The 288358-nt window shown below is 42.6% G+C and overlaps 3 protein-coding genes across 3 annotated transcripts in view; all 3 read left to right on the top strand.

The window, feature by feature from the left end:
* LOC148150552 (putative G protein-coupled receptor 139) overlaps window positions 1–1911 on the top strand; it is a 6063-nt gene extending 4152 nt beyond the window's left edge. The window contains exon 2 of the mRNA XM_087975820.1: window positions 974–1911. Within this exon, the coding sequence (XP_087831946.1) occupies window positions 974–1911 (938 nt within the window). The remainder of the gene's footprint in view (window positions 1–973) is intronic.
* A 12470-nt stretch (window positions 1912–14381) lies between these two features.
* LOC148150551 (putative G protein-coupled receptor 139) lies at window positions 14382–17852 on the top strand. Its single transcript, XM_087975819.1, has 2 exons — window positions 14382–14451; window positions 16915–17852. Exons 1-2 carry the CDS (start codon window positions 14382–14384, stop codon window positions 17850–17852), a joined length of 1008 nt encoding a protein of 335 aa, XP_087831945.1.
* Window positions 17853–69354: 51502 nt separating this feature from the next.
* bmp5 (bone morphogenetic protein 5) lies at window positions 69355–212053 on the top strand. The gene is made up of 7 exons (XM_087978465.1): window positions 69355–70136; window positions 154702–154894; window positions 161232–161380; window positions 186730–186927; window positions 203078–203154; window positions 206773–206883; window positions 208351–212053. The coding sequence occupies exons 1-7, from the start codon at window positions 69725–69727 to the stop codon at window positions 208498–208500; spliced, it is 1290 nt and encodes a 429-aa protein (XP_087834591.1). The 5' UTR covers window positions 69355–69724; the 3' UTR covers window positions 208501–212053.
* Window positions 212054–288358: the final 76305 nt, after the last annotated feature.

The raw sequence follows: 288358 nt of genomic DNA, 5'->3' as shown, positions 1-288358 counted from the left end.
AGTGTTCCCCTTGACTTATTTAGTCTGAATTTTACTTTCTCACAGTTTTCCACCTGATATTACCTTGTGCAATTTCCTTACTGTCAATAGGCCTGAGGTGATTCATTATTTTGGGGATAAAACATGTTCTGTATAAACAGGCAAAAAAATGTTTGTTCAGTATCTCTACCATTTGCTCATGTCCATAATAATTTGTACTGTGATTTTTATTAAGACACATACATTTGAGCTACTTGCTCTTTTTTTGATATCTCTTTGAAGGTCATGACCATCTGTTATTTTCTTGTGGTCAATTTCCTCTCATAGTTAGTTATTTCCATTTTTATGAACTTGGGTGGCCTCTGCCACATTCTAAAAGATTCCCAATCCTCCATTGTGCTTTAATTCATTGTAACATTAACATTACCTCATGCTATGCTTCGTGGAGTTGATGAGATAATGGCAATATTATTAGTCAACATATCCAAAACCTCATGCAACTTTGTGGGGACATGACTCTACCATGGCAGATGGGGAAATTTGAATTCAAACATTATCTGGAATCTTTATAAAAGCTAACCTAATACTAACCATATAACCAATGTCATTGTTGTCTTGTATAAAAATCTCAACTATTTCACTAATCTTTCTGAGAAAAGGAATGTTTTATCATGATTGAATCTAGTCTATATTACTCCACCACCACAGCAAAATAGTAAAGTTTGAAATGATCTTTGGTCAGTTTGAAATGGGGAGTGCTTGCTGACATAGTTAGAAATACACACATCTAATAAATAAATAAAACAACTATTGTTAACATCCTGGGTAAGTCGTGGATGAGTTGCTGAGGGGATACTTGCTGAGTTTTGATATTCAGTGGAATGCATACTTATTAAACATTTTGAATTGATTCTTTAAGTATTTCTTTTTGTTTATTTCCAACAATATGTTGTAGCTAGTGATACTTATAATCTCTCTTTTTTCTTTCTTACAGTAAACATAATAACAATTGTAATTCTATCCCAGGGAAAGTGTGGTCTTTCCAAATGTATTTCTTTCTACATGATGGCCATGGCAACAGCAAATCTACTGGTCTTGACCAACAACACAATGGTATATTATACTTTGAGTTATCATTTTCCACATTCATTCTTGTCTCACACTCCTGTGTGCACTTTCATTTTGTTTGTGACTGTTGTCAGCCTTGATTTGACGGTTTGGTTCACTGTCTCTTTCACATTTGACCGTTTTATAATTATCTGCCACCAGAGGTTGAAAGCAAAATACTGCACCAAGGGAACAGCATCTGTGGTTGTAACAATGTTCTCTGTCCTGATCTTAATAAAGAACATTACTGTTTGGTTTGCATATGAACATGAACACGTAATTAATAAAATACGGTGGGGCTGTGGAGGAAGTTTGACATTTTTTTCCTCAACGTTTGGTGTAGTGTCTGTCTGGTTTCACAGCATTTGGCGTGTTTGGCTCCCATTCACCTTGATCATTTTATTAAATTCTTTGACAGTGAGATATGTTCTAGTGGCCACAAGAGCCCGTAGAGGTCTCCGGGGTCACACACATGAGAATGAGAGAGATTCAGAGATGGAGAACCGAAGGAAATCCATCATTTTACTCTTCACGATATCAGGCAGTTTTATATTGTTTTGGCTGACAGGGAATGTGACCTTTATAACAACAAAACTAACGAACACAACTTACTATCGAGGAGACCGTACATCCCCTGCATATATCGCCACTGAGTCCGGAGCAATGCTGAGATATTTGAATTCCTGCACAAACACATGTATTTATGCAGCTACCCAGAGGAATTTCAGGCAAGAGTTTAAGAAGGTGCTGAAACTTCCCTGGGCACTGATTGAAAGATTGTTGAAAAATGAGCAAAATAATTCTAAACCTTGTTTGAGAGACTAGAATTCTGATTCTGCTCCCACCTTGCTCAGGCTGAAAGGTTTTCCTTAGGCCATTTTAAGTTGGCCTCTGAAACAATCCAGAGGTGTGTGATTATATTTGGTCTATGTTTGTAGATTTCTAATGATAACCTTCTTAGCAGTGACAATAACCCAGCTTGTAATTCATGGAATTCTAATGAGACACCGCAATGTGTTTCTTTCATTTCATTTCAACTTTGTGGCTCCAAGCTCTACATTTCTTTGAGAATGTTCTCTAGTGTCATAACACATGCACGTCTTTGAATGGCCTACTTCCAAGAGAGAAAAAAACAGTTAAAAAATGTACTGGGCATAGTTGTGAATGAATGTACAGGATTTACTTCAGCACCATTTTGAGTTCTACCAGATGAATTTCAACAGTGTGCATTATTGATAAGCCTAACTGCTCCCACCCTTCGAGACCTCCATATTTTCACTAGCAATCCTCCAGGCCAGAGAGAATGATCTGACATTAAAGGAAAATTGATCCTATGAATACACAACCAGGAAACATTGGACACTTCTTCATGAAAATATCGTTTGCATATTAGATTAGATTAGATTACTTACAGTGTGGAAACAGGCCCTTTGGCCCAACAAGTCCACACTGCCCCGCCGAAGCGCAACCCACCCATACCCCTACATCTACCCCTTACCTAACACTACGGGCAATTTAGCATGGCCAATTCACCTGACCTGCACATCTTTGGACTGTGGGAGGAAACCGGAGCACCCGGAGGAAACCCACGCAGACACGGGGAGAATGTGCAAACTCCACACAGTCAGTCGCCTGAGGCGGGAATTGAACCCGGGTCTAACTGCTGTCACACTTATACCTTTTGGCATTTGCCTCTTTGCAAAAAATTCTGATTGTGATGCAGTTATTGCTTATGCAAATACTACACCATTCCCTAGAACAGTTATTGATATTTCCCAAAGAAGACTAAGTTGCCATTCTCTTTGACTTTCCCAAAGACTGAAACCATTAAAGGAACAAAATGCCAGAAGAATGACTTTTTATATCATCTTGAATATGCTATAGCCCTTCAGCATTTTCATTATTTTTATTCCTTCATCAATTTTGGTTTGGAGCAGTGAACTGGAAATTGTGAACTAAAGTTGACTTTTGGACTTTGAGCTACAGTTTGCACTAAAAGGAAAACTGATCAAACAACTTTAGTTTATTTGTGAGGCTAGACTTGGAAGTTAATTGCATATCGTTTTGTTCCTGATCAAAATGTTCTGCAGATGCTTCCTTACTGGGGTAGAGCAATACAATTAAACAGATAGCAGGCATTGGTTATTCATGAGGTCAGTTCCTGGACATTGGTTTCAGCAAATCTGATAAATATGTTATGCTCAAGCAGATGGCAGATGTTGAATGGCAACTGTGACCTGGTGAAGGAGAAAGCCAGTCTCAGGGAGTCGTTAGGAATAAAAGCAGACATTGCTGGTGAATCTCTCCAGGCCTGGCAGCCTTTGTGGGAAGAAAGCAAAATTAACATGGAGTCTGGTGACTCCATATTTGAACATCAACTTTGTTTCATTTTAGGGAGTCTGCAGAGTGTAAATTGGGTTTTGGACTGTGTTTTCTGTAAAAGGAGGAATCTGGCTGTTGATGCTACAGCGTGAAGGTTTGAAAGCTCCCTGTCTAAACCCCCAGGATCATCTCTTAGACGTTCAGAGAAAGAAAACTAACTCATAAGTAATACTGCCTCGAACTGAGTAAACTGTAAATGTGATTCTGATCGATATCTTCAGAAAATCAATCAAGAAAATATGGTCTATGCCTGTAGAACAATGCTTCGTAAAAACCACTTAAGTAATCAGACCAGTTAAAAAACCTAAATATTTTATTTTATTTATAGCATAACCATGTTACTTGTCTGTCTGCCTTTTGCATGAATGGGGCTGCAAACAAAGGCTGTATGTTGTTGATATTTCCCAAACAAGACTAAGTAGACACTCTGTTTGACTTTCTTGACAACTGAAACTGCGGAAGGAATTGAATGTCACAAGACTGAATCTTTGTATCTTCTTAAAAATGTTAGAGCTCTCTCACATCAACCAATTAGGTGACTTTGTTATTTAATATTTTTCCACTAACATTGCGGTATTGTGAATAAATTGCTCAGACTTGTTTAAGTTAGAAACCCAGTATCAAGAATTGATTACTTGCAGAGTATGGGATTTGTTATTCAAAACCTCTGGTTAAGAACCATTGCACTTAACTTTAAGGGTGGAGAGGTTGGTTTGGTTCTGCTCTCTATTTCCATATCATGCAATTGTGGAGGGGCTCATTGCAAGGTTTTCAATGGATCACGAAGGACACTCGATGAATCACTGAGAAGCAGTTCCAGGGTCACAGTTTAGTTGGACAGAAAAAGGGGCAGACTCTGTCTTTGGCGCATAGAATTTTAGCTGACCAGCAGGGAAGAAGTGAAGAGCACTTGGCTAACCCTGTGAAGTCAGGCCTCAGGGGGAGTGTCGAGGAGCTGATGAAGCGGGAGGGGGAGTTTCTGGATTGTGTTGGTGGGAAGATGTGTGGGGGAGGTGGTAATGCTCAGAAGAAACCTGAGAACATTAATATTTCAGCACAATGAGACTATCCTATAAGCAAATCATATAAGCAATAATTGCTTTATACAATGGAGAAGGTGAGAACTGAGGGAGAAACCAGGCATTTGATGCAGTGAGTTGCAGGTGAAAAGCTGGAGCTGTCCCTGTGAGTAAGGACTGGAGTGTAGATTCAGAGACAAGGGGAACATGAACCCAGGACAGAAGGATGATCGGTCAATGACAGGAGCAGTCATTGTGATAGTCCATGACAGAAACGCTCTTGAGAGTAAGTTTCAAGGCTGGATCAATAAAAGTGAAAAAAAAAACTGCTTCTCTGTGAAGTTTAATGATATTTGATGATCCACCATGTCATTCACATCTGAGTGGAGTTTCTGAGGTGTCCATGGGATCTGTCCTGTGAACATTTTCTTTGTGATGTGGTGTGTTCAATGGCAGCATATTACCCTTGTGTTCCACATGTTAATTCTGGATGGTAGTAATGAGTTGTACATGAACTGTAGATTGCATTAGTGTTCACCTTGTGAAGAATACCCTGAAGCCTTATTCATCATAGCCGATGACTTCAGCCAGGCCAACCTCAAAAGGGCGCTACTAACGGACCATCAACACATTTCCTCACCCACCAGGGGTCTGAACAACCTTTGGCATTGCTACACAAGCATCAAACATGGCTACCACTCTATACCCCATCCACACTTTGGAAAATCAGATCACAACCCTGGGTTCCTCCTCCCAACTTACAAGCAGGAGATGAAATGTGAGGACCCATTACAGAAAACAGTGCAATGCTGGTCTGAGGTAGTGGAAGAGCTTCTGGGGGACTGCTTGGAATTGGTGCACTGCTCCATATTCAAGAACTCCACAGCCAACCCAGATGACAATGCCACCATCATCTTGGACTTCATCAGCAAGTGTCTGTAGGACTGCTTGCCAAAGAAGTCAATCTGTAGCTTCCCCAATTGGAAGAATGGATGAACTGGGAAATCCATTGCCTACTAAAGACCAGGTGTGTGGTTTCAAATCAGGCAACCTTTATAGGAAATCCTGATATGACCTCTGTAAGACCATTGGTAATGCCAAGAAGCACTAGCGGACTATGATAAAGACCCAAACTAATGACACAGACACCCGCCGTCTGTGGCAAGGCCTCCAAAACAAAACAGACTACAAAGTGAAGCAGAACAGAATAGCTGACAAGAGTACATCCCTCCCTGATCAGCTCAATGCATTTTATACTCAGTTTGAAGGGATGGTCAGTGAAACGTTATCGCCTGCCCTGACAGCCCTGGCTGTATCTGCTCCCTCAGTCACTGCTGCAGACATCAGATCGGCCTTCTAGGGAGTGAACCCATTGAAAGTGACAGGCCCAGATGAAGTCCCTGGCCATGCACACAGGTCCTGCATGGACCAGCTGGTGGAAGTATTCACTGACATCTTTAACCTGTCCTTACCACAATCTGAAGTCCCCACCTGCTTCAGGAAGACCACCATCATCCTGGTACCAAAGAGAACACTCGAAACACACCTCAATGACTAAAGCCCAGTGGCTCTATCCTCCATAATTATGAAGTGCTTCAAGAAGTCATATCAAATCTAAGCTCCCGGCCTGCTTTGATCCCTTGCAATTTGCCTACCAGTGCAACAGGTCTATGGCAGATGCCATTCTCTTAGCCTTACAATCATCCTTGGAATATCTGGATAATGTGGATACCCATGTCACACTTCTATATATTGACTACAACTCTGCCTTCAACATTATAATCCCAACCAAACAAATCTCCAAACTCCAAGACTTAGGTCTCTGCTCTGCCCTCTGCAACTGGATCCTTAGCTTCCTGACCCACAGACCACGATAGGTGAGGATGGGCAACAGCACCTCCTCCCCGACAATCCTCAACACTGCATGGCTGTACGCTCAGCCCCTTACTGTACTCCCTGTACTCTCATGACTGTGTGGCCACATTTTCTCCGAACTCCATCCACAAGTTCACTGGCGACACCTTTGTTGTAGCCCAGATATCAAACAGTAACAAGACAGAATGCAGGAAAGAGATAGACTGCTTGCTCATGTGATGTAAAGATAACAATCTCTCCTCAACATCAGCAAAACTAAAGAGCTGAACATTGACTTCAGGAAGCACGGAGGACAGTACACCCTTATCAACACCAATGTAGATGAGGTGGAGATGGTTGAGAGTTTCAAGTTCCTAGGAGTGAGGCTCACCGTCACTCTGTCCTGGACCCATCCACATTGATGCAAAAGTCAAGAAGGCACCACACCTCCTCTTCCTCAGGAGGCTAAGGAAATTCAGAATGTCCACAAGGACTCTCAGCAACTTTTATACATGCACCACAGAAAAGCATTCTATCTGGATGCATCACAGCTCAGTATGGCTACTGTTCAGCCCAGGAATGTAAGAAACTGCAGAGAGTTGTAAAGACAGCCCAGTCCATCACACAAACCAACCTTCCATCCATTGACTCTATCAACACTTCTCCCTGCCTTGGAAAGCCAACATCATCAAAGACACCTCCCAACCTGTTTATAATCTCTTCCAATCTCTTCCATCAGGCAGAAGATACAAACGCTTAAACGCACTTACCAACAGGTTCAAGAACAGCTTCTTCTCCTCTGATATTAGCCTTCTGAATGGATCTCTCAAATTTCAAATCTAATGCTGATCTTCCTTTTTGTGCTTTCCTTTTCAGCTGTAGTTATGTATTCCTCGCTCTGTTCTACCACTCCATGATCTTTGTATTATATTATCTGTCTGTACTGCGCATAAAACAAAATCTTTCACTCTACCTCGGTACATGTAACAATAATAAATCAAATCTAAAGAATCAAGTCAAATCAAATCAAATCAAATCAAGTGTTCTGTTTGTTAAAAACCATGAAATCTTGTGCTTTGTTCTCTCAGCAAGTCCACTGTTTATTTTACAAATAAAAGTTACTTGTCACTAAAATGAAACAAAGAACTGAGGATGCTGGCTACTGACCCTGAGCTTCCAATTGCCTGTTCCTCCAACACACCACTGTATTCCCTGGCCAAAGTTAAAAATCACACAACACCAGGTTATAGTCCAACAGGTTTAATTGGAAGCACACGAGCTTTCAGAGTGCCGCTCCTTCATCAGGCGATTGTGCTGGCCAGTAATTCAGTCTTGGGCTTGCTGTAGTAAGGTTCAGCACAAGATCAAAGAACAATCTCTAATTTTTGGATTTGAAACCCTGTAGGAGCCTCTAGGATTTAACATCGAGTTCAATAACTTTAGTGTTTGATTCCATCCAGCCACGGTTTATTCCTACCCCTCAACTGGTCCTGATATGACATGGGCTGCTTTTAGCACAGTCACCCATTCCCTCACACTCCTCGGCCCATTATCACATTGTATGCATTCTACACAGCTAACCCATTTTCTCATTCTCAGCTCTTATAATCATGTACATAGTTGTTCTTCTGCTCTGGCCTGCTATTCATTATCGCCTTGGTTACCTGCTCTGTTTATATTTCTCTGTCTCCACATATTCACTGCCCCTACACCTCCTCTCCCATTTCAGCTTCAGCATAAACACAACTTTCTCCGAGGTACTAACAGATCTGATGAAATGTCACTGAACTCAAAATGTTAACTCAGCTTTCATCCGACACATACTGCCAGACCTGCTGAGTCTTGCCAGCAATTTCTGGTTTTGTTGCTGGTCCCTAATCAGATTGGAATACAACTTGGTGATCTCTTCCTGGGTAACATCATGTTGGTGGGCAGCTCAGGCACAATAGGTGAATTGTTTCACATGTGAAAAATTACATCTTCGCACATGAATAAATATTGATTGCAGACAAACCTTACTTAATTAAAAAATTAAAGAATCCCTGCTCCTTAACAAAACAACACTGTGGCCCCAGTGAAATTTCAATTCTCATGACTTACCAGGTTGCAAAACTTAGAAGCTAAATTTAATTCAGAGCAATACCAATTAATTAAAGAAAACAGAATTGCCTACAGTGTTAAAGAGGGGAAAATAAAGAATAGATGAATAACATCACTTGTCATGTTTGCTCTCACATTTTGTGCATCTAGAAGCACCTCTGCATTCTGGTATCCACAGCCAGGATGACAGGAATTAGAATTTTTGTGGCTTGTATTGCAATGGAGGCTGAGACACCAGCCATGGTTGCGTCCCCAAGCGTGCTGAGCTGGCTAGAGTTCAAATCTACCAAGAATCATAGAGTCATACAGTCACACAGCACAGAAACACAGCCAATCAGTCGATTCTGACCAAGTTTCCCAAATTAAAATGGTCCAACCTGCCAGTGCTTGGCCCATATCCTCCAAACATTTCTTATTCATGTAGTTATCCAAATGTCTTTTAAATGTTGCAATTGTACTGACATCCACCACTTCTCTGGAAGTTCATTCCACACACAAACCCCTCTCTGAGTAATTAAATTGCCCTTCATGTTATTTTTAAATCATTTGCCTCTTCCTTTAAAAGTATGTTCACTAGCCTTGAAATCCCCTGCCCAAGGGAAAAGATACCTGTTGTTCACCTTATCTATACCCCTTATGATTTTACACACCTCTATAAGTTCACCTCTCAACCTCCTACACCCCAGTGAAAATAATCCCAGCCTATCCAGCATCTTCTCATAACTCAAACCATCCAATTCTGGCAACTTCCTGTATATTTCTTCTGAACTGGCTCCAGCTTAATAAAAACCTTCAAATAGCAATGCAACCAGAACTGGACACAGTACTCCAGAGGAGGCCTCACCAATACTCTGCACAACCTCAACATAATGTCCAAACTCCTATTCTCAAAGGTCTGAGCATAATCTCTAGTTATCCTCATTTAATTGTAAAATGCCCTAGAACTCTGTGGGAAGCTGGGGAAGTGCTTGCTGGGCCTCTTACTGAGATATTTGTATCATCGATAGTCACAGGTGAGGTGCCAGAAGACTGGAGGTTGGCTAACGTGGTGCCACTGTTTAAGAAAGGTGGTAAGGACAAGCCAAGGAACAATAGACCAGTGAGCCTGACCTCGGTGGTGGGCAAGTTGCTGGAGGAATCCTGAGGGACAGGATGTAATGTATTTGGAAAGGCAAGAACTGATTAGGGATAAGCAACATGGCTTAGTGCGTGGGAAATCATGTATCACAAACTTGATTGAGTTTTTTGATGAAGTAACAAAGAGGTTTGATGAGGGCAGAGCGGTAGATATGATCTATATGGACTTCAGTAAGGCGTTCAACAAGGTTCCCCTTGGGAGACTGATTAGCAAGGTTAGATCTCACGGAATACAGGGAGAACTAGCCATTTGGATACAGAACTGGCTGAAAGGTAGAAGACAGAGGGTGGTGGTGGAGGGATGTTTTTCAGACTGGAGGCCTGTGACCAGTGGTGTGCCACAAGGATCGGTGCTGGGTCCTCTACTTTTCATTATTTATATAAATGATTTGGATGTGAGGTCAAGAGGTATGGTCAGTAAGATTGCAGATGACACCAAAATTGGAGGTGTAGTGGACAGCAAAGAAGGTTACCTTAGGTTACAATGGGATCTTGACCAGATGGGCCAATGGGCTGAGAAGTGGCAGATGGAGTTTAATTTAGATAAATGCAAGGTGCTGCATTTTGGGAAAACAAATCTTAGCAGGACTTATACACTTAATGGTAAGGTCCTAGGGAGTGTTGCTGAACAAAGAGACCTTGGAGTGCAGGTTCATAGCTCCTTGAAAGTAGAGCTGCACATAGATAGGATAGTGAAGAAGACATTTGGTATGCTTTCCTTTATTGGTCAGAGTATTGAGTACAGAAGTTGGGAGGTCATATTACGGCTGTACAGCACATTGGTTAGGCCACTATTGTGTGCAATAATGTGTGCAATTCTGGTCTCCTTCCTATTGGAAGGATGCTGTGAAACTTGAAAAGGTTCAGAAAAGATTTACAAGGATGTTGCCAGGGTTGGAGGATTTCAGCTATAGGGAGAGGTTGAATAGGATGGGGCTGTTTTCCCTGGAGCATTGGAGGCTGAGGGGTTACCTTATAGAGGTTTATAAAATCATAAGGAGCATGGATAGGATAAATAGACAAAGTCTTTTCCCTGGTGTTGGGGAGCCCAGAACTATAGGGCATAGATTTAAGGTGAGAGGGGAAAGATATAAAAGAGACCTACATGACAACTTTTTCACGCAGAGGGTGGTACGTATATGGAATAAACTGCCAGAGGAAGTGGTGGAGGCTAGTACAATTGCAACATTTAAAAGGCATTTGGATGGGTATAAGAATAGGAAGAGTTTGGAGGGATATGGGTCGGGTGCTGGCAGGTGGGACTAGATTGGGTTCGAATATCTGGTCGTCATGGACGAGTTGGACCGAAGGGTCTGTTTCTGTGCTGCACATTCTATGACTCCATGACTCTATTTGGACCCAATATTGTCTATCTCAAGCTGATGTGAATTTCAATCATAGGATGGCCACTTCTGCTTCAGGTCATCCCCCTTATGAAGTCATTAATTAATCCTGATTTGTTGAACAATACTATACATGTTTAGCCTGTTTTTTGGTTGAAACCAGAGTGCGTCAGCAAAATTTGTATCATACTAACACAAGTAATTCTAATAAAATGTAAGATAGTGTTAGTACTGGAAGTAACATGGTCAGCTCTAGTGTCAATGCAGGCTATCACTAGAACTGGAGTAACATAGTTAACTAATTTTAATTCGTTGAAATTAATTCACCCTAATTTTACTTCCTCAAGGTTTTTCAGATGATATTAATTTGTTTAATTTCCTTCGTACTATTAGGCACTGGGACATTTTACTTTTGGTATGAAACATTTAAGGGAAGGACTGACACAAAATGTTTGTTCAATACCTCTGCCATTTGCTCTGTCCATTATAATTTGTACTGTGATTTTTACGAGAGGACTTCCTTTTGACATCCGTTTGATAGCCATGACCATCTGTTATTACATGCATGACCTGTTTGCTCTCATATTTCATTTTTTCCATTTTCACCAGCTTTTGATGGCCTTTGCTGAATTCTAAAAGATTCCCAATCCTCCATTGTGCCTTAATTCACTGCAACATTAAAATAATCTCTTGCTATGCTTAGCAGAGGTGTTGGTATGTTGGCGATGTCATTGGATGACAAATCTAAAACCTCAGTCTACTGTTCTAGGAATGTTGATATCGATCCTGCCATGGCAAGTGGGGAAATTTTAATTCAATAAATATCTGAAATTTTAAAAGTCTAACCTAATAACGACCATGTAACTAATACCTTTTTTATATGAGTGGGCGGCACGGTGGCACAGTGGTTAGCACTGCTGCTTCGCAGCGCCAGAGACCCGGGTTCAATTCCCGACTCAGGCGACTGACTGTGTGGAGTTTGCACGTTCTCCCCGTGTCTGCGTGGGTTTCCTCCGGGGGCTCCGGTTTCCTCCCACAGTCCAAAGATGTGCAAGTCAGGTGAATTGGCCATGCTAAATTGCCCGTAGTGTTAGGTAAAGGGGTAAATGTAGGGGTATGGGTGGGTTACGCTTCGGCGGGTCGGTGTGGACTTGTTGGGCCTGTTTCCACACTGTAAGTAATCTAATATAATCTAATCTATATTGAAAATAACATATCTCTTTCATGAGTTGCCATTTGAAGAGGAAATCTTCCATTATTATTGGGTCTGGTCTACATTTGACTCTACACCAAAAGCAAAATGCTGAATGCTGACATGTTCTCTGGTCATTTTGAAATGGGAATACTTGTTGACCAAGTTAGAAATACCCACTTCTGATGAATGAATAAAATCACAGTCCTTAACTTCCTGGGTAAACCGTGGATGGATCTTTGATATTCAGTGGAATGTATTCTTGTTGAACATTTTGAATCAATTCTTTAAATGTTTCTTGTTGCATATTTACAACAATAACTTTTAGATAGTGTCATTTATAACCTTTCTTTTCTCTTTCCTGCATTGAACCTAATAACAATTGTAATTCTCCTCCAAGGAAAGTATAGTCTTTCCAAGTGTATCTCTCTCTCTACATGATGGCCATGGCAACTGCAAATCTACTGGTCTTGATAATCAATATAAAGGTGTATTATATTTTCAGTGATCAGTTTCCATATATATTCCTGTCTCACACTCCTGCATGTAGTTTCAATTTGTACATGACTGTTGTTGGCCTTGATTTGACTGTTTGGTTCATTGCCTCTTTCACATTTGACCATTTTATAATTATCTGACACCAGAGGTTTAAAGCAAACTACTGCACTAAGAGATCAACATCTGTGGTTATAACAATGCTTGTATTCGCTATCTTGATCTTTATAAACATGAATGATGGAGTCATTGAGTGATCCAGCATGGAAACAGACCCTTTGGTACAACTAGTCCATGTTGACCAAGTTTCCCAAACAAAAATGATCCCACTTGCCTGCACTTGGCCCATATCCCTCCAAACATTTCTTATTCATGTCCTTATCCAAATATCTTGTAAACTTTGTAACTGTACCCATATCCATCACCTCCTCTGGAAGTTCATTCTGGACACAAGCCACTTTCTGTTTAAAAAATGTTGCCCTTCATGTCTTTTTTAAATCTTTCTCTTTTCACCTTAAAAATATGCCTCCTATTCTTGAAATGTGCCACCTTAGGGAAAAAGCACTTGCCATTCACCTTATCTATACTCCTTAGGAATTTATAAACTTCTATGAGGTCACTCCTCAACCTCCTATGCTCTAGTGAAAAACCTCCCAGACTATCCAGCCTGTCCATATTATAACTCAAATCTTCCATGCCTGGCAACATGCTTTAAATCTGTTCTGAACCCTCTTCATCTTAATAATATTCTTCTTATAACAGGATGACCAGAACTGGACACAGTACTCCAGAAGCGGCTTCACCAACATTCTGTATAACCTCGACAATACATCCCAAGTCCTCTACTCAAAGGTCTGGGTACAAACTTTGGATATCCTCATTTAAGTTTAAAGTGCCACTCTTTTTTTTTCTCTCAAATTAACCTAAGGTTCAATCATATTATGGTCACAGCTGCTTCAGGTCATCCCTCCTATGAAGTTATTAATTAACCCTAATTTGTTGTACAACAGCATGTCTAATTTAGCCTGTTCTTTGATTGAATCCAGAATATGTAATAACACAATTAATTTTAGTGTTAATGAAAGATGCCATTTGTGTTGGTGCAATGCAGTTAACTCTCATGTCGCTGTATTATATCATTAGCACTGGAAGTAACACGGTCAGCTCTAGTATCAATGTGGGACATCACTCGAACTGGAGTAACACAATTAACTTAAGTGTCCAGTGGGTTGTAACTAGTACCAGAGTAACATGGTCTTGCCAATGCAAGATCAATTTGTAGGGAGTAACACAGTGGATGTTACTGACAAAATAAGGTATATTCAGTACTGCAATAACTCGATTGAAAATATCTAATACCAGTAATACTGGTAGAATATACTCAATTGGTGTGGTGGAGGAAAGGGACATTACAGGTGAGTTATGAGCAGAGTCAGGGTAACAACTACTGGGAGATCGGTCTCCAGCAATCCTGCATGAAGAGACAGTACTATCACAATACTGACAGATTACAATTATACTTGTGAAAAGTTGTTTCATTGTAAGTATTTGACAGAATTGATAAACAGTATTTTCAAACAATTTTTTCCTGTGGAAATGTTAGGCAAACAATAAAAGGATTTGAGTTTATTTGTTAAATCACTGTAGCTAATGTCACTAATGATGTAATCTGTCTGACTCACTGGAGGACTGATGTGTGAATAAATAGAGAATTCCCTGCTCATGTATCAGCCATGCACCAGTCACACACTTTCAGCTTGGACACTATTCAGAATGGAGCAACAAATTATTCTGCTTGTAAAAGAGAATTATTACTCGATTCTCTCAGTTATTGGTATCCCTGGTGAGTTGCTGTATTCTCTTTGTCATAAATCAGTAGAAATATTTACCCTGTTCTGCCTGCTTGTTCAATAATGTAATTCATTTTCTGTGTGACTGTTGTTAGTTGTTCAAACTAACTCATGAACCTCTTGCTCTTGTTTTCAAAGTTTCTTTGATCTGACAATCTTATAGATTTTGGGATGTGCAAGTTTGTTTGCAAGGAGTTTCGTTCAGTTCAGTGAATGCTAGGATGTTTGTACCAACCTATCATTTAGTGCCAACACGGGGATGTAGTATAAACATGTGGATAGATTTCCCACATGATGGCTTCAATAATAATTTTTCTCACATTGCTATGCTGATATTTGCATGGAATCGGGTAAAATTCTTTCAAACTGTGTTTCTATATAGAGTCACACAGCACAGAAACACACCCTTAAGGCAAACCAGTCTCTGCCGAACATAATCCCAAACTAGGCCAGTCCTACCTGCCTGCTTCTAGGCCATATCCTGCCCAATCTTTCCTATTCATGGACTTATCCAAAAGACTTTTTCATTTTGTAATAGTGTCCACACCCATCACTTCCCCAGGAAGATCATTCCACATGCAAGCCACCCTCTGTGTAAAATATTGCCCCTTGTATCTTCTTGAAATCTCTCTTTTCTCACCTTAAAATGTACCTCCTAGTCTGGAAACCCCCATGGAATATGCCTTTGAGTGTGTTCAGCCATTCAAAACAATCATGACTAATCTTGAGATTCAACTAGACTTTCTCATCCATTCCGTCCATCCATGGGTTGCCTGGGAAACCAAAGATCTATCCCTCTCAGCCAGTAATAGAATATCCACAATCTTGTGGAATAAAAATTTCCATAGTTTATCCTTTAATGAAGATCTTTTTCTTCTGCTTCTTAATTTATTGCCCCTAAATCTCAAACTGTGTTCATATATTCTAGATTGCCAAATCAGTGGGAATGCCTTTCAGTATCGATCTATCAAGCCCCTTCCTAATCTTGAATGTTTCATGAGACAACCTCTTATTCTTCAAAACTTGAGGGGATATTGGCCAAATTTACTCTGCTTTTCCATTCACAGGGTATCACTTTTCCTCACTCTCTGTGTTTCTTGTACAAGTGCACACAGGTCTCTCTGAAAACTCCTGTGCTTAATACTTGAACAGCTATATTGTTGTCTACTCAATTAACTTGTCTTAGTCTCTCTGCAGCTTCTCTGGGTTCTCCTTGCAACTTACATTTCCACCCGGTTTTGCATTGTCAACAGACTTAGATACATTCCTCCCTGACTTTTTTTCCTCTAAATCACTGAAGCCAAGGCATTGATTCTTGTAGCACTTATCTTGTCATGGTCTGCCCAGTTAAAAATAATCAATTTATTCTTACTTTCCCTTCAATTCCATGTGAATTCAATAAATATCTGGAATTAAAATAAGCTAACCTGATATTGAACCTGTACATACTCAATCTGCTATTCATGTTAAATTATTACCCTTCACTAAGTAAGCACTAATTTTACTTCCTCATGATTGTCTAGCTGATACTAATTTGTTTAATATCCTTACTCTTAATAGGCGCAAGGTTACTGCTTATTTTGGTGTGAGACATTGACTGTCAAGGCAGACACAAAATGTTTGTTCAATATCTCTACAATTTGGTCATATCCAATATAATTTGTATGATTTTGTTTTAACTAAGGGGCTAACATTTAGTTTAACTGCTCTTTTTGGTAGCCCTTTGAATGCCATTACCATTTGTCACTTTATTAAAGGCCAGTTTAATCTCATGTTTCGTTTCTTCTATTTTTATCAACTTTTCATGGCTTGTGCTGCACTCAGAAAGATTCCCAGACCTCCATTGTGCTTTAATTCATTGCAAAATTAACATAGCTTCATGCTACAGTTAGTGGTGGTGATGGTATGATGGCAATATCATTAATTAGAAATCTGAAACCTCAGACTACTGTTCTGGGAAAATGGGTCTCGATCACACCATGGGGGGGAAGTGGAGGGGTGGTGGAAATTTGACTTCAATAAATGTCGTAAATTTTCTGAAGTGAACATAATAGTGACCATGCAAACAATATCATTCTTTTAGAGAAAGCAAACCATCAATTTCACTAATCTACTTAGAAAAGCAAATCTTATTGGGTCTGGCCCATATTTGACGCCCTGCCCACAGCAAAATTGTCAACTGTGAAATGTTCTCTGGTCAATTTGAAATGGGGAATACTTGCTGGCCAAGGTAGAAATACCCTCAGCTAATGAATGAATGAACTGGCCTTAGCTCCCTGAATAAGCTTGGATGGATCTTACTGACTGAATTTTTGATTTTTAATAGAATACATTCTGTTGAACATCTTGAATTGACTTTTTTTAGGTGTTTGTTATTGTTTTATTATTATTATTATTATTATTGTTGTTGTTTTAGATTGTGGTACTAATAATGTCTCCTTTTCTATTTCTTACAGTGAACCTAATAACAATTGTAATTCTCTCCCAAGGAAAGTGTGGTCTTTCCAAATGTATATCTCTCTACATGATGGCCATGGCAACAGCAAATTTACTAGTCTTGTTCATAAATATAATGGCATATTATATTTTGAGTTATCATTTTCCACATTCATTCCTGTCTCACACTCCTGTGTGCACTTTCATTTTGTACATGGCCATTGTCAGCCTTGATTTGACCGTTTGGTTCACTGTCTCTTTCACATTTGACCGTTTTATAATTATCTGCCACCAGAGGTTGAAAGCAAAATACTGCACCAAGGGAACAGCATCTGTGGTTATAACAATGTTCTCTGTCCTGATCTTAATAAAGAACATTACTGTTTGGTTTGCATATGAACATGAACACGTAATTAATAAAATACGGTGGGGCTGTGGAGGAAGTTTGACATTTTTTTCCTCAACGTTTGGTGTAGTGTCTGTCTGGTTTCACAGCATTTGGCGTGTTTGGCTCCCATTCACCTTGATCATTTTGTTAAATTCTTTGACAGTGAGATATGTTCTAGTGGCCACGAGAGCCCGTAGAGGTCTCCGGGGTCACACAAATGAGAATGAGAGAGATTCAGAGATGGAGAACCGAAGGAAATCCATCATTTTACTCTTCACGATATCAGGCAGTTTTATATTGTTGTGGCTGACAGCAAATGTGAGCTTCATTACGACAAAATTAACAAACACAACTGACTATCGAGGAGACCGTACATCCCCAGCTTATATTGCTACCGAGTGCGGAGCGATGATAAAACATTTGAATTCCTGCACAAACACATGTATTTATGCAGCTACCCAGAGAAATTTCAGGGAAGAGTTTAAGAAGGTGCTGAAATTTCCCTGGGCACTGATTGAAAGATTGTTGAGAAATGAACAAAATCAATCCAGACTTTGTTTGAGAGACTAGAATTCTGTTTCAGCTCCCACTTTGCTGAGGCTGAACTTTCCTTCTTTGGCCATTTTATATTGACTTCTCAAACAATCCAGAGATGTGTGGCTATATTTGATCTGTATTTGTGGATTTCTAAGTGAAAACCTTCTTATTAATAAGAATAACTCAGTTTATTCTAATGAGATGTCCTAATGAGTGATTTCCATTTCTCATAAACATTGTGTATTCCGAGCTCCATGTTTCTCACGAAAGTGCTCTCTGATGTGACAAGTCCATCTTCTTGAGTAATCTGCCCTCCAGAGGGAAAAAGCAGCAAAATTGTGAATGAATGTACTCAGTTAAAGTGGAGGACCATTTTGAAATAAACCAGTGATATGGTGTAATATTCATTACTTGTAAGTCTTACTGGTTCTGCCATCCGAGACCTCCATATATTCACTCGCTATCCTCCAGATCAGAGAGAATGATCTGAAGTTAAAGGGAAAACTGATCTTTTTTTTTTATTGAACATTGCAACCTTGGCCTCTTTTTCATTAAAATGTCATTTACACACGTAGCTGACATTTCACATAAATCTTTCAGCATTGTCTCTCTACAAGAAATCCTGGTTATGACGCAACTGTTGGTGAGGCAATATTTATCCTATTCCCTGATACTTCCCAAAGAAGACTAAGTTGCCATTCTCTTTGACTTTCTTAACTACTAAAACTGTTAAATGTACTGAATGCCAGAAGATTGCCTTTTTGTATCATTTTGAAAGTGCTAAAGTTCTTGCTGATTTTTTAAAAACTTACTCCATCAATTTTGTTTTGAGGCTATGAGCTGGAAATTGTGAAGTCAACTTGACTTTTGGATTGTGAGCAACAGTTTGTGTTCAAAGGAAATGTACCAATCAACTTAATTTATTTGTGAGGTCAGGCCTGGAAGTTAATTGCATGTTGGCTCCTGATCAAAAGGTTCTGCAGATGCTTCATCACTGGGGAAGAGCATTATGATTAAACAGATAGCAGACATTGGTTATTAGTGAGATCAGTACCTGAGAACTGGTCCCAGCAAACCTAGAAAAGACCTTAGAGTCATAGATTCATAGAGATGTGCAGCTTGGAACCAGTCCCTTTGGTCCAACTCATCCATGCCGACCAGATAGCGTAACCTAACCTAGTCCCACCTGCCAGCACATGGCCCATATCCCTCTAAACCCTTCCTATTCATATACCCATCCAGATGCCTTTTAAATGTTGTAATTGTACCAGCCTGCACCATTTCCTCTGGCAGCTCATTCCATACATGCACCACACTCTGCATGAAAATGAGCTATGAACCTGCATGAAAATGTTGCCTCTTAGGTTCCTTTTATGTCTTTCCCCTCTCACTCTAAACCTATGCCCTCTAGTTCTGGACTCCCCCACCCCAGGGAAAAGACCTTGTCAATTTACCCTATTCATGCCCCTCATGATTTTATAAATCTCTATAAGATCTCCCCTCAGCCTTCAACACTCCAGGGAAAACAGCCCCAGTCTATTCAACCTCTCCCTGTAGCTCAAACCCTCCAACCCTGGCAACATCCTTGTAAATCTTTTCTGAACCTTTCAAGTTTCACAACATCCTTCCAAAAGGAAGAAGACCAGAATTGCACACAATATTCCAACAGTGGCGTAACTAATGTCCTGTACAACTGCAAAATGACCTCCCAACTCCTATACTCAGTAATTTGACCAAATAAAGGAAAGAATACTAAATACCTTCTTCCCGATTGTATCTATCTACAACTCTACTTTCAAAGAGCTATGAACCTGCACTCCAAGGTTTCTTTGTTCAGCAACACTCCCTAGGACCTTACCATTAAGTGTATAAGTCCTGCTAAGATTTGCTTTCCCAAAATGCAGCACCTCGCATTTGTCTGAATTAAACTCCATCTGCCACTTCTCAGCCCATTGACCCATCTGATCGAGATCCCATTGTAATCTGAGGTAACCTTCTTCGCTGTCCACTATACTTCCAATTTTGGTGTCGTCTGCAAACTTACAAACTGTACCTCCCATGTTCACATCCAAATCATTTATATCTGTTATGGACTAGGCCAGACCCCTCAAAACCTCTTCAAGCAGGTAGCCCAGACCATAACTTTGCTATTTGTTTAGCTTAGTACATAGTGGATATTCCCAGTGTAAATTTGTTGGGTCAACGGCCAAGTTTTAAATAAACAATATTTATTTACAAAATTACAGAATGAAACACAAAGAACAGAAAATAGAATACCCGATAACGTATCCTCTCCAAACCCGATTTAATGATGCTGTTCTGAAAACCCACGCATCCCTTCGCACACACAGTAAAACATGGCACAGGCAACTTACAGTTTGCAAGGAGAGAGAGAAGTCCATCAGCTTGTTTCACACATCTCCTGCTTTACCTGAACCAAAAAACCTCAGCTTGCCAGAACTGGTCACTCCCCTTTCATTACACAAGTTATTTCTAAAACATGAAAGCCATTGGCCTGAGGTATCATCTACTTAGTGGTAAACAAAACGAGCCCCAATATACCATTCATCTCTGCACTAACTCAGCCATTTCGGAGCCTGGGCTGTTTTATGAACCCTCTGAAAAAAATCAAGGAGAAAGTTACTTTGAGAAAAAGGACCAGCTTTGTGACACATAAATGACGAAAAGCAGTGGAACCAGCACCGATCCTTGTAGCACACCATTGGTCACAGTCTGAAAAGTAACCCCCTGTCATCTATCTTCGAGCCACTTCTGTACTCAAATGGCTAGTTTGCCCTGTAATCTATGTGATCTAACCTTGCTAACCAGTTTCCCATGAGGAACCTTGTCGAAAGCCTTACTGAAGTCCATATAGATCACATCCACTACACTGCCCTCATCAAATCTCTTTGTTACTTCTTCAAAAAACTCAATTAAGTTTGTGAGACGTGATTTCCCATGCACAAAGCCATGCTGACTAACCTTAATCAGTCTTTACCTTTCTGAACACATATAAATCCTGTCTCTCAGGATTCCCTCCAACAACTTGCCCACCACCATGTCAGGCCCACTGGTCTATAGTCCCATAGCTTTTCCTTGCCACCTTGCTTAAATAGTGGCACCATGTTATCCAACCTTAGCCAACCTTTCATGTGAGAGGGGGAAGATATAAAAGGGACCTAGGGGCAACATTTTTATGCAGTGTATGGTGTGTGTATGGAATGAGCTGCCAGTGGAGGTGGTGGGGGCTGGAACAATTAGAACATTTAAAAGGCATCTGCAGATTTTGAATGGCAATTGGAACCTTATGAAGGAGACAGTCTGCCAGAGAATGGTCAGAAATAAAAACAGAAATTGATAGTGATTCCTGACAGGTCTGGCAGCCTGTTTGGGAAGAAGGCAAAGTTAACATCATCTTTGTTTTATTTTCGGGAGTAGTCAGAGTGTAAATTGGTTTTGGACTGGGTTTTCAGTAGAAGAAGGGATCTGGTTGTTGATGTGACAGCAAGAAGGTTTGAAAGCACCCTGTTTAACCTCGCAGGAGCATCTCTTGGAAGTTCAGAGAATAGAAAACTAACTTACAAGTAGTATTGCCTTTATCTGAGCAAACTGTCAATGTAAGCCTGATCAACATCTTCAGAAAATCAACCATGAAAGCATCATCTATGTCTGTGGAACAATGCTTCATGAAAACCACTCAAGTAATCTGACCAGTTTTATTTCTTTCTTTTATTTATCATTGAACAGTGTGTATTTGTCTGTTCTCTGTGTGACTGGGGCTGAAAACAAAGGTTATAATGTGAAAACATTCATCCCTCTCCCTAAGGCTGGTGTTGACATTTCCTAAACAAGACTAAGTTGCCATTCTGTTGTACATTCTCAATTACTGAAACTGTTAAAGGAACTGAATGCCAGCAGATTGACTTATTGTGTCATCATGAAAATGCTAGAGCCTTTAACATCGACCAATTAGATGACTTTGTTATTTAATTTTGCATTCCTGATGTTAAAGTATGGTGAATAAATTGATAAGAATTTTGTTTAAGCTGCAGACATGATGACAAGAATTGATTATTTGCAGAGTCTGGGATTAGTTATCCAAAAAGTCTGGTTCGGAATCATTCCAGTCAATTTTGAGGGACTTTGAAGATTTTAATGCAGAGGTAGAACAGTACGGTGGCACAGTGGTTAGCACTGCTGCTTCACAGTGCCAGAGACCCGGGTTCAATTCCTGCCTCACGCAACTGTCTGTGTGGAGTTTGCATGTTCTCCTCATGTCCGGGTGCTCTGGTTTCCTCCCACAGTCCAAAAATGTGCAGGTTAGGTGAATTGGCCATGCTAAATTGCCCGTAGTGTTAGGTGTAGGGGAATGGGTGCGGGTGGGTTGCTCTTCAGAGGGTCGGTGTGGACTTGTTGGGCCGAAGGGCCTGTTTCCACGCTGTAAGTAATCTAATCAGAAAGGCTGGTTTGGTTTGGCTGTCTGTCTCCCTGTGATGCAATAGTGGAGGGGCTAATTAAAAAGCTTTCAATTTTGTCACTAAGGATAGTGAAGGGGTCACAGTTTTGTTGGACAGAAAGAGGGGCAGACTCCATCTTTGGAGGAGAGATTTTTAGTTATCTGGCAGGGATGATGTTAAGAGCACTTGGCTCACTCTGTGAGATCAGGCCTCAGGGGGAGTCTAAAGGAGCTGAAGAAGTGGGAGGGGGAGTTTCTGGATTGTGTTGGTGGGAAACTGTGTGGAGAGGTGGTATTGCTCAGATTGAGCCTCAGAACATTAACATTTCAGCACACTGAGAGTGGGGCATTGAAAAGGCCCAGAAGCAGTAATTGCTTCATACAACGGAGAAGGTTAAAGCTCAGGGACAAACCAGGCATTTGATGCAGAGAGCTGCGGGTAAAAAGCTGGACCTGTCCCTGTGAGTAAGAACAGGAGTGCAGATTCAGGGACAAGGAACCAGGTGAAGCCAGGACAGTAGGATGAACGGTCAATGACAGGAGCAGTTGTTGCGACAGTCCATGACAGAAAGGCTCTTGAGAACAAGCTTCAGCAAAAATAAAATAAACTGTGAGGGCTTTTGAAGTTTAATGATATGTGATGACCCACCATGCTATTCACATCTGAGTGGAGTTGTTGTGATATCCAAAGGATCTGTCCTGTAGGCATTTCCTATGTGATGAGCTCTGTGGCATGTTCAATGACAGTATGTTACCCGTGTGTACCATCTGTTAGTTATGGATGTTAGAAATGAGTTGTACATGGACTGTAGATTGAATTCACCTTGTATTGTAAAATGTTGTGTTTGTTCAAATGCATAGAGTCATGTGACTTCATTCTGTCAGCAAATCCACCCTTTACTTTACAAATAAAGGTTACTGATCCCTAAATCAAACCAAAGAACTGAGGATTCTGCACATTGATTCTGAGCTCCCAGTTGCCTTCCCCTTTAACACATCACTATATTCTCTAGTCAGCATTAGGCTTGCTGTCATATTCCAGTAAAGCTCAATGCAAGCTCAAAGAACAATTCCTTATTTTTTCGCTTTGACACCCTGCAACATCTAAGACTTAACGTTGATTTCAATGACTTGAATGACTGATTCCATCCTTCCATGGCTTTGTCCCACCCCTCATCCAGTCCTGTTATGATATGGGATTTTTCAATGCCCACTCTCTCAGTGCACTGAAATGTTAATGTACTCAGGTATCTTCTGAGCTGTCTGTATCCCAACTTTGAGTCAGACTGGTTCTATTTTCAAAGTAGGAATGTACAAAATGCCACAAGAACTGACTACCTACAGATTGTGTGCTTTTTGAACAAACAGAACATATCTACAAATACAAATCTGCAAATGCAAATTCACCCCATAGACCAGGATGTGTGTGTGTGTGTGAGAGAGAGAGGGAGAAAGCGAATATGTGTGTGTCGGTGTGTCTATGTGGGAGAGAGGGAGAGAACGTGTGTGTGTGTGTGCCCGCGCGCATGTGAGAGGGTGTGTCTGTGCATGCTTGATACAGTGTGTACATGAGTGTGATGGAGTGTGTGTGAGAGAGAAAACATGTGTATGAGAGAGGGTCTGTGTGAGTGTAGGAGTGTGTGAGTGTGTAAGAGTGGGTGTATGTGTGTCTATGTGTGAGTGTGTGCGAGAGTGTATCGTGTAGTAGGGTCACCAGTCATGTGAGTGTGTGAGAGTGTACAGTATAGTGTAGTGGGGTCATTGTGGGTGAGTGTGTGTGAGACGGTATAGTGTAGCGGGGTCACCTGTGATGTGAGTGTATAGTATAGTGGGGTCACTGTGTGTGAGACTGTATAGTGTAATGTGGTCACCTGTGGTGTGAGTGTGTGTGAGAGTGTACAGTGTAGTGTGGGCACCTGTGTGTGAGTGTGTGTGAGAGTGTAGTGTAGTGGGGTCACCTGTGATGTGAATGTGTGTGAGAGTGTACAGTGTAGTGGGGTCACTGTGTGTGTGAATGTACAGTGTAGTGGGGCCACTGTGACTGTGAGTATATAGTGTAGTGGGTTCACCTGTGGTGTGAGTGTATAGTGTAGTGGGGTCACCTGTGTGTGAGTGTGTGTAAGTGTATAGTGTAGTGGGTTCACCTGTGGTGTGAGTGTGTGTGAGTGTATAGTGCAGTGTGGTCACCTGTGGTGTGAGTGTGTGTGAGAGTGTACATTGTAGTGTGGTCACCTGTGTGTGTGTGAGAGAGTGTATAGTGTAGTAGGGTCACCTGTGTGTGAGTGTTTGTGAGAGTGTATAGTGTAGTGGGGTTACCTCTGATGTGAGTGTGTGTGAAAGTGTATAGTGTAGTGGGGTCACCTGTGGTGTGAGTGTGTATGAGAGATTATAGTTTAGTGTGGTCACCTATGTGTGAGTGTATGTGAGAGTGTATAGTGCAGTGTGGTCACCTGTGTGTGAGTGCGTGAGAGTGTATAGTGTACAGGGATCAACTGTTTGTGAGTGTTTGTGAGAGTGTACAGTGTAGTGGGATTACCTGTGTTGTGAGTGTGGGTGAGAGTGTATAGTCTGATGGGGTCACCCGTGTGTGAGTGTCTGTGAAAGTGTATAGTGTAGTTGGGTCACCTGTGGTGTGAGTGTGTGTGAGAGTGTATAGTGTAGTGGGGTCACCTGTGGTGTGAGTGTGTATGAGAGATTATAGTTTAGTGTGGTCACCTGTGTGTGAGTGTATGTGTGAGTGTATTGTTTAGTGTAGTCACCTGTGTGTGAGTGTGTGTTCGAGTGCATAGCGTAGTGTGGCCACCTGTGTGTGAGTGTGTGGGATAGTGTATAATGTAATGGGGTCACCTGTGGTGTGAGTGTGTTTGAGAGTGCATAGTGTAGTGTGGTCACTTGTGTGAGAGTGTGTGAGAGAGTATACAGTGTAGTGTGGTCACCTGTGGTGTGAGTGTGTGTGAGAGTGTACAGTGTAGTGGCGTCACATGTGTGAGTGTGTGTGAGAGTGTACAGTGTAGTGGGGTCACCTGTGGTGTGAGTTTGTGCGACAGTGTACAGTGTAGTGGGGTCACCTGTGGTGTGAGTGTGTGTGAGAGTGTACAGTGTAGTTCGGTCACCTGTGGTGTGAGTGTGTGTGAGAGTGTACAGTGTAGTGGGGTCACCTCTGGTGTGGGTGTGTGTGAGAGTGTACAGTGTAGTGGGGTCACCTGTGTGTTAGTGTGTGGGAGTTTGTACAGTGTAGTGGGGTCACATGTGTGAGTGTGTGTGAGAGTGTATAGTGTAGTGTGGTCACCTCTTGTGTGAGTGTGTGTGAGAGTGTACAGTGTAGTGTGGTCACCTCTTGTGTGTGAGTGTGTTTGAGTGCACAGTGCAGTTCGGTCACCTGTGTGTGAGTGTGTGTGAGAGTGTATAGTGTAGTGCGGTCACCTGTGTGTGAGTGTGTGTGTGTATAGTGTAGTGTGGTTACCTGTAGTGTGAGTGTGTCTGAGAGTTTACAGTGTAGTGGGGTCACCTGTGTGTGAGTGTGTGTGAGAGTGTACAGTGTTGTGGGGGCACCTGTGTGTGAGTGTGTGTGAGTGCACAGTGCAGTTCGGTCACCTGTGTGTGAGTGTGTGTGAGAGTGTATAGTGTAGTGAAGTCACCTGTGCTGTGAGAGTGTGTGAGAATTTACAGTGTAGTGGGGTCACCTGTGTGTGAGTGTGTGTGAGAGTGTATAGTGTAGTGTGGTCACCTGTGTGTGAGTGTGTGTGAGAATGTATAGTGTAGTGGGGTCACCTGTGTGTGAATGCGTGTGAGAGTGTATAGTGTAGTGTGGTCACCTGTGGTGTGAGTGTGTGTGAGAGTATATAGTGTAGTGGGATCACCTGTGGTGAGAGTGTGTGTGTGAGTGTATAGTGTAGTAGGGTCACCTGTGGTGTGAGTGTGTCTGCGAGTGTATAGTGTAGTGGGATCACTTGTGTTTGAGTGTGCGTGAGAGTGTATAGTGTAGTGGGGTCACCTGTTTGTGAGTGTGTGGGAGATTGTACAGTGTAGTGGCGTCACCTGTGTGTGTGTGTGAGAGTGTACAGTGTAGTGAAGTCACCTGTGCTGTGAGAGTGTGTGAAAGTGTATAGTGTAGTTGTGGTGTAAAATTCCAAGCAGTGGAATGTGGTGAAACGGTTAAAAATTATGTCCCAATACATGTGTGAATCTAACCGGAATGGAGGTGTTGCTTAGTCCCGTGTGAATCTTCTTATCTGTATGTAACCAGAATGGAATGTGTTTTTTAGCCTTGCTCTGCTGTTCACATGAATGTTTATATCTGGAAAAGAGTATATCAGCTGGAAAAGTCTCCAGTTCGGTGAGTCTGCTCCGGGGTTACGTTTAACCGCCGAGCGTGGGTTGTTGGCAACCGCTCTACGAGAACTGACGGCTCCCAGTTTTGGTAACATGTAGAGTGAGTATAAGCCAGACCCGTTCTGGCGACGCTGCGGGGAATAAAATGCCCATATTCTAGCAGACTCGCCTCTTGGTCGTTTGTTCTGTGTCAGACTACTCTCCTAGGAACCTGACCTTGAGAATTTTTTAAAACAGTAGTGAAGTCACCTGTGTGTGAGTGTGTGTGTGTGAGTGTGTACAGTGTAGTGGGGTCACCTATGTTGTGAGTGTTTGTGTGAGTGTATACAGTGTAGTGGGGTCACCTGTGGTGTGAGCGTGTGTGAGAATTTACAGTGCAGTGGGGTAACCTGTGTGTGTGTGTGAGAGAGTTTATAATGTAGTGTGGTCACCTGTGTATGATTGTGTGTGTGAGTGTATAGTGTAGTGGGGTCACCTGTGGTGTGAGTGTGTGTGAGAGTATATTTAGTGTTGTAGGGTCACCTGTGTGTGAGTGTGTGTGAGAATGTACAGTGCAGTGGGTTCACCTGTGTGTGAGTGTGTGTGCGAGTGCATAGTGTAGTGGGGTCACCTGTGTGTGAGAGTGTACAGTGTAGTGGGGTCACATGTGGTGAAAATGTGTGGGATTGTATAAAGTGTAGTGTGGTCACTTTTGTGTGTGTGAGTGTGTATAGTGTAGTGTGGTAAGCTGTGTGTGCATGTGTGTGTGAGTGTATAGTTTAGTGGGGTCACCTGTGTGAGAGTATGGGAGAGTTTTTGCATAGTGTGGTCACCTGTGGTGTGAATGTGTGTGAGAGGGTACAGTGTAGTGTGGTCACCTCTGGTGTGAGTGTGCGTGAGAGTGTGTAATGAAGTGTGGTCACCTGTGTGTGTGTGTATGTGAGTGCACAGTGTCGTGGGGTCACCTGTGTCTGAGTGTGTGTGAGTGCACAGTGTAGTGGGGTCACCTGTGTCTGAGTGTCTGTGAGAGTGTACAGTGTAGTGGGGTCACCTGTCTGTGAGTGTGTGTGAGTACACAATGTAGTGCAGTCTCCTGTGTGTGAGTGCATGTGTGTGTATAGTGTAGTGGGGTCACCTGTGTGTGACTGTGTGCGAGAGTGTATAGTGTAGTGGGGTCACCTGTGTGTGAGCGTGTGTGAGAGTGTATAGCTTAGTGTGGTCACCTGTGTGTGTGAATGTGTGTGAGAGGCTACAGTGTAGTGTGGTCACCTCTGGTGTGAGTGTGTGTGAGAGTGTGTAATGTAGTGTGGTCACCTGTGTGTGAATGTGTGTGAGAGTGTTTAGCGTAGTGGGGTCACCTGTGGTGTGAGTGTGTGTGAGAGTGTTTAGCGTAGTGGGGTCACCTGTGGTGTGAGTGTGTGTGAGTATATTTAGTGTAATGGGGTCACTTGTGTTTGATTGTGTGTGAGAGTGTATATGTAGTGGGGACACCTGTGGTGCGAGTGTGTGTGTGAGTGTATAGTGTAGTAGGGTCAACTTTGATGTGAGTGTGTGTGAGACTGTATAGTGTAGTGGGGTCACTTGTGTTTGATTGTGTGTGAGAGTGTCTAGTGTAGTGGGGTCACCTGTGTGTGAGTGTGTGTGAGAGTGTACAGTGTAATGGGGTCACCTGTGTGTGAGTGTGTGTGAGAGTGTATAGCTTAGTGTGGTCACCTGTGTGAGAGTGTATGGGAGAGTGTATAGCGTAGTGTGGTCAACTCTGGTGTGAGTGTGTGTGAGAGTGTGAAATGTAGTGTGGTCACCCGTGTGTGAGTGTGTGTGAGAGTGTATAGTGTAGTGGGGTCACCTGTGGTGTGAGTGTGTGTGAGTATATTTATTGTTGTAGGGTCACCTGTGTGTGAGTGTGTGTGAGAATGTACAGTGCAGTGGGGTCACCTGTGTGTGAGTGTGTGTGAGAGTGCATAGTGTAGTGGGGTCACCTCTGTGTGAGAGTGTACAGTGTAGTGGGGTCACATGTGGTGTGTGTGTGTGAGGGTGTAAAATGTAGTGTAGTCACTTTTGTGTGTGTGAGTGTGTATAGTAGTGGGGTCAGCTGTGTGTGCGTGTGTGTGAGTGTATAGTGTAGTGTGGTCACCTGTGTGTGAGTGCGTGTGAGAGTGCATAGTGTAGTGTGGTCACCTGTGTGTGAGTGTGTGGGAAAGTGTATAATGTAATGGGGTCACCTGTGGTGTGAGCGTGTTTGAGAGTGTATAGTGAAGCGTGGTCACTTGTGTGTGAGTGTGTGAGCGAGTATACAGTGTAGTGTGGTCACCTGTGGTGTGTTTGTGTGAGAGTGTACAGTGTAGTGGGGTCACCTGTGGTGTGAGTGTGTGTGAGGGTGTACAGTGTAGTGGGGTTACCAGTGATGTGAGTGTGTGTGAGAGTGCACAGTGTAGTGCGGTCACCTGTGTGTGACTGTGTGTGAGAGTGTATAGTGTAGAGTGGTCACCTGTGTGTGAGTGTATGGGAGAGTGTATAGCATAGTGTGGTCACCTGTGGTGTGAATGTGTGTGAGAGGCTATAGTGTAGTGTGGTCACCTCAGGTGTGAGTGTGTGTGAGAGTGTGTACTGTAGTGTGGTCACCTGTGTGTGAGTGTGTGTGAGAGTGTATAGCGTAGTGGGGTCACCTGTGGTATGAGTGTGTGTGAGTTTATTTAATGTAATGGGGTCACCTGTGTGTGAGTGTTTGTGAGAATGTACAGTGCAGTGTGGTCACCTGTTTTGTGAGTGTGTGTGGGAGTACATAGTGTAGTGGGGTCACCTGTGTGTGTGAGTGTGTGAGAGTATACAGAGTAGTGGGGTCACATGTGGTGTGAGTGTGTGTGAGGGTGTACATTGTAGTGGGGTCACCTGTGTTTGAGTGTGTGGGAGAGTGTACAGTGTAATGTGGTCACTTTTGTGTGTGTGAGAGTGTATTGTGTAGTGGGGTCACCTGTGTGTGCGTGTGTGTGAGAGTGTATAGTGTAGTGGGGTCACCTGTGTGTGTGTTTATGATAGTGTGTAGTGTAGTGTGGTCACCTGTGTTGTGAGTGTGTGTGAGGGTGTAAAGTGTAGTGTTGTCACTTTTGTGTGTGTGAGAGTGTGTGAGAGTGTACAGTGTAGTGTGGTCACCTATGTGTCAGTGTGTGGGAGATTGTCCAGTGTAGTGGGGTCACCTGTGTGTGAGTGTATAGTGTAGTGGGGTCACCTGTGCGTGAGTGTGTGTGAGTGCACAGTGTAGTGCGCTCACCTGTGTGTGACTGTGTGTGAGAGTGTATAGTGTAGTGTGGTCACCTGTACTGTGAGTGTGTGTGAGAGTGTTTCGTGTATTGAGGTCACCTGTGTGTGAGAGCGTGTGAGAATTTACAGTGTAGTGTGGTCACCTGTGTGTGAGTGTGTGTGTGAGTGTATACAGTGTTGTGGGGTCACCTGTGGTGCGAGTGTGTGTGTGAGTGTACAGTGTAGTGGGGTCTCCTGTGGTGTGAGTGTGTGTGAGAGTGTATAGTGTAGTGGGATCACTTGTGTTTGAGTGTGTGTGAGAGTGTATAGTGTAGTGGGGTCAACTGTGTGTGAGTGTGTGTGAGAATGTGCAGTGCAGTGGGGTCACCTGTGTGTGAGTGTGTGTGAGAGTGCATAGTGTAGTGGGGTCACCTCTGTGTGAGAGTGTACAGTGTAGTGGGGTCACATGTGGTGTGTGTGTGTGAGGGTGTAAAGTGTAGTGTAGTCACTTTTGTGTGTGTGAGTGTGTATAGTAGTGGGGTCAGCTGTGTGTGCATGTGTGTGTGAGTGTATAGTGTAGTGTGGTCACCTGTGTGTGAGTGCGTGTGAGAGTGTATAGTGTAGTGTGGTCACCTGTGGTGTGAGTGTGTGCGAGAGTGTACAGTGTAGTGGGGTCACCAGTGATGTGAGTGTGTGTGAGAGTGTACAGTGTAGTGTGGTCACCTATGTGTCAGTGTGTGGGAGATTGTACAGTGTAGTGGGGTCACCTGTGTGTCAGTGTGTCTGAGAGTGTACAGTGTAGTGGAGACACCTGTGTGTGAGTGTGTGTGAGTGCACAGTGTAGTGCGGTCTCCTGTGTGTGAGTGTATAGTGTAGTGGGGTCACCTGTGTGTGAGTGCACAGTGCAGTGCGCTCACCTGTATGTGACTGTGTGTGAGAGTGTATAGTGTAGTGTGGTCACCTGTGCTGTGAGTGTGTGTGAGAGTGTATACTGTATTGAGGTCACCTGTGTGTGTGAGTGTGTGAGAATTTACAGTGTAGTGTGGTCACCTCTGTGTGAGTGTGTGTGTGAGTGTATACAGTGTCGTGGGGTCACCTGTGGCGCGAGTGTGTGTGTGTGTACAGTGTAGTGGGGTCTCCTGTGGTGTGAGTGTGTGTGAGAGTGTATAGTGTAGTGGGATCACTTGTGTTTGAGTCTGTGTAAGAGTGTATAGTGTGGTGTGGTCACCTGTAGTGTGTGTGTGTGAGAGTGTACAGTGTAGTGGGGTCACTTGTGTTTGAGTGTGAGTGAGAGGGTCTAGTGTAGTGGGGTCACCTGTGTGTGAGTGTGTGTGTGAGTGTATAGTGTAGTGGGGTCACCTGTGTGTGAGTGTGTGAAAGTGTATAGCTTAGTGTGGTCACCTGTGGTGTGAATGTGTGTGAGAGGCTACAGTGTAGTGTGGTCACCTCTGGTGTGAGTGTGTGTGAGAGTGTCTAGTGTAGTGGGGTCACTTGTGTTTGAGTGTGAGTGAGAGTGTCTAGTGTAGTGGGGTCACCTGTGTGTGAGTGCGTGTGTGAGTGTATAGTGTAGTGGGGTCACCTGTGTGTCAGTGTGTGTGAGAGTGTATTGCTTAGTGTGGTCACCTGTGGTGTGAATGTGTGTGAGAGGGTATAGTGTAGTGTGGTCACCTCTGGTGTGAGTGTGTGTGAGAGTGTGTAATGTAGTGGGGTCACCTGTGTGTGAGTGTGTGTGAGAATGTACAGTGCCGTGAGGTCACCCGTGTGTGAATGTGTGTGAGTGTGTATAGTGTAGTGGGGTCACCTGTTTGTGAGTGTGTGGGAGATTGTACAGTGTAGTGGCGTCACCTGTGTGTGAGTGTGTGTGAGAGTATATTGTGTAGTGTGGTCAACTGTGGTGTGAGTGTCTGTGTGAGAGTGTATAGTGTAGTGGGGTCACCTGTGCGTGAGTGTGTGTGAGTGCATAGTGTAGTGCGGTCTCCTGTGTGTGAGTGTGTGTGAGAGTGTACAGTGTATTGAGGTCACCTGTGTGTGTGAGTGTGTGAGAATTTACAGTGTAGTGTTGTCACCTGTGTGTGAGTGTGTGTGTGAGTGTATAGTGTCGTGGGGTCACCTGTGTGTGAGTGTGTGTGAGAGTGTATAGTGTAGTGGGGTCACCTGTGTGTGAGTGTGTGTGAGAGTATACAGTGTAGTGGGGTCACCTGTGGTGTGAGTGTGTGTGAGAGTGTATAGCTTTGTGTTGTCACCTCTGTGTGAGTGTATGGGAGAGTGTATAGCGTAGTGTGGTCATCTGTGAGTGAGAGGGTCTAGTGTAGTGGGGTCACCTGTGTGTGAGTGTGTGTGTGAGTGTATAGTGTAGTGGGGTCACTTGTGTTTGAGTGTGAGTGAGAGTGTCTAGTGTAGTGGGGTCACCTGTGTGTGAGTGTGTGTGTGAGTGTATAGTGTAGTGGGGTCACCTGTGTGTCAGTGTGTGTGAGAGTGTATTGCTTAGTGTGGTCACCAGTGGTGTGAATGTGTGTGAGAGGGTACAGTGTAGTGTGGTCACCTCTGGTGTGAGTGTGTGTGAGAGTGTATAGTGTAGTGGGGTCAACTGTGTGTGAGTGTGTGTGAGTGTCTAGTGTAGTGGGGTCACCTGTGTGTGAGTGTGTGTGTGAGTGTATAGTGTAGTGGGGTCACCTGTGTGTGAGTGTGTGTGAGAGTGTATCGCTTTGTGTGGTCACCTGTGTGTGAGTGTATGGGAGAGTGTGTAATGTCGTGTGGTCACCTGTGGTGTGAGTGTGTGAGTGTTTATTTAGTGTAGTGGGGTCACCTGTGTGTGAGTGTGTGTAAGAGTGTATAGTTTTGTGTGGTTACCTGTGGTGTGAGTGTGTGAGAGTTTACAGTGTAGTCACGTCACTGTGTGTCAGTGTGTGTGTGAGTGTATAGTGTAGTGGGGTCACCTGTGTGTGAGTGTGTGTGAGAGTGTACAGTGTAGTGGGGTCACCTGTGGTGTGAGTGTGGGTGAGAGTGTATAGCTTTGTGTTGTCACCTCTGTGTGAGTGTATGGGAGAGTGTATAGCGTAGTGTGGTCATCTGTGGTGTGAATGTGTATGAGAGGCTACAGTGTCGTGTGGTCACCTCTGGTGTGAGTGTGTCTGAGAGTGTGTAATTAGATTAGATTAGATTACAGTGTGGAAACAGGCCCTTCGGCCCAACAAGTCCACACCGACCCGCCAAAGCGAAACCCACCCATACCCCTACATTTACCCCTTACCTAACACTACGGGCAATTTAGTATGGCCAATTCACCTAACCTGCACATCTTTGGACTGTGGGAGGAAACCGGAGCACCCGGAGGAAACCCACGCAGACACGGGGAGAACGTGCAAACTCCACACAGTCAGTCGCCTGAGTCGGGAATTGAACCCGGGTCTCTGGCGCTGCGAGGCAGCAGTGCTAACTACTGTGCCACCGTGCCGCCGAAAATGTAGCGAAAATGTAGCGAAAATACAGCGAAAATGCCGCTGTAATGTAGTGTGGTCACCTGTGTATGTGTGTTTGAGTGTATAGCATAGTGGGGTCACCTGTGGTGTGAGTGTGTGTGAGTATATTTAGTGCAATGGGGTCACCTGTGTGTGAGTGCGTGTGAGAGTGTACAGTGCAGTGGGGTCACCTGTGTCTGAGTGTGTGTGAGTGCACAGTGTAGTGCGGTCTCCTGTGTGTGTGAGTGTATAGTGTAGTGAGCTCACCTGTGTTTGAGTGTGTGTGAGTGCACAGTGTAGTGCGGTCACTTGTGTGTGACTGTGTGTGAGAGTGTATAGTGTAGAGTGGTCACCTGTGTGTGAGTGTATGGGAGAGTGTATAGCATAGTGTGGTCACCTGTGGTGTGAATGTGTGTGAGAGGCTATAGTGTAGTTTGGTCACCTCTGGTGTGAGTGTGTGTGAGAGCGTGTACTGTAGTGTGGTCACCTGTGTGTGAGTGTGTGTGAGAGCGTGTACTGTAGTGTGGTCACCTGTGTGTGAGTGTGTGTGAGAGTGTATAGCGTAGTGGGGTCACCTGTGGTATGAGTGTGTGTGAGTTTATTTAATGTAATGGGGTCACCTGTGTGTGAGTGTTTGTGAGAATGTACAGTGCAGTGTGGTCACCTGTAGTGTGAGTGTGTGTGGGAGTGCATAGTGTAGTGGGGTCACCTGTGTGTGTGAGTGTGTGAGAGTATACAGAGTAGTGGGGTCACATGTGGTGTGAGTGTGTGTGAGGGTGTACAGTGTAGTGGGGTCACCTGTGTTTGAGTGTGTGGGAGAGTGTACAGTGTAATGTGGTCACTTTTGTGTGTGTGAGAGTGTATTGTGTAGTGGGGTCACCTGTGTGTGCGTGTGTGTGAGAGTGTATAGTGTAGTGGGGTCACCTGTGTGTGTGTTTATGATAGTGTGTACTGTAGTGTGGTCACCTGTGTTGTGAGTGTGTGTGAGGGTGTAAAGTGTAGTGTTGTCACTTTTGTGTGTGTGAGAGTGTATAGTGTCGAGGGATCAGCTGTGTGTGCGTGTGTGTGAGTGCATAGTGCAGTGGGGTCACCTGTGGTGTGAGTGTGGGAGAGTGCACAGCGTAGTGGGGTCACCTGTGGTGTGAGTGTGTGCGAGAGTGTACAGTGTAGTGTGGTCACCTGTGTGAGAGAGTGTACAGTTTAGTGGGGTCACCTGTGTGAGTGTGTGGGAGAGTGTACAGCGTCGTGGGGTCACCTGTTTTTGAGAGTGTTTTTGTGGGTGTACAGTGTAGTGGGGTCACCTGTGTTTGAGAGTGTTTGTGTGGGTGTACAGTGTAGTGGGGTCACCTGTGTTTGAGAGTGTTTGTGAGGGTGTACAGTGTAGTGGGGTCACCTGTGTTTGAGAGTGTTTGTGAGGGTGTACAGTGTAGCGGGGTCACCTGTGTTTGAGTGTGTGTGTGAGAGTGTATAGTGTAGTGCGGTCACCTGTGTTTGAGAGTGTTTGTGAGGGTGTACAGTGTAGTGGGGTCACCTGTGTTTGAGAGTGTTTGTGAGGGTGTACAGTGTAGCGGGGTCACCTGTGTTTGAGTGTGTGTGTGAGAGTGTATAGTGTAGTGCGGTCACCTGTGTTTGAGAGTGTTTGTGAGGGTGTACAGTGTAGTGGGGTCACCTGTGTTTGAGTGTGTGTGTGAGAGTGTATAGTGTAGTGCGGTCACCTGTGTTTGAGAGTGTTTGTGAGGGTGTACAGTGTAGTGGGGTCACCTGTGTTTGAGAGTGTTTGTGAGGGTGTACAGTGTAGTGGGGTCACCTGTGTTTGAGAGTGTTTGTGAGGGTGTACAGTGTAGTGGGGTCACCTGTGTTTGAGAGTGTTTGTGAGGGTGTACAGTGTAGCGGGGTCACCTGTGTTTGAGTGTGTGTGTGAGAGTGTATAGTGTAGTGGGGTCACCTGTGTTTGAGAGTGTTTGTGAGGGTGTACAGTGTAGTGGGGTCACCTGTGTTTGAGAGTGTTTGTGAGGGTGTACAGTGTAGTGGGGTCACCTGTGTTTGAGAGTGTTTGTGAGGGTGTACAGTGTAGTGGGGTCACCTGTGTTTGAGAGCGTTTGTGAGGGTGTACAGTGTAGTGGGGTCACCTGTGTTTGAGAGTGTTTGTGAGGGTGTACAGTGTAGTGGGGTCACCTGTGTTTGAGAGTGTTTGTGAGGCTGTACAGTGTAGCGGGGTCACCTGTGTTTGAGTGTGTGTGTGAGAGTGTATAGTGTAGTGGGGTCACCTGTGTTTGAGAGTGTTTGTGAGGGTGTACAGTGTAGTGGGGTCACCTGTGTTTGAGAGTGTTTGTGAGGGTGTACAGTGTAGTGGGGTCACCTGTGTTTGAGAGCGTTTGTGAGGGTGTACAGTGTAGTGGGGTCACCTGTGTTTGAGAGTGTTTGTGAGGGTGTACAGTGTAGTGGGGTCACCTGTGTTTGAGAGTGTTTGTGAGGCTGTACAGTGTAGCGGGGTCACCTGTGTTGTGAGTGTGTGTGAGTGTACAGTGTAGTGTGCTCACCTGTGTGTGAGTGTGTGTGAGAGTGTATAGTGTCGTGGGGTCACCTGTGGTGTGACATGAACCTAAGATTCTGGTTGAGGCCAAGCGTGCCAAATGCCTTCTTCACTCCCCTTCTACCTGTCATTCCATCTTCCAGGGACAATGAACCTGCACCCTCACTTCTCTTCAGTAACACTCCCCCAGACCGTACCATTAATTGTATGAGTCCTGCTCTGATTTGCCTTATGAAAATGTAACACATCCTATTTATCTAAATTAATCTCCATCTACAACTTCTCAGCCCATTGGCCTATCCATCAAAGTTTTTTGAGGGAGTAACAAAGAGGATTGATGAGGGCAGAGAGTGGACGTGATCTCTCTGAACTTCAGTCAGGCATTTGACAAGATTTCTCTTGGGAGACTGGTTAGCAAGGTTAGATCACATGGAATACTGGGAGGACTAGCCAGTTGGATACATAACTGGCTCGAAGGTACAAGACAGAAAGTGGTGGTGGCGGATTGCTTTTCAGAATGGAGGCCTGTGACCAGTGGTGTGCCACAAGTGCTGCATCCACTGCTTTTCGTCATTTGTATAAATGATTTGGATGTGAACATCGGAGGTACAGTTAGTGAGTTTGCAGATGACACCAAAATTAGAAGTGTAGTCCATAGTAAAAAGATTACCTCAGAGTACAACGGGATCTTGATCAGATGGCCAATGGGCTGAGGAGTGGCAAATGGAGTTTAATTCAGATAAATGTGAGGTGCTGTATTTTGGAAAGAAAAATCAGACCAGGACTTACACACTTAATGGTAAGGATGCCGAACAAAGAGGCGTTGGAGTGCAGGTTCATAGTTTCTTGAAAGGATAGCAAAGAAGGTGTTTGGTATGCTTTCCTTTATTGGATGAAGCATCGAGTGCAGGAGTTGGGAGGTCATGTTGCAGCTGTACAGGACATTCATTAGGTCACTTTTGGAATATTGTGTGCAATTCTGGTCTCCCTGCTGTAAGAAGGAAGTTGTGAAACTTGAAAGTGTTCTGAAAAGATTTACGAGGATGTTGCCAGGGTTGGAGTGTGTAAGCTATAGGAAGAGGTTGAATAGGCTGGGGCTGTTTTCCCTGGAGCGTCGTAGGCTGATGGGTGAACTCATAGAGGTTTATAAAATCATGAGGGGATGGATAGGGTAAATTGACAAGCTCTTTTCCCTGGGGTGGGGCAGTCCAGAACTACACGGCATAGGTTTAGGGTGAGAGGGGAAAGATATAAAAGGGACCTAAGGGGCAACATTTTCACACAGAGGGTCATGCATGTATGGAGTGAGCTACTAGAGGAAGTGGTGGAGGCTAGTACAATTACAACATTTCAAAGGCATCTGGATGGTGTATGAATAGGAAGGGTTCAGAGGGATATGGGACAAGTGTTGGCAAATGGGACTAGATTAGGTTAGGATATCTGGTTAGCATGGATGAGTTAGACAGAAGGGTCAGATTCTATGCTGTACATCTCTATGACTCTGCGACTCGATGAAATGTCCAATTATCACCCACTTTTATCCCGTATCATAATCCTTTCTATCATTTGACCTCTTCAACCTTTGGCTCTATGTCAAACTTTCCTCATTTTATTCTTCACTTGCCTCCCCCTTTCCCTGCCTGTGTTATTTCTTAAAGCATGTTGATCTCTATCTTTCTTAAGTCATTATTGAAGGTTATTGCCCTCAGATATCAGATTTGTTTTTCTCTTTCTGCAGGTGCTGCCTGGCCTCCCAGGATTTCTAGCATTTTCTATTTTCATTATGAAGATTGGATATTTCATGATCTATTTCAATTGCCAATATTCCCTGTTTGAATTTACTATGTAAAGTTAAAGTTATCCAGCCTGATTTCAGCAGAAAATAAATCCAGATAGCATATAAATTTGGTCCCTTATTTGTGCTGGCATCCAGGTTTCAGTGTTGTCCAAAATGAATTTGTCAATGTAAGATTTTAAGTTTCCAACTTGTCACCACAGCATTAAATTGGCATTAAATTGGCATTAAATCGGATGTCAATTTACTCTTGAGTTGAACTAACACTGGAATAACACAGTTTACTCGAATGTAATTATGAGACACCCTTCAACCGGAGTAACAGAATTAACTCAAGTTTAATTGGGGAGTACCATTAATACAGGTAGAATATTCCCAGCTGCAAACTGCAACTTGGAGTTATTACAAATACCACAGAATTAGGTTCAATCACTTGTTCTGGAGGCACTGGGGTATTAGGAATAAGTCAAATGCTTAGTCAGGCTGATGACTACAAAGGAAGGTGCTTCCAACAATCATCTACGTATCAAAATGGCATCAATGTTGGCAAATTCCATTATCCATTGCTAATGTTACTAAACCATACTTTATTGAAAATTACTTCATTTAGTGAGTTGAAGACGTGGGTCGATTTTTAAAAGACGAAAGAAGGAATGAAGAACATTCTGAGTATAAGTGTAAATGACTGCAGCTAAGGTTGCTGTTGGTGCATCCTCATGAATTCCCTGCAAGATTGATAGCTGGATAAAAAGAGAGTTTCTTTGCTGTACTTCAACCGTGCATGGGTTAAGATTTTCAATGTGGACACAATTCATTCACTCTTAGAAAATGGAGCAAGTAACTGTTGTGCTGCTGAAACATATTTACTACACTATCCTCAAAGTTGTTGAGTTTCTGGTAAGTTATTGTAATCTTTTATTGCTGATCAGTCTTAATGCTCTACCTGTTTTTATCCTGCGTGTCAGATAAAGTAACATGTTTCCTGGGTGAACTTATGGATTCTTATTCACACAGTCCATGCCTCTTAACATGATAATGGAATTGATGGTATGGTAATGTTAAAACCTTGAATATAATGATTTTAGTGGATTCTAGGGCCACCTTATCACCTTGTACAGTTTATTAATTGTGAATAAGTTCCCATGTTAAAGTACCAGCAGTAATTGTTGGGGTCTATTTGATAATGGATTGAAGGAAAATACCTTCAACTAGGACTTCCTTATATTTTTAAATTAGATGGTTGTACTTATATTCTTTCCTTTCTCTTTCCTACAGGAAATTTATTGACAATTGTAATTCCCTCCTAGGAAAAATGCAGCCTATCTAAGTGCATGTCTGTCCGTATGGCGGCCATGGTAACAGCAAATATACTGGTCTAGACCATAATGTAGTGGAGTGTGTTGCATTTTCAGTTATCGTTTTCCGCATTCATTTTTGTCCCACACTCCTGTGTGCAAGTTGATGTTATAATTGACTATTGTTAAACTCAATTGGCTGTTTGGTTCATTGTCTATTTCACATTTGACCATTTTATAATTATTTGCCACCAGAAGTTAAAAACAAAATGTTAGACTAAGAGAACTGCTGCTTTAATCACAACCAGGGTTTCTATTCCAATCTTTATAAAGAACATAGCTTTTGTTTTGCATATGAACCTGGAAAGATAATTAACAAACTGTGGTTGGATTGCCAGAAAATTCAGGCTATTTCTCCTCACCTTACAGTGCAGTCTATACATTGCTTCGCTGTATCAAATGGTACATCAGCCTCCAGTGCAAGACGGTTGGTGTACTGGATCAGGGAACTCTTATTCTAGTATACGCTGCCTTGGTGAGAGCACATCTGAAATATTATGCTCAGTTTTGGGTTTCCTTTCCAAAAAAGAGATTTACTTCATTTAGAGAGAGTGGAAGAAAGGTTCACCAAAATGATTCCTGGCATGGCAGGTTTGTCAAATGAGGAGAGATTGGATTGACTGGGCTTGTATTCACTGGAGTTTAGAAGAATGAGAGGGAATCACACTATAACATACAAAGTCGAGACTTGACTGAGCATATTGGATGCAACAACGGATGGTGCTTCCTCTGGCCAGAGGGAATCCAGAGCAAGGGGTCATAGCTTCAGGATCCACGGTAAGCCATTTCAGACTGACAGCAGGAGAACTTTCCTCACTCAGAGATTAGATTAGATTAGATTACTTACAGTGTGGAAACAGACCCTTCGGCCCAACAAGTCCACACTGACCCGCCGAAGCGTAACCCACCCATTCCCGTACATTTACCCCTTTACCTAACACTATGGGCAATTTGGCATGGCCAATTCATCTGATGTGCACATCATTGGACTGTGGGAGGAAACCGGAGCACCCAGAGGAAACCCACGCAGACACGGGGAGAACGTGTAAACTCCACACAGTCAGTCGCCTGAGGCGGGAATTGAACCCGGGTCTCTGGCACTGTGAGGCAGCAGTGGTAACCACTGTGCCACCGTGCCGCCCACCAAAGGGTGATGAACCAGTGGCATTCTCTATCACAAAAAGGCTATTGAAGTAAATATGCGTAAGAAAGACATCAATAGATTTCTAGGTGCTAAAGATGTGAAGGAGTGTGGGAAGAACACTGAAGTAAGGCAGAGAGATGGAGGACATGTTGAAAGACAGAGCAGACTCAATGGGTTGACTGGCCTTCCCTTGTACCTATTTTCCATATTCTCTACATTTCAATGTTTGATGTTCCATCAGATTAGAAAGCAAATATAACTATTCAAGAAGGAAGGCAAGCAGAAAGGAAGAAGTTAAAGGCTAGTTATCTTAATGTCTGCTGTGGGGAAGGTGTTAGAGTTGATTATTAAGGAGGGTATAGCTCAGGGCAAATGGGAATTATGTGAAACAGAAATCATGTTTAACTAATTTGATGGAATTCTTTATGTACTGTGGGTAAAAGGGAACCTGTAGACTAGATCCTGTATTTGGAATTCAAGAAGACATTTGATAAGGTTTCATATAAAAATTAATTGTGCAAAGTAGCAGGTCAAGGTGTACAGGATAACACACTGGCATAGAGAGAGGATTTATTGACTCGCAGGAAGCTGAGCTGTACATGAATGGGTCTTTTTCAGATTGGCTGACAGTGATAAGTGGGGTCCTACAGAGGTCTGTGTTGGCCTTCCAAATGTGTACAATTTAAGATGTGGTTGTTAAATTTCCAAATGACACAAAGAAAATGAGGAAAGTCTGTTATGAGGATGACATAACAAAGATGCAGACAGATGTCTATAGTCTAAGTGAGTGGACAAAAGCCTGGAGTGGAGAATAATGTGGCAAAATACAAAATTATTCAGCAGAAAGAATTTTAAAAAGCAGAGCGTTATTTAAATGGTGAATAACCTTAGAAGAGACCAGAGCGGTCTAGGTGTTCCAGTCCATGAGTTACAAAACGTATGCACACAAAGCAAGTGATTAGGAAGACAAATGAAATCATATCTTTTATTAAGAGACAAAGTGAACATGTAAGTAAGATTATGCTCCAGTTATACAGGTCATTGGTGAGCCTGTATCTTAAATACTATATGTAGTTTTGATCTCGTTATTTAAGGAATTATGTGAATACATTGGAGAAAGTTATCTGGATTGATATCTGGAATGAACATATTGTTTCATAAACAAAGATTGGATCAACTGGCCTTGTTTCATTGGTGTTTAGAAGAGTTCGGGTGATTTGTTTGAAGTGGTTAAGATCTTGAATGGTCTTGACAAGATGAACATGAAAAGGATGTTTCCTCTTGTGGGTGAGTCCAGGACTAGGATACACCATTTTAAAATTAATGGTCTCCCCTTTCAGTCCAGAATGATGACATTTTTTTTCTTTCAGAGTCTGGAGCAAATTTGGAATTCTGTGTCAGGAGATGGTAGAGGTGGGATCAGTGTGGTATTCAAAATACAAACAGATCAACCATGATCTTAGTAATGGTGGAACAGGCTTGAGCAACTGATGCCCCGACATCATTGTTTGTTTGTTTATATTATTGCTGTCTTGCATGAAGCAATTGTTGGTTTCCTTTCTCTCAAAAATGTCATAAAATAAATTTATGTAACTTCATAATGCTTTAGTTCAATATGGGAGATGTGAAGTTACAAACCATTAGATTTCATTAAATATATACATTCTCTTTAAATAGCTGGTGCATGATGGAAAATTAAATTCATAATAGCAGTTAGTGATGTATTGAAATAGTTACACTGAAATAGTGTAATTATTTTCTGATCTGCTCTGAGAGGCTTCTACATACCTTCAAAGATCCCCTGGATAAAACATCACTTTTAAGGTACTTTAGCACTATTTATATCCCCAAGGTATTGCAGTTGATGTTCTGTATATGGACTTTCAAAAGGTTTTTGCTAATCTGCAATGAAATCAACCTTTAGCAAAATTAAAGCACTTGGAATCGAAGGGCTGCATATATTTTGGCATGGTGGCTCAGTGGTTAGCACTGCTGTCTCACAGCACCAGGGTCCTGGGTTCAATTCCTGCCTGTCTGTGTGGAGTTTGCACATTCTCCCTGTGTCCGTGTGGGGGTGCTCCGGTTTCCTCCCACAATCCAAAGACGTGCAGGTCAGGTGTGTTGGCCATGCTAAATTGCCCACTTTGTTAGGTGCATTAGTCAGGGGTAAATATAGGGTAGGGAAATAGGTTGGGGTGGGTTTCTCTTTGGAGGAGGGTTGTGGACTTATTGGTCTGACTGGCCTGTTTTCATATTGTAGAGAATCTAATCTAATCTTATATGCCATATTGGATAAGGGACAGGAAGTTGAAGGGACAGGAAGTTGAAGTGAGCAGTTGTACTTTACGCTGAAGTGGAGTTTGGAGTGTTGTGCCCTTGGGTGTCAATATGAGAACCTATTGCAATATGAGTGCTCACCACTGCACACTGTGTTGCATGCGCTATCTGGTCAATTTTGTTTTGCCACCATCCTCTTTGCTGGTAAGACCTACAAGGTCTATTTTTTGTGTGCTAGAGGAAAATCAGTTGGTTGTTTAATGAGAAGAGACTCTTGTCTTAAATAAAATACAGTTTACTGCATAAGACCACCTAGGTACAAGCCACATGAATATGATGGATGTTATTGCAGAGACTTTGAAGATGAACAGGATGGTGGGGCTTACTCTTTCAAAATCCTTAGTTGTTCACTCACAAAGTAATGGGAGGTGTTTAATGTGCATTAACCCTTTCAGATCTTATACCCTTATACTACATGCTACCAAGCTTTTTCCCCATTATTAATATTTATATATTTATGTATGTAATTAGTTTTACTGCTATCATATCTCCTCCTAAGCCTCTGAGTTCACAAGTCTGGGTGGTTTGGAGGTACCACTATTTCCCCAGAATGTGTTCTGTTCAGATTTGGAAGACTGATTGATCTCTTGGTGAACAGAGCTGAATTTGACTTAGTTCTTGACTAAGTCTATAGGTCCCTTTAAATTGGAGCACCTTTTATCTCTTGAATTTCCTTCATGGAGGGTGTATTTTCTGCTGAACCAGCCAATTACACTATTGCAATATCTGAAGGATCTTTCATCTCATGAATTTACTTTGCAGAGTGTATCTGCCTGACTGGAACAGGAAATTTCTGTAGTATTCTGCAGTTCTGGATCAGGCAATTTCTTCTTGACCAGTTCCTCAATCTTTGGACAGTGGTCTTCCCATCTCAGCAGTGGCTTCCATGGAGTTATATCTTTGATTAACACGTACAGATTTATAAACTTAATCTGCTGGTATCTGTGCTAAAGTATGTAGCTTCTTTACTGCAATCTATTCATTTGGTTTGGATGCAGTAATTTGCCCACGATAGTCCCATTATTGGTGAAACCAATGTGTTCATTTCCTCAGTCATACCACTTGAGGATTGCTTCCTGATGAACATGACCCCAGTCTGTAGTTCTGATGATTCTTCCTGGGAAGGTAAAGAATGAAATGTTCTCCTTGAATCTTACACATTCTCAGCATTTGACTTCAGACTGAAATCTGCCACGACAGTTTGTTGGCCGGGCTATGTTAAAGTCTGAACAACTTCAGTTCATGATTTATCTATCAGCTTCAGTGTGATATATGACTAATTTGTTGCCTCATCATTCCTGTTTCCTTACAGGCTTTGCAGGTTATTACAATCTGAACACTTTTCAATAATGAGAGAAATGGAAGAGCTTTTCTGACAACCCTATATAGTCACAGGTTTCCATTCAGCTGATGCTATAAAACATCACTCAGCTCAATTAATTTTACCTTCTGTTTGAATTTCACCAGGAAACTAGGGAGCCCTTCAAAATCTCCTGCCAGTTGTCCTTTCTTGTTGCTCCACTGCCAAATGTTCAATAAACAAATATTTTTAACCTTTTGTTTCATGACTAGCTGTTCTTTGTCCACTGGATTCCTGTCTTCAACTAATTTCATTATTTCCACCATTTGAAGAAGATTCAGATCATTCATGTTCAAGAGCAAGAATTCTTTCTTGTGAAGTACATATAAATTCTGTGCTATCTGACACTCCCTGTGTTGCAGAATCGTTCATAATGGATCTTTAACTTTCAACGTTATACTTCCTGCACTGTATGGTTCCATTACTATAGATGACACTGATGGAACAGCAATACATTTTCAAGTCAGGACAGTGAGTGACCTGGAGGGGAATTTGCAGCTTTTGGTGTTTTCATGTAACTGTTGCTCGTGCCCTTCTAGATGGCAGAGGCCTTGGGTTTGGAATTTATGCAATTATTAGATTGCACAATAGCTGCCATTGTGCGTCAGGGAGTAGGAATGAATATTTGAGGATATGATGCCAATCAAGCGGGTTACTTTGAGGTTATGATGCCAATCAAGCGGGTTACTTTGAGGTTAAGATGCCAATCAAGTGGCTGCTTTGAGGATATGATGCCAATCAAGTGGCTGCTTTGAGGATATGATGCCAATCAAGTGGCTGCTTTGTATTGGATGTACTGAATGATACAAAGCTCTGAGTTTCATGGCAGTGTACTCATCTGGCAGGTGATGGCATAATGATGTTATCACTGCTTATCTAGACAAACCAGGTAATGTTCTGAGGACCTCGGCTCAAATCCTGCAATGGCAAATGGTTGAATTTAAAATTAGTAAGCATATAGAATTAAGAGTTTAACGCTGACTGTTTTGTCAATTCTTGGAAAAGCTCATCTGGTTCACTAATATCCTTTAGAGAAGGAAACTGGTGTCCTTGTCTGGTCTACATATGATTCCAGAACCACAGCAATGTGGTTGATTCTTAACTTTGGGCAATAAATGCTGGCCTGGACTGTGACACCCCCATCCCATGAACGAATTTAATAATGTGGGAGTATTCCATTGCTCTTGTGACTTGTGCTAAAAGCCTTGTAGATGGTGGACAGACTTTGGCGAGTCAGGAGTGTGTTACTCGCTGCAAGATTCCTGGCTCCTGCCCTTTTTTTTGTAGCCATAGTATTTATATAGTTTACCTGCTTCAGTCAATAGTAACCCGCAAGGTGTTGATAATGGGGAATACAGTGATTGTAATGCCAATGAATGTCAAGGAGCAATAATTAGTTTCTCTCTTATTAGAATGAGAGAGAAAGAGAGTGAAAGAGAGTGAGAGAGAGGGATAGAGTGTGTGAGAGAATCTGCAAGCGTGGGGGTGCCTAGTGGGCATTCTGCAGCTGTAACCTTTACAAAACACACCAGCCCTATAAGAACAAGTATGGTGACTGTGCATTATTGTAAGTGTTTGAAAGCCTGGAATAGTATCCACATTAAGGAGGCTGTGGAAATGATATTGCTTTATTTGCCAATTGGTGCAAAGTGTTTGAAGTGTCAGGTTTGAAGAGACTGAGTTTGAAATTGCGGAGAGCATGTGGAAAGACATTCACTGGGTTTAAAAAACAAGATAACTACACAGCCAAATAATGCTCTGTTTACATGGATTTCTTACGACAAAGTAAAATTTTAGATGATATGTTTTGAAGTTCAGCATATTAAAACATATTTAGGAGTCAAATTAAGTTTTAATTTCAGAAGTGAATTAGTGGTAAAGGAGTAATTGCATGGTGTGACGAATGCAATTTTGTAAAATTATTTTGTGAGTGATTTAAGAAGTGTGCAGTACAGTTGGATGTGGATAATACTGGGAGATAAGAAACCGTCAGCCAACACCACATGCAGTAGGATTCTTGTACCACTAGAGGGTAGTGTTGTCTCTGTATTTTATTTTATACTGCTTTCAATCAGTCACTGCACTCACACATCCTCTCACTTTCTTTCACCCCATTCTCCTGCAGTGACAAGATTATCAAGTGATAAAAGAAAACAGAACTTGGTTGCATAAAAGAAAGGCAAAACAGGATGCATTTGAGTAAAAAGAATGAAACCAAGCGATCGTCTAATTCATGGTGTCTGATAACACCCAACATAGGAAAACAAACAGCAGTTCTCAGTTAGGAAATATCAAGGTCAAAAGGCTTTTGTTGTCATGACAGAAAGATCTTACCTCTGTGTTTTGATGTAGCCTTCAGCAATTATTGATCTGAAGAGGTTGCAGGTGTAAGTAACAAAGCTGCCCCACAGTGTCAGTAACTTGCAAAAATACTGAAGTCAGAATGAAGGAGCGTTGGGATGGAGTGGTGGGGGTAGGGAAACCTCCAGTGGGCTGTTGGGTGTGGTAACCGACTCTTCATGAAAATATTCTAATTTTCTCCAAACATTATTAGGAATACAATCAACCCTTCCTGGAGATCATGAGGCACAGTCCTCACTGGAAGTGCTCAACATAGAATTAACGTAAACTGAATGAAGTTTTCAAAATCAAATAAGGCCAGAAGGTGAAGGCATACCCAATGCACACCTACAGGTTCTGTGAATGAGAGATGGGAAGCATCAACATCGTGTTTTAAAGAATGGCCTAATGGAATATTGGCTGCAGTCACTAAGTGTTTATAGAATCCCTAAGTGGAAAAAAGAGTCCATTCAGCCCAAATTGTCAAATTGTTCCACGTTCATTAGTAGAACGTACTGAGTTCATAGAAACACACAATAACAAAGGTGCAATTGCATAGAAGGAGGCTGTTCAGCCCATCATGTTTGCACTGGTTCTTTAAATGTGTATCGTTACCTACTGCCAATCTCCTGCTTTTTTCCCACATCCTTGCACATTATTTTTATCTAAATAATCATCCAATGCCTACTTGAATGATTCAATTGAACCTGCCTCCACCACATTTCCATGCAATGCATTCCATATCCAAGACTATTTGCTGTGTGAAAAAGTTGTCTTGTCACAGCTCCCTCGTTTCTTTTGCACGTTGCTTTAAATTTATGGTCTCCTTCATGTTCATCTTACAAGGGGAACAGTTGCACCCTATCTACCCTAGTACATGAATCCGAAAGTCTTCCTCTACATCTCGTGAATACTCCTGCATCAGGACAGCACAGCTTCGAGGTGCAAGCCAACCCTGTATTATTGAGATTCATTGGTCTAACAATCAAAATCAAACTGTTTCAATACCATATTTTCCAATATCACATGCTAATCTCCAAATCAACAATTTCAACATAAAAGAAAATATTGCATTCATGTAGCCCCTTTCACAATCACTGAATATCTCAAATCACTTTACTGCAAAGTAAATACATTTGAATTGCAGCCATCTGTGTAACAACAGTAACACGGCAACCAATCAGCATGTAGTAAGCTCCACAGTCAGCAATGTGGTATTGACCAGATCACTGTGTGTTTGGAATGTGGATTGAGGTGAACTCGGAATAAATCCCCTACTTTTTTTTATATAGTGCAGGGGCATATTTTACATCTAAAGCCAAAAAGGGCTCCCGTTTAAGATCTCAGTTGAAAAACAACACAGCATTCATTAAGTACTGTACCAGCAGCATTGACTGCTATGCACTAGTCCTGGAGTTGGACTTGAACTCAGTAACTTGAGTAAGCATGTCTCCAACTGAGCCACACATGCCACACAAGGAGAAAGTATAAAACAGTCTGGTGGCTTCACAAATAAATGCTCAGTATATGTTCTTTTCTGAATAGGCAGTGAATAATTCTTTAAAATGGGCATAAAATGTTCCATGGACCATAGCATAGAGTCTGGATCAGTGGTGCTGGAAGAGCACAGCAATTCAGGCAGCATCTGACGAGCAGCAAAATCGACGTTTCGGGCAAAAGCCTTCATCAGGAATAAAGGCAGAGAGCCTGAAGCGTGGAGAGATAAGCTAGAGGAGGGTCAGTGTGGGGAGAAAGTAGCATAGAGTACAATAGGTGAGTGGGGGAGGAGATGAAGGTGATAGGTCAGGGAGGAGAGGGTGGAGTGGGTCGGTGGAAAAGGAGCTAGGCAGGTCGGACAAGTCCGGACAAGTCAAGGGGACAGTGCTGAGCTGGAAGTTTGAAAGTAGGAAGAGGTGGGGGAAGGGGAAATGAGGAAGCTGTTGAAGTCCACATTGATGCCCTGGGGCTGAAGTGTTCCGAGGCGGAAGATGCGTCTGGTGGTGAGGGAGTGGCGGTGAAGGAGGCCCAGGACCTCCATGTCCTCGGCAGAGTGGGAGGGGGAGTTGAAATGTTGGGCCACGGGGCGGTTTGGTTGATTGGTGCGGGTGTCTCGGAGATGTTCCCTAAAGCGCTCTGCTAGGAGGCGCCCAGTCTCCCCAATGTAGAGGAGACCACATCGGGATACAATAAATGATATTAGTGGATGTGCAAGTAAAACTTTGATGGATGTGGAAGGCTCCTTTAGGGCCTTGGATAGAGGTGAGGGAGGAGGTGTGGGCACAGGTTTTACAGTTCCTGCGGTGGCAGGGGAAAGTGCCAGGATGGGAGGGTGGGTCGTAGGGGGGCGTGGACCTGACCAGGTAGTCACAGAGGGAAGCATAGAGTCATAGAGATGTGCAGCACGGAAACAGTCCTTCAGTCCAACTCATCCATGTCATCCAGATATCCTAAATTAATCTAATCCCATTTGCCAGCACTTGAGTCATGTTCTTCCTATTCATATATCCATCCAGACGCCTTTTAAAAGTTGAAATTGTACCAGCCTGCACCACTTCCTCTGGCAGCTCATTCCATACATGCACCACCCTCTGTGTGAAAAGGTTGCCCCTTAGGTTCCTTTTAAGTTTTTCCCCTCTCACCCTAAACCGATGCTGTCTAATTCTGGAATCCTCCATCCCAGATGTAGCAGTTTAATCCTGCTGGCAGTGCTGTCTCTGTTTATGTATGAAAGAGAGAATAATAATTATTCTTTTCTTCTGTGGTGCTAAACATTACACTATTTGCTTATCCATTGTCCTTCGTGATTTGCTTATTCTACCGGGCCATTTATTATTAATGCCTTTCTATAAATCGCCGTCCTGAGAGCACCATCTTGTTCACTCCAACTTTGCACGAAAAAGAAACATCAAGTACAGGATGCCCTTTCTCAAAATAAATCACCAAATTGTTAAATAGTCAGTTGATGCCTCTGAGGAGTGATCTTTAAAAATTGATTTTTTTTTCTTTGAAGTTGTGTGCTTTTCATTCAGAATTTTTTGCTGAATAGCAGTTTAAGAAGGCATGCATGGGTTTCGAGTAAAGGTTCTGTAAACATTTTCTAAGGTGAAGAATGGCAGGTGATTTGTTTGAAGTGTATAAGATCCTGAGTGGTCTTGACAAGGTGGAAATGCTAAGGGACGTTTCCTCTTGTGGGCCAGTTTAGAATGCGGGCTGCTGTCTCAAAATCAGAGGTCACTCTTGTAAGACAGAGGCGAGAAGCAATGTTTTTTTTTCCCAGAGGGCTGTGTGCCTTTGGAACTCACAATCTCAGAGATAGGATCACTGAGTATTTTGATGACAGAAGTGGATTGGCTCTTGTTAGGCGATGGGTCAGAGGTTATCAGGGAAGGTGGAATTGGAAACACAAGCCAAATGCTCTACTTCTGCTCTTGCTTAATTTCTTCAGAAGTCTAGTGGTTGTCAAAGCATGATTTTTAATGCCATATTGTTTAAGTTCAGATGGACTGGAATATGCAGTAATTACTCTACCGGCTAGGGCAGTCAGGATAAGGTGTAGTAGATTCTGTCAAGGGGAACGGACCAGATGTTGTGGAAATGTTGGTGCCATCAACTGAAAAAGGACAGGTATTGGGATCCTGTCTTCAGATTTTCAGGAGCTTGGGATGACGTTAATAAATAGGAATTTAATGCGAATAAATGACTAATTACTGCCAGAACAATGGAATAGCAAGGGTAAAGTTAGAGAGACAGGGAAGCTGAAGGATCATTTGAGGCACAGTGCAGGAAAGAGCGCTTTAGACTCTGGGACTTTGGGACCAGTTCTGTAGCGAGTGAAACTTATTTAAAAAGGCTAGGTTATACCTCAATTGGATTAGAATGAAGTCCCCATGGATTGTTCAATCAAGGGAATTTGCAGTGCGATGGGAGCCAGCATAAAAGAAATAGAATAAAGAGATCTTATGACTCCTCAGATGCTGCCTGACCTGCTGTGCTTTTCCAATGCCACACTTTTTGATAGTGAATGTATTCCTACCTCTGAGCTAGGATACCCAGATCCAAGTCCCACTTGCTCCAGAGATGTATAATAACATGAACAGGTTGATTAGAAAGAATCTGTTAAAGTAAAAAAAAAGCTTTAAGCTTATACAGAGAAGTGAGCATTATGGTTGGCAGTAGAGGTGGGAGTAGAGTCATAGAGTCATAGAGATGTACAGCATGGAAACAGGCCCTTCGGTTCAACCCGTCCATGCCGACCAGATATCCCAACCCAATCTAGTCCCACCTGTCAGCACCTGGCCCATATCCCTCCAAACCCTTCCTATTCATATATCCATCCAAATGCCTCTTAAATGTTGCAATTGTACCAGCCTCCACCACATCCTCTGGCAGCTCATTCCATACACGTACCACCCTCTGCGTGAAAGAATTGCCCCTTAGGTCTCTTTTATATTTTCCCTCTCACACTAAACCTATGCCCTCTAGTTCTGGACTCCCCCACACCAGGGAAAAGACTTTGCCTATTTATTCTATCCATGCCCCTCATAATTTTGTAAACCTCTATAAGGTCACCCCTCAGCCTCCGATGCTCCAGGGAAAACAGCCCCAGCCTGTTCAGCCTTTCCCGATAGCTCAAATCCTCCAACCCTGGCAACCTCCTTGTAAATCTTTTCTGAACCCTTTCAAGTTTCACAACATCTTTCCGATAGGAAGGAGACCAGAATTGCACACAATATTCCAACAGTGGCCTAACCAATGTCCTGTACAGCCGCACCATGACCCCCAACTCCTGTACTCAATACTCTGACCAATAAAGGAAAGCATACCAAACGTCTTCTTCACTATCCTATCTACCTGTGACTCCACTTTCAAGGAGCTATGAACCTGCACTCCAAGGTCTCTTTGTTCAGCAACACTGCCTCAGACCTTACCATTAAGTGTATCAGTCCTGCTCAGATTTGCTTTCCCAAAATGCAGCATCTCATAGTTATCTGAATTAAACTCCGTCTGCCACTTCTCAGCCCATTGGCCCATCTGGTCAAGATCTTGTTGTAATCTGAGGTAACCCTCTTCGCTATCCACTACACCTCCAATTTTGGTAACATCTCCAAACTTACTAACTGTACCTCTTATGCTCACATCAAAATCATTTATGTAAATGACAAAAAGTAGAGGACCCAGCACTGATCCTTGTGGCACTCCACTGGTCACAGGCCTCCAGTCTGAAAAACAGTCCTCCACCACCACCCTCTGTCTTCTACCTTTAAGCCAGTTCTGTATCTAAGTGGCTAGTTCTTCCTGTATTCCATGAGATCTAACCTTACTAATCAGTCTCCCATGGGGAACCTTGTGGAATGCCTTACTGAAGTTCATATCGATCACATCTACCACTTTACCCTCATCAATCTTCTTTGTTACTTCATCAAAAAACTCAATCAAGTTTGTGATACATGATTTCCCATGTACAAAACCATGTTGACTATCCCTAATCAGTCCTTGCCTTTCCAAATACTTGTACATCCTGTCCCTCAGGATTCCCTCCAACAACTTGCCCACCACTGATGTCAGGCTCACTAGTCTGTAGTTCTCTGGCTTATCCTTACCACCCTTCTTAAACAGCGGCACCACGTTAGCCAACCTCCAGTCTTCTGGCACCTCACCTGTGACTATCGATGATGCAAATATCTCAGCAAGAGGCCCAGCAATCACTTCTCTAGTTTCCCACAGAGTTCGAGGGTACACCTGATCATGTCCTTGGAATTTATCCACTTTTATGCATTTCAAGTTTACAATGCATGACTGCAAATAAATAAAGTATGGTCCATTATCTGACTTGAGCTCCAACCACAAATAGTCATGTGGGCATATGATATAGTGACAACAATAGGAATTTGGCTTAAAGTGAGGATTGGCCACCTAAAATTCAAGGACATGAAGTGATCAGGAAAACAGAAAGGGAAGAGAGGGAGGTGGGTCAGCAATGCTTGTTAGGAAAGACATTATAGTGTTTGAAAGAGAGGATTTCCTTGAGGGGACAAGTACATAATTTATTTGGTTACAGTTTATAACCTAGAAAGGGCATCAATACAGTATTCTGTAGGCTCTCAAAAGGTGCAGGGTAACAGAGAGAGAGATTTAGAAGAGCAAATCTGCAGGGAATTCACAGAAGTGTGCAAGAATGGTGACACTGGGAATTCTGCTAACCCAAAATTTGATTGGGGCAACATTAGAGTGAAGGGTAAGGATAGTGAGGAATTTATGAAATATTTTCAGAACAATTTGCTTGACCAGTTTGTCCTCAGTTTAACTAACTAGGTTTCAGGGAGGAGGGGCTTGGCTAAGAGTGATTGTCACGGAGAAGATCAAGGAACGATCTAAAGTATAGTTTCTAAATGGAAAGGATAACTTCAGTGGGCCAAGTGACCTCGCCAGGGATGGAAGGATCCAAAGATTGATTGAAAACAGTGTAACAGAATAATTGGCAATGTTTAAGCTAGAAATATTACAGATCCAGGCTACCTCGATACCAAGAAGGGCAAGGGGTAAGGAAACCAAACTAGGGCTTCTTGATTAACGAGGGAGATTGAGAATGTAATGAAAGAAAAAAGAAGTGTACACAATGGAATAAAATGGGTGACATATGCTTCGAAGCACAGATCAATGCTTTATGAGCATATTGTATCAGTATTTACTAGTAAAGGGACTGATACCATAATAATCAATTGAACTGTAGTTTGTAGAATTATTGGATGGGGTCAAAGTTGAGAGGCAGGATGTACTGGCACAGTGGCGATGTATACAGCAGATATGTCACCAGGTCCACAGTTGCTAAAGAAAATGGGAGGAGAGATAATGAAAGGGCTTTTCTGAATCTTTCAATCTCCCCTCAATACAGGGTGGTACCAGATGGTTGGAGAGTGCTAAATGTGAAACCTTTATTTGAGAAAATGTTTAAGGACTGTTCTAGTATGAACAGGCTGGTTGGTTTATTGTCTGTGCTGGGTAAGGTTTCAAAAACAATAATCAGTGTAAAATTACCAGGCACTACAGTTAATTAATAGACAATAGGTGCAGGAGTAGGCCATTCTGCCCTTCGAGCCTGCACCACCATTCAATATGATCATGGCTGATCATCCTTAATCAGTATCCCTGTTGCTGCCTTATCTCCATAACCCTTGATTCCACTATCCTTGAGAGCTCTATCCAACTCTTTCTTAAATGAATCCAGAGACAGGGCCTCCACTGCCCTCTGGGGCAGAGCTTTCCACACAGCCACCACTCTCTGGGTGAAGAAGTTTCTCCTCATCTCTGTCCTAAATGGTCTACCCCGTATTTTTATGCTGTGTCTTCTGGTTTGGCACTCACCCATCAGCGGAAACATGTTTCCTGCCTCCAGAGTGTCCAATCCTTTAATAATCTTATATGTCTCAATCAGATCCCCTCTCTGTCTTCTAAACACAAGGGTATACAAGCCCAGTCGTTCCAGACTTTTAGCGTAAGGTAGTCCCGCCATTCCAGGAATTGACCTCATGAACCTACGCTGCACTCCCTCAATAGCCAGAATGTCTTTCCTCAAATCTGCACGCAGTACTCCAGGTGTGGTCTCATCAGGGCCCTGTACAGCTGCAGAAAAATCTCTATGCTTCTATACTCAAACCCTCTTGTTATGAAGGCCAGCATGCTATTAGCCTTCTTCACTACCTGCTGTACCTGCATGCTTACCTTCATTGACTGGTGTACAAGAACACCCAGATCTCTTTGTACTGCCCCTTTACCTAAATTGATTCCATTTAGGTAGTAATCTGCCTTCCTGTTCTTGCCACCAAAGTGGATAACCTTACATTTATCCACATTAAACTGCATCTGCCATGCATCTGACCACTCACCTAACCTGTCCAGGTCACCCTGTAATCTCCTGACGTCCTCCTCACGTTTCACCCTGGTCACTGCCTGCCATTCCGAAATGGAGCCATTTATCACTACTCTTTGTTTCCTATCAGCCAACCAACTTTCAATCCAAGTTAATACTTTGCCCCCAATACCATGCGCCCTAATTTTTCTCACTAACCTCGTATGTGGGACTTTATCAAAAGCTTTCTGAAAGTCCAGGTACACTACATCTACTGGATCTCCCTCGTCCATCTTCAGAGTTACATCCTCAAAAACTTCCAGAAGATTAGTCAAGCATGATTTCCCCTTCACAAATCCATGCTGACTCTGACCTATCCTGTTACTACTATCCAGATGTGTCGTAATTTCATCCTTTGTAATAGACTCCAGCATCTTTCCTACCACTGAGGTCAGACTAATTGGTCTATAATTTCCTGCTTTCTCTCTCCCACTTTTCTTAAAAAGTGGTACAACATTAGCCACTCTCCAATCCGCAGGAACTGATCCTGAATCTATCGAACTCTGGAAAATATTCACCAACGCATTCTCTTTCAGTACCCTGGGATGTAGACCATCTGGCCCCGGGGACTTATCAACTTATTAAGGAGTCATTGTGGGTTTGGAAGGGCAGATTATGCTTGCCTAATTGAATTAAATCTAATTAAATTTTGGATGAATTTCAGAGAAATTTGCTGAAGAGAATGCAATAGATGTCATCTATATGGACTTTAAAAGAAAAGTTTTTTGATAAAGTTTCAATACAAAAGGCTGGTTAATAAAATTGAGGTTCATGGAATACAGAGGTCAGTGTCAGCTCCAGGACTGGATACAGCGTTCTGAGGTGAATGGTTCTTTGTCAGACTCTAGGATGGTACATAATGGTTTTGTCTAAGGTTTGGTGCCAGGACAGTTTTTTTTTATGATAGATATAAATGACATGATTATTGAACACAAAGTAAAATATCAACATTTGCTGATGACACCAAACTGTGGCAGATAGTGAGGAAGATACTACTCAGACACAATAAGACATAGATAGACTAGCAGAATGTGAAGGCAAGTGGCAGGTGGAATTTAATCAAGAGAAATACATAGTCCTGCATTGTTGGACAAGAGCCATTGAGAAGCAATATAAATTTAATAGCAGAGTTCTAGCAGGGACAGAGCTACCTGTGAATTCACATGCATATATATTTGAATATGGCAGGGTATATTGAGAGAGCAGTTTGCAAAGTATAGGGGACCTTGGGCTTCATAAATACAGATGTTTAGTTCAACAGCAGGCAGGTACTCCTGAACCTGTATAATGTTTTTGAGAGGTCATAATTAGAATACGTGTTCAATTCTGATCACCACGCCTTAAGGAAATATGTGGCTCTTTGAGGGAGCCAAGAGGAGATTTACCACAATGATTCCAGGGATGATAGATTTTAGTGAGAACATTAGGTTGTAGGAACTTGGAACATAGGATGTTGAATTGAGATTTGACAAAGGTGTGCATAATCACATTCAGAGAAAGGTAATAGTTGTATAATGGAATTTTCCTCAGACTTATCCTGGTCAATTAGCTGATTCATCAATCGCTGCTTGAGATTCCTGGTCAGGATTCTGTTTGGTTGATTGGATTTGACTATGGCATCAACAATCTCCTGCATTTCAGGGGATTTCACAATAGATGGTAATTATGCCTTTTCTCTCTCAGAGGGTTGAGTGTTTTTGGAGTTATCTTCTTCATAAGGCAGTGGATGCAGAATCTTTAAATACTTTTAAGGCACAGGTAAATATTACAATGGGGATGAAAGATTATCAGGGATATAGAGGAATGTAGAGTTGAGGATAAAATCAGATTAGCCACAGTGTTATTGAATGGTGGAACAGGCTTGAAGGGCCGAGTGGACTGTCTTGCTCCCTGTACAGTTCAGAATTCCCATTTTTGGCTGGTTTCCATGGAAACTTATTGAAATTCCTGGCCCAGCATCTGTGGCCTACATACTGAAGCTGAGCTCTGTTGGTTGCTGGATTTGATTGGCATCTCATATTGGTGCTTGGGGGTTGGAGGTAGAGGTGGGGGGAGAATGTACTAAAAGAATTCAAGGCAGCAATGACCTCTTATGAACTTTCTCGCTATATTGAAGTGCTTGCAAGGCTTGGTCCCTGGAGACACAGAACATCTTTTGTGAATTATGCCTATTGTGAGGTGGTCATCCAGTTTTGATTGCATTGGTAAGACCACTTTTAGAATACTGTGTTTAATTCTGGTCTCCCTGATCTAGGAAAGATGTTGTGAAATGTGAAAGGATTCAGAAAAGATTCACAAGGATGTTGCCAAGATTGGAAGATTTGAGCTATAGGGAGAGGCTGAATAGGCTGGGGCTGTTTTCCCTGGAGTGTCTGATGTTGAGGGATGACCTGATAGAGGTTTATAAAATCATGAGCAGCATGGACAGGGTGGATAGTCAAGGACTTTTCCCCAGGTTGGTGAGTCCAAAACTAGAGGGCAATGGCTTAAGGTGAGAGAGGAAAGATTTAGAAGTGTCCTAAGGGGCAACTTTTTCATGCCAAGGGTGGTGCATGTGTGGAAAGAGCTGCCAGATTCAAAGCTTGTGAGAAGATTTGTAGCTCGGGTGCTCGTTGCTGTGGTTCTGTTCGCCGAGCTGGAAGTTTTTGTTGCAAACGTTTCGTCCCCTGTCTAGGTGACATCCTCAGTGCTTGGGAGCCTCCCAAGCGCTTCTGTGGTGTTTCCTCTGGCATTTATAGTGGCCTGTCCCTGCCGCTTCCGGTTGTCAGTTTCAGCTGTCCGCTGTAGTGGCCGGTATATTGGGTCCAGGTCGATGTGTTTGTTGATGGAGTTTGTGGATGAGTGCCATGCTTCTAGGAATTCCCTGGCTGTTCTTTGTTTGGCTTGCCCTATAATGGTAGTGTTGTCCCAGTCAAATTCATGTTGCTTGTCGTCTGCGTGTGTGGCTACTAGGATAGCTGGTCGTGTCGTTTCGTGGCTAGTTGATGTTCGTGGATGCGGATCGTTAGCTGTCTTCCTGTTTGTCCTATATAGTGTTTTGTGCAGTCCTTGCATGGACTGCCAGAGAAAGTGGTAGAGGCTGATACAATTGCAACATTTAAAAGGCATCTGGATCGGAATATGAATAGGGTGGGTTTAGGGGAACGTGGACCAAATGCCAAAAAATGCTACTAGATTAATGCAGAATATCTGGTCAACATGGACAAGTTGGGCCAAAGGGTCTGTTTCAGTGCGGTACATCTCTATGACTCTAAGTCATGCTGTCAGGGAACCAAAGAGGCAGTCCAGAACAGAAAGCGGCCATTCTGCTGGTGTAAAGCAACACAATTCATTCCATTGTCCTCTCTTGAGTGCCCACTCAAATTTCTTTTGAAATCATTCATTACCTCCTCTACTTAAGCCCTGTGAGTTCTAGGTCATTGCCACTTACCAATTAATGCGTTCTTACTTGCATCTCTTGTCCAAAACCTTAATGCTGTGTGTCTGGCTCTTGTACTATCAACTAATGGGAATGCCATACGTGCAGCTGGTCCATGAACATCAGGACAGAGATAGTCCCCACTACCTGAATGGAAATCGCAATCCATACATTTTACCTCAACTGCTAGTAGCTCCATTACTTTTTGATGAAGCAGCCAAGTAGAATTGAGAGGCAAACGTTCAGGTGCTGGGACTGATCAGGTGAAGTACTGCAGTACAACTTGGCAAAGGAATGGTAGTTCACCAGCACCAGCTGCCAGATTTATACCTTTATACCGCAAAGAGGAATTGCCACAGAGTAGGTGGAGGAGCAAAAGTAGCGCAGGCTGAAGAGAATCTTGACCATGAATCTAAAGCAGCGATTTATGAATCAGCTAATGAACCAGACAAAGTCTTCAGGCATTCTCCACTCTCAGACTGTGGAGGGAGAGCTTCTCCAATTGGTGCTGTCACTTGGTAGATGATGAGTGGAAAACCTGAGGAAATTGTTTCAGAGACTTTTTATTTCTAACTGATGAACAGTCAGAGGAATCCTCGCAAAAATTCTGTCTTGGCATATTTTGAGAACTGCTGGTATTCTGCCAACACCCTGCAACTGATAGTGGCTCCATTACTTTTTGCCTCCCATCTTGCTGACCCGCTGCCCCTGCTGAAATCAACATGAAACTTCCTGAGGCAAAAGTGAGGACTGCAGATGCTGGAGATCAGAGTCAAGATTAGAGTGGTGCTGGAAAAGCACAGCAGGTCAGGCAGCTTCCGAGGAGCAGGAAAATTGACATTGCAGGCAAAAGCCCTTCATCAGGAATGATGTCTCCAGTGTTTAAATTTTTGGATTTGGAATAGTCATTCTTAGAAGCCCTACAGTGTGGAAACAGGCCCTTCGGCTGAACAAGTCCACACTGACCCTCCGAAGATTCTCCCACCCAAACCCATTCCCCTACATTTGCCCCTGACTAATGCACCTAACCGTCACATCCCTGAACATTATGAGCAATTTAGCATGGCCAATTCACCTAACCTGCACATCTTTTGGATTGTGGAAGGATACCGGAGCACCCAGAGGAAACCCAAGCAGACACAGAGAGAATGTGCAAACTCCTCACAGATAGTTGCCTAAGGCTGAATCAAACCCAGGTCCCTGGCACTGTGACGCAGCAGTGCTAACCACTGAGCCACCCTCAGTGCTCTTCTGGAAGATTCATGTGCTGGTTTAAGTTGATGACAGCATTTTGCTCAGTTCTAAGGTTGTCTATAATTAAATCGCTGGTAAATGTTTATGGTTGAGTTTCAGGATTAAGTTTGGTGAAGGTGTGAGATACTGAAAGCCAATGATGCCTGTGGTGATGTATCTCAATACGAAGGACTGCAGTTAAAATAGAAAATTTTACAATATTGCACCTGACAAATTACTTGTAGTCTGTGCACCTTGACTTGAAGCACTCCAGGTGCTGAGTGTATGCAATGTTGCAACTCTGTCTGACAGTAAGTCTAAAATGTGTTTGCAAGTTGCTTACAGGTGGTTTTTGTAATGTCTGTTTCATAACTTGTAATGTGCACTGCTGTATTAAATAAACTAACCCACAGAGTTAATCAGCCCGTGGTAAAAAATTAATTGTTAAGCAATTCATCCATAATGTTATCAGACATGAAACACTAGCAACCATCAAAAGAGAAAGTATGGAATTTGGAACAAACAACAAACCAGAAAATTCCATCCTGGGAGAAATATCAGAATGTCTTTTTATCTCAAAGTAAAGGGTGCTGGAGATTCTTAGAGGGTCCGGCAGCATCTGGGGAGAGAGTCGGAGATCTAACATCTCAAGTTCTGCCTTCTTCTTCAAAAGGATCATACTTCTTATGTTCTGAATGAGAATCAAAATCAGTTCAAACAAAAACTCTGTTTGTCTTTCCACAAATGTTGCCAGACGTGCTGATATTTTCCAGCATTTTCTGCTTTTATTTCAGATTTCCAGTATCTGCAGTATTTTGTTTTTATTTTAATTTGGAAAGCTTACTTATAAAAAAATTGTTTTGACAATTAAATATACAACATTCGTCATTTTAAACCAATGGCTCAGCTTAATGTTTTGGTAACCAAACTAACATTTTTGTGGTTTATTAAAACCTCTTATGGTCAACCACTAAATACAAATTATGTTTTTCTTGTGGCTCGCAATGACACGTTTTCCTTTGACCTATGTACTACATAATAAAGATCTGGTCAAAAACTATTTTATGTTAAGACATGTCTAATATGAAGTCTCAATCGCATTTTGGAATTTTTGTTTGCAAGAAATGCAACTTCATAACTCTATTGTAAAGCTTTTAAAATGCGAGGTCAGCACTGAGGGCAGAATGTGAATCACACAGTTAAAATCTACAGGTGACTGAATAATTCTACCTTCTGTCAGCCATGGTCAAGACATTCCTGTTGAAAATTGGATACATCACAAGGCCAATGAGGATTGAGCTGAGGCAAGAATTTTAGCTCCTGTTCCATATGTTTCCAGGTAATTTACAAAAGGTGTAAGGTTCAAATAAATTCCTCACATTTGCCGAGAATAACCTTCCGGGTATAAATGTACATCATGTCTAGCAGATATAATGAGTTTGACTGATTATCTTAAATTCTTTGTTAATGAACCTATTGGAGCAGTCAGGATTGTCCAGCAAATACCTCCAAATTGCAGAGTTGTTGGCATCTCACTAGCAATGAAATATATACACAGCTCAGTTGTGTGTTGGGCATAACATTGTTTTGGACCGTTAGTGGAATGTAATACTCATGCTGTCACTTCAAAGCAGCATCATACAGGTGTTGTTGACTTTCGTGAGATACCTTGCCTTTCTATAAATTGTTGGGTGAAGCAACCTTGGCATACTCATTGAGTTTGTAAGATACAGAACAATAATGATTGAATCAGGACCATTCGGATGCACTATTTCTGTGTCAAGTTTGCAAGGTGAATAAATGGCTAGAGTCTTATTCACAAGATTACTAACAAAGGCAATGTTAAATTGCAGCGAGCTAAATGAGTTCCAGACTATGCATTGGCCAATGAAGGTCAGCTTGCTGTGGATGGTATTGGGAAACCATTAGTGGAGACCCATTAAAATGTTGACCAAAGGGAGAATGTGACATTCCTCCATTACAATGATGAATTGGAGCACAGGGTAGACCCTTTAGAGTCTAAGGAATGCCCAACCGTTTGTGACAGTTACCTGAATCTGCTGCATGCATGAGAAATACTAATGGTGCTGGGAGAGTTCAACTCATCACTGCCACAAGATGAATGTACCTTTTCAAAACCAGCAACTGAGACCGTTCTTAAATACCATCGTTGAAGTTTCGATCAAAAGCAGAGAGACAACCAAAAAATTCATTCCCAGAGTGAGTAAACTTAATCCTACTCCTTTGCATCATTCCCTCTGCCTTAATAAGGTCTTCAGGAGGTTACAATTTTGATTTCTCTTTTCAATCATGGGCTACTGGATTGTGAGAAAACTACTGTGTACAGTAAGGAGGCATGATTGCCAGTTGCGTGAAAATTCCAGATGCTTGGGTATCAGATAATGGGGACTTCCCTGTATCAGAAATAATCACTGAATTGGAAGGAAGGTCTCATTCCACCAAAAACACGTTTTCTCATTGAAACCTAGGAAAGTGTTCATGGGTGCTCAACATGGAGTTGCCCTGCTTATTCTCATGTGATGAAAGTTATTGTATTAATTTGAAATCTGGCATTCTTGCATTTGTCCTGATGTGTGAAAGATGAAAAGCTTTGACTATATGCCTCTGTTTTCAGGTTCTGTACTACCAAGACACTGCTTATGGATATCCTTGATTTCTGTTGACTGTGAAGTTTATTTTGAGATCTCGCAAGACTCTGATAGTCACTATTTAAATACAAAATGAAAGCAAAAACTTGCAGATGTGGAAATCTGGAATTAAAAAGCAAAAGATTGGCAAACCTCAATTGATTTGGTGGCATGTACGGAGAGAAACAGAATTAATATTTCAAGTTTAGTAATACTCTTCTTCATTTAAATATAAATGTATTTTTATAATTTATATTCTGAAGTCAGAAAATTGACCGTTTTGACATTGTACCCCTTCATTAATAACGTTGTCAATTGTCTCATCCATTCACATAAAGTGATAGAGTGTAAAGCGTGGGAACAGACTCTTCAGTCCATGCCAACCAGAGATCCTAAGTTAATCTCGTTCCAATTGCCAGCATTTGGCTCATGTCCCTTTAAACCCTTCCTAATCATATACCCATCCAGATGCCTTTTAAATGTTGTAATTGTAGCAGCCTCCCCAACACTCCCTCTGACAGCTCATTCCATATACACGCCACCTTCTGCGTGAAAACATTGACCTTGGGTCACTTTTAAATCTTTCTCCTCTCACCTTAAACCTATTCCCTCTAGTTTTGAACTCTTCCGTTCTGGCAAAAAGACCTTGGCTATTCACCCTATCCATGCCCCTCATGATTTTATAAACCTCTATAAGGTCACCCCTCAGCCTCTGATGCTCCAGGGAAAACAGCCCCAGTCTATTCAGCCTCTCCCTACAGCTCAAACCCTCTAACGCTGGCAACATCCTTGTAAATCTTTTCTCATGGTTTTTTTTAAAAAGTTGTGAAGCAAAAGAATGTGCAGAGAATATATGCTCTGGAAATAATCTCATGAATAATCTCTTGAAATATACATTGACATCAGCACATAATTATACATGCCCCTGTATAGTTAAAGAACTGACCAAATCCTCTCTGCCGACCCACAGAGGTTAGCTCACTTGTAACATGGTGCAATCTAAGTTACGTGGCACTTGAGAAATGTATAATAAAGACCACCGTTATGCAGAAAAATAAAGTATTCCATTTATGTACTATCTTTCATGTCTAGCCAATGAAGTACTTTTGAAGTATACTCACTGTTGTAATATCGGAAAGGAGACAGCCAATGTGTGCACAGCAAACTCCCACAAACAACAATGTGGTAATGACAAGATCATCTGTTTTAGTGATGTTGGTTGAGGGGTAAATATTAGTCAGGACACTAAGGAGACCTTACTTGCCTATCTTCAAACATTGCCACGGGATGTTTTATGTTTGTCTGAGAGGTGAGGTGAGGTCTCTGTTTAATGTCTCGTCTGAAAGGCAACAACTCCAATAGTGCAGCACTACTTTTATATTATAGTGCAGTGTCAGCCTGAATCTTGCATGCAGGTCTTTAGAGTTAAACTTGAACCTACAATCTTCAGACTCAGAAGCAGAAGTATAACCCAGTGATGTGTGCCTGATACTGTAGCAGAGTTAGACTGCAATTCACACAAATATTTTCGTTCCAAAGCTTTAGTCTGCTATTAAATAACTTACTCTAAAATGAATCATTATCACAGAATTGTAATTCTGCCATTGGTAAATTTTATCACATGACACTCAAGATATTTGTTCCAACTGCTATCCTGCCACTGAAAACTAACCCTCTTAAAAATGTTGTATTGTGACTGGGTAGGATTTCAGTGTTACATAATGGTTGCAGTGTAAAGTTTCATAGTGTGAGAACTGCATTGTGAAGTCTCAGTAGAATTATTCACCTGGAGATTCATGCTGTTGCTGGTTATAATAACCCAGGCACAACCCACTGGAGGAAGGACATTAGACATCTGTGACTTCACTTGAGGACAGCCTGGAATTCTCAAAGTGAAGCTTGCAAACAACAGGGAGACTGCCCAGAGTGGACACATTATTGGGGAACATTCAGAAAGGGCACCCAGATTCTCCAATTCAGTGTTGGATGTAATGGCCTGCATTGTGGGAAAGGAGAAAGGACATTTTATTCCCACACAAGATCAGGAAGCCCCCTTGGCATCAACCCTGACAGCATTAAGAGGAGTTTGCACAAGCTGACAATGCCCAGAGTTTAGTGCACAGAACATGCTGCAACAAATCACAATTGTTTGATGTAATACTGCTCTCACTTTGCACACACCTTGTGCCTCTTCTAGCTTTACTACTCTTAATATATCCACCCAGCACTTTCCTTCAGTTCCTCCAATCAGGTCACTGAAAAAAAATCACTAAACCTTCTAACTCTTCCTAATTGCTCAGCATCTCTTTTAAAATCCTCAATTAATCACAACTCACATCCTCACTTAATCACAACTCACATCAGATACACTACCAGCCACCTCACAACACTGCCAGTTGCCATTTCTCTCCCCTGCCTCCCTTCACACTAAACATTGACATGTGTCCCTCCCTTTAATTTCAGGTTCTGAAGATGTGAAGATTCCTCTGCAGTACAAGGAGAGGAGACTAACATCCCTGAAGATGTTCAATCGTTTAATCTCACTGTCAGATGTACCAACCTGAACATTGGTTATTTGTGAACTTTCAAGGCTATGCTAACGTGGGAGTCCTCACATGGCAAATTGCTGGACACAGTTGTGTATGAGCTAGGGCAAGGGGTACATGAGCAGAGGTGCCTGGAAGTGGGCAAGATCACATATTAGCTCCACTGCAGAGATTGCAGTTCTGACTCAGAGTTCCAAATTTAATGAAGAATGCCAATAGACATACACCAAGAGATCTGTGACGCTGGAGAACCTGCCAACTCCAACTTGTGTCAGGGCTTCATGATGTACTTCAATGGACGACTCTGTACAAGGACGATTGGCCAGCTTCATTAACTCTACAGTAAAGTGCACATACAAAAATCGAGCAGCTCCTTCAGCCTCTTATAGTTATCAAAGAAACATGGACAGTTAACATTTTGCTACAAAAGGGGTTCCTGGAGCATCACCTGACAGCTGACCTCTGATATCGAGCAGACCCGTAGGAATATTTAAGTACAGTAGCCTTGGTAGAGACATGTTATCACTCTCAGGGCACCTGCGACCCTTCATTATAATCCAGCAATGTCCTTATAGTGCCACATAGCTAACCAGATAGTTCCTGTCCAGGGAAATTGCTTACATTCAAGTCCCTCAGGCCCAGAACTCAGAGATTGTCAACCAGGTTCATTTTAAAGGTAGTACCAAGTTGCTGCAGAAGCTGGAATCTGTACTGAAAACAAAACACTCCAGAGTTCACAGTGGATGAGACAGCATCCATGGAGAGCAAGCAAACTAATGTTTTGAGTCTAGATGACTCTTCATCAGAGCTGACGTGATCTCCAGCATTTTTGTTTTCAGTAATTTTAAAGGTCATCCTTTTGAAGCTTCACATCTATCCACTTCCCAAGTAAAACCACAAGGGAAATGCATCATAGGAGAATAAACATAGAAAAATAAAAACATGAGACCATAATTGGTCATGCTTAATTTGTGTTTATCAACAGTGTGACAGATTTGTTTTATTTTAGTTTTGGATTTGATGTTGGTCCTTATTTTTGCTTGAAGTGAGGGCAAGATCCATGAGGGTATTCTGCAAGAATGTGTGGTTAGGATAGTGGCCAGGGTTGCAGGGCTGTTGATGTATTGTGGATAGAAGAGACGATTAGGTTAAATCCTCCTTGATGAGCTGGTCTCAGAGCTCCTGCTCCTCACCTCGTTTCTTCCCAAATAATATCAAATATTCATCCTTCATAGAAGGACAAAGATCAGGGTCATGAGCAGGCCAACTCTGTCAGGATCACAAACCAGCCAACTCTCAGGTTCAATGACTATTCGTACAACAGATTGCAAATCTACTTCAGAACAGTTTAGAACAGAGGCATTGTGAACACACCAATCACTCATTGAATAGTGTTTCTCATGATGCTAACTCACACGATATCCAGCTCTGAAGAGGTGTCATGATGCACGTCAAGAGAACACAAAGTTTATTGCTAGCTTGAAACTTTATGGCCTGATTGGGATTATGGAAAGCCTAGTGGCTCAGTGGTTAGCACTGCTGCCTCACGTTGTCAGGGATTCAGGTTTGGTTCCAACCTTGGCACTGTGGGAATGCTTCACTTTGCCTGTGAGGCCTTGAGGGTATCACAGAAGTGTTGTCTCTGTCCACCTGGGGCTTGCCTGCCGCTTCAGAACTGGGAGTCCAGGCACGTGCTTGGAGTCTCGTGTCAGTCATATAGACCATGTGTCCAGCCCATCATAGCCAATCAATGTTGGGGGGGGTGAGGGTCACTGCCTTGATGCTTGGGATGCTGGCCTGGTCAAGGACGCTGCTGTTGGTGCATCTTTCCTTCCAATGGATTCACAGGATCTTGCGCAGGTAGCATTGGTGATACTACTCCAGCACCTTGAGGTGTCTGCCATAGATAGTCCACATCTCAGCCCCAGAGCCCTATAAACTCTAAATGTGTGTATAGTGTAGTGGGGTCACCTGAGTTTGGTGTCAAATCTGATGTTGTTGTCCTTGAATGCCATTTTTGGTACTTGTACACTGAAGGTGATGTGGGATCTCTTCATCAATAGCTGCTTTGGCCAACAAGACATTTTTGAGGTATTGGAAGTGGTCAATGTTCTCCAAGGCCTTCCTGTGGACCTTAATGATCAGGGGTTTGCTCTACAATGCCAGGCCAGGTTGATGAGGAACCTTTGCCTTGTGGATGTTCAGGGTGCTCTCAAATGCCTCCTTTATTTATACTGATATGGCAGATAACATACAGAAGGTACCAACAAGAACTGGGGTCATAGCATCAATGCGGCCTGCAGTAGATCCTAACTATCAAATAAGAGAAAAGGTACACCAAACATGAGTGTCCTCTCATAATCAGGCAGCACAGACCATCCACCATCAGCTTCATTTGGTATCTCCTTTAGTTCAGACATCAGATACCAGGCTTCCAAAGGATGTGACAAACATACCAGAGGCGGACAGAAGGACCACCTTAAGGATGTGCTGAAAGTTGACATGAAGAAGTGCAACATTAACATCTATTCCTGCAGAGAGCATTGTTCTGGACCGACCCAGTTGCAGGCAGAGTCAGTGTAAAAGATCCCAGAGTTTTCAGACCAAGCAAGAACACTGAGAGGAAGTAAATGACAGACAAAAGAAGAATGACTTTAATGACAAAGTTAAAAAATCCCACAATACCAGGTTATAGTCCAACAGGCTTAATTAAAAGTACAAGCTTTCGGAGCACTGATCCTTCATCAGGTCGCTAATGGAGCAGGATCATAGGACACATAGTAAAAGATCAAAGTGTCATAAAACTGATGTGATATATCAAACAAACCTAGATTGCTGTTAAGTCTTTAATCACTTAGAAAGGGGATGCAAGTTTTGAGTGATTAATATGTAAAACCCAGAATTTCTTTCAAGTCACAGCTCTGAGGTAACTTAAAGCTTTATCAGTATATATGAAAAAGTGACATATCAGCTCAAACAATGCATTAAAGGTGTGAAGTTAGAGTCTGTCTGTATCCCAAACTTGAATCAGACTGGTTCTATTTCCAAAGTAGGAATTTATAAAATGTCACATGGACTGACTGCCCACAGATTGTCTGCTTTTTGTACAAAATGGAATGTATCTGCAAATACAAATCTGAAAATGCAAATACACCCCATTGACTTATGTATATGTGTCTGCATGTGTGTGTGAGAGAGGGGAAAAGGGTATGTGTGGGGGAGTGTGTGTGTGTGTGTGTGGGAGAGAGGGACAGTGTATGGGGAGCTGTCTGATAGATATGCGCGCAAGTGTGACAGAGTACAGTATATGGCTGTGAGAGGATGTGCACTTGAGTGTGTGTGTTTGTGCATGTGTGTGTCCATATGAGAGAGGGTCTATCTGAATGTGAGTGTGATCTTGTGTGAGAGTGTGTGTGTAGTGTAGTGGGGTCACCTGTAGTGGGACATGAACCCAAGATCCCGGTCAGACTATGCTCAGCAACTCTGCATTGTTGAGTATCCCAAAGTCAGCCATCTAAAACAGTCACCCGAAGATCCGAGGCCGGAAGTCCTTTACCTATACGTCCTACATGACAACAATAGCTATTCATGCCATATAAATTTGTAGGTCTTAAATCAGACACTTTCAGATTATGGAGGGCAGTTATCTATGAGAGATAACCGAGATAAGGAGTTACATTCAGCAGTTTAACGAATGAAACTCTGAATTTAATGAAATGCTCATCACCCTATTACAGCTTTAACCTCCTGTGCTTACATGTTTAAACTCATTACCTGCTCACCTAAATAATGCCTTTTGAATACTGGTCAGCTATTGAATGAGATAAAGGGACTTTAAAAAGCAACAACTTCTCCCCGCTTCTGTATCAAAATACAAGATTAACGATCAGTCTTCATCAAGGAACACGCGGTATTTTTGTTAAAAATCTGCCTTTATTTTGTTTATCTCTTCCATCCACTTTCACAGACAGGTAAAAATAATTACAGCCAAATTGGAACAAACCATTTTCAATCGATTGACGGAGAAAGCTTTCTAACTAGCTTGTAGTTTTGGATTTCTGAATCAGATCTCTGTGGCAGCTTGGCATGAAATCAAACTCCAAGCAGAGATATCCCACCCGAATCCAAAGTCCACTCCGCTCTGTTTCCCCATAGTCTTGGTGCCTCTGTGCTCTCACAGCCACGACTCAGATAAACAGGTGAGAATCTGCACCCTGAATGATGGTTTGGTTGTCATTCAGTTTCCCAACAGAATGAATTTGCAGTGTTCCCCACAACACCAGGTTATAGTCCGACAGGTTTATTTGGAAGCACAAGCTGTCGGAGAGCTGCTCCCCCGAAAGCCAGTGATTCCAAAAAAAAAACTGTTGGACTATAACCTGGTGTTGTGCGATTTTTAACTTTGTTCATCCCAGTCCAACAACACCGGCTCCTCCACATCAGCGCAGATTGACAGTGTAATAGGATGTGATTAAACCTTTCACTTTGTTCAACAGGGTTTATTCCTTCCTGTGTTTAACCTGATGCGGGTTTACTAACAGGCCGGACCAGCGGTTAACCGCCAACATAAAGCATATTCCATAAGCACGTCCACTCCTCCAAGTGCCAGCTAATGTCACTGGAAAAAAACAGGATCCAACCGTGTCAAGTTTTTGTTTTTATTTGATTTGGGAAACAGTGCATCAAACATGCCTTGAATTAGCGTCCCTTGTGTTGAATGAAGAAAGGCAGTCTTCTTCCAACCAGCAGTAGGCAGAATCCCCCAGGGAACGGGACAGTGTAAATGCACTTTGAAACTTGCTCAGCAATGGGCTGTTCGATTCTCCTCTGGCCTCCACAGTTTCTGGAGGGGTTCCCCCCCGCAGTGTTAGCCCATAATCCGCCGGGTCATAGCGGCACGAACAGTAATTCGAACTCTATCCCAAAGATTCCCGTGTGGGGAGGAATGGTTGGGAGCAGGAATGATACACAAGTTCCACCCAATTTCAGACGGAGTCCGTCCACACCCCCTGCCCGTCACTGTACCTTTATCGAGGTGAGAGATGTGGACCGTGCCCGCTGGATTTGGAGACAGGCAGTGCCCAGGGATGGGGGTACGGAGGGATATGGGCAACACCGACACTGTTCCAGTCCCTTCGGGGACCACAGCCCTTGATTCCTGGGGTCTCTAGTTTCCCTCCCGGGCGAGCTACGCCAATCTGAAAGCTTACAGTGTTCCACCCTGTTCATCAGACCATCAGTCCGCAGGACGAGCTGATCAGATACAGCCCTCCCCCAGATTGTACAGCTGCAAAATCAGGTATCACTTTGGAAAGAACTGAACAAAATGATTTGGACAGGATGTGAAATGGGAAGAGGGAGATTTGAGAGATTGCGGAGATGCTGTGTGTCCTGATGGGAAAAGGGAGAGAGAGAGAGAGAGCGCCAGCTAAAGGCGGAGAGAGTTAGAGAGAGAGAGAAAGCTTCACTCACTCGCACTCACACAGACAGCCAGGGGCTGTAACACGTTCAGTCCCGCAGTTCCCCTTCTCCACTTTATCTACCAGGACAGTGCACCAGTGGACAAGACTTCCAGACTGAGGGCTTCTGCTTAAAGGAGGAAACGGACGGGGAGACCAGCAATTTCGGAAGCTTTAACTAAAGCAAAAAAAAAGTCCGACCAATGCACAGTGTCCCAGCGGCGACATGAACACGTTACCTGCCTGGGGCTGTTGACAGTTCAGTTCCGGAGTTGTCCTGGACCTGACCATCAGGAAAACGGGGAATTACTGATCGGCAGAGAGCTCTAACAGGGAGAGAAGGTGCCCCCAGAGTAGGAGGGAAGTGCAATGGACAGCCTGGAAGCTTGGTGGAGAGTGGCGGGGGGACTGTTGGCGATCTGGACCGTGTTACTGGGAACTGGCCAGGGACACTTCGCCGACCAGCACGTCCACTCCAGCTTCATCTACCGGCGCCTGCGGAACCACGAGAGGAGGGAGATCCAGAGGGAGATCCTGTCAATCCTGGGGCTGCCTCACCGGCCCAGGCCATTCTCGGTGGGGAAGCACAGCTCGTCCGCCCCGCTCTTCATGCTCGACCTGTACAACGCGATGGCGAGTGAGCAGGAGCCGGAGCGTGGGGCGGCCCGGGGCTCGGTGCCTTACCGGAGCAGTTTGAGCACCCAGCGGCCTCCCCTCGCCAGCCTGCACGACACCAACTTCCTCAACGATGCCGATATGGTCATGAGCTTCGTGAACCTGGGTAAGCGCTGGCTTTCTGACTGCATGCCCCGCCTGATTGGGAACTCCGGCGATGCCTCCCCTAGCCCAACATGCTTCTTTCAAGGAGAGAATCATTCCAAGCTTTGGATTCGCTCCTGATGCTGGATCGAGCTTTATGTAACTACCTCCCTCCTGAAACCCCACTCCCCTCCAATTTTGACCGAATGTTGACCCGCTAACCAACTCCAAACACCAAGGGACAACGTGAAGGTACATTCCCCAGTTTGAAAGGAACTGTCCCCCCCCACCTCCAAAAAAAAGTAACCCATATCTACGGGATTATGAAAACTACATCAGAGTACCCTTGACCCTGCACCCAAATCAATCCAAGAGTAGAGATTTGCCACAGAAACTGGGAATAGATGAGCTTTCTCGGTGACTATTAATTTCGACTTTCAACTCCTTCCCCTGTCCCCTCACCCCCGTTTCGGAGCGACAGCTTCAGCCCAAGTTTTGCAGATCCGTGGTTGCCTAAACCTGCTCATTGTTTTAATTCTTTCAAAGTTCAGCGCGAATCGCCTGGGCTAAATCCTGCAAAAAAAAATTCCCCGCCGGGATATTCCCGTGTCAAAAGGGAGGTGCAAAACATTCCTTTCAAAAAGAAGCCTAAAGCCTGTGTTAAATGTGTTTTTGTTTTGTAAGTGACACTTTAGTCCGCTGTTTTGAACAAACGGTGTTTCAGGGAGACTGGATGAACTGTACCGGCTCCTACTGAGCTCCTGTATTGAACTCCTAACGAGTGGCCTTTCAAACGGCGATCCCTCTGTTTCTCTTCCTGAGCATTCACGGACTCGACAGCTTGAGGGAAGTTCGTAAACGCTGCCATTTGATTCGGGCCAGTTTCTAATAACATCCCTTTTCCTCGGCGTGCGCTGCTGTCATTCGCTCAGCCGGATTGCACAGAGGATCAAAGAGGGTTGGCCGTGAACCGCCTGCAGCAGATGGCTGACAGAGCATCCGAGCTACTTCGGCCTTTTATTTCGGAGGCAGAACGACTTTCCATTCCACCCCCCCCCACTCTGCCCGAGTGAGCACACTGCACTAAGCTCAGAGTTCATGCCACCATCCAGCTTCCTGCACATAAGCGCCAGGGACAATAATTCAAGGTGGAAACACAAAGCTTAAAAATAAGCTCCCCTTTTCACCCCCACCAAAAGCACATTCCCTCCCTTCGACTAGACACCGTGCTTGGGTGTAATAATGAATGAGAGAAATCAAGTTTCATCTAATCTTTGGTCCGCTTTGAAACAACAGCCTTTACATTAACAACAACATTAATGCATTCCCAGTCCATGTATATTAAATTACAGACATAACTTGGCACAGGGTTGCTATTTTCTGTGGTAACATATGTTAGAGTATCATGTCTATACAACTTAGTTCAATTAGCAACTTCACTCCCAGCAAAATGTTTATAAACCTACTGTGCACGAAACGTTTTTTTTAAAACATCAGGATGACTTCAGCCAGTTGCACGTTCCGAGTCAATTGGATGCTGATTTATAATGCGTTTAATCTTGTTTTGTAAACGTACCCTTTCGTAATTTGGTCCCTATATTAGTTTAAATTAAAACAACTCGCCAAGGTGTCAATTATGAAGCGTGGACAAAGGCTCCCCGGGGGGTTTCAAGGCACCCGTGACCCTTTCAATCCTTTCTAATGATTTCCCATGAATCCTCTAGGGAAGGCGGAGGCTGGATGAAGGAAAGTTTAATTTTGCTGCTGCTTCATTAGCCCTGCAGCTACAGGAGGTTAAGCCTTTGTACCTCGGCAGGTGGAGGGAACATTCCACATTCTTTATTGTCACTCGTTCGATCTCAGAGTATCGAATTCTGCAGAGACGAACAGTTCAATAGCACTTGGCAAGAACTGATTACACCCTGAATATTGAAACTACTGCAACCATCCCTTGCTTCTCACGGAAGTTAAAGGCAACCCCGTAATTATCTCAAGGGTTTTGAAATTGAACGTTAAAAGTGTGGCAAACTGCATATTTACTGAAGGGTTATGTTCCAATGCGATTATGATTTCTTGTTCTGCACATAATTCCATTGTTTGTACAGTCACAGAAACAGGTCGTTCGGCCCAAACAGTCCATGCTGGCATTTCTCCTCCCATCCACCCTCATGAAACTCCGGCAGTAAAACCTCTCCCTCTAAATTTACTCAACTTCCATTGTTATGAATACTGGTGGGCTCAAGTACCCCCCACCCCCGTAAGACTCGCGCATTCTTTTCCAGCAGCTGGTTGAGGACGTTCCTTCTGAATTTCTTATTTGATTTATTGGGGACTTCATAACATTGTTTTGCTTATTCTCACAGTTAAACAATTTTGTGTCTGACTACGCTGTCAAAGCCTTATATAAAACTGCTGTTAACTCTTTAAGATGATATAATGTCAAGTGTTGGCAATGCTTACTACCTTCAGCAAATTGTTCACTTGAAGTTTCTTAGTAGTTTGGCAAAAAATATAACTGCATGTAGTTTACTAATGACACTATTAACATCTCTACTTTGGATATAGTTAATTGCACTTTCGGATGGTGTGTTGGGCAGTGCCATGACAATCTAGGGAGGTTTTTTATTGAAAATAATTATTTATGGGATACCGGTGTTGCTATAGTTTTGTCTAGTATCATGATTACAGATATGTAAAATAAGAAACACATTTTGCTCGGTTTTATACTGTCAGAAATATAAATCGCAACAGTTCCACAACAAGCTGTTTGTTTAGTAATGCATTTCCAAAACTAAATGTCATATTTCAAAGCTCGCAGTTGAATGAATGTTGATGAAATGAGTTGTTAATGCAGTGTTACATGTATGTTATTTGTAGCTGACTAACTCCAAATCAAACATTCCTGTTGACGAGAGCTGTCTCATCTCTGTTACTTCACCATCAGAACATTATATTGAAAATTGTTTTTTACTATTAAGAACTCAATCAATACTGAAAAAAAGGTTGTGTGATAAAGCAGCTACATTTGATCATCAGAAATGGTCCTTAAGTCAGATCTTGTTATATTGGTGAAGAGCTAATCATAACTTGATTGAGTTATAACTTTTTGTAGTTATTTGCATGTAAGCATAGAAAAACTAATTACAGTTACTGAAGACAATGAGACAATTATTAAACAGGAGCTGTAATCCAATAGCTAATGTACTGTTTCTGTGATTCCACATACTATGTTTGATGAACTTTATTATTTCTCGAGTTTTTATGGAGAGATCATTTCCATTACTGAAGTTTTGAGACCAGTGTTGATTTAGTAAGCATTAAATGAACTGCAGCCTTGATATTAACCCACCCTTAATGAATTAAAGGACATTAGGGTGTCAAGTTGTGGCAGTTAAGCCTTTGAAAATGTGAAAAGTAATGTTAAATTAAGGGGTTCTAGCAACAGTTAGTGTACTGCATGAGTGCCCCAACTTGGAGTTTTGCCACACTACATTGTAATTGTAAAGTTTCAATCGGGAGTCCAATTTAAATTGAACTGTTGCATGTGCGTTCCTTTTCTAACCTGCAGCTAATGTGGCTGACTGACCCTCTTCTCTGTACTGTCATATAAGTACCACGCACTAACCCTCTTCTGCTCTGTAGCCCATTCTCCTGGCTTGGCTCCCCAACGATCTCTGGCAGTTCCCTCATCATTTTCTTTTCTCACCTAACTGCAGGTGAGAAAGAGAAGTAAAGTAATTATGTTCTTGAAGTTAAATTTATCAAGACCTCAATGTTCCTGGACTTACCCCAAGCCGTAAAGCTCATATAACCGTCCCCCAAAAATTATAAGTTTGTACAGTTTCATTTGCACAGGTATATGCACACAAGCTGGCTTACATTTCAGAGATTGATTACCCATTTGGCAATGACATCTAAACGACAGTAAATATTTGGTCTTGCAATCAAAATTGTTGCAAATATAATGAATATTATACTGTAATGACAGCAACTAACTGTTGAGTTATTTAGTTTCTAATCATGAAATAAGACCAGTGCGAGTTATTTATATTGTATGCAACATTGAAACTGTTATTTAGCTTATAAGGCAGATTTATTGACTTAGTGTGTGGAAGCATAGGCCTAGAAACTCAGTGAATTTGTACCTAATCTACATATGGTAAAGAGCATTTGGGCACATTTTCCAAACTAGAAGCGTGTTACCTGCTTCACTGACAAAGGATGCAGCATAAGTGACCATAGCCGGTGGCAAAGATGTGTATGAGGTACTTTTCCGCCTGTACACGCAGGACTTTAAGTCTGTTTATGGATCCTTTTCAAAGTTTGGGCTCCCCAGCTCCACCTGAACAGTATTAGTTGCTATGTCTGTTGCTTTTAACATCACTAAGTCTGCATGTGATCTTATCAATAGTTCTTAAGAGGCCTAAACAAAAGCTTTGATTATTATAGTTTTCCAATGTGGAACTGGAAGGAGCAGGCCTGATCATGTCTTGGGTAATATGTTTCCCTAAACTGACCACATTTGGCAGATTATTTGATCATTATCACATTGCTGTTTGTGGCAACTTGCTATGTGCAAATTAGTTGCTGCATAACAACATTATAATAATGACTATACTTCAACAGTACTTTGTAATCCAATAGAGACTGATGTTTAAAAAGAAATTCAAATTTACAGTTAATAACTGAAAAGGATGACATGGCAAAATTTCACTTCTGGGAATTTTCCTGTAATTATCAACCAATAACAATACCATAAGCTCTAACTTTGCAGTCAATTTATGTACTTAAGGAAGGGAATGTTCCTCTTTTATACTTACCATGTTCTCCACAGAATTACATTTCATATAGCAAGCCATTCACAGACACATCAAGCTTCCGATGGATTCATTTTTTTTGCCATTTCACCAAGTAAGAAATTTGCATGAATACCTCCAGGCATTTCACTCAGATTTCAGAGTTTCCAAAATCCACAGCCAGCAGTAAAGCCCCCTCGGATGGCTATGCTTAACCCCACCCATGCCAAGACAAATGCAGCAGATTCCATAAATAGCTCTGCATTACATCTCATCATTACAAGGAGGAGATGGTGTCTGTTGTCTTTGGAAATTTGCAAAGACTCTGCAGCGTGTTCTCTCTGTTGACCATACCAATAGCTGTTCTTTTCCCCTCTGTTTTCTCCTCTGTCCAAAAGCCTTGAGTTGGTAAGTCTACTTATTGTTAGCACAGCTGACCTTGCCTGTTGTTCCCACATGTGAGAACCTTACACCTTGCTCAGCAGGCCCTTTAGCTCGCCAAGCTTCTTGCCAGGCAGAATTTGGAATAGTCACATGATCCCTACATTCTAGCCTGGACTTAAAGGCATAGTCCAAGGCAGCATAATCACTCAAATCTCAATTATATTGAATGTAAAGTACCTTGAGGCATCTTAGAATCCCAACAGTGTGGATGCAGGCCATTCAGCTCATCGAGTCCATACTGACCCTTCAAAGAGCATCCCCCCCCAGATCTACCACTGCACCCCATGTCTGTAACCTTACATTTTCCATGGCTAAGCTACCGAGCCTGCAATCTTCGGACTGTGGGAGGAAGCCAGAGCACTCAGAGAGAACTCACGCAGATGCGGGGAGAAAGTGGAAGCTCCACACAGACAATCACCTAAGGCTAGAATCGAACCTGGGTCCCTGGCACTGTGAAGCAGCAGTGCTAACCAGTGAGCCATTGTACTACCACTGTGAGGATGGGTAAGATATTATGTAAATGCAAATCCGTTTCCTCTTTATTTCGGCATTGTTTTAAATTCAAACTGCAAGGTTTTGTTGCAAGGGGCATTGGTGTTTAATCCAGATGCTCAAGATTGTAGTTTTAAAATTACATCATTGGATATTAGTAAATCAAGGCAAAAATGTGTCATCATAAATTCTTCAGTTCTTTTATCCATAACAATAACCTGATAGAATTTGCATAATAGCTCTGCTACAAGAATGTACATCAAATTTCGGGTTGCTTCTTTCACCTTTTAACATTATCTAGAGAATACTTTTGTTGATGAACATTGTTGACTCAGATACTGGGGGAAAGCAAATCTCTGATGTTGATGGAGACCAGAGTCCTCCTGCTCCATTGATGCTGCATCAACAGCACTTCAGCTTTGCAGCCTTTGTGATAGACACACTTTCTTACCAGTACATGGCTGGGTTCTGGCCAGCATCTCCAGAGAGACAACCTCATACTCTATCTCTCCACGTTATCTCCTTCTTGGAATGTGAATCCAGGGTTATGGGCCTGGGAGTGCACTATGGTGGCAGGCTTCTAGTCAATAGGTCACCAATCAGTTTTGTTCATTTGAGCAAGGCCATTTCAATACCTTCCCAGTTTTGGACAGATTTAACTGTGGGATAACAATCAAATGGTTCAATGCCTCTGCCTCCTTCCCAAACACAAGGCCTCGGTTATCTGGGAGCTGATCAACCACTTCTGCCTTTACTGTATCGCATCCAAAGGGGCTGACATGTTAAACGTTTATTTTCGGGTCTTATCTCATCGATTGGTCATCTGTGAAGGGAAAGAAACTGGAGATATTTTAGACTCTGAGAGCTGTATAAGAAATGATTTAACAAAGCTATAGGATACAGAGATGTTTTTTGCTTGTACTGATGAGACTCATTCCAATGGAGATCATTTTTCACTCCAAGATTTATACTTGTCCACTTGAGTACCTTGAGGTCCATTTCTCTACTTCAATTGCGTTTGAACCATTTTGGACAATGAAATTACCCTATTCTTAAGGTGAGGAGTGTTTAAGTGTGGAGACTTGGGTGCAATTTGTCCACAGAGCAATCTTCAGACCCAAATATGATAGATTCTGTTGCTTCCATTTGAAGTTTCTTTGTTGTTGTCTTTTACATTCTGAGTCCAATCACTTGTTGATCTTGGCCACCTTTTTATTTTCGAACATTTGGTGCCAGTTCATTTTTTCAACTTGAACATCCACTGGTCCGTTGGTTTGTTGAGTAGTTTCTTTTCTTACTGGCTTACTGTTTAATAAGTTCGACACTTGATGTTTTTTCATATCGCATGCAATCCAGAAGTAAAAGGAATCAAGGATATTAATAACCAAAAAGACTCATGCCAGTCCTTTACTCCTTTCAACATCTGCAAATGTTGTAATAATCAAAGACATAATTAATAGTGACTTAAGAAAATCATGGCTGAGATGTATATGTAATACATATGCTGTTTACTTTTGAAACCATGCTGTTTGTGACCTCTGTGACCTTGTCAGCAGAATTCTGCAAGATTTTTACCTTTGGGGCTTAATATAAAATGAATTCCTTGTTCTCAATTTGTTGACGTGTTTTAATGCCAGTTGTTCACTAGGGACCTGGGTTAACAGTAAAGGTAACATCACATTGCTTAATATTACTAAGGGTGTGTCTGTGCTATGCATCCTACTTATCCTAACAGAACTATACTTGTGTTAATACACCATGTGAGCCTCCTCCCACAAATCATCCATGCCTACCAGCATATCTTTCCATTCCCTTCTCCTTCATATGTTTGCCTAGATTTCCCTTAAATACATCTGGCACAGGGAAAACAAAATTACTGTAGGTTACTGCTATTTTCGGAAGTTTTCATTAAACTTTATGGACCATTTAAAGTACGTTGATTTGATATTACTGTTTGACTATGTGAAAAGATTTAAACTGCAGGTCTTTGCTATTTTAGCATTTGTCAGTTGGTGTTTTGAAGTGATGTGGAGCAGTTAAAATAATAATTATTATTTCTGAGACCTTTAGCAGCTAAATGCAAATGCATCATTAACTACAAGAAAGAGTACACAGGATAAATCGCAATGAATACAAAGTTTACAATTTGGTTATGATACAAAACTTTGATCATTCTATCTCATTGCAAAATGCTCTAAACAGCCAATAACCTTATTACATTAATATTCAGACAGTTTTGTTGGTGTGAGAACAGGACAAGGATGAATAAACTTTCTGCTAAATCTTGAGAATTGTATAATCAGTCTTCATAAAAAGACTTATTACTTCCACATAACACAGCGTATCAATTTCTTTTTGCATTCGTAACTGTTTTTCTGAACCTCTGAATTTTGTCATTACTGAAGCAGCAATTCATAGCAATGCTGTGAATAAGTTACTAAACGTAGAACTAGCTTCACAAACTGAGTTTAATAAAGGAAAGATTAATCTTCACAGGGCTGCACTGAAGGAGTTTTTCAGCTTTCTTGAATTTGGATCTTTTTATAGAATAAAAGTCTTCTTTCTGTACTGGAAGTTAGAGGCCCAACTGTAGGGGGATTGGGCAATTGCTAAGTGTCTCCTAGTGACACAAAAGTCCGTAGCAAAAAGAGAACTATTCAAGGTTTATTCTACTGGCTCAGAGAGAGCTTTGCTGATCTGGGATAGTTTGACTGAGAGCCTGAAGTGGAAAATATTCCATTCCCCTCATACTGACTCAGTCACAAGAGTGGCTTCTGAATGAAAGGAAAATGTCCTGCTTGTGCCATGTTGAACACTCACCTGATGGTTTTAAATTCTGAGAGGGCAAATATTCCCCAGACTATTGTGAATTGTTCGAATGTAAATCTGTTTGACTTCCTCTTCAAATGTCTCCTCTGACAGAGTTTTATGGCAGTTCTGAAAGGAAGTTGATGATCTCAATGAAAACATCAAGCATAGGAAACTCAGTGTAATCATTTTTAAGATGTGGTTTTATGTATTGACCAGAGGAATATTACACCATTGTTGGTAGGGTGGAGACAGCTCGAATCATCCAGGATAGCTTGACCGGGTGCCAATTTGGAGAATATTCCACTTTCTTGGTACTTTTTAAAATTCATTCAGAGGATGTAGATTTAACTGGCTCTGCCAGCATTTTATTACTCATTCCTTGTGGCTTTAAGAAGGTTGTGATGGGCTGCTGTCTTCAGTCCACGTGGTGTAGGTACACCTACAAAACTGTGGGGAGGGACTTCCAGGATTTTGACAAACTGCTGTGAAGGAGCAGCAACACAATTTCAATTCAGGAAAGGGTGTGCCTTGGAGGGAAATTTTCTGTCCTGGTGTTCCATGCATCTTTCACCTTTGTCCTTCTAAGTGGCAAAGGTTTTGGGTTTGGAAGGTGTTGGGAGACCCTCAGCAAATCATTGCTGTAAATGCTGCGAATGTGTCAGTGAGGGGAATGAATATTCAAGGTTATGGATTGAATGACAATAAAATAGGTTGCTTTGTCTAGGATGGTATTGAGCTTCTTAAGTCCATTGCGATCTCTGAATTCCTCATTATCAATATCCTGGCGGTTGCCATTGACCAGAAACTGAACTGGATGAGCCATATAGACACCATGGCTACAAGAGCAGGTCAGAGGCTAAGAATACTGTTGCGAGTAACCCAGCTTCTGACTCCTCAAAGTCTGTCCACCATCTACAAGGCACAGGTCAGGAGTGTGATGGAATATCCCGCACTTGCCTGGGTGAGTGCAGTTATCACAATCAAGGAGAAAGCAGCCCGCTTGAATGGTACTCCATTCACCACTTTAATATTCATTGTCTTCAACAGTATCAGCAGTGTGTAATGTCAACCAAATACATTGCAAAAACTATTAAGGCTGCTCCTACAGCACCTTCCCATCCTGGGACCTCGTCCACCAAGTAGGAGAGAGGCAACAGATACATGGGAATGCTATGATCTGCAAGTTCTCTCTGAGCCATACACCATCCTGATTTGAATTAGACCACCATTCCTCAAGTGTCAAAATCCTCAAATTTCCCTCCTAACAATGCCCAAGGGCTATAGTGGAACAAGAAAGCAGCTTTGGAGGTTAATTAGGGATTGCCAATAAATGCTGGCTTAACCAGCAATGCCCAAATCCCAGGAATGAATAGAAATAATCAAACTTTGTGCTAGATATGACACCAACTAAAGGAGTGTTTTCTCCCTGATTCCCATTGACTCCAGTTGTAGTGGGAATCTTGATGGCAAACTCAGTGTAATGGTACCTTGATGTCAAAGATAATCATTCTGAACTGACCTTGAGTTCAGCTGTTTTGTTTATGTTTGGAGCAGGGCTATAATGAGGTCAGGAGCTGAGTGGCCTGAGAATCTGACAGCAACGCAAGAAGCATTCAAAACAAATATCATTGGTAGACAATTGTTTTTTGGTGTTAGAGACCTATGTATCTGTTACTTAATGAGCACAAAACAATTTTACGAAATTTTACGAGATTTATTACGGCAAATTAATGAAGAGGTAACAAATATTTGGAAAATTGGATAGCTTAGCGCACAATATTGTAAGATTTAAATTCACATCTGGATTTTTTTTCTTTTTGATTTAAATGTTAATGTTAGCATAGTCACAATACAATATTATGGAGTTATATTATTACTGAAATATTTCATAAAAATATTGGCTGCTAAATGGTAACTGAAAGAAAGATCAGGAAAGAACAAAATCTCAAAGGTGAATAACATTTTTGACAGATCTGAGCAAATTCTTCTTCACACAAGCAACGATGAATAGATTTTGGGCAGAGTGGTGGAGGACATTGGACTAATTTGAGAAACAACTGGATGATGTCTGAGCTGGAGTGTTTTAGGTTTGAAGAGAGATTGAAGAGAGAGGTTGTTTTCCTTAAAGCAAAGGAGATTGAGAGGGGACATAATTTGAGTTGTATACAATTGAGGAGCACAGACTGGGAGACAGGAAGAAACCTCTCCCCTTAAAGGAGGAATCAATGACTGGGGGGGCATAGATTTAAGGGAAGGGGCAGAATTTTTATAAGATGTGAGGTCAAGTTTTCTTACTTGGAGGATGGTGGGAATTTGCCTGAAAAGGTGTTAGAGGAAGAAACCCATAACATTTAAGTACTCAGATGTACATTTATGATGCCAAAGCCGACAAGGCTATGGGCCAAATGCTGAAAAATGGGATTAGAATAATTAGGTGGTGGTTTTTAAATGGAGCAGACTTGATGTGCTGAAGGGCCTTTTTCTGTGCTGTAGATCTTTGACTCCGTATTATAATGGGGAGGGTCATAGATCATAGAATCCCTACAGTGTGGAAACAGGCCCTTCAGCCCAACAAGTCCACACTGACCCTCCACGGAGTAACTCACCCAGACCCATTCCCCTACTATCCCATATTTACCCCTGACTGATGCACCTAACCTGCACATCTCTAAACACTATGGGCAATTTAGCATGGTCAGTTCACCTAACCTGCATATCATTGGATTGTTGGAGGAAACCAGAGCACCCAGAATAAACCCATGCAGACACAGGGAGAATGTGCAAACTCCACACAGATAGTTGCCCGAGGCTGGAATCAAGCCACCATGCTGCCCCACGTCTTTTGGATCCTTTGGGATAAATGAACTAAAATGAGCTGAATGGTCTATGTAATTATCTGGTCAAAGGTTTTCTCATCATTTTGAAGTTCTTTGGAAAATTGCAGATGTCTGGGCAGAAACGAGTTGTTTTCATAGCTACATCCTTTCATACAGAAGTTGCCAGGCATCTGGGAGAATCAGATGACCTGGAGTCAAAGGGTCATTCTTGCAACACTGTTGACTATTACACCAGTTTGACACCAGGCCAGCAAGTCTATATTGTCATTGGTTGGGTATAGGGCACTTGAGTCCCTTTGTTCCCTCACCAGATACCTCTTCATGCCTGCAGCGGACAACTCCTGTCCTGCTGACTGCCTAGCTTCATAGCTTCTTTCTTTGCACAATTTCCTGATTGCATTTCTGGAGGAGATTGCAAACCACAGCATTCAGAAACCCTTCCCCATTGTAATATTGTTTTCTTGTTGCAGTTTTGGTTTTTGGAATTTGACCATTTGTTTTTCCGGTTTAGCATTCATTTTGCTCACCTTTCAATTATGTGTTCATGACTCTCAATCCTTGACTTTAAATATATGTAATGATTAATGCTACAATTATTAGAAACTCGTGCCTTTCAGGTGCTAGATGAGATGGGCAGAATGGCCTGTTTCTTTGCTGTAAATTCAACATCTTAGACCAGAGAAGTTCCAGCTTTGTTCACTGATCTCTTCCACTGGATGTGATCTCAGAATGGTATGGATTCTACACACAAGCTGAGGGCACAGAAAGTGAGCCAGTGTTCCTTGCCTTAGGTATGTGTGTATTGATATCTCTGGAGCACAGGAGAGAAAACAAACCTGGCGAATTAAGTGATTATCAAAGCAAATAATGGAAAACATTCATGTTTTAAAGAGGAACAAAATCAGTCATCACTGGAATTCAACTGTTTCTGCACTGGAGAGGATGCAGGGGAGATTCACAAAGATATTGCCTGGAATGAAAGTGCCAATTGTGAGGAAAGAATGGATAGACTGGGTCTGTTTTCCTTGGAGCAGAGGAAGCTGAGGGAGTGTATACAAGTGTAGACCAGAGAAGTTCCAGCTTTATTCACTGATCTCTTCCACTGGATGTGATCTCAGAATGGTATTGGTACTGCAGACAAGCTGAGAGCACAGAAAGTGAGCCAGTGTTCACTTTCAGTGGCTGTAGGTTTGTGTGCATTGATATCTCAGGAGAGAAAACAAACCTGGTGAATTAAGTGATTATTAAAGCAAAAACTGGAAAGGCACACTCACGGCATGGTGGCTCAGTGGTTAGCACTGCTGCCTCACAGCGCCAGGGATACAGGTTCAATTCCTGTCTTGGGCAACTGCCTGTGTGGAGTTAGCATATTCTCCCTGTGTCTGTGTGGGTTTGCTCTGGTTTCCTCCCACAGTCCAAAGCTGTGCAGGTTAGGGGAATTGGCTATGCTAAATTGCCCGTAGTATTAGGTGGATTAGTCAGGGGTAAATATAGGGGGGTGGGTTTCTCTTCGGAGGGTTGGTGTGGACTTGTTGGGCCGAAGGGCCTGTTTCCACACTGTAGCTAATCCAATATGAGAACAAAAAAAGTTGGATTCATAGTTTGACAGTAGATTTCCAGCATTTGTGGATTTATTATTTTAAAAAAAGACACTTTTTCTGCCTTTCAATTTATTATTTATTCATTATTTTGTTCATATTAGTTGTGTTTTAAGCAACAATTTTAAAAGGCTCACTGAATTCTTTTTATTTTGTGGTTATGTTATTTCTGTTGGTTCCTAATTTACTCTGGTTACAATATGTGCTGATGATTGAAAACCCTTGCAATCAGCAGTAGGTTAAGAACGGCTAATCTCTTTCTGTGAGCATCATATGTATGTTTGTATATATGCTGCCAAACCTTCAGAAGCCTAGAAAGCAGATAATATAAGACAGAACTAAAAGAAAATAAGCATTCATGAGAGGGAGTGAGTGTAAAGCTGAAATCTAACCGAAGGATACAATTGGAGGCAATAAACCATTAAGCTTTGTCCATTGAAATTTATGATGCCATCTATACTCTTTGATTAGATTACAGCTTTGTAACACTCTCTCGTGTATTCTTTAATCCCTTTTTATTAAACAGCTTTATAAACTGGAAAGAAGAAGTAACATCAAACAGTCATCTTTGTTTTCAATCACATTTTAGCAGAACATTATGTGGTGAAGACCTTGGTTCTGAACAATTGCCTGTAAGCACTATTTTCTAATGACTGCTGATGGGAGGCATCTCCTACCATTTACTTTGCTTAACATCCCATGAGCTCAGCAGTACTGACCTTCCTGACTATTTGATCTTGGCTATTCTTATCAGATGACCATTTGACCTGCTGGTAATTGCACTTGATTACTTCCTGTTGTAAATTTAAGAAATTAGGAGGTGTGCTGTGTGATTTAGGGACATGGGAAATTTTTAAACTCCCAGAAGTTTACATTGTTAATCCCACAGGTAGTATATCTTGAACAATGTCACCATTGAGCTTCTAAAGTAGCACCAAATAGTTGACAATCCTCTCAGAAAGCGACCCAACGTTTTTAGGGATGAACAAATTTGTTTCTTTGTGGCAGTACTGAAGAAAGCTCTAAATACTAACAGATGCACTAGTAATCATGGGAAAAAAATATATGCTGGAGTAAGTGTGAATCTTAAGAAAAGTCAAACTTAGCATTCAAAACTGATTGTTCTGTAACCCTGTTGGTATATTAATGTATAGAATTATAAAATAGTGGGGCATTAATGTGTACTTTACAGTCCCTCGACGTGATGAACTCTCAAGTTATTAGAAGGAGCTGGTAGAGGCCATTTGCAGTGTTGAGTATGACAGAGGGGAAGGACAAGCTCAGGGTTATTTTGGATCTCCCAGCAGTTCAGTCACAAAGCAATATAGACAAATAGCGAGGAACATGTCACCAGACTGTCTTCTATCGGGCTATAATTCTTTCACCAAACAGATTTTTCTCTCTCATTAATGAACCCCAAACAAAATAATGAGAATAAGAAATGAGATTTTCCAAAAATGTAATTTCATTCTCCACATTTCTGCATTTTTCCCTGCTCATTGGAGGCTCAGTGGCTAGCACTGCTGCCTCACAGCGCCAGGGATCCAGGTATGATTCCAGACTCGGGTGACTGTGTAGAGTTTGCACATTCTCTCTGTGTCTGTGTGGGTTTCCTCCAGGTGCTCCGGTGTCTTCCCACAGTCACATTATGTGCAGGTTAGGTGAATTAGCCAAGCTAAATTGCCCATAGTGTTCAGGAATGTGTAGGTGAGGTGCATTCGTCAGTGGTAAATGTAGAGTAATAGGGTAGTAGAAAGGGTCTAAGTGGGTAACTCTTCGGAAGGTCGGTGTGGACTTTGGGGGCAAAGGGCCTGTAGGGATTCTATGATTCTTTAATGAAGCACTTTATAACCTACCTCTTTCATCAAGCCTTTGGTCTCTTGCCTTTATATTTCCATATTGCCTCAACCGGAGTCAGATTTTGTTACAATGAAACATCTTGCAAAGTTTCACTTCATTTTAAGGTGCTATATAAACTCAAGTTGTTGCTGGTAAGTGTTACTTTGCAGATCAGTATAAGATTGGGTTTACCATTGCTTCTCCACAATCTTGTTCAGGATCACAAGTTACTTGTATGATTTGTCAGAAATGAAAAACTAATTGTGGAACTGTATTTTGATTGTAGTACCCCTGCTTGAAATTACTTGAATGAAAAATGAAATGATGGTTGGAATCATCCAACCGAATGAGGTTTTAATGAAGTCATTATCTCCTTTTAGTTGAAGTTTGAGTGGTAACCTTTGAACCTCAAAGAACCTTGGAATGTGTCCCACAATCAAGGTGCTTCCAGGCACACATTGTTTATGCTTTATCTGCACTTTGAATCTCTGACGGTCTTGTTCTATAACAAATACTGGTCCCAGTCTTCAAAGGACAAATAGTCTAAAGATATGCTGCTAACTCTGCATCACCCCTTATTCAGTGAACACAAACTTGTGTGAATGTGTGTTTTAAACTTTAGAGTTCATGGAATACCAATTTTGGTTTTGGTAGAAGGCAGATGAGTTATAAGTGTTTCTACCAACTACATATGTACAAGTCAGGCTGATGGATCAAGTGTACAGTGGTTTTGCAACCGGTCTCTCTAAGGGTGTGCAATTGACATATGAGGATTTCTGGCCTTTTGAATCACTTTCAAGGACACAGTGTCTTCAAACACAGTGAATATAATGTAACTGATTGCAGACTTCCTCCTAATTTTGACAAGCTGACACCCTGAAATGTTTAAAACATTTACCCTTGATACTTTGAATTCTTTCTTTGATGAATATTTGCCATTTCCTTTTTTTGCTGGCATTTATTCAGAACAATCTTTTTTAGAAAGTAGTTTTGTACATTTCAATTTCTCTGATTATTTACATTGCTGCACATGAATCACGCATTTATATTTGGGGCGGCATGATGGCTCAGTGTTTAGCACTGCTGCCTCACAGCGCCAGGGACCGGGGTTCAACTCCCGCCTCAGGCAACTGTCTGTGTGGAGTTTGCACATTCAACCTGTGTCTGTGTGGGTTTCCTCCCACAGTCCAAAGATGTGCAGGTTAGGTGAATTGGCAATGCTAAATTGCCCGTAATGTTAGGTGCATTAGTCAGGGGTAAATGTAGGTATGGGTGGGTTACTTCCCAGAGGGTTGGTAAGGACTTGTTGGGCCAAATGGCCTGTCTCCATACTGTGTGGAATCTAATCTAATTTGAAAAGTGGGATGGCTTTTTGAACTAAGAATGCACTGAACCCTGCCCCACGGATAGTGAGACAATGCTGACAATTCAGTGGGAGTGAAGACAGCCTTTGGTAGTAGAGGTAGTCTTAAGCAATTGGCAGCTAGGTTTGAATCTCAACCAAAATCACTGGTGCATTAGTCAGGGGTGAATGTAGGGGAATGGGCCTGGGTGGGTTGCTCTTCGGAGGGTCGGTGTGGACTTGTTGGGCCAAAGAGCCTGTTTCCACACTGTAGTGAATCTAATCTAATTTCACATCGAGCTATAAGAATCACAGATTCCCTACATGTGTGGAAGTAGGCCATTTGGCCCATCTAACCCATACCAACCCTCTGAAGGGCATCCCACCCAGACCCATCCCCCTATAACACTGCATTTCCCATGGATAGTCCAACTAATCTGTACATCTCTGGACACTATGGACAATATAGCATGGCAAATCCACCTAACCTGCATATCTTTGGACCGTGGGAGGAAATCAGAGCACCTGAAGGAAACCCGCACAGACACTTGGAGAATGTGCAAACTCCACACTGACAGTTTTCTGAGGCTGGAATCGAACCTGGGTTCCTGGCGCTGAGAGATAGCAGTGCAACACTGAGTCACAGTACTGCTTGCAAAATAAGGGCTGTTTTTTAAATGTCCGTTCTTGATATGAGGCCATCATTGAGAGGCAAAAGAAAATTGCACGAAACAGACTAGTGATTTCCCAACATGTGATCCTGGCTGGAATGTCCTCCTACTGGATTCAAAAATATTAAAGCTTTCACTGACTTCCCAGTATAACAAAGTCCAACTTAGAAGAGAAGTCTAACATTTTGAGCATTCCTATGTCAGGCGTTGTGAAGGTATCTCTGAGGCTGCTGATATAATGCACCATCCGGCTTTGACTCCGAAAGATAGGTTGGCTGCAAATTGCACTTTTTCCATACTCACATCCTAGTCCGAGACAGACAAGGTGTTCTGTTGACAAGCAGCAAACATTTATATTTTAAGAGAGTGAACGAAAATGTGTGCATTCATATTAAGTTGAAGAGATTTGGCTTTTTTTTACAAAATGTCCAAGAAGTCTTATGGTTTATTGAACACATTTCAAATACAGCATCACCGCAGGATTGGTATGTCTTCTCTCAGAGCCTGACATCACTGTATTCCAATTGGTGGCTGTGTCTTCAGTTTTCTCAGCATCAAATGCTACGTTATTTTTATGATATCACTTGTTCTTTAAGATATTCTTTAAAATTTACCTCTATAATGAAGCTAGACATTATCCATTTTATCATTCTATTAGTTGATGTCAAATGTGCTTACACTCATGCAAGGTGCCTTAGTAAATTAATGTAGTGTAGGCATGATATAAATACAATTGTTGTTGGTTGAGGAATAGGCCCTGACTTTGATTTTTAACTTTATTCTGACTGAGAGTGTCAATTTTATCAAACAAGCAACAGCCTGAGGCTGGTGGGCAACAGTTTGTAGTTACGTTGAGACCATCCTAAGGGCTTGACATGAGAATCCTACCCTTTGTTGGTGGGACGCCAATTGGAATAGTTAATGAACCATTTAAAATCAATTATCCCCAAGTCAAATAGCATTAGGTGATGGCTCAGGGATTTAGCAGAACACTCAAAGTTCTGATTTCCTCCCTGTGATCTCACATATCTGTCTCCAGGATTTTGTAATGACAATGCATTAAGGTTGTAGATGGTAACTGCAATAGGCACTGCTCCCAGTGGCACTGTGAGTAATGGGAGTTGCCCCTCTCCATTTAGCTATGGGGTATTTCATCCTCCAGTCTAGATTAGAGTGGTGCTGGAAAAGCACAGCAGGTCAGGCAGCATCTGAGGAGCAGGAAAATCGACATTTCGGGCAAAAGCCCTTCGTCTGCCAAGCCACCAGCAGGAAATTGATCAGATCAAGTGAAGTCTTATGGGAAGCTTTTATTCCAGGGATTGCTATATCCCTAGAATCTCATGTTGAATATCTGTGCACGCTCCTGAGACCCATGCCTGGAAAAATGATCATCTTTAATGGGCACTGGCTCACCAAGTCTAGGTTGGTCATTGCCAGCTGTAAAGAATTCTGTGGGAAAATCCAACAGTGAAGTGAGCAGCAAACATTTGAGGACATCCCAGGTGTCTTGTGTTAGAATCTCTGAATTTCAGATGTATACATTTTTCCTGAAAATCATTTGATCCTAGATTAAACAATTCTTGTGGTTTCAGCACTCTGCGAACTGGTCTCAAGGAGATGGGATTTTTTTTTAAGTTGTCTAAATTTAGTGTATTCTTTCTCTACTTACTTGTTCATTGAATACTGTTCGAGTTTAATGGTGAGTGAATGGCATGTGCAATATGTTTAAAATGTAGTGATATATTGTTTAACTATGTGTATTACTGTTGAAGTCAACATCACAAAACCAAAGCTAAAATATTGATTTATAAATAGGATAATCTTTACTGACTTTACCTCAATATTTACATTTTCTTAAGATATTGCTGAAAGAAAAAACATACTGTATATACTTGAGTAATAGTTGATGTCATGTAAAGGTCGACCCCCTATTTTTGGCCAAAAAATCTGGAATTTTCCATATCTCGTGTAAAAGTCGACCCTAGTCCTTCACAGATAACAGATCAATGTTTATGGATCAGTGTGCCAGCCGTCGCCCTCACATCCAGCTCCAGCTTTCCAGCCTGCTGTTAAGTTCCTCTCTGGGTTTTTAGAATTACCATAATTCGTTTTTTTTCTTTATTCATTTGGAGATTAATTGGGCTTCTGCTAATGAAATGGTATGAATTTTGAAGGGCATGAATTTCAACCCATCGAAAGCAGTATCCACATAATAGTCGACTCCATACATTGCACCTTAAAAAATAGTCAAAAAAATTCGACTATTACTCAAGTACATACTGTAGTTTTTGCCTTGTTCTCTTCAGGACAAGTGCAAGAATGGCACATTAGAAACAATCCCAACAAGTTATGGCATAGGAGAAAATTAGGGTGATTGGTTAGCAGGTCAGCACTGAATGCTTGAAGCATTGTCATTGAGAAAGCAAAGTGAAACCACGGGCTTCTTAAGCTCCTGGTAATTTTAAAAATGTTCAAAGCTTGAACATGTTTTTGTTTGCAGATGGTGGGAACATGCATTTAAAGTATGTCACTTCTCGCAATTATAAATAAATTATTTGTGAAATTGAGTGATTAAGTTAAATTAGTTGGATGGGGAACAAATATCTATATTTATAGTGTATGTAGAGAAGAGGAATATTTTTTACTGTGTAGAAAATTTCTGGATTAAAGCAGTTTGCTTTAAGTAAGGTTCTGAACAGTATAATGTAAGTGTGATCCACCTGCTAATTCCAGGTTGTCAATGCTGTAAGAAAGATGCCAAGCGAAGCTTTCAGGGAGATATGAGATGGGGTTTATTGTCATTAATTGTTGAAAAACTAGATATAAGAATAAACTATTGCATAATTACCTTTTCTGGGTTTATTTTGTCACAATTTTGGGGAAGGCAGTTGTCAAAAAGGGGAAAAAAACCTCTAAAGTAGCACTAATTGCAAGACTATCTCTCTCTCTATCTTAGTTGCAAAACTTGGGAACCAAAATATTCCTATGCTTGCCTAACAAATATCTACCCATCCCCACCTCAAAATATTCAAATGATCCCCACCTCTACAACCTTAAGGAAGAGCTTAAAGTTGCATATCCCTCAGAGGTGACCCCACTTTAAAATGGTGTCCCCTAATTTTGAACTGGTTCTCAATAAGAAATGTCCTCTATACGTCCACTTTGTCAACAAAGTTCAATAGGTGTATACACTTCTTCAGTCAAGTCATCCCCTCACTCTACTACACTCCAGTAGAACCAAGCCCAGCTTGGCCAAACCTTCTTCATAAGACAACTTGGTAACTCCAGGTATCAGTCTGGTAAACTCCTCTTAACTTTCTCCAAAGTATGTTTATCCTTCCTTAAACAAGGTGACCAAAACTGTACACAATGTCTAAGTTGTGGTCTAACCACTGTCTTTGATATTAACTAAGACATAATATCGTTACTTCTGTGTTCTTTATGTAATAAATGATAGCATTCTATTTGCTGCCTTAATCACTTGTACCTGCGTACTAAAGTTTTATCACTTTTGCATTACAACATGAAAAATGCTGCTGCCCCTCGGAATTCTGTGACATCCATCCCTTGTACGTCAACACAGTTTACAGTCTATTGACGACTGACACTTGTCTCTCTATTTTTTTAACTTGGCTTTCTTTGACAGCAATGTCCAATATTAATTGCAATATGTTAACTTTATTGTTTAATGTCAGAGTGGATTAACAGTGCAGCAGATTCTTTGCCCCAGACTGTAAGACTTGTATGATGGATTGAAGTAGGGAATTGAAGCAATTGGTACTGGCGAAAGTGCAATAAAGATTGAACTTGACTATTGTAGACGGCACCCCTTTTTCATTAATTTCCACAAATCCCAATTAAGAAGTCAATATTGCTTTGCTGCTGGGTATCTGAATTATAAGGCTAAGGTGGGTTTGACAGTGCTTATGTCTTAATATAAAGGCTGGCAATGAGATTGGTGTTTTAATGTTTCCTTTGCCTGTGATGAAGAATATTCCATTGGAAATTTCCCTACTCTGCTTTAAAAGACAGCCAAGGCAGCCCTCCATGGATTTAATGTTGCTTTTTACATCCAGCAGAATGATGGAAGTGAAGGCTTCCTTGCTTCAATTTGGTAGCATGAATTGGAATGCTGGAATCTGCTGGCAAAAGGAATCAAACGGCTAAATTCTTCTCAAGAGCTAGGTTCTTCTATGAGCTTCAGTGTTGGACGAGCCATCTGACTTTACCATGCTGGAGTAAATCGGTAATGTATTATCAGATGCTTCAGAATGCAGTTGTCCAGTTGGATAGCCCAGAAATACATCATGGGAGTGATTGGGTAACCATTGATCATGAGCCTGTTGGTCACTTGCATAGCTGGTTTCACTTTGGTCTGTGTAAATCTAGAGGTTATTTACTTTTCCATGTTCTCCACATTTTTGGTATGCTAACAGTACTGTCTGGCACTTTTCCTGAAGCTTTGAAATTCTGAATGTGATGGATATGGATGAAACTTTAAAATCCATTCAAACTGACTAATGCTAGTTGGTTATGCTACTGACTTTTCAAAAAGACAGCCTAAAGTTGACCTACTCAGCCCTCTCCTTTGGTGTAGTTGGATGATGGGCTGTTGTTTTGCTCAATATTGATTTCCAGTGATTTTGGTTGAGATTCAAACCTAGCTGCCAATTGCGCAGGACTACCTCTACTACAGCCAAAGGCTGTCTTCACTCCCACTGAATTGTCAGCATTGTCTCACTATCCGTGGGGCAGGGTTCAGTGCATTCTTAGTTCAAAAGGCCACCCCAATTTTCAAATTAGATTAGATTCCACACAGTATGGAGACAGGCCATTTGGCCCAACAAGTCCACACCAACCCTCTGAAAAGTAACCCACCCTATATTTACCCCTGACTAATGCACCTAACACTATGGGCAATTTAGCATGGACAATTCACCTGACCTGCACATCTTTGGATGGTGGGAGGAAACCAGAACACCCAGAGGAAGCCCACACAGACACAGGGAAAATGTGCAAACTCCACACAGTCGCCCAAGGGTGGAATTGAACCTGGGTCCCTGGTGCTGTGAGGCAGCAGTACTAACTACTGAGCATTTGCCGTCCACCACCCTTACTCAATTTATTCTTAAGTTAAATGTGCCAGATAGATTTGATGATAAAGTGACCTGCAGAAGAAATGATTTCATATTTGCTTGTTTGCAAACTTTTCTTCTTATAATGATGACCCTGTCAAAACTCCCCATGGCCTTTCCATTCCCTTTCTTTTCTGCCATGTCCCACAGCTTACAATCCTCTGAGCTATCTGTTTATCTCTCTTGGACATTCAGAGCAACCCCATATCCGATTTTGAGCAAAAGCAACATCCTTCTGTGATTAACACTTCCAAAAATAGGAGCCATTACTCATCTAAAACATGTTTTTTTTTTGTGAGTTGTTGTTGAGTAAAGCAAGCTGCTGTTTGCTTGTATATAAGCGTCACTCTCCTTTGAATTAATTTCATCCATGATGGAGGGGCTTATGTGGTCTAAAGAAGGGTAGCAAGGTTTGGTCTACTGACTCGTGTATTGTAGCGTGAACCATATGTGACTTATTGCATATCTGACCAATTTACAGGCAATAAGAATAGGCTGTACATTACTACAATGACTATTGGGAGGACATAGCTTTGGGTGTACACCCCTCCAAGATTCTATTTTACTCTCCCACCAAGGTCCTCTTGATCTTATTACACTCAATGAAATATTAATCCATTCAGATCCTTCCAAGCCCATTTACAGCAGGGCAAATTCCTGCCACCTCAACAAAAGATTCTGCTGGATAGTGGGGATCGATGGAGTGGGACTTCACTCAAACTGGGGATCAGTAAGCACCAATGCTCAGCTTATTCTTAAATTAAATGTGCCAGATAGATTCTATGATAAAGTGATCTGCAGAAAGAATGATTTCATATTTGCTTCTTTGCAATTTTTTCTCCTTATAAGAATATTCATTTACATTATAAACAAGAAGGGAGATATGTAACAGCAAAACTTGCACCAAATAATTAAGTGAAAAGTTCCCTGAAGGCAATGAGTTGATCCCTGTGATTTTATGAGTACCTCCTCTCTTCTTTTTCCCCCATCTCTGAAGTTCAGCCCAATGCCACACCATTGACGAAAATCAGGAGGAGAAGGGTGGGTGGAGGCAGCTTGGGTTAATTGCTTTGCACTAACTTATTACTATCATTCTATTTTGGTTCTCTAGTTCTTTCAATGATGTTTTGATCAACAGACCCAATGCTGACAGTTGTTTTAAATTCGTTGTTGATGGGCTGGTAGAGGTGTACATAAACAAAAAAAGAGAATTCAAATTTCTTTTAACTTCAGGAATATTATGCAACTAGCTGAATACACAATAAGAAACATGCACAAATCCTGAAATATCTCTTACATGGATGTGGACGGAAATCTTTTTCTATTTGGAAGTGGTGTGCGAAGGGGCTATTGGTTTTAGAATTCCTAACATGGAGCACTTTCCTTTTCCAGCATTCCCCTCCATCAGAATCATTTTGAAGCCAAGCTTTTTATGTCCAGTCATTATTACCTTTTTGTGGACTGTTGTTCTTGATTACAGTTATTAATTATCTTGGGGTGTTTTTCTACATTATTTGAATTAAATGTGAGCTGTTGTTGTCCCTCAAGCAATAACATTGTAAAAAGAACACTGTTTTTATAATTCCAATCACACTAATTTAGCTTCCACACCACTTCCCCACTAATACGGATAGTAGTGGTTACCACTGCAACAGCAATGTCTTCAAAGTCAGGCTTCACAGCATTGATTGCCAAATAAAGTTTAATGCCAAGTCACACTATACAATATTAGGTTCATGTGATCAAAAGCTTTGATAAGGACATAGGTTTTAAGCAGCAGCTTAAATGATGTGAGAGAATAAACTTGCGAGGGAGCAGAAAAGATTTGCAAGGATGTTGCCAGGGCTGGAGGATTCGAGTTATAGGGAGAAGCTGAATAGGCTGGGGAACTTTTCCTTGGAGCATCAGAGACAGAAACCTTATTGACGTTTACAAAATCATGAGGAGGGTGGATAGGGTGAATAGTCAATGTCTTTTTTCAAGGATGGGGAATCCAAAACCAGAAGCACAGGTTTAATATGAGGGGGAAAGGTTTAAAAAGGACTTGAGGAGTAACTTTTTCAGGCAGAGAGTGGTGCATGGATGGAACGAGCTACCAAAAAAAGTGGAGGAGGCAGTTACAATTACAACATTTAAAAAGGCATCTGGATGGGTATATGACGAGGAAGGGTTTGGAGGGATATAGGCCAGGTGCTGGCAGGTGGGACTAGATTGGATTGGGATATCTGGTCAGCATGGACGTGTTGGACCGAAGGGTCTGTTTCCATGCTGTACATCTCTATGACTCTATAACTAAATACTGGCAAATGGGACTACATCAGATTGGGATGGCTGGTTAGCATGGGCGAGTTGGACTGAACTATCCATTTCCATGCTATATGACTCTATGATTCCAAATACAGAGCTGAGAAAGTTTAGCACAAAAACGCAAGAGCCTTGAGCCTGGACAGCTAAATATGGGGATTCAAAGAAAACAACGGACAAGAGGTCAGTGTTGAAGGAATGCCTTTGATAGGCTATAGAGATGGAGGAGGTGTAAGAGACAGAGAGCTGGGTACCTTGGAGGAGTTTGAAAACCAGAATAAGTCCTGGGAGTTAATTGATGACAACAGACACAGGGAAGTAGGCAAACCTGATGCTGGATTCAGTATGGGTTCAGGAGCTTAGCCCAGGATCAAATAAGATAACCTTTTGAATCAGCAGTGCAGTAAGGAGAACTTGTAATTTGATTAAAGTAGAAATGCTAGTCCATGTGACCTGGTCACGTGATCTGAGAGCAATTTCAGCAGGAAGGAAGATAAGACATTAGAAGCCACCTGTGCAGAGGTGGTAGACAGTGGCAACTGAATAGGAATGGACAAGGTGTATTTACAGTGAGCTGCAATTTAGTGCGGTTAACAAAGACTGAAAACTGAAGGAAGGTTTGGACAGCAATTGTGAATTAGATAATCATAGTCAACCAGTGATTAAAGGAGATTAGAGTCATAGAGATATACAGCACGGAAACAGATCCTTAGGTCCAAATCCTCCTTGCCAACCAGATATCCTAAATTAATCTAGTTCCATTTTCCAACATTTGGCCTAAATCCTTCTAAACCCTTCCTATTCATATACCCATCCAGATGCCTTTTAAATGTTGTAATTGTACCGGCCCTCCCCCACTTTCTCTGGTAGCTCATTCCATACACGCACCACCCTTTGTGTGAATAAGTTACCCCTTAAGTCCCTTTTATATCCTTCCCCTCCCACTTTAAACCTATATCCTCTAGGTTTGGACTCCCCCACCCTTGGGGAAAAGACCTTGTATATCCACGCTATTCATACCGCTCATGATTTTATACATTTCTATTAGATCACCCCTCAGCCTCTGATGCTCTAGGAAAAATGGACCCAGGCTATTCAGCCTCTCCCTGTAGCTCAAACACTCCAACCTGGTAACATCCTTGTAAATCTTTTTGGAAACCTTTCAAGTTTCAGACCATGCTCAAGATGATTAAAGAAGTCATGTAAAGGAGTCTGTGGGGAATTGGTACCATGAAGACTATCAGGAACCTAGTGAAGGATGTTCTGCAGTAGTTACGTGTTGTTTAGGTGATGATTGCCCCCGGATGCCTCAGATGAAATGAAGCTACTGTTCTGGTGAGGATTATGATGGAAAGACGAGAGAGTACAAGTGGTGCCACATTTGTGTAGAAAATGATGTGCTTGTGTGTAATCTTCTGGCGTAGTCTTTGTTCTATCTCCTATTCCATATGCAATCTATAGTTTGTAGTGACTGTAATTTGCCTGTGAAATACAATGTTTGATTTACTTGGATCCTGACTTTTGTTTAAGTAAAAGCGAAAGAAAATGAAATCTTGTTCATTTCTTCCTTTGGGGATCATTCAGCAAATTATTTAGTTTGATTCAAGTTCCTCAACAGGAATGGTCACAGTTGTGAGCAATGAGGTTTCATCTTGCACAGGGCGAGGTTGGAGGCAAGTGACAGAGATGGAAAACCGTGGCTTTGAGTCTTCTCTTGTTTAATTGGATGGAATTTCTGCTCATTCATCATGAAGTTGGACAAACAACGTTGGAGGGAAGTAATAGAGAAGGAGAATTGGGTGTCTTCAATACACGTGTGGATGTCTTTGAAAGATGTCACTGAGCATGCACATGAGGAATAGGAGAGGGGCGTGAGGATAAAGCCTTGAAGAACTCCAGAAGTAGCATTGGAGGAGTCGGAAGACAAGCCTGTGTGGGTGATTCTCTGGCCATGAGTGGATAGCTAAGTTCTGGTCCAGCTGAGGACAGTTATGTCCAACTGGATAATAATAGATGGTCATGGGAGGGGAAAGATATAGTTAACCATGCAAATGGTTGCAGACTGGTTGAATGATATAGATTGATAGTTTACAATCAAATCATCTCTAGTGACATTCGCAACTAATGGGGAAATGAAGAATTTTGAGAAGATCAACATGAAAATGAAATGCATTGATCCTTTTCATTTTATAAATTTTATTATATATTTTGTACTTTATTCATCTGTATTTCAGTGTGCGTGCCTGTATAATTTGCAATCCAAATGGGGGTGGAATGAAAGAGCTGTTTCATTGCACACTTGGTATCTCCTCTCTGCTCTGCATCCATATTGTGTATTCCTTAAATCTGGATTTGTAAACTGTCTAGAGAAGAGCATTGACTTTGCTTCATCATTTCCTTTGAGTTAGAAAGTTGTGTTCAAATGTCTCATTGGAGAAATTGGCATTGAAATCAGACTTGATGTTCACACAGAGCCAGGCAATAATGAACTAGCAGCCTGTCATCCACCCTGCCCAATTGGAAATGGGGATGTGAGTAAAAGAGAGCATTAAATCATTACAGGTAGTCCCCAGGTTATGAACAGGTTCCATTTTTGTGTCTGTTCACAAGTAGATTATTGCACACGTTGGAATATAATGCAGGACAATATAAAATAGCAGCTCACAAAAATGAGGAAATATATGTGTCAGATCTTTAAAATTAATATTTATTTACCACTGTATGGGAGCTCAGTCATATGTACAAGTGTTTGTAAGTGGATAATTGTAAGTCAAGCATCACCTGTATTGTTCAATTTACAATATTTTGCCCATAATGCCACTGCACTGACACTCCAGTGTTGTACTAAAAGTGTTGCGCTATGCTGGATCATTCCCATTGTTCAGAAGAAATGTTCAGCTTGGACATTTGGGAAATATTATTTCATTGACCTTGTCTTGGATCTTCGGTGCACCAGAAATTTACCAAAGAGCAATGTCTGGAATGATGGAAGGGAATCAGCAAACAATTTGCCATGTGGACGATATCCTAGTGTCTGGTAAACTGGAGAATCATGATCAGAAGGTCAGGGCTGTGTTAAGGGAACCACAGATTATAGACCTTGTACTTGATGAGAAATGAAATTCTAGAATATTGATTACATTTCTCAGAGACACAATTTGAGGAAAGGCATCGAGTAGATTCAAGAAAGATCAGAGACAAAACTGAATTTCCAGTCCACAAAAATATGTACATTTCTTGGGCATGCTGATTCGAAAGGAAAAAGTTTATCCCTAATTTAGTCAGTCTTTCTCAATTCATAAGTCAGCTTTTGAAGAAAGTCCAGCAGTATATTTGAATCAGGATCAGACTGTGCTTTTGAAAGGGGAAATTATTTTCTGCTGATGAGCCAGCACATTACAATTTGGGTGTATTGATGGTATTAGCTGTGAATACATCTTGCACAGGACTAGGTATCATCCCAGTGATGGAATCAAAAATCCCTGCATTTTTCACATCAAGAGCTTTGACTGAGACTGAACAGTGGTACTCAACTGTAGAGAAAGGAATATTTACAATTGCATGGAGACCGTATCATGGGACTGAAATTCAGGGTGAGAAAGACCATAAGGCTTTGGAAATGTTCTTGGCATCAAAAAAACCCTCAAATGCCTCTATGCTTACAAAGGTTCAGGTGTAAACTGATGAGATATGATGCTGCCGTAATCTCTGTTCCATGCAAGGCGCAAGTAAAGATGAATACACTCCTGGACAGTAGTGGATTGATTCTTGTAGAAGAAGCAGAGGTTTTAATGTACAGCTACTGCCAACACTTTATTGGGACTAAACCTGAGCAAACTGATGCAGCTGAAAAATCTAATGCGCAAACGTTGGAAAACTATCTGCAAGGATGGGCAGATGATATTAATGACTGCAAAGATTATGTATGTAAAAGTAAATTATTGGAATAATGTAGACCAAGGAAAGGAAAGCTTGGGTGTTGATTTACTATAATCATACATCTCTGCAAATGATGTAATTAATCATGTGACTGACATGAGTCAGAGTGATCAAAGGAAGACATCAGACGAGGTATCTGACACTACGCTAGAGAGTTCACTTTTTCAACTTAAATAGCCTTCCAGTACATCAGAAATAGAAGAGCTTCATTCTAGGATGAAGGGGTCAAAAGTCTAAGGTAATGGCTGAGACATATTAAGGGCGAGTATGAATTATTCACTTAAAGAACATAATCAAAAACAGAAAGTACAGGTATGTGGGGAGATTTGTTCTTAGCGAAGATGATTTAATGGGTTTTCAAATCATGAAGGGCTTGATTGAGTAAATACAGGAGAAGCTGTATACTAAATACTGGTTTGAAAATTCAAGCAATCTGCTGACCCCAGTTGTAGTTTGCTCCTTTCTGCTTACATTCTCATAAAGTGAATGGAATACCTCACTCTATAACTAGTGAGCATGTGCAAAAGCAGCAGTAACATTGTGATGTGAGACCGCATAGAGCTTTGACTTTGTAGGGCTCCAGATAAGATCTTCCATTGCTAGTCTTCTTTGAAGAGCTCTTTACACCAGGCCCTTTCCTTTTAATGTCTCAACAGAGTCAACCTTTCTGAAATCATATGTTGCACAGTCAGTTGCTGGCGCTGATCACGTCCGTCTTCTCCAATTGATCTTGAAAACCGGAAACTAAGTGATGATTTGCTGGCAGAGTTAAACAACCATGGCAAAACCTGACCTATTGATGACCTCTGAGGCGATGTGCAGAACCAGAGTTTAAAATGCTGCCCAATGAATCCAGACAGCAACTTGCACTGAGATTCGCACATCTAGGATGTTACTGCAACGTGCTCTTTGAGATGCTCACTGTTGGCTTATTTGCATCATAATTTATTTTGCATTCTAGACTCTAAAACAAAAAAAAAATCTGGTTTCAATGAAATGTGCACTTCCCTTGTTAATATTTGCAGCAGATAACGTTCATTCCAGTAATGACAGCTTCGAAGGAGTAGCAGAGTTCTGAGTAAGTGACGTGTCCAGAGAAAATAATTCTCACTTGCATCCTCCTTTTGTAATTTTAAGATTTACTATCAGCACTGCTGCAAATGATAGTTTAATGTTCTTGCTCTTGAGGAATCCATTCCCCTAACACCAATAGTTCGGTGTTAATAAAGGTTTTGGAATCCTTGCCTTAACAAACCTAGCTGGAATGAAAAAGCCAGCAGGTTGTCTGAACTCATATAACAAATTAATTGTTAGGTGCATTAGTCAGAGGGAAATGGGTCTGGGTGGGTTGCTCTTCGGAGGGTCAGTGTAGACTGGTTGGGCCGAACGACCTGTTTCCACACTGTAGGGAATCTAATCTAAAATACTTCAGGGGATTGGGGACAGAATGGGTATTAGGATTGAATTAATTGATCTCCTGACAGAGCTGATATAAGCCTGCTGGGCCAAATGGCCTGCCTTTAAACTGCACTATTTGATGGTTCCATTTTGAAGTTATCTGAAGCTTCAGTGTTGAAACTTTATTGCTGGAACAGCACAGCAGGTCAGGCAGCATCCAGGGAACAGGAGATTCGACGTTTCGGGCACAGGCCCTTCTTCAGGAATGAGCAGAGAGTGTTCAGCAGGAGAAGATAAAAGGTAGGGAGGAGGGACTTGGAGGAGGGGAGTTGGAAATGTGATAGGTAGAAAGAGGTCAAGATGAGGGTGATAGGTCGGAGTAGGGTGGAGGCGGAGAGGTCAAGAAGAAGACTGCAGGTCAGGAAGGCGGTGCCGGGCTGGAGGGATCCGGCTGAGACAAGGTGGGGGGAGGGGGGATGAAGAAACTGGTGAAGTCCAAGTTCATCCCCTGCGGTTGGAGGGTTCCCAGTCGGAAGATAAGACGCTCCTCCTCCGACCGTCGGGTTGTTGTGGTTTGGCGGTGGATGAGTCCAATGACCTGCATATCCTCGGTGGAGTGGGAGGGGGAGTTGAAATGCTGTGCCACAGGTTGGTTGGGTTGGTTCGTCCGGGTGGCCCAGAGGTGCTCTCTGAATCGCTCCGCAAGTAGGCGGCCTGTCTCCCCAATATAGAGGAGGCCACACCGGCTGCAGCGGATGCAGTAGATGATGTGGGTGGAGGTGCAGGTGAATCTGTGGCGGATATGGAAGTTTCCCTTGGGGCCTTGGAGAGAAATGAGGGGGGAGGTGTGGGCGCAAGTGTTGCACCTCCTGCGGTTGCAAGGGAAGGTGCCGGGAGTGGTGGTTGGGTCGGTGGGGGGTGTGGATCTGACAAGGGAGTCGCGGAGGGAGTGGTCTCTACGGAAAGCTGATAGGGGAGGGGAGGGAAATATATCCTTGGTGCTGGGGTCTGTTTGGAGGTGGCGGAAGTGACGGCGGATGATGCGCTGTACATGGAGATTGGTGGGGTGGTAGGTGAGGACCAGTGGGGTTCTGTCCTGGTGGCGGTTGGAGGGGCGGGGCTCAAGGGCGGAGGAGCGGGAAGTGGAGGAGATGCGGTGGAGGGCACCGTCGACCACGTCGGGGGGGAAATTGCGGTCCTTGAAGAAGGAGGCCATCTGTGTTGTACGTATTTTGAACTGGTCCTCCTGGGAGCAGATGCGGCGGAGACGAAGGAATTGGGAGAATGGGATGGCGTTTTTACAGGGGGCAGGATGGGAGGAGGTGTAGTCCAGGTAGCTGTGGGAGTCGGTAGGTTTGTAGTAGATGTCCGTGTTGATTCGGTCGCCTGAGATAGAAACAGAAAGGTCTAGGAAGGGGAGGGAGGAGTCCGAGACTGTCCAGGTGAATTTGAGGTCGGGGTGGAAGGTGTTCGTGTAGTGGATGAACTGTTCAACCTCCTCGTGGGAGCACGAGGTAGCGCCGATACAGTCATCAATGTAGCGAAGAAAAAGATGGGGGGTGGGGCCAGTGTAGTTGCGGAAGATGGATTGTTCCACATAACCTACGAAGAGGCAGGCATAGCTGGGGCCCATGCGGGTGCCCATGGCTACTCCTTTTGTTTGGAGAAAGTGGGAAGATTGGAAAGAAAAGTTGTTCAGGGTGAGGACCAGTTTGGTCAGTCGAAGGAGGGTGTCGGTGGAAGGGTACTGGGTGGTACGGCGGGAAAGGAAGAAGCGGAGTGCTTTGAGTCCTTCGTGATGGGGAATGGAGGTGTACAGGGACTGGATGTCCTTCGTGATGGGGAATGGAGGTGTACAGGAACACTCTCTGCTACAGAACCCCACTGGTCCTCACCTACCACCCCACCAATCTCCATGTACAGCGCATCATCCGCCGTCACTTCCGCCACCTCCAAACAGACCCCAGCACCAAGGATATATTTCCCTCCCCTCCCCTATCAGCTTTCCGTAGAGACCACTCCCTCCGCGACTCCCTTGTCAGATCCACACCCCCCACCGACCCAACCACCACTCCCGGCACCTTCCCTTGCAACCGCAGGAGGTGCAACACTTGCGCCCACACCTCCCCCCTCATTTCTCTCCAAGGCCCCAAGGGAAACTTCCATATCCGCCACAGATTCACCTGCACCTCCACCCACATCATCTACTGCATCCGCTGCAGCCGGTGTGGCCTCCTCTATATTGGGGAGACAGGCCGCCTACTTGCGGAGCGATTCAGAGAGCACCTCTGGGCCACCCGGACGAACCAACCCAACCAACCTGTGGCACAGCATTTCAACTCCCCCTCCCACTCCACCGAGGATATGCAGGTCATTGGACTCATCCACCGCCAAACCACAACAACCCGACGGTCGGAGGAGGAGCGTCTTATCTTCCGACTGGGAACCCTCCAACCGCAGGGGATGAACTTGGACTTCACCAGTTTCTTCATCCCCCCTCCCCCCACCTTGTCTCAGCCGGATCCCTCCAGCCCGGCACCGCCTTCCTGACCTGCAGTCTTCTTCTTGACCTCTCCGCCTCCACCCTACTCCGACCTATCACCCTCATCTTGACCTCTTTCTACCTATCACATTTCCAACTCCCCTCCTCCAAGTCCCTCCTCCCTACCTTTTATCTTCTCCTGCTGAACACTCTCTGCTCATTCCTGAAGAAGGGCCTGTGCCCGAAACGTCGAATCTCCTGTTCCCTGGATGCTGCCTGACCTGCTGTGCTGTTCCAGCAATAAAGTTTCAACTTTGATCTCCAGCATCTGCAGACCTCACTTTCTCCTTGAAGCTTCAGTGTGACTTGCTTATTCCTCACTGCACTTCCACCCAACTTGAAACATGTTACTTAGCTTGTGTTCAATACAATTGTCATATTGTTAGACTGGTTGGTCAATTTTGATAAGCTTTTAGTTAGCATGTTTGCAGTGTGAATTAAGAAATACAATTCTTTGGCGACTCTGTATTTTAACTGCCCCATCAGTTATTGTTGTCTTATAAAATATTTAGATGATCACATTCTGAATTCAATTTGAAATGAAATGGAACATTTTGTCAATTACCTGGTCTAGGCTATGAGTTACTCCACTTTAGGATTGATCATATATTGTTTTCAATATAGTGTCAAGCACTTTGGGACATTTCAGTGTGCTCAAAGTGCTATGCAAATACAAGTTACTGTTTACCATAAATTACGCAACAGTTGTATGTCTAGTTGAAAATACAAAACTGCATCATATTTGTCTGCCTGTCCCTCTCTCTCTTTCTCTTCTGCTCCCACCACTCAGCCATAAGACATAGGAACAGAAGTAGGCCATTCAGCCCTTTGTGTCTGCTCTGCCATTCAATGGAATCACAGCTGATCTGATACCTAATAACTCTGCCTTTCTGTCTTTTCCCTATAGACCTTGATTGCTTTACTGATTAAAAATCTGTCTAACTCAGTCTTGAATATACTTAGTTACCCAGTCATAGAGTTATAGAGATGCACAGCACAAAAACAGACCCTTCAGTCCAACTAGTCCATTGCTGACCAGATATCCTAAATTAATTTAGTCCATTTGATTAGATTACATACAGTGTGGAAACAGGCCCTTCGGCCCAACAAGTCCACACCGACCCGTAACCCATCCATTCCTGTACATTTACCCCTTTACCTAACACTAGGGGCAATTTAGCATGGCCAATTCACCTGACATGCACATCTTTAGATTGTGGGAGGAAACCGGAGCAAACCCACACAGACACGGGGCGAACGTGCAAACTCCACACAGTCAGTTGCCTGAGGTGGGAATTGAACCCAGATCTCTGGCGCTGTGAAGCAGCAGTGCTAACCACTGTGCCACCGTGCCGCTAATCTAATCTAATCTAATTTAGTCCATTTGCCAGCATTTGGTCCATATTCTTCTAAAGCCTTCTTATACATGTACCCATCCAAATACCTATTAAGTGTTGTCATTGTACCAGCCTCCACCACTCGCTCTGGCAGCTCATCCAATACACGCACCACCCTTTGCATGAAAAAGTTGTCCCTTTTGAGTCTTTTCCCTCTCATCCTAAACCTACGCCTCGAGTTTTGGACTCCCCATCCCAGGGAAAAGACATTGTCGGTTTACCCTATCCATGCCCTTCATGATTTTATAAACCTCTATAAGGTCACCCCTCAGCCTCCGACGCTCCAGGGAAAACAGCCCCAGCCTGTTCAGCCTCTCCCTATAGCTCAAATCCTCCAACCCTGGCAACATCCTTGTAAATCTTTCTGAACCCTTTCAGCTTTCACAACATCCCTCCAATAGGAGGGAGACGAGTATTACACACAATATTCCAAAAGTGGCCTAACCAATGTTACATTACACCCCAACTCCTATACTTAATTCTCTGACCAATAAAGGAAAGCATACCAAATGTCTTTTTCACTATACTATCCACCTGCACCTCCACTTTCAAGGAACTATGAACCTGCACTCCAAGGTCTCTTTGTTCAGTCACACTCCCCAAGACGTTACCATTAATTGTATAAGTCCTGCCCTATCTGATTTGCCTTTCCAAAATGCAACACCTCATATTTATCTAAATTAAACTCCATCTGCTACTCCTTGGCCCATTGGCCTATCGGATCAAGATCCCATTGTACTCTGAGGTAACCTTCTTTGCTGTCCACTACACCTCCAATTTTGGTGTCATCTGCAAGATTACTAACTATACCTCCCCTGTTCATATCCAAATCATTTATATAAATGATGAAAATCAGTGGACCTAGCACCGATCCTTGTGGCACACTACTGGTCACAGGCCTCCAGTCTGAAAACCAACCCTTCACCACCATCCTCTGTCTTCTACCTTCAAGCCAGTTCTGTATCCAAATGGCTAGTTCTCCCTGTATTCCATGAGATCTAACCTTGCTAATCAGTCTACCATGAGGAAATTTATTAAAAGTCCATATAGACCACATCCATTTTTCTGCCCTCTTCAATCCTCTTTGTTACTTCTTCAAAAAACTCAATCAAGTTAGTGAGATATGGTTTCCCACGCACAAAACCTATCCCTAATCAGTCATTGCCTATCCAAATACATATAAATCCTGTCCTTCAGGATTCCCTCCAACAACTTGCCCACCACTGATGTCAGGCTCACTGGTCTGTAGTTCCATGGCTTTTCCTTACCACCTTTCTTAAATAGTGGTATCACATTAGCCAAACCTCCAGTCTTCTGGCGCCTCACCAGTAACCATCGATGATCCAAATATCGCACCAAAGGGCCCACTTCCCTAGCTTCCCACAGAATTCTTTCCACACATGAAGAATTCCACAGGTTCACAACCTTCTGAGAAAATAAATTCCCCCTCATGTCTGTCTTAAATGTGTTACCCCTTATTCTGACATGATGCCCTTTGTCCTAGACTGTTCCACAACCATTCTGCATTTACCTTCTCAAGTCCTCTCAGAATATTTATATGTTTAAATAAGGTAATCTCTCAGACTTCTAAATTCCAACAAGTGCAGGACCACCTTACTGAACCTCTCTTCATAAGAGAGTCCCTCTGTACCTTTTTGAGGATATAACTCTGAAGATGGACGAGGGAGATCCAGTAGATGTAGTGTACCTGGACTTTCAGAAAGCTTTTGATAAAGTCCCACATAGGAGGTTAGTGAGAAAAATTAGGGCGCATGGTATTGGGGGCAAGGTACTAACTTGGATTGAAAGTTGGTTGGCTGATAGGAAACAAAGAGTAGTAATAAACGGCTCCATTTCGGAATGGCAGGCAGTGACCAGCGGGGTACCGCAGGGATCAGTGCTGGGACCGCAGCTTTTTACAATATATTTTAATGATATAGAAGATGGTATTAGTAATAACATTAGCAAATTTGCTGATGATACTAAGCTGGGTGGCAGGGTGAAATGTGAGGAGGATGGTAGGAGATTACAAGTTGACCTGGACAGGTTAGGTGAGTGGTCAGATGCATGGCAGATGCAGTTTAATGTGGATAAATGTATGGTTATCCACTTTGGTGGCAAGAACAGGAAGGCAGATTACTATCTAAATGGAATCAATTTAGGTAAAGGGGCAGTACAAAGAGATCTGGGTGTTCTTGTACACCAGTCAATGAAGGTAAGCATGCAGGTACAGCAGGTAGTGAAGAAGGCTAATAGCATGCTGGCCTTCATAACAAGAGGAATTGAGTATAGAAGCAAAGAGGTTCTTCTGCAGCTGTACAGGGCCCTGGTGAGACCACACCTGGAGTACTGTGTGCAGTTCTGGTCTCCAAATTTTAGGAAAGACATTCTGGCTATTGAGGGAGTGCAGCGTAGGTTCATGAGGTCAATTCCTGGAATGGCAGGACTACCTTACGCTAAAAGACTGGAGCGACTGTGCTTGTATACCCTTCAGTTTAGAAGACTGAGAGGGGATCTGATTGAGACATATAAGATTATTAAAGGATTGGACACTCTGGAGGCAGGAAACATGTTTCCGAGGATGGGTGAGTGCCGAACCAGAGGACACAGCATAAAAATACGGGTTAGACCATTTAGGACAGAGATGAGGAGAAACTTCTTCACCCAGAGAGTGGTGGCTGTGTGGAAAGCTCTGCCCCAGAGGGCAGTGGAGGCCCAGTCTCTGGATTCATTTAAGACAGAGTTGGATAGAGCTCTCGAGGATAGTGGAATCAAGGGTTATGGAGATAAGGCAGCAACAGGATACTAATTAAGGATGATCAGCCATGATCATATTGAATGGCGGTGCAGGCTCGAAGGGCAGAATGGCCTACTCCTGCACCTATTGTCTATTGTCTTCTCTCAGCCTAGTGAGACTTCTCTGGACTGTCTCCAATACTAATACATATTTCCTTAATTCAGGGATCCAAAACTGTTCACAGTACTCCACTTGTGGGCTGACTAGTGCATTACATGGTTTAGTAAAACCTCCTTACTTTTATATTCCATTCCCTTTGAAATAAAGGCCAACATTCCATTCGGCTTCCCTATTACCCATCGAACTTGGATTTATTTATTATGATTCATTTCCATTCCATTTTGTGAACCAATTCCATTCTTCAGTAGTTGCGAAAGGAGCATCAAGTTGAGTGTGAATGTCATGTCATATAGTCACTCAGAGGGAGATGCAACATGATAAGTCAAGTAATACAATTTTTCAAGACTACATCATAAAATAGCATTACTTCTTATTGCATCAAGTTAATAGTGATTCCAACTTGAGGCAATGCATTTTTTTCTACGCCACTATCTGAAACCTTAATCCTAACCTAAATGGAGCCAACTTGCTGCTTGAAATAAAAATTCAGAAAATGTTCAGAAAATGTTGGTCCCATCCAAGTTCAAAATTGAAAAAAGAATTTATTGAAGAAAAACTGGAAGAACTGTGGATGTTTGAAAACTGTGATGCTGGAAAAGCTCAGCAGGTCTGGCAGCATCATTGGAGAGAAATCAGAATTAATATTTCAAATCCAATGACCCATCTTCAGAACTGGGCTATTTTCCCTGGAGTGTTGGAGACTGAGGGGCGACCTTATAGAGGTTTATAAAATCATGAGGGGCATGGATAGCCAAGTGCAGGGGAGTCCAAAACTAGGCAGCATTGATTTAAGGTGAGAGGGGAGACATTTAAAAGGAACCTGAGAGGCAACTTTTTCTCGCAGAGAGTGGTACATGTATGGAATGAGCTGCCAGAGGAAGTGGTGGAGGCTGGTACAATTGCAACATTTAAAAGGCATCTGAATGGGCATGTGAATAGGAAGGAATTAGAGGGATATGGGCCAAATGCTGGCAAATGGGACTAGTTTAATTTAGGATATCTGGTTGGCAAGGAGGATTTGGACCTAAGGATGTGATGTGATATTTCCATAAACCCCCTCCACCAGTTGACTGTCAACAGCATAAACTGATAAACAATGTGGACAGTCTACAGCTGGTTTTACTGGATACTTTCACCTCCATCACGTGAGTCTTCATGAGTTAATAACTGCTTTGTGGAGACACTCATTGTAAGTACTGTTTATCCAGCTGCTTGGTCAAGCAATAGTGGAAGCCTAGTTTGCCAATGAGCTGGAGCCAAGGGAAGCATATGAACGGGGACTTGGCTTGCAACAATTGGCTGATTGAACTGTGGATTTGTGACCAATGGTGAACAGCCTATCAATAACTATGTGATTGGTTCCCCAGTAGCAGAGCAGCTTGGGTGTGGGAACGATTCAAGAGAAGCCATCAGACCTCTGGAGGACGAGGAGCTATTTTTCCTTTCCAATTGAAAAAAATCTTGAATGAAGATGGTCGGTTTATTTCCTCTTTCCAGTTGCTGAAAACTGTGACTTTTAATTGATAAGTCAAACAAATGTGAACCAGTCACCTTGTACTTCTTGCAAACAAGTCAAAGTATCTTGGGAAGTGAGAGTGAGAAGCCATGGTCTGAGCAGCAGTAACAATCATCACCACAAAAAGGATCACTGAACTGTCTTTCACTCCACCCATAACACCTATTTGTTATTTCTGTTTGCGTGTTTATAGAGGAGAAGTTTATAACTGGGTTAGAATTTTAACTAAAGTTATATGCCAACAGTTCATAATTGTTTATCTGTAGCAAGAGTCATTTGATTGTAATAAATAGTAATTCTATTTAAATACAGAAAGCTGCTCCATGCTTTCTGTCAACAATGTCTAAAAGACCAGTAAATTGTGTACTTTTAAGAACATAACAACTAGGAGCAGGAATAAGTAATTCAGCCATTTGAGCCTGATCTGACATTTGATATGACCAAGGCTGATCTCCTTTGGCCTCAACTCCCCTCTCCTGCCTTTTCAGCCCATTTTCTTTGAAAATCTATCTATTTTAAATGTATTCAATGTCCCAGCATCCACCACACTCTGGGGTAGTGAATTCCATAAATTCATGAGCCTTTGAGAGTAATTTCTCCTCTGTCATAGAGTCATAGAGATGTACAGCATGGAAACAGACCCTTCGGTCCATCTGAAACTATGACATCTCATTCTTGATTATCCTACATGAGGAAACATCATTTCTGCATCTACTTTGACAGTCCCTTTTAGCATCTGATCTATCTCCATTAGATCACCTTTCACTCCAGAGAATAATATTCCTTCATAAGACTTTTATACGAAAGCTTTCACTTTTCTGATGACTCTGCAAATAGTGGGGTTTGATTTTTCAGTATGCTACCCCAGTAAAATGTACAACTTACTGACACTGAGAATTCCCCCTCATCTCCCCTCTTTTATGGTGAATGGTCTTAAATCTGTGTACTCTGATAGCTGACTTCAATGCTACTGAGAGTGATACACATGATCAATTTTACAAGATCTTTTTACAATTTGAACCTATCCATTTAAATCAATCTTTAATCTTCTTTGCTGTAAAGTGAAGCAGTCCAGCTTCTCTAGCCTTTCAGTATTACAAACCATTCACCTGTGATACAACATGAGTAAATGGCCTTGGCACCTCTCGAAGACCTTGACATCCTTCCTAAGACATGGCATCCAAATTGGGTACAATGCTCCAGTTGAGGCCAGCGCAAATGGAATAATGTTTTTGTTCCTGTTAGCAAGACTGTCTTCTACTGTCACACACTCCATTCACTCAACTACTTTATTTGCCAGAACCAGATTCAGCAATTGCTTCCAATTGCTGGATGAGAGACATATTGATTAAATAGTTCTCTTGCATACATCTTTTCTTCTCCACATCCCTTATATTTTTTATGCATTATGTTTTTCTTCATCTGTATTAGGGCAATTACATTCTTTTAATATTCCTTTTCCATTTTTGTTCCAAATCTTCAAAATTTAAGGGAAAATTTACTTTTCAATATCCTCCTTACTCAATGAGCTGTATAAAAGCTTCCAGCAATGTCATTGCTCTCAGCCTGTTCCTCAAGTCAAATAAAATAGATTTAGTCTCGAGCCATGTACTAAAATACTTACAGTTTAGAACTGTAATGTTATCCTTAAATGATAGTGAAACACTTTACCTTCTCTTTCCTGAATACTTGATACCCAGGAATGTTAATATATAGTTTCTAAACTTGTCTGAGCCACATTCTGTTGATAAATAATAATTGTAAGTGGCAATGTGTCCATCTAATTTATTAATCCTGTTACATTATGGGGATTCACATTTATAGAGTTTAACTCTTCCTATGTCATGTTTGCTATTTTCTCTGGTTCCTGCAATTTTTGGAACACTGTAGATCACAGTGTGAGTTGCCCCAGCGTATAAGGTGACCCCAGTGCCAAAATGCATATTTAGGTCTGTGTACACCATATGTATGTTAATTGTCCATTTTCCAGCACATTAGTGCATGATTACGGCTAAACTTTAAATTTGGCTGAGATTTCAGGTTATACTTGCCTTATGCGATCAGATGATACTGGCTGTGATTTAATTTAATTAGAATCCCTTCTGTGTGGAAACAGGCCGTGCCTGATGTATGGGAGTTGCCCCCCACCTCCTACACAGACTGCGCATGGAGACTAATGAAAAAATTGGGCCTTCCTGCAAAAACAATGAGCCAAACTGGTTGCTTGTTAAAATTTCTTACATTTGCTAGCTGGTGAATTAACATCTTCAGTGAGGAAATTCATTGGTAAGGAATTGCTGCAAAAATAGAAAGAGGAGGAATCTGCTCTGAAGAAAATTCCCAAGGCCAAACGTGCCATGGGAAGAGGGACCAATCGCTGGTCCAGACCTGAGAAGTAGGTATTGGTTCTTCAAAATCCTCCAGTCATTACATTGTTGCTGAAAATAATGTGTTTAATCACTAAATGGGTTGAATCAAACATAGAGACCTGCAAAGATTTCGGAGCAACAGCTAATTGATGGACCCTCTCGATTGAACATAAAATGTCTAATATTATAGTAACAAACCAAGGTCATTCAGAAACCACCAGATGACCTCACCCGCAAATTTACAGCTCGCACATTTTCATTGTCATATGGTCAGTGAGCACCGATTAGGTCACACTGGTAACATGGATGAAGCATCTATGAATCTCGACATGGCCAGCAACAGAGTGGAAAGGTTTGAAAACAGTTCTCATGAAAATGATAAAACATGAAAAGGCAATTTTATGGTGAATGGCCAACAGGACAAAATTAAAGCCCTGTGAAAATCAGGTGGCTCTCCGAAGTTTTTGTGCACATCTGTAGTGACATTGGATGATTGAAGATAGAGTGGAATGATGGATTGACAATGTGTGGAATAAGAGTCCCAGTGGCCAAAGTAAAGAACGCAACTTATTAATGTGGGACGTGTTCATGTCACATATAACTGATGATCAAGAGGAGACTGCAAGAAATTACAGCTTCTTATCAGGGCATCTAATGTCCAAAGTTCACCTTTGAAAGTGACACCAAATCACGGGATGCTATCAATTCGCACTGTCAGTGGGTGGAAAAGGTGATTTGTTATGAAAGTGAGACCATAAAATCTGATTGAGTGGGATCTTTACGAAGATGCCATAGCTAAAGTGACATGGAATGAATTTGACTCAAATACCGAAGGTGATGAATATGCTGGTCTTTGCATATCACGAATGTGATTTAAACAATCTTAGCAGAATTGTCATTTCGGAAAAAACAGTGCTTTTGCCTAGATCTTCCAGCTGCAGATGATCAAAGACCAGGCATACCTGAAAAGCTGCACGAGAACACTGTGGAAATTCAGGACTACAGAAATTGTTAATGCAATTTGAACTTCCAGTTGGAAACTTCCCTACTCTGCTCTCTAAGAAAAGTATTTTCCATTCTTTGACAGTGGGCAGCACGGTGGCACAGTGGTTAGCACTGCTGCCTCACAGCTCCAGAGACCCGCGTTCAATTCCCACCTCAGGCAACTGTCTGTGTGGAGTTTGCACATTCTCCCCGTGTCTGCATGGGCTTCTTCTGGGTGCTCTGGTTTCCACCCACAGTCCAAAAATATGCAGGTGAGGTGAATTGGCCATGCTAAATTGCCTGTAGTGTTAGGTGAAGGGGTAAATGTAGGGGAATGGGTTTGGGTGGGTTGCGCTTCAGCAGGTCAGTGTGGACCTGTTGGACTGAAGGGCCTGTTTCCACACCGTAAGTAATCTAATCCAAAAACATTGAATTAGAGTCAGAGTTTGCACAGTTTTGGTTTACTTACCTCGATTATTGTCAAATGGTAGGTAGATTAAAACCTAATTTAATTCCTGATATAATTGACACCTTCCCCTGGAATCTCTCTCCTTGACTGTCTGACCACTCTCCCTGTAAAATCCCCTGATGCCCCGATTATTTTCATGAAATGTGGGCACCTGGATTCACTGCAGTGACTGCCTACTCATCAAGCTCTTCACAGCTTGAGCAACTTACTGCATGTGCTCTAAGCTACTGACTGCATTTTGCATTGTCAAGATTGATAACGTCATCCTGTTATTGGTGGAATGTGTCAGAGAATTGCCAAGCTTTTGCAAATTTAACATATTTCCCAACTAAGCTCCAAGATGACAGATAGGCCTTCGAATATTTTTCCATATTCAAAAATTTCTGTTACTTTTGTGATGTAAGTGTGAGATTAGGGGGTCAGACTTTCCATGTTTTTGATGTCTTTATGCTGATGATTATATCACCCATACGCTCCAGCATTTGTTTTTTGATTTGCTGCTTCTTTCCTCTGAGCACGCACTTGCAAACTTACTTTCTTGTGCTCTCTGTTTCTTTTCTTCCCTGGTCTATTGGAACAGAATAAATCACTAGTACTGCAGGTTGTATTTGAGCTGCATTTGCTGGGGGGAAGGAAATGACTCCTGAGGACTACTTTGCCATCTACTAAACAAATACCCCATCTCTTTACTTTCTCTTTAGTCATTCCAATGATTTATTCCTGTAAATATCGCCACATCTTCACCTCCGCACATGCATGCAACCCTTACATCCTCACCTCTGCTTTTTCCCCCTTGTCTCAACGTCAACTGGCAATGACCAGGCTGGTAACCTTGAATACAAAAGGACATGCTAAACTCTGTGCTCTATTTATGTTACTTTTGTTTCTATTTCTAGGCTTGTGTTTTATCTCATATAATTGCGATATATCGTAATCATCCCTGATTACACAAATTCTCCAACTGAAAAGGTCTTCCAAGTTGGAAAATTTGAATTTAATAGAAAATGCAAGCTAGGCACGTATATTATCCATTTCCAATCCTTGAATTTACTGTTTCCACTACTTCCTTAATGCTGGAGTATTCTTTTGGTAAATGACATATTTCTCTCCGCAGATGCTGCCAGACCTGCTGAGCTTTTCCAGCAATTTCTATGTTTGTCTGTTTCTATATTCACTAAAGGGGCATGGGTGTTGTTGGCTGGGCCAGCAAGATTGCCCAACTTGCCCTTACAAAGGTTGTTTTGAGCTGTCTTATTCAACTGTTGCACTCTGTGTACTACAGGTAGACCCACAAAACTGTTAGGGAGGGAATTCCAGGATTTTGATCCAACGTTAGTGAAATAGTGGTATATATTCCCAAGACAGCATGGTGGGTGACTTGGAGGGCAACTTGCAGATGGTGATGTTCCCATTGTACTGGCTGCCCTTGTCCATCTAGGTGGAAGCGGTTGTGGGTTTGGAAAATGATATTTAAGCACCGTTAGTGAATTTCTCCTGTACATCGTTGTAGATAGTGTACACTATTGGAACTGAGCATTGATGATTGAGTGATTGAATGAATGTCTGTTGATGTGGTACCAATCAAGCGCAAAACTTTGTCTTGGATGGTGTCAAGTTTCTTGAGTGTTGCTGGAGCAGCACCCACCCAAGCAAGTGGAGAGTACTCAATTACTCCCGTGACTTTTACCTTGAAGATGGTGGACCACCATCTCACAAGAAGTGAGTTACCTGCTGCAGGATTCCTAGCTTCTGACCTGCTCTTGTAGTCACTATATTTATATGGCTAGACCAGTTGACTTTCAAGTCAATGATAACTCCTAGAATGTTGATAGTCGGAGATTCAATGATGATACATTGAATGTCATAGGGCAGTGGTTAGATTGTCTCTTGCTGGAAACGGTTATTGTCCGGCAATTGTGTGCACAATATTTTTTAAAGAGACATGAGGGGCAATTTTATTTTTACATAGAGTAGTTCATGTGTAGAATGAACTTTCAGAGGAAGTGGTGGAAGCAAGTACAGTTACAATGTTTAAAAAGACATTGAGATAAGTATATGAATAAGAACTATTTGGAGGGATATGGATTAAGTACAGACAGGTGGGATTAGTTTACCCTGAGATTATGGTTGGCATGGACTGGTTGGACTGAAAGGTCTATTTCCATGCTATTCGACTATGTATGATTCTGTGTGGTTATCCAGGATGCTTGAAATGTACTTAAATTTCCAAATACATATGCATGGAACAGGTACCATGATAGTCCATTCATTGCCTTCTAGATCATTGGCCACTAGAAAACCTGGAAATGCAAGAAAATGATTTACAAGGATGATTTACAATGATTTACAAAGGCACTGAGACACCTATAAAATTTGAAGAGGTTCACCGGTGAAAGATTAAAATAATGAAAGGTCAATTGAGACATTGCAAAATATACCGACAGATTTAAAGCATCACAAAAACTATCATCAAGTGAATTTCAACAGTGCACCTTGAGCAAATTAACTAAAAAAACCTGCTGCTCATCATGTTGTATGGGCAGACGGGTTCACTGCACTGTCAACGCTGCTGTTCAGGAAGAAAGTTGCAGCCATTATTCTCTTGAATTGTTGGAAACTACATGATCTGTTCAGTGTGGTTGGTTGGAAAATAAAAACACTTTCTGGTTTAACAAAGAGCCCATTTGTTGCTTGTTAGTAACCAGTTACAGATTAGATTAGTGTGATAAACACTGTTACAGGGATTCTGAGATGGACCGAATGTGCAGTCTCTCTCCTTCGAGATCCTGACCTGTCCTATCCATAAGACCATGTCATAGAGTCACAGAGATGTACAGCACGGAAACAGACCCTTCGATCCAACCCGTCCACGCCGACCAGATATACTAACCTAATTTATTCCCACTTGCCAGCACCCGGCCCATATCCCTCCAAACCCTTCCTATTCATATACCCATCCAGATGCTTTTTAAATGTTGCAATTGTACTAGCCTCCACCACTTCCTCAGGCAGCTCATTTCAAACATATACCACCCTCTGCATGAAAAAAATGTCCCTTGGGTCTCTTTTATATCTTTCCCCCTCACCCTAAACCTATGCCCTCTAGTTCTGGACTCCCCCACCCCAGGGAAAAGACCTTGACTATTTATCCTATCCATGCCCCTCATGATTTCATAAACCTCTATAAGGTCACCCTCAGCCTCCAACACTCCAGGGAAAACAGCCCCAGCCGATTCGGCCTGTCCCGATAGCTCAAGTCCTCCAACTCTGGCAACATCCTTGTAAATCTTTTCTGAATCCTTTCAAGTTTCACAACATCTTTCCAATAGGAAGGAGACCAGAACTGCACACAATATTCCAACAGTGGCCTAACCAATGTCCTGTATAGCCGCAAAATGACCTCCCAACTCCTGTACTCAATACTCTGACCAATAAAGGAAAGCACACCAAACACCTTCTTCACTGTCCTATCTACCTGCGACTCCACTTTCAAAGAGCTATGAACCTGCATTCCAAGGTCTCTTTGTTCAGCAACAATTCCTAGGACCTTACCATTTAATGTATACGTCCAGCTAAGATTTGATTTCCCAAAATGCACCATCCCACATTTATCTAAATTAAACTCCATCTGCCACTTCTCAGCCCATTGGCCCATCTGATAAAGATCCTGTTGTAATCTGAGATAACCTTCTTCGCTGTCCACTACATCTCCAATTTTGGTGTCATCTGCAAACTTACTATTTGTATGCTTTATGCTCACATCCAAATCATTTATACAAATGACAGAAAGTAGTGGACCCAGCACTGATTCTTGTGGCACTCCACTGGTCACAGGCCTCCAGTTTGAAAAACAACTCTCCACCACCACCCTCTGTCTTCTACCTTTGAGCCAGTTCTGTATCAAAATGGCTAGTTCTCACTGTATTCCATGAGATCTAATCTTGCTAATCAGTCTCCCATAGGGAACCTTGTCGAACGCCTTACTGAAATCCATATAGATCATGTCTCCCGCTCTGCTCTCATCAATCCTCTTTGTTACTTCTTCAAAAAACTCAATCAAGTTTGTAAGACATGATTTCCTATGCACAAAGCCATGTTGTCTATCCCTAATCAGTCCTTGCCTTTCCAAATACATGTACATCCTGTCCCTCAGGATTCCCTCCAACAACTTGCCTACCACCAACATCAGGCTCACTGGTCTATAGTTTCCTGGCTTGTACTTCCCACCTTTCTTAAATAGTGGCACACCACGTTAGCCAACCTCCAGTCTTCTGGCACCCCACGTGACTATCGATGATACAAATATCTCAGCAAGGGGCCCAGCAATCACTTCCCTAGCTTTGCACAGAGTTCTAGGGTACACCTGATCAGGTCCTGGGAATTTATCCACTTTTATGCATTTCAAGACATCCAGCACTTCCTCCTCTGTAATATGGACATTTTTCAAGACGTCACCATCTATTTCCCTGCATTCTATATCTTCCATGTCCTTTTCCAAAGGAAATACTGATGCAAAATACTTGTTTAGTATCTTACCCATCTCCTGCAGCTCCACACATAGGCTGCCTTACTGATCTTTGAGGGGCCCTATTCTCTCCCTAGTGACTCTTTTGTCCTTAATATATTTGTAATAACCCTTTGGATTCTCCTTATCTCTGTTTGCCAAAGCTATCTCAAGTCCCCTTTTTGCTGTACTGATTTCCGTCTTAAGTATAATCCTACTGCCTTTGTACTCTACTAAGGATTCACTCAATCTATCCTGTCTATACCTGACATATGCTTCCATCTTTTTCTTAACCAAACCCTCAATTTCTTTAGTCATCCAGCATTCCCTTCACCTACCAGCCTTTCCTTTTACCTTAACAGGAATATCCTGTCTCTGCACTCTTGTTATCTCAGTTCTGAAGGCTTTCCATTTTCCAGCTGTCTCTTTGCCTATGAATGTCTGCCCCCCAATCAGCTTTTGAAAGTTCTTGCCTAATACCGTCAAAATTTGCCTTTCTCCAATCTAGAACTTTAACTTTTAGATCTGGTCTATCCTTTCCCATCACTATTTTAAAACTAATAGAATTATGGTTGCTGGCCTCAAAGTACTCCCCCAGTGACTCCTCAGTCACTTGCCCTTCCTTCTTTCCCAAGAGTAGGTCAAGTTTTGCACTTTCTCTAGTAGGTACATCCACATACTGAATCAGAAAAGTTTCTTGTAAACTTAATAAATTCCTCTCCATCTAAACCTTTAACACTATTGCAGTCACAGTCTATGTTTGGCAAGTTAAAATCCCATACCATAACCACCCTATTATTCTTACAGATAACTGAGATCTCCTTACAAATTTGTTTCTCAATTTCCTGCTAGCTATTAGAGGGTCTATAATACAATCCCAATAAGGTGATCATCTCTTTCTTATTTCTCAGTTCCACCCAAATGACTTCCCTGGATGTATTTGCAGGAATATCCTCCCTTAGTGCAGTTATAGTGCTATCCATTATCAAAAACACCACTCCCCCTCCTCTCTTGCCCCCCTTTCTGTCCTTCCTGTGGTGTTTGTATTCTGGAGCATTAAGCTTCCAGTTCTGTCCATCCCTGAGCCATGTTTCTGTAAATGCTATGATATCCCAGTTCCATGTTCCTAACCATGTGTGATGTTATTATAATGACTGGTGCTTATGGCACCCCTCTGTACTAACTCTTAAGGCCCTAGTACAACATATATTAGATACCAGTATGCCCATACATCACAGTCGTGATTTGATGTCAATTGCAATTCCGTTATGGTTTCTGGATTTACCTCTGATTGACTTCTGCCATCAGTTTCTCTCTAGTCTTCTTGCACCATTTCCCCGCAGGCTTGGTCACTCTCTCAAAAATCTTCAAGCATTATCTTCAACACCTTCACCAGCCTTTGTTTAGTTTGTATGGAGCTTATTAGTTAAAGTTGCTCTTGATCGTTTAATGCTTCTGAAGATGTGTCATTGTGATCTCCACAATAGAATATGATACATTTTAAGTACGTGATTCTATATCTTTAAAACTGGTCACTGTATTCAAGGTTAAGAAAACTGAACAAAAAATGTTTCTCTCTCTAGTCTAGACTGAGGAAGGAGATTGTCAATGAAAGGAAGGTCACGAGTTCCATTCCAGTGGCCCGACAGGATGTCTGAATTGCTGAACTGGGATAAGAAGCTATACAATACAGGCAAATGTAAAATGAAAAAAAAAAGCAATCCTTTTGATTGGTAATTAATTCCAATCAATGTAATTCTCACCTTTGCGATTAAAAATTATCTACTGTCATGTTTTGCAATTTTAAAAGGTATTAATTTGCTGACATGTCTCGTGCAACTAAAGATTGCTCACAACTCTTACTTCTCTCTTTCATATTTTTTCTTGGTAAGTTAAAGATTTTGTGTTTGGAAACCCAGTTTTATTTTCGTTTTGACAATTAGAAATTATTTTCAGCAGTAGTTTCTTTCAAAATAACATGAGATTCTTTTGACCTCTGCCCAATATGTGTCCTGCAGTGCGACATCTGCAATTATCTGTAGCTTCTCTGTCTCTCAGCGCATTTTGTGTTTCTGTTTCTAATTAACAGTCATTGCTGGAATTTTAGTAACTTCAGTTTAAAAAAAAGTGTGACCGCTGACCCCACTTTGAGAAGAAGACCAATGTTTTTATTTCTTGTGGAATGGGGGTCGGGGGTGGGAAGGGGAGTGGCAATGGAGGTTGATGGTGCAATGTTATTGAATTCTCCAGTTAAACTGCATCACTTGTCACTGTATAGTGTGAGCAAGGAAGCAACCCTGTTGACCCATAGATAAGCAAAAAATGGCGACAAAATAATGTGTTACGTTTTCGCATGACAGTGATCAGCTACTTCAGTTTGAGATTGTTGCATCTTAGCTCTCAAATATAGCTTGAAGTTTTCGCTGGCGGTAAAAGGGCCTACTTCCAACATAAAATTTAAAAGGACAGAGATGCAAAGAATTGGATAATTAATTTAAACAGGCCATGAAATGTTTCCACAAGGTTTAGCAATTCTAGTTAGTCATCGTTATAGATGTCTGCAAAAGTCGATGTGTAATGTTGAGACAGCTAGTGATGTAGTCACGTCTAGCGGTGTGAATTTGTTCTTGGACGATGTGGCGACAAGTGATCCCTTTCGGAGATATGAGCACATAACACACACGTATTTGTGGTTACAACAAATCTGGAGATTGTTTTAGGAAAGTTTGACCAGGGAAATATACTTGTGCTCAAGCGAACCTCCATCTTCTGTACGACTTAAAACTCAAAACTTATTTAAAACTTGGTCCTCCTGAAAATAATCCACATTTAATTGTTTCTCAGAATGTAAGGGCTGTCATTTTGATCTGCATATTAAGATGATGAGCTAGCACAATGTAATCATAATTTGTACACGTATAAAAATTATTTCTATGCATTAATTCCCAAATTTGTCAATTCTGAGATGTTTTAATGTATATTTGTATGTCTTACCAGCATTTATGATATATGAAATAAATAAGACGTAATACAATAAATGTTTACTCTTAGTGGCCAAGCAATTACTGGGTCAGTTTTTGTCCATTTTGTCCAAACGAAGGTGTTTTTACTTTGCTCACATTGTGAACTTTCTAGCATGCCATTTCCAGAAACACTTTTTTTAAGTGTATATCTGTCCTGCGTTAAGTGTAATATTTAACAACAATCACTTTATGAATCAATTGGCAAATCATTCACAGAAATTGAAATGGCAGGGCTTGCTGGGTAAAAAGAACAAAATGACATAATTTCAAAGTCAGTGCATACTATTAATGAACAAAATCTCAAGATCCTTGACTAAAGTTTATCTCTCTGCTATTAAATAACACTCCTATTTGCTTTCCCTGATGTGTTTGTTTTTACACTGAGTGGTCTAAATTAGGCTGCGTGTCTTTCATCTGGCTCTTCCGAACCAGTCATAAGCCTCCTCTAACCAGTTCAATCAAAGCCAATGCTTTGGATAAGGTTTGTGCCCTTTGCAAAGTCTGTCAACTCTATTTCTTCTTGGTTAGTCATTCATAGAATTCAGAGTCTTTAGAGGATAGAATCTCATGTCATCAGCAAAGAATTGGAAGAAAGCCGACCAGAAACAAATTGTCTGTGATCTGGATTGGTTCCAGAACTGTTCTTCCCTCTCACTATAATATGCATGTCGTGTCTCTGTACCCGTTTGTATGCAGAAGTCTGTGAAGAGTGGTAGAGTTTAAGTTATAGAGTTATATTTCTTTCTTGCCATTGATTAAAGACTGTTTGATTAGAATATATAATTGTTAATGATAAATCTGGTGTACATATACTTTTAATCTACAATAGATAGGTAGATAAAATGGGGCAGTTTGATGATTTCATCAAATCTACTTTTTTTTGACAATTCTGGGAATAATGGGGCTTGATTTCCAGAACACTACACTATGAGTCATGACAACACATGACTGTAGGCGTTGGATTAGGAAGTGTTTGCTTGTAATGTGCAACTCTAAATAAATATAAAAATGTGCCAAGATTGGTTCCTATTTGACTGGCTTCATCAACTGGTTTCGAACAATATGGAACTTTGGTTTGTCTAAGTAACCCAAGGTCATCACTAGGCTTTATTTCTGGTTAAAAACTACAAATAAAAATATGAAAGTCTGTAACAATTATTGGAATTTATAATTGTTGGTTATGTTTTAAACTGGCATCTTTAATTTGAGATAAAATCAAATAATAAGGAGGGGACAATGCATCCTTCAATAAATGTGACCAGATTGTTATGGGGACAGGAGTCCAGAACAAAACGTTCTGAAAATGATATGAAAGTTGTATACCTGAACAGAAAGGAGGAGATGACTGGGGCTTAGAGGTTCTCAGAATGTTGGGACTGAATTTTCAACCACCTGTCAGGTAAGTAGGGTTGGAAAAATGCCTGACTCTTCAAATCACACTTGGGTGAAACTTCCCTAAATGGCTGGATTTCCCTTCTGAGTGATGTAGGTGCTAACAAGAGTCAGGTCTTCCACCCAGAAATAGTGCAGTGGCAGTCAGTGTGTGCTGAGGTATGCTGTTTAAAAGGCCCTCCTTTTGTGTGCTCTGGGACTTTGTCCTGATAGTAACAAAAGCAGTAAAATTAGAAATAGGCATCTAGCCCTTGCCACTCATCCATTCACCCCCAGGCATTGTGCATGTACCATCCATGCCAAGTCATGACTCCCACCCTCCATGACACTTCAACCTCCATAGCAGGTAATGACATTCTGCCAACTCTCACATGATCCTTCATAACCATCCAAACCAGCTTTGTGCCAGCACATGGTGATAATTGATCCCTGATTATCCTCATTGCCATATACAGCTCATGTGACAAATTAGTGTTAACACTTGCCAATCTTACTCACTCTTGTTCCATGCCAACTTGCCTTGCATCTATTATAATTAGATCTCAGGAGCCATACTGTAGTGAAATAACATGAAATTCTAGGTATCTAAATGCAGAATAAAACTAGTGCTGCTGTGCCAGAAGTAAGAAAGTATTCTTGAGTTAACAAATATGCAGGATACTGGTGCGGACAAATCTACTGCTCAAAGAAGAGAGTTAAAGACCAACGGGTCACCAGAGGTTCACCTGCTATTGGAAGCCCATTCGATTAAGCTGAGAAAATTGATGAGGATTGCGTTTAAGAGGGCATTGGCAAATATACCCTGGTTAGGCAGCTCAAGAAGGACCTGTAAAACTGGGATGAGCTTGAGACTTCAAGCAGAAGACTTTTTCTGCCAAGGCTGTAACATCGAAATATGGCATGTCCTTTTTGATTGTTCTCAATGAGTTGAAATGGAAAGTTTACAAAATTACACATAAAAATTTGCTAATATTTAATTGATATTGATTTTAGTTTGTTATAGTAAAAGTTTTGATTTGTAATCGTAACCTTTCATTGGCCGTTGGGAAATTCATATCGCTTTTTAATATTCAGTCTGCACAGGGATTGTAGCAAGGGTTAACAGGGAGGTGTAAACCTTTTGAAGTGATTCTGCAATTTTAAATGATCTTACATCATTAAAGCAACTGGTGTTAAAACTGTCTCAGCAGTGTGTATATTTGGGTGCAAGAGCAGTGTTTGAGACCTTTGAGACTTGCACTGAATAAGCTAATGAATGAAGAGGCATAGCTTTACAGCAAGTTACTACCTATCCAGAGTGAATAGATGGGTGTGACTTCAGCTTCATATTTGTTCAGAGTCATGTGCAAATCGAAGAAGGCATGCTAACATTGAAAGATAGGTGATGCACAGCAAATGTTCTTCAAGATAATAAAAATATGTTGAGTAAATTCTTGTCAAATGACCACCTTAATGGACTAATGTTATTTTGGCATAAGTAGCATTCACCTGAGTATTAGAAAGATAGAAGGTGGATCATATACTTTGTATTTGTTCTGAAAGTTGTCATGTATCTAAAATCTAAAATATCAGTGAGGCACTGACTATAATGAGAGTTGGTTGTAATTAACTGCCTATGTAATTGAGACAATTTTCGATGACACTTTTATTTTGCCAGCTGGTTATGAAACTGGTATTGAGGGTCCATGACCTGCTGAAGATACATTGAGATTGCTGGCTTTTGTACTGCTTACATAGGAATAAGGAGTCTCTCAAGCCTCTTTTGCCATTTAATAAGATCATGGCTGATCTGTTTACTCCATATTCCTACTTCCCTTTGATAACCTTTCACTCCCTTGCTTATTAAGAATCTATATCCCTCTGGCTTACAAAATTCAAAGATCCTGCTTCCACTGCCCATTGAGGAAGTGTTCCAACAATTCATGACACTCTGAGGAAAAAAAATTGTCTCTTTTCCTCAGCCCACCTAACATTTCCTCATCAGAAAGCCCACTCATTCCAGGGGTATCTTTCTAGTAAGCTTTCTCCAAACCACCTGCAATGCATTTGTATTAATTAAATATGGAGAACCAAAACTGTGCAGACTATTCAAGATATGGTCTGATTAAATCCCTATATGACTGAAGCATAATACTCTTAAATCTGTGTTCAATTCCTCTCATCATAAAAGTTAGCATCCCATTAGCCTTCCTGATAATGTGCTGTACCTGCATACTAACATTTTGTGACTTATGTACTCAAACACCTAAATTCCTCCTCAGCTTGGAATTGGACAGTCATTTTCCATTTATGTAATACTCTGCTTTTTAATTCTGTCTGCAAAAATGCTCAACTTCATATTTTTTCATATTATACTCTGCCAGATTTTTGCCCACCCACTTAACCGACACAACATACTTTCCTACTCTTCTTGGTGTGGTCTGTGAATTTAGCTACCCTGCTTTTGTTCCTCTCACTAAGTCATTGATGTAAGTTCTAAAAATTCAAAGCGCAAGCACAGATTCCTGAGGGACTCCACTTGTCACACCCTGCCGATCAGCCAGAACCCCACTTCCTGAAGAAGGGCTCATGCCAGAAACGTCGATTCTCCTGCTCCTTGGATGCTGCCTGACCTGCTGCACTTTTCCAGCAATACATTTTCAGCTCAGAACCCTACTTATGCATGTTGTTTCTAGCCAAACAGCCAAGGTTCGATCAATTCTAATGTTTTACTCTCTCTATCATGAGCTCTTACTTTCCAAAATGAGCTTTCATATAACACTTTATCATCTGCCTTCTGCAAATCCAAGTGCAATATATCTGCTCATGTTACTCCTTCGAACAGCTCCAACAAATTGATTAAGGATGGTTTCTCTATGATTGCATTCTGATTCTTTCTGATTTATCTTGAGTATTTTGAAGTTTATAACTCTGCATTGATTCTAACACCCTTTCCCTGTTCAGCTCTTACTTAAGTTCCCGGTTGACTGTAGATTGCTGTTTATTCTCTTTCACCTCTTCTTGAATAGAAAGATTATATTTGCTAATTTCTGGTTGATAAAATCTTTTCTGAATCTAGGGAATATTGAAAAATTAACACTGACATGGCACAAGGTGGCTCAGTGGTTAGCACTGCTGCCTCACAGCGTCAGGGACCTGGGTTTGATTCCAACCTCAGGTGACTATCTGTGTGGAGTTTGCAGATTCTCCCCTTGTCTGCGTGGGTTTCCTCGGGGTGCTCTGGTTTCCTCCCACAATCCAAAGATGTATAGGTTAGGTGGATTGGCCAAGCTAAATAGCCCATAGTGTTCAGGGATGTGTAGGTTAGGTGCATTAGTCCGGGGTAAACATAGGGTAGGGGTCTGGGTGGGTTACTCTTTGGAGGGTCAGTGTGGACTTGTTAGGCTAAAGGGCCTGTTTCCATACTTTAGTGATTCTAAGTTCAAAGACACATTTGCTACCTCATTAGCAAACTCTGTTAAAACCCTAGGATAAAGTTTTAATCTGGACTTGGAGGTTTTGTCAACCCATAGCTCCATCAGTTTGCTCAGTATCACTTCCCTTGGGATTGTAACTTCACTAAGTACTTCATGAACTTTGTTAATTGAATGTAAACAGTCACATCTTGGGGATTTGTTACTGTCTAATGTCCTTTTATATTGTTCTCTGTTTTGTTACTTGCATTAACTTCAGTGAGTTTAAATCCTTGATCCATTGTTAACTCCCTTGGAACTTTGGGTATATTATCCCCTTCTGGGGGAGGCATGGAGGGGTTGTTGAGGGAACTAAATTGATATGAAAATCAAAGTGTTGAATTTTATGAGGCAAGCTGTCAGCAGGACTTGGACAAGCACATACGAGCCATGGCCAATCAAGTAACCAACCACCATTACATGGCTGCTTTAACCAGAAAGCTGGCAGCTCAGCAGTGCTGTGCTAGTGATGGCCATTGATGGAGCTGCAGTGGTCACTATAGGGTCCTTGAGGGATTGGACAGACAAGTCTGAGTAATAAGGCTGGGGGATGGGGTGACGTATAGTCCCATTCCTGGCAAAGTGCCAGCAAAGGTGGGAAGGGCATCAACTGGGTATTTAAAAGGTCCAGTTAGCCTCCTGGCAGGCAGCACATCTGTTAACTTACCCATAAAATGGAATGGAGCTCGGAAAATGTCAGGGCAGATCCTCTGATGCCACTTTCCACCTTGCCCCACCTCTCAGCCCATTGCCAAAAGCTTGGTGAAATTGCAAACAGAACCTCCTATCGAAGCGACTTTGCTTTGCTGCAGTTCTTGAATATTTGAATTGATATATTCTTTCAATATTGTTGCTATCCAGAGTCCTGTAGACAACTTTTATTACAGAGTTAAGTATTCTGTGATTCCTCCTTTGTAACAATAGAGTCAAAACTGATTGCATTTTCTAGTCTCTAGCTGTTCCTATTTACACTGTCTTAGCCTCTCTAATCAATCAGGATAAACCTCCTCCATTTCCAGTTTCCTAATCCTTTCTAGGCTTAGAAATTGGAATAGTTAATTTCAGTTCATAATCAGTTTAGCACCCCTGTATTTGGAATGGTCATCATGTCATATCCTCTAAGCTATATTTGAGTTTCTAATTCACTCAATTTATGTGCTTTGTGTTGGTACATAAGAAATAAGACCTATTTAGTCAAGATACGCTCACTGAATCTTGCTGCTTTGATAAGGTCTTTCTCATAGTTGACATTTTCATTTGTCATTGGTGTGGTAAGTAACTTAGTTATTTTAGCATTATCTTCAACTGATCTATTCACATCTTTGTTTATGACTGAACTCTTTTTTTTCCATTTTTAAATAAAAATCATTGAACCATAACTGTTCCTATGATGTTGACTGAGCACCATCCCTCCCCAATTTATGGGTAACAATTTTTTCTTACTGGGCTATTTATCTTTCCTGTCAGAACATTCATCCCAGGTTGGTTCAGGTACAGTCATGTTCCCTTCTCTCTCAGCCTTTCTACCAGTATCCCACAAAATGGGACCATTGTTCATACTTTACTCCTGTAGTCATTTGTTTACCTTCCAGATGTGTGTGTTTGTGTGCCTATGTGTTAATGAGTATATGGTTTGGGCATTACCCTGGGATTACCACCCTCGATGTCCTGCTTTTTAATTTAAATCGTGTGCTGCTTCCTTCACAAGGCATCTCTTTACTTCCCCATGTCATTGGTCTTAACATGGGACACAACAACTGGATCGTCACCCCCTGACTTCAAGCGTCTTCACAAAATTATTTTTCTGATATGTTGAAATTCCCCTCATTCTGCCACCAGTCAAACAATGCATCCTTCAGCTTCTCAGTTCTGGCTGCAGAGAATGTAATCTGTCATCCTAATTGTTGAAAGCCCCTTCCTACAACATACCTGTTCTGCTCCTCTCGAATGTGGAAGGCCTCCTACTCCACAATGCCTGAAACAGCATTGTGTCTGTGCTCCCTGCAGTCTTCTTTCTAATCCTTAGACATATTATTGTGATATACATATTGGACAGGACTGGTATCTGAAGGACCACCTCCTTTTTCTCCCTTCAGTTGCCCCCTAAGCTGTTGACTGATAATTCTATCTCTCTTCTTCCACTGAAGTAGAAGAGTCTCTGGGGAAAACTATCTTGAAATTTTTCAGGTGTGTAACTGAAGATGTTTGACCGAGAATGTCTTGATGCAGAGAAGTTTCCTGCAGTTCAGGACAGTCCCATTGTTCACAAGGAGACTCATAACACACAGGCTGTATGTCAAGTGCTGCTTTCATTTCCTTATCAACTTAGTCATAGAGTCATACAGCATAGAAACAGACCCTCGATCCAACCCGTCCATGCCAACCAGATATCCCAACCCAATCTAGTCCCACCTGCCAGCACCTGGCCCATATCCCTCCAAACCCTTCCTATTCATATACCTGTCCAAATGCCTCTTAAATGTTGCAATTGTACCACCCTCCACCACATCCTCTGGCAGCTCATTCCATACATGTACCACTCTCTGTGTGAAAATGTTGCCCCTTAGGTATCTTTTATACCTTTCCCCTCTCACCCTAAACCTATGCCCTCTGGTTCTGGACTCCCCGACCCCAGGGAAAGGACTTTGCCTATTTACCCTATCCATACCCCTCATAATTTTGTAAACCTCTGTAAGGTCAGCCCTCAGCCTCTGACGCTCCAGGGAAAACAGCCCCAGCCTGTTCAGCCTCTCCCTGTAGCTCAGATCCTCCAACCCTGGCAACATCCTTGTAAAGCTTTTCGGAACCCTTTCAAGTTTCACAACATCTTTCCGATAGGAAGGAGACCAGAATTGCACGCAATATTCCAACAGTAGCCTAACCAATGTCCTGTACAGCCGCAACATGACCTTCCAACTCCTGTACTCAATACTCTGACCAATAAAGGAAAGCATACCAAACACATTCTTCACTATCCTATCCACCTGCAATTCCACTTTCAAGGAGCTATAAACCTGCACTCCAAGGTCTCTTTGTTCAGCAACACTCCCTCGGACCTTACCATTAAGTGTATAAGTCTTGCTAAGATTTGCTTTCCCAAAATGCAGCACCTCGCATTTATCTGAATTAAACTCCATCTGCCACTTCTCAGTCCATTGGCTCATCTGGTCCAGATCCTGTTGTAATCTGAGGTAACCCTCTTCACTGTCCAATACACCTCCAATTTTGGTGTCATCTGCAAACTCACTAACTGTACCTCTTATGCTCGCATCCAAATCATTTATGTAAATGATAAAAAGTAGAGGGCCCAGCACCGATCCTTGTGGCACTCCAATGGTCACAGGCCTCCAGTCTAAAAAACAACCTTCCACCACCACCCTCTGTATTAAGCAATAATTTAGTTAGCAACTAAACTACATTCAAACTAGTTTATATTTATATTTGATGGATTTCACTTGCTTTCAGATTGGTTTCTAAATAATTAGTCTTGTTTATAATTTTTTATAACTCCTTGCCCCTATTCTACATTAACAGGGTTCGGATAAACTTAGTCTGAATGTGGGCATCTCCTGTTTAGTATCTTTTAATTCTATCATGTAATTTAATTAAGAACTGATAATTTGTATGTTGACATAATTATTGTTGCCTTTGATTTAAGTCACTTAACTCCTCCTTTCACTAACTTTACCCCAACTTTTCAGAAGGAAGTCATCCATAGCAACTTCCGTCAGCCCTGCACAAAGGGAGTGAGCTGGAGAAGTTGGCTGGTGAAAGGAGAAATCCTCAGAGACAGTTAGTGAATGGAAAGACTGACTAATATGGTCTTTAGGGTTTGGATTGTAAAGTAAATGTGATCTTGGTGCATGATCTGTAGTTTTTAGATTAGATTAGATTAGATTAGATTAGATTACATTACAGTGTGGAAACAGGCCCTTCGGCCCAACAAGTCCACACCGACCCGCCGAAGCGAAACCCACCCATACCCCTACATTTACCTCTTACCTAACACTACGGGCAATTTAGCATGGCCAATTCACCTGACCCTGCACATCTTTTTGGACTGTGGGAGGAAACCGGAGCACCCGGAGGAAACCCACGCAGACACGGGGAGAACGTGCAAACTCCACACAGTCAGTCGCCTGAGGCGGGAATTGAACCCGGGTCTCAGGCGCTGTGAGGCAGCAGTGCTAACCACTGTGCCACCGTGCCGTTGGAGTATCAGCAGCAATAAGAACTTGATACAGAATCATGCAGTTACCATCTCCCCACTCTGGTCTTCACCAACTCTTTCAAACACTAATCCAGTTATGCCCACTGCTCCACTCTTCCCTAACGTCCATGCAATTTTTTTCCTATTCATCCAAAGTAATTTGAACGCTCTTTTGGAATCAGTATCCACTGCTGTACCAAAGCAGTGTATTTGAAATCTTGACCACTGATCATATAAGGGAGTTTTCTCCTTCATCACCTGTTTCACATTGAGTCTGTTTCTTCTGCCATCCTTCAACCATTGGAAAATACTTTAAGTTGGTTTATACTATCTAAGGCCTTTGTGGTTTTAAACCCTTCAATCAAATCTCCTTTTAGCCTTCTGTGCTGTAAGAACAAGCCCCAACTTTTTGCAGTCCATCTATACTCAGCAACCATTCTAGTATATGTCTTCTGTATTCAGTTCTTCAAAGCCTTCACATCCCTCCTGAAATGTGGTGCCCAGGATTGAATGCATTACTCTACTGGAAGCCAAACCAATGTTCAGAATGAGTTCAACATAATTTGTACTTTGTTGTGGTTATTTTCACAAAAGGCTATAATGCAGGTACTGAGTAAGTGCTGAGCAAATGTTTGATGATTTTGATGGACCTGTTTGAAACTCTGGATTTCGTATAGGCCTTTGAGATTAATTGCTGACTACTGTAATTTAAGCTTGCCCAGGGTTGCTGACTAGAAACCTTCAGGTCTAGCACTCTGGATGATTAGATACTATTTTTAGGAAGCTGTATATTCAGCCATCTCGCATCCAATTTCGCTGAAGGTGTGAGAACTGGCACAGAGTAGCAGGTCTCAGGATCGGTTCAGGTATCAGGTCCTTGAATGAGATAGTGGAGATTCAAGTGAAGAAGGTCCAGAGGAGGTGAAGGGATAGTTTGATCTGTAGCTGGAAATAACGGAATTCCTCTTCACTTCACACTCCTGCCCCTCTCCTGCAGCAGCCGATGTTACTGTGTCTGACCTCATGTCCTCTTCTCATTTCTTGTCCAGGTCCGAAAGGAAACCGAATGTCCATGACCAAGAATGCCCTTCCTCTTGGTGACTCCTTTTATCTAGCGCTTAAAAATAAAACATCAATTTTACATTTTACGTTTACTCCTAAAAATAAACTGTCTGCTGTTAGGAGATGGTGTTCATTGAAGCACTAGCCATAGTAATGCTCTTGAATATTTGCTAGCAGGCATTTTAAGTGACAGTTAGCTGTTCCAGCTGTCTCTGGGTAGCTATTCCCAGTAAGGGTTTCAACTCTATTACCAACATGGGATCCTGCATTGAGGTGAAGATCCAGATCTTAGCCACTTCTTTCGCCTCTAAAATGTTTTGTGAAAATCACTTCCTTCACCTATTTTTATAAAAAGCTGAGCAACCTGTGTGCTTTATCAATTTCTTTTTGACCTGTCCCGCCACTTGTGCTCAAACAGCCCCATATTCCTCTTCTTCCATCACCTTTACAATTTGACCATCCATTTTGCTGTTGTCCTTCCTCAGTCTACCCAACAAACAAGTCACATGTCTTGGAATTAAATTTCATCTACCATTTATCTGCTCATTCCACCAGCCTGTCTATATCCTTATGAAATCTGTTATTATCTTTCTGACACTGTATTACACACCCATCTGCAAATATCAAAACTGTGCCCTGTACCACAAAGATCAAGCAATCAGTTTGAGATGAGCTGGAATACAGAGTAAAGTATACTCTGTAAGGGTATAATAATTACTTTGTCCCAGGGACCTACAATGCAGGTAGGACATTGTTTTACCATTTATATCAATGACCAGCTGACGGACCAGTTGTCAATGCATTCTTATGCAGATCTTTACATCATCCCACAGCGTCTCAAGGTAACATTAATAAAAACAAACCTAGCTAATGGGATGTTAATCTTGGTACCAAATGTTTGCTTGAAGATGTTTTACGTAATGTCCCAAAGGAGGTCAGCAGGGTAGAGAGGTGAAAAATTTTCACGGAGGAAGTTTCAAAGTTAAAGGGGATAAAGAGGAGGAATTGGAGGGATTTGAAATGAGAATTTAGATGTTCCATTCGAGGTCAGCAAGTGTTGGGATAATACTGTAAGTTAGGCTATAGACAGTGGTGTGATCTTGTGTTAACAGAGGGTGCAGCCTGGCAAACCAGCCAGGAAAAAAATATGAGAACATTTAAGTCTAGGGGTAACAAAGGTTTAGGTGAGGATTTTGCTACAGACACATATTGCAGCACTAGGTTCCATAGCAGCAGTTTACATGTACTTGGAAAGGCAAAGACTGATTAGGGATATTTAACATGGCTTTGTGTATAGAAAATCATGTCTGACTAATTTGATTGATTTTGTTTTGAAGAACAAAGAGGATTTGATTAGGGCAGAGTGGTAGATGTGATTTATATGGAAAATGTTCGACAAGGTTCCTCAAGGTATACTGGTTAGCAAGGTTAGATCACATGGAATACAGGGAGAACTATTACAGAACTGGCTCGAAGGTAGAAGACCTGGTGGTAGTGGAGGGTTATCTTTCCGATTGGAGGCCTGTGACCAGTAGTGTTCCACAAGGATAGGTGCTGGGTTCACTGCTTTTCATCATTTCTATAAATGATTTGGATGTGAACATAGGAGGTATAGCTAGTAAGTTTGCAGATGACACCAAAATTGAAGGTGTAGCTGACAGCGAAGAAGGTTATCTCAGATTACAACGGGATCTTGATCAGATGGGCCAATGGACCAAGGAATGGCAGATAGAGTTTCATTTAGATAAATGTGAGGTGCCACATTTTGGAAAAGCAAATCAGGCTTGGAGTTATACACTTAATGGTAAGGTCCTGTGGTGTACTGCTGATCAAAGAGACCTTGGAGTGCAGGTTCATAGTTCCTTGAAAGTGGAGTTGCAGGTAGATAGGATAGTGAAGAAGGCGTTTGGTATACTTCCATTTATTGGTCAGAGCATTGAGTATGGGAGCTGGCATGTCATGTTGCAGCTGTACAGAACATTCGTTAGACTACTTTTGGAATATTGTGTGCAGTACTAGTCTCCCTGCTGTAGGAAGGATGTTGTGAAACTTGAAAGGGTTCAGGAAAGATTTGAAAGGATGTTGCCAGGGTTGGAGGGTTTGAACCATAAGGTGAGGTTGAATAGGCTGGGGCTGTTTTCCTTGGAGCATTGGAGGGTGAGGGGTGACTTTATAGAAGTTTATGAAATCATAATGGGCATATCATGTCATGCTAATGAGAATGTAACACCAATTTGATATTTGTACTGCTCTTTTCAATCTTAATCGTCCAGTTGATGATCTCTCTTCACTTCACACTATTGAACACTTGTTCAGCAGCAGAAAGGACCCTCCATTCAGGGAGTCAGGTAGGTTGAGGGCATGAACAAAACCTTGGGAGATGAAATTTAAAGTAGCATTTTCATAGGAAGAATCAAAAGGCAGACTATTATTTAAATGGACAAAAACTCCAAACATAGTGGAGCAGGGGACAATTTGGATGTTCTTGTGCATCAAAAACAAAGTTAGTATGCAAGTGCAGCAAGTAGTTAAGAAAGCAAATGGAATGTTGAGCTTTATTGTTCAAGGTTTGGAGTTTAAAAGCTGGAAAGTTTTGTTGCAACTGTACAGGGTGTTCGTGAGATTGCACGTGGATGAATATGTACAGTTCTGGTCTCTGGATTTTAAAAGGTACTGGAGGTCACTGAAAAGAGATTCATTAGGCTGATTGCTGGGATGAAGGAGTTGGCTGCTTCCATTAGCTTCCATCTGGATAGGAATGCTGCAGGTACATTCCTTTTGACCAGCAGTATGATATGGTGACTGAGCAGTGGTCACGTAGATCAGAACAGGATGCTGCAAGAGGGAGGCGGTGATGATGTAGGGCTCTCACCAGTGTGTCATATATACCCAAGGAGATCAGGAATTGATTCTCCCATTTAAACCACAACAGAAAATGGTATGTCAAACATCTCTGTCTCACGAAAGGAATGCTGACTGAAAGCCACCAGTTGTAGCAGCCTCCATGTAGGGTGAGAATAGTATAGCCGGTGAAATTGAAGGTGGTCATTGCTATAAACTTTAACATGTTTGACACCTTTCAGGTTGGATCAAGCAATATTTGACCATCTTCCAGTTTGCTGTCTGATGTTGGGTAAGGATGGTCACTCAGGCTGTATATTCCCAAATAACAGAATGTACTTAATTCGCTCTTGATGATGAGAACAGGCGAAGCAAATTTATAGCTTTGCAAAAATCCTTGGCTTTCTGAGGGATGAAGGTGCCATTGACTTCAGACACACGGTATGTAATACCCACAATGTGAAGTTGGAGACGTTCCAGAGCCATCACGGGTTTCACTCACTGAACATCCAGCTGCTGTTTGACCACTGGCAGTCAGTCGTACAGATTGTATTGTCCCGAAGAAGGGTTACACCTGCAACGTCGACTTCTCCACCTCCTGATGCTGCCTGGCTTGCTGTTCTTCCAGCCTCCTGCTTGTCTACCTTAGATTCCAGCATCTGCTCTGTATTTGTCTCTTGATATCCTGGCAGCAGTTATATTGGCTTATTCTGGGGCCTTCTGCTGTACCCATCAGCGTTTGTGCTATGGAGAGAAACTGAGTTTACTATCACAATTTTATTCTGACGATTTCATTGTTGTGGATATGTTTAGTTATTAATGCTATTTCCCGTGAGAAACACGCACATTATTAATTATTTTAGAACAGCTCAAAGGTGGGAAGCAAGGTAACAAATTACATTAAAGATGTAAGATCAGAAAAATGCAAAAGCATGAATTTGTGTTTATCCATAAGGGTCTCCCTGCTATAGGAATGATGTTGTGAAACTTGAAAGGATTCAGAAAAGCTCTACAAGGGTGTTGCCAGGGTTATAGGATTTGAGATATAGGGAGAGGCTGAGTAGGCTGAGGCTTTTTCCGTGGAGCTTTGGAGGCTGAGGGGTGACCTTATAAAAGTTTATAAAATCATGAGTGGCATAGAGTGAATAGACAAGGTCTTTTCCCCAGGGTGGAGGCGTCCAAAACTAGAAGGCACAGGGTTAAGATGAGAGGTGAGATTTAAAAGGGACCTAAGGGGCAATTTTTTCACACAGAGGGTGGTGCGTGTATGGAATGAGCTGCAAGAGGAAATGGAAGAGGCTGGTACAATTACAACATTTAAAAGGCATCTGAATGGGTAAGTGAATAGGAAGGGTTTAGAGGGATATGGGCCAAATGCTAGCAAATGGGACTAGATTAATTTACAGTATCGGGTCGGCATGGGTGAGTTGGACCGAAGGGTCTGTTTCTGTGCTGTATGACTCTATGACAGCAACAGTCTATTTAAGGGTACTTGTAGACGAAGACTAACACCTCTCTTGATCTTTCGATCCTTTATACCAGAACATTCACGCACCAAAACATTTTGGAAGTTCTGTGCTGGAGGGAGAGCCTGTGGCAGCAGCACAGCTGAATTCTAAAAGTGTAACTTATCTGCCAAGAAATGTTGTCCTCGGATTTGGATTGCCGAGACTGCAGATAACAACAGCCAATTTGAAAACCTTTGCATTGTAGCCCACTTAATCATTCGATCAGTGTAAAGTTGATTGAAATAAACTCACTGGGAAATGTTTCAGAAAAACATATTTTGGGCATAAGCAATTGGATTTACAAAAATTGTGCTGCTACCTCTCTGTGAAATTTTGGCAGCGAATTTGCTGTGTTTAATGGACCGACCACTGTAAATCTGTTAATTGAGGAATTTTTTTTTCCCCTTGGATTGAGATGTTATATTTCAATATTATGCTTGGATCCAACTTCTCTCACAAAGGGACTGACTGGGAAGTGGTTTTGTTCATTGAAATTCCAAGCTTTTGAGCTGGTATGCATTTTCAGCAGTTGATTGTAATGGGTGAAGGATCAGTCCAATGTAACCATAAAAAAATGAATGGGCTGTGTCAAGATCTCAAAGATAGTAAGCACATATGCAGAGGGAAACATTCCCATGTATACATGTGGAACGATTCCAACTGAGAATGAGACAATCACACTCTGGAGGAGAACTGAACCGACCTTAGCTTTTATTTGAAAGAGTGTCAGTAGAGACAGCGCAATTTATTAAAAACCAGTTGGAGGTCCTGATCCTCTCCTCAACATCTTCACAGGAAAGGATGGTATGAGCGGAAAACAGGACTTCGACAAATGGAACTTCATCCTCAAGGCAACAAAAATAGAAATTGCTGGAAAAGCTCAGCAGGTCCAGCAGCATCTGCGGAGAGAAATCAGAGTGAACATTTCAGGTCGGGTGACCTCTGATTTCTCTCCGCAGATGCTGCTGGACCTGCTGAGCTTTTTCAGCAATTTCTGTTTTTGTTTTTGATTTACAGCATCCGCAGTTCTTTCAGTTTTCACCCTCGAGGAAGCAGATTAACACATAAGGGAATACATTTAAGAAGGAGAGAGACCAAAAGCATTTCACAATCTCCATTCAGGCCCATAAGGGGCACTTAGTTTCTGAGAATCTAAATTAATTTAATACAGTAATGAGGTGCACAGGATGTGATTGAAGGTATTGAAAATTAATGTCTCAACGCTTACAAAGTATAATTCCTTTCCATTCAGAACTTGTAAAGAACATGCAAACAATAGGGCAGGTAAAAATACCAATAATGTATGAAAAAGAAATATAACAACATGTGTTATGGCATTGTAATATTGACGTAACATAGAAACATTGCAGTGGAAGGATTTGACGGAGAAAAGGAAATAGGGTGAATAATAGTGTTGAAATATTTAACCAATCTTAAACAGATTATATAATTCTCCACAGGTTTGACCAAGAAACACACACAGTGTTGACAGATTGCTGACTCGTCTATCAGAAAAACCTGAATTCCATGTAAAACAATTGTTGGCTTATGATACCATCACAGGCTCAGTACTGTTCTATTTGGATTGCAGTAAAGAAATTCTTAAAATACAAACAGCTTAATTACAGTGTAGGAGCATGCCAAGGTACTGGATTGTAAAATAACACATATTTTGTGTAGAATGATTTGACTTGAAAAAGGGTTTTCCTCCAACAGCCCATTAACATTCCAATGTGATGGTACGTGGTGGGAGAAACCCATTGGAGAAAGTTCCCTGCTGTGTGCCTGACTTTGCTCCATTGCACAATGGTTGCGTGCATAATGAGATGAGTTTCAGAGAATGGTGTGAGAAATCTTCCCCAGGACTCACTGAGGGAAATCCTGCATGAAACTCCTCGAAATTGACACTTAGCTGATTTCTGACAAAATTCAGCACACAATCCCTTTGTGTAAATAGTCATAACAGTATGACAAGAATACATTAAGCTGCTAACAACTTTCAAACAGTGTTTGATGCACTAATCCCTTATATGTATGCTAACAGAATTGAAACTCTTCTGATAAAAGGGACAGTAACAGCTTGAACAAAAAAAATTGATGAAGGGTTAGAAAAGAGAGTTACGAATGGCTGTTTTTATAGACTTAAGTTGTTGAGGTTTACTGCCAGAACCCAAAGTATTTTTGATAGATTTCGATGATTTTGGGGGGATACAAACCACAATTTTCAAATTTTCAGATGACTCAAAACTCAGAAGTATCATAAACAATGAGAAGAAAGTCCTAGACTTGAAGAAAACATGTACAGGCTGTTAGAATAGGCAGTCACATTTTAGATTAAGAGAAATTGGGGACTGCAGTTGCTGGAGATCAGAGTCATAAAGTGTGGTACTGGAAAAGTACAGCAGGTCAGGCAGATTCTGAGGAGCAGGAGAATTGACGATTCGGGCATAAGCCCTTCATCAGCAATTCCTGATGAATGGCTTATGCCCAAAACATGGACTGTCCTACTCCTCAGTTGCTGCCTGACCTGCTCTGCTTGTCCAGCACCACATTTTTTGATGCACATTAGATTAAGATCAGTTAAGAAAGGTGAGTGAAATATTTTGGGTAATGAAGATTGAGAAAAGACCACAATGGCACAATTTTGAGAGAGAGACTTGACGTGTTTATAGACAAATGTTTGAAGGTCCAACAGAGATTAACAAAGCACACAGTCTCATCAGCAAGTACATTGTGCCCATATTAGATGAACCACAATTTAAGAAGGATGTGAAGACTTTGGAGAGAATTCAGAGGAGCTTTATGAGAATGGCTCCAGGTTGGAGGGATGATAGTTCTGTAGGTAGACTAGTGAATCCGCACTTATTTTCCATGAAGCACAGTGGACTAAGAGGAGATTTAATTGAGGCATTTCAAATCATGAAAGGTTCATGATAGAGTAAGTACAAATAATGAGCTGGAAATGTGTTGCTGGAAAAGCGCAGCAGGTCAGGCAGCATCCAGGGAACAGGAGAATCAACGTTTCGGGCATAAGCCCTTCTTCAGGAATGAGGAAAGTTTGTCATTCCTGAAGAAGGGCTTATGCCCGAAATGTCGATTCTCCTGTTCCCTGGATGCTGCCTGACCTGCTGCGCTTTTCCAGCAACACATTTCCAGCTCTGATCTCCAGCATCTGCAGACCTCACTTTCTCCTCTAAGTACAAATAATCCCAGATTAATGCAATAGTTAGGTTCCTAAAAATCACTATTGTTCAAAACGCATATTCCCATGGAAACAAATATAAAACACCACATAGACATGAAAATATGTTAAAAGTAAGCTTTTTGTTTCGAACAAGGTTTTTTTTATCTGGTGATGGAAAGTTGTGAACAACTTTTTTTAAAAAAATTATCCAGCCTTAGTCAAAACAGGCAACAGCCAAAATGAGCAGAGTGAATGGGAACCTGTCCAGGAAAGCTAAGTTTTGGCACTATTATTCCTTCACTCTGCTGGGGGTCAGCTGGGGTCTGTGATATCATGAATCAGGAGCACATTACTGGAATTGTGGGTAGTAAAGACCCTGTTAAGGTGAAACATTGTTATCAAAGACTACCTATAAAGTGAAAGTTTCCAATGGATGGAGGGTTGAGAACCAGAGAGCACCAATTTCAGGTGAATGGCAAAAAGATCTAAGGTCGATATGGAGCAAGGCCTTTTTATTTGACTTTGAGTTAAATCCTTTGATGCCTCTCTGAGTTTACATTGTTGCGTTACCCCGATGGAATGAAACTATATTCTCCACTGCACTCAGGAGGGTGACATATCATCCCTTTAGCAGGACTGTTGATTGTACTTAATTAATGTCTAATCAAAAGGCTTTTGTTGCAAAATCCTAACATTTACTCATTCCATCTGTCCCCTCCCTTTTTCAGGCGCTGGCTCAATGGTAGAATACAAACTAAGCTACTATCCTAATACTTCGGCTATTTTCTGCATTTGGTCAATGAAATGCATGTGCATATATTTGGCGATACAGATGATATGATTTTGGATTAGCAACAAGTGTAAATGCTAAGTGTTTGACTAAAGTGTTGCTTTTCTTTAAAAAAAACTATCAGGATTTTACCATGAATACAATCTTATTTTGGGAAATTTTGACAATGCCTCGCAGCTCTAACTCTTGTCAGTGTTATGCAAGTGTAGACAGGGCCAGTTGTTATTTATTTGGTATATGCAGAAGTAGTGAATAAATCCAGTTGCCTAAAAACATTACCTTTAGCATGGCTTTAGAGGCTACACCAAAGATACTTCAGTTAGTGGACACATTTCAAAGATGAAGGACGTGCTTTATGTTATTCTGCAAAAGCATTTCTCTTTGTCGTAAAGGCCATGTCAGCAGACGTGAGCACCACTGTCTAGTTTGGAAACTGTTGGGAAGCACCGTGAAATGACTAGGTAAATCCAGTGAATTGACGGTCTGTAAAATTGGATATGCCAGCCCCTCGTCAAAAAGTGAGTTGGAGAGAAGAATTGAGAGGAGTCAGGAATGTTTGTTCAATTGAGACATTCAGAAGGGCATTTCATAATTATTTGGAAAGTAATGTGCAAAGGTATGGGGAAAAAGCAGGAGATTGGATCTAGGTAATGATGCTTATTTTATGAGCCTATGCAGGTACAATAGGCTGAATGACCTCCCTCTGTGCCATAGCATTTCTGTGATTCTGCAAGTTTGATGTCACTGGGTGTTTCAAAGTATTATATTTAGCGATCTGAGGCCATTTAGCCCCTTATTTCTGCTCTATCATTCGGTTAGATCACATTCGATCTGCAGTCTAACTCAACACACAGCCCTTCGTTATTAAACTCTATCAATGTCTGATTTAAAGTTTACATTTGAGTTAGTATTAATTGCTGTTTTAAGTACATTCCATACTTCAGTCATCGTTTGTGTGTTTCCTAATTTTAAGGCTGCACCTGTTGGGTGGACCACACACAAAATTACAGAGAATTAATCATTACCTTCTTCTTATGCTGTAAAGTGATGTGATCTCGAGGGAAATCTGAAGACTATTGTGCCATAGTTTTAATAGATTACTCATTGACTCTGCAAATGGGAATAATCAAAGCCTGCTTTACCCAAATTGGAATTCTAGCTTGTTCCAAACCAAGTCCAAAACTCACGTTTCGGTAATGAAATCCATTTCTTGTTCTGATTTTGTGGGATTGAGGTTTTTGAGATGTTAAATATCAGCAAATTAAATGGCTGAGACTCAAGTTCAAGTGTAGCTCTATTCACTGGCACTGCCTGACACTGCTAGCGATGCTCAAGAAGACAACTTATCACCACCTAGTCATACTTGAAATTCCCAAGAATGAATGAAAAAGAAAAATTGTACCTTCTACATTAAAGGGATTGATGTGGGATTTATTGGATAATATGTAGAAAGAGCACTGATCTCTACATTTCAATTTTGGCATAAATTGTATCTGATATATGGCACAGAATTAGACATTTGGCTCATACAGTCCATGGTAATGTTTATATATGCCAGTCAATCCTCCTCCCATCTTTTTTTCTCTAGATCTACCACCATAACTCTCTATTCCCATTCCCTGCAAACTTTTGTCCTTTTTTTAAACTGTATCTATGGTATTCCCTTCCTCCAGGGGCTCTGTGGTAGTGAATTTCACATTCTTAGCACATTTTGGATAAAGGAACTTGTTTTAAATTTCCTGTTTGGCGATAATCCTATTATGACGACCTCCAGTCATGTTATTCCCTGCAAACTGGAATAAAGTCCAATAGAACCATGACCAATAACCTACAACAATCCTTGGGACTGTTTCCAATCCACATCCTGGGGCAGTGGGCCCAACTATGTCTCCTGCCCATCTCCACAGAACGAAGATCAGACTATTCAGGGGAAACTTCTCCTGAGAAGGGGACAACAAGTTAGGAAATCTCCTGATTAGGCACAGAAGTAAAAATCCAAGAATTGCCAAATTTGCTGAGATCACCAAACTGACAGTGGTATGTGGACTGCATTAGCTTACAGGAGAGCATCAATAAACTTGTAGAATGGGTAACCAATTGTCAAATGAAGTTCCTTACAGAAATATGTGGTGGTACATTTTGGTCAGGAAGTCACTTGTTTCTTGGAAGATGGAAATTCAGGTGAGGAACAACAAATGAATCTTTGAGTAAAAATACACCAGTCACTAAATATTGTTCCTGAGGTTAGCAAGGTCGTGAACAAAACAAACTAAGCACAGCTTCTTTTTTCTTGAGCTAGAATTGAAATCTAGGAAAGTTAACCTGTATTGGTTCAACTGCATTGTCAAGATTTTACAGAAAGGATTTGGAGACATTGTAGACTGTTTAGAGAAAATTACATAGATGAAATCAGAAATGTGTGGATATACATATTAAGAAAGGATTGGTAGGGTGTGTCTCTTATTCATTGAGCAAGACTTCCTTTTATCACATCATTTGTATTTTATGGTAGTCTCCGAGTGAAACCTGTTATGACAAACGATAAAATGTATCCCAATCTGCTTTGGGGCTTCTTTCCGATTGTTTAGTCCCTCCAGCCCTCACTCCATCACCCCCACCCATTTCTCACACCACTTATATGACCCATGCCAGCTTAATGCTAACCAATCCTCATCATCCAGCTCCACGGCCTCTTATAGCTTCACGCCAACTTAATGCAAATTCTTGACAACCCATGCCATCCACCCACCAGCCTTTGCTCTTACGCCTTCCATGTCAACTTAGCCAAGCTGATGTGAAATAAAGGTATTACATCCGTTGCCAAAAGTCAAACAGAAATTTCCCACTGATGAAAGTTCATTCAAAAATATATATGCCCTTAAACATTAAATAATTTTATAAAAACAAACATCAAAGATCACTAATCCTTTAGTAATCTCTGTAAGCAGTCAATCCAACTCTGAATTCAGGATCCATCGCTGATTTAATGATAGCTTGTGGAAAGCAACCAAGCTTTAACATAACATAACATAATATAATATAATGAACAATAATATGACAAATCTTGAGTTAATACTAATGTACAGCCATCGTACCCATCGGAAACAGATATCTTTTCAAATCTCTTAGACAAAGACTACTTATTTTAAAATAAACTTCTAAAGAACTGGACATTTTTTAGAAAAAGCAAAGCTTTAAGTTTTCTTTTATTTTTCACTGATAGAGGCTTTTCTAAAAAAAGATTACAGGGTCTTATGGAACACCGCCTCCCATCTTTTTTACTCTGAAAAACCCTTACTCCCATGCTATGCTTTCTTGATGTCAAGAGACATTTAAGACCTTCTACAATGTATTTTTGCACCTACTGCATATAAATATAAGTAGGTACTGCACCTCTTTCCCAAGTGTGAATTAAATCACATTGCATATGAATTATATAGTTCAATCAAACCTCTTTACAGCACTGTTTCCTCTTCCTACAGGCTGTGTTTACAGAGGTTCCATAAAGATTCCCTGATTGATGATCTGAGAGATTAATACATTAGTGTGAAGCATCAAGGTTGATGTTTTTTGATTGAACTATGGCTTTGCTTCTTCAGTGAAGAAAGCTGTTAACCAGTTTTTGCCCGAATAGGATTTCTTGACTCGAATTCTCTTGGCCTGGTCACTGGAGCTGAATTTGGCCCACTAGAGGGAGCCAGAATGTTCACATTCCACCACTTGGATAGCACTCTCGCAATCTGAGGGGCGTTTGCTGAATGTGACTATTTATTGGAAACATTTAAAAAAACATGTAAGTATTGCAATCGGAATGGCCGGGAAGGTCTACGGGAATTATCTTTTTGCAGTGGATCAATGATTTCATAAGAAAGTTAGATGAGGACTTGAAGGAAATGAATGCAGGAGCTAAGAGGACTGAGTGGGGAATGGAACTGATTTGATTGTTCTGCAAGGTGCAGCATGGGTTTAATAAGTTAAATGGCCTCCTCCTGTGCCATAAATGACCCTGTCACAGACACAAACCCTTTTGTGTTTGTTTTGGCACTGCTCCTCGAGATGGCTACTTGCCAACAGTGTATACTATTATCAGAGGAGACAACGAACGAGCAGGTCATCAAAGGGGGTAATTGCTAGATTATTCCCACCGCCAATGAGGAGAGGGTCAACCAGGTGAAGCATAGGAATGAGAGGCTGGAGAAAAGCTGCACGAGTGAGACTTGCAAACTCCTGAAGTGTTAGTTCCATTTAAATAGGGCTAAGATCTATGTTCTGAGATGGAGGTTGACCAGTGCTGTGCAGAAATGAGATGAAGCATTAGAGAAAAGAAGCAAAAGTAATATGCTAATGAGTAGGAGAGATTGTACAGGGGAGAATTGTGAGACTAACTGTCTGTGTGTGTGTGTGTGTGTGTGTGTGAGGCATGGAAATTTGGTATCTCTGATTATATTATGAGGAAGTTCAGCCACTTCTTGGCTTTGCAAGTCATTCCCCTGATGTCTGCAGCTTTGAGAGATTTTGATCGCCCTTTTGTGGCAGCAAAGACCTTTGATTTTCTGTTATCCGGATGGTCATTGGGGGCAATACTGTCAGGTTGATTTACTATGATCACCTAGCATGGCAGTTCTGTGCTGCTCAGTTAGGTTTCCAGTCCTCGACGTTCTCTCAGCGTTTGTGAGAAACAACATCCTATTTGAGTTTTGCACTCAACAAGCATCAATGACAGTTAAAAATGGTAATGGTTAATTTGTGAGTCATGTGAGACAGAGATTACAAATACCCTTGAAGCTGGTGTCTTTCCATTTCATCTCTCACCATAATTGCTACAGAAATCCCATATTTTCCTTGTGATGTCACAGCAGAAGAGTGGAATGAGTTTTGAGATTGAATAAAAATTAACTGTTAGTGGCTATGTGACAGTGGAGAGCGAGAGAGAGATGTATAATGTGGTGTGGGGGATCATGAAGACAAGCATGAAAGAAAGATGGATGTTGAATTTGTCACAGAAGAGAATCTGGAACAGGGTCTGTGTTTGGGTCAGAAAGCTGCTTTTAAACAGAAACTGAACAAAGCCATGATTTTCACAGGTTCAGCCCTTAATTATCATAGAATCATAGAATCCCTGCAGGCCAATCAGCCCATCAAGTCCATGCCGACCCTCAATGGGTTCTTTGTCTCCTTGGAGCCAGGTGGGCTGAGCGTGGAGGTAGGTCAGATGAAGTTTGGAATTGATTCAATTTTCCTCTCCCCTGCTTATCTAAAGGGCCAAAGCTGGTGATTGTACTCAGGTCTTGTACTACAACCACAGGGTAGCCTGTCACTTCATTGATACCAGTCTGGGTCTAACCCTGATGGAAGTGAGGGAGAGAAAGGAAGCCCTGTTCCAGGAGGGTTGCAAACAGAGGTCCTCCTGTTGTGTGCAAGGACAGCTCCTGGTTTAGCATTACCAACTTCGGTCTCCAATTCCTCTATCTGTTTCACCAAATGCTCCTTCGCCTCTCCACATGAGTTGCTTCCGCACATCTCTTCCTTGTCCCCAACAGCATCACCAGAATTGAAACTTGTAAAGTATTGGAAGGTACCATCTAATCAGTCCCAGGCTCCAGTATCACGCCTTCAGGAACCCGATTTTTTTAAATTTCGAAAATATACTTTATTCATAAAATTATTTTGATATCTATACAATTGGTCATGCCATGCATATGTATACATTCCATTTCTTTACATACAGAGATCGGAATTAATCATTCGTATACACAGGTCTGTACATTGACCATTCAGGTATTTTGCTGAGGCATCAGGGGGCCCAATTACTGAGTGGGTCCCCTGTTCTTCTTAGGTAGGCAGACGGTGGTCTTTCCCCACCGCGCCTTGGCGGCAGCTGCCCCAAGCTTCAGCGCGTCTCTCAACACGTAGTCCTGGACCTTGGAATGTGCCAGTCTGCAACACTCAATCGGGGTCAACTCCTTCAGCTGGAAGATCAACAGTTTCGGACAGACCAAAGAGCATCTTTGACCGAGTTGATGATCCTCCAGGCACAATTGATGTTCGTCTCGGTGTGCGTCCTAGGGAACAGACCGTAGAGCACGGAGTCCCGCGTCACGGAGCTGCTCGGGACGAACCTCGACAAACACTACTGCATTCCTCTCCAGACTTCTTCTGCATAGGCACATTCCAGAAGGAGGTGTGTGACAGTCTCGCCCCCCCCCCCAACTCGTCAGCCACTTCGAGGGCAGTGTGTGGTGCGGCAGAGAGTCCGGGCGTGCATAAAGGATCTCACAGGCAGAGCCCTTCTCACCACCAGCCAAGCCATGTCTTGGTGCTTGTTGGAAAGGTCTGGCGATGAGGCATTCTGCCAAATGACTGTGACAGTCTGTCCAGGGAACCGCTGGATAGGGTCCGCACTCTCCTTTTCCCGAAGGGTCTCAAGGACACTACGTGCTGAAGCAGTGGGAACTCTTCCTCTCGGTCTATTTCATTGGCTGCCTCGATGGATGCAGTTAATGGTTTTTTGCAGCTGGGGATTCCTACTCTCAGCCACTGTGAGGCAGTGTCCATTATTAAATGAACGCACAGGCGAGCAGGGCATTAGTGACCAGTGGGAGACAGTGTTATGTCTCAAGGTTTTGAGATGCCATCAAAGTCCAGAGTTGACCCTTGGGAAGGCAACAGAAATGAAGACATTCCAGGCCACGGTGACTGACTGCTCCGGCACTGTGAGAGATGCAAGGTCTGCACAACCAGTTTGCAAACATCTATGATCATCTCTAGTAGTAGGGTGCTTTGGCATGGATCTTGGTCATCTCCGGGTAACTCAGTCGATCCTTTGTTGAAGGGGTGGCATTCCTGGCCTTCTTTTCCTCTTTTGTGCCCTCCTGCTGCTTGTGGATTGACCCCTCCCTTAAGCTGTACCCCAGCCCCCACTTTGTGTCTCCCTCTGGCCTTTAAAACAGGTCCCTTTACACTCTGTTTGCCCCCTTCAGAGGTCATCTAATTGCTTCCTGCTTTAGATGCCCAGGATTTGCTTTAATCTAGGATACCAAACAGTTCTTTTCAGGGTCTGTGAGTCCCAGCTGAGCCCATGGCTTTGTTCTGATGTTGGTACAACGGCTAGGCCAGTAGTTCGCTAAAGTGTTCTACTGAGGGCCTGGAGTCTGATCCTTCCATTTTTGTGAGACAAACAAACAGTAGATGCTGGAATCCAAAGTAGACAGGCAGGAAGCTAGAAGAACACAGCAAGCCAGGCAGCATCAGCAGGTGCGGAAGTCGACGTTTCAAGTGTAACCCTTCTTCAGGACTGGGGGTGGGTCTAGGGGTAAGTGCAGATAAAAGGGATGCTGGGGGCGGGGTGGTGAAGTGGGGATAGGTGAAGATGGGTAGAGGAATGGCTCAATGAGCATCGCAGCTGAGTCCACAGGAGCCGACTGGACCTCCCGGTCACCTCCCATTTCAATTCCCCCAACCACTCCCTTTCTGCCATGACCATTCTTGGCCTACTGCATTGCCAAAACAAACCACAGCTCCTATTGGAGGAACAACACTGTATCTTCTGTCTGGGCACCCTACAGCCAATTTCAAATAGTCTTGCTTCCATCCTACCAACTTCCTTCCTAGCCCCTCCCCCTCCCTTCCCCTGCTCCCTGCCACCAACAGGATTCGTTCCTCCCACTGACCAACCAGGTTGTATCCTCTCCCTGTCTTCACCTATCCTCACTTTATCACCCTTCCCTAGCCACCCCCTTTATCGGCAGCTCCCCTAACACCCACTGCCCAGTCCTGAAGAAGGGTTACCCTCGAAATGTCGACCTCTCCACCTTCTGATGCTGCCTGGCTTGCTGTCTTCCAATGTTGAGGCTGCCCAATGTACACGAGAGGTGCAGGGCTGCCTTGTTTAAAGTCCATTGGGTTTAGGGACTATCTTTCGTAACCGTTGGGTGGGAATAATGAGCAGGAGATGGGGAACAAGTGGTGTTATTGGGACAAATCTTGCTGGAGGAAGGCATCACCGTGTTTTCCATTTGGGTCACCTTTCTGCTGGATCTTTCAACTCGAAAACAAACCGCAGTGCTGTAACTTGCTGGGAGTGGGAGCTGCACTTAATAGAGCCTCTGGGACAATAATGAATAAAGCCGTCTAGTTCCGAGAGATATAAATATTAAGAAGTAGACAGAGCACAAGGGAAACTAAAGTGAAATTGTGCCTGGAAAGAGAATTAAAGAGAGGGAAGGAAATATTTTAGTAAAAGAGAAAAGGAAAAAAAAGGAACAGCTTCCTTTTTTAAGTAAATTGTCACTTGAAAAATCTCTGAAGAATTTACTTCTTGCAGGTATGAGATTGAATGCTTTTCATTCTGACCCACAGAAATTATTATTGCATTAAGAATGTCATGTCTTTGTCATTTGCCCTAACTTACTGTGGTGAGGTTCATAAACAATTAATGCGTAAATCCAGAAGCTGCTTAAAAATAACTGGAAGGTTAAAGGCTTTTGTTATGAAATAAGTGGCAAACCAGAGTAAAAAACTGTATGTTTGGAGCAAAGCTACCTCCCAGTTATCTGTTAACTCCAGGAGCTATTAAACCTCCTGCGCATCACTGATCAGAGGAATTATCAAAAGGAAGAATTGTACTCACACAGAAAGTGGCTGAATGGTGCAATTACATACACTGACCTCTGGAAAGAGGAGAATAGTGGGAGCTACTATGGAACAGATTGCCTCTTTATGCCCTCACACATGGCATTTAATGCATATCCTGTATTCTGAAACCTTGTTCCTCCTTCTCTGCCCCACTGTGAGGTTGAAGGTGTGGGCTGGACATCATGGCAGCATCGGAATGAAAGAGGTTTTCGCCAGCCCATGACTTTATGTGGAACTATACATCAGAAATAAATGAAACAAAGAGATGTAAAACAACCCTCTATTTCGATGACAGATACGTATTGATTTATTCATAAGCAATTGAGTAAAGGAAAAGAACATTGGTCTTTTTTGCAAGACATGCTCAATGATAATAGTTACATTTGTCATGAGAAAACCAGTAAACGTAGAATAGAAGTATCAGAATGATTTCAAGGTGTTCAGCCATTATTTCTCAGCCAGAACTATTACTACCCCTTTTTAAAACAAAACTATAAAAGGAATGTGACTGATGTGAAATTGGGAGTGCAAGTGTGCAAGACTTTTCAAAACATTTGCAAATTCTTAAATAGCAACATTTACAGAATTGATTTATTGAGTATTAATTAACATGTGTGAGTTAATAAGTACATCCTCTCCTTACTGCATCAGTGCCCTTTTGCAGCAACCTTTGATATGCAATTAACTCAACAAGTTATTCTTGAGATATGAGGAACATTTTTATTGTGCTCTGCTCTGGTAGAAAGAAGTTACAAAACCAAAATTGCCTAAGATTTTCAAAACCATAACATTCATTAAAGTAGTATCTTTGTCTCCATCAATTCCAATGAGTATGTCTTTTGAAAACAAGCTGCAAAAAGTTAATAAAATTAATAAAAAGAATGTATATGTTCTCTCATGAGTTGCAAATTCACAGAGATTGCATATTGCTTAATTTATTGGATCCTGAGGTTAGTGGGCTGAAGAGTGGCAGATAAGAGTTTAATTTGGATAAATGCAATGTTTTACATTTTCTTATGTCGGACAGGACTTATAAAATTAAAAGTAGTGTCTAGGGTAGTGTTGTAGAACAGAGAGGGTAAGGGTTCGAGTAAATAAATCTTTGAAATTTATATCACATAAAGATGGTGTTGTTAAGAAGGCATTTAGCATGTTTGCCTTCATTGCTCAAACCTTTGATTCTCGGAGTTGGGATGTTATGTTGAAGTTTACAGGATGTTGGTGAGGCCTGTTCTAAAGTACTGTGTCCAGTTCTGGTTGCCCTGCTATAGGAAGGATATTATTAAGCTGGAGAAGGTTCAGACGAGATTAACCAGGATATTGCCAGGACTGGAGAGTTGGAGTTGCAAGGAGAGGCTAGGACATTTTGCACTTTTGAAGTTAAGGGGTGACTTTATAGAGGTTTGTAAAATGATGAGGGGTATAGATAAGGTGAATGGCAGTTTTTTTTTCCCCTAGGGTGGGCAATTCAAGACTAGGGAGCATATTTTTAAGCTGAAAGACTCAAAAGATGCATGTGGGGCAACTTTTTTCCACATAGAGTGGCTTGTCTATGGAATAAACTTCCAGAAGAAGTGGTGAAACTGGGTACAGTTAGAGCATTAAAAAAAAATTAAATAAGTACATGAATAAGAAATGTTTGGAGGGATATGGACCAAGTGTTTGCAGGAGATACTAGTTTAATTTGAGATTATGATCGGCATGGACTTGTGGCCCGAAGGGTCTGTTTCTGTGCTGTATGACTCTATGAATCTATGATTGAAAATGATTTCCTATCACCATCATTATGTCCCTTTCTAAAATGTCTGGGTTGAGAGCCATCAGTCTGTTACCACCAGTCCCTGGCAACATTTCATCTGAAGTGATTTATGATGCTTTTAATTGTCTTGGTTCTCATTATTGTTTTGTTCCCTTCAATAACAAGCATGCACCGATGGGTGTAAACTATTTACAATAAAAGCTCAATGGCATTTTCACCAAAATTAATGAGTAAATCTCGAGCCTGGAAATTATTGTATAACATCATCGTGCTTACTGAGTTTTGTAATCTCTCATTTTAATGGAAGCATCAACCTGTGTAAAAGGTTATCACCTACGTTAAAATACTAGAGATGGGAATTTGATATGAATTGTGTGAGCAATGACACAATGACAGCAATGTTCAAGCTCTTGGCAATCAGACTGATGGTTTATGTTTAAATAGACTAACTGAAAAGAAATGCCACAAATGCTGTTTAAGAGCTAGCAATCTGGTATGCTCTGCTTATAAGATTCATTCAAAAACCTAAAATGCAGAATTCGATCAAATGCGAGACAAGGAGAAAATTTAGCAAAGAGCAGGGGAAAGGAGATTGCCAGACCCCTGAATTTCCCTTTGTTCCTACTTCAGATCTCCGGCATTTGCAGTACCTTGCTTCTGGTAGAACAGAAAAAACAGAAATGAATATATTTTTTTACAGAGGACATTAATGGGTCAAAAGGTTATTTTCTGCAATCAGACCTGTGATTCTGTGTGCAAATTGAATTACTTCTAGAAACGTACCTTGATAGCAAAATATTAAAACAGGCCACAGTGCAACTCAGAATTTCTGGTTAGATGCAATTAGCATCATGGCTGCTGCAGCTGGTTTTTCTTTCATTGCAAAACATTTGGCTTTTGATTCATAAAGAAGCAATCCAGAAAAGTAACCTGCAAAATTACTTTTATTGCATCAGCCACAGATGTGGCAATAGTGTACTTGAGCTGTTTTTCGATATTTTGTCATGTTTCTGTCAGGGAAATGCTGAAAACTACTCCACATGGACCTTAGCATTTTTAGAGTGAATTTGAAACAGCCATGGGAATATTTACCAGCTCCTGTCACTTGTGGAATTGGAAGGGGAAAGGTGTAGAAGGATGATTAATGTTAAAGTGGAATTCCCATCCTACAGTAATCAAACTTTATCTTATCACAAAAATCAATTGAAATTAAGTGTTTATTGTATCCAATGCATGTTCATAGAATCCCTACATTTCATAGAAACAGGCCATTTGGCCTATCGAGTCCACACTGACCCTCCAAAAATCAAGACACCCAGCCCCACCTCCCCCATGGCCAATCCATCTCGCCTGTGCATCGTTGGACTGTAGGAGGAAAACAGAGCTCCCAGAGGAGAAGCAGGCAGAGACTGGGAGAATGTGCAAACTCCACACAGACAATCACCCAAGGGCGGAATTGAACATAGGCCCCTGGCACTGTGAGGCAGCAGTGTTCACCACTGAGCCATCCCAGTGAATCCTGCAAGCCTCATCAAGAACACACTGTGCCTTAACTTCAGCAGCAACAGTCTGATTTTGTGATCATTTGGTGCGAACAGGAGTCAGAAAGTAAAAGAGAATTAAATTGTAGCTTTGCAGTTTCTGTACATATCAGCTTTATGTGTTTTCAGTTTCTGATCGGAAGAATTTTATTTGCTCCAATTACAAGCTAGTAAATGGGATTTTGTTTTAAATGAGTGGATGAAAAAGCAAAGCAGGTCAGATTATGAGATGGCTTCTCACACTTTATGTTTGGAAAGTAGCTGGCATTGTCAGCTGGGTATGTATGTTGGGATAGTTTACTGCATGCTACACAAGCTGCCTATTACATGGGACCAATCCATCCAAAGCTGCCAAGTGAGACACTGAGGGGCAAGAGGATGAGGAAGGGAGGCTGAAATGGAGACGCCTCCTCCAGTCTTTTTGTTATCAAATTAAGATGCGCTCAATGTCTCAATTCTGTCTCAGATTCTTCACTTCCTATAGTAAGGGCCCAGGCTAATACGAGAGACATGGATTTGAAGTTAGCTGGAACTGAAAGCATGTCTTGTGGTCACTGATTTTAGTAAAACTCCTTCTAATTCACTAATGTTCTTATTTTGTCTGGCCTACATGTGACTCCTCGCCCACACCAATGTGGTTAACCATCAACATCCCTCTGGAATGGCTAAGCAAGACCCTCTGTTCAAAGGATGAGCAGCAAATGCTGACCTCGCCAGCATCTCCCATGACAGAATATAAACCATTCCTATTCATCTACCCATCCAGATGCCTTTTAAATGTTGTAAATGTACCAGTCTACACCACCAGGGCCTCCAAGCCCTTCGTTTCTTTCCTCTCCCGACGTCCCCAACAGTACCCTTCCACCGAACTGGTCCTCACCCTTAACAATTTCTCCTTTGAATCCTCCCACTTCCTCCAGACCAAAGGGGTAGCCATGGGCACACGTATGGGCCCCAGCTATGCCTGTCTCTTTGTTGGCTACGTAGAGCAGTTGATCTTCCGTAATTACACCGGCACCACTCCCCACCTCTTCCTCCGCTACATTGATGACTGCATTGGCACCACCTCATGCTCCCGCGAGGAGGTTGAGCAATTCATCAACTTCACCAACACATTCCACCCTGACCTTAAATTTACCTGGACCATCTCTGACACCTCCCTCCCATTCCTGGACTTCTCCATTAATGACGACCGACTTGACACTGACATTTTTTACAAACCCACCGACTCCCGCAGCTACCTGGATTACACCTCTTCCCACCCTACCTCTTGCAAAAATGCCATCCCGTATTCCCAATTCCTCCTCCTCCGCCAGATCTGCTCCCAGGAGGACCAGTTCCACCACAGAACACACCAGATGGCCTCCTTCTTTAGAGACCGCAATTTCCCTTCCCACATGGTTAAAGATGCCCTCCATGCATCTCATCCACATCCTGCACCTCTACCCTCAGACCCCACCCCTCCAACCGTAAGAAGGACAGAACGCCCCTGGTGCTCACCTTCCACCCCACCAACCTTCGCATAAACCAAATCATCCGCCGACATTTCCGCCACCTCCAAACAGACCCCACCACCAGGGATATATTTCCCTCCCCATCCCTTTCCGCCTTCCGCAAAGACCGTTCCCTCCGTGACTATCTGGTCAGGTCCACGCCCCCCTACAACCCACCCTCCCATCCTGGCACTTTCCCCTGCCACTGCAGGAACTGTAAAACCTGCGCCCACACCTCCTCCCTCACCTCTATCCAAGGCCCTAAAGGAGCCTTCCACATCTATCAAAGTTTTACTTGCACATCCACTAATATCATTTATTGTATCCGTTGCTCCTCTGCTAGGAGGCGTCCAGTCTCCTCTACATTGGGGATACTGGGCGCCTCCTAGCAGAGCGCTTTAGGGAACATCTCCGGGACACCCGCACCAATCAACCACATCGCCCTGTGGCCCAACATTTCAACTCCCCCTCCCACTCTGCCGAGGACATGGAGGTCCTGGGCCTCCTTCACCGCTGCTCCCTCACCACCAGACGCCTGGAGGAAGAACGCCTCATCTTCTGCCTCAGAACACTTCAACCCCAGGGCATCAATGTGGTCTTCAACAGTTTCCTCATTTCCCCTTCCCCCACGTCACCCTAGTTCTAAACTTTCAGCTCAGCACTGTCCCCATGACTTGTCCGGACTTGTCCTACCTGCCTATCTCCTTTTCCACCTATCCACTGCACCCTCTCCTCCCTGACCTATCACCATCATCCCCTCCCCCACTCACCCATTGTACTCTATGCTACTTTCTCCCCACCCCCACCCTCCTCTAGCTTATCTCTCCACGCTTCAGGCTCACTGCCTTTTTTCCTGATGAAGCGCTTTTGCCTGAAATGTCGATTTCGCTGCTTCTTGGATGCTGCCTGAACTGCTGTGCTCTTCCAGCACCACTAATCCACTTCCTCCAGCAGCTCATTCCATACATACTCCACCATCTGTAAGAAAAGATTAACCCTTAGGTTCCTTTTAAATCTTTCCCCTCTCACCTTAAACTTATGCTCTCTTGTTTTTGACTCCCCTATCCTAGGGAAAAAACCTTAGCTATTCACCCTATCCATGCCTCTCATGATTTTTTAAACATCTATAAGGTTACCTTCCCCACCCCCCCCCCCCCCCCCCCCCCACCCCCAACCTCCAATGCTCGAGGGAAAATTGTCCCAGCCTGTTAAAGATGTCAGCTAAAAGTTTTGCCAGAGGGCAGTGCCTCCTTGCCACCAAGTTGTTAGCTCTCCATCCACAGCAAGGGCATGGAGCTACGGCAATCCCCAATGCAGTGGAATCTTGGATCTAGTGACCCAGGTATGCCAGGTGTTTTCACTAGAGTTGGACCTTGGTGAGGGGGTGTATTGTTGGCTTTGAAAGGGCTGGAGGAATACCTATGTTGGACAAGATGTTCAAATGGGAGACACCCCCCACCACACCTCCAACTCCTACATGCAAAAAGGTCACCAGTTTTCACTCAGCAGCCTTGTTGTACCACACAGGATCAGCCATCTGGTAAGATGACAATGGCAATATTTGATGCCTTATAGAGCCAATCAATTAGCCACTTCATGTTGTCATTGATCCAAACCATCCAATGCTGCCTCCACTGTAAATTACCAATGTCAGCATGTAGGCAGTTGGCTTGACACCTCTGCCATTGTAACCAATTTGATACTCAGCCCCAACCCATCTCCTTGTCAGCCCATTCCCAAGGAAGGACATCATAAAATTCCAGCCATGATCTTGTCTACACTGAAGACCAAATACAGATTGCTCAATCACTTTGCCGAACCTCTTCACTTGGTCCATGCGTATGACCAATATGTATGACAAAAAGCTTGAAAATGACAAAAACCTATTTCTCTTTATTGAAGCCTATCTGTTACTTCAAATGAAATGTAGCGAGAGAAGTGTGTTGCTATTCCTTATTTGATTTTCATTCTCCATCCTACCATCATCCTAACCTGCCTGTCCTCTGTCCCCTGTCCTTTTTCTTTTGTCATTTAGAGCTTCTCTGGATTTTGTTACTCATTCCGTTTGTGTCTCATTTAGGAGTGTTGTCATCCTTTTTGTTAATTAATCACTCGTGCCTTCCCTTCTGTTTTTCCTTGACCTCCCACTTGCACCTCCATTTTATCCCTGGCTCTGTATTTGATTATAAACCGTTAAATCTCCGACTTCTTTCAGCTCTGACAAAAGGTCATTGATCTGAAATGTGAACTCTGTTTCTCTCTCCCAAGATGCAACCGAAACCTGTTGAGTGTTTCCATGTTTTCTGCTTCAATGTCAGAACCCAGTCTTATTACATTGAATTAACCGTATTTGATTAGATATCTGTACTGTGGGTTCATTGTTCTGTTCCCAGGCTTAAAACTCGAGATATTACTTCATTTTTATTCTTGACACAAGAGAACATTTTCTTTTGTACCAGTTTTGTGCTTGAGTTTAGATTCTCAATTGTTTTTAGATTTTAATTAAATTTGGCCTTACATTCACAAAGGTTCAGGAATCCTCTATGTCATTGAAATTACCTTATTTTATTCTAAACTGGTCACACAATTGTACCCCAGACGTTTCACCTCGAGGTGAATACTGAAAATCAGTTGAAAAAAACAGAAGCACCATTGGCTTTTGAGCCAACCAGAAGAATGAAATAGGGCACATTTACTGGGAAATTTACAGTCTGTAAAGGAGACCGAAATGACATTGTGTGTTTGGGCTTGGTTCATGCACCTGGTAATGATGGAGAACTGTCATTCATGCCTCCAATGTTATCCATTGAACAGAAAGTGAGTACATTTGTTTCAGATTATGTTACTTCATGCAAAGCCAAATACCATGGTTATTCTTGAAATTGTATCGCCTTTTGTTAAAAATAAATAAATGGAATGAAATGGAGGCACTGGCCATTTTTGTGTTTTGGCACAGTGCACTGTCAGTTTGATTGTCTTATTCCCAGATGATTATAATGAATTTATTTTCATTGAAAAATCTTCTGGGTATGCTGAAAGACCAAGAATAAGCTTTTCAGTTTGATGGTCATCTTTTGCCCTGTTTATTAATTTTATTTGGAAGTATTTTATAAAATGACAAAAAGCTTGAAAATGACAGAAACCTATTCCTCTTTATTGAAAGCCTATCTGTTACTTCAAATGAAATGTAGCGAAATGTGTTGCTATTCCTTATTTGAATTCTTGCTCTTTGTATTTAGCTATGTTTTGGTGAGTTTTTCTCAAATAGCACAAATAGCTTGAATGGAGTTTGAAGTGAATTAATTTAGCAGTAAAAAGAAAAGATTTTGCTTCCACAACATGTCGATAAGGTCATAAGTGACACTTTTTTTTCTTTTCTTGTTCCTGACCTCAGTTGAAAGAGACAAGTATTTTTCCCACCAACGAAGGCACTACAAGGAATTCCGATTTGATCTCACACAGATTCCTGAAGGAGAGGCAGTAACAGCGGCAGAATTCCGAATTTACAAAGATCGAAGCAACAGTAGATATGAAAATGACACCTTTAGGATTACTATATACCAGGTTCTTAAAGAGTATTCTAATAGGTATGTATACAATTAGTATAGTCATATTATTAAGCTGTCATCCTCAGACAAGATTGCTTGCCTATTGGGAAAACTGCAGGAGAGTGGGACTAAGTGTGTACAAGACATTGGTTAGGCCACTGTTGGAATATTGCGTGCAATTCTGGTCTCCTTCCAATCGGAAAGATGTTGTGAAACTTGAAAGGGTTCAGAAAAGATTTACAAAGATGTTGCCAGGGTTGGAGGATTTGAGCTATAGGGAGAGGTTGAATAGGCTGGGGCTGTTTTCCCTGGAACGTCTGAGGCTGGGGTCGGGGGGGCTGACCTTATAGAGGTTTATAAAATCATGATGGGCATGGATAGGATAAATAGTTTTTTCCCTGGGGTGGGGAAGTTCAGAACTAGAGGGCATAGATTTACGGTGAGTGGGGAAAGATATAAAAGAGACCTAAGGGACAACCTTTTCACACAGAGGGTGGTACTTGTATGGAATCAGTTGCCAGAGGAAGTGGTGGAGGCTGGTACAATTGCAACATTTAAAAGGCATCTGGATGGGTAAATGAATAGGAAAGGTTTGGGGGGTTATGGGCCAAGTGCTGGCAGGTGGGACTAGATTGGGTTGGGATATCTGGTCAGCATGGACGAGTTGGACCGAAGGGTCTGTTTCTGTGCTGTACAAGTCTGTGACTCTATGATTCTAATTGGATTGTGTCACAATTGCAGAGACAGAATGAGCTGACTTCCTTCTTACTGTTCTTGGTATAGTACATGTAGTTTTTTAATTCATGTTATAAACTTGATTTAAAAATGATATACATTTGACCAACTACAATGCAATTTATTTTGTTCTCTTACATAGTATTAGACCAATGGCTTGTACTCTTTGAAATGTGGAAGAATGAGAAGTGATCTTATTGAAACATTCAGGATGCTTAGAGGGCTTGACAGGATAGATGTAAGGAAGTTGTTTCTCATTGTGGGAGAGTCTAAAACCAGAGGGTGTAAAGAATTGCTCTTTTAAGATGGAGGTGAGGGTACATTTCTTCTCTCGGGATAGTGAACCTGTATAAATCTTTATTGCAGAGGGCTGTAGAGGTTGGGTTGTTAAGTTTATTGAAGAGATACATAAAATTTTGATCAGTAAAGGAATTGGGGGGATATGGGGAAAAGTGAAGTTGAGGATTATCAGATCAGCTTTGATCTCATTGAACAGTAGCCTTGATGGACTGAATGACCTAATTCTGCTCCTACATCTCATGGTCTTATCATAATAATTGGAAAGAACATGACAGTATCTTACAAATATAGATTCAACCAACAATTAAAAATATTATTATTAAAAATATTAAAAACAATTCTAGCTTTTCTGAATGGTGACCATTTCATAAAATAATTTCTTGAATAACACTTCTGTGTGTGATCAAAGATACAAAATAGTGAAGGGACTGTGTTGTCAACTGTGTCAACTGGTAATAATTCTTGAAAAGCTGAGTAATATGTTGTTTTGTTTAGTCATCTTATGATATGGTTACCAAAGGAGAAACTGGAGCCATGGAAAATGAATGGTTGCTACCTCATTAGAATGTGCAGTGTTCAACCCCATATGTCAGTAGAATTATTTGTTTCATTCATATCTCAATTTAAAATACCAAAGCATGAATGAAAAAAAGGAATTATATCAAGTACTGTAAAATGAATTTTAAAATGAAATAGTTGCAAACCTGAGCCGCCATTATAAGACAGTCACACAGTCCGCAATGGTGAGTATTTGGCTCTTTTATTGTCAGGTTGTTCTTCATGCATCTCCATACGCACGGGCTTATTGTGAAGCACTAGACAAAGATAAATTGGCTGTGGTGTTTTACTATATCTTTGAAAAGCAGTGAGGTTTTTAGCTCGAATTGACTTTTACACAACAGGCCCCACAGTACTCAGAATGATTTCTTGCTACATGTTTTGAGCTGTTTACCATCTATTGTTGGTCCTATTGTACCATTATTTCTAATTCTCACTGTATTACTCTGACTGTCCTGTTGTAAGGAGGTATGACTAGAGTACTCCAATCTCCTCAATCTTGGTCCACAATCACAAAATATCACTTCTCCCTGGAGTTGCCAATCAACACATGTTTGGAAGGACAAGAAGTTATGCTTCATTTAATTAACTCCTGCATATTTGAGCTAATGAGGACTTTCAAGGTTGGGGAGAAAGGAGTGTCTGATACTGGCAATGGAGTGGAGTGAAGGTGTGGGGGGAGAGAAGGGGTAGGTTTATCCACTCCTTGAGTGCGGGATCTGAATTCTGCAGTGGTAAAGGCTGGGGTTTTTGGGTGAAGGCTTTTTGAAGGCGGTGGTGGTGAAAGAGCTAGGGGCATGTGGAGAAATAAACAACAAACACACAAAGACAAACAACACAAATTAGGCCAGCATTCCTCAAGGTCCTCTTAAATTATTATTGTTGTACATCAGTGTTCTTTCCAGCCCCTTCTTTTCTGAGCATCTTTCCCTTCCTTGGGATCAGCCTGTTGACTCAGGTTAGGATCATGCAGGCAGCTGTACGATCCCATATCCTTCTTGTCTCAGCATGTTTCCCTAACTTGGGAACAGCCTGTTGACTCCGGGTAGGATCTTTTATAATTTTAGGTTCGCCTAGGATCCTGTAAACAAGGGATCCTGCTGACTACACCAAATTGTTGAAAAAAATCGATCCATTCTTGAGGAGTGGTCTCTCTCTCTCTCTCTCTCTCCCCATGATATCATGTTTTAGTAAAATTTGTCAATGCTCAAGGTCTGAGTCCGGGGAATTTCTTCAACAGGGCAGTAATGCAGAAACCTCTGGGTAGAGAGGTCGCAGTTGTCATGGAGAAATCAGACAGGTTGTGCCATGTGGGAGTAGATTGAGGTGGAATCCAATCGCAGGATTTGAGGAGCAAATGTACTGGATCCCGTAGGTTATTGAAAAGATATTTTGCTCCGATAATTTTCCCCTATTTGTAACTGCTGCTTTCCAAGGCCCAGCAAATCCAGAGTTAAGTTGGAAAGGTAGGGAGTGGGAGGCCTGCAGCATGGTAGATTAATTAAACTTAAGACTCTTGTGATGCAGTGCAATCGACCTTACCCCTGAGCCAGGAGGTCCTGGTTCAAGTCCTACCTGTACCATGGGTGGGTACTAAACTCTCTAAACAGGTAGACTAGAAAGACCAAATGGATTCTTCAAGAAGTTGATGTTCCTGCAGTTGTCGATACATTTTGTCTATTTTCATTTATATTTGTTTCAATTAAATAGCCTCAACAAGCAAAACAATTTTTGTAATATCCAAACTATCAACCTGCCTGACAGCAGTGAGGGTGGAGTGGGGGATCAGTATCCTGATTTATTTCAAAGTTTAGATTAGATTAGATTACTTACTTACATTTATTGACAGTTAACTGTAAAATCAAAAACCTTACACTAAACAGCCCATTAGTCACTCCTGATCAGGATTGTTTGTTTTAGGTGGTTACACTTGAAAAACCATCTGAGGAGACATGTCTAATTAATTACAGCTTTTCCAGCAGTTCAAAGAACACACTGGAAACACTGTCAGTACTGGATCCCGTAGGTTATTGAATTTACTGTGTTTAAATTCCTATTCTGACCTAAACCCACATGTTTTATTGGGGCTAAAATTTCCTTCTAAAATTTCAGCACCTTGTTGAGTGTTTCATGGGATCAATAATTTATTTTCTGTATCAATGTTAATAACAAGTCTAATGAAGACATTCATTCTGTGAGTCATTGGTTATCGGTTGATGCTGTGGTTATTTATTATTGAGTGCTCCTTTATATCTACGTTTTTCCTTTCAATGAGGTTTAATTTATTAATCAAGATTACTTTTTTCTCTCTGTTGGACTTTTTCCCATCTCCTGGCCTATGTCATCCCATTTTAAGGTACCCCTTTTGAGTATATTTAAGCTTATCACTGCAACTAGCTCCACAGACACAAAGGGCCACCTTGGGGGTCCCTTGCTTTCCTGTGTTTTGCCCCACACTGTTTCAGTTCAGTGCACTTGGCAATCAGACTGGTACCCGACTTCTAAGTTATACCACTCCTGTGTCAATGTGCATGTGAGACTGGTGACGTCAAAATGGCAATAGCAGCATCACTGTCCCCACAGCCTTTCTTTTCCGTTCAGTGTTAGCATCAGACACACTGACGTTATTCAATGGCAGCAGTCTGATGCAGAGCAGAGCATTCACGCCATCTGCATGGCTTACCCACAGATTCATCAGGGCACCTCCAATTGCATGAGTGAGAGCCCCTCCACTTCCTACAACCTCAATACAGAACAAAACTATAATTCCAAAGCTCACCTTGGGAAAGGAAACAGCTGGAGTGTCTGGAATATGCAGAGCTGGAACATCTTGTATTGTGAATGAATGACCTGAATCATTCTGTGCATTTCAAAAGATTGCTTCATCAAAGAGTTCTTCAAGAAGTTGATGTTCCTGCAGTTGTCGGTACATTTTGACTATCTTCACTTATATTTGTTTCAATTAAATAGCCTCAACAAAGAAAACAATCTCTAATATTGAAGCAAATAACTGAGAATTTTAAGCTTGTACCACTTGTCAAGGGTGGCATATTAAGGGGAAGGAACAAATACAATAGAATCAGAAATCCTGCCAATCTAATGGCAAATCCACTTACCTTAACGTAAGTAACAAAACTATCATACTTTGGACATTTTTGTTGTCTTTACAGTTCACAGTAAATGTGACATAATTTCATTTATTGACAGTTAACTGTAAAATCAAAAACCTTACACTAAACAGCCCATTAGTCACTCCTGATCAGGATTGTTTGTTTTAGGTGGTTACACTTGAAAAACCATCTGAGGAGACATGTCTAATTAATTACAGCTTTTCCAGCAGTTCAAAGAACACACTGGCCATTAGTCAGACATTTCACATTTCAGACTCCAGAAAGAGTAGTAAATATAATTTATTAGGTAGTGCTCCTTTTCATTTGACCACTCTGGGAGAGGTAGGTCAAGGTCACTCCAATTATCTGATTGTTACCATCTTTGGTGCACCCAGGGGAGGTGAGAAATGTTCTCCTTGTGTGGCCACTTTAGCATTTGTAGCTTTGCAGAATTACAGGGTGACAAGGCTTGAAGCTGCTCAATTAACAACATTGGCTGCCTGGGAGTAACATGTTGCTGGAAAAGCGCAGCAGGTGAGGCAGCATCCAAGGAACAGGAGAATCGACGTTTCGGGCATAAACCCTTCATTCCTGAAAAAGGGCTTATGCCCAAAACATCGATTCTCCTCCTCCCATTTGGATGCTGCCTGACCTGCTGCGCTTTTCCAGCAACACATTTTTCAGCTCTGATCTCCAGCATCTGCAGTCCTCATGTTCTCCTGCCTGGGAGTAACACCAGGACTGATAACATTGTCAAACGATTCGCTTCCCTTGGCTGTGATATGCTCTGAACTTTACTGGAGGTTGCATTGTAGGTTTCTGACATTATCCTGGGGGTACCACACACCAAGAAAACCTTTTATGGACTGCTTTTATGGACTGCTATGTAGAAACTTTGGGCTTGTAATTGCTGGTAGGTGTGATGGAGAATGGGAGTGGGTACAGAAGTTGGGACAGAACCAGAAAGTGATTGATTAATGACACATGTACAGCACTTTACCATTTCTGATTGGGGAAGGATTACATTTCTACATGCCTTTCTGAGCACTGTGAGATTATTCTTTGGGGTGGGGGGCACAGTGTGAGAGGCACTTTTGAAGCTGTCCCCCACCTCAAGAACCCCACCACCTTTCAGCTTACCAGAAATGATTTCTGATGATGTCATGGGGGTCAATGTTTCCAATCCACCATTGCATTTTGTAACTTTTGTGTTCCCATTCATTTATTGAAATAAATATTTACTCACGCGCCACACTTTCTGCAATATTTATTGCATGAAAGGTTCTTTGGTGTGTTAGCTTGGCTGAGTGTGAAGCGTTCTTGTCTCCAAGTAAGGAGGCAGTGGATTCGAACCCCACTCTGAAAACTACCGTAAACTGAGTTTGTCTTTTAACTGAGATATTGAACTGGGACACAATTTGCCCATTCAAATTAATGCAAAAGATTCTGTGACGTCACTTGAAATGAGTCTGATGTCCGAGGAAATATTTACCTCTCAACCTGATTTTCCAAACAGATTGCCCTGTGACTTAATGCATGGCCATCGTCATTAATAATTGTGAACTGTGTTGAAATGCACAAGGATGTGAAATATGTTCTATAAATGTGACCTCTTATTGCTATCTGTTGATAGACAATAAAACTCATGCCTGGCTATCTTTCCTATCCTCTAGGGATGCTGACCTCTTTCTGCTGGATGACAAGAAAATCCGCGCGTCTGATGGAGGATGGCTTGTCTTTGATATCACTGCTACCAGCAATCACTGGGTCGTAAACCCACACCATAATCTGGGCTTGCAACTTTGTGTGGAAATAATGGATGGTAGGTTATCCATTGAGCTAATCAATAGAGGGTAATTCTTAGAATTTCGATCTGGGAGAGATCACCTTTGAAAGTGTTACTATTTTAGATGCTTTGTGTAAATTGCATCCCTGGTGTCCTAGCCAATATATGCTCTTTGTCTGTCATTGTCTTATGATGGACAATCTGGTTTTCATCACTCTGCTGTTTGTGGGAACTTACTGTGAGCGAATTGGTTTCTGAAATTACAGAAGCGACTACTCTTCAAAAGTACTTTTTTGATTGTGAAGAATGTTGTGTTGCGGTGAAGGACATCAGGAAGAAGGTTAGATGGATCACTTCAGGCTGGAGATAGTTGAACAGACTTGATCCTTATCACTCACTGGTCTGGGGTTGTCATCGTTGGGGGTGGGGGATGGGATGGTGTTTGTGGAGCCTCATCATTTTGTTGGTTGTTCAATTCTCCACTCCTGGTTGTGCTGAAGGTTTAGTCTAGGTAACAGTGTGATTAGCAGCACCCACTGTGATGGTGTCTCCGGACACATTAGAGGTGGTGAGAAGGGAAGGTAATGGGGCAACCTAACCCCAGGAGACTCTCACACTTCTTGCCACCACAGCGATTGGGTGCTGGATGAGAAGGTTCATTGGCAATTTGTCGCGGATTAAGTCAGCAAGTGGTCACTTAAGATGCTTAACTTGCCACTTGCCTTTCCCTGTCATTGAGAAAAGTGGCTAGTTTTCCAACTAGAAAACCAGTATAATCTGCCTGTTACACTGTGGGGGAATGGGGTCTCCATTTGCCCCAGTCTGGGGGCCAGTCTCAGGCAGGGATGAGGGCAATAGGTCAACCTCTCTGTCCTTAACTCCAAGACCTCCGATGTCCCTCTTCCTCTTTGCCATTTAAATGGCTCAAGCCAAGGCCTTCTGTCACAGTATCTAAGGCACACAGACCATAACCACTGCTGATTGTTAGGACAACCCGTCTGGTTCACTAATGTCCTTTGGGGAAGAAAACTGCCATCCTTACCTGTTCTATACTACATGTGACTCCAGAGCTCCACTGATATGATTGACTCTCAAATACCTTGTGGGCAATTACAGATGGGCAATAAATGCTGGACCAGCCAGTGATGCCCACATCCCATGAATGACAACATTACATCTTTCTGATGAAAGATCATCGACCAGAAATTTCTGTCTCCACAGAATTCTCCCAGACTGCTGATTATTTTTAGCATTTTCATTTTCTGTTTACTGCTTCTGGTATGCATGTCATTCTGTAGCATCACCAGGTTGGCATCTCGATCATCAGAGTGTTAATTGAACCTGACTTGGTTGCATGCCTTGCTTGTATTGGATGGAGTCAGAAGTCACACAACACTGGGTTCTTGTCCAACAAGTGACCTGATGAAGGAGCTCCAAAAGCTTGTGACTTCAAATAAACCTGGTGGACTATAACCTTGGTGTCATGTGACTTCTGATTTTGTTCACTCCAGTCCATCACCAGCACCTTCATGGGTAGGAAAGGTACAATTATAAAGTAAAATGCTGTCAACTCTGCATGAGTTCTGTCCATGATGGATACTAACGATCTGGTATGGTAGTTGTAAAGGGTGGTATGTGTGGCATGTATTGGCATTAAGTTAGTATGGGGTCTATTGGGGTGATGGATTAGGCAGAGTGACATAACATGGCATGTATGTGAGGGGTAGGTCTTGGAGGGATTTATTTTGTTTTCTGATTTTTCTTTAATTAAACAGAAACACCGTGCTGGTGTACCGAGACAGGCATTCTGCACAGCCCACCTCCACACCTTCCACCCTTTGCACTCATCCCAGGATTTTCCAGCCTGCATGTCAAGAAATCCCAGTGCATCATAATTAAGATCCAACTTTCTGAGCCATCTTTTTGTGCATGGAGTCTGCGAAATGAGGAAATGCCAGGTTCCTCCAAATCTGCGATCAGGTCTTTAGTCATCAAATAACATAATCACCGTGGTAACATATACACCTCACAAGTTTTAAAAGCAGTACTTAAGTTTGTGACTTGAAGTCACTAGAAAATAGAAGAGTTCTTGGGAATGTTCCTTGATAAAGTATTGTTCTTGAGGTGCTCCCAGAATTGAAGTGTAGATTCTGGGGTATTGACCCAAAGATACGGTGGAACGGTGGCACAGTGGTTAGCACTGCTGCCTCACAGCACCAGAGATCTGGTTCAATTCCCGCCTCAGGCGACTCTCTGTGTGGAGTTTGCACATTCTCCCTGTGACTGCGAGGGTTTCCTCCGGGTGCTCTGGTTTCCTCCCACAGTCCAAAAATGTGCAGGTTAGGTGAATTGGCCATGCTAAATTGCCCGTAGTGTTAGGTGTAGGGGAATGGTACTGGGTGGGTTGCTCTTCAGGGGGTCAGTGTGAACCTGTTGGGCCAAAGGGCCTGTTTCCACACTGTAAGTAATCTAAAAAAAAGGATGTAAACTAGGAAATGCCCAAATAATATTCAGGCCTTTCTTTAACATTGCAAGTAAAACAACACATTACAGTTTCGATCGTGTCCATGTCCATGCTAGTGTTGCCTGCCATTAACTTCTTTGTGGTATTTAATACTTGCATAACTTGCCCACCCTGTGAGTAATTCAGTGGGTGCAGCCATTGTTGTCTAGGTCTCAGGACCTCACTGCCTACTGAAAAGTTAATTGTTAGAATTTGTCCAGTTTCATTCATTGAACAACCCAGATGGCCTCCGGCTTCAGAGACCGCAATTTCCCCTCAGACGTGGTTGACGATACTCTCCACCGCATCTCCTCCACTTCCCGCTCCTCCGTCCTTGAACCCCGCCCCTCCAATTGCCTCCAGGACAGAACCCCACTGGTCCTCACCTACCACCCCACCAACCTCCAGATACATTGTATCATCCTTCATCATTTCCGCCACCTCCAAACAGACCCCATCACCAAGGATATATTTCCCTCCCCTCCCCTATCAGCGTTCCAGAAAGACCACTTCCTCTGTGACTCCCTCGTCAGGTCCACACCCCCCATCAACCCAACCTCCACTCCCGGCACCTTCCCCTGCAACCGCAAGAAATGCAAAACCTGTGCCCACACCTCCCCCCTCAGTTCCCTCCAAGGCCCCAAGGGATCCTTCCATATCCGTCACAAATTCACCTGCACCTCCACACACATCATTTACTGCATCTGCTGCACCCGATGTGGCCTCCTCTACATTGGGGAGACAGGCCGCCTACTTGCGGAACGTTTCAGAGAACACCTCTGGGACACACGGACCAACCAACCCAACCGCCCCGTGGCTGAACACTTTAACTCCCCCTCCCATTCCGCCAAGGACATGCAGGTCCTTGGCCTCCTCTATCGCCAGACCATGGCAACACGACGTCTGGAGGAAGAGTGCCTCACCTTCCGCCTAGGAACCCTCCAACCACAAGGGGTGCATGTAGATTTCTCCAGCTTCCTCATTTCCCCTCCTGCCACCTTATCTCAGTCCCAACCCTCAGCATCGCCTTCTTGACCTGCAATCTTCTTCTCGACCACTCCGCCCCCACCCCCTCTCCGGCCTATCACCATTACTTTAACCTCTTTTCACCTATCGCATTCCCAATGCCCCTCCTCCAAGTCCCTCCTCCCTACCTTTTATCTTAGCCTGCTTGGCACACCCTTCTCATTCCCGAAGAAGGGCTTATGCCCGAAACATCGATTCTCCTGCTTCTTGGATGCTCCTTGACCTGCTGCGCTTTCCCAGCAACACATTTTTCAGCTCTGATCTCCAACATCTGCAGTCCTCACTTTCTCCCAATCTCATTCATTACCAAATAATGCCTGATGGTAAAGTGCATCTTGGCTGAAGAGAGCTTCAGATCAGTCACTTAGGTAAGGTATTATGGGGACAGCTGCCAGTTCCATGGATACAGTACAGCCTTCAAAATAGGTTGCTCTGGGAGTGGGGGTGGAATACAATGCTGGCATGGAGGGGAATTTTAATTGGAGTGGTTTTCAAACAAGTGTTGGATTAAAATCAAATTCAAATACTCAGAAATTCTAGGAAAGAAATATTTTAGAACTGTATATACTTATTGTTTTAAAAAGGAATTCATTGCATAGTTACAATGCACATTCCATAAATAGGTTTCTTGTGGATTGCACTTTAGCTTTTTGGAATGATTTTTAGGGCTATCAGCATCATTTAAAGGGAGTATTCTTAAATCTACAGCCAACAACCAGCCAAGGGAACGACCGAGGGGAAAATACTGAAACTCAGACGTCCATGCTCTATCATTATAGTTACACCCTTCACTCCGACCTGCTCAAACTCTTACTACTTTCCTTGTGTCCCTGAGCTCTTTTTGCATGTCTGTGCCTCTATTGAGTTTGTGTTTTGCTACTGTTTGTTTGTTTTATTTCAATGTTCAAAGCCTTTTTCATACAGTAGTGTTCAAATGAACATTTATTTTCCCATTTCTTGGCCACCAAGTCCATATTATTGGTCATATATATATTATATATAAAGATATATATATATATATATAAAATTAACGATGTCATTCTGTCTTCTTTGTTAATAATTCAAGGATATCTTCCAGTTAAACCTGTCTATACAGTGTTCTGGCCAAAACAACAGAGAGTGGTACAAGGTACAGAAATAAAAGTATAGGTTTTGTGTTCTACCATTTTCTTCTTTCACAGCTGACAGGAATGGTACCAGTTCTTGTAATAATACCAAGACAAACTCTGGCGACAGTAAACTATTTTGCTCCGAGATAAATGCAACAACGAGCTGAACTAATTAAATACTTAGATCAATGAAAGCCAGATTTCAGGATGCATGGCGGTGAGAGTAATGGATAAGAAGTATGTGTTTTGTTTCTACAACTGATAGAGTCAATCTTCCAGAAGGTTAGACATGTTTATGGAGCTGTATTTCACCACTCTCTCTCAAACTTGTCAAATACTTTGCAGGCAGTGTTTTGTATTGCCATGTTACTGAGGCAAACATGGTAAGTGTTTTAGACACCACAGTAGCACTGGCACGAATGATAAATTAACATATTTTCACTTGGCCCCAGACATCAGTGACCTGGTTCTCTACCTCTGATCACAGCAGGGGACCTTTAACCTCTGTTTGAATAGGTCAGCAGTAGCTGAGTTTAACGTTTCATCCAAAAGGATAGAAACACCAACATCACAGCACTGCACTCTGGCCCCTCACCAGATCATGTCGAAGTCCTGGACTATGGTTTCAAGCCATGGTTTTTAAATCCAAGATCAGAGAATTGCCATAGAGAGAGTGCAGCTGACAATCTTCAGTCAATGTAAAGCTGTTAGTAGCAGGCTATTCAGGATCTTAAAGAATTTTCAAGAACTTGATAACAAGTCAAAACAAGTTAATCAGCTTGAATATAGCACACTGAAATAAGGGCAGATTTGGGCATCATTTCTGCTGAAGGACATTATTGAATTAGTTGAGTTTTCAGACATTGACAAGGTGAATAGCAAAGGTCTTTTTCTGAGAGTTGGGGAGTTCAAAGCTAGTGTGCATTGGTTTAAGGCAGGAGGAAAAAGATATAAAAGGGATCTGAGGGGCAATGTTTTCATACAAAGGGTGGTGCATGTATGGAGTAAACTGCCAGTGGAAGTGATAGATGCAGGTACAATTACAATATTTAAAAGACATTTGGACAGTTGCATGGTTAGGGAAGGTTTAGAGGGATATTGGGCAAAAACAGGCAAATGGGACTAGTTTAACATGACATAACAGTGAAGAAATAAATTCTATTTGACATTCATATGCAACACATCAAAAGGATCTGGATTCATAGATGTAGGTGCCACAGCAAGAGACCACACAGCTCTTGTTGCTTGCGTTGCCTCTTTGAAACAATACTCCAGTGGGTACCATTCCCTTGCTCTTTCCATACAGCCCAGAAAGGTTCTGCTTGTCAACATTTATGCCGCTGTATGAAATGTACTAGTGAGTCTGTTTCGACCACTCTTTCTGACAGAATGTTTTAGATCATATCAATTAGAATTATAAAATGTATTATGTAATAATAAAAAAAACTCTCATCATCTCCCCTCTTTTTTTGCCAATTATCTTGTATCTGCCTCCTCTGGATAATTGACCCTCCTGTGGGTGGAAACAATTTTCCCTTTTGCATTCTGTTAGAACCATTCAAACTTTGCACTTATCCTGTTATCCACTGTCAGGGGAATACTCCCAAATTCTCCAGTTTGTCTGCATAACCCGAGCCCCTGATACCAGGTACAATTTTCCCCTGTAATGTCTCTAACCTGGTGACAAATGACTTCGATACTGACCACACAGAGACTGTTGAGGCCCTCTTTATATCTAAAGTAGAAGATGTTTTTGATAATTTTAATTATTTTGGTAAATTGCACGTTGACTGAGTAAGGAAACCAAGTTACATTTAGGGTTGACATATATATCTGAAACCATTGAAGTGCTGTACATTGGCCCCACTGAAGTCATTCTCAAAGTGATTTTGAACTGTGGAGCCCTCAATAACAGCACCACATGACAAAGCATGGGCTTTCATATTTCCTAAAGTGCACAAAGGTCATGGTACAGTGCAGGAGAAGAGGAGAGGAGGCATCCATTCATAGAGATAATTCTATGACAAACTAGAAAAAGGTGATGAAACCAGATAATTCCATGAGAAAGATGACCAGAATCTGTTAATTCTAACCCTCAGGGCCTGGATTCATGCCTCAAGAAATTCATTGACTTCACCTGAGTGCTAAACGTCAGTGAATACATTGTCAAAGGATGCATCCCATTAACTGCACCACTAACCATAGATATTGCTCAGTACAACACATCCCCAGCACTCAACAGTCACAAGTCGGACTTCTGTAACTTCTCCTTGCCCTCAGACAGCCGTGTTGCTGCAAACACCATGCTCCGAACTCTCAACTTGTAAACGATATTAATTCTTCAACTGTCGCAGTCAAACATTCTGCATAAAACTTGCTGGCTCAGGAACAGGTTGGTGCACAACAGGGGAATGACAGCACCTTTCCCATGAGTGGCACCTCCAGCTAAACACACTCATGAGGGAGCTGTTCCCTACCACCTGAGCAGTCAGAACGGAGTCCGTGACCAGCACAGGATCTGATACTGCAAAAAAGGTGCTAGAATCTCCTTGTTCTGCTTCTTAATCCCACTCCCCTCCCCCCCACCCTCAATCCATAAACGCTTCTGGTTGACAAGTTGAACATGGTATAAATATACTTCACCCATTAGCAAAACCCTTTTCTTCTGCCTCTCTGCTCTGAGATGTACACGATCTGTAGCCTGGTCAGGCTGTGGTGGAAGAGCAGGAGGACAGTGATGAAGAAGAAACACTGTCGCTCACTTTCCCCCCTCCAGCTGAGACACCAACACCATGTTAATTTCAGAGGATAGCTCAAAGGTAGCTCTGTGAATGGGCCTGAATAGCATTGAGCCAGTCAGGGAGACAAGAGTCAATCAGATACCAAGATCACAACATGAATTCTGCTGTGGATGACACAGATGAACAGCTTGAGTCAGCCTACAGAAGAAGGAGGCTGAATACATGTCATGAAAGGCTTGGTGCATTGATAGGCTGCCAAGGAGTATTGAGGAGGGTGGTATCAGCTTGGGATAGCTTTGAGCTCATTCTCTGAATCATGGAAGTAATGGCCAGCTCATTTAGCTCTCTTGCAGAGCCACCTTGATGCAGTGCCTGAAAACTGATGCCTCATTTTCTATTGCACTGCAAGTACAGGCCAGTGTCTGAAGGCTGCCATAGAAGCTCTGATTTAAGTCATGCAAGCTCATGGTGCTGAGCTACCAGCCCAGACTGTTTCCATTATAGCTACAGAAGAGTGAGTTCATAGGCATCATCGGACCTGCTAACAGCTTGGCCTTCAGTCAATGGGATGGTGTCAGTGGCACGACAGAGCACAGACTCTCTCCTCTTTTACACGATGACAGCATTTGCTCTCCTGCCAATGTCATTCCGCTGGTGCCTTTGCCAGTCAGACAGCTCAGACTGCTGCCACCTAATCAAAAACCTAGGCCTCTTGACTCAGGGTGGCTCCAGGTACTGCTGCAGGGGCCATCTGTTGTCTTCCCCCACAGAAAATTTACAGCCTTCCACCAACCATGTGACAACTACTAGGTTGGCACAGCAGTGGACACACTCAGGAAGGCAAATGAACTAAAGGAATTCATTGGAGTGATTAGTTGAGTTAAAATGGAACATTGAGGGTTTTTTAGTGTGGCTTGGAATCTCATTTTATAATGTCTTTCATTTTTACATTACGGCCAGAGAGAATTCAGAGGGTTGGGGTGGCATTGATGATTGAGGACAAGGGTTCTGGTTATTGATATTGCAACCAACTGTGGGCGGCACGGTGGCACAGTGGTTAGCACTGTTGCCTCACAGCGCCAGAGACCCGGGTTCAATTCCCGCCTCAGGCGACTGACTGTGTGGAGTTTGCACGTTCTCCCCGTGTCTGCGTGGGTTTCCTCCGGGTGCTCCGGTTTCCTCCCACAATCCAAACAATGTGCAGATTAGGCAAATTGGCCATGCTAAATTGCCCGTAGTGTTAGGTGAAGGGGTAAACGTAGGGGATGGGTCTGGGTGGGTTACGCTTCGGCGGGTCGGTGTGGACTTGTTGGGCCGAAGGGCCTGTTTCCACACTGTAAGTAATCTAATCTAATCTAATCTAATGAGTTGATCACAGACAGCCTGATCAGTATGGTGCATCTCCTCCAACATTCTCCCTCTTCTTTAGCTGCCCACAAGACAGCTGGTGCCAAGGACAATGCCCACATGGTTGAGAGGTTGTGCAGCATGCATCACATCAAGACATCTCTGTGTGAAGCTCCACCATTCTGATCCCAGCAGCACCATACTGGGATCAAGTAGATTCCACAGGATCTTTTGAACTTGGGACAACGTCCTTCAATACATGCCACATCACTTCAGCAGGTTTGAAGGCCTCCTGAAACCACTGACTGTTACTACAAATCACAGCAAATGCCTGTAGAAATAAGTCAACAGCTGACCTGAAAGTAGTTGGTGGTTCCTTGAAGGAACATTGTTGCTGTGGCCTTCCTGCCTTTAACTTCAGTTCAGCTCTGCAATGTTAGCGGAGGAGAGGAGCAAGTTAGCTGGAGTACTGTGCTCTCAAGTTCAAGTTTGGCTTAAAAAAAGTCTTCCCCTGGCTTCGTTTTGCCATGAGACTGCAAGAGAGAGCAAGATTATGTGACATTGCCTCACTTACTGTCTCATTAACCTATTACACAGTCACACTAAATCTTTATGGTACAGATTGAGATGGCAGACTGGTCAGACTATATTATTTTGGTTGTGCTCCCTGCCGTGTGATTATCAACATGGCTTCTGCCTTATCTAGCACTGGAAGGGTGCACGTATGATTTGGAAGCAAACTGACACCTTGAGAAATGTAAGAACTTGTCGACCTTTGGTTTGTGAATTTTCTGTAATTTGGAATCTAAGCCACAGTCTGGTCCAATGTTTATTTAACTGCTTTGTGAATTTTAGGAGATTTTGTTCGTGTTTCTGTTACATTTAGTAAACTGAATGAAAAAACAAGGAATTTACTCCTGCTGTTTACTTGTCAGGGTGTAAGATAAATATATTTTCTCAGTTCTGGGAGCAATACTCAGATTCAAAAGTTGTCTTTGAATCTTTGTTTTCTTGTGCCATTTTCTGCATGACCTTCTGGGCTAAGTCTGATACAATGAACAATGTAAGTTTTTGTGGTTCTGTTCGCCGAGCTGGGAATTTGTGTTGCAGACGTTTCGTCCCCTGTCTAGGTGACATCCTCAGTGCTTGGGAGCCTCCTGTGAAGCGCTTCTGTGATGTTTCCTCCGGCTCAGCTCAGCTCAGCTCAGCTCAACGAACAGAACCACAACAACGAGCACCCGAGCTACAAATCTTCTCACAAACTTTGAACAATGTAAGTCCTGCCAGAGATTCATTCCGGTTCCTACCAATGGCAGCATATTAAAAAGAAACGGCTATCCATGTTCTAAGGGAAAAAGTGAGGACTGCAGATGCTGGAGATCAGAGTTAAGAGTGTGATGCTGGAAAAGCACAGCAGGTCAGGTAGTGTGCAAGGAGCAGGAGAATCGATGTTTCGGGCATAAGCCCTTCATCAGGAATATTCATGTACTACAACCAGTTTGAATTGGAATTAAATAGGATTGTGGCTAATTCTTCAAACAAGAGGAGTGATCTGGTAGAATTGGCGACAACCTAAAGTTAAAGCACATTGGAGATGAAAATGAAGATTGGACCAAGGAATAAAATAGGGCTAAACAAAAATGGTCACGGGAAATGGTTACAATTATAGAATCAATGTTTAAATTAACTGCCGGTCAAGTGCCAGAAGACTGGAGGTTGGCCAACATGGTGCCACTGTTTAAGAAAGGTGGTAAGGACAAGTCAGGAAACTATAGACCAGTGAGCCTGACGTTGATGGTGGGCAAGTTGATGGTGGGAATCCTGAGGGACAGGATGTACATGTATTTGGAAAGGCAAGGACTGATTAGGGATAGTCAACATGGCTTTGTGCGTGGGAAATCATGTCTGGCAAACTTGATTGAGTTTTTTGAAGAAATAACAAAGAGGATTGATGAGGACAGAACAGTGGATGGGATCTATACGAACTGCAGTAAGGCATTCGACAAGGTTTCCCATGGGAGACTGGTTAGCAAAGTCAGATCTCATGAAATACAGGGAGAACTAGCCATTTGGGTACAGAACCGACTCAAAGATAGAAGACAGAGGATGGTAGTGGAGGGTTGTTTTTCAGACTAGAGGCCTGTGACCAGTGGAGTGCCACAAGGGTCGTTGCTGTGTCCACTACTTTTCATCATTTATGTAAATGATTTGGATATGAGCATAAGAGGTGTAGTTAGTAAGTTTGCAGACAACACCAAAATTGGAGGTATAGTGGACAGCGAAGAAGATTACCTCAGATTACACCAGGATCTTGATTAGATCTTGATTCCTGAAGAAGGGCCTGTGCCCGAAACGTCGAATCTCCTGTTCCCTGGATGCTGCCTGACCTGCTGTGCTGTTCCAGCAATAAAGTTTCAACTTTGATCTCCAGCATCTGCAGACCTCACTTTCTCCTCTTGATTAGATGGGCCAATGGGCTGAGAAGTGGCAGATGGAGTTTAATTTAGATAAATGCGAGGTGCTGCACTTTGGGAAAGCAAATCTTAGCAGGCCGTATGCACTTAATGGTAAGGTCATCGGGCGTGTTGCTGAACAAAGAGACATGGAGTGCAGGTTCATAGCTCCTTGAAAGTGAAGTTGCAGGTAGATAGGATAGTGAAGAAGGCATTTGGTATGCTTTCCTTTATTGGTCAGAGTATTGAACACAGGAGTTGGGAGGTCATGTTGCGGCTGTACGGGACATTGTTAGGCACTGTTGGAATATTGCATGCAATTCTGGTCTCCTTCCTATCGGAATGATGTTATGAAACTTGAAAGGGTTCAGAAAAGATTTACAAGGATGTTGCCAGGGTTGGAGGATCTGAGTTATAGGGAGAGATTGAATAGGCTAGGGCTGTTTTCCTTGGAGCATCGAAAGCTGAGGGGTGACCTTATCGAGCTTTACAAAATCATGAGGGTCATGGATAGGAAAAATAAACAAAGTCTTTTCCCTGGGGTGGGGGAGTCCAGAACAAGAGGGCATAAGTTTAGGGCGAGAGGGGAAAGATATAAAAGAGACCTAAGGGGCAACGTTTTCACACAGAGGGTGGTACGTGTATGGAATGAGCTGCCAAATGAAGTGGTAGGGGCTCGTACAATTGCAACATTTAAAAAGAATCTGGATGGGTATATGAATAGGATGAGTTTACAGGGATATGGGCCAGCTGCTGGGTTGGGATATCTGGTCAGCATGGACGGGTTGGACCAAAGGGTTTGTTTCCGTGCTGTACATTTAGATTAGATTAGATTACATTACAGTGTGGAAACAGGCCCTTCGGCCCAACAAGTCCACACCGACCCGCAACCCACCCATACCCCTACATTTACCCCTTACCTAACACTACGAGCAATTTAGCATAGCCAATTTACCTGACCTGCACATCTTTGGACTGTGGGAGGAAACCGGAGCACCCGGAGAAAACCCACGTAGACATTGGGGAAAACGTGCAAACTCCACACAGTCAGCCGCCTGAGGCGGGAATTGAACCCCGGTCTCTGGCGCTGTGAGGCAGCAGTGCTAACCACTGTGCCACCGTGCCGCCGAGTCACATCTCTGTGACTCTATGACTCTATAACTGCCAAAACAAAATAAATTCTGGATTAGTGGTGCTGGAAGAGCACAACAGTTCAGGCAGCATCCAAGGAGCTTCGAAATCGACATTTCGGGCAAAAGCCCTTCATCAGGAATAAAGGCAGTGAGCCTGGAGTGTGGAGAGATAAGCTAGAGGAGCGTGGGGGTGGGGAGAAAGTAGCATAGAGTACAGTGGGTGAGTGGGGGAGGGGATGAAGGTGATAGGTCAGGGAGGAGAGAGTGGAGTGGATAGGTGGAAAAGGAGATAGGCAGGTAGGACAAGTCCGGACAAGTCATGGGGACAGTGCTGAGCTGGAAATTTCGAACTAGGGTGACGTGGGGGAAGGGGAAATGAGGAAACTGTTGAAGTCCACATTGATGCCCTGGGGTTGAAGTGTTCCGAGGCAGAAGATGAGGCGTTCTTCCTCCAGGCGTCGGGTGGTGAGGGAGCGGCGGTGAAGGAGGCCCAGGACCTCCATGTCCTCGGCAGAGGGGGAGGGGGAGTTGAAATGTTGGGCCACGGGGCGGTGTGGTTGATTGGTGCAGGTATTCCGGAGATGTTCCCTAAAGCGCTCTGCTAGGAGGCGCCCAGTCTCCCCAATGTAGAGGAGACCGCATCGGGAGCAACGGATACAATAAATGATATTAGTGGATGTGCAAGTACAACTTTGATGGATGTGGAAGGCTCCTTTAGGGCCTTGGATAGAGGTGAGGGAGGAGGTGTGGGCGCAGGTTTTACAGTTCCTGCGGTGGCAGGGGAAAGTGCCAGGATGGGAGGGTTGGTTGTAGGGGGGCGTGGACCTGACCAGGTAGTCACGGAGGGAACGGTCTTTGCGGAAGGCGGAAGGGGTGGGGAGGGAAATATATCCCTGGTGGTGGGGTCTGTTTGGAGGTGGCCGAAATGTCGGCGGATGATTTGGTTTATGCGAAGATTGGTAGGGTGGAAGGTGAGCACCAGGGGCGTTCTGTCCTTGTTATGGTTGGAGGGGTGGCGTCTGAGGGCGGAGGTGCGGGATGTAGACGAGATGCGTTGGAGGGCATCTTTAACCATGTGGGAAGGGAAATTGCGGTCTCTAAAGAAGAAAGCCATCTGGTGTGTTCTGTGGTGGAACTGGTCCTCCTGGGAACAGATCCGGTGGAGGCGGAGGAATTGAGAATACGGGATGGCATTTTTGCAAGAGGTAGGGTGGGAAGAGGTGTAATCCAGGTAGCTGTGGGAGTCGGTGGGTTTGTAAAAAATGTCAGTGTCAAGTCGGTCGTCATTAATGGAGATGGAGAGGTCCAGGAAGGGGAGGGAGGTGTCAGAGATGGTCCAGGTAAATTTAAGGTCAGGATGGAATGTGTTGGTGAAGTTGATGAATTGGTCAACCTCCTCGCGGGAGCACGAGGTGGCGCCAATGCAGTCATCAATGTAGCGGAGGAAGAGGTGGGGAGTGGTGCCGGTGTAATTACGGAAGATCAACTGCTCTACGTAGCCAACAAAGAGACAGGCATAGCTGGGGCCCATACGTGTGTCCATGGCTACTCCTTTGGTCTGGAGGAAGTGGGAGGATTCAAAGGAGAAATTGTTAAGCGTGAGGACCAGTTCGGCCAAACGAATGAGAGTGTCGGTGGAAGGGTACTGTTGGGGACGTCTGGAGAGGAAAAAACGGAGGGCTTGGAGGCACTGGTCATGGCGGATGGAGGTGTAGAGGGATTGGATATCCATGGTGAAGATGAGGCGTTGGGGGCCGGGGAAACGGAGGTCTTGGAGGAGGTGGAGGGCATGGGTAGTGTCTCGAATGTATGTGGGGAGTTCCTGGACTAGGGGGGATAGGACAGTGTCGAGGTAGGTAGAGATGAGTTCAGTGGGGCAGGAGCATGCTGAGACAATGGGTCGGCCAGGGTGTTCAGGCTTGTGGATCTTGGGAAGGAGGTAGAACCGGGCAGTGCGGGGTTCCCCAACTATGAGGTTGGAAGCTGTGGGGGTTGGAGATCTCCTGAGGTGATGAGGTTCTGTATGGTCTGGGAGATGATGGTTTGGTGATGGGGGTGGGGTCATAATAAGCCAATTTCAAATGTTGTAGAGCAACATGTATAACATCAAAATTTAAGGCAAAGTAGAATGGTTAAGCCAGTTATAGTAATGATGATTGAAATATTGCTACATGAAGAATAAGACTGGCCATTAATAATTCAAGATTTAATGTATTTGGCAAAAAATGGCATTGGAGTAAAGTAAATGGGTAACTACTGAGTCGACATAAAGCTAGTAACTAGTAAAAAGGACAAAGCTAACATGATGATATATACAAAATATGCATGGATTGCAATAAGGAGGGATTGATCTCGACAAATACAGTTATCATCACATTCTGATCATGTTAGGGAATGTAGACAACACTGTAGACTTGGTGGAATATGTAGAGGCAGCATCCAAGGAGCAGGAAAATCAAAATTTCGGGCAAAAGCCCTTCATCAGCCTCATTCCTGATGAAGGACTTTTGCCCAAAACATCGATTTCCCTGCTCCTTGGATGCTGCCTGACCTGCTGCGCTTTTCCAGCACCACTCTAATCTTGACTCTGATCTCCAGCATCTGCAGTCCTCACTTTTGCCTTGGTGGAATATATAATCAGTTCTATGGGAAGCTTGCTAAGAATGTGAGGTGTAAAACTTAAACGATCGTCACAGTTTGAATCAACAGAGTTGGGGTGATGAGGGAATAGGTAGGTAACATTGGTAGGCTCACAGTGACACCAAACATCCTGGTGCTAATGAGAAAAGGAAAGGGATGTCTTCAGAGCAGGCATAGCCCTGTTTATTGATTAAATTGGTGATTATATGCTAAGATAGCAAATGATAAGTGAACATTGTAATGAAATGTGAGAATTAAGACTATAAATTGTCATTCTGACTCTATATCAGAGAGAGAGACTTTGGTAGAGTTTTCCAAGAGTGGGTCCCAGCTCATACTTATAAAATAGCCTCTGATAGCTGTGCTTGTTGAAACCAACATGACAAAAGCAATTGGCCTGAAACTAGTGAGATATATGTAGACATCTTTTTTGGCATTTGCATTATGCCATCTTGTTTAAATGAGGTCTAGGCACCCCAGACCCTCTTTGACTCCTAGGAGATTTGGTGCAGCCCAAGAGTTGGCTAAACATTGGATAAAAACCCATCTGAAGGAAACAAAAAGTAGTAAAAATAATATTGGATTTAATTGTCGCCTTTCAAAGTTTACTGTTCACATCTACGTGGGGTGTTTGCAAGGACAAGAGGTCACTGGAGAAGGGTTGAGAAGGAGATGATAATGGATGGAGTAGATTGCTGATGGAGGCTGATTACAGGGAGGGAAGCAGATCACAGTAGGTTAGCTGTGGACTGGCAGTATCCTCAACCGATAAGCAATGTCAAAAGAAATCACTAGCAGTTGGACCTGACAGTCCTCCCTTAAACTGTTGGGGTTCCCAAATCGTGTGGAAACCCAGCCATTAAAACATTGGTGACATGTGGCCTCATGTACATGTTACAATCCAATGGGACTATTTGATTCGATTCCCCAGCTATCCCATGATTCAACTAGTAGTTGGCAAGTTCATGGTGGTCTGGGTTTAAGTTTACCAATTTCCAGAATTCAATCCTGTGCCACCTTGTCTCCTGGCTGTCCTGGGTGTTAACATTCCCCTCATTGTGTCTTTAATGTGTTATGATCTTTGTATTTTCAATTTTTTACCAGGACAGTGACTAATATTAACCACGCTAATATTACCACACATCCTGTTAATGTCTTAGGCCCAGAATGATGCAAGACAGATCAAGAGTTATTGGAGTCATCTGCAGTGCAGAAGGAGCCCACTTTATCCATTATATCCATACTGGCCACATCATATACAGAATAACATCCATGGAATCTTTGTCCAAATGCAGAATTGGCTCTAATATATTCAGCTCTCTGGTTGTTGATTAAACAAAACTGGCCTCCCATGGGACAGAGGTAGTAATCATTGCTGTTTAAGAAACCAAATCCCTAATGTTTGGTACAAGACTGTAGTTGTGAAGAATTCTTTTATTTATGTTTCAAAAGGATTGTGCAGCTTTTCACAAACGGAATCCTGGACAGTGTGGTTTGGTCTTATGCACCTATATTTCTGTAGTGTTGCAGTGACCATTAATAGGAACAATATTGTGACGTTTGCTTTGCATTTTGCTTGTTGTTTACATCACTTGAGTTAAACTGTTCCAACTCCTACAGGGCCTCAAAAACTAATTCATAACAGCCCTGCATTGTGAGGCCTGTCTCCGTTGCATTCATAGAAAGAAGGGAAAAACACTATGCACTAATTGTGGCATTTGGAAAGAGTTTCTTCAGTTTGCTTAACGCCTCATTGGCCAAGTGGAGACAATGAGGGATAGAGAAGGCCCAGAGAATGGGAATATCAAAGGTCGTACATTGTCCAGATTTGAACCTGGAGGGATCGGAGGCAGAAAAGGTCAGAAGGCTTGGACTGGATGAGATCGGGGAACAGAAGAGACAGGGAGCAATCAGAAAGATCTGAGGTAGATTTGAAGGTTTGTGGGAGAGATTGAAGGTCACAGCTGGTATGCGCAAAGGAGAGGGGGATTAGAAAGACTGTGGAGGATGGAATTGATAAACTTGTATTTTTGGTGGCATACGGTTTCTTCTTTTGGGGGGGTGACTAGGCTGTAGGTAGGATCAACCATTGATTAGTGATTTTATGATTGATGATTTTATTGCCATGTTTATTTTACAGTGTGAGAAATGGTAAAACTCAGTGAAAAGCTTTTCCACTGATACCATGATCAGGCACCATTTTGAATAGTTTTAGGAATAAGGAAAAAATGGAAAATAAAGCTTAAAACAGATTCCACCAATTCTAATGCAGCCCATCATCAACAACGCCTGCATTGCCATCCCTCCTCTACCATCGACACCCAAACCAACCAGTGTTGAAGTCACCTCTCTTCAGGCACCATCTTTTGCTGTTAGGTCAATTCTCCTCCACCACACCTTGTCACCGCCTGCTTTGGACCCACCAACATCACTGTCACATCCCTTGCCGCTGTGCCCACCTTGATGATGCTGTTGTGATGCCCTTATGCCGCGGCCAGCACCAGACCCAACCAACGTCAGAGACTCCGATCCTCAGGCACCATGTTTCACTGCTGGGTCTACCTCGCCGATGTAGCAGCCATCAATTCCTATGCCAGGTCCTGTGCTCGGCACGGAAAAGTAAGTAAGGGCTCATTCGCTGCTGCTCACTCAGGTCCGCACTGGGCCCACTCACTGATGTCAGGAGGTCTGCAGTGGGATTCCTCACCGCTGCTAATTGTTAGTAAAAGGAAGTCAGTAACAAAAGTTAAAAAAAAGTAAAGAGAAAAGAAAGAAAAGCATTTGGAATTGATGAGCTGTGACCCAGGAGCCCTACTCTGCCACTATCTTGATGATATGAACATTGGGACTGATTGATTGTGAGATGAGAAGCAGGTTAGCTCATGCCTGTACCTGGCTCGATACCAAACTCTCCCATTCCTTTGTTGAGCTGCCAGCTCTCTCGAGGCCCCGCAGAAATTTATCCGGCAGGAAACCATGTGATGAGGGATGAGGACACGTTGGAGGTGGTCAGTGTTCAGGTTTGAGATATTTAAATTTTAACATCCAAGCTGAGCCAAACTCACCTTCAGCCAAGTGACATTTTGAAAAAGCCGACATGTCGCCGACGGAAATGTTTGCAGGTTGTTTTGTGATGAGTTCAAAATCAAAATATGGCTCATAAATTGCTGTGCTTAATTTCTAACTGTTAAAGCATCAGGGTGAAAATTGTGGCAGAATTCAAGAGGCATCAAGTAATCTTTAGAATTTGAATTTAGCTCCCATTGTGTTAATGTTCAGAACTGAGAAGGTGAAAATTGAAAATTGAGTGTTTGAAAATTGGTGACGCATTCCCCAAAACATGTGGCAGGATAATCTTTTATCCTTTTAATCCAGGATTGAAAACGCCACAGAGGTTGACACTTGACCTCAATAATCATAGCTCCATGGTGGGTTTGCTAACACTCCATGCTGGAATTAGGTCACCCTTGGACAGAGAAAGCTGACCCCTTCCTCTTAATCCCAGCCAAATCTGTCCTGTATCAGTGCTAATGTCAGTATTGGATTTGGAAAGTTCCAGCTACCATGCTTGCTTGGTGTTTAATTGCCTGGTTTCACCCAAGGTAGCAGCACTAGCACTGCTACTGGCTTAGCGAATACAAGTCAGAATATGCAAAATCTGTCTATTGCCATCTCTTGATTTCCCACATGGGGTGTAAGCTGATGTTGGTTGAGGTCAAAATCACATTTGGCTGGAGATGTCCTATAGTTCAAACAATGTGTCGATCCTTATTGCTGAGTGGCATGGTGATGTTAAATGGTGCAAGTGATGAATGTTAAGTGATTCAATGTCAATAATGACAACTAAACCAAGAAACAGAGTGTGCGCCATTGTCTGTGGAACAGGATGGTCTGCTCAGATGAAAAGAAAATGGAAAACAGGCAAGAAAAGATATGTCCTGAAATAAGAAAATGGGACTTTGTTTTGCATTTGTTTCTGGGACTAAAGTTCCAAAATGCCAGAAACTAAACCATGTATCATAAACCATGTACAAGAGATTAAGTGCTGACTGAGTCCAACAGATAGAGCATTATTATCGACTAAAAATGTCTGTAATTTTGTTTTAAAAATGTGCATTAGGTCATTTGTTGATGTTGGATTAAGTAGAATGAAATGGAAGTAATCTAATTTAGTTTTCAAAGTCTATGCTTCAAACTTGTTAAAACATCTCATCACATGGTGTTGACTATGACTTACAAAGACATTTAGTTATGTCATCTGACTTTTTTAAAACAGTAGTTTGGTGTGGACACGCATGATACAGCTGCATTGGCTCATTAAAGTGTTCCCTTTTTTTGCTTTAGCTGTGCTTTTCATTAGAAACATCTTAAACTAATTTAAAGTCAAACATCTGAATAAACATGTTGTAAAAGTGTTTATGTATTGAAGTGGGCCATTTCAAGGTATGATATTTGGATGGAATTTGTAATTTCTCTTTTACAACACAAACAGGCTGCCAGAGAGAGGAAGTTCGATCTGAATTAATATATTTGTTACAGTGGAAATAGAATGGAAATGGCTGAAACCACAAATAAAACTGTTCCATTCATATGTGCCAGGACAGAACGTTTTCTTGCAAAATACAGACTTTGGCTTTTGGCCACCTTAGGCTTTCCCTTTAAAAGTACCTTAACAGATTATTTGTTTAAGGTTGGCTCGTATGAATAGATCCAAGTTCTTTCAAAATTAAGATTAATCTAATTGCACATTTGGGAGGCAGATGATGTTGCTATACATCATTTGGAGCATTTCCATGTTGCAAAGTTACTTGTTGGAAGTTTTTTGTGTCAAGAAGTAAACTGCTTGATCATACAAAGCTAACAACAAAAAGGGGGGAGAAATTACGTGGGCAACATATGGAAGCTTACTTCAATATGAGCAAGTTCAAAGAGCTTAGACCCTTGATTCTAGCTTGCAAAGCAGTTGGTGTGGGCAGCTGTTCAGTTTCACATAACAAGTCAATGTTTGTCACTGAGAGCGCCTTACATTTTACAAAATAAACTGTTTACACTGCCAGAATAAATATCCGCAGATACAACCGGTACACTTGTCATTACAATAATATTACTTCGAATAAGAATATTACTAAATCACAGTTACCTGAGGGAAAACTAAAATGCACACACCAGCAGACCTCTAGATGCTGTTACAAACTTAATGGTGAAAATCTCCAGCTCAAATGGATTTTTGGATCGTTGTGAATGGCTGTGACTTGTTCTGTAAGCTGCTTGATTTGTAAATGATGAGCAACAAAGCTCAGAGGCCTATACCTGGCAGAGCTCAGGAGCAGGTCACACTCTACCCACTGGTAATGGTGTTCTGGGAGCAAGGAATTACAACCTTGGTGGTATGGGTCCTATTGGATAAGGGAATAGTGCTAAAATAAATCACAAATGGAATGGAAACTAATTTTGGTGCAGGTTGTTGACATTTTTTAGAAACCCATTTAACACCTCAACAAAGATGGCTGCTATAACCATGTGACTGTACTGAGCAATAACTTTCCAGAAACGTCTCTGAGGTCAATGTCAGGAAGCCAATCAAAACCCACATACTTGCTGATGGGTGTGTAATGTTATCTGTTCTAATCGGCTTTAAAGGCAGTTACACTTAATTGCAAATTATACCTATCCTAAAAGATGCATAATTTCTTCATATTTTATCATTCTTGGGATGGTGCTGAGCTTGCATTTATTTTTCGGAGCACTTAGAGTCAACCAAATTACTATGGGTCTGGAGTCACATACCAGACTAGTTTAACAACATCAGTTTCCTTCTCGAAAGGGACAGTAGTGAACCAGATGGGTTTTTGCACAATTTTGTGGTTAATTCCATTTTCAGGTTAATCTGCTATGGTCAGATTTGAACCCAGATCTGCAGAACATTACCACTCGGCCATTACGTTCCTTAGTCAGTTGTCTATGGTCATTCTATGTGCAATACAAACCTTGTGTTGATGGTAACTGCTTTGTGCCCTGTGGGAGGATTGACTCTCAAATACTGAATCCAATTGCTTTTTTAACCATAGCTGTTCAGGGGGTCAGCAACGTTCCTTACAACATTGACTGATGATCCGACGAGCTTTAACTCCAGGTTACAAAGGAAAAGCCTCTGACCTGTACAAAGGAGCTAACAAGTAATTGTACTCTCTGCAAAACCTTCTTTTCACAAAACAGAAGTTTCACTTCCTCAGAAGACTTATGAAGAGAGTTTTAAAGAGAAACAGTCTAGATTTCCTGAACTGATGGCTAGCCAATTAACCACCCCAACAAAACAACTTGAGACTGCTAATTCTAGGAGTTTTGGACTTTTGGACTACATCTTAAAAGCAACAATATTGTTAAACTGACATCCTCAACTGTTTTGTGCTTAAATTGTTATTGGCTGAATATTCTCTTTATCCTTTCTGATGCTATTTCTTTGTGTGTGTTCATTTGCCTGTGTTGAGAAGTGTCTGAGGGTATGTGAAATAGACCCTACTTCTGGTTTTAACTTTATCACAGTGTTGTATAGAATGGGTTGGCAATCAAACTTCAAGCACACTGGACAAAGGAATGACAATGAGAAGTGAAATGGTTAATACAGGACTGAAGATATTATATCTGAATGCACATAGTATAAGGAATAAGGTAAATGAGCTTGAGGCATAGATCAAAATTGGCAGGTATGACATGATGGGCATCACAGAGACGGGGCTGCGAGGGTATAAGGATTGCTAGCTGAATATGCAAGGATATACATCCTATCAAAAAGATGGGCGGGGGGTGGGGTTGTTTTATTAGTAAGAAATGGAATTAAATCAGTGGTAAGAAACAAAGTAGAGTCAGGGGAGACAGTAAAGATGTGTGGGAAAGGCAAAGTTAAAGTGGTCATGGGAGATTTCAAAATGCAGGGAGACTGGGAAAATTAGGTTGGTAGTGGATTGAAAGAAAAGGAATTTGTGGAATGTCTATGAGATGGCTCTTTGGAGCAGCTTGTGGTATGACCCACCAGGGAACAGGCAATACTGGATTTTGTGCTGTGCAATGAGGCAGACTTGATAAGGGAACTTAAGGTGAAGGAGCCTTTCGCAGGCAGTTATCATAATATGATTGAATTTATTCTGCAATTTGAGACAGAGAAGATATAATTAGAGGTAACAGTATGATAATTGGATAAAGGCAACATCACATGCATGAGGACGGAGCTGGGTAGAACTGACTGGGAGAGGAGCATGGCAGGAAAGACAGTGGAACAGCAATGGCAGGAGTTTCTGGGAGTAATTCAAGAGACACAGCAGAGATTCATCCCAAGGAAAAGGAAGCATGGTACAGGGAGGATGAGGCAACCATGGTTTACTAGGGAAGTTAGGGATAGCATAAAAGCAAAAGAGGTGGCATGGTGGCTCAGTGGTTAGCACTGCTGCCTCACAGCGCCAGGGAATCAGGTTCAATTCCCGCCTCGGGCAGCTGTCTGTGTGGAGTTTGTGCATTCTCCCTGTGTCTGTGTGGGTTTCCTCCCATAGTCCAAAGATGTGCAGTTTAGGTGAATTGGCCATGCTAACTTCCCTGTAGTGTTGGGTGGATTAGTCAGTGGTCAGCCTGGATGGGCTGCTCTTCAGAGGGTTGGTGTGGACTTGTTGGGCTGAAGGGTCTGTTTCTACACTGTAGGGAATCTAATCTAGTAGGCATATAATGTGGTGAAGGGCAGTGTGGGAAGCTTATGAAGACCAACAGAGGGCAGCAAAAAAAAGAAATAAGCAAGAAAAATATTAAGTATGAGGGTAACCTAGCCAACAATATAAAGGAACACAGTAAAAGTTTATTTAGATTATATAAATAGCAAAAGAGGGACAAAAGTTGACATTGGGTCACTGAACAATGATGCTGGAGAGGTCGTAGTGGGGAATAAGGAAATGGCTGAGGAAGTGAATAATTACTTTGTGTCAGTCTTCATGGTGGAAGACACGAGTAATATTCCCAAAATTCAAGAGATGAAGGGGCAGAGCTGAGTATGGTGGCTATCACTAAGGAGAAGGTGCTAGAAAAAACTGAATGGCCTGAAGGTGGATTAATCATCTGTGCCAGATAGACCCCACCCCAGAGTTCTAAGTGAGATAGGTGAAGAGATAGTGGAAACGTTAGTGGTGATCTTTCAGGAATCACTAGAATCAGGGAAGGTCCCAGAGGCCTGGAAAATCGTTAACGTGTTACCATTGTTAAAAAAGAGTAAGGCAAAAGGTGGAAAATTACAAATCGATTAGCCTAACCTCAGACATAGGTAAGATCCTGGAATCCATTGTGAAGGATGAGATTTGTGAATGCTTGGAAGTGTATGGTAAAATAGGACAAAACCAGCATGGTTTCATCAAAGGTAGGTCATGCCTGACAAATCTGCTGGAATTCTTTGCTAGCATGTATAGAAGCTTGGCTGTCTGACAGAAAGCAGAGAGTAGGGGTAAAGGGTCCTTCTCAGGATAGTGGATGGTGACAAGTAGTATTCCACAAGGCTCAGTGTTGGGACCACAATTTTTCACTTTAAACATTACCAATCTAGATGAAGGAACTGAGGGCATTCTGGCTACGTTTTCAGACAACACAAAGATAGTTAGATTGACAGGTACCATTGAGGAGGCTGGGAGGCTATGGAAGGATTTGGACAGGTTAGGAGAGTGGGCAAAGAAGTGGCAGATGGAGTACAACGTTGGAAAGTATGAGGTCATGCGCTTCGGTCGGAAGAATATCGGCATGGACTATCTTCTGAATGGGAGAAAATTCAGGATCCTCTCAAGGTAAACTTGCAGGTTGGCTAAGTAGTTAGGAAGGCAAACGCAATGATGGCATTTATTTTGAGAGGACTTGAATATAAAAGCAGGGATGTACTTCTGAGGCTCTATAAGGCTCTAGTCAGACCATATTTGGAATATTGTGTGCAGGTTTGGGCTCCATATCTCAGGAAGGATGTACTGGCCCTGGAGCGGGTTCAGAAGAGGTTCACAAGAATGGTCCCAGGAATGAAAAGCTTAACATACGAGGACCGTTTGAGGTCTCAGGGTTTATACTCGATGGAGTTTAGAAGGATGGGGGGGGTTCTAATTGAAACATACAGAATACTAAATGGCCTGGACAGAGTAGATGTTGGGAAAATGTTTCCATTGGTAGGAGGGACTAGGACCCGAGGACACAGCCTTCTAGTAAAGGGAAGACCTTTTAGATTGAAGATAAGGAGAAATCTCTTCAGCCGGAGAGTGGTGAATCTATGGAATTGCCACAGAAGGCTGTGGAGGCCAGGTCATTGAATATATTTAAGAATGAGATGGATGGTTCTTGAGTATCAAGGGGATCAAGGGTTACAGGGAGAAAGCAGGAGAATGGGGTTGAGAAACCTAACAGTCATGATTGAATGGTGGAGCAGACCCGATGGGCTGAATGGCCTAATTTCTTCTCTATGTCTTATGTTCTTATGGTTCTTAGAAAGTCTGCACCCACAAAAACAAAGGAGTGGGGGAAATAAACACCCACTGTTTCAGGAAAAATTAAGTCACAATGTGTTTAAGGGCAGGTTATGAAATTAGGGAGAAAGATTTGTTTTAAAAACTGCAATCCGCCCATGATAAAGAATTAGCGTAGAAGTTGCAATAGTTTGACCCAATGAGATAATGCCTGACATGAGGTTTGAGTGGTGACAGAAAGTTCTGTTGAAGAAGAAAATGCATTCGGTACAGTTCCCAAGGATCCTTAAAAATCAGACCTGAATCATAATAATATAAACTGGAATTATTCATTTCATGCATTCATTTTGTTATATCTTGTTAACTGTGTTTATGTGATGCTCATAATTGAGACAAATGTCTTTTCCATTCAAACCCACCAGTGCTCTATCCTCTACAGTTGATAATTAGACGGGTCCTAGGTACTCAATAGCTAAAGCAAGCCCTAGAGGGACTACCTCAAACAACATTACACTGCCACAGAGCAGCAATGTGGGTGATATCCTGGGATGGTAATCAGGGCAAGTGTCGCGTCTTGCAATAAGGTGGCCTGAATCGTAGCCCTTTGCAGAAATAAAAATCATCTGACATCAAGCAATCGATATATTTGCTTCTAAGACTGGAGTGAAACAACTATATCTGGGTGAGACATTTCAGTCATGAGAGAATATTTCCTGGATGTGGCCTTCCATCTTATTGCTCTCATGTTTCTGGAATCTCAGATTGTTGACATTTGTGTTGTACAATTAGGCTTCATGTTGACTCAAAAATGATAATACAACCACATGGTAAGTGACAAAACAGAGCTGAAAGTTTTCTTGATTGGAATTTGAGTGCATTGGAATATGTACAGGAAATTGTTTATAGTTACTTTTAAACTGAAAATTTGTGAATATTCAGACATTAACTCTGAGTTTATTGTAGGTCGGACCATCAATATTAGATCAGCTGGCCTCATAGGAAGACATGGACCACAATCTAAGCAGCCCTTTATGGTGGCATTTTTCAAAGCCAGCGAAGTTCTGTTACGTTCCGTGAGGGCTGCCAATAGTAAACGGAAAAACCAAAATCGAAACAAATCCAGCAGCTCTCAAGATTCTTCAAGATTATCCAGCCCTGGAGGTATGAAAACATAACTTGGCACCTTAAAAAAAATGGGTAAATTTCCTCAGCGCGTTACTATGGTAAATTGGCCAGTATATTCCTTCAGATTATCTTTACCTTTTAGTTACATACATCCCATTAAAGGAAGTTCCTCTCGAGTTTGTTGTTGTGTTGCCCCTTTATATGTTTTCACAGTCTTTCAAAATGTCCTGTTTAAAGTACATTGGAAATTGTGCCTGTATTTTGAGATAAGTTTATCTCCTACTCAGTTTGATTCACTTGTGCCATTATTAATGTTGCTTTATCATGTAAATTTGAAAAACTTCAATTAGGAAATGTTCATCTATCTGTCATAAAGCTGCTCCAACCCCTTTCTTAATGTGTGACCCAGTTCATCGCCAATTGAAACAGTTCCCTATTACTTATTGCAGGATGTTATGTCTAGTATGATGCAAACGTCATGTGGAAAGCTTTGATCTTCCAGAATCTTTTCTTTTCTGTGAAGGTTCTGACATCCTGAATTTCTGCCTGTTCACTGTGGATGGTCCAATTCCTGCCCATTATGTTAGAACCATGATGTGGCCACACTGTCACTCATTTGTGTTTCTTTTTAAATGTTTTAATCAGTTGTCTTTTACCAGAGGGTTTGAGAAATATAATTAAAGAGCTAGCTGACAACAGGAATGACTTCTTACTTCCTGCCTGTGTGAGTATATATTTGTGGTCTGGTTTGCTGGTATTTCATGCTATCACCCCCTTAGGGCACAGCTGGTTATCAGATCAACTGGTTTAAAATGATGAAATGAATCCTGTTGGCATTGAGAATCCAACTCTTGTCTGTCCACACATATCATTTTACAAAATAATTTAGATACACTTAGTATTTAAGGATTAGCTTTGAGAGAGCCAAATAAAACCTATCAGATGTAATTAATGCAAAGTTGAAATCTGGTCACTAATCCCGAATCCTTGCAGAGCTTAAAAACATCGTGTTCCTTATAGTTCAAAAAACTTAGAAGAAATGAAAGAACCACCGCTGACATTGTGCTGTTTATGTAATTCTGGGTTCAAAAACCTGTGTCGGCAGCTGTAGCATTGAAGTTTTGAAATTTCTGTAGGAGCTTCAGAGCTATGTATGATTCTCTGTCGAGCACATGCTAGAGTCAATATTCCATTTTGTTTTCCCTTGCTCCCCTAAATAGTAATGACATCTGTTCCTTGATAATGAGTGTGATTATGTTTGACACAGTGTAAAACTGATTCTGAATGCCTTAAATACTGTTCTTAAAGCTCAAGTTGAAGCAGTATGACAAAAATGTCATTTTTAATTGTGATAATTAAAACCACATTTAAACAAAACAGTGTAATGCACACTCTGCATTTCACGGTTGGGTGAGGCTTCAGTCGTGTGCTATAATTGCCAGCTTTCTCATCAAACTGTGCATTGGAAACAAAGCACCTGCTTGAAACTGACACCCACCACTCAGCATGTCAAGGTGTTTCTTTGAACTGTAAAAACGGAATTCAATTCATGGAAGAATCTCGGAGATTTGTATACCTTCCACTTTGGCTTCAGATACATCAAATCATAGAATCCCTATAGTGTGGAAGCAGGCCATTTAGCCAATTGGGTCCGCACCAACCCTCCAAAGAGCATCCCACTCAGATCTACCCTCTACCCTATGCCTGTAACCTTGCATTTCCCATGGCTAATCCACCTAGTCTGCACATACTTGGACACTGTGGGTAATTTAGCATAATCAGTCACTGGTTTGTGCTGTGGTCATGGAATTTGCCAGCCGATGGAGGCCACTTAGTTATCATAAGGGCGGGGTGGCATGAGTTTGGGAGTGAACCTGGATCCACATTCCTGTTTGCAGTTGAATTTCTGTTCTGCTGGAGGCCCCCGCAAGTTAACGTTCATTGTAAATCGGATCTAATGCAGACACAAAAACTTCTGCAATTGAATAACTTGTCAAATTATTCAGTCCAAATGGCACAAGTAAACCCATATGGCAATAAGAAGCCCACACTGTCAGGACAGAAAACTGGGGACAGATTTTTGTGGAAACATTTGAAAGGTCCATTTTATGTTTTAATCTGAATTTTGATTTTTCTGGCAAGATCTGGATTTCAGCTTCTTTCCTCATTTTACTGGTACAGATGCAGATTTCTCAGATACAAAGGACAAAACGTTCCTTGCCTTTCTGATCTTACAAACCAAATAGATATGATGAAAAGGTCAGAAGTTAGGCGCAGTCTCACATTCAATACGTCTTGATTTTGTCAACAACCATTCCCACAGGGTTAAACTTCCACCACCATGTTCTGACAAAATGCAGTGAGAGGACCATGCTCTCACCCTGAGGGTTTTCTTACCCTCTGCTTGGTGCAGGGACTGCCAGGCCAAACATCTTGTGCATAAGCCTGTGTTTGTAGGTCTGGCGACTAAAACATTTTTCAACTCTTTTATAAAAGGGAGGGTGTGGGTTGGGGCAAATACAAATTCCCAGCTTGGAAATTTTCTGCTCGAATCCCTTTCAACAGGCACCAAAGAAACACCTTGTGGGTTCTGGGGACAGGTCAAAGCTTCAGGTGAAGGGAGATGAAAACTGGGGCCAATAATTGCACGAATATTTTGTTTCCACTTTATAAAACTGGCATTTAATGTATGTATATTGTTCAAAAGAAAATCTAAACCATTTCCCTTTGATCTTCATTGGCCATTATCGTCATTGAATTCCTGTACTATCGACATTATGAGGTTTACCATTGACCAGAAACAGATCTAGACCAGCTGTACAAGGATAGTGCTTGGAAGAGAAAGTCAAAGACTTGGAATTCTGTGCTGAATGACTTGTCTTCTGATTCCCAAAAGCCGTTCTGCCACCTACAAGGGACCAATCAGGAATTTGATGGAATGCTCTGTGTTTGCCTAGGTAATTGCAACTCCAACAACACTCTAGAATGATTGGCACAGCATCCATCATCTTCAATATTCAATCCCTACACAGTGGCAGCAGTGTATACCATCTACAACAGGCACTGCAACAAAGCATCAAGACATCTTGGACAGCATCATCCAAATGTGCAATCTGTACCATCTGGAAGGGCAAGGGCAAAAGATGCCTGGGATCACAACCACCTACAAGATCTCTTCCTAGCCATATGCTGTTCTAACTTGAAAAATTACTGTTTCTCCATGGTCTGTTGGTCAAAATCTTGGAACTGTCTATCTAACAGCATTGTGAGAGTGCCTCCATTCCAAATACTGTAGCTGTTCAAGAAGGCAGCTCACCATCAACTTCTGAAAGGCAACTATGGATAGATAATAAACACTGGTCTAGCCAATGACACCCACATCTCATGATCAAATAAAGAAAACTTCTCACCCAACTGTTCACCATTTCAAATTATAAATATTTTTGCTTTGTCTTCTTACTTCACACACTAAGTCTCATTGAAACTGCTGTTACTATAAAACTGCCAAGCAAGACATTTCCCACGAACCATCATTGATGATCATCACATGTTCAGACAATCATTTGTTTTGGTTTGAACTTATGTAATTATCTGCAATATTCAGATTAGGAAGCCCAGTCACTATCCCAGGATGGATATAGTGCAATATCAGCTTCTCAGTAAAATGTGATCCCAATCAGCACCTTTTACTCACATTTTTAATTTAATATTTAAAACCTGTGAAAAGCTTTTTTTTTAATTTTAAGGTATTTACACCAGGCCATTTTTACTTGAAAATACTTTTTGTCTGGCTGCAATGCTGATATTTTCCAAAGAGACAGTGAGTAATGGTGACATTTCCATTCTGTCTTGGAGTACAGACCCCAGTCAGTAAGCCTGTGATATGTCACAATTAGTTTGAAGGATCTGGATTGGGAAGTGCAGCAGGGTTCATGTTGTTTTAGGAGGCTGGCGTATGATATACCAAGCGGAAGGAGTAGGGGCAGGGAAATGGGTTGAGGGCAGGCAGAAAATTAACCTCGGTAGACAAATCTGTTCATATGAATTGTTGCTGATTTTTCACAATAAATATAATTAAACCAGACATTATAATAAACAATCATGAATGGACTCTTTAACTGCTCTTATTTTAACAGCCCTTGAAGAGATAAGATTTAATTGTTTTAGTTTTAAAAATCAGTAAAAAATAGAAACGTTTGTGCGATTTGTAATATGCATTATCTCACGTTCAAAAACTCATTTCTAAATAACAACACAAATTTTTCAACTGCAGAATGCTGCAAAATGCTGGAAATCTGAAATAAAAATGGAAAATACTGTAAATACTGAGCAGGTTCAGCAGCATTAGTGGAGAGATGCAGTGTCTGTTATTTCAGAAGGATAATATAAGTCGTCTCAAGTCAAATTCCATTATGCAAAGCTGGGGTGAAACGTTTTGGTTATTCTAATAACAGGATCCCATTGGTAGGTTTAATTAGTGTTAGAGTTAGATACAATGATACAACCCATTTCAAACCATTGGTTGTAGTTAGACGGACCAGTGCCCCTGGCAGAAGGATTTGGACAGTGGGCAAAGAAGTGGCAGGTGGAATACAACATGGGAAAGTGTGAGGTCATGCACTTTAGTAGGAAGAATAGAGGCATGGACTATTTTCTAAATTAGGAGAAAATTCCAAAGTCTGAAATGCAAAACGACTTGGGAGTACTAGTCCAGAATTCTCACAAGGTAAATTTGCACATTGAGTCAGTAGTTAGGAAGGCAAATGCAAGGGTGGCATTTATTTTGAGAGGATTTGAATATGAAAGCAGGGATGTACTTCTGAGGCTCTATAAGATTCTAGTCAGACCACATTTGGAGTATTGTGTGCAGTTTTGAGCACATTACTCAGGAAGGGTGTATTGGCTCTGAAGTGTGTTCAGAGGAGATTCATGAGAATAGTCCCAGAAATGAACAGCTTAGTGTACGAAGAACTTTTGAAGACTCTGAGTCTATACTCGATGATGTTTAGAAGGATGGGGGGGGGGGCATCTAATTGAAACTTACAGAATATTGAATGGCCAGGATAGAGTGAATGTTGTGAAGATGTTTCCATTGGTTGGAGAGACTAGGGCCTAAGGGCCCGGCCTGAGAGTAAAGAGAAGACCATTTAAAACAAAGAAAAGGAGAAACCTGTTCAGTCAGAGAGTGGTGAATCTATGGAATTCACTGCCACAGAAGGCTGTGGAGGCCAGGCTATTGAGTATATTTAAGACGGAGATAGTTAGGTTCTTGATCATAAAAGGGATCAAGGGTTACAGGGAGAAAGCGGGAGAAAGAGTTGAGAAACTTATCAGGCATGATTGAATGGTGGAGCAGACTCAATGGGCTGAATGGCCTAATTTCTACTCCTAGGTCTTATGGTCTTATGGTTCAAGCCAATGGAAGTGAAAGAAGTACACTTAAATTGGGTTGAGTTATCTACAGTTGGGATTAGGATGAATATGCCTGTCATTGAGGAAGCACTAAGAGGGTAGAAGGTGTATTTTGAGCAGCAAGGACTGAATGATAAGATGAGCCCTCATTGTCCTATTAACTAGCAGACGTCAGCAGATCCTGCAAATTTGATTTTTTTTCCAAAATTTTCCATGTAGACTGATTCATTTTAAACATTGATTGATAAATTTTTGTTAAGCAAATTTATTAAGGGAGATGGACTATAGGCCGGTTATGTGGAGTTAGGCCATGGAGAGATAAATGGGAGGGGCTGGGGGTAAGGTACCTGAGAGTGCAAAAGGTGCATGGAGGTGGGGTAAAGGTGATAGGTCAGAGGAGAGGGTGAAGCAGATAGGTGGGAAGGAAGATGGGCAGGTAGGACAGGTTATGAGGACGGTGTTGAGCTGGAAGGTTGGAACTGGGGGATAAGGTGGGGGGAGGGGAAATGAGGAAACTGGTGAGATCCACATTGATGCTGTGGGGTTGGAGGATCCCGGGGTGCAAGGTGAGGCATTCTTCCTGTAGGCGTTGGGTAGCAAGAGAGTGGCGATGCAGAAGGCCCAGGGCTGCATGTCCTTGGTAGAGGGGGAGGGGGAGTTTAAGTGTTCTGCCACAGGGAGCTGCAAGGTTGGAACTGAGATAAGATGGGTGAAGAGGAAGTGAGGAAACTGGTGAAATACGCATTGATGCCAAGGGGTTGGAGGGTCCCGAGGCGGAAGATGAGGCATTAGCTGCAAGGTTGGAACTGGGATAGGGATCTCAAATAGGGATCTCTCCAACTCCGAGACTCCCAGTCTCATTCCTGATGAAGGGCTTTTGCCCAAAACGTCGATTTTCCTGCTCCTCGGATGTTGCCTGACCTGCTTTTCCAGCACCACACTCTCGACTCTAATCTCCAGCATCTGCAGTCCTCACTTTTGCCATAGATCAGCCATAACCTCATTGAATGGTGGGATAGGCTTCGGGGCTGAATGACCTAACACTGTTCCTATGTACCTATTTTACTGAGCAACCAAGTTATCCATGATTACTTTCTGTACACAAGTGACTTTCCAGAGTTTTTCTGATAAATGAATGAATCAACTCTTAATGCAGTGTTCAGTAAAAAGGCTAAATTATATTATGACTAGCAGGCCGAGACACTATAACAGTGAGAAATTTTAGGGTATTTCACATGTATAAGTGAGTGTCAATTAAGGCACAACTATCTTCATCAATGACCTTGCCTCCATCATAAGGTCAGAGGTGGGGATGGTCTCTGATTGTATAACGTTCAGAACATATTTTGATGACTCAAAATCTGAAGCAGTCCATTTCCAAATGCAGGAAAGCTTGGACAATTTCCCAGTTTGGTCTGATAAGTGACAAATAACATCATGCTACACAAGTGCCAGGCAATAACCACCTCCAACAAATAGACTAAACATTGCCACTTGGCGTTCAATGCCTTTACCATGACTGAATCCTCCATTACTAACAACCGGAGTGTTAGTATTGACAGGAATTGAGCAGGACCAGCCAGCCTGCAATAGCAGGTCAGAGACTAGAAATTCTATGGTGATTAACTAATCTCCCACCACCCCAATGCCTGTCTACAATTTACAAGACACAAGTCAAAGGAGTGATGGAATACTTCCTATTTGCCTGAATGAGTGCAACTCCAGAAGCTTGACACTATCTAGGACAAAGCAGCACATTTGATTGTTATGATGCTCTCTGACAGTAATTGGGAGAGGTCAGTTCTCAGAGTTAAACATGATTTTGATTGATGATAAGTTTAATTTTTAGAATTGGTCACTGTGGTGGTTATTCAATGAACATATTCACATAAGGATGCCAATGTTCTTTAACACAAGAACATAAGTTTGTTCCAGAAAAGAAAATAAATAAACAAAACTATATGAAAGACAATTTAGAAAAGTCTTAAAATAAACAGCAAATAGAATTTCACCTTGCTTGCTTGACAAGATTATCTTTAACAGAAACTTAGTGTCAGAGAAATATCAATTCTATCTCAACATCTACACTTCTTTCTTAACTGACTCTCTCTTTGTGGGACTGCTGTGACAGTTTCACAACTTCTTTCCAATTCTGTTGGCCTGAAGCTCCCTTCTGTTCCAACAAGTGAAGACTTTTGTACAAACTTTGACAGCTTAGCAAACTTTGCAAACAAATACTTGTGCCAGCATGAAACTATTCTCCTGAAGCGAAAACATATTTCTTCTGAACTAAACTCCTGAAGTCATAACTAAACCAATAGGCTCTAGTCTGTTTCCACTTTTCTGTCATAAACCCAGCAGTATAGACGCAACTCAGTTAACAACAAAGGTATCCTGCTCAGAACCTAACAGTGTCTTTCTTGTAAATTATGTATTTAGGTCACTGTTCCAAGTGACTTACTGATTTTTTTGCTTAATAATGTTAGCTTTGCAAAGTGAAATCAACTTTCATCTGCCTCTGTTTTAACAATCTAAATTCAACAATTCTGTTATCATCCAAATCATCACCTTCAACAGTCGTTCCCTTCAAAACTAATACACAGTGGCAGCATATATGCCACCTACAAGATGTACTGCAGTAATACACCAAGCCTCTTTTGTCAAAACTTACCTAACCTCTGCCACCTAGAAGGACAAGGATAGCAAATATGCTGAAACACCAGCAATTTCCCCTTTGAGTTATATGTCATCCTGCCTTGGGAGTATGTCACCATTCGTTCACGGTCTCTGGGTCAAAATCCTGCAACTCCCTTCCTGACAGTTCAGGAAAGCAGTTCACCACCACCTTCTGAAGAACAATAATACCTGGTGAAATCAGCAACACCCACCTCCCAAGAATAAATAACAGAAGACCGATGTATTTTAATAGTTGTAAACCCCTCTGCAGTTTAAAGAAAAATTGTCAGAGAAACTTCAGAGCAGCATACAAAGATACTCTGTACAAAAACTAGCAAAGAAGTTATTTGGGTAGTTATATCGAGACATTGAATAGTTGATGAAAAGTTGTGATGTTCTTGCTGAGAAATGGTCCATTCAAAGTTCCTTTCATTCCATGGTCAAGCACTAGAAAACTGTGGAATGAGACCATGTTGAATTCATTGAAGTAGATGGGAAAGAGTACCTTGTTTTAGTCAACAGCAAGTAAATAAATGTTGAGTCTATGCCAAAAATCACAAGTGCCAAAACCAGTGAGGTTTTGAGAAGTTGCTTTGTAACTTATTGGTTGCCAGAAGAGTTACTGTCAGATAATGGTCCATACTAAACGTCAGGAGAATTTGAGATGCTTGAGTAAGAATGCAGTTAAACACACTCTAATGCCACCACACCCCGTGACATTGAATGGCATTGTAGAAAGTAATATGAAGTTGTAAAGGGGTCTTTGCAGATATCTCTGTTGGGCGACAAGTTAGACCATGGATTCCATGTTTTTCTTTAACACAACTAGACAAATCTCTTTTCTCTTCCTGAATTACAGTAGTGTTGTTACAGGTTGTTCTCTTTACAGTTTAGTGCTTGAATATTCTCTCAGGGCTAGGTTATTTTTCTTAAGCCCGGTGTCAGTAGCAAAGTAAGAGAAAATAATGAGAGTGAAGATGGTATACCAGACATGAAATTTGCGATGATTCAGTGCTGGTTAAAGGTCATGATGAAAAAATTACCAAAGTGACGAGGGACAGTATGCACCAAGTTTGTTTTTAAATTCCAAAGCCTTGAAAAGATCAATAAGTTAAGGTCATAGATTGACATTTGGAATTGCTGTGTTGCTGCCTTCATGTAGATGTGGTTAAGGGAAGGACAGGACTGGCAACGCATTGCTCCTGAGCAGAGGGTCTTCAGGCAGGACAGAGGCGAGTGTAAGGGAGGAGGCAGTATTGCATTATTTATTAAGGAGCTAGTTACTGTTTTTGTGGACCAGACCAAACCCCCTCAAAATGCTACATATCAAGGACACAGCCTAGATCATAACCTTTTAAAATTTTATTTAAAGATGACTGTAAAGCTCTGGATTCCAGGTGTGATTCAATTGATCCACCACTGGACTTTGAGCAAAACATACTTTATTCTTACAATGCAGTTCAAATACAAACATAGAAAGAAGAATAGGCATAATTTTAATTTTATTGAAATATGTAATAAAATATTCTTTCACAACTAATTATCAGCTGTTTCAATATCCCATAAACATGGCCTTGGCAAAGGTAAATTCAGCAAAACAGATTTTCCTCCTGTGCTCTCTCCTTTCCAGTCCAGGAGAAAAGAACACCATAAGAAACAATCTAGCAGCAAGAGACAATTCATACTTTTTGCTACAGCAGAGGGAGAGATGTAGCTATCAACTTCAACAGTCAACCTCAAACCCCAGTTGAAAGCAAAACTAAAACCCTTGGCCTGTGGGAGCCTGACTCCACCCATTCATGCTTCTTTTATCTGAAAACAACACTCGGGGAGTTCAAAGCTGTTTACCCACTGCTTCTGATGTAGATATTCCAGCACACTGTGGCAACACCTCTCTGCAAGAGGAACAGCACAGAACAAATCCCTGTTAAAGGCACAATACCATCTCACTATAGTAAGGAGGTGGGGTGGGGGGGGTGTGTGGGGGGAGGCAGGGTGGACACAATACCTTGAAAGTGTGTTCAAACAAGGCTTTGTGGATCGAATTTAGGAATAAAAACGAGGTGGTCACACTAATAAGAATATGTTATAGATCCCCCAAACAATAATGGGCAATAGAGGAGCAGATATGTAGCAAATTCACTAAAGTGTGTAAAAAAATAATAGGGTAATTAGGGGATTTTAACATCCTCAACATAATGTGGGATAATCATAGTTTAGAGAGGGTAGATTTCTTGAACTATGTTCAGGAGACTTTTTTATATTGACATGTAGAAGCAATATCAAGGGACAGGGCAGTGATAGCCCTAATATTGTGGACTGAAACCAGAGAGATGTTCAATATGGCAGTATTGGACCATTTCAGTGATTAGTGACCATGACACAGTGTGTTTTAAGTTTGTTATGGAAAAGGAGAAACATGGTTTGCAGTGAAGGGTTTTGGAGTGGGGGAAGGTAGATTTTATTAAAATAAGGTAGGAACAGTAAAAATAGACTGTAGACTGTAGAAGTCGACTATATAAATAGCAAAATTAGACTGGGAACATGTACCTCTGGGAAGGGAACAGCAGAACAGTGGGATGTGTTTAAGTAGGAAATGGGGAAAGTATAGACCCAACATGTTCTCTTCAGTGTGAAATGTAAGCACAACAAGCTCAGAGGACCTTTGATGTCTAGGGATTTTCAGAACTAGTTGAGAAAGAAAAGACAGGCTTTTAACAGGTACAATTGCAGATAAATCAATGGAGGTCTTAGAGGAGAATAGAAAAAGCAGGGGTCAACTTGAGAAAGTAAATAGGAGGGCAAAGAAGAGCAAGAAAAGAAATTGACAGGTAAGATTATGAAGAATCCAAATATATTCTATAAGTACATGAAGGGAAAGAGGATAACCAGGGAAAGGGTAGGGTCTACTGGGGACCAAGGAGACAATCTGTGCATAGAGCTGGGGAGTATTCGTAGGGTGTTAAACAAGTGCTTCACATCTATTTTCAATCAGGAGAAGAAAGATGTAGGTACAGAGTTCAGGAAGAGTGACTGAAAGGTTATTGAGCAGATTGACATAAGGAGGGAAGAGGTATTGGAGATTCTGTTGGTCTTAAAATGGACAGTTCCCCACAACCAGATGAGTTGTATCCCAGGTTGCTGGGGGAGATGAGGGAGGACATTACAGGGCCTCTGACCTAAAGTTTTAATTCTCTGACCACAGGGGAGATGTCAGTGGACTGGAGATAGCTGATGTGGTCCCACCTTTTAAGAAGGTTTGGAGAAATAAACCAAGGAATTACAGACCAGTGAGTCTCACATCACTGTTGGAGAAATGATTGGAGAAAATTCTGAAGGAGACAATTAATCTCCACTTGCAAAGACAAGGTTTGACCAGAGATAGAGAGCATGGCTTTGTCAGGGGGAGGTCATGGCTAACAAATCTGGAGGAACTTCTTGAGGAGGTGACCAGGTATATTGGCCAGGGCTGGGCAGTTGACGTAGTTTATTTGGAGTTCAGCAAAGTCTATGAATAGCTCCCACATGGCTGACTGATAAAGATGTTTAAAGCACATGGGATTCAGGGCAACTTGGCAAGTTGGATCCTAAATTGTCTTAGTGGTAGGAAGCACAGAGGAACAGAAGAATCTTGGAGTTCTTGTCCACAAATCCCTGAAGGCACCGGGACAGGTTATTAGGGTAGTTAAGAAAGCATACAGAGTACTTGCCTTTATCAGTAATGGCATAGATTAGAAGAGCAGGGAGCTCTACAGGACTGTGGTTAGGACACAGCTGGAGTACTGTGCGCAGTTCTGGCCACCACACTATCGGAAGAATATGATTGCACTGGAGGGATGCAGAGGAGATTCACCAGGATGTTGCCTGAGATGGAGGATATCAGCTATGAAGAGAGGCTGGATAAGGCAGGGTTATTTCCTTTAGAACAGAGAAGACTGAAGGGGCAATAGGTTGAGATGTAGAAGATTATACGGAGCATGGACTAGGTGGATAGAAAGCCGCCGTTCTCCTTAGTTGAAAGGTCAGTAACGAGGGGACTTTAGTTTACAGTGAAAGACAGGAGGTTTAGAAGGGATTTGAGGAATTGTTTTTACCCAGAGGATGCTGGGAATCTGGAATGCACTGCCGGGATAGTAGTTGAGTTAGGAAAATTCACGACCTTTGAAGAGTATGTGGATGTGCAGTTGAAATATCATAATATTCATGGATATGGGCCAAATACTGGAAAGTCAGATCCATGTAGCTTTAGAGTAATTTAGATTCGATGGGCTGAAGACACTGTTCTGTGCTGTATTATTGTATGACTCTATCGATACTCCCTTGCAGATTCCTTACATCCACATCACAACATGCCCTCACACCTATTTTTCTGTCCTCAGCACATTTGGATACATTACACTCTGCCCCCTCCAAGTCACTCATATAAATAGTCAATAATTGCAGCCCTCGGACTGTTCCTTGTGCACTCCACAAGTTGCATCTTTCTGATCTGGAAAAAAAACCCATGAATACTGACTCTCTATCTTCTACATGTTAACCAATTCTCAATCCATGCTAATACATTCCCCCAATACCATGAGCTCCTATCTCGCGCAATGACATTGTTTTTTTTTCTTTTTTTTAAATTTAACCCCCACACTACCACCTAAGTGCAGTAGTGCTTATTTTTTTCCCCAGCACCCATAGTGTGTGTGTGCAGGTGTGAGACACAGTGAAGGACACAAAGTGCACGAATCTTTATTCAAATTCCACCACCAGGAAGATAGGAAAACACCCGAGTGGCCAGTGATAAACACTGCCCTTCACATCAAAGGGCAGTGCTGTGTGATCAAAACAGTGAAGGGGAGGGTAGGGACTAAATCAAAATAGAGTTGGAGGGAGAAATGATGCACTCCACTCCCTGCGGCAATGACATTGTATATGGTACCTTATCAAACATGATTGATTGATTGATTGATTGTTGTCACATGTATCAAGATACACTGAAAAGTGTTGTTTTGTGTGCTATACTGGTAGGTCGTAACATAGCATTAGGGTAGCAGAACAGAGTGCAGCATACAGTGTTACAGCTACAGAGAAGGGACAGAGAGAGACAGAGATCAGAATTAATATTTGAGAGGTCCATTCAAAAGTCTGATAACAGTTGAGAAGAAGGTATTTGTGTTTGAATTCAATCTTTTATGTCTGATTTCTTCCTTAACAATGGATTCTAGCATTTTCCCAATGACAGATGTTAAAGCTAACACACCTTTAATTTCCTGCATGCCTCTCTTCTCAAACAGGGGCATTGCATTAATAGTTTTCCACTGGAACCCTCCAGTGAGATCTGGAATATTGCAACTAATATCTCCATTTCTTTATCTAGGGGCCATTCAGTAACTTCAGGTATTTTAATTTATGGGGACCATAATATTCTGAGTAATAATTTCACTCAGAAGAAGTGCAAGAGGACTGAAGGTGTCAATATTATACCACATGATAGAAACTGAGGAGAGAAACCAGGAAGTTTCAGCACATATAGCCTAACATTAGCAGTGGGAAGGTGGTGTAGATTATTAAAGGCAAATTTTGCATGCTTAACTTGATCAAGGTACTGCAGCAGATACAAAAGGAATATATTGCAAACGCTAGAAATCTGATGTTGTAGCTAATGACTGGGACATTAGGTGAAGGTTGTGGGCCAGCCTGCCAAACAGAAACTTGAGATCACACCTGTTTCCACCAGCTATGCCTCAATGTTATGTAGTCCAGGCAATGGCTTGACAGGAGTATTGTGGTTTCTTCCCCTCTAAGCCAGAAAGACCTGTATCCAGGAGCTACTGACCAATTAGAGGGCTAGCAGCTCTTCGGTCTTGGTGGCCAATGCCAGAACTGCAGCAGTCCCCAGACTGAAAACAGTGACTGGGGTTCAGCAGTGTCTATTAGCAAGGTATTGAAGGCAGGCAAGTCAGTTGGTTCGGGAAAGTGTATCTTCCAACAGGGGTGGCCCTTACTGCAAGGCTAGCCCTCCATGAGCTGTAAGTAACTCAATCAAAGTGGACAACTCCCTTTCGATCCCATAGGATTGACTTGAATGAGTAACATACCTGTAACGTATCCCCATTTGCTGATGATATAAAGTTAGATAACAGAGTAAACGGTGAGGCTGCAGATGGACATAGATTGTATGATGAATGCACAACAGCATGCCAAATGGAATAAAACATGGCAATGTGCGAAGTCTTGGTTTTAAAAAAATAAGAAAAAACAGAAATCTTTTACCAATAGTAAGAGGCAGGGAAATTTTTCCAATTAAAGGAATCTGGGTGGCCTCATATATCCAATACAGAAGGTTAAGATGCAAGAACAGCAAGGCAGATGGTATGTTAGGTTTTTCTTTGCTAAAGGATTGAATTATAAGAGGAAAGAGTCTTCCTACAATTATACAGGGCTTTGGTGAGGCCACATCTGGAGTACTGTGTGCATTTTTAATCTCCTTATGCAAAGAGGGACATATTAGCTTTCGAGAGAGAGCAACAAACACTCACTGGATTGGCCCTATGAATAAGGGGATCATACAGTGAGGGCGAGATTGAGTAAACTAGGCCTGTACTTTCAGGAGTTTAAAAGAATGGGAATTGGAATAATGGAAACATTTAAAGTTCTTAAGGGACTTGACGGGATTTTGCTGAGGAAATATTTCCTTCGGAGAAAGGGAGGACTGCAGATGCTGGAGATTAGAATCGAAAGTGTGGTGCTGGAAATGCACAGCAGGTCAGGCAGCATCTGAGGAGCAGGAGAATCGACATTTCAGGCAAAAGCCCTTCCTCTTTCCCTCAGTTGATTCATCTAGTACATGGATGACAACTTTAAAATAAGTGGCCAACCAGTTGGGACTGAGACTGTGAAACTTTAGAATACTCTGCTACAGAGAGCTGATGGTGTTCACTTCTGGATTAGATTGAAGACAGAGATCAATCGATCTCTTGGAGTTGTGGAGATTACAAGTTTTGAGGAATTTAGGATTGTGGAGTTGAGGTATAAAATCAGCCGTGATCTTGTGGTATAGTCGAGCAGACTTCGAAGGCTGAATGGCCTTATGTTGTTCCTGCACTTATTGGGCTGAATATAGCAATACCATTGAGGTATCTATCATGATGGAGCCTCTTATGATAATTCTGATATCTCACCTTCTATTCTTACCAGGTAGTTTCTTCTGCTCATTGTGTAGTCCTCTTACCTCCCAAGCATTCTTTATTTCTATTGGACAGCTCTACCTGATCCTGCAGATTTGGAGCTATACCTGAGAAGGCAAATAGCAATGCCAGTGAAAAACCAACAATGCCTCCCTTTTGTGCATTAAAGTGAACTTTCCCGAGTACTAGAATACTGTAAAACAAATTGCATCCAAAAATCAGCCAATAGCCAGAAATAGCAAGCCAGCAATTAACCTGTAATTGTTGTATGATTCCTTAAATGATGCTGGTAAAAGCATTTTCACATCAGATAGCATTATAAAGTGATAATCTATGCCAATCTGTAGCAAGTGAGGTATTTGGCTGATCCAAAATAGAATGTGGATAGTTTAAAACTGAAGCACAATTTTCTGCAGATGTTAACTCCAGTGTAGAATGTTAGCGGCATGAGATCCTTACACAAGTGCTAATCATGGGCAGATCTTCTCCAACCAGGAACATGTTTCTCCCACCGAATTCTGGGAGAGTAGTAAGCCACTTAATGCCCAATGTGTGGCCCTAGTTTCAGTTTCTAAGCCAATGGGTTGAATTTTATGTTGGGCCGTGGTGCTACTCTCTTGATTGAAAGTCATGGTTTAAGCTTGTCTTTTCCTGGCTGGCAGGTTCCCCACCCGAGCTCATTTCATGGTCATCAAGCTGTTTACTTTCTCAGAGTCTGACTTTCTGAGGGAGTCACTTCTGGACAATCAACTACCACACCCTGAGAAATTTCAGAACCAACCTGTTTAAGTGCTCCACTGACAGAGTGTGAGCAGTAAAGGTTTATAATCCGTTGGTGGGATTCCCATGAGTACTGTGATGTTGTTAGTATGGTGTTTGTGTTTATTTTGACTGCACACTAACGCCAGTCTTCCATTCAACAGATTACAACAGCAGTGAGCAGAAGCAAGCTTGCAAGAAGCATGAACTGTATGTGAGTTTTCGGGACTTAGGGTGGCAGGTAATCAATGGCATCTTTTTGTGCTTTTTTTTGTGAATGATTCAGAATTTTTTTACAGCAGCAATATCCTAGTCACTTCTTAGTGGTGGCAGGACTAGGGTGATGGACATTTCACAACATACTTCGACTCAATGCTGAATCCACAGGATTGACCTGTGCCTCAGTGATGGAGAATATTCAGATATTGGGCTTGATATCATGACTTTACCAGAGGTAGAAAAGTGAGGGAAGAACAGAAAATTGTGCATTATGAGGTGTGCAATTTATATCCTTTGATAAATGCTGTCCTGATCCAGATCAAACATGGACAATTAGGGGCTGGAGAGAACAGGCAAAGACCATGGAGGGAGGATGATAAAATCTACAGGAGGTGTGCCAGTAGATCACTGGGAAAGGTTGGCTAATTGTGGTGAGCGATTGCAGGGAAGAATTAGATCAGTGGAGACAGAGAGATCAGATGTTGAGAAGCTTAGGAGATCAGCTGACGGGATCAGAAGATCCTTTGGAGGGGCTTTGGTGCAAGTGATCAGGGGCCCCTGAGTGTTTGCTAAGGAGAGAAGATGCAGATAGAGCTGTCAGAAGTATGTGTGGGAGTATCATGGAGTATTTGTGAAGTGGAATGGAGCAATCAGGTGAGAGGTCTTGCAGGGGTTTTGATTTATTGCTGGGGTGTTTTGGGGGTTAGCTTGAGAGACCTGAAAGAGACAACCCCTCTCCCCTCAGCCCAAAGGCAGTGTTGGGAACCCCTTCCCACCTTATTTTAGCTGCCTTTTCTCGAGCCCTGAGACACTCAGACAATCTTCGCGATGAAGCACTTATGCTCGAAAAATCGATTCTCCTGCTCCTTGGATGCTGCCTGACTGGCTGTGCTTTTCCAGCACTGTACTCTGGGCTCTGATCTCCAGTGTCTGCAGTCCTCACATTCTCACACTCAGACAATTGATATTGAAAGTAAACCACAGCTACAATTTGAGTCTCAGTGAAATGTTTAAATTATGGACTTGTTTAAACTTAGGGAGCAGGGTAGTGTCTGAGTTCCAACCATTAAAACTGAAAATGCAGTTGTTGGGTTCCCAATATCTGAATTTTCAGTTGCCGAAGCCTCTTCATTCGGGCTTATTCTATTTGAGGTTAACCTTCAGCCCAGTGATTCTGTGCATTTTATGTGGAAACGGTTTGATCTGAAAGACAAATTATAAAAAACATTTCAAGTTATGCCCTCCAACAACATAAAACTGGAACCAGTTGACCATTAACATCCATTTCTAATTACAGCTGTACAGCTTAGAGGATCTTTGTCTGAAAGTCCACAAGCCTGCGATGTCACAGGCTTGAATCAGTTAAATAAGTGAAAATGGGTGTGTAATGTGTAATGAGGTCACCTCCAGGCATCATTGCAGCTGGAACCAGGCAGAAGAGCTTAGAACCCAATTTCCTGGCCACCACTTGACCAAATCTGCTGACAATACAGTAACACCAGGCAGAGAATCGCCATTTGAGTCTCTTCACAGATAAAGATTTGCGCAATCTATGTTAAAAACTGATTCTCATCTTTCAACATTTTTCCATATTCAGAGCTCAGTAAGGGCAGATGTCTTTTAAAAATAGTTCAAATACCAGAGGTCCAAAAACATTACAGTCTTTACTGTTGATGCTTACAAACTGTAACAGTTTCAACATAGAGACCCTTCTATCTTTGGGGTGCATTGCTGCTATTGCTTAATCTAGAAGTTACCCACAGAGCAGTTACACTTTCAGGCCTGTATTTCTAGTTGCTTCCCCTATTCCTGCTCCTTGGTCTAAACGTGCTGTACATATTACTTTGGCTATGCAATGTTTTAAGAGCTCCACATTTTCCTCTGATTTGACTGCAATCTCATTCTATTCAACTATTTAAAGGGAAGAGCCTTTGTTTAAATCTGTAGACAGAATTGTTAACTGGACCTTCATTCAGACCTTTAACTCTTCCATGTGTACATCTTTCAGCACTGACCTGGAATTAAAGATTAATCTATTGCATGTTGTGACTAGCAACCCTTTAGGAAATGGATTGGTGTATTTTCTTCAATTTTGGTTTGTTTGGTCTGTAACATATGGAGACTTGGTGGAACCTTCCCCAGGGAGGTGCGAAACTGGCATTCGGCTCCTGAATCCAGCTCTGCTTTGATGAGAAACTTATTAAGGTTAGAATATTCACATGGTGAGCCCTTCATTGGCATGGTAATAAGTATTCATTGCACAGTGTCTGCCGGTGGGAGGACTCTTGAACCTGAAAGACGGTCAGAGGCCTTCTGGTTGTAGTCTGGTTGTAGTCCAAGCTAAACTAGGTGCTGGGTGCTCTTCCATCTGCTTGAAGCTAATACTCAATGTGGTGAGATGGTGGAGTCACTCTATAGGGGTGCCCTTTGATTCTAGCCTTGCGAACAGATGGCAGAGTGTGCAAGTAGGCCCATCACCTTCCAAAACCGGGAGATTCCCAATTGGCCTCCTTTGATAAGTCTCTTAGCAACCCTAATTGTCTGCCTGCCTTGTGTGATTTTGCTGAGCCTTAACTAGCAGCAACTCTTTCCTGAAGCTGGCAGTCAACTACCCTTGAAAATTTTTGGGCCGGTTTTCCTCCATTTCTGATGTTGTTCAAAAATTGAGCCGCAGGAGTTGGGATACCTGGGTTGTGGCTTACTTTCCCTATATTCTGGATTCCAGCAGAAATACGCCCAGGAGAACAGCTCACAATGGAAAATCATTAGTTTCTATCAAAAGAAGGTCAACCCTGTGCAAGAATTGGAAACATTCTTTAAAACTATTCTGACCTTTTCATGTATCCAAGTGAGTCTTTGCAGTTCTGTTTTACTTGTAAATTCACGATCAATGTCAGCACTCTTCCTTTAAGTTAAGTCCAGAGGGTGCTCAGGAAGATGGATATGTTAATGTGAGTAATATCAGCGAGCATGTCAATGAATTCCAACTATGAACTTGGTTTCATCGTCAATTTCTGTTGCATGGTACATATTTGTAATATATTCATACCTCTGTGTGTGAAATGCGTCTAAATCATCAACAAGTCTTTTTAATACATGATAACCTCTTCAGGTATAAGTTCTTTCTGAATTTTGAATGTTTTTCACTCATATAATGACATTGGAACACCTAACCACAAGTGTGTGACTGGAAAATGCTTTAGATTTGGCTGCAGTGCAAAACAATGCTGAAATCTCCTAAAGCGGTAGCACAAATTTAGTCAATAAACTCAATCCTTCCTGCCTCTGCTTCCAAACTACTGAACTAAAATGAAGCCTGGGTCTGCTCAAAAAGTTTCATGACAGTTAGTGTTTTTGAAGAATACATTTTCAGGCCATTTTCGGACAAACTATTCAAAATAATGGGGCTGGTGCAAAATGAGAATTATCTTATCAGTTTCGCATTGACCAGTGAAAGCTTTCTGCAATATATTAGCACTTTGTAAAACAGCACACAGGATTATTAATTTGAATTGATTTAATCAAGACTATTGAGGGTATGCCGCACATAAGATGTAGCTAATGGAGTTTTCAGAAAGAATAGATAGTTCTTTTTACATTATTGAGATAACTGGATTATAATTGCCTAATCTGTTTCTAGGATTGGATCATAGCCCCAGAAGGCTATGCAGCTTTCTATTGTGATGGAGAGTGCTCTTTTCCACTCAATGCTCACATGAACGCTACAAACCATGCAATTGTGCAAACACTGGTATGTGCCATAATCTTCTAAATTCATATATATACATAACTTTTGACTAGATTTTTAAAAATTTGAATATTGAAGGATGAGGAGTGACCTAATAGAAGCTTACAAAATTGTGAGAGGCATGGATAGGTGGAGACTTTTTCTCAGGGTAGAAATGTCAACTACCAATAGGCAAAGGTTTAAGGTAAAAGGGAGAACATTTAAAGGTGATGTGAGAGGCAAGTTGTTTTACACAGAGGGTGGTAAGTGCCTGAATGGGCTGCCTGTAGAAGTGGTGGAGGCAGATACAAAAGCAAAGATTAAGAGCATCTTGCCATATATATGAATAGGTGGGGAATGGAGGGATATGGACTGCATGGAGGCAAAAGGTTTTTAGTTTAGAAAGGCATCATGTGTGGGCGTAGTCTTGGTTGTCCAAAGCGCCTGTTTCTGTGCTGTACTGTTCTTTGTTCTAAATTCATAGTCTCAGATATCAGTCTGTGAAGCTTGTCAGATCTGGTTTCCTTAATTTTCCATGATGCAGATGCAGTTGGAATTTATAACCTTTTTGAGCCAAATTCTCGCAAACCATATTTTATTAAATTGGCTAAAGTTTAATGAATGCATTGTTAGTATGTTGCCAGTGTTATGTTAGAATTGAGCAGCAGTGGTATAGAAGATGGATTGTGTAACTCTTAACTTTTGAATAGTTTTGACCAGCCAATTATCCTTGAAAGTGATAGTTCTTTAGAGAAGCTATTTCAGTCATATATTTACTATGGTACAGTGAAGAGGAATATGCAAATATTAAAATATAATTAAAGAAATTCCAATGCTAGGATAGTTCTATTCTTTATGGTTAGTATATTGTCACAAAAATATCAATACATAAGCAACTCTTGTGTTCTCTTCTCTCTGGTTCAGTGATGGGTCTGTGTTTCTGTTAAAAAATAACAGCATTTTTACAACATAAAATGTTCCATTTTGTACACAGTAACTTTTTTTTAACTAAAATTACAAGGAGGTTAAACTTATTCTAATTGTTTCTTCACTCGAACATTGGACATATTTCCATTATAACAATTTTTGATAAAAGACTCGGAAATTGATGTACACTCAGCAGCTGTGGATGGTTGGATCATATAAATGTAGTGTGATTCCTGTGTCTTTAAAGTGCGATAATCAATTGAGTGTAATTGAGCCCTGAGAGACAATTCATCTGATCCTGAAGATGCCACTGGTTCATCATGATCTCATTAAATGGTGGACCAGGATTTAAGGCTGAGTGAACTCTTATATAATATTCTATTGAGCATTAGATAAGTCAGCAATTTTTTTTCATGAGATTTTGTGATCCACGGGTTTGGCCCAACATGTCTTAATGGCTTATCAATCAATCCATCAGCAAATAGTTCAGGAACTTTTATATTTCTCGGCCTACACATGTTTGGAACATGTCTGTTTATTTAAGAATATTGTTTCCACTTGCAGGTTCACTTGATGTTCCCTGACAACGTCCCCAAACCTTGCTGTGCGCCAACTAAGCTAAATGCAATCTCTGTGCTGTACTTTGACGACAGTTCAAATGTAATATTAAAGAAATACAGAAACATGGTGGTAAGATCATGTGGTTGCCACTAGCTGGGAATTTCAAAGAGGAAGAGGACCCAATTAAAAATACAATCTTTAAACCATCTTTAAATTTTCACCAAGGGATCCCAAATTGGGTTTGAAGGTGCTTCATGTACAGTGTTATGTATATAGTACTCGTTGTGCTTATAATTTATTTCTTTCAATTTAACTACTTTGCTACATGAAAATTAAAACAGATGTTCTCAGTCCTTTCTGGTAGTGCACAAAAAACAACTGTGGTTGACTAAATATTTATTCAGTAGAGCTGAAAACTGGTACATTTTTAGACAAAGCTTTTCTTTATGAAACAAACATTGCAAAGGTGGTAAATGGTTTATTAACTTATCTGATTTCCTGCTATATATATTTTTTTTATAAACAGAGGAATTTAAAAATATTTTTACACACTTCATCTCTTGCTGAAACTGTGCTATATAAAATATTAGAGATTAAAATGTTGTCTAATTATTGTCCTATCCATCATGTACTGTGTATCTACAAACTTGCTGGCCATTATGAAAAAGTATTTGCAATTCTCCTGATGATTCATTCTTAATTTCAGAACCACACTAACTAGTTACTTGTATCTATTTAGTCCATAAATTCAAAATATTGACATCACGTTGTAGAAACATCTCCCCTTACACTGAAAAAATGTAATGGACAGCTGGATGGACATTGAGGTTTTGTCCCAGGGAGTCACACAGTGGAATATGCATTTCTCCGGACAAACTGTCAGTCTTTGCATTCTATCACTAAGTTTCCTCACTGTGAAAACAGTCATTATGAATAAGCTGAATTCAAAGGTGCGGAATTGATGGTTCAGTGGTACAGAACCTTGGACCTATCCCACCTAGAATACTGTGTTTGGTTTTGGATACCACTTCTCAGGAAGGATATATTAATCCTTGATGGTTCACCAGGAAGTTTACCACAGCTTAACCAGCATAATCCAAGACTTGGGCCAATAATCTTTGTTATAGGCAAGAGAATTATGGCATCAAAGGCAGGCAAATGTGATTGAGGTGTTAAGCAGCTATGGCAGAATAAACACGGGTTGACTGATCTACTCCTGTTCTTGTCTTCCTATGCCCCCAAAACCCAGTTTAACTCATGTTTTCTGGACTCACTGAAACTGCCTGTGTTTTACTTCTTCTGATCTAGTATACTTTCCCAAGGCTGATTAATCACGATAATCATTTTCTAAATCATTTAGTATCAGCCTGAAGCTGTGTGTGAAGTCAAAAACAGCATTTTTGGTCATGATGTGCTCTTTTCAAGAAATTGTTCCGTGTGCTTTTAAATTGACTTTGAACCTGGATTCTGGAAACTTTCCAACATAAAATACTCATTAGCTGAGATAAAAGAGATCTGTGCAGCCCTGAGCCTAGCAAATCGGTGAAAAGTAGGGTATAAACAAAAGATGCGGATCTTACATTCTCTTCTGGTCTTACAGATGTTATTGTTTTAAATAAATGAGATACTGTAAAGCTCAGTGTGTTTCTTTAAGAGCATCTATTCCAGCTATTCAATGACTGACAGTAGGGTGACTAGTATGTAATCTAAATGATGCCATTAAAGGGGGGTAATTGGAGAAACATGGGCTGAAGCAACTACCCAAGCCTTTAATACAGTGGAATGTAAGTTAAGCAACCATCCACAGTCTCTCCTTTTAATCGAGACTAAATTCTTCACTTCAGCTATGCTGCTGTGAGGAGATGCCACCTTGCAAGTAAGATTAGAGTTAATGTCACTGCTGTCTCATTAGAGAGAGAGGTTTGGTGATGAGTTCAACCCAAGGGTCACCATGCCGCACGTGAGGGGAGATCTTGAGAAGGTGGGATTTTCATGGTAACCCTCAGCCAGTGCAGGGATCGATGATTTAGTGTTAGAGAACCCTGGTGCAGGAATTGAACTTGCACTGTTAATATCGCTCACCAGACATCCAAACAACTGAGCTAACCAACCCCAATGCAAGTAAAGAACATCATGACTTCAACAACCTTTCACGCTTCTGACTCCTGTGGTGCACAAAGAGGCCTTTAGCCTGTTGTATCTGTGCTGGATCTTTGGAAGGGTATTACGATTGGGATTACTGACATTGCCAAACTAAAATTCCCTTTGTCTTGCAAATGTTTTCCTTTCAAATGTATTTATCAAAATACCTTTAGGAAGTTAATATTGAGTCTGCTTCTATCATCTTTTCAAGCAGTACATTCAGATTACATTAACTTGTTGCATAAAAATAGGAACCATTCTCCCCTTTACCCAATTATTTTTGCCAAACTTTTGTTTAACTTGGTGTCTTTTCATAATTGATTCTTCATGTAGTTTTATCTTCATGTACTCTTATTAAAATCTGTTAAGCTTAACTGTTTTTGTTAAATCTCCCTTTAACTTCCAAATTTTGAGATCTATTTAACTGAAGTCAGTATGTTTTAATAAAACCTTCAGTAGGATTGTCTTTTCACATTATTGAATTTGTATTCCTGTATTCATGCAGCACAGCTAATTTTCAACATGAATTCTCAGATTATTTGGCACCGTTCATGAACATAAAAGTTATTTTAATTTACCTATATGCATAATTTATATTGAAAAGGAATCAGAAAATTGTTCTTCATAGTTGATTTTAATATTTCAGACAGGTAGTACACTTCCTGAGTTATCTCTTTGTGTGTGTTGGGACTTTAAGTGTGGAATAATTGGTATAAGTACAACTTCCAGAACAATGCAAGAATTGTGAAATTTGGTAGATGATCAGATTGGTTCATATTCTGTACTGATAAGACATACAAGCTATACTGCTTGAAATGGCTTGTTTACACAGACATATAGCATTGAATTTTTAATATTCAGAGATAAAGAATAAAATAAAGGTTTGGTTTAATTTGGTACCTCTCATGACCTCAGGACATCTCAAGATAATGGTGTACTTTTGCAGTATAGTTACTGTTACAGTAGATAGCTGATGGCAGCAAACTCTTACATACAGCAATTTGATAATGACCACGAAATGGGTTTTTAGACAATGCTTGAGGGATGTATATTGGCCAAGACACTGGACATAGTTCCTCACCTGTTGTTTGAAATAATACCAATTCAGCTTTTATGGCTTTTTACATTTATCTTTTCACATGAAAGAAGGCACCTCTGACAGTGCTGCTCTGGAACATTGGCAGAGATTTTGTGTGCAAGTCTGTGGAGTGGGACTTTGACTCCACATCATTCTTCTGACTCTGAGGCACGTCCTTAGTTCCACCTCTCACAGACAGTACTGGATGTAAAGTTTTAATGATTTTACGGCCCTGCTTGAAAGAGTCCTTCACAGATATTGAGGAACAATTTTTCTCATTGGTTATGTTTATTTTTCATATCAGGGAACATTTAAATTTGTAATATTAACGTTGTCTATTTTAGCAGCATCTTTGTCCAAAATGGCAATTAAATAATGAAAGACTTTGGAGCTCTGTTTTGTAAGAAAGTCACATACCAGTATTGTATGTATGTATGTATGTTATACAGGAATATATTTTCTGGAATAAAAATGTCAAAGTGTCAACAGTTGAACTGTGATTTTTTTTTTCTGTTCGACCAATAGGGTTCTGCAGTGACAACCTTTGTTCTTTATCAATAACTCATCCTTGATGACAAAGTTAGACAGCTGTAAGGCAGTTATGGGTTTCTAATGATACTCTAGACTGCAGGCCTGAAACTTGTGCCACTTATGACCTCATTTCCACTTAATAACACATGTACACACATATGCTTTCTATAATATGTCTCATCACAGTCTTATTGGAAGGCTTTGAAAGTTCAGTTTAATTTTTCTGTCTTATTTAGGTCTGTGCAGGTTTTGCTGTCATGAGGCAAAACATTTTCTATTCTTCACTGAAATCAAATATATTTACCAAGAAATACCATCTAAAAGGTCACTGTTTTCACTCAAAGGGTGTGGGTTTTAAATATGTCCAATGGTGTGGAGAAGTTAACACACATGTTAAATATTCATGGGATGATTTCATGAATCATATCCAGAAGTTGCTGGAAAAGCTCAGCACATCTGACAGCATCTGTGATGAGAAATCAGAGTTAATGTTTCAGGTCCGGTCACCCTTCATCAAAACTGGTCTGAGGATGAGTCGTTGGACCTAAAACTTTAACTCTGATTTCTCTGCACAGGTGCAGCCAGACCTGCTGAGCTTTTCCAGCAACTTCAGTTTTTGTTTCTGATTTACAGCATCTGCAATTCTTTGGGTTTTCATCAACCATCAACTTTACGAAAATAGGAGAATCACGACACTGTTTCACTCATTTTTCTCACTTTCGTACTGAAAGCATAGTTGGGACATATGGTTACTGGAAATAAAATATTGCTGCCAATGCTGTTTGTTATATAAGGTTGTAAGAGTCTGAATGAGTTAATACTGCATGAGGAGTGCCTTAATTGCCTTCATTAAGATAAAGTCAAACAGGCTTGTTGAGAGAACAGCTTTGGATCTTGAAAGAATAGGACCTATCATTCAGGTCCCTCAAATACTTTCTGGAACAATATCTATCAGATCAATGTAACATATACGAACTTGAAATCATGCATTAAACTAAATCTGACAGGCAAGCTGCTTCTTGTTAGAGGGCAGCTACTTTCTACTCTAAAAAACCATGCCATGAAGCCCTGTAGATGGCAACCCTTAAAGAGGATGCTGGCTGTAAATCTCATACAACATGGTGATCAGCAGTAAGGATTGTACATACAACACGGTAATCAGCAGTAAGGATTGTACATACAACATGGTAATCAGCAGTAAGGATTGTACATACAACATGGTAATCAGCAGTAAGGATTGCACAGACAACATGGTTAACAGCAGTAAGGATTGCACAGACAACATGGTGATCAGCAGTAAGGATTGCGCATACAACATGGTGAACAGTAGTAATGTTTACGCATACAACATGAACAGCAGGAAGGATTGCGCATACAACATGGTGATCAGCAGTAAGATTGCACATGCAACATGGTAATCAGCAGTAAGGATTGCACATACAGCATGGTGAACCTCAGTAAGGATTGCACATGTAACATTGTGAACAGCAGTAAGGAATATGTGTACACGATGGTGAAGAGAAGTAAGATTGCACATACAACATGGTGTACAGCAGTAAGGATTGCACACACAACATGGTGGTCAGCAGTAAGGATTGCACAGACAACATTGTGAACAGCAGTAAGGATTGCACATACAACATGTTGAAGAGCAGTAAGGATTGCAGAGACAACATGGTAAACAGCAGAAAGGATTGCACAGACAACATGGTTAACAGCAGTAAGGATTGCAAATACAACATGGTGATCAGCAGTAAGGATTGCACATACAACATGGTGATCAGATGTAAGGATTGCACAGACAACATTGTGAGAGACGATTTCGGTACAAATAGTTAAGATGTGCATGACCTCAGAGTCTAAGGGGAATAGAGCCGTGGGGGTCGGGTAAAACATGCTTCTCTATAATAAAGGACGAGACATCTGCTGCTACAGAGTAGAAAAACAAGTCCTTGATTGATAAGACCACTAACTCTGACAGAGAAGAATAAGTCCTTGACTGATAAGACTACAGGGTAGAAAAACAACTCGGGAAACTGTTGCAGACTTTGTGAGAATGTGAACCTCGTGACTCTTTAGAGCTATAGAGGGGAGGGACTTGTACTATATTTAATCAGAAACATTGTTAGCCTGGCGCGCCTTTTTTTTAAGGGTGCCCAACTCTGCAGACTTGTTAATAAAACTTTGTTTTCCTGAATTTGTCTAGAGCGATTATTGAGAAGCGATTTTCGTTTCTAACAAACTTGGGGGCTCGTCCGATCAACACTCCGGCCGCGAGGGGGGGCTGAGGAAGGACATCGGAGAAGGTGCACCCTGCCGAGTTCGGCAGTCCCTGATTCCTTGCTTGTCGCCCCGCGCGGCTTGAGCGAGTGATATCCGGAAGGCTCAGGAGAACAAAGGAGGGGTGTGGCCGAGGCAGTGGGGACGGTTAACGATCGAGTAATTTCGGTGCACCGAACCCAGGTAAGAACAGACTTGCGAGGACCGTCTTTCCGGAGGACTGGGGACCTGCGGAGTGCCTGTAGATTTTTCTACAGAGACATGGGTCTCAGGAATCTAGAGGCGGGGGCTTGTCTGTGCGGGATTTTGCAGAGACCGTGTTTGCGGAGGAACGTGGACCTACGGGGTGCCTGTGATCTGTTTCACAGAGACGTAGGACACAGGAATCCAAAGACCGGGGGTGCCTGCAAAGGGACCTGGGCGATCACGGGACTGAAGGTCCGGGAATTGGCTAAATAGTGATAGATTATCACGGGATAATACAGGAATCTCCGATTTTACAAAGTCCTCGGAAATGGGAAGTAAGGGTTCCAAGACGAATAAGGGAAAAGTAGGCTTGAGCGTAGACAATGAAAAATACCCCGGGGTACCTGACGATAGTCCGTTAGGAATAATGTTAAATAATTGGGATCAGGGTAGGAGAAAAGGAAAATCTAGAAAGAAGATGGTGAGATACTGTCAAACGTGGTCCCAAACACCTATTCAGGGAGACTCAGTGTGGTGGCCTAAATTCGGCACTGATGAAGACTGGGTCCGGCAAGCTCTAATTTTATATGTCAATTCGAAACCTAATGTTACTCGGGGGGAAAGTGATTACGCCCTTTGTTGGCTGCCAGTCACACTATCTTGCAAAATGAAGGTAACCAATGAAGACTCGAAAGGGCAGAAAGAATGGGAACCTTTAGATCACTTACCGCCGCCCTACGTGACCCCGTCGGCCCCGCAAAATGGTCCTTCAGGTGGCGATGATTCAGGGGAAGGGGAAGAAAGCGGGGAGGAACCACCAGGTGCCTCAGGAGTACAGACTAGATCTCAAGCTGAAAAGAGTCACAGACGGAACTCTGTCCCGATTGCAAGAATGAATCCACTCCGGGAAGTGCCCATGGGAGGCACGGAAGGAGGGACGGGATATGTGAACGTCCCCTTAACGAGTACTGAAGTACGGAATTACAAGAGGGAGATGAAGGGCCTACTGGAGGACCCCATGGGCCTGGCTGAACAATTAGATCAGTTCCTGGGGCCAAATACTTATACGTGGGATGTGATGTATTCCATCATGGGAACATTGTTCTCTAGCCAGGAGCGACAGATGATACGACAAGCTGCGCTGTTGGTCTGGGAGAGAGAGGGAGGAGCAGGAGGGGAGCAGAAATTTCCCCTCACCGATCCCGAGTGGGATAAGCAAACGGAAGAAGGAAGACGCAACATGAGGGATATGCGGGAATATTGGATAAAAGGAATAAGGCAGGCAGCCCCGAAGGGGCACAATTTTACCAAGGCCTTTGGGAATCATCAAAACCCGGAAGAAACCCCTACAGACTTCCTAGACAGGATTAGGAAGAACTTGCAGCAGTTCGCTGGGGTGGACCCTGAGACGGAAGTGGGACAGCAACTCATACGGGTAGAGTTTGTGTCAAAAACCTGGCCGGACATACGTAAGAAGTTAGAGAAAAGGGATGATTGGGATAGTAAACCTCTGAGTGAACTACTACGGGAGGCGCAAAAGGTGTTTGTGAGAAGGGACGATGAGAAGCAAAAGAAGGCGACAAAGATAATGATGCAGACGGTGCAACAAGTGACAGCTGGAAGGAGGGAAAAGGGGGAGCCGTGGCAGGAACCGGAAAGGGGAGAGTCGTGGCAAGAGCAGAGGAAAAGAGGACCGAGGCCGGAACAAAGGAAGGGTGGAGGAACTCGAGGCCGCGACAGGGAAACGAAGAGGATACTCAGATGTTACTACTGTAATGAAGAGGGACATTTTAAGCGAGAGTGCCCCCGCTACAAGCGGGAAGTGCGGTCGTACGCCCTGATGGAGGAAGATTAGGGAGGTCGGGGGTTCCTACCCTTGGGGCAAAAGGACTATCGACAGGAACCCCTGGTAAACTTGAAAGTAGGGCCCCAAGGGTCGGAGATCACATTTATGGTGGACTCGGGAGCCGAAAGATCAAGTATAATCCAAATACCCCCCGGCGCCCGAGCAGGAAGAACAGTTATGGGGGTATCTGGCATTGGAGGAAAGACATTGCAAGTCCCAGTAGTGGAGGACGTGGAAATTGGGTATGAAAACAGAACTACTAAACGAGACCTCCTTCTACTGCCATCGGCGGGGTTTAATTTGTTAGGAAGAGACTTGCAGGTCAAACTAGGGATCGGAACGGTACCAAATAACGGGGAAATGGTGGTACGGTTGTTCGCCCTCACCGAAGAAGATGATCAACAAATAGACCCGGGAGTTTGGTACCGGGAGGGGAACAGAGGGGGTCTAAACATCAAACCTCTCCAAATCACCATGTTACCAGGAAAAGGCCCGGTAAGAAGGAAACAGTACCCGATTGCTATGGAAGGACGGGAAGGGTTACAACCTGTGATAGAAAGATTAATCACAGATGGACTACTGGAGGAATGCATGTCCCCTTTCAATACTCCAATACTCCCTGTGAGAAAGCCGGATGGGACGTATAGGCTGGTGCAAGACTTGCGGGGGTTGAATGAAGTAGTCCAGGCTAGATACCCGGTGGTACCCAATCCCTACACGTTAATGAGTAAAATTCCCCCCGAACATGAATGGTTCAGCGTAATAGATCTGAAGGATGCCTTCTGGAGTTGCCCCCTTGACGAAGAAAGTCGGAACCTTTTTGCATTTGAATGGGAGAATCCCTTCACAGGATGAAAGCGACAGTTAAGATGGACAGTCTTGCCGCAGGGATTCACGGAGTCACCCAACTTGTTTGGACAAATACTAGAGCAGATCTTAGGAGGATTTCGGTGTAACGCGGAGAATCAATTGCTCCAATATGTCGATGATCTCTTACTCTCAGGACCGAGAGAAGAGGAGGTACGAGCAGACACCGTTGCCCTGCTGAACTTCCTGGGGAAACAGGGCCTACGGGTCTCCAGGACAAAACTCCAGTTTGTGGAGCAAGAAGTAAGATATCTGGGCCATCAGGTTAGTAAGGGGCATCGCCGTATCACGCCAGAACGAATATCGGGGATTACGGGTATGCCAATACCCAGGACGAAGAAGGAAATCAGACAGTTCCTGGGGCTAGTAGGGTATTACCGGATATGGATTGAAAGTTACACCACTCTAGTAAAGTTTTTGTACGACAAACTGGGACAAGAAGAACAAAAACTGGACTGGTCAGATGAGGAGGAGCAGCAATTTAATATTATTAAAAGTAAACTGATCCGAGCTCCGGTATTGGCTTTACCCACCCTGAAGGAACAGTTCCAGTTATATGTTAATAGCGCCGGCGGAATTGCCCAGGGTGTGCTTACCCAGCTGCGGGCAGGGAAACGTCAGCCGGTTGCATTTTTGTCAAAAATGTTAGACCCTGTCTCATGTGGATGGCCGACCTGTATCCAGGCAGTGGCAGCTAGTAGAAGAGGCCCGGAAACTTACCTTTGGAGGAAGAATCACAGTATACTCCCCATATTCGGTTAGTACCATACTGGCTCAAAAGGCTCACCGCTGGTTAACAGACTCTCGCATCCTGAAGTATGAGACGATTTTGATGACCGGAGACGATTTCAATTTTGCAAAAGATCTCAGTTGCAACCCTGCCCAGTTTCTATACGGACGTCCTGCAGATGGGGAACAGGAGCATGACTGTGTGGAATTTGTAGACTTACAGACCAAAAGCCGAGAGGACCTGCAAGAGGCTCCGCTGGGTGAAGGACAGGAACTATACATCGACGGGTCCTCCCGGTGCATAAATGGGGTACGGTACAGTGGCTATGCGGTCGTAGATGGCGCAACGAAACGGACGATCGAGTCTGGACGACTGCCCGGGAAGTGGTCAGCCCAATCCTGTGAGTTGTACGCCCTCCAGAGGGCCCTGAAGTTGTTGGAAGGGAAAGTGGGGACCATATATACTGACTCAAAGTATGTATACGGAATTGTTCATACTTTCGGGAAAATCTGGAAAGAGCGAGGATTGATAACTTCCCGGGGAAAAGAATTAGCTCACGAACAAATGATCAGCCTAACGTTGGAAGCCCTGGCGTTGCCTACAGAACTCGCAGTAGTCCATGTACCCGGTCACCAGAAGGGGTCGACACCGGAAGCGGTGGGAAACCGGCTGGCAGATGAGGAAGCCAAGCGGGCAGCGGTCGAAAAATCCGTCCAATTATTAACATTAATACCGTTGAGGGAAGGGCTCGCTAAACAACCCGTCTTCACCCAGGGGGAGATTGATAAAATGGATCAATTGGGTGCCCGGCTAGAAACTAACGGGAAGTGGACGGTTCCTGATGGGAGACAAGTACTAAACAAACAGATCACCCGGAGTATTCTGCACCGATTACACCATCAGACCCACTGGGGGGTGCAAGCCATGTGTGACACGATCCTGAGAGACTATGTATGCAGGGGGATATACACGTTAGCCCAACAAGAAGTAGTCGGATGCCCCACTTGCCGGCGTATTAATCAGAAGGCCATGCGTTCTATGCCAGCTGGTGGTCAGCCCCTCGCAATTAGGCCATTCCAGAGGATCCAAATTGACTTTACAGACTTACCCCCAGTACAGAGATGGAAGTATCTGCTAGTAATAGTAGACCATTTCACTCACTGGGTAGAGGCTTTCCCAACCGCCAAAGCCGATGCACCAACCGTGGCCCGTCTATTGTTAGAGAACATAATCCCGAGATATGGCATGATGGAATCTATAGACTCAGACTGCGGGACACATTTTGTTTCTAGGCTACACCATTTGATCTGTACTGCCCTGGGTATCCAATGGAAATTCCATGCACCCTGGCATCCCCAGAGCTCGGGTCGAGTGGAGAGAATGAATGGCACACTCAAGACCCAATTGACTAAGCTGATGTTAGAAACTAAGTTACCATGGCCAAAGTGCCTTCCCATTGCCCTATTGAGGATACGTACAGCACCTTGCCGGGATATCGGGGTCTCCCCCTATGAGATGCTGTTTGGATACCATATTGGAGTAAGGTTGATGGGTGTCCCACTCTACAAGGGGAAGATGTATTTGTCAGAGACTATTTACTGGCCTTATCCCGTTCTTTTGCAGAACTCCGGAGGAAGGGTATCCTGGCTCAGACTCCGCCGCTCGACTTCCTCTTGCATAAGGTGGAGCCCGGAGATTGGGTACTTGTAAAGACCTGGAGGGCCAAAAAGCTCCAGCCACAGTGGGAAGGACCGTTCCTGGTCCTGTTAACAACTGAAGCCGCTGTTCGGACGAAAGAAAAAGGGTGAGCCCATGCATCGAGGATAAAGGGGCCTGTTCCGCCAGAAGGAGAGAGCACTTGGACATGCGGGCCAGGGGACAAGCCATTGGTGGTAAAGCTGAAAAGACAGCGACAATGAACTCTACCTGGACTGTATTGGTGGGGATATTGATCGGTTTACTCCTGTATGTGGGGGAGGGCGAGAGGAGATGTGACAAATGTCGGACTACGGTGAGACTTGGGAGTCAGATCTACTCGGGATCATTTGTGTCTCACTCCCATGTGAACGATCGGTGTTACGATGTGAATGCACGGCAAGAATGTTGGGAGGATGGAAAACCCTATTATCAAGTGTATAATAAAGGGTACGGTGGCAAAGTCCGTGGGTGCCCTAAAAATAACCGCTGGGTGTGTGTTAACAAAGATGGGCAGTGGGGCCTACCCTCCGTGTTGCTCAGAGAGCAGGTTGACAGAGTCAAGGAGACCAGAGTTCAGAACACTGAACGGGAGTTAGAGAAAGAGAATGACCGTCAGAGAACGGTCGTTGTCTCTAAAGTGCCATCTATATACAAAGAGGTAGAAGAGCAGATTGAGCTCCCTGATATAACACAAAACCTGTTTATTGATCCCACCTCTAGGATTGCCACTGTTTTAAATGTTAGCAATTGCTGGGTTTGTGGGGGGCCACATATGTCAGAACAATGGCCATGGACTGGGCAAAGCTTAGACATATGGGAATTGCTTCAATACAATTGGACACATGTCAACGAAAGGAAAAGCCAGGGGTGGAGACTGACAAATAGCCCTGAGGGCCAGTTATGTGTTGAAGGCAAGGGGACCGTGGAGGTAGGAATTAGTCCCTGTCAGAGTGTATTGAATGCCACCACACAAGTATGGTGGCCTGAGAATATTGCTTGGTACATTGCAAACCGAGATCATCAAAATTGCATTCGGTTACGTTCTGATTCCTCCTCTTACGAGCTAAGTGCTGACCCTTCCGATGGCATGAAAAGAGTGTGGAGCGGTGGTTGTCAGGGGAATCAATGCTGGAATAATCCTGTCCAGACTCTGCCACGGGGCCAACAATCCGAATACTGGAATTGCAGTGGTCCTGGTCCTTATGAGGGCGTCCCTGGGGTAAAGGAGTTGTGGGATGACGTTGTGAGGCAGGGAGGGCCTGCTCCAGATGGCCTATTTTGGATATGCGGTAATCAGGCATATTCCAAACTGCCCATGGGATGGGCTGGAGTATGCTTCCTGGGTCTAATAAGACCTGCATTCTTCCTATTACCCCGGGAGGAAGGCGATGATTTGGGAGTTAAACTCTTTGACTCCCTGCGTAGGTCGCCAAGGGATATCCAAGTCGGTGATTGGGGGGATGAGTGGCCACCGGCCCGTATTATTGAATACTACGGGCCTGCTACGTGGTTACAGGATGGATCATGAGGATACCGTACGCCTATCTATATGTTAAACCGAATTATCAGGCTCCAAGCAATCGTAGAGGTCATTACTAATCAGACCGCCCTGGCCCTGGAGTTGCTGGCTAAGCAGCAGGATCAGATGAGGGCTGCTATATACCAAAACCGGCTTGCCTTGGATTATCTGTTGGCCTCGGAAGGGGGCGTGTGCGGGAAGTTTAACCTGACTAACTGCTGTCTGAAAATTGACGATAATGGTAAAGCGGTTTTGAAGATTTCCGATGAAATTCGGAAACTGGCCCATGTGCCGGTTCAATCCTGGCGCCCTCTTGGTAGCATCGGATGGTGGGATGGTCTCCTAGGTGGTAGTTGGTGGCGCACGGCGTTACTGGTGGCTGGGGGGGGCGTAATGCTTTTACTCATCCTACCCTGCCTGATTCCCTGTGTTCAATCTTTAATCCAGAAAAATAATTCCCAACTCCAGGCAGTGGCGGTACCCCAACATGGAACGCAGGAACTTAAGGTGCTGTTGCTGCGAAAGACCAAGGATTTCCCGGGCCCCTGATGGGAGGACGCTTATCTTTGTCATGCACATCTTAAAAACAGAAAGGGTGGAATTGTGAGAGACGATTTCGGTACAAATAGTTAAGATGTGCATGACCTCAGAGTCTAAGGGGAATAGAGCCGTGGGGGTAGGGTAAAACATGCTTCTCTATAATAAAGGACGAGACATCTGCTGCTACAGAGTAGAAAAACAAGTCCTTGATTGATAAGACCACTAACTCTGACAGAGAAGAATAAGTCCTTGACTGATAAGACTACAGGGTAGAAAAACAACTCGGGAAACTGTTGCAGACTTTGTGAGAATGTGAACCTCGTGACTCTTTAGAGCTATAGAGGGGAAGGACTTGTACTATATTTAATCAGAAACATTGTTAGCCTGGCGCGCTTTTTTTTTAAGGGTGCCCAACTCTGCAGACTTGTTAATAAAACTTTGTTTTCCTGAACTGGTCTAGAGCGATTATTGAGAAGCGATTTTCGTTTCTAACAGTAAGGATTGCAAATACAACATGGTGATCAGATGTAAGGATTGCACAGACAACATGGTGAACAGCAGGGAGGATTGCACATACAACATGGTAATCAGCAGTAATGATTGCACATACAACATGGTAATCAGCAGTAATGATTGCACATACAACATGGTGAACAGCAGTAAGGATTGCACATACAACATGGTGAATAGCAGTAGGGATTGCACATACAACATGGTGAATAGCAGTAAGGATTGCACAGACAACATGGTGAATAGCAGTAAGGATTGTGCATACAACATGGTGAACAGCTGTAAGGATTGCACAGACAACATGGTGAAGAGCAGTAAGGATTGCACAGACAACATGGTGAACAGCAGTAAGGATTGTGCTTACATGATGAACAGCAGTAAGGATTGCACAGACAACATGGTGAACAGCAGTAAGGATTGTGCATACAACATGGTGATCAGCAGTAAGGATTGCACATATAACATGATGATCAGCAGTAAGGATAGCACACACAACATGGTGATCAGCAGTAAGGATTGTGCTTACAATATGATGAACAGCAGTAAGGATTGCACCTACAACATGGTGATCAGCAGTAAGGATTGCGCACACAACATGGTGATCAGCAGTAAGATTGCACATGCAACATGGTAATCAGCAGTAAGGATTGCACATACAGCATGGTGAACCTCAGTAAGGATTGCACATGTAACATTGTGAACAGCAGTAAGCAATATGTGTACACGATGGTGAAGAGAAGTAAGATTGCACATACAACATGGTGAACAGCAGTAAGGATTGCAGAGACAACATGGTGTTCAGCAGTAAGGATTGTGCATACAACTTGGTGAACAGCAGTAAGGATTGTGCATACAACATGGTGATCAGCAGTAGGGATTGCACTTACAACATGGTGATCAGAAGTAAGGATTGCACAGACAACATGGTGAACAGCAGTAAGGATTGTGCATACAACATGGAAAACACCAGTAAGGGTTGCACATATAATAAGGTAAACAGCAGTAAGGTTTGCGCATACAACATGGTGAACAGCAGTAAGGAATGTGCGTACAACAAGGTGAAGAGAAGTAAGATTGCACATACAACATGGTGAACAGCAGGAAGCATAGCACAGACAACATGGTGAACAGCAGTAAGGATTGCTCATACAACATGGTGATCAGCAGTAAGGATAGCACAGACAAAATATTGACCAGCAGTAAGGATAGTGTGTACAACATGGTGAACAGCAGTAAGGATTGCGCATACAACATGGTGAACAGCAGTAAGGATTGTGCTTATAACATGGTGAACAGCAGTAAGGATAGCGCATACAACATGGTGAACAGCAGTAAGGTTTGCACAAACAACATGGTGAACAGCAGTAAGGATTGCACACACAACATGGTGAACAGCAGTCAGGATTGTGCATACAACATGGTGAACAGCAGTAAGATTGCCCTGCAACATGGTGAACAGCAGTAATGTTTGCGCATACAACATGATGAACAGTAGGAAGTATTGCACATACAACATGGTGAACAGGAGTAAGGATTGCACATACAACATGGTGAACAGCAGTCAGGATTGCATATACAACATGGTGAACACAAGTAAGGATTGCATATACAACGTGGGGATCAGCAGTAAGGATTGCACATATAACATGGTGATCAGGAGTAAGGATTGCACAGACAACATGGTGAACAACAGTAAGGATTGCGCATACAACATGGTGAACAGCAGTAAGGATTGCACAGACAACATGGTGAAAAGCAGTAAGGGTTGTGAATACAACATGGTGAACACCAGTAAAGATTGCACATACAACATGGTGAAAAGCAGTAAGGATTGCGCATACAACATGGCGAACAGCAACAAGGATTGCACATGCAACATGGTGATCAGAAGTAAGGATTGCGCATACAACATGGTGAACAGCAGTAAGGATTGAGCATACAACATGGTGAACAGCAGTAAGATTGCACATGCAACATGGTAATCAGCAGTAAGAATTGCACATGCAGCATGGGGAACCTCAATAAGGATTGCACATGTAACATTGTGAACAGCAGTAAGGAATATTTGTACACGATGGTGAAGAGAAGTAAGATTGCACATACAACATGGTGAACAGCAGTAAGATTGCGCATACAACATGGTGATCAGCAGTAAGGATTGCACACACAACCTGGTGGTCAGCAGTAAGGATTGCACAGACAACATTGTGAACAGCAGTAAGGATTGCACATACAACATGGTGAACCCCAGTAAGGATTGCAGAGACAACATGGTAAACAGCAGTAAGGATTCCATGGACAACATGGTGTTCAGCAGTAAGGATTGTGCATACAACTTGGTGAACAGCAGTAAGGATTGTGCATACAACATGGTGATCAGCAGTAAGGATTGCACATACAACATGGTGAACAGCAGTAAGGATTGTGCTTTCAACATGGTGAATATCAGTAAGGATTGCGCATACAACATGGTGATCAGCCGTAAGGATTACACATACAACATGGTGAACAGCAGTAAGGATTGCACATACAACATGGTGAACAGCAGTAAGGATTGCACATACAACATGGTGAACAACAGTTCGGATGCGCACATAACATGGTGAATAGCAGTAAGGATTGCGCAGACAAAAAGGTGAGCAGGAGTAAGGATTGCACATGCAACATGGTGAAGAGTAGTAAGGATTGTAAATACAACATTGTGAACAGCAGTAAGGATTGGGCATACAACATGGTGAAGAGCAGTAAGGAGTGCGCATACAACATGGTGAACAGCAGCAAGGATTGGACATACAACATGGTGAACAGCAGTGAGGATTGCGCATACAACATGGTGAACAGCAGTAAGGATTGCATATACAACATGGTGAACAACAGTAAGGATTGCGCACACAACATGGTGATAAGCAGTAAGGACTGCACATACAACATGGTGAATAGCAGTAAGGATTGCACAGACTACATGTTGAACAGCAATAAGATTGCACATACAACATGGTGGACAGCAGTAAGGATTGCGCATACAACATGGTGATCAGCCGTAAGGATTACATATACAACATGCTGAATAGCAGTAAGGATTGCACAGACTACATATTGAACAGCAGTAAGGATTGCGCATACAACATGGTGATTAGCAGTAAGAATTGTGCATACAACATGGTGATCAGCAGTAAGGATTGCACATACAACATGGTGAACAGCAGTAACGATTGCACATACAACATGTTGAACAGCAGTAAGGATTGCGCATACAACATGATGAACAGCAGTAAGGATTGCGCAAACAACATGGTGATCAGCATTAAGGATTGCACGTACAACATGGTGAATAGCAGTAAGGATTGCACAGACTACATGTTGAACAGAAGTAAGATTGCACATACAACATGGTGATCAGCAGTAAGGATTGCGCATACAACATAGTGGACAGCAGTAAGGATTGCGCATACAACTTGGTGAACAACAGTTCGCAGTGCGCACATAACATGATGAATAGCAGTAAGGATTGCGCATACAACATGGTGAGCAGGAGTAAGGATTGCACATGCAACATGGTGAAGAGCAGTAAGGATTGTACATACAACATGGTGAACAGCAGTAAGGATTGGGCATACAACATGGTGAAGAGCAGTAAGGATTGCGCATACAACATGGTGAACAGCAGCAAGGATTGCAGATACAACATGGTGAACAGCAGTAAGGATTGCACATACAACATGGTGATCAGCAGTAAGGATTGCACAGACAGCAAGGTGAACAGCTGTTAGGATTGCACATACAACATGGTGAATAGCAGTAAGGATTGCAGAGACTACATGTTGAACAGCAGTAAGATTGCACATACAACATGGTGATCAGCAGTAAGGATTGCACAGACAGCAAGGTGAACAGCTGTTAGGATTGCACATACAACATGGTGAATAGCAGTAAGGATTGCAGAGACTACATGTTGAACAGCAGTAAGATTGCACGTACAACATGGTGAACAACAGTAAGGATTGCACATACAACATGGTGATCAGCAGTAAGGATTGCGCATACAACATGATGAACAGCAGTAAGGATTGCACATACAACATGGTGAACAACAGTAAGGATTGCACATACAACATGGTGAACAGCAGTAGGGATTGCATAGACAACATGTTGAACAGCAGTAAGGATTGCACATACAACATGGTGATCAGCAGTAAGGATTGCGCATACAACATGATGAACAGCAGTAAGGATTGCACATACAACATGCTGAACAACAGTAAGGATTGTGCATACAACATGTCGAACACCAGTAAAGATTGCCCATACAACATGTTGAACAGCAATAAGGATTGCAGGTGCAACATGGTGAACAGCAATAAGGATTGCACATGCAACATGGTGAACAGAAGTAAGATTTTACATACAACATGGTGAACAGCAGTAAGGATTGCGCATACAACATGGTGAACAGCAGTAAGGATTGTGCATACAACATGGTGAACAGAAGTCACGAATGCACATCCAACATGGTGAGCAGCAGTAAGGATTGCACATACAACATTGTGAACAGCAGTAAGGATTGGGCATACAACATGGTGCACAGCAATAAGGATTGTTATGCAACAACAAGAACTCCAGTATGGATTGCACATAGAAAATGGTGAACAGCAGTAAGGATTGTGCATACAACATGGAGAACATGAGTAAGATTGCACAAACAACATGGTGAACAGCAGTAAGGATTGCACATGCAACATGGAGAATAGCAGTAAGGATGGCACATACAACATGGAGAACAGCAGTAAGGATTGCAGAGACACAAAGTTGAACACCAGTAAGATTGCACAGACTACATGGTGATCAGCAGTAAGGATTGCGCATACAAAATGGTGATCAGCAGTAAGGATTGCGCACACCACATGGTGAATAGCAGTAAGGATTGCACAGACTACATGTTGAACAGCAGTAAGGAGTGCACATAGAAAATGGTGAATGGCAGTAAGGATTGCGCATACAACATGTTGATCAGCAGTAAGGATTGCGCATACAACATGGTGATCAGCAGTAAGGATTGTGCATACAACATGGTGGACAGCAGTAAGGATTGCGCATACAACATGGTGAACAGCAGTAAGGATTGCACAGGCAACGTGTTGAACAGAAGTAAGATTGCACATACATTATGGTGAACAGCAGTAAGGATGGCACAAACTATATGTTGAACAGCAGCAAGATTGCACATGCAACATGGTGAACAGCAGTAAGGATTGCACATACAACATGGTGATCAGGAGTACGGTTTGCACAGACTCCATGTAGAACAGCAGAAAGATTGCACATACAACATGGTGATTAGCAGTAAGAATTGTGCATATAACATGGTGATCAGCAGTAAGGATTGCACATAAAACATGGTGAACAGCAGTAAGGATTGCACATAATACATGTTGAACAGCAGTAAGATTGCACATACAACATGGTGATCAGCAGTAAGGATTGCGCATACAACACGGTGGACAGCAGTAAGGATTGCGCATACATCATGGTGATCAGGAGTAAGGTTTGCACAGACTCGATGTTGAACAGCAGTAAGATTGCACATACAACATGGTGATTAGCAGTAAGGATTGTGCATACAACATGGTGAAAAGCAGTAAGAATTGCACATACAACATGTTGAACAGCAGTAAGGATTGCACATACAACATGGTGAACAGCAGTAAGGATTGCGCATACAACATGGTGAAAAGCAGTAAGGATTGCACATACAACATGGTGAACAGCAGTAAGAATTGCACATACAACATGTTGAACAGCAGTAAGGATTGCGCATACAACATGGTGAAAAGCAGTAAGGATTGTGCATACAACATAGTGAACAGAAGTAATGATTGCACATTCAACATGGTGAATATCAGTAAGGATTGCGCATACAACATTTTGATCGGCCGTAAGGATTACATATACAACATGCTGAATAGAAGTAAGGATTGCACAGACTACATATTGAACAGCAGTAAGGATTGCGCATACAACATGGTGAAAAGCAGTAAGGATTGTGCATACAACATGGTGAACAGCAGCAAGGATTGCACATACAACATGGTGAACAGCAGTAAGGATTGCACATACAACATGGTGATCAGCAGTAAGGATTGCACAGACAGCAAGGTGAACAGCTGTTAGGATTGCACATACAACATGGTGAATAGCAGTAAGGATTGCAGAGACGACATGTTGAACAGCAGTAAGATTGCACATACAACATGGTGATCAGCAGTAAGGATTGCGCATACAACATGATGAACAGCAGTAAGGATTGCACATACAACATGGTGAACAGCAGTAGGGATTGCATAGACAACATGTTGAACAGCAGTAAGATTGCACGGACAACATGCTGAACAACAGTAAGGATTGTGCATACAACATATCGAACACCAGTAAAGATTGCCCATACAACATGTTGAACAGCAATAAGGATTGCAGGTGCAACATGGTGAACAGCAATAAGGATTGCACATGCAACATGGTGAACAGAAGTAAGATTTTACATACAACATGGTGAACAGCAGTAAGGATTGCGCATACAACATTGTGAACAGCAGTAAGGATTGGGCATACAACATGGTGCACAGCAATAAGGATTGAGCATACAACATGGTGAACAGCAATAAGTATTGTTATGCAACAACAAGAACTCCAGTATGGATTGCACATAGAAAATGGTGAACAGCAGTAAGGATTGTGCATACAACATGGAGAACATGAGTAAGATTGCACAAACAACATGGTGAACAGCAGTAAGGATTGCACATGCAACATGGAGAATAGCAGTAAGGATGGCACATACAACATGGAGAACAGCAGTAAGGATTGCAGAGACACAATGTTGAACACCAGTAAGATTGCACAGACTACATGGTGATCAGCAGTAAGGATTGCGCACACCACATGGTGAATAGCAGTAAGGATTGCGCATACAAAATGGTGATCAGCAGTAAGGATTGCGCACACCACATGGTGAATAGCAGTAAGGATTGCACAGACTACATGTTGAACAGCAGTAAGGAGTGCACATAGAACATGGTGAATGGCAGTAAGGATTGCGCATACAACATGGTGATCAGCAGTAAGGATTGCGCATACAACATGGTGATCAGCAGTAAGGATTGTGCATACAACATGGTGGACAGCAGTAAGGATTGCGCATACAACATGGTGATCAGCAGTAAGGATTGCGCATACAAAATGGTGATCAGCAGTAAGGATTGCGCACACCACATGGTGAATAGCAGTAAGGATTGCACAGACTACATGTTGAACAGCAGTAAGGAGTGCACATAGAAAATGGTGAATGGCAGTAAGGATTGCGCATACAACATGTTGATCAGCAGTAAGGATTGCGCATACAACATGGTGATCAGCAGTAAGGATTGTGCATACAACATGGTGGACAGCAGTCAGGATTGCGCATACAACATGGTGAACAGCAGTAAGGATTGCACAGGCAACGTGTTGAACAGAAGTAAGATTGCACATACATTATGGTGAACAGCAGTAAGGATGGCACAAACTATATGTTGAACAGCAGCTAGATTGCACATGCAACATGGTGATTAGCAGTAAGAATTGTGCTTATAACATGGTGATCAGCAGTAAGGATTGCACATAAAACATGGTGAACAGCAGTAAGGATTGCACATAATACATGTTGAACAGCAGTAAGATTGCACATACAACATGGTGATCAGCAGTAAGGATTGCGCATACAACACGGTGGACAGCAGTAAGGATTGCGCATACATCATGGTGATCAGGAGTAAGGTTTGCACAGACTCCATGTTGAACAGCAGTAAGATTGCACATACAACATGGTGATTAGCAGTAAGGATTGTGCATACAACATGGTGAACAGCAGTAAGGATTGTGCATACAACATGGTGAACAGCAGTAAGGATTGCACATACAACATGGTGAACAGCAGTAAGAATTGCACAGACTACATGTTGAACAGCAGTAAGGATTGCGCATACAACATGGTGAAAAGCAGTAAGGATTGTGCATACTGCATAGTGAACAGAAGTAATGATTGCACATTCAACATGGTGAATATCAGTAAGGATTGCGCAGACAACATTTTGATCGGCCGTAAGGATTACATATACAACATGCTGAATAGAAGTAAGGATTGCACAGACTACATATTGAACAGCAGTAAGGATTGCGCATACAACATGGTGATTAGCAGTAAGAATTGCACATACAACATGGTGATCATGAGTAAGGATTGCACATACAACATGGTGAACAGCAGTAAGGATTGCACATACTACATGTTGAACAGCAGTAAGGATTGCACATACAACATGGTGAACAGCAGTAATGATTGCACATACAACATGTTGAACAGCAGTAAGGATTGCGCATACAACATGGTGGAGAAAGTGAGGTCTGCAGATGCTGGAGATCAAAGTTGAAACTTTACAACATACAACATGGTGAAAAGCAGTAAGATTGCACATACAACATGGTGATCAGCAGTAAGGAATGCGCAGACAGGAAGGTGAAATGCAGTAAGGATTGCACATACAACATGGTGTACAGCAGTTAGGATCGCACATACAACATGGTGAACAGCAGTAAGGATTGCACATACAAAATGGTGAATAGCAGTAAGGATTGCACAGACTACATGTTGAACAGCAGTAAGGATTGCACATACAAAATGGTGAATAGCAGTAAGGATTGCACATACAACATGGTGAACAACAGTAAGGATTGCGCTCACAACATGGTGATCAGCAGTTAGGATTGCACATACAACACGGTGAACAACAGTAAGGATTGCGCACACAACATGGTGATCAGCAGTAAGGATTGCACATACAACATGGTGAATAGCAGTAAGGATTGCACATACAACATGTTGAACAGCAGTAAGATTGCAAATACAACATGGTGATCAGCAGTAAGGAATGCACATACAACATGGTGAACAGCAGTAAGGATTGCATAGACAACATGTTGAACAGCAGTAAGATTGCACGGACAACATGCTGAACAACAGTAAGGATTGTGCATACAACATGTCGAACACCAGTAAAGATTGCGCATACAACATGTTGAACAGCAATAAGGATTGCAGGTGCAACATGGTGAACAGCAATAAGGATTGCACATGCAACATGGTGAACAGAAGTAAGATTTTACATACAACATGGTGAACAGCAGTAAGGATTGCGCATACAACATGGTGAACAGCAGTAAGGATTGTGCATACAACATGGTGAACAGAAGTCACGAATGCCCATACAACATGGTGAGCAGCAGTAAGGATTGCACATACAACATGGTGAACAGCAATAAGTATTGTATATGCAACAACAAGAACTCAAGTATGGATTGCACATAGAAAATGGTGAACAGCAGTAAGGATTGTGCATACAACATGGAGAACATGAGTAAGATTGCACAAACAACATGGTGAACAGCAGTAAGGATTGCACATGCAACATGGAGAATAGCAGTAAGGATGGCACATACAACATGGAGAACAGCAGTAAGGATTGCAGAGACACAAAGTTGAACACCAGTAAGATTGCACAGACTACATGGTGATCAGCAGTAAGGATTGCGCATACAAAATGGTGATCAGCAGTAAGTATTGCGCACACCACATGGTGAATAGCAGTAAGGATTGCACAGACTACATGTTGAACAGCAGTAAGGAGTGCACATAGAACATGGTGAATGGCAGTAAGGATTGCGCATACAACATGGTGATCAGCAGTAAGGATTGCGCATACAACATGGTGATCAGCAGTAAGGATTGTGCATACAACATGGTGGACAGCAGTAAGGATTGCGCATACAACATGGTGAACAGCAGAAAGGATTGCACAGGCAATGTGTTGAACAGAAGTAAGATTGCACATACATTATGGTGAACAGCAGTAAGGATGGCACAAACTATATGTTGAACAGCAGCAAGATTGCACATGCAACATGGTGAACAGCAGTAAGGATTGCGCATACAACATGGTGGACAGCAGTAAGGATTGCGCATACAACATGGTGAACAGCAGAAAGGATTGCACAGGCAATGTGTTGAACAGAAGTAAGATTGCACATACATTATGGTGAACAGCAGTAAGGATGGCACAAACTATATGTTGAACAGCAGCAAGATTGCACATACAACATGGTGATTAGCAGTAAGAATTGTGCATATAACATGGTGATCAGCAGTAAGGATTGCACATACAACATGGTGAACAGCAGTAAGGATTGCACATACAAAATGGTGAATAGCAGTAAGGATTGCACAGACTACATGTTGAACAGCAGTAAGATTGCACATACAACATGGTGAACAACAGTAAGGATTGCGCTCACAACATGGTGATCAGCAGTTAGGATTGCACATACAACACGGTGAACAACAGTAAGGATTGCGCACACAACATGGTGATCAGCAGTAAGGATTGCACATACAACATGGTGAATAGCAGTAAGGATTGCACATACAACATGTTGAACAGCAGTAAGATTGCAAATACAACATGGTGATCAGCAGTAAGGAATGCACATACAACATGGTGAACAGCAGTAAGGATTGCATAGACAACATGTTGAACAGCAGTAAGATTGCACGGACAACATGCTGAACAACAGTAAGGATTGTGCATACAACATGTCGAACACCAGTAAAGATTGCGCATACAACATGTTGAACAGCAATAAGGATTGCAGGTGCAACATGGTGAACAGCAATAAGGATTGCACATGCAACATGGTGAACAGAAGTAAGATTTTACATACAACATGGTGAACAGCAGTAAGGATTGCGCATACAACATGGTGAACAGCAGTAAGGATTGTGCATACAACATGGTGAACAGAAGTCACGAATGCCCATACAACATGGTGAGCAGCAGTAAGGATTGCACATACAACATGGTGAACAGCAATAAGTATTGTATATGCAACAACAAGAACTCAAGTATGGATTGCACATAGAAAATGGTGAACAGCAGTAAGGATTGTGCATACAACATGGAGAACATGAGTAAGATTGCACAAACAACATGGTGAACAGCAGTAAGGATTGCACATGCAACATGGAGAATAGCAGTAAGGATGGCACATACAACATGGAGAACAGCAGTAAGGATTGCAGAGACACAAAGTTGAACACCAGTAAGATTGCACAGACTACATGGTGATCAGCAGTAAGGATTGCGCATACAAAATGGTGATCAGCAGTAAGTATTGCGCACACCACATGGTGAATAGCAGTAAGGATTGCACAGACTACATGTTGAACAGCAGTAAGGAGTGCACATAGAACATGGTGAATGGCAGTAAGGATTGCGCATACAACATGGTGATCAGCAGTAAGGATTGCGCATACAACATGGTGATCAGCAGTAAGGATTGTGCATACAACATGGTGGACAGCAGTAAGGATTGCGCATACAACATGGTGAACAGCAGAAAGGATTGCACAGGCAATGTGTTGAACAGAAGTAAGATTGCACATACATTATGGTGAACAGCAGTAAGGATGGCACAAACTATATGTTGAACAGCAGCAAGATTGCACATGCAACATGGTGAACAGCAGTAAGGATTGCGCATACAACATGGTGGACAGCAGTAAGGATTGCGCATACAACATGGTGAACAGCAGAAAGGATTGCACAGGCAATGTGTTGAACAGAAGTAAGATTGCACATACATTATGGTGAACAGCAGTAAGGATGGCACAAACTATATGTTGAACAGCAGCAAGATTGCACATACAACATGGTGATTAGCAGTAAGAATTGTGCATATAACATGGTGATCAGCAGTAAGGATTGCACATAAAACATGGTGAACAGCAGTAAGGATTGCACATAATACATGTTGAACAGCAGTAAGATTGCACATACAACATGGTGATCAGCAGTAAGAATTGCGCATACAACACGGTGGACAGCAGTAAGGATTGCGCATACATCATGGTGATCAGGAGTAAGGTTTGCACAGACTCCATGTTGAACAGAAGTAAGATTGCACATACAACATGGTGATTAGCAGTAAGGATTGTGCATACAACATGGTGAACAGCAGGAAGGATTGCACATACAACATGGTGAACAGCAGTAAGAATTGCACATACAACATGTTGAACAGCAGTAAGGATTGCGCATACAACATGGTGAAAAGCAGTAAGGATTGTGCACACAACATAGTGAACAGAAGTAATGATTGCACATTCAACATGGTGAATATCAGTAAGGATTGCGCATACAACATGGTGATCGGCCGTAAGGATTACATATACAACATGCTGAATAGAAGTAAGGATTGCACAGACTACATATTGAATAGCAGTAAGGATTGCGCATACAACATGGTGATTAGCAGTAAGAATTGCACATACCACATGGTGATCATGAGTAAGGATTGCACATACAACATGGTGAACAGCAGTAAGGATTGCACATACAACATGTTGAACAGCAGTAAGGATTGCACATACAACATGGTGAACAGCAGTAAGGATTGCACATACAACATGTTGAACAGCATAAGGATTGCGCATACAACATGGTGGAGAAAGTGAGGTCTGCAGATGCTGGAGATCAAAGTTGAAACTTTACAACATACAACATGGTGAAAAGCAGTAAGATTGCACATACAACATGGTGATCAGCAATAAGGAATGCGCAGACAGCAAGGTGAAATGCAGTAAGGATTGCACATACAACATGGTGTACAGCAGTTAGGATTGCACATACAACATGGTGATCAACAGTAAGGATTGCACATACAAAATGGTGAATAGCAGTAAGGATTGCACAGACTACATTTTGAACAGCAGTAACATTGCACATACAACATGGTGATGAGCAGTAAGGATTGCACATACAACATGGTGAACAACAGTAAGGATTGCGCACACAACATGGTGATCAGCAGTTAGGATTGCACATACAACACGGTGAACAACAGTAAGGATTGCGCACACAACATGGTGATCAGCAGTAAGGATTGCACATACAACATGGTGAATACCAGTAAGGATTGCACATACAACATGTTGAACAGCAGTAAGATTGCAAATACAACATGGTGATCAGCAGTAAGGATTGCACATACAACATGGTGAACAACAGTATGAATGCACAGACAACATGGTGAATAGCAGTAAGGATTGCACAGACTACATGTTGAACAGCAGTAAGATTGCACATACAACATGGTGGTCAGCAGTAAGGATTGCGCATACAACATAGTGAACAGTAGTAATGATTGCACATTCAACATGGTGAATATCAGTAAGGATTGCGCATACAACATAGTGATCAGCCGTAAGGATTACATATACAACATGCTGAATAGCAGTAAGGATTGCACAGACTACATATTGAACAGAAGTAAGGATTGCACATACAACATGGTGAGCAGGAGTAAGGATTGGGCATACAACATGTTGAACAGCAGTAAGGATTGCGCATACAACATGATGAACAGCAGCATGGATTGCACATACAACATGGTGAACAGCAGTAAGGATTGCACATACAAAATGGTGATCAGCAGTAAGGATTGCACAGACAGCAAGGTGAACAGCTATTAGGATTGCACATACAACATGGTGAATAGCAGTAAGGATTGCACAGACTACATGTTGAACAGCAGTAAGATTGCACATACAACATGGTGATCAGCAGTAAGGATTGCGCATACAACATGATCAGCAGTAAGGATTGCACATACAACATGGTGAACAACAGTAAGGATTGCACATACAACATGGTGAACAGCAGTAAGGATTGCATAGACAACATGTTGAACAGCAGTAAGATTGCACGGACAACATGCTGAACAACAGTAAGGATTGTGCATACAACATGTCGAACATCAGTGAAGATTGCGCATACAACATGTTGAACAGCAATAAGGATTGCAGGTGCAACATGGTGAACAGCAATAAGGATTGCACATGCAACATGGTGAACAGAAGTAAGATTTTACATACAACATGGTGAACAGCAGTAAGGATTGTGCATACAACATGGTGAACAGCAGTAAGGATTGTGCATACAACATGGTGAACAGAAGTCACGAATTCACATACAACATGGTGAGCAGCAGTAAGGATTGCACATACAACATTGTGAACAGCAGTAAGGATTGGGCATACAACATGGTGCACAGCAATAAGGATTGAGCATACAACATGGTGAACAGCAATAAGTATTTTATATGCAACAACAAGAATTCCAGTATGGATTGCACATAGAAAATGGTGAACAGCAGTAAGGATTGTGCATACAACATGGAGAACATGAGTAAGATTGCACAAACAACATGGTGAACAGCAGTAAGGATTGCACATGCAACATGGAGAACAGCAGTAAGGATTGCAGAGACACAATGTTGAACACCAGTAAGATTGCACAGACTACATGGTGATCAGCAGTAAGGATTGCGCATACAAAATGGTGATCAGCAGTAAGGATTGCGCACACCACATGGTGAATAGCAGTAAGGATTGCACAGACTACATGTTGAACAGCAGTAAGGAGTGCACATAGAACATGGTGAATGGCAGTAAGGATTGCGCATACAACATGGTGAATAGCAGTAAGGATTGCGCATACAACATGGTGATCAGCAGTAAGGATTGCGCATACAACATGGTGATCAGCAGTAAGGATTGTGCATACAACATGGTGGACAGCAGTAAGGATTGCGCATACAACATGGTGAACAGCAGTAAGGATTGCACAGGCAACGTGTTGAACAGAAGTAAGATTGCACATACATTATGGTGAACAGCAGTAAGGATGGCACAAACTATAGGTTGAACAGCAGCAAGATTGCACATGCAACATGGTGAACAGCAGTAAGGATTGTGCATACAACATGGTGGACAGCAGTAAGGATTGCGCATACAACATGGTGATCAGGAGTACGGTTTGCACAGACTCCATGTAGAACAGCAGAAAGATTGCACATACAACATGGTGATTAGCAGTAAGAATTCTGCATATAACATGGTGATCAGCAGTAAGGATTGCACATAAAACATGGTGAACAGCAGTAAGGATTGCACATAATACATGTTGAACAGCAGTAAGATTGCACATACAACATGGTAATCAGCAGTAAGGATTGCGCATACAACACGGTGGACAGCAGTAAGGATTGCGCATACATCATGGTGATCAGGAGTAAGGTTTGCACAGACTCCATGTTGAACAGCAGTAAGATTGCACATACAACATGGTGATTAGCAGTAAGGATTGTGCATACAACATGGTGAACAGCAGTAAGGATTGCACATACAACATGGTGAACAGCAGTAAGAATTGCACATACAACATGTTGAACAGCAGTAAGGATTGCGCATACAACATGGTGAAAAGCAGTAAGGATTGTGCATACAACATAGTGAACAGAAGTAATGATTGCACATTCAACATGGTGAATATCAGTAAGGATTGCGCATACAACATGGTGATTAGCAGTAAGAATTGCACATACAACATGGTGATCATGAGTAAGGATTGCACATACAACATGGTGAACAGCAGTAAGGATTGCATATACAACATGGTGAACAGCAGTAAGGATTGCGCACACAACATGGTGATAAGCAGTAAGGACTGCACATACAACATGGTGAATAGCAGTAAGGATTGCACAGACTACATGTTGAACAGCAGTAAGATTGCACATACAACATGGTGGACAGCAGTAAGGATTGCGCATACAACATGGTGATCAGCCGTAAGGATTACATATACAACATGCTGAATAGCAGTAAGGATTGCACAGACTACATATTGAACAGCAGTAAGGATTGCGCATACAACATGGTGATCAGCAGTAAGGATTGCACATACAACATGGTGAACAGCAGTAACGATTGCACATACAACATGTTGAACAGCAGTAAGGATTGCGCATACAACATGGTGAACAGCAGTAAGGATTGCGCATACAACATGGTGATCAGCATTAAGGATTGCACGTACAACATGGTGAATAGCAGAAAGGATTGCACAGACAACATGTTGAACAGCAGTAAGATTGCACATACAACATGGTGATCAGCAGTAAGGATTGCACAGACAACATGGTGAACAGCAGTAAGATTGCACATACAACATGGTGATCAGCAGTAAGGATTGCGCATACAACATGGTGGACAGCAGTAAGGATTGCGCATACAACTTGGTGAACAACAGTTCGCAGTGCGCACATAACATGGTGAATACCAGTAAGGATTGCGCATACAACATGGTGAGCAGGAGTAAGGATTGCACATGCAACATGGTGAAGAGCAGTAAGGATTGTACATACAACATGGTGAACAGCAGTAAGGATTGGGCATACAACATGGTGAAGAGCAGTAAGGATTGCGCATACAACATGGTGAACAGCAGCAAGGATTGCACATACAACATGGTGGACAGCAGTAAGGATTGCACAAACAACATGGTGATCAGCAGTAAGGATTGCAAAGACTACATGTTGAACAGCAGTAAGATTGCACATACAACATGGTGGACAGCAGTAAGGATTGTGCATACAACATAGTGAACAGAAGTAATGATTGCACATTCAACATGGTGAATATCAGTAAGGATTGAGCATACAACATGGTGATCAGCCGTAAGGATTACATATACAACATGCTGAATAGCAGTAAGGATTGAACAGACTACATATTGAACAGAAGTAAGGATTGCACATACAACATGGTGAGCAGGAGTAAGGATTGCACATGCAACATGGTGAAGAGCAGTAAGGATTGTACATACAACATGGTGAACAGCAGTAAGGATTGGGCATACAACATGTTGAACAGCAGTAAGGATTGCGCAGACAACATGATGAACAGCAGCAAGGATTGCACATACAATATGGTGAACAGCAGTTAGGATTGCACATACAACATGGTGATCAGCAGTAAGGATTGCACAGACAGCAAGGTGAACAGCTGTTAGGATTGCACATACAACATGGTGAATAGCAGTAAGGATTGCACAGACTACATGTTGAACAGCAGTAAGGATTGCACATACAACATGGTGAACAACAGTAAGGATTGCACATACAACATGGTGAACAGCAGTAAGGATTGCATAGACAACATGTTGAACAGCAGTAAGATTGCACGGACAACATGCTGAACAACAGTAAGGATTGTGCATACAACATGTCGAACATCAGTAAAGATTGCGCATACAACATGTTGAACAGCAATAAGGATTGCAGGTGCAACATGGTGAACAGCAATAAGGATTGCACATGCAACATGGTGAACAGAAGTAAGATTTTACATACAACATGGTAAACAGCAGTAAGGATTGTGCATACAACATGGTGAACAGCAGTAAGAATTGTGCATACAACATGGTGAACAGAAGTCACGAATGCACATCCAACATGGTGAGCAGCAGTAAGGATTGCACATACAACATGGTGCACAGCAATAAGGATTGAGCATACAACATGGTGAACAGCAATAAGTATTGTATATGCAACAACAAGAACTCCAGTATGGATTGCACATAGAAAATGGTGAACAGCAGTAAGGATTGTGCATACAACATGGAGAACATGAGTAAGATTGCACAAACAACATGGTGAACAGCAGTAAGGATTGCACATGCAACATGGAGAATAGCAGTAAGGATGGCACATACAACATGGAGAACAGCAGTAAGGATTGCAGAGACACAATGTTGAACACCAGTAAGATTGCACAGACTACATGGTGATCAGCAGTAAGGATTGCACACACCACATGGTGAATAGCAGTAAGGATTGCACAGACTACATGTTGAACAGCAGTAAGGAGTGCACATAGAACATGGTGAATGGCAGTAAGGATTGCGCATACAACATGGTGATCAGCAGTAAGGATTGCGCATACAACATGGTGATCAGCAGTAAGGATTGTGCATACAACATGGTGGACAGCAGTAAGGATTGCGCATACAACATGGTGAACAGCAGTAAGGATTGCACAGGCAACGTGTTGAACAGAAGTAAGATTGCACATACATTATGGTGAACAGCAGTAAGGATGGCACAAACTATATGTTGAACAGCAGCAAGATTGCACATGCAACATGGTGAACAGCAGTAAGGATTGCGCATACAACATGGTGGACAGCAGTAAGGATTGCGCATACAACATGGTGATCAGGAGTACGGTTTGCACAGACTCCATGTAGAACAGCAGAAAGATTGCACATACAACATGGTGATTAGCAGTAAGAATTGTGCATATAACATGGTGATCAGCAGTAAGGATTGCACATAAAACATGGTGAACAGCAGTAAGGATTGCACATAATACATGTTGAACAGCAGTAAGATTGCACAAACAACATGGTGATCAGCAGTACGGATTGCGCATACAACACGGTGGACAGCAGTAAGGATTGCGCATTCATCATGGTGATCAGGAGTAAGGATTGCACAGACTCCATGTTGAACAGCAGTAAGATTGCACATACAACATGGTGATTAGCAGTAAGGATTGTGCATACAACATGGTGAACAGCAGTAAGGATTGCACATACAACATGGTGAACAGCAGTAAGAATTGCACATACAACATGTTGAACAGCAGTAAGGATTGCGCATACAACATGGTGAAAAGCAGTAAGGATTGCGCATACAACATGGTGAACAGCAGTAAGGATTGCACATACAACATGGTGAACAGCAGTAAGAATTGCACATACAACATGTTGAACAGCAGTAAGGATTGCGCATACAACATGGTGAACAGCAGTAAGGATTGCACATACAACATGGTGAACAGCAGTAAGAATTGCACATACGACATGTTGAACAGCAGTAAGGATTGCGCATACAACATGGTGAAAAGCAGTAAGGATTGTGCATACAACATAGTGAACAGAAGTAATGATTGCACATTCAACATGGTGAATATCAGTAAGGATTGCGCATACAACATGGTGATTAGCAGTAAGAATTGCACATACAACATGGTGATCATGAGTAAGGATTGCACATACAACATGGTGAACAGCAGTAAGGATTGCACATACAACAAGTTGAACAGCAGTAAGGATTGCACATACAACATGGTGAACAGCAGTAAGGATTGCACATACAACATGTTGAACAGCAGTAAGGATTGCGCATACAACATGGTGAAAAGCAGTAAGATTGCACACACAACATGTTGAACAGCAGTAAGGAATGCGCAGACAGCAAGGTGAAATGCAGTAAGGATTGCAAATACAACATGGTGAACAGCAGTTAGGATTGCACATACAACATGGTGATCAGCAGTAAGGATTGCACATACAACATGGTGAATAGCAGTAAGGATTGCACAGACTACATGTTGAACAGCAGAAAAATTGCACATACAACATGGTGATGAGCAGTAAGGATTGCACATACAACATGGTGAACAACAGTAAGGATTGCGCACACAACATGGTGATCAGCAGTAAGGATTGCACATACAACATGGTGAATAGCAGTAAGGATTGCACATACAACATGTCGAACAGCAGTAAGATTGCACATCCAACATGGTGATCAGCAGTAAGGATTGCACATACAACATGGTGAACAACAGTATTAATGCAGATACAACATGGTGAATAGCAGTAAGGATTGCACAGACTACATGTTGAACAGCAGTAAGATTGCACATACAACATGGTGGACAGCAGTAAGGATTGCGCATACAACATAGTGAACAGAAGTAATGATTGCACATTCAACATGGTGAATATCAGAAAGGATTGCGCATACAACATGGTGATCAGCCGTAAGGATTACATATACAACATGCTGAATAGCAGTCAGAATTGCACAGACTACATATTGAACAGCAGTAAGGATTGCGCATACAACATGGTGATTAGCAGTAAGAATTGCGCATACAACATGTTGATCAGCAGTAAGGAATGCACAACAACATGGTGAACAGCAGTAAGGATTGCACATCCAACATGTTGAACAGCAGTAAGGATTGCGCATACAACATGATGAACAGCAGTAAGGATTGCGCATACAACATGGTGATCAGCATTAAGGATTGCACGTACAACATGCTGAATAGCAGTAAGGATTGCACAGACTACATGTTGAACAGCAGTAAGATTGCACATACAACATGGTGATCAGCAGTAAGGATTGCGCATACAACATGTTGAACAGCAGTAAGGATTGCGCATACAACATGGTGAAAAGCAGTAAGGATTGTGCATACAACATAGTGAACAGAAGTAATGATTGCACATTCAACATGGTGAATATCAGTAAGGATTGCGCATACAACATGGTGATTAGCAGTAAGAATTGCACATACAACATGGTGATCATGAGTAAGGATTGCACATACAACATGGTGAACAGCAGTAAGGATTGCACATACAACATGTTGAACAGCAGTAAGGATTGCACATACAACATGGTGAACAGCAGTAAGGATTGCACATACAACATGTTGAACAGCAGTAAGGATTGCGCATACAACATGGTGAAAAGCAGTAAGATTGCACACACAACATGTTGAACAGCAGTAAGGAATGCGCAGACAGCAAGGTGAAATGCAGTAAGGATTGCAAATACAACATGGTGAACAGCAGTTAGGATTGCACATACAACATGGTGATCAGCAGTAAGGATTGCACATACAACATGGTGAATAGCAGTAAGGATTGCACATACAACATGGTGAGCAGGAGTAAGGATTGCACATGCAACATGGTGAAGAGCAGTAAGGATTGTACATACAACATGGTGAACAGCAGTAAGGATTGGGCATACAACATGGTGAAGAGCAGTAAGGATTGCACAGACTACATGTTGAACAGCAGTAAGATTGCACATACAACATGGTGATCAGCAGTAAGGATTGCGCATACAACATGATGATCAGCAGTAAGGATTGCACAGACTACATGTTGAACAGCAGTAAGATTGCACATACAACATGGTGTTCAGCAGTAAGGATTGCGCATACAACATGGTGATCAGCCGTAAGGATTACATATACAACATGCTGAATAGCAGTCAGAATTGCACAGACTACATGTTGAACAGCAGTAAGATTGCACATTCAACATGGTGATCAGCAGTAAGGATTGCGCATACAACATGATGATCAGCAGTAAGGATTGCACAGACTACATGTTGAACAGCAGTAAGATTGCACATACAACATGGTGTTCAGCAGTAAGGATTGCGCATACAACATGATGATCAGCAGTAAGGATTGCACATACAACATGGTGAACAACAGTAAGGATTGCACATACAACATGGTGAACAGCAGTAAGGATTGCATAGACAACATGTTGAACAGCAGTAAGATTGCACGGACAACATGCTGAACAACAGTAAGGATTGTGCATACAACATGTTGAACAGCAATAAGGATTGCAGGTGCAACATGGTGAACAGCAATAAGGATTGCACATGCAACATGGTGAGCAGAAGTAAGATTTTACATACAACATGGTGAACAGCAGTAAGGATTGTGCATACAACATGGTGAACAGAAGTCACAAATGCACATACAACATGGTGAGCAGGAGTTAGGATTGCACATACAACATTGTGAACAGCAGTAAGGATTGGGCATACAACATGGTGCACAGCAATAAGGATTGAGCATACAACATGGTGAACAGCAATAAGTATTGTATATGCAACAACAAGAACTCCAGTATGGATTGCACATAGAAAATGGTGAACAGCAGTAAGGATTGTGCATACAACATGGAGAACATGAGTAAGATTGCACAAACAACATGGTGAACAGCAGTAAGGATTGCACATGCAACATGGAGAATAGCAGTAAGGATGGCACATACAACGTGGAGAACAGCAGTAATGATTGCAGAGACACAATGTTGCACATACATTATGGTGAACAGCAGTAAGGATGAACATTATGGTGAACAACAGTATTAATGCACATAAAACATGTTGAACAGCAGTAAGAATGCACAGACAACATGTTGAACAGCAGTAAGAATGCACATACAACATGATGGTCAGCAGTAAGAATTGCGCATACAACATGGTGATCAGCTGCAAGGATTGCACATACAACATGGTAAACAGCAGTAAGGATTGCACATACAACATGGTGAACATGAGTAAGATTGCACAAACAACATGGTGAACAGCAGTAAGGATTGCACATGCAACATGGAGAATAGCAGTAAGGATGGCACATACAACATGGAGAACAGCAGTAAGGATTGCAGAGACACAATGTTGAACACCAGTAAGATTGCACAGACTACATGGTGATCAGCAGTAAGGATTGCGCACACCACATGGTGAATAGCAGTAAGGATTGCGCATACAAAATGGTGATCAGCAGTAAGGATTGCGCACACCACATGGTGAATAGCAGTAAGGATTGCACAGACTACATGTTGAACAGCAGTAAGGAGTGCACATAGAACATGGTGAATGGCAGTAAGGATTGCGCATACAACATGGTGATCAGCAGTAAGGATTGCGCATACAACATGGTGATCAGCAGTAAGGATTGTGCATACAACATGGTGGACAGCAGTAAGGATTGCGCATACAACATGGTGAACAGCAGTAAGGATTGCACAGGCAACGTGTTGAACAGAAGTAAGATTGCACATACATTATGGTGAACAGCAGTAAGGATGGCACAAACTATATGTTGAACAGCAGCAAGATTGCACATGCAACATGGTGAACAGCAGTAAGGATTGCGCATACAACATGGTGGACAGCAGTAAGGATTGCGCATACAACATGGTGATCAGGAGTACGGTTTGCACAGACTCCATGTAGAACAGCAGAAAGATTGCACATACAACATGGTGATTAGCAGTAAGAATTGTGCATATAACATGGTGATCAGCAGTAAGGATTGCACATAAAACATGGTGAACAGCAGTAAGGATTGCACATAATACATGTTGAACAGCAGTAAGATTGCACATACAACATGGTGATCAGCAGTAAGGATTGCGCATACAACACGTTGGACAGCAGTAAGGATTGCGCATACATCATGGTGATCAGGAGTAAGGTTTGCACAGACTCCATGTTGAACAGCAGTAAGATTGCACATACAACATGGTGATTAGCAGTAAGGATTGTGCATACAACATGGTGAACAGCAGTAAGGATTGCACATACAACATGGTGAACAGCAGTAAGAATTTCACATACAACATGTTGAACAGCAGTAAGGATTGCGCATACAACATGGTGAAAAGCAGTAAGGATTGTGCATACAACATAGTGAACAGAAGTAATGATTGCACATTCAACATGGTGAATATCAGTAAGGATTGCGCATACAACATGGTGATTAGCAGTAAGAATTGCACATACAACATGGTGATCATGAGTAAGGATTGCACATACAACATGGTGAACAGCAGTAAGGATTGCACATACAACATGTTGAACAGCAGTAAGGATTGCACATACAACATGGTGAACAGCAGTAAGGATTGCACATACAACATGTTGAACACCAGTAAGGATTGCGCATACAACATGGTGAAAAGCAGTAAGATTGCACACACAACATGTTGAACAGCAGTAAGGAATGCGCAGACAGCAAGGTGAAATGCAGTAAGGATTGCAAATACAACATGGTGAACAGCAGTTAGGATTGCACATACAACATGGTGATCAGCAGTAAGGATTGCACATACAACATGGTGAATAGCAGTAAGGATTGCACAGACTACATGTTGAACAGCAGAAAAATTGCACATACAACATGGTGATGAGCAGTAAGGATTGCACATACAACATGGTGAACAACAGTAAGGATTGCGCACACAACATGGTGATCAGCAGTAAGGATTGCACATACAGCACAGTGAACAACAGTAAGGATTGCGCACACAACATGGTGATCAGCAGTAAGGATTGCACATACAACATGGTGAATAGCAGTAAGGATTGCACATACAACATGTCGAACAGCAGTAAGATTGCACATACAACATGGTGGACAGCAGTAAGGATTGCGCATACAACACAGTGAACAGAAGTAATGATTGCACATTCAACATGGTGAATATCAGAAAGGATTGCGCATACAACATGGTGATCAGCCGTAAGGATTACATATACAACATGCTGAATAGCAGTCAGAATTGCACAGACTACATATTGAACAGCAGTAAGGATTGCGCATACAACATGGTGATTAGCAGTAAGAATTGCGCATACAACATGTTGATCAGCAGTAAGGAATGCACAACAACATGGTGAACAGCAGTAAGGATTGCACATACAACATGTTGAACAGCAGTAAGGATTGCGCATACAACATGATGAACAGCAGTAAGGATTGCGCATACAACATGGTGATCAGCATTAAGGATTGCACGTACAACATGCTGAATAGCAGTAAGGATTGCACAGACTACATGTTGAACAGCAGTAAGATTGCACATACAACATGGTGATCAGCAGTAAGGATTGCACAGACAACATGTTGAACAGAAGTAAGATTGCACATACATCATGGTGATCAGCAGTAAGGATTGCGCATACAACATGGTGGACAGCAGTAAGGATTGCGCATACAACTTGGTGAACAACAGTTCGCAGTGCGCACATAACATGGTGAATAGCAGTAATGATTGCGCATACAACATGATGAGCAGGAGTAAGGATTGCACATGCAACATGGTGAAGAGCAGTATGGATTGTACATACAACATGGTGAACAGCAGTAAGGATTGGGCATACAACATGGTGAAGAGCAGTAAGGATTGCACAGACTACATGTTGAACAGCAGTAAGATTGCACATACAACATGGTGATCAGCAGTAAGGATTGCACAGACAACATATTGAACAGAAGTAAGATTGCACATACAACATGGTGATCAGCAGTGAGGATTGCGCATACAACATGGTGGACAGCAGTAAGGATTGCGCATACAACATGGTGAACAGAAGTCACGAATGCACATACAACATGGTGAGCAGCAGTAAGGATTGCACATACAACATTGTGAACAGCGGTAAGGAATGGGCAAACAACATGGTGCACAGCAATAAGGATTGAGCATACAACATGGTGAACAGCAATAAGTATTGTATATGCAACAACAAGAACTCCAGTATGGATTGCACATAGAAAATGGTGAACAGCAGTAAGGATTGTGCATACAACATGGAGAACATGAGTAAGATTGCACAAACAACATGGTGAACAGCAGTAAGGATTGCACATGCAACATGGAGAATAGCAGTAAGGATGGCACATACAACATGGAGAACAGCAGTAAGGATTGCAGAGACACAATGTTGAACACCAGTAAGATTGCACAGACTACATGGTGATCAGCAGTAAGGATTGCGCACACCACATGGTGAATAGCAGTAAGGATTGCGCATACAAAATGGTGATCAGCAGTAAGGATTGCGCACACCACATGGTGAATAGCAGTAAGGATTGCACAGACTACATGTTGAACAGCAGTAAGGAGTGCACATAGAACATGGTGAATGGCAGTAAGGATTGCGCATACAACATGGTGATCTGCAGTAAGGATTGCGCATACAACATGGTGATCAGCAGTAAGGATTGTGCATACAACATGGTGGACAGCAGTAAGGATTGCGCATACAACATGGTGAACAGCAGTAAGGATTGCACAGGCAACGAGTTGAACAGAAGTAAGATTGCACATACATTATGGTGAACAGCAGTAAGGATGGCACAAACTATATGTTGAACAGCAGCAAGATTGCACATGCAACATGGTGAACAGCAGTAAGGATTGCGCATACAACATGGTGGACAGCAGTAAGGATTGCGCATACAACATGGTGATCAGGAGTACGGTTTGCACAGACTCCATGTAGAACAGCAGAAAGATTGCACATACAACATAGTGATTAGCAGTAAGGATTGTGCATATAACATGGTGATCAGCAGTAAGGATTGCACATAAAACATGGTGAACAGCAGTAAGGATTGCACATAATACATGTTGAACAGCAGTAAGATTGCACATACAACATGGTGATCAGCAGTAAGGATTGCGCATACAACACGTTGGACAGCAGTAAGGATTGCGCATACATCATGGTGATCAGGAGTACGGTTTGCACAGACTCCATGTTGAACAGCAGTAAGATTGCACATACAACATGGTGATTAGCAGTAAGGATTGTGCATACAACATGGTGAACAGAAGTAATGATTGCACATTCAACATGGTGAATATCAGTAAGGATTGCGCATACAACATGGTGATTAGCAGTAAGAATTGCATATACAACATGGTGATCATGAGTAAGGATTGCACATACAACATGGTGAACAGCAGTAAGGATTGCACATACAACATGTTGAACAGCAGTAAGGATTGCACATACAACATGGTGAACAGCAGTAAGGATTGCACATACAACATGTTGAACAGCAGTAAGGAATTCGCAGACAGCAAGGTGAAATGCAGTAAGGATTGCAAATACAACATGGTGAACAGCAGTTAGGATTGCACATACAACATGGTGATCAGCAGTAAGGATTGCACATACAACATGGTGAATAGCAGTAAGGATTGCACAGACTACATGTTGAACAGCAGAAAAATTGCACATACAACATGGTGATGAGCAGTAAGGATTGCACATACAACATGGTGAACAACAGTAAGGATTGCGCACACAACATGGTGATCAGCAGTAAGGATTGCACATACAACATGGTGAACAACAGTAAGGATTGCGCACACAACATGGTGATCAGCAGTAAGGATTGCACATACAACATGGTGAACAACAGTATTAATGCACATACAACATGGTGAATAGCAGTAAGGATTGCACAGACTACATGTTGAACAGCAGTAAGATTGCACATACAACATGGTGGACAGCAGTAAGGATTGCGCATACAACATAGTGAACAGAAGTAATGATTGCACATTCAACATGGTGAATATCAGAAAGGATTGCGCATACAACATGGTGATCAGCCGTAAGGATTACATATACAACATGCTGAATAGCAGTCAGAATTGCACAGACTACATATTGAACAGCATAAGGATTGCGCATACAACATGGTGATTAGCAGTAAGAATTGCGCATACAACATGTTGATCAGCAGTAAGGAATGCACAACAACATGGTGAACAGCAGTAAGGATTGCACATACAACATGTTGAACAGCAGTAAGGATTGCGCATACAACATGATGAACAGCAGTAAGGATTGCACATACAACATGGTGATCAGCATTAAGGATTGCACGTACAACATGCTGAATAGCAGTAAGGATTGCACAGACTACATGTAGAACAGCAGAAAGATTGCACATACAACATGGTGATTAGCAGTAAGAATTGTGCATATAACATGGTGATCAGCAGTAAGGATTGCACATAAAACATGGTGAACAGCAGTAAGGATTGCACATAATACATGTTGAACAGCAGTAAGATTGCACATACAACATGGTGATCAGCAGTAAGGATTGCGCATACAACACGTTGGACAGCAGTAAGGATTGCGCATACATCATGGTGATCAGGAGTAAGGTTTGCACAGACTCCATGTTGAACAGCAGTAAGATTGCACATACAACATGGTGATTAGCAGTAAGGATTGTGCATACAACATGGTGAACAGCAGTAAGGATTGCACATACAACATGGTGAACAGCAGTAAGAATTGCACATACAACATGTCGAACAGCAGTAAGGATTGCGCATACAACATGGTGAAAAGCAGTAAGGATTGTGCATACAACATAGTGAACAGAAGTAATGATTGCACATTCAACATGGTGAATATCAGTAAGGATTGCGCATACAACATGGTGATTAGCAGTAAGAATTGCACATACAACATGGTGATCATGAGTAAGGATTGCACATACAACATGGTGAACAGCAGTAAGGATTGCACATACAACATGTTGAACAGCAGTAAGGAATGCGCAGACAGCAAGGTGAAATGCAGTAAGGATTGCACATACAACATGTTGAACAGCAGTAAGGATTGCGCATACAACATGGTGAAAAGCAGTAAGATTGCACACACAACATGTTGAACAGCAGTAAGGAATGCGCAGACAGCAAGGTGAAATGCAGTAAGGATTGCAAATACAACATGGTGAACAGCAGTTAGGATTGCACATACAACATGGTGATCAGCAGTAAGGATTGCACATACAACATGGTGAATAGCAGTAAGGATTGCACAGACTACATGTTGAACAGCAGAAAAATTGCACATACAACATGGTGATGAGCAGTAAGGATTGCACATACAACATGGTGAACAACAGTAAGGATTGCGCACACAACAAGGTGATCAGCAGTAAGGATTGCACATACAGCACAGTGAACAACAGTAAGGATTGCGCACACAACATGGTGATCAGCAGTAAGGATTGCACATACAACATGGTGAATAGCAGTAAGGATTGCACATACAACATGTCGAACAGCAGTAAGATTGCACATCCAACATGGTGATCAGCAGTAAGGATTGCACATACAACATGGTGAACAACAGTATTAATGCACATACAACATGGTGAATAGCAGTAAGGATTGCACAGACTACATGTTGAACAGCAGTAAGATTGCACATACAACATGGTGGACAGCAGTAAGGATTGCGCATATAACATAGTGAACAGAAGTAATGATTGCACATTCAACATGGTGAATATCAGAAAGGATTGCGCATACAACATGGTGATCAGCCGTAAGGATTACATATACAACATGCTGAATAGCAGTCAGAATTGCACAGACTACATATTGAACAGCAGTAAGGATTGCGCATACAACATGGTGATTAGCAGTAAGAATTGCGCATACAACATGTTGATCAGCAGTAAGGAATGCACAACAACATGGTGAACAGCAGTAAGGATTGCACATACAACATGTTGAACAGCAGTAAGGATTGCGCATACAACATGATGAACAGCAGTAAGGATTGCGCATACAACATGGTGATCAGCATTAAGGATTGCACGTACAACATGCTGAATAGCAGTAAGGATTGCACAGACTACATGTTGAACAGCAGTAAGATTGCACATACAACATGGTGATCAGCAGTAAGGATTGCGCATACAACATGGTGGACAGCAGTAAGGATTGCGCATACAACTTGGTGAACAACAGTTCGCAGTGCGCACATAACATGGTGAATAGCAGTAATGATTGCGCATACAACATGATGAGCAGGAGTAAGGATTGCACATGCAACATGGTGAAGAGCAGTAAGGATTGTACATACAACATGGTGAACAGCAGTAAGGATTGGGCATACAACATGGTGAAGAGCAGTAAGGATTGCACAGACAACATATTGAACAGAAGTAAGATTGCACATACATGGTGATCAGCAGTAAGGATTGCGCATACAACATGGTGGACAGCAGTAAGGATTGCGCATACAACTTGGTGAACAACAGTGCGCAGTGCGCACATAACATGGTGAATAGCAGTAAGGATAGCGCATACAACATGGTGAGCAGGAGTAAGGATTGCACATGCAACATGGTGAAGAGCAGTAAGGATTGTACATACAACATGGTGAACAGCAGTAAGGATTGGGCATACAACATGGTGAAGAGCAGTAAGGATTGCACAGACTACATGTTGAACAGCAGTAAGATTGCACATACAACATGGTGATCAGCAGTAAGGATTGCGCATACAACATGATGATCAGCAGTAAGGATTGCACAGACTACATGTTGAACAGCAGTAAGATTGCACATACAACATGGTGTTCAGCAGTAAGGATTGCGCATACAACATGATGATTAGCAGTAAGGATTGCGCATACAACATGATGATCAGCAGTAAGTATTGCACATACAACATGGTGAACAGCAGTAAGGATTGCATAGACAACATGTTGAACAGCAGTAAGATTGCACGGACAACATGCTGAACAACAGTCAGGATTGTGCATACAACATGTTGAACAGCAATAAGGATTGCAGGTGCAACATGGTGAACAGCAATAAGGATTGCACATGCAACATGGTGAGCAGAAGTAAGATTTTACATACAACATGGTGAACAGCAGTAAGGATTGCGCATACAACATGGTGAACAGCAGTAAGGATTGTGCATACAACATGGTGAACAGAAGTCACAAATGCACATACAACATGGTGAGCAGGAGTTAGGATTGCACATACAACATTGTGAACAGCAGTAAGGATTGGGCATACAACATGGTGAACAGCAATAAGTATTGTATTTGCAACAACAAGAACTCCAGTATGGATTGCACATAGAAAATGGTGAACAGCAGTAAGGATTGTGCAGACAACATGGAGAACATGAGTAAGATTGCACAAACAACATGGTGAACAGCAGTAAGGATTGCACATGCAACATGGAGAATAGCAGTAAGGATGGCACATACAACGTGGAGAACAGCAGTAATGATTGCAGAGACACAATGTTGAACACCAGTAAGATTGCACAGACTACATGGTGATCAGCAGTAAGGATTGCGCATACAACATGGTGATCAGCAGTAAGGATTGTGCATACAACATGGTGGACAGCAGTAAGGATTGCGCATACAACATGGTGAACAGCAGTAAGGATTGCACAGGCAACGTGTTGAACAGAAGTAAGATTGCACATACATTCTGGTGAACAGCAGTAAGGATGGCACAAAGTATATGTTGAACAGCAGCAAGATTGCACATGCAACATGGTGAACAGCAGTAAGGATTGCGCATACAACACGGTGGACAGCAGTAAGGATTGCACATACAACATGGTGATCAGGAGTATAGTTTGCACAGACTCCATGTAGAACAGCAGAAAGATTGCACACACAACATGGTGATCAGCAGTAAGGATTGCACATAAAACATGTTGAACAGCAGTAAGGATTGCACATAATACATGTTGGACAGCAGTAAGATTGCACATACAACATGGTGATCAGCAGTAAGGATTGCGCAAACAACACGGTGGACAGCAGTAAGGATTGCGCATTCATCATGGTGATCAGGAGTAAGGTTTGCACAGACTCCATGTTGAACAGCAGTAAGATTGCACATACAACATGGTGATTAGCAGTAAGGATTGTGCATACAACATGGTGAACAGCAGTAAGGATTGCACATACAACATGGTGAACAGCAGTAAGAATTGCACAGACTACATGTTGAACAGCAGTAAGGATTGCGCATACAACATGGTGAAAAGCAGTAAGGATTGCGCATACAACATAGTGAACAGAAGTAATGATTGCACATTCAACATGGTGAATATCAGTAAGGATTGCGCATTCAACATGGTGATCAGCCGTAAGGATTACATATACAACATGCTGAATAGCAGTAAGGATTGCACAGACTACATATTGAACAGCAGTAAGGATTGCGCATACAACATGGTGATTAGCAGTAAGAATTGCGCATACAACATGGTGATCAGCAGTAAGGATTGCACATACAACATAGTGAACAGCAGTAAGAATTGCGCATACAAAATGGTGAAAAGCTGTAAGATTGCACATACAACATGGTGATCAGCAGTAAGGAATGCACAGACAGCAAGGTGAAATGCAGTAAGGATTGCACATACAACATAGTGAACAGCAGTAAGGATTGCACATACAACATGTTGAACAGCAGTAAGGATTGCACAGACAACATGGTGAACAGCAGTATGGATTGCACATACAACATGTTGAACAGCAGTAAGGATTGCGCATACAAAATGGTGAAAAGCTGTAAGATTGCACATACAACATGGTGATCAGCAGTAAGGAATGCACAGACAGCAAGGTGAAATGCAGTAAGGATTGCACACACAACATGGTGAACAGCAGTTAGGATTGCACATACAACATGGTGATCAGCAGTAAGGATTGCACATACAACATGGTGAATAGCAGTAAGGATTGCACAGACTACATGTTGAACAGCAGTAAGATTGCACATACAACATGGTGATGAGCAGTAAGGAATGCACATACAACATGGTGAACAACAGTAAGTATTGCGCACACCACATGGTGAATAGCAGTAAGGATTGCACAGACTACATGTTGAACAGCAGTAAGGAGTGCACATAGAACATGGTGAATGGCAGTAAGGATTGCACAGACTACATGTTGAACAGCAGTAAGTTTGCAGATACAACATGGTGATCAGCAGTAAGGATTGTGCATACAACATGATGGACAGCAGTAAGAATTGCGAATACAACATGGTGAACAGCAGTAAGGATTGCACAGACAACGTGTTGAACAGAAGTAAGATTGCACATACATTCTTGTGAACAGCAGTAAGGATGGCACAAACTATATGCTGAACAGCAGCAAGATTGCACATGCAACATGGTGAACAGCAGTAAGGATTGCACAGACTACATGTTGAACAGCAGTAAGATTGCACATACAACATGGTGGACAGCAGTAAGAATTGCGCATACAACATAGTGAACAGAAGTAATGATTGCACATTCAACATGGTGAATATCAGTAAGGATTGCGCATACAACATGGTGATCAGCCGTAAAGATTACATATACAACATGCTGAATAGCAATCAGAATTGCACAGACTACATATTGAACAGCAGTAAGGATTGCGCACACAACATGGTGATTAGCATTAAGAATTGCGCATACAACATGGTGATCAGCATTAAGGATTGCACATACAACATGGTGAACAGCAGTAAGGATTGCACATACAACATGTTGAACAGCAGTAAGGATTGCGCATACAACATGATGAACAGCAGTAAGGATTGCGCATACAACATGGTGATCAGCATTAAGGATTGCACGTACAACATGCTGAATAGCAGTAAGGATTGCACAGACAACATGTTGAACAGAAGTAAGATTGCACATACAACATGGGGATCAGCAGTAAGGATTGCGCATACAACATGGTGGACAGCAGTAAGATTGCGCATACAACTTGGTGAACAACAGTTCGCAGTGCGCACATAACATGGTGAATAGCAGTAATGATTGCGCATACAACATGGTGAGCAGGAGTAAGGATTGCACATGCAACATGGTGAAGAGCAGTAAGGATTGTACATACAACATGGTGAACAGCAGTAAGGATTGGGCATACAACATGGTGAAGAGCAGTAAGGATTGCACAGACTACATATTGAACAGAAGTAAGATTGCACATACAACATGGTGATCAGCAGTAAGGATTGCGCATACAACATAGTGGACAGCAGTAAGGATTGCGCATACAACTTGGTGAACAACAGTTCGCAGTGCGCACATAACATGGTGAATAGCAGTAAGGATTGCGCATACAACATGGTGAGCAGGAGTAAGGTTTGCACATGCAACATGGTGAAGAGCAGTAAGGATTGTACATACAACATGGTGAACAGCAGTAAGGATTGGGCATACAACATGGTGAAGAGCAGTAAGGATTGCACAGACTACATGTTGAACAGCAGTAAGATTGCACATACAACATGGTGATCAGCAGTCAGGATTGCACATACAACATGATGATCAGCAGTAAGGATTGCACAGACTACATGTTGAAGAGCAGTAAGATTGAACATGCAACATGGTGTTCAGCAGTAAGATTTTACATACAACATGGTGAACAGCAGTAAGGATTGTGCATACAACATGGTGAACAGAAGTGACAAATGCACATACAACATGGTGAGCAGGAGTAAGGATTGCACATACAACATTGCGAAGAGCAGTAAGGATTGGGCAAACAACATGGTGCACAGCAATAAGGATTGAGCATACAACATAGTGAACAGCAATATTTTTGTATATGCAACAACAAGAACTCCAGTATGGATTGCACATAGAAAATGGTGAACAGCAGTAAGGATTGTGCATACAACATGGACAACATGAGTAAGATTCCACAAACAACATGGTGAACAGCAGTAAGAATTGCACATGCAACATGGAGAATAGCAGTAAGGATGGCACATACAACATGGAGAACAGCAGTAAGGATTGCAGAGACACAATGTTGAACACCAGTAAGATTGCACAGACTACATGGTGATCAGCAGTAAGGATTGCGCATACAAAATGGTGATCAGCAGTAAGGATTGCGCACACCACATGGTGAATAGCAGTAAGGATTGCACAGACTACATGTTGAACAGCAGTAAGGAGTGCACATAGAACATGGTGAATGGCAGAAAGGATTGCGCAAACAACATGGTGATCAGCAGTAAGGATTGCGCATACAACATGGTGATCAGCAGTAAGGATTGTGCATACAACATGGTGGACAGCAGTAAGGATTGCACAGGCAACGTGTTGAACAGAAGTAAGATTGCACATACATTATGGTGAACAGCAGTAAGGATGGCACAAACTATATGTTGAACAGCAGCAAGATTGCACATGCAACATGGTGAACAGCAGTAAGGATTGCGCATACAACACGGTGGACAGCAGTAAGGATTGCACATACAACATGGTGATCAGGAGTATAGTTTGCACAGACTCCATGTAGAACAGCAGAAAGATTGCACACACAACATGGTGATCAGCAGTAAGGATTGCACATAATACATGTTGAACAGCAGTAAGATTGCACATACAACATGGTGATGAGCAGTAAGGATTGCGCATACAACACGGTGGACAGCAGTAAGGATTGCGCATTCATCATGGTGATCAGGAGTAAGGTTTGCACAGACTCCATGTTGAACAGCAGTAAGATTGCACATACAACATGGTGATTAGCAGTAAGGATTGTGCATACAACATGGTGAACAGCAGTAAGGATTGCACATACAACATGGTGAACAGCAGTAAGAATTGCACAGACTACATGTTGAACAGCAGTAAGGATTGCGCATACAACATGGTGAAAAGCAGTAAGGATTGTGCATACAACATAGTGAACAGAAGTAATGATTGCACATTCAACATGGTGAATATCAGTAAGGATTGCGCATACAACATGGTGATCAGCCGTAAGGATTACATATACAACATGCTGAATAGCAGTAAGGATTGCACAGACTACATATTGAACAGCAGTAAGGATTGCGCATACAACATGGTGATTAGCAGTAAGAATTGCGCATACAACATGGTGATCAGCAGTAAGGATTGCATATACAACATAGTGAACAGCAGTAAGGATTGCACATACAACATGTTGAACAGCAGTAAGGATTGCACATACAACATGGTGAACAGCAGTAAGGATTGCACATACAACATGTTGAACAGCAGTAAGGATTGCGCATACAACATGGTGAACAGCAGTAACATTGCACATACAACATGGTGATCAGCAGTAAGGAATGCACAGACAGCAAGGTGAAATGCAGTAAGGATTGCACACACAACATGGTGAACAGCAGTTAGGATTGCACATACAACATGGTGATCAGCAGTAAGGATTGCACATACAACATGGTGAATAGCAGTAAGGATTGCACAGACTACATGTTGAACAGCAGTAAGATTGCACATACAACATGGTGATGAGCAGTAAGGAATGCACATACAACATGGTGAACAACAGTAAGGATTGCGCACACAACATGGTGATCAGCAGTAAGGATTGCACATACAACACGGTGAACAACAGTAAGGATTGCGCACACAACATGGTGATCAGCAGTAAGGATTGCACATACAACATGGTGAATAGCAGTAAGGATTGCACATACAACATGTTGAACAGCAGTAAGATTGCACATACAACATGGTGATCAGCAGTAAGGATTGCACATACAACATGGTGAACAACAGTATTAATGCACATAAAACATGGTGAATATCAGTAAGGATAGCACAGACAACATGTTGAACAGCAGTAAGAATGCACATACAACATGATGGTCAGCAGTAAGAATTGCGCATACAACATGATGGTCAGCAGTAAGGATTGCACATACAACATGGTAAACAGCAGTAAGGATTGCACATACAACATGGTGAACAGCAGTGATGAATGCACTGACAACATGTTGAACAGAAGTAAGATTGAACATACAACATGGTGATGAGCAGTAAGGATTGCGCATACAACATCGTGGACAGCAGTAAGGATTGCGCATACAACTTGGTGAACAACAGTTCGCAGTGCGCACATAACATGGTGAATAGCAGTAAGGATTGCGCAAACAACATGGTGTTCAGCAGTAAGGATTGCGCATAAAACATGGTGATCAGCAGTAAGGATTGTGCATACAACATGGTGGACAGCAGTAAGGATTGCGCATACAACATGGTGAACAGCAGTAAGGATTGCACAGGCAACGTGTTGAACAGAAGTAAGATTGCACATACATTATGGTGAACAGCAGTAAGGATGGCACAAACTATATGTTGAACAGCAGCAAGATTGCACATGCAACATGGTGAACAGCAGTAAGGATTGCGCATACAACACGGTGGACAGCAGTAAGGATTGCACATACAACATGGTGATCAGGAGTACGGTTTGCACAGACTCCATGTAGAACAGCAGAAAGATTGCACATACAACATGGTGATTAGCAGTAAGGATTGTGCATATAACATGGTGATCAGCAGTAAGGATTGCACATAAAACATGGTGAACAGCAGTAAGGATTGCACATAATACATGTTGAACAGCAGTAAGATTGCACATACAACATGGTGATGAGCAGTAAGGATTGCGCATACAACACGGTGGACAGCAGTAAGGATTGCGCATTCATCATGGTGATCAGGAGTAAGGTTTGCACAGACTCCATGTTGAACAGCAGTACGATTGCACATACAACATGGTGATTAGCAGTAAGGATTGTGCATACAACATGGTGAACAGCAGTAAGGATTGCACATACAACATGGTGAACAGCAGTAAGAATTGCACAGACTACATGTTGAACAGCAGTAAGGATTGCGCATACAACATGGTGAAAAGCAGTAAGGATTGCGCATACAACATGGTGAACAGCAGTAAGGATTGCGCATACAACATGGTGAAAAGCAGTAAGGATTGTGCATACAACATAGTGAACAGAAGTAATGATTGCACATTCAACATGGTGAATATCAGTAAGGATTGCGCATACAACATGGTGATCAGCCGTAAGGATTACATATACAACATGCTGAATAGCAGTAAGGATTGCACAGACTACATATTGAACAGCAGTAAGAATTGCGCATACAACATGGTGATTAGCAGTAAGAATTGCGCATACAACATGGTGATCAGCAGTAAGGATTGCACATACAACATAGTGAACAGCAGTAAGGATTGCACATACAACATGTTGAACAGCAGTAAGGATTGCACATACAACATGGTGAACAGCAGTAAGGATTGCACATACAACATGTTGAACAGCAGTAAGGATTGCGCATACAACATGGTGAACAGCAGTAAGGATTGCACATACAACATGTTGAACAGCAGTAAGGATTGCGCATACAACATGGTGAACAGCAGTAACATTGCACATACAACATGGTGATCAGCAGTAAGGATTGCACATACAACATAGTGAACAGCAGTAAGGATTGCACATACAACATGTTGAACAGCAGTAAGGATTGCACATACAACATGGTGAACAGCAGTAAGGATTGCACATACAACATGTTGAACAGCAGTAAGGATTGCGCATACAACATGGTGAACAGCAGTAACATTGCACATACAACATGGTGATCAGCAGTAAGGAATGCACAGACAGCAAGGTGAAATGCAGTAAGGATTGCACACACAACATGGTGAACAGCAGTTAGGATTGCACATACAACATGGTGATCAGCAGTAAGGATTGCACATACAACATGGTGAATAGCAGTAAGGATTGCACAGACTACATGTTGAACAGCAGTAAGATTGCACATACAACATGGTGATGAGCAGTAAGGAATGCACATACAACATGGTGAACAACAGTAAGGATTGCGCACACAACATGGTGATCAGCAGTAAGGATTGCACATACACACGGTGAACAACAGTAAGGATTGCGCACACAACATGGTGATCAGCAGTAAGGATTGCACATACAACATGGTGAATAGCAGTAAGGATTGCACATACAACATGTTGAACAGCAGTAAGATTGCACATACAACATGGTGATCAGCAGTAAGGATTGCACATACAACATGGTGAACAACAGTATTAATGCACATAAAACATGGTGAATATCAGTAAGGATAGCACAGACAACATGTTGAACAGCAGTAAGAATGCACATACAACATGATGGTCAGCAGTAAGAATTGCGCATACAACATGATGGTCAGCAGTAAGGATTGCACATACAACATGGTAAACAGCAGTAAGGATTGCACATACAACATGGTGAACAGCAGTGATGAATGCACTGACAACATGTTGAACAGAAGTAAGATTGAACATACAACATGGTGATGAGCAGTAAGGATTGCGCATACAACATCGTGGACAGCAGTAAGGATTGCGCATACAACTTGGTGAACAACAGTTCGCAGTGCGCACATAACATGGTGAATAGCAGTAAGGATTGCGCATACAACATGGTGAGCAGGAGTAAGGATCGCACATGCAACATGGTGAAGAGCAGTAAGGATTGTACATACAACATGGTGAACAGCAGTAAGGATTGGGCATACAACATGGTGAACAGCAGTAAGGATTGCGCATACAACATGTTGAACAGCAGTAAGGATTGCATATACAACATAGTGAACAGCAGTAAGGATTGCACATACAACATGTTGAACAGCAGTAAGGATTGCACATACAACATGGTGAACAGCAGTAAGGATTGCACATACAACATGTTGAACAGCAGTAAGGATTGCGCATACAACATGGTGAACAGCAGTAACATTGCACATACAACATGGTGATCAGCAGTAAGGAATGCACAGACAGCAAGGTGAAATGCAGTAAGGATTGCACACACAACATGGTGAACAGCAGTTAGGATTGCACATACAACATGGTGATCAGCAGTAAGGATTGCACATACAACATGGTGAATAGCAGTAAGGATTGCACAGACTACATGTTGAACAGCAGTAAGATTGCACATACAACATGGTGATGAGCAGTAAGGAATGCACATACAACATGGTGAACAACAGTAAGGATTGCGCACACAACATGGTGATCAGCAGTAAGGATTGCACATACAACATGGTGAATAGCAGTAAGGATTGCACATACAACATGTTGAACAGCAGTAAGATTGCACATACAACATGGTGATCAGCAGTAAGGATTGCACATACAACATGGTGAACAACAGTATTAATGCACATAAAACATGGTGAATATCAGTAAGGATAGCACAGACAACATGTTGAACAGCAGTAAGAATGCACATACAACATGATGGTCAGCAGTAAGAATTGCGCATACAACATGATGGTCAGCAGTAAGGATTGCACATACAACATGGTGAACAGCAGTGATGAATGCACTGACAACATGTTGAACAGAAGTAAGATTGAACATACAACATGGTGATGAGCAGTAAGGATTGCGCATACAACATCGTGGACAGCAGTAAGGATTGCGCATACAACTTGGTGAACAACAGTTCGCAGTGCGCACATAACATGGTGAATAGCAGTAAGGATTGCGCAAACAACATGGTGTTCAGCAGTAAGGATTGCGCATACAACATGGTGATCAGCAGTAAGGATTGTGCATACAACATGGTGGACAGCAGTAAGGATTGCGCATACAACATGGTGAACAGCAGTAAGGATTGCACAGGCAACGTGTTGAACAGAAGTAAGATTGCACATACATTATGGTGAACAGCAGTAAGGATGGCACAAACTATATGTTGAACAGCAGCAAGATTGCACATGCAACATGGTGAACAGCAGTAAGGATTGCGCATACAACACGGTGGACAGCAGTAAGGATTGCACATACAACATGGTGATCAGGAGTACAGTTTGCACAGACTCCATGTAGAACAGCAGAAAGATTGCACATACAACATGGTGATTAGCAGTAAGGATTGCACATAATACATGTTGAACAGCAGTAAGATTGCACATACAACATGGTGATGAGCAGTAAGGATTGCGCATACAACACGGTGGACAGCAGTAAGGATTGCACATAATACATGTTGAACAGCAGTAAGATTGCACATACAACATGGTGATGAGCAGTAAGGATTGCGCATACAACACGGTGGACAGCAGTAAGGATTGCGCATTCATCATGGTGATCAGGAGTAAGGTTTGCACAGACTCCATGTTGAACAGCAGTAAGATTGCACATACAACATGGTGATTAGCAGTAAGGATTGTGCATACAACATGGTGAACAGCAGTAAGGATTGCACATACAACATGTTGAACAGCAGTAAGGATTGCGCATACAACATGGTGAAAAGCAGTAAGGATTGTGCATACAACATAGTGAACAGAAGTAATGATTGCACATTCAACATGGTGAATATCAGTAAGGATTGCGCATACAACATGGTGATCAGCCGTAAGGATTACATATACAACATGCTGAATAGCAGTAAGGATTGCACAGACTACATATTGAACAGCAGTAAGGATTGCGCATACAACATGGTGATTAGCAGTAAGAATTGCGCATACAACATGGTGATCAGCAGTAAGGATTGCACATACAACATAGTGAACAGCAGTAAGGATTGCACATACAACATGTTGAACAGCAGTAAGGATTGCACATACAACATGGTGAACAGCAGTAAGGATTGCACATACAACATGTTGAACAGCAGTAAGGATTGCGCATACAACATGGTGAACAGCAGTAACATTGCACATACAACATGGTGATCAGCAGTAAGGAATGCACAGACAGCAAGGTGAAATGCAGTAAGGATTGCACACACAACATGGTGAACAGCAGTTAGGATTGCACATACAACATGGTGATCAGCAGTAAGGATTGCACATACATCATGGTGAATAGCAGTAAGGATTGCACAGACTACATGTTGAACAGCAGTAAGATTGCACATACAACATGGTGATGAGCAGTAAGGAATGCACATACAACATGGTGAACAACAGTAAGGATTGCGCACACAACATGGTGATCAGCAGTAAGGATTGCACATACACACGGTGAACAACAGTAAGGATTGCGCACACAACATGGTGATCAGCAGTAAGGATTGCACATACAACATGGTGAATAGCAGTAAGGATTGCACATACAACATGTTGAACAGCAGTAAGATTGCACATACAACATGGTGATCAGCAGTAAGGATTGCACATACAACATGGTGAACAACAGTATTAATGCACATAAAACATGGTGAATATCAGTAAGGATAGCACAGACAACATGTTGAACAGCAGTAAGAATGCACATACAACATGATGGTCAGCAGTAAGAATTGCGCATACAACATGATGGTCAGCAGTAAGGATTGCACATACAACATGGTAAACAGCAGTAAGGATTGCACATACAACATGGTGAACAGCAGTGATGAATGCACTGACAACATGTTGAACAGAAGTAAGATTGAACATACAACATGGTGATGAGCAGTAAGGATTGCGCATACAACATCGTGGACAGCAGTAAGGATTGCGCATACAACTTGGTGAACAACAGTTCGCAGTGCGCACATAACATGGTGAATAGCAGTAAGGATTGCGCATACAACATGGTGAGCAGGAGTAAGGATCGCACATGCAACATGGTGAAGAGCAGTAAGGATTGTACATACAACATGGTGAACAGCAGTAAGGATTGGGCATACAACATGGTGAACAGCAGTAAGGATTGCGCATACAACATGGTGATCAGCATTAAGGATTGCACATACAACATGGTGAACAGCAGTAAGGATTGCACAGACTACAATTTGAACAGCAGTAAGATTGCAAATACAACATGATGAACAGCAGTAAGGATTGCACATACAACATGGTGATCAGCAGTAAGGATTGCGCATACAACATGGTGGACAGCAGTAAGGATTGCACATACAACATGGTGAACAGCAGTAAGGATTGCACATACAACATGGTGAAAAGCAGTAAGATTGCACATACAACATGGTGATCAGCAGTAAGGATTGTACATACAACATGGTGAACAGCAATAAGGATTGCGCATACAACATGGTGATCCGATTTAAGGATTGCACACACAACATGGTGAACAGCAATAAGGATTGCACATACAACATGGTGAACAGCAGTAAGGATTGCACATACAACATGGTGAACAGCAGTAAGGATTGCACAGACAACATGGTGAACAGCAGTAAGGATTGCACAGACAACATGGTGAACAGCAGTAAGGATTGCACATACAACATGGTGAACAGCAGGAAGGATTGCACAGACAACATGGTGAACAGCTGTAAGGATTGCTACAGACAACATGGTGAACAGCAGTAAGGATTGCTACAGACAACATGGTGAACAGCAGTAAGGATTGCACATACAACATGGTGAACAGCAGGAAGGATTGCACTTACAACATGTTGAACAGCAGTAGGATTGCACATACAACATGGTGAAGAGCAGTGCGGATTGCGCATACAACTTGGTGAACAGCAGTAAGATTGCACATACAACATGGTGATCAGCAGTAAGGATTGCACAGACAGCAAGGTGTGCAGCAGTTAGGATTGCACATACAAGATGGTGAATAGCAGGAAGGATTGTACATACAACATGGTGAACAGCAATAAGGATTGCGCATACAACATGGTGATCAGATTTAAGGATTGCACATACAACATGGTGAAAAGCAATAAGGATTGCGCATACAACATGGTGATCAGCATTAAGGATTGCACATACAACATGGTGAACAGCAGTAAGGATTGCACATACAACATGGTGAACAGCAGTAAGGATTGCACATACAACATGGTGATCAGCAGTAACGATTGCGCATACAACATGGTGAACAGCAGTCAGGATTACACATACAACATGGTGAACAGCAGTAAGGATTGCACAGACAACATGGTGAACAGCAGTAAGGATTGCACATACAACATGGTGAACAGCAGGAAGGATTGCACTTACAACATGGTGAACAGCAGTAAGGATTGCACAGACAACATGTTGAACAGCAGTAGGATTGCACATACAACATGGTGAAGAGCAGTGCGGATTGCGCATACAACTTGGTGAACAACAGTTAGGACTGTGCATATAACATGGTGAATAGCAGTAAGGAGTGCACATACAACATGTTGAACAGCAGTAAGGATTGCACAGACAGCAAGGTGTACAGCAGTTAGGATTGCACATACAAGATGGTGAATAGCAGGAAGGATTGCACATACAACATAGTGATCAGCAGTAAAGCTTGCACGGACAACATGCTGAACAGCAGTAAGGATTGTGCATCCAATATTGTAATCAACACGAGGGATTGCAAATACAACATGATGAACAGCAGGAAGGATTGCGCATACAACATGGTGAACAGCAATACGGATTGCACATGCAACATGTTGAACATAAGTAAGATATTACATACAACATGGTGAACAGCAGTAAGGATTGCGCATTCAACATCGTGAACAGCAGTAAGGATTGGGCATACAACCTGGTGAACAGCAGTAAGGATTGCACATACAACATGGTGATCAGCAGTAAGGATTGCGCATACAACATGGTGATCAGCAGTAAGGATTGCACATACATCATGGTGATCAGGAGTAAGATTTGCACAGACTCCATGTTGAACAGCAGTAAGGATTGCACATACAACATGGTGAAAAGCAGTAAGATTGCACATACAACATGGTAGTCAGCAGTAAGGATTGTACATACAACATGGTGAACAGCAATAAGGATTGCACATACAACATGGTGAAAAGCAGTAAGATTGCACATACAACATGGTAGTCAGCAGTAAGGATTGTACATACAACATGGTGAACAGCAGTAAGGATTGCGCATACAACATGGTTATCAGCAGTAAGAATTGCGCAAAGAACATGGTGATCAGATTTAAGGATTGCACATACAACATGGTGATTAGCAGTAAGAATTGCGCATACAACATGGTGATCAGCAGTAAGGATTGCACATACAACATAGTGAACAGCAGTAAGGATTGCACATACAACATGTTGAACAGCACTAAGGATTGCACATACAACATGGTGAACAGCAGTAAGGATTGCACATACAACATGTTGAACAGCAGTAAGGATTGCGCATACAACATGGTGAACAGCAGTAACATTGCACATACAACATGGTGATCAGCAGTAAGGAATGCACAGACAGCAAGGTGAAATGCAGTAAGGATTGCACACACAACATGGTGAACAGCAGTTAGGATTGCACATACAACATGGTGATCAGCAGTAAGGATTGCACATACATCATGGTGAATAGCAGTAAGGATTGCACAGACTACATGTTGAACAGCAGTAAGATTGCACATACAACATGGTGATGAGCAGTAAGGAATGCACATACAACATGGTGAACAACAGTAAGGATTGCGCACACAACATGGTGATCAGCAGTAAGGATTGCACATACACACGGTGAACAACAGTAAGGATTGCGCACACAACATGGTGATCAGCAGTAAGGATTGCACATACAACATGGTGAATAGCAGTAAGGATTGCACATACAACATGTTGAACAGCAGTAAGATTGCACATACAACATGGTGATCAGCAGTAAGGATTGCACATACAACATGGTGAACAACAGTATTAATGCACATAAAACATGGTGAATATCAGTAAGGATAGCACAGACAACATGTTGAACAGCAGTAAGAATGCACATACAACATGATGGTCAGCAGTAAGAATTGCGCATACAACATGATGGTCAGCAGTAAGGATTGCACATACAACATGGTAAACAGCAGTAAGGATTGCACATACAACATGGTGAACAGCAGTGATGAATGCACTGACAACATGTTGAACAGAAGTAAGATTGAACATACAACATGGTGATGAGCAGTAAGGATTGCGCATACAACATCGTGGACAGCAGTAAGGATTGCGCATACAACTTGGTGAACAACAGTTCGCAGTGCGCACATAACATGGTGAATAGCAGTAAGGATTGGGCATACAACATGGTGAGCAGGAGTAAGGATCGCACATGCAACATGGTGAAGAGCAGTAAGGATTGTACATACAACATGGTGAACAGCAGTAAGGATTGGGCATACAACATGGTGAACAGCAGTAAGGATTGCGCATACAACATGGTGATCAGCATTAAGGATTGCACATACAACATGGTGAACAGCAGTAAGGATTGCACAGACTACAATTTGAACAGCAGTAAGATTGCAAATACAACATGATGAACAGCAGTAAGGATTGCACATACAACATGGTGATCAGCAGTAAGGATTGCGCATACAACATGGTGGACAGCAGTAAGGATTGCACATACAACATGGTGAACAGCAGTAAGGATTGCACATACAACATGGTGAAAAGCAGTAAGATTGCACATACAACATGGTGATCAGCAGTAAGGATTGTACATACAACATGGTGAACAGCAATAAGGATTGCGCATACAACATGGTGATCCGATTTAAGGATTGCACACACAACATGGTGAACAGCAATAAGGATTGCACATACAACATGGTGAACAGCAGTAAGGATTGCACATACAACATGGTGAACAGCAGTAAGGATTGCACAGACAACATGGTGAACAGCAGTAAGGATTGCACAGACAACATGGTGAACAGCAGTAAGGATTGCACATACAACATGGTGAACAGCAGGAAGGATTGCACAGACAACATGGTGAACAGCTGTAAGGATTGCTACAGACAACATGGTGAACAGCAGTAAGGATTGCTACAGACAACATGGTGAACAGCAGTAAGGATTGCACATACAACATGGTGAACAGCAGGAAGGATTGCACTTACAACATGTTGAACAGCAGTAGGATTGCACATACAACATGGTGAAGAGCAGTGCGGATTGCGCATACAACTTGGTGAACAGCAGTAAGATTGCACATACAACATGGTGATCAGCAGTAAGGATTGCACAGACAGCAAGGTGTGCAGCAGTTAGGATTGCACATACAAGATGGTGAATAGCAGGAAGGATTGTACATACAACATGGTGAACAGCAATAAGGATTGCGCATACAACATGGTGATCAGATTTAAGGATTGCACATACAACATGGTGAAAAGCAATAAGGATTGCGCATACAACATGGTGATCAGCATTAAGGATTGCACATACAACATGGTGAACAGCAGTAAGGATTGCACATACAACATGGTGAACAGCAGTAAGGATTGCACATACAACATGGTGATCAGCAGTAACGATTGCGCATACAACATGGTGAACAGCAGTCAGGATTACACATACAACATGGTGAACAGCAGTAAGGATTGCACAGACAACATGGTGAACAGCAGTAAGGATTGCACATACAACATGGTGAACAGCAGGAAGGATTGCACTTACAACATGGTGAACAGCAGTAAGGATTGCACAGACAACATGTTGAACAGCAGTAGGATTGCACATACAACATGGTGAAGAGCAGTGCGGATTGCGCATACAACTTGGTGAACAACAGTTAGGACTGTGCATATAACATGGTGAATAGCAGTAAGGAGTGCACATACAACATGTTGAACAGCAGTAAGGATTGCACAGACAGCAAGGTGTACAGCAGTTAGGATTGCACATACAAGATGGTGAATAGCAGGAAGGATTGCACATACAACATAGTGATCAGCAGTAAAGCTTGCACGGACAACATGCTGAACAGCAGTAAGGATTGTGCATCCAATATTGTAATCAACACGAGGGATTGCAAATACAACATGATGAACAGCAGGAAGGATTGCGCATACAACATGGTGAACAGCAATACGGATTGCACATGCAACATGTTGAACATAAGTAAGATATTACATACAACATGGTGAACAGCAGTAAGGATTGCGCATTCAACATCGTGAACAGCAGTAAGGATTGGGCATACAACCTGGTGAACAGCAGTAAGGATTGCACATACAACATGGTGATCAGCAGTAAGGATTGCGCATACAACATGGTGATCAGCAGTAAGGATTGCACATACATCATGGTGATCAGGAGTAAGATTTGCACAGACTCCATGTTGAACAGCAGTAAGGATTGCACATACAACATGGTGAAAAGCAGTAAGATTGCACATACAACATGGTAGTCAGCAGTAAGGATTGTACATACAACATGGTGAACAGCAATAAGGATTGCACATACAACATGGTGAAAAGCAGTAAGATTGCACATACAACATGGTAGTCAGCAGTAAGGATTGTACATACAACATGGTGAACAGCAGTAAGGATTGCGCATACAACATGGTTATCAGCAGTAAGAATTGCGCAAAGAACATGGTGATCAGATTTAAGGATTGCACATACAACATGGTGAACAGCAATAAGGATTGCGCATACAACATGGTGATCAGCATTAAGGATTGCACATACAACATGGTGATTAGCAGTAAGAATTGTGCATACAACATGGTGAACAGCAGTAAGGATTGCACATACAACATGGTGAACAGCAGTAAGGATTGCACATACAACATGGTGAACAGCAGTAAGGATTGCACATACAACATGGTGAAAAGCAGTAAGATTGCACATACAACATGGTAGTCAGCAGTAAGGATTGTACATACAACATGGTGAACAGCAATAAGGATTGCGCATACAACATGGTGATCAGCAGTCAGGATTGCGCACACCACATGGTGAACAGCAGTAAGGATTGCACAGACTACATGTTGAACAGCAGTAAGATTGCACATACAACATGGTGAACAGCAGTAAGGATTGCACAGACAACATGTTGAACAGCAGTAGGATTGCACATACAACATGGTGAACAGCAGTAAGGATTGCACATACAACATGGTGATCAGCAGTAAAGCTTGCACGGACAACATGCTGAACAGCAGCAAGGATTGTGCATCCAATATTGTAATCAACACGAGGGATTGCAAATACAACATGATGAACAGCAGGAAGGATTGCGCATACAACATGGTGAACAGCAATACGGATTGCACGTGCAACATGGTGAACAGCAATAAGGATTGCACATGCAACATGGTGAACATAAGTAAGATTTTACATATAACATGGTGAACAGCAGTAAGGATTGCGCATACAACATGGTGGACAGCAGTAAGGATTGCGCATTCAACATGGTGGACAGCTGTAAGGATTGGGCATTCAACATGGTGGACAGCAGTAAGGATTGCACACACAATATTGTGAACAGCAGTAAGGATTGGGCATACAACATGGTGAACAGCAGGAAGGATTGCGCATACAACATGATGAACAGCAGTAAGGATTGCGCAAACAACATGGTGAACAGCAGTAAGGATTGCACATACAACATGGTAAACAGCAGTAAGGATTGCGCATACAACATGGTGAACAGCAATAAGTATTGTACATGCAACAACAAGAACTTCAGCATGGATTGCACATAGAAAATGGTGAACAGCAGTAAGGATTCTGCATACAACACGGAGAACAGCAGTAAGGATTGCAGAGACACAATGTTGAACACCATTAAGATTGCACAGACTACATGGTGATCAGCAGTAAGGATTGCGCATACCACATGGTGAGTAGCAGTAAGGATTGCACAGACTTCATGTTGAACAGTAGTATGTTTGCACATACAACACGGTGATCAGCAGTAAGAATTGTGCATACAACATGGTGATCAGCAGTAAGGATTGTACAGACAACGTGTTGAACAGCAGCAAGATTGCACATGCAACATGGTGATCAGCAGTAAGGATTGCGCATACAACTTGGTGAACAACAGTTCGGAATGCGCACATGACATGGTGAATAGCAGTAAGGATTGCGCATACAACATGGTGATCAGGAGTAAAGATTGCACATGCAACATGGTGAAGAGCAGTAAGGATTGCACATACAAAATGGTGAACAGCAGTAAGGATTGCGCATACAACATGGTGAACAGCAGTAAAGATTGCGCATACAACATGGTGATCAGCAGCAAGGATTGCACATACATCATGGTGAACAGCAGTACGGATTGCACATACAACATGTTGAACAGCAGTAAGGATTGCGCATACAACATGTTGAACAGCAGAAAGGAGTGCACATACAACATGCTAATCAGCAGTAAGGATTGCGCATACAACATGGTGAATTACAGTAAGGATTGCACATACAAAATGGTGAACAGCAGTAAGGATTGCGCATACAACATGGTGAACAGCAGTAAGTATTGCACATACAACATGGTGAACAGCAGTAAGATTGCACAGACAACTTGTTGAACAGAAGTAAGGTTGCACATACGACATGGTGAACAGCAATAAGGATTGCTCATACAACTTGGTGAACAGCAGTTCGGAGTGCTCACATAACATGGCGAAAAGCAGTAAGGATTGCACATGCAACATGGTGAAGAGCAGTAAGGATTGCACATACAACATGGTGAACAGCAGATAGGATTGCACATACAACATGGAGATAAGCCGTAAGGATTGCGCGTATAAAATTGATAGCAGCAGTAAGCATTGTACATACAACATGGAGATAAGCAGTAAGGATTGCGCATACAACATGGAGATCAGCAGTAAGGATTGCGCATACAACATGGAGATCAGCAGTAAGGATTGCGCATACAACATGGTGAACAGCAGGAAGGATTGTGCATACAACATGGGATCAGCAGAAAGGATTGCGCATACAACATGATGAACACCAATACAGATTGCGCATGCAACATGGTGAACACCAGTAAATATTGCGCATACAACATGGTGAACACCAGTAAAGATTGCACATACAACATGGTGAACAGCAGATAGGATTGCACATACAACATGGAGATAAGCAGTAAGGATTGCGCGTATAAAATTGAGATCAGCAGTAAGCATTGCGCATACAACATGGAGATCAGCAGTAAGGATTGCGCATACAACATGGTGAACAGCAGTAAGGATTGTGCATACAACATGGTGAACACCAGTAAGGATTGCGCATACATCATGGTGAACAGCAGTGAGGATTGCACCGACAACATGCTGAACAGCAGGACGGATTGTGCATACAACATGGTGAACAGCAGTAAGGATTGTGCATACAACATCGTGATCAGCAGTAAGAATTGCGCATACAACATGGTGAACTCCAGTTAGGATTGCGCATATAACATGGTGAACACCAGTAAGGATTGCGCATACAACATGGTGAACTCCAGTAAGGATTGCACCTATAACATGGTGATCAGCAATACGGATTGCACATACAACATGGTTAACAGCAGTAAGGATTGCACAAACAACATGGTGAGCACCAATAAGGTTTGCACATATAACATGGTGAACAGCAGTTAGGATTGCACATACAGCTTGGTGAACATCAGTTAGGATTACATATACAACATGGAGATCAGCAGTAAGGATTGTGCATACAACATGGTGATCAGCAGTAAGAATTGCGCAGACAACATGGTGAACAGCAGTAAGGATTGCACAGACTACGTTGCGATCAGCAGTAAGGATTGCACAGACAACATGGTGAACAGCAGTAAGATTGCACATACATCATGGTGATCAGCAGTAAGGATTGCACATACAACATGGTGAACAGCAGTAAGATTGCACATACATCATGGTGATCAGCAGTAAGGATTGCACTTACAACAGTGAGATCAGCAGTAAGGATTGCACATACATCATGGTGAACAGCAGTATGGATTGCACAGACAAGATGGTGAACACCAGTAAAGATTGCGCATACAACATGGTAAACAGCAGTAATGATTGCGCAAACAACATGGTGAACAGCAGTAAAAATGCGCATATAACATGGTGAACACTAGTAAGGATTGCGCATATAACATGGTGAACACCAGTAAGGATTGCACATACAACATGGTGAACAGCAGTAAGGATTGCACGTGCAACATGGAGAACAGCAATAAGGATTGCACATACAACATGGTGAACAGAAGTAAGATTTTACATACAACATGGTGAACAGCAGTAAGGATTGCGCATACAACATGGTGGACAGCAGTAAGGATTGCGCATACAACATGGTGAACAGAAGTCACGAATGCACATACAACATGGTGAACAGCATTAAGGATTGCACATACAACATTGTGAACAGCAGTAAGGATTGGGCATACAACATGGTGAACGGCAATAAGGATTGAGCATACAACATGGTGTACAGCAATAAGTATTGTACATGCAAAAACGAGAACTCCAGTATGGATTGCACATAGAAAATGGTGAACAGCAGTAAGGATTGTGCATACAACATGGAGAACACGAGCAAGATTGCACAAACAACATGGTGAACAGCAAACAGGATTGCACATGCAACATGGAGAACAGCCGTAAAGATTGCAGAGACACAACGTTGAACACCAGTAAGATTGCACAGACTACATGGTGATCAGCAGTAAGGATTGTGCATACAACATGCTGATCAGCAGTAAGGATTGCGCATACAACATGGTGAATAGCAGTAAGGATTGCACAGACTACACGTTGAACAGCAGTAAGTTTGCAGATAAAACATGTTGATCAGCAGTAAGGATTGCGCATACAACATGTTGAACAGCAGTAAGGATTGCGCATACAACATGGTGAAAAGCAGTAAGGATTGTACAGACAACGTGTTGAACAGAAGTAAGATTGCACATACATCATGGTGAACAGCAGTAAGGATGGCACAAACTATATGTTGAACAGCAGCAAGATTGCACATGCAACATGGTGATCAGCAGTAAGGTTTGCGCATACAACATGGTGGACAGCAGTAAGGATTGCGCATACAACTTGGTGAACAATAGTTCAGAGTGCGCACATAACATGGTGAATAGCAGTAAGGATTGCGCATACAACATGGTGAACAGCAGTAAGTATTGCACATACAACATGTTGAACAGCAGTACGGATTGCACATACAACATGGTGAACAGCAGTAAGATTGCACATACAACATGGTGAACAGCAGTAAGATTGCACATACAACATGGTGAACAGCAGTAAGTATTGCACATACAACATGGTGAACAGCAGTAAGGATTGCACAGACAACATGGTGAACAGCAGTAAGGATTGCACATACAACATGGTGATCCGGGGTAAGGATTGCGCATACAACATGGTGATCAGCAACAAGGATTGTGCATACAACATGGTGAACAGCAGTAAGGACTGCACATACAACATGGTGAACAGCAGTAAGAATTGCGCATACAACATGGTGAACAGCAGTAAGGATTGTGCATTAAACATGGTGAACAGCAGTAAGGACTGCACATACAACATGGTGAACAGCAGTAAGGATTGCGCATACAACATGGTGAGCAGCAGTAAGGATTGCACATACAACATGGTGAACACCAATAAAGATTGCGCATACAACATGGTGAACACCAGTAAAGATTGCGCATACATCATGGTGAACAGCAGTGAGGATTGCACCGACAACATGCTGAACAGCAGGACGGATTGTGCATACAACATGGTGAACAGCAGGATGGATTGTGCATACAACATGGTGAACAGCTGTACGGATTGCACAGACAACATGTTGAACAGCAGTAAGAATTGCGCATACAAAATGGAAAACAGCAGTAAGATTGCGCATACAACATGGCGAACAGCAATAAGGATTGCACAGACTACGTTGCGATTAGCAGTAAGGATTGCACAGACAACATGGTGAACAGCAGTAAGATTGCACATACATCATGGTGATCGGCAGTAAGGATTGCTCATAGAACTTGGTGATCAGCAGTAAGGATTGCACATACAACATGGTGAACAGCAGTAAGGATTGCACAGACAACATGGTGAACAGCAGTAAGCATTGCGCATACAACATGGTGAACAGCAGTAAGATTGCACATACAACATGGTGATCCGCAGTAAGTATTGCACATACAACATGGTGAACAGCAGTAAGGATTGCACAGACAACCAGGTGAACAGCAGAAAGGATTGCGCATACAACATAGTGAACAGCAGTAAGGATTGCACATACAACATGGTGATCAGCAACAAGGATTGTGCATACAACATGGTGAACAGCAGTAAGGACTGCACATACAACATGGTGAACAGCAGTAAGAATTGCGCATACAACATGGTGAACAGCAGTAAGGATTGCGCATACAACATGGTGAGCAGCAGCAAGGATTGCACATACAATATGGTGAACAGCAGTAAGGATTGCACATACAACATGGTGAGCAGCAGCAAGGATTGCACATACAACATGTTGAACAGCAGTATGGATTGCACATACAACATGTTGAACAGCAGTAAGCATTGCCCATACAACATGGTGAACAGCAGTAAGATTGCACATTCAACATGGTGAACAGCAGTAAGGATTGCGCATACAACATGTTGGACAGCAGTAAGGATGGCACATACAACTTGGTGAACAGCAGTTCGGAGTGCTCACATAACATGGCGAATAGCAGTAAGGATTGCACATACAACATGGTGAACAGCAAATAGGATTGCACATACAACATGGAGATAAGCAGTAAGGATTGCGCGTATAAAGTTGAGATCAGCAGTAAGCATTGCACATACAACATGGAGATCAGCAGTAAGGATTGTGCATACAACATGGTGAACAGCAGTAAGGATTGTGCATACAACATGGGATCAGCAGTAAGGATTGCGCATACAACATGGTGAACACCAATAAAGATTGCGCATACAACATGGTGAACACCAGTAAAGATTGCGCATACAACATGGTGAACAGCAGCATGGATTGCGCATACATCATGGTGAACAGCAGTGAGGATTGCACCGACAACATGCTGAACAGCAGGACGGATTGTGCATACAACATGGTGAACAGCAGGATGGATTGTGCATACAACATGGTGAACTCCAGTTAAGATTGCGCATATAACATGGTGAACACCAGTAAGGATTGCGCTTACAACAGTACGATCAGCAGTAAGGATTGCGCATACAACATGGTGAACAGCAGTACGAATTGTGCGTACAATATGGTGAACTCCAGTTAGGATTGCGCATATAACATGGTGAACACCAGTAAGGATTGCGCTCACAACAGTACGATCAGCAGTAAGGATTGCGCATACAACATGGTGAACTCCAGTAAGGATTGCACCTATAACATGGTGATCAGCAATACGGATTGCACATACAACATGGTTAACAGCAGTAAGGATTGCACAAACAACATGGTGAGCACCAATAAGGTTTGCGCATATAACATGGTGAATAGCAGTAACGAATGCACATATAACATGGTGAACAGCAGTTAGGATTGCGCATACAGCTTGGTGAACACCAGTAAGGATTACGTACACAACATGGAGATCAGCAGTAAGGATTGTACATACAACATGGTGATCAGCAGTAAGAATTGCGCATACAACATGGTGAACAGTAGGAAGGATTGCACAGACTACATTGCGATTAGCAGTAAGGATTGCACAGACAACATGGTGAACAGCAGTAAGATTGCACATACATCATGGTGATCAGCAGTAAGGATTGCTCATATAACATGGAAGTCAGCAGTCAGGATTGCACATACAACATTGTGAACACCAGTAAGGATTGCGCATAAAACATGTGAACACCAGTAAGGATTGCGCTTACAACAGTGAGATCAGCAGTAAGGATAGCACATGCATCATGGTAAACAGCAGTATGGATTGCACAGACAAGATGGTGAACAGCAGTAAAGATTGCGCTTACAACATGGTGAACAGCAGTAAAGATGCGCATATAATATGGTGAACACCAGTAAGGATTGCACATACAACATGGTGAACAGCCGTAAGGAATGCGCTTATAACTTGGTGAACACCAGTAAGGATTGCACATCCAACATGGAGATCAGCAGTAAGGATTGCATACACATCATGGTGATCAGCAGTAAGGATTGCACATACAACACAGAGATCAGCAGTAAGGATTGCGCATATAACATGGTGAATAGCAGTAAGGATTTCACATACATCATGGTGAACAGCAGTAATGATTGTGCATCCAACATCGTGAACAGCATTAAGGAATGCGCTTATAACATGGTGAACACCAGTAAGGATTGCACATACAACATAAAGATCAGCAGTAAGGATTGCGCATATAACGTGGTGAACAGCAGTGGGGATTGCGCATACAACATGGAGAACAGCAGTAAGATTGCGCATACAACATGGCGAACAGCAGTAAGGATTGCACAGACTACATTGCGATTAGCAGTAAGGATTACACAGACAACGTGGTGAACAGCAGTAAGATTGCACATACATCATGGTGATCAGCAGTAAGGATTGCTCATAGAACTTGGTGATCAGCAGTAAGGATTGCACATACAACATGGTGAACAGCAGTAAGGATTGCACAGACTACATTGCGATTAGCAGTAAGGATTACACAGACAACGTGGTGAACAGCAGTAAGATTGCACATACATCATGGTGATCAGCAGTAAGGATTGCTCATAGAACTTGGTGATCAGCAGTAAGGATTGCACATACAACATGGTGAACAGCAGTAAGATTGCACAGACAACATGGTGAACAGCAGTAAGATTGCACATATAACATGGTGATCAGCATTAAGGATTGCACGTACAACATGCTGAATAGCAGTAAGGATTGCACAGACTACATGTAGAACAGCAGAAAGATTGCACATACAACATAGAGATCAGCAGTAAGGATTGCGCATATAACGTGGTGAACAGCAGTGGGGATTGTGCATACAACGTGGGACCAGCAGAAAGCATTGCACATACAAGATGGTGAACACCAGTAAAGATTATGCATACAACATGGTGAACAGCAGTATGGATTGCACATACATCATGGTGAACAGCTGTACGGATTGCACAGACAACATGTTGAACAGCAGTAAGAATTGCGCATACAACATGGAGAACAGCAGTAAGGATTGCACAGACTACGTTGCGATTAGCAGTAAGGATTGCACAGACTACGTTGCGATTAGCAGTAAGGATTGCACAGACAACATGGTGAACAGCAGTAAGATTGCACATACATCATGGTAATCGGCAGTAAGGATTGCTCATAGAACTTGGTGATCAGCAATAAGGATTGCACAGACAACATGGTGATCATCAGTAAGGATTGCACAGACAACATGGTGAACAGCAGTAAGGATTGCACATACAACATGGTGAACAGCAGTAAGGATTGCACATACAACATGGTGAACGCCAGTAAGGATTGCACAGACAACATGGTGATCAGCAGTAAGGACTGTACAGACAACATGGTGAACAGCAATAAGACTTGTGCGCACAACATGGAGAACACCAGTAAAGATTGCACCTGCAACATGGTGAACAGCAGTTAGGATTGCACATACAAGATGGTGAATAGCTGGAAGGATTGCACATACAACATAGTGATCAGCAGTAAAGATTGCACTGACAACATGCTGAACAGCAGTAAGGATTGTGCATACAACATTGTAATCAACACGAGGGATTGCAAATACAACATGATGAACAGCAGGAAGGATTGCGCACACAACATTCGAACACCAGTAAAGATTGCGCATACAACATGTTGAACAGCAATAAGGATTGCACGTGCAACATGGTGAACAGAAGTAAGATTTTACATACAACATGGTGAACAGCAGTAAGGATTGCACAGACTACGTTGCGATCAGCAGTAAGGATTGCACAGACAACATGGTGAACAGCAGTAAGATTGCACATACATCATGGTGATCAGCAGTAAGGATTGCTCATATAACATGGAAGTCAGCAGTAAGGATTGCACATACAACATTGTCAACACCAGTAAGGATTGCGCATAAAACATGTGAACACCAGTAAGGATTGCACATATAAAATGGTGATCAGCAGTATGGATTGCACATTCAACATGGTTAACAGCAGTAAGGATTGCACAAACAACATGGTGAGCATCAATAAGGTTTGCGCATATAACATGGTGAACAGCAGTAAGGAATGCGCATATAACATGGTGAACAGCAGTTAGGATTGCGCATACAGCTTGGTGAACGCCAGTAAAGACTACGTATACAACATGGAGATCAGCAGTAACGATTGTGCATACAACATGGTGATCAGGAGTAAGGATTGCGCATACAACTTGGTGAACAGCAGTTCGGAGTGCGCACATAACATGGTGAATAGCAGTAAGGATTGCACATGCAACATGGTGAAGAGCAGTAAGGATTGCACATACAATATGGTGAACAGCAAATAGGATTGCACATTCAACATGGAGATAAGCAGTAAGGATTGCGCGTATAAAATTGAGATCAGCATTAAGCATTGCACATACAACATGGAGATAAGCAGTAAGGATTGCGCGTATAAAATTGAGATCAGCATTAAGCATTGCACATACAACATGGAGATCAGCAGTAAGGATTGCGCATACAACATGGAGATCAGCAGTAAGGATTGCACATACAACATGGTGAACACCAATAAAGATTGCGCATAAAACATGGTGAACAGCAGTAAGGATTGCACATACATCATGGTGAACAGCAGTATGGATTGCACAGACATGATGGTGAACACCAGTAAAGATTGCGCTTACAACATGGTAAACAGCAGTAATGATTGCGCAAACAACATGGTGAACAGCAGTAAAGATGCGCATATAACATGGTGAGCACTAGTAAGGATTGCGCATATAACATGGTGAACCCCAGTAAGGATTGCACATACAACATGGTGAACAGCAGTAAGGAATGCGCTTTTCACATGGTGAACACCAGTAAGGATTGCACATACAACATGGAGATCAGCAGTAAGGATTACGCATAGAACATGGTGATCAGCAGTAAGGATTGCATATACATCATGGTGATCAGCAGTAAGGATTGCATATACATCATGGTATCAGCAGTAAGGATTGCACATACAACATGGTGAACAGCAGTAAGGATTGCACGTACAACATGGTGAACAGCAGTAATGATTGTGCATCCGACATGGAGATCAGCAGTAAGGACTGCGCATATAACATGGTGAACTGCAGTAAGGATTGCACATACAACATGGTGAACAGCAGTAAGGAATGCGCTTATAACATGGTGAACACCAGTAAGGATTGCACACACAACATTGAGATCAGCAGTACGGATTGCACATACAACATGGTTAACAGCTGTACGGATTGCACAAACAACATGGTGAACAGCAGAGCAATGTGTGTGGAAGAGCCCTGGAGCAGAAAGTCCACAGAGCAGTGTGTGCAGAAAGAGCCCTGGAGTAGGAAGCCCCACAGAGTAGTGTGTGGGGAAGCAGCCCTGGAACTGGAAGCCCGCAGAGCACTATATGGGGAAGAAGCTCTGGAGCAGGAAGTCCCCAGAGCAATGTGTGGGGAAAGAGCCCTGCAGCAGGAAGTCCCCTGAGCAATGTGTGGGGAAACAGCCGTGGAGCAGGAAGATCACAGAGCAATGTGTGTGGAAGCAGCCCTGGAGAAGGAAGTCCCCAGAGCAGTGTGTGGGGAAGCAATCCTGGAGAATTAAGTCCGCAGAGCAGTGTGTAGGGAAGCAACCCAGGAGCAGGAAGATCCCAGAGCAGTGTGTGGGGAAGCAGCCCTGGAGCAGGAAGCTCACAGAGCAGTGTGTGGGGAAGCAGCCCGGGAGCAGGAAGCTCACAGAGCAGTGTGTGGGGAAGCAGCCCGGGAGCAGCAAGTCCCCAGAGCAGTGTGTGGGGAAGCAGCCCTGGAGCACCAAGTCCCCAGAGCGGTGTGTGGGGAAACAGCCCTGAAGCAGGAAGCTCCTAGAGCAGTGTGTGGGGAAGCAGCCCTGGACCCGGGAGCCCCCAGAGCAGTGTGTGGGGAAGCAGACTTGGAGCAGGAAGCTCACAGAGCAGTGTGTGGGGAAGCAGCCCTGGAGCACCAAGTCCCCAGAGCGGTGTGTGGGGAAACAGCCCTGAAGCAGGAAGCTCCTAGAGCAGTGTGTGGGGAAGCAGCCCTGGACCCGGGAGCCCCCAGAGCAGTGTGTGGGGAAGCAGACTTGGAGCAGGAAGCTCACAGAGCAGTTTGTGGGGAAGCAGCCCTGCAGCAGGAAGTCCCCAGAGCAGTGTATGGGGAAACAGCCCTGGAGCAGGAAGCTCCCAGAGCAGTGTGTGGGGAAGCAGCCCTGGAGCAGGAGGTTCCAGTGCAATGTTTGGGGAAGGAGCCATCGAGCAGGAAGCTCCTAGAGCAGTGTGTGGGGAAGCAGCCCTGGAACAGGTAGTCCCCAGAGCACTATGTGGGCAAGGTGCCCTGGAGCAGGTAGCTCCCAGAGCAGTGTGTGGGGAAGCAGCCCTGGAGCCGGAAGTCCCCAGAGCAGTGCGTGGGGAAACAGCCATGGAGTATGAAGCTTCTAGAGCAATGTGTGGGGAAGCAGCCCTGGAGCCGGAAGGTCCCAGAGCAGGCTGTGGGGAAACAGCTCTGGAGCAGAAATTCTCCAGAGCAGGCTATGGGGACACAGCCCTGGAGCAGCAAGATCACAGTGCAGTGAGTGGGGAAGCGGCCCTGGATCAGCAAGTCCCCAGAGCAGTCTGTGGGGAAGCAGACCTGTAGCTGGGACCCCCCAGACCAGTGTTTGAGGAAGCAGCCCTGGATCAGGAAACCTCCAGAACACTATGTGGGGAAGCAGCCCTGGAGCTGGAAGCTCACAGAGCAGTGTGTGGAGCAGGAAGCCCCCAGAGCAGTGTGTGGGGAAGCAGCCCTGGAGCTGGAAGATTCCAGAGCAGTATGAGGGGAAGCAGCCCTGGAGCAGGAAGCACCCAGAGCAATGTTTGGGGAAGCAGACCTGGAACAGGTAGTCCCCAGAGCAATGTGTGGGGAAACAGCTCGAGAACAGGAAGTCCAGAGCAGTGTGTGGGGAAACAGCCCTGGATCAGGAAGTCCCCACAGTACTATATGGGCAGGGTGCCCTGGAGCTGGTAGCTCCCAGAGCAGTGTGTGGGGAAGCAGCCATGGAGTATGAAGATCCCAGTGCAGTGTGTGTGGAAGCAGTCCTGTAGCAAGAAGCTCCATTGTAGTGTGTGGGAAAGCAGCCCTGGAGCCGGAAGATCCCAGAGCAGGCTATGGGGAAACAGCCCTGGAGCAGCAAGATCACAGTGCAGTGTGTAGGGAAGCAGCCCTGGATCAGCAAGTCCTCAGAGCACTGCGTGAGGAAACAGCCATGGAGCAGGAGGTCCCTAGAGCAGCCCTCCGCTTCTTCCTTTCCCGCCCTTGAGCCCCGCCCCTCCAACCGCCACCAGGACAGAACCCCACTGGTCCTCACCTACCACCCCACCAACCTCCATGTACAGCGGATCATCCACCGTCATTTCCGCCACCTCCAAACAGACCCCACCACCAGGGATATATTTCCCTCCCCTCCCCTATTAGCGTTCCAAAAAGACCACTCCCTCCGTGACTTCCTCATCAGGTCCACACCCCCCACCAACCCAACCTCCACTCCCGGCACCTTCCCCTGCAACCGCAAGAAATGCAAAACTTGCGCCCACACCTCCCCCCTTACTTCCCTCCAAGGCCCCAAGGGATACTTCCATATCCGCCACAAATTCACCTGCACCTCCACACACATCATCTATCGCATCCGCTGCACCCAATGTGGCCTCCTCTATATTGGGGAGACAGGCCGTCTACTTGCGGAACGCTTTAGAGAACACCTCTGGGACACCCGGACCAACCAACCCAACCACCCCATGGCTCAACACTTCAACTCCCCCTCCCACTCCACCAAGGACATGCAGGTCCGTGGACTCCTCCATCGCCAGACCATAGCAACACGATGGTTGGAGGAAGAGTGCCTCATCTCCCGCTTAGGAACCCTCCAACCACAAGGGATGAACTCAGATTTCTCCAGTTTCGTCATTTCCCCTCCCCCCACCTTGTCTCAGTCAAATCCCTCGAACTCAGCACCGCCTTCCTAACCTGCAATCGTCTTTCTGACCTCTCCGCCCCCACCCCCACTCCGACCTATCACCCTCACCTTGACCTCCTTCCACCTATCGCATTTCCAACGCCCCTCCCCCAAGTCCCTCCTCCCTACCTTTTATCTTAGCCTGCTGGGCACACTTTCCTCATTCCTGAAGAAGGGCTTATGCCCGAAACGTCGATTCTCCTGTTCCCTGGATGCTGCCTGACCTGCTGCGCTTTTCCAGCAACACATTTTCAGCTCTGATCTCCAGCATCTGCAGTCCTCAGTTTCCCCTTGAAATGCCTATCAGCCATGATTGAATGGCGGAGTGGACTCGATGGGCCGAATGGCCTTACTTCCGCTCCTATGTCTTATGGTCTTATCACAGTGCAGTGTGTGGGGAAGCAGCCCTGGATCAGCAAGTCCCCAGAGCAGTCTGTGGGGAAGCAGACCTGGTGCTGGGACCCCCCAGACCAGTGTGTGAGGAAGCATCCCTGGATCAGGAAGCCCCCAAAGCACTATGTGGGGAAGTAGCCCTGGAGCAGGAAGCTCATAGAGCTGTGTGTGGAGCAGGAAGCTCACAGAGCAGTGTGTGGGGAAACAGTCCTGGATCAGGAAGCCCCCAGAGCAGTGTGTGGGGAAGCAGCCAGGGAGCAGGAAGTCCCCAGAGCAGTGTATGTGGAAACAGCCCTGGAGCAGCAAGTCTCCAGAGCAGTGTGTGGGGAAGCAGCTCTGGAGCAGGGAGATCCCAGAGCAGTGTATGTGGAAACAGCCCTGGAGCAGCAAACTCCCAGAGCAGTATGAGGGAAAGCAGCCCTGGAACAGGCAGTCTCCAGAGCAGTGTGTGGGGAAACAGCCCTGGAGTAGTAAGCACGCAAAGCAGTGTTTGAGGAAGCAGCCCTGGAGAAGGAAGATCCCAGAGCAGTGTGTGCGGAAGCAGCCCTGGAACAGGAAGATCCCCAGAGCAGTGTATGGGGAAGCAGCCTTAGAGCAGCAAGTCCCCAGAGCAGTGTGTGGGGAAGCAGACCTGGAGCTGGGACCCCCCCAGATCAGTGTGTGGGAAAGGTGCCCTGGAGCAGGAAGATCCTAGAGCAGTGTGTGGGGATGCAGTCCTGGAGCAGGAAGTCCCCAGAGCAATGTGTGCGGAAGCAGACCTGGAGCAGGAAGCCCCCAGAGCAGTGTGTGGGGAAGGAATCGTGGAGAATTAAGTCCCCAGCGCAGTGTGTAGGGAAGCAGCCCTAGAGCAGGAAGATCTGAGAGCAATGTGTGGGGAAGCAGCCTGGAGCAGGAAGCACCCGCAGTAGAGAGTGGGGAAACAGCCCTGGAACTGGAAGATTCCAGAGCAATATGAGGGGAAGCAGCCCTGGAGCAGGAAACCCCCAGAGCAATGTGTGGGGAAGCAGCCCTAGAACAGGAAGTCCAGAGCAGTGTGTGGGGAAGCAGCCCTAGAACAGGAAGTCCAGAGCAGTGTGTGGGGAAGCAGCCTTGGAGCCGGACGATCCCAGAGCAGTGTGTGGGGAAGCAGCCCTGGAACAAGAAGATGCCAGAGCAGTATGTGGGCAAGCAACCCTGGAGCAGGAAGCCCCCAGACCAGGCTGTGGGGAAACAGTCCTGGAGCAGGAAGTCCCCAGAGCAGTCAGTGGGGAAGCAGAACTGGATCCGAGAGACCCCAGAGCAGTGTGTGGGGAAACAGTCCTGGAGCAGGAAGCTCCCACAGTGGTGTGTGGGGAAGCAGCTCTGGAGCAGGGGGATCCCAGAGGAGTGGGGGGAGGCAGTCCTGGAGCAGCAAGCTCCCAGAGCAGTGTGTGGGGAAGCAGCCCTCGAGCTGGAAAATTCCAGAGCAGTGTGTGGTGAAGCAGCCCTGGAGCAGGGGGATCCCAGAGCATTGTGTGGGGAAGAAGCCTTGGAACGGGAAGTCTCCAGAGCAGTGTGTGGGGAAGCAGCCCTGGAGCAGGAAGTCCCCAGAGCAGTGTGTGGGGAAGCAGCCCTGGAGCAGGAAGTCCCTAGAGCAGTTTGTTTGGAGACAGCCCTGGAGCAGGATGTCCCCAGAGCAATGTGTGGGGAAGCAGCCCTGGAGCAGGAAGTCCCCAGAGCAGTGTGTGGGGAAGCAGCCCTGGAGCAGGAAGTCCCCAGAGCAGTGTGTGGGGAAGCAGCCCTGGAGCAGGAAGCCCCCAGAGCAGTGTGTGGGGAAGCAGCCCTGGAGCAGGAAGCCCCCAGAGCAGTGTGTACGGAAACAGCACTGGAGCAGGGCTGCAAACCCAAACATGGCTCTGGGATCTTCTGGCTCCAGTGCTTCTTCCCCATACACAGCTCTAGGGACTTCCTGTTCCAGGGCCGCCTCCCTACACACTGCTCTGGGAGCTTTCTGCTCCAGGGCTGCTTCACCACACAATGCTCTGGGATATTCCTGCTCCAGGGCTGCTTCACCACACAATGCTCTGGGAGCTTTCTGATCCAGGGCTGCTTCCCGACGCACTCCTCTGGGGACTACCTTTTCCAGGGCTGCTTCCCCACATATTGCTCTGGGGGTGTCCTGCTCCAGCGCTGCTTCCCCTCATACTGCTCTGGAATCTTCCAACTCGAGGACTGCCTCCCCACACACTGCTCTGGGAGCTTGCTGCTCCAGGACTGCCTCCCCACACACTCCTCTGGGATCCCCCTGCTCCAGAGCTGCTTCCCCACCCACTGCTCTGGAGCTTTCTGCTCCAGGGCTGCTTCCCCACACACTGCTCTGGGGAATTCCTCCTCAGGGCTGCTTCCCCACACACATCTCTGGGGACTTCCTGCTCCAGGGCTGCTTCCCCATACATTACTCTGGGATCTGGAGCAGGAGGCTCCCAAAGCAGTGTATGGGGAAGCAGCCTGGGAGCTGAAAACTCCCAGAGCAGTTTGTGGGGAAGCAGCCCGGGAGCAGCAAGTCCCCACAGCAATGTGTGGGGAAGCAGCCCTGGAGAAGGAATTCCCAGATCAGTGTGTGGGGAAGCAGCCCCGGAGCTGAAAACTCCCAGAGCAGCGTGTGGCGAAACAGCCCTGGAGCAGGAAGCTCCCAGAGCAGTGTATGGGGAAGCTCCCCTGGAGCAGGAAGATCCCAGAGCAGTTTGTGGGGAAGCTGCCCTGGAGCAGCAAGTCCCCACAGCAATGTGTGGGCAAGCAGCCCCGGAGCTGAAAGCTCCCAGAGCAGTGTGTGGGGAAACAGCCTTGTAACCGGAAGCTCCCAGAGCAGGGAGTGGGGAAACAGCGCGGGAGAAGGAAGTCCCCAGAGCAGTGTGTGGGGAAGCAGCCCTGTGCAGGAATTCCCCAGAGCAATGTGTGGGGAAGCAGCGCTGGAGCCGAAAGCCCCCGAGCAGTGTCTGGCGAAACAGCCCAGGAGCAGGAAGCTCCCAGATCAGTGTGTGGGGAAGCAGTCCTGGAACTGGAAGATCACAGAGCAGTGTGTGGGGAAGCAGCCCTGGAGCATAAGTCCCCAGAGCAGTGTGTGGGGAAACAGCCCTGGAGTAGGAAGATCCCAGAGCAGTGTGTGGGGAAACAGCCCTGGAGTAGGAAGATCCCAGAGCAGTGTGTGGGGAAACAGCCCTGGAACAGGAAGCCCCCAGCACAGTGTGTGGGGAAACAGCCCTGGAGTAGGAAGATCCCAGAGCAGTGTGTGGAAAAGCAGTCCTGGAGCAGGAAGACCCCAGAGCAGTGCGTGGGGAAGCAGCCCTGGAGCAGGAAGCCCCCACAGCTGTGTGTGGGGAAGCAGCCCTGGAGCAGTAAGTCCCCAGAGCAGTGTGTGGGGAAACAGCCCTGGAATAGGAAGATCCCAGAGCAGTGTGTGGGGAAACAGCCCTGGAACAGGAAACCCCCAGCACAGTGTGTGGGGAAGCAGCCCTGGAGCAGCAAGCTCCCAGATCAGTGTGTGGGGGAACAGACCTGGAGCAGGAAGTCCCCAGAGCAATGTGTGGGGAAGCAGCGCTGGAGCCGAAAGCCCCCGAGCAGTGTCTGGCGAAACAGCCCGGGAGCAGGAAGCTCCCAGATCAGTGTGTGGAGAAGCAGTCCTGGAACTGGAAGATCACAGAGCACTGTGTGGGGAAGCAGCCCTGGAGCAGTAAGTCCCCAGAGCAGTGTGTGGGGAAACAGCCCTGGAGTAGGAAGATCCCAGAGCAGTGTGTGGGGAAACAGCCCTGGAACAGGAAGCCCCCAGCACAGTGTGTGGGGAAACAGCCCTGGAGTAGGAAGATCCCAGAGCAGTGTGTGGAGAAGCAGTCCTGGAGCAGGAAGACCCCAGAGCAGTGCGTGGGGAAGCAGCCCTGGAGCAGGAAGCCCCCACAGCTGTGTGTGGGGAAGCAGCCCTGGAGCTGGAAGTCCCCAGAGCAGTGTATGGGGAAGCAGCCTTGGAGCTGCGAGATCCGAGCAGTGTGTAGGGAAGCATCCGCGGAGCAGGAAGCTCCTAGAGCAGTGTGTGGGGAAGCAAACCTGGAGCAGCAAGTCCCCAGAGCAGTGATGGAGGAAGCAGCCCTGGAGCAGCAAGCTCCCAGATCAGTGTGTGGGGGAACAGATCTGGAGCAGGAAGTCCCCAGAGCAGTGTGTGGGGAAGCAGCCCTGGACCAGTAAGCACGCACAGCAGTGTTTGAGGAAGCAACCCTGGAGAAGGAAGATCCCAGAGCAGTGTGTGGGGAAGCAGCCCTGGAGAAGGAAGATCCCAGAGCAGTGTGTGCGGAAGCAGCCCTGGAACAGGAAGATCCCCAGAGCAGTGTGTGGGGAAGCAGCCCAGGAGCAGGATGTCCCCAGAGCAGTGTATGGGGAAGCAGCCTTGGAGCAGCAAGTCCCCAGAGCAGTGTGTGGGGAAGCAGACCTGGAGCAGCAAGTCCCCAGAGCAGTGTGTGGGGAAGCAGACCTGGAGCTGGGACCCCCCCAGATCAGTGTGTGGGAAAGGTGCCCTGGAGCAGGAAGATCCTAGAGCAGTGTGTGGGGATGCAGTCCTGGAGCAGGAAGTCCCCAGAGCAATGTGTGCGGAAGCAGACCTGGAGCAGGAAGCCCCCAGAGCAGTGTGTGGGGAAGGAATCGTGGAGAATTAAGTCCCCAGAGCAGTGTGTAGGGAAGCAGCCCTAGAGCAGGAAGATCTGAGAGCAATGTGTGGGGAAGCAGCCTGGAGCAGGAAGCACCC

Source organism: Chiloscyllium plagiosum, unplaced genomic scaffold (genome assembly GCF_037043375.1).
Source record: "Chiloscyllium plagiosum isolate Xiang-an unplaced genomic scaffold, Cpla_swu_hap1 HiC_scaffold_3, whole genome shotgun sequence".
In the NCBI taxonomy this organism is placed as follows: Eukaryota; Metazoa; Chordata; class Chondrichthyes; order Orectolobiformes; family Hemiscylliidae; genus Chiloscyllium; species Chiloscyllium plagiosum.
This window is presented reverse-complemented; position numbering and strand designations above follow the sequence as displayed.

Bases quoted from the DNA above. Each gene is read 5' to 3' on its own strand.
- LOC148150551 (XM_087975819.1), top strand. From the start codon at position 14,382: ATGGAGCAACAAATTATTCTGCTTGTAAAAGAGAATTATTACTCGATT. The intron at 14,452-16,914 runs GTGAGTTGCTGT...TATTTCTTACAG, and splicing joins CTCAGTTATTGGTATCCCTG to TGAACCTAATAACAATTGTA.
- bmp5 (XM_087978465.1), top strand. From the start codon at position 69,725: ATGGACAGCCTGGAAGCTTGGTGGAGAGTGGCGGGGGGACTGTTGGCG. The intron at 70,137-154,701 runs GTAAGCGCTGGC...TCCTGACCTCAG, and splicing joins CATGAGCTTCGTGAACCTGG to TTGAAAGAGACAAGTATTTT. The intron at 161,381-186,729 runs GTAGGTTATCCA...AGTTTATTGTAG, and splicing joins TTGTGTGGAAATAATGGATG to GTCGGACCATCAATATTAGA.